Source organism: Lathamus discolor, chromosome 15 (assembly GCF_037157495.1).
Source record: "Lathamus discolor isolate bLatDis1 chromosome 15, bLatDis1.hap1, whole genome shotgun sequence".
Taxonomy (NCBI): domain Eukaryota; kingdom Metazoa; phylum Chordata; class Aves; order Psittaciformes; family Psittacidae; genus Lathamus; species Lathamus discolor.
Genome location: NC_088898.1, coordinates 7,232,862 through 7,521,219, shown reverse-complemented (window position 1 = coordinate 7,521,219; position 288,358 = coordinate 7,232,862). Strand labels below are relative to the sequence as shown.

General features: G+C 43.7%; 1 protein-coding gene and 1 long non-coding RNA gene across 4 annotated transcripts; both read right to left on the bottom strand.

The window, feature by feature from the left end:
• Positions 1–125,012: 125,012 nt before the first annotated feature.
• On the bottom strand, positions 125,013–145,559 carry LOC136022338 (uncharacterized). The gene is made up of 4 exons (XR_010616136.1): positions 145,328–145,559; positions 131,281–131,387; positions 127,743–127,884; positions 125,013–126,036 (listed from the first exon to the last, which is right to left on the bottom strand). It is a non-coding gene; the product is annotated as an uncharacterized LOC136022338 (long non-coding RNA).
• Positions 145,560–161,757: 16,198 nt separating this feature from the next.
• BRINP1 (BMP/retinoic acid inducible neural specific 1) lies at positions 161,758–268,650 on the bottom strand. Of its 3 annotated transcripts, XM_065695724.1 has the most exons (9): positions 268,543–268,650; positions 248,205–248,385; positions 221,212–221,479; positions 188,605–188,795; positions 183,282–183,451; positions 181,887–181,992; positions 175,641–175,877; positions 169,924–170,146; positions 161,758–163,413 (listed from the first exon to the last, which is right to left on the bottom strand). In XM_065695724.1, exons 3-9 carry the CDS (start codon positions 221,427–221,429, stop codon positions 162,273–162,275), a joined length of 2,286 nt encoding a protein of 761 aa, XP_065551796.1. In that variant the 5' UTR covers positions 221,430–221,479; positions 248,205–248,385; positions 268,543–268,650; the 3' UTR covers positions 161,758–162,272. The 3 variants fall into 3 exon arrangements, with proteins under 3 accessions (XP_065551796.1, XP_065551797.1, XP_065551798.1); XM_065695725.1 differs by lacking the exons at positions 221,212–221,479; positions 248,205–248,385; positions 268,543–268,650 and adding an exon at positions 201,138–201,355; XM_065695726.1 differs by lacking the exons at positions 221,212–221,479; positions 248,205–248,385; positions 268,543–268,650 and adding an exon at positions 196,716–196,743.
• Positions 268,651–288,358: the final 19,708 nt, after the last annotated feature.

Genomic DNA, 288,358 nt, shown 5'->3' with positions numbered 1-288,358 from the left:
ACAAATGCAGAGAAAAGCAGGAAGCAGGTTAATGAGAGACATCCCAAACAAAACATAAGAAGTGAAAGCAACAAACTTGCCGAGCTGCTACTGATGAGATACATAAGATTTGAATTGACATTATCTGATCCACTCGCTGCACATATTTAATCTGCTAGAGCCAGTCTTTTAAGTCTCCTCGACACAGGTTTGAGCCTCATCCTCCCAGCATCTGTTTTATCCATCCTTCAACTTGTCCATTCCTGATCACAGCGGGATTTCGCTGCATCCTGCTAGGACAGAGGCAGATGTATTGGGAAGGCATTTGCTGCACACTGCATCTGCCAGGAGGCTGAACAGTCAGAAGAATTCCTGACATGATAGACCAGGTGTCAAAAGCAAGAAATAAAAGTGATAGTGAGAATCCCTGATGAGGAACTCAGCATTTCAGAGCTGCTGGCCTGTGGTTGGCTTTGGAGGAGATATTTTTAACTTGTTGTGATTTTTTTCCCATCTCTATCTGATGTCCTACCTCAGGAGTTCTCCTGCAATTATTTCTTCCCCTGGTGCATGCTTGTTTGAACTTTTGAGACTAAATGGATGGCTTAAAGGACCAAACCACAGGGTCTGTCATTCCCACCAGGTCTTCTGAATCCGCAGGTTTGAGTCCCCTCTGGCCTGACTTAGGGGTTCAGTTGAGCTCACTGGGGTTACTGCTAGGCTGCTGCAAACATCCTTCTCTTCTGGAGCTGTTGACTTCCAAAAGGGTGGAGAAGGAAACAAAAATCCAAACAAATTCCTCTACCTCATGCACACGCACACACATGTGCATGAGTTAGAAGACCATGCAGGGTGCCTTGGTAATGAGGCAAAGCTGATAATGAAGAAATGCAGAGGGTGCTATTAAAGTTTTTAACAATACTTTTTCCTCTCCTTTTGGGAGGCTGCAAGACCCATCTTCCTCACTAAGCTATGCTGAAACAGGCAGGGTCACAATGAAGACAGGCTTGGTCTCTTTTTCAGTTTCTGTAGGAATCTGTTTGGAGAAAGGTTTATGACCCCACACAGAATAAAATCCCAAAGTCCCTAAAAATCTTCTTTGACTTCACAGGGAGAACCTTAGGATTTTGGTTTCCATGTTCACAAATTCCATTCCCTGTTTCCTGATTGTACCTACAGGCTTTTCCCTTATGTCTGCAGGGCTGGTGGCTGAAGGCATGGATTAAAATATACATTCAACAAGACAGCAAGTGCAAGACAAAGCACAAAGTCCAGACTCGTAGGTAGAGAAGTCTTCCCAGAAACCAACCAGGAGCTTTCCTTCTTGAGCTGCACACGTTTAATAGTATTTGTCTGTTAGTCAAACTTCATTCAAGAAGCATATACATCTTTGTCTCTGGCCTCAAATGTGGAAACAGCTTCAGCAACGCATACATTTACTGTGCTTAAAAGTTACTGATTTTTAAGGCCCTGACAAATTGAAGCCTAGCCAAAGAATTTTCCTAGAAAAGGAATTTTCCCTTTGAATCAGGACTGTATTTCTCTTCCTCTCCAACTATTACCCTTGGTCAATAAAGGCTGTTCAAGATGTCTAGTCTATGTTCATATACAGTCCAGTCTATTTTTACATAAAGGCAGTATACAGGAAACTTCCAAGATGACATTTTATCCCACCTATTTTGGTAAGTATTTAGTGTGGGATGACTGAATTTGGTAGGCTAGCCTGAAAACTTGACCTTTTGGCTGCTAAATTTAGTGGAAGTAAGTTCCATTTGCTTGGAGAAATCCCTTTGAAAACTCTTTGTGTATTAGAAAATCCAACTTCAGCTGTCAACCCAACAGAACAGATTTCAATGAGGTGTTGTAGCCTTATACAATCAGAAGATCCAGCTCTAACAATTCACTTGTTTAACAATTGCCTTATTGGACATAACCGCACATCCCTTGTCCACTTCTTGTGCTAATGAATCATAAAAATCCCATATGCAAAGCATAAATAAAAGCATAATTTTTCCTGTTATTTTCTCCACATTGCATCCATTCAGGGAGAAAAGGTTTCTCCAAGCAATATAATTTCACTTTGGTTAAAATAGATACGCAAGAAAATATGCCACTGAAAAGCTAGAGGGGCTTTTGAACATCTTCCTGCTGACAGGACAGATAGATGGCCACTGATGTGCTATTAATTAGCAGAAAGAATAAGCGGAGATTGAAAAATCCTTGGGACTGCAAATACCTTTTTCTTTGATGTCTTTAAGGCCTTAGTCTAGGCTTGGAGCCCCATGTAGCTTTCATCACAATAACAACAGTACCCTTGATGATGATGCCAAAGCCTAAATTGCATGTAGAAACAAATGCTTTCGATAAGTACAAGACGTACACGACACACTCAAAATTGTAATGCTAATATCACAATATAAAACCCAATAAATGCAAGAGAAAAGAATAAGCAAGTGAAGCAAGATCAGGTAAAAGAGGCAAATCTAACACCAAGAGTGAACACATACACCAGTCGTAAGAAGTCATTGCAAGTTTTCACATGTCCAATTGGAGTTTATTGAGGGCGCTGTAGAAGAGATGAAGGAAGCACAATGTGAAGGAAGGCAAACGCAGTGCTGGGTGATGAGAAATTACCCCAAACTCAGAACTGTAAAGAATCATTAAAAAGATGACAGAAAATGATGTCATCTGGGGGAAAGGATGTCTTTAACATGAAGGAAAAGCTTGCTATGCTGAATGCTGGGCTCTTGTACTCTCCCCTCCATGCACTTTGGTTACCTTGAACTGCAAGACACAGAGATGCAGTGATTAGCTGAGAACTCCAGTACGTAGATTTTTACATAATTCATATTTTGACTTCTCTAAATTTGCATAATAAATAGTTTAAACACTGCAGAAAATGTCTGAGAGAGGAAATTAGGATTCTGAATGAAAAAGTTAATTATACCTTGAAGGATATTTTTTTTTTCAGATACATACGGGTGAGAAAAGAAGCCTAGAAATGGATAATTTCAGAGATGGAAATGCAGAAAATTATGGGAGTGGTGGCAACAGGAGAGTTATCTCCTTAAATAGGATAATTGAACTAATTTAATTTCTTAAACTGTGGCATTGCATTATAGATAAACAATTTAATCAAAATAGCAGCCTGGACACTGATGCTGCACTACAGATGCTTCTTGGGTCTGTGTAGAACATTGCTTTTCATTCTCAGCATAGTTTTCTGCAATAGGAATACTGAATTATCATAATGGGTTGCTTCCTCCAAGTCATAAAGGGCAGGGACAGGAAATTATGGAGGAGTGGAAAGGAATATTGACATAATTAAATCAATCACTGCTGATTGGATCCAAGGCCTGATGAATTGGTGATTGGATCCTGTAGCTGGAAGACACTGGGGACCAGCTCTTCAAAGATATTTAAGTACCTAACTTTTGCTGATTAAAATAGGAGTTAGTCGCCTAAATTGGAGTTAGATGACTGATAGAAGAAACCAAAATATTCAAGGCCTAAATACCTATCCTGAAGGAATGTACATTTCATCTAATTCTCAACAATTTTACAGAGTAACTACACTAAACCATGGTTTTCTGAACATTCATGATGGTGTACCTACACCTTATGTGAGTGAGAAGGTAAAAGAGAAAACAAAGAAAAGATCAAGGATGTGAGCTAAAGAAGATATTGGATCAAGAGAGAGGGGTAAGAGTGCATGTCACACAAGTTTCATTCGTTTTTCTAGTCCATGTAGTGGAAATCCCATGTACACCCATTTCCTTCTAGCCTCTGACAATGATGAGGTAGGACAGCCAGTGACTAGGAGTTTCTCTGATGTCAGATAACCATCCTAATGCATGTCTGAGATGCCTTTCAACTCAGGCTGCCTCAGCTGTCACCCAGACACTGCTCTGGAGGAAGATAAACTTCTGCATTCTCCTGTTTCTCTTTCCCCTTTGCTACTATAAGTCACACTTAAGGCTTGCATTGATTCTCTAGCACCTTGTAGAGATGCGGGGCAGGGATGCATCAGAGCAAGCTGCATTCAATTACACAGTAATGAACTGACACCTGCCAGGTCTCTCACACAGCATCTGATCACCAATTGAAGGGATGATTTATGGCTTAAAGAGGATGCTTCTCCTGTCCTGTAGCTTGGTTGTTTGGGGAAGACATCGGTTTACCAGCAGCAATAAGAAATTGAGGTCTCTTGGCAAATTGAGATATTTGGATGCAAACTTCACTCTTTGGCACAAAACACAGGGGTAAGGAAGCTTCAAAATGTTTTGTTTGAGTATGTTTTACCTTCTAGGCAAAACAGACGTGGATCAACATGTGCTGACAGGGTGGGGAAAGTTCTTTCTGTGAGATAAGAGATAACCCAAAGCACTCTTGGATTTTGTGTGCAGAAAATCAAAGGACACTTTCTATGCTCCAAAACCTGCAGTGGGGGGCAGCTCCTGCCATCAATGCACTTTAAGTGTAAGGGTTGGTACATGGGTCCCTGACCTGACTCTAGCAGGCCCTTTCTGTTGAATTTATAATGCTCCTCTTTTTCTCTTTTATTATTACTCTTATTTCCCTCTGTGTATTAATTGAGGTGTAGTAGTAAAAGGTTTTAAGAGACCCCAGAGTGGTTAGCCATATGACAGTGTGCTGGTGTTTGCAATGATTATCTGGTACTTTTTTCCTTAATGTGGTTTGTGTGATTCTTAAGAAACCTCCATAAACTAATGGCTTCCTATAGGGAATAGTAACCTACAACACATACTAGTGCAAACAGAGATGAAGTAAAATATCACAGATAGGTGAAAACATGGGAAAGCTGAATTATTCACCTACCAGACTTGAAGGATTTAATTATACACGCTTTAATTTTTATGGCATATCAAATTAAAATCTGTTCCTGAAGGCCTGATAGGGAATAATGGTTGGTAGGAATCATATGAGAAGAGACTGACTTACAAACAGTCCTGAATGAACAGTCCAGCACTGTATCTTCTACAAATGACCATTTGATGTAGACCTAACCTGAAGCACTTGGTCAGAGTTGGAAGGTGGAAATAAACCTCTGTGAAAATGGTGAGCACAAACCTACTGGAGTCAGAGTTCGAAGTGAAGGCAGAAAAGCAGGAAAAATAGGCAATGGAGCAAATGCAGGAAACTGAGCAGTGAACTTCACACCAGGGAACTGATGCAGGATAGCTGACAGCAGCTAAAGGCGACAATGTTGAAGGCACAGTAATAAATTACAGCAACACAGGAAGAAAATCAAGAGACCAGCACAGACACACAAAGGTATCTTTAAAGACTTGACATGTTAAAATATCAACCAAGTGCAGATGCCTTGATACATGTCTGATAGGGATACAAAAGAAGAGTGCATGCAAGGAGAGGATTGGAGCAATTCAACATCCAAATTAAAGACTTTGGAAGGGATGTAGATAGAGAAACACAGACTTAAAAATGTGTAGGTGACGATGACAAAATAATGGGAATCTTGTGAACCACAGTAATCTTACACCACAGGAGACTAATGGGTTAAAGAGCATATAGATGACTTGTATGTGAGTCAGACTAACCACATGAAACTCTCAAGGAAATTGCTACGGTGTGTGGTTAGCAGTTGTCTTCAACTACTCACTGATACTGGGGACGGCCCAGAAGGCCAGAGAAGGACAAACACAGTTCCTGTATTTGAAGAGGTGAAAGGTGAATCCAGGGGATTACAGACTAGTTATTTTAACCCAGAAAAGTAATAAATTATTAAACAATCAATTTGTAAGAACCTGGAGGATAATAAAACTATAAAAGGTGCAGTCAACATGGGATTGCAAAGAACAAATCCTGTCATACTGATATCATTTTCTTCTTTAACAGAGCCACGTGCAGTAGTGGTTTAGGAGGATGCAGCAGTTGTGATGAGTTTTGCTTTTAATATGATCCCATGTTGCTTTCTTATGAGCAAACTGGGAAAATATGGTCTAGAGGACTTTCCCTAGGTGAGGATGGGTCCACAGCTGGATGAGAAGTCACAAATGAATAGTTCTCCTTTACCCTGGAAGGACATTAGAACTGGAGTCCCACACTTCAGTGTTTTCATTAGCCTTGTGGATGATGTACTAAGGTGCACATCTATAAAATTTGCAAATGACACTTTGCTGGAAGGGACTGCAAGCACTTTGGGAGACAGGATTAGAATTTAAAATGATTCTGATACCTTGGAGGAGCAGTAGGAAATCAACAAGATGAAATTCAATAGGACAATGGTGCAAATGACTCCTTAGGAAGGAGGAGAAATCATGGCTATGTCCATGAAACAGAGAATAACTGCCTTGATGGGAGTACAGTGGAAAAGGATCAAAAGGTTATAATGCTGTGCAAGGTGAATGTGAATTAACAGTGAGAAGAGGCAAATCTCGCTCTAGAAAGTAACACCAGGCAGATCATATATTCTGCTTAGCTGGGCACTGAGGAGGCTGTAGCTGGAGTATGAGGTCTTTGGGGCATCTTGTTTTATAATGTGGACAAATTGGAGAGATTCAAACAGAGGAGCAAGAAGGAGAAAAGTTTCAGCAAACAGAACCAATGAGTAAAGTTGAAGAGTTAAACCTCAGTAAGAAAAGACTGAAATGACATAATACAATATTCTAGTATGCTAAAGAACACTTTAGCTGGGGATTAGTTATTCTCTGAAAGTATAAAACAATGAGTACTGGGTTTAATTTCCAGCAGCAAGAAGATCTGTGTTAGATGAAGTAACTACTTCGTATAATCAACTAGCAAGGATAGACATGAGCTATCTGTTACTGGGTGCTTTAAAGAATAGGTTAACAAGCTTTCTCTTGATGGGCATCTAGATCAGGGATGTTACATGCCTTCAAGCTCAGGAGTGACTTCCATTTCAATTGGGATCACAGTCTCTATCTTTAGAAGTGATCAGAATGCCATTCTGGAGATAAATCTTTTCCAGAAGCTCCATCAAAATCAATATGACTTTATTATTTTGTAATACTGAAATAGACTTTAAAATAGTGCTTGGGAGAGTTGTGAGTACATACAAGGATGCTAACAACGGGTGCTAATCTACCCTTTTCAATCCAATGATGAAATAATAGCATCCTAAAGCAAATTTTGCTGTTCCTATTTCAATTCTGAAAAAGTTCAGCAGCCAAGAATCTGTCCACTGCATCAAAGTCTCGCACTAAAACCTGAAATCACCTTAGTGATGAAGAAACTGAGTTTGTTTCACTCTTCCTGGTAAAAGTCTGCAAAACGAGTAAAGAAATAACAGGGGTTTCTCAAGCTTTATACCCAGTCCTCGGTGTAGGCAGAGGTAGACTTGCAGCTGGTTATTGCCTAGCCTGCAAGAGCCACTTTCAGATAGTCTCATGGCAGCTGATAGAGTTTTGTGTCTGCCAATACATATGGCAGTAATAAAAGAACACTTATAATTTTATTGAGGTGCAAACAAGACTTAAAGATTGATGCTACATTGGGGGAAGAAGCATTCATGCTGCAAAGAACGCACAGCGCAGTGGCTCTGCACGTGGCTTTGCATCCAGCCAGGAGTTACAGCTCTAATAGGTTTCTCCATGCGTGGCTTGGCTGACGGGCATGCTGGATGTGAGCACACTGAGTTTACATCCAGTCTCTGAAATGTAATGAGCCCTGACTGCAGCTCAGCCACACAATATGTACTTGTGGTGAGGTGTGAACACTTTTGAGAGGTGATATGGATCATGGAAAGCTGCTGTCAAATGAATTATGGAAGCTACCTCCTTATGTTGGTCCTAGTGGAAAAACAGTACCCTTGGCTTCACGCTGGTCAGAACTAGGGAAAGGACCAGTCAGATTCCTTTGTATCAGCTCCTGGTTGACATCAGCATAGTGAAAACTGGCTACAAGCAATAAAAACAAAGAAAGAAGGGTCACTCTAGAGATGTTATCATCTTTCCATATCTTCAATGCGCGTTTCTTCCATTGTCAGTGGATTTTTAAGAATCTGCAGGTAGAAATACTTAAGTATTGTACTCCATACACCATTTAAATCCTACGAGGTTGCTGTGCATACCTCTCTTTTCAGGGATCTAATTTTTGGCTAGGTTTCAGACCCTTCTTTCTCAGCTTCTACCTCTCCTGTGGTATAATTCTGCATTTTGCCTGCTTTGTGACTAGGGCAGCCAGATGTTGAGCCCTATAGGTATTTCCTTTCAGGAATCCTTCGGTCCCAGATTAACCTCTGGCACTTATCCTGTATGCTTTCATCCAGGGTGGACAAAGCACATGTAAACTGAAGAAGAAAGTCATGGGAGACTCAGACATATTTTTCTTTGCTAAATTTGTATTGAAATGTCTGATGAATTACCCATCTCTGTGTAGGGGGAAGCCTTTTATGGCTTTCAAAACTGTCTCTGTTGGATGAGATGTTCTAACCTGACACATTTCTCCTTGACACATGCAGTTGCCTGCCTGACTTAACTCTCCTTTCTTCAAGCTACTCTTCATAGCAACACAACAAATAAACAGATAAAATACACCAAAATAGTAGATGTCATTAGGGCCGCTACTATCCAACTATTTTGAAGCTAACTCCACCGAGGTGATGTTATACTTCTTACCACTTCACTTTTCTTGCTCAGCTCTTCAGTGAGGTCTTTGCATCTTTTGGTTGACTCTGTGCCTTAGGATAGGTAGCAGTGCAAATCCACCCAGGGAAATCAAGAGGCAAGTATCATTCCTAGCAAAAGGAATCATTTTCCCAGTTTTACAGCAATAGCCTCTCAGCTAACAACCCTGTGGCTGTCAAAGTCCCTCCTTTCAGCAAGTACATTTGAGAAATCCCAGCATCTGACTTTGAAATGCACTTGGAAGCAAACGCTGAGCCAGCAGAGAATGGAGCACATCGGTGCTCAGGGCTTCCTCCGCTCTGTTCCAGGGAGGAATCAGGCAGCACCATTCAGTTCCTCAGCATCCTAATGATAAATATCATACGGTTGTTTACCTACTTCCAGATTGTACTGAGGGGAGCATCTAACAGCTGGATCAGCAATTACAGCTCCTTTCTTCAGGGGTGCAGCAGAAATCTTCAGTGTAAAGTCTAGCAAGAAATCAGCAAGGCTGTAAGTTAGGAAGAGGAGAAAGATGACTTCAGATGATACCAGCAAACCCTACTGAGATTGGTCTTCCTCTGGTGGGATTGATGCATTACCCTGCAATTTGCAGCAGAAAGACACATGAGAAACATAACGAGAGGCTGGGGTGTACCAGACTCTCATGGTGCTCTACCAGCAAGTTAGTGATCAATAACAGGAAACTCAGAGTTTCTTTTGAGGCTTGCCACCTCTCAGACTCTGTGTATTGATCCAATTGACTAGACCTTAGAACACTGTTTCTGTTTTAGAATGGAGACTTGTTTTAGAAAGCAAAACAAAAATATGAGGCTTCTGTCACAATTTGCCTGTACATCCACCCAGAAATGAGGCCAAACCTTGGAGTATTCATTCAACACTTTTTTCCCCCACCATTTTGCTTGTTTATAGCATGTGGAAGTGCATTTGCATTTAGTTTGATTGCTTTTTGCAATCATTCAATGCAACATGTTCAGGTGCTTTGCAGCCTGAGGAATCGTTCTTTACAGATCATACTATTTGACATGTGTGGTAAAGAGAAGTGGACAAACTGAATGACCTCTAGTCAACCCTTTGTATTTCCAGTAAGGTCAAGATCAGTGCTTTTCCAGACACAAGTTTGTCTAGTCTGAATCTCCAGCAATGTCGAGTCTGCATCTTCTCTAAGCACAGCAGAAAGAGCTCCAAGAGCTCAGGTACATCGAAAACCGAGGCTGAGCAAGGTAGTTTTCCTTCCAGCCACGAAGACCCTGGGAAAGCAAGCAGGAAAAGCTCAGAGAGAGCTATTAATGACCCCTTGGGGAAGCCTGCTGCTGGCAGTCACCTCAAACTCAGTATGGGCTGTGTAGATGAATTGCAGGTGCTTCCATCCTCTAAGTCTGTGAAGTTTCCTTTTGCTTTAATATTTATAAGAAGCCACTATAACATATCAAACGTGCACTCATCTTTACTCCATTACTCATGAGAGAGATAACTCAATATGTCAAATATGCCCTGATCAAGGGGCAATTTCTCTTCTCCCCATGCCAAATGCAGACCAGGTGTAAATGGATGCATCTCCATGAAAATTGTATCTCTTTATGCTGGCACTGAGCACAGCCCTCTTGCTCAGTCTACTGGAACATTTCCCAGATACCAATGTCAGCTCCTCAGTTCAATCCAAAGCACATCATATGGCCCTACAGAAAGAACAGACTCGAATTGTGCTTTCATGCCTTAGTACTTTGTTTAAGAGCATGAAATTGTCTCGGTGAGAGAGATGGAGTCTTTCAAGCTAGCAAAGGAGAGACATTTTTAAGCACCCTAACCCACAGCAATGTAATAGCTGCGGAGGCTGGCATTCATCTCCCTTCTCTTTAGAAGTCTAACATTGAGAGGTCAGAGATAATCACCCCAATCTCTCTCTGTAGTCTGGGGCTGTGGGTACCTCCAGAGACAATTCAGCTGACCCAGATTAGACCCTGTTCTTGAGAGCAAAATGAGACATCTTCTGGGGGAGCCTATTTCTCTCTGCTGTCTGTAGAGGAAGCCTGGCAAGACTAGATCAGACTTGGATGTTGAACACTTAGATGCTTAAATTAAGGAAATGAGGCTTACTCTGCCTAGCACACAAAATTTCAGCACTTTATTTGATGTAAATCCCTGTGCATTAACAGCTTACGAAACGTTACTTCAACCTGGTGTCACACTGATTGAGTCCAAGCTTTGAGAAACTAAAGGGCTGAAAAATAATATTTGTGTAGGTATTTTACGTCAACATTTTCAAAAATTGTGGAATTCTAAGGTAATCCCAGCTCCCGCAAGTTCCTCTGGAAATCCTATAAAATTCCATGTTCAAATGAGCTTTGGACAAAGCACCCAGAAAAAAGAATATCTTTCTAATATACTATTTCATAGGCCACAGAGAATAAGCAATGCAGCTTTACCAACTCTTCTTTTTCCCCTTTTGAATCTCAGCTCTCTCATTCACATACAGAATTCCTCTGGCTTCACCATTCTCTCTTATGCTTAGTTATGCCTCGTCTGAGCTTTCATTGACTTTTTTGGGGTTCTTTTTTTGGGGGGGTGGGGAGGAGGGGTTTGCTTGGGGTTCCCCACCATTATCCTTACTGTACTCCTGCATCTCCAAGTAAATCCAAGACAGCTTTATTATTTATAAGAATCTTAAGTATCTTTGATTCTCTATATACTTGTATAAATGCATTTCCTGACCTCCAAGTGTTCTTGCACAAAAGCAACCTAAAGGTACCAAAACCTGTAGTACAAGCATAGGAATCTCAACAAGTCACCATGGTGTTAAGGTGAGGTTACCACTATGAATATGCTCTGTTTTATGTGAGAGGGCTACTGTGTTTACTTATGACATTTCCCATGAAGAAAGGGTTGTACCGTTTTCTGTAAGGCTACGAAATGTATCTGCCATAAAGGTGAAAAGCAAGTAAACAACACAGAACAGAAGCTAAGGACCAGCAGTCATTTTACTTATGTACTTACTAACTTTACATGTTTACTTATGGGTTCCTTTAGACAAGCTCTAGTGTTGTCTGTGGACTGAGTAGCAGTTGGCATCAGTGTTATTTTAACCCAAAAGAAACAGTTCATCCTCCTTCCATGAAGTTCAGTGGCAACTTGCATGTTTGGGGGCAAGGGGAGACTTGCATACTTCAGCTATATTGCAGAGCTCATTTGGACCCAGCCTGGGTCTCTGCAGTTCTAATCTGGCATTGCCAGTAGACATTCCTTCCTTTTCTATGGAGGGAGCATCTCTAAAAAAGTAGAAGCAGAAAAAGTAGAGGAAAATGTAGAAGTAGAGATAAAATTGATCCATTGAAGTACACTTCGTTGTATGGGGTGAGTAAATGTAAAGTCATTGAGGAATAAAAACCTGTTGGGCACTGATGAAGCCCATCCTGTGCTCTGTAGTCAATTTCTAGCTAAAACTATTATGATTTCTTCTCAATACAGAAAAAGCTGGAATTACTGCATTTAAAACATAGAAAACAAAAAAAGGAAGAAGTTGGATGTACACAAGTGAGACTGTGTTTGTGCAGATACCATATCAAACGTATATGTGGGCTCTGTTAGTAGAATATGGCTTAAAACATCTATGGACGCCAAAGGCATTAGCCTACATAGGTCCGTGACCCTGCACACCCCAGCACATGCACACACATACTTCTCTCATTCTATAGGAATTCTGTTGTATTAAAGGTTTTCCAGCTCAAAAGCTACTAGCAGTCTCTCCTGACTATGCACAGACGAAAACATACACATGCACAAACTACATTCTGTTCAGTGATACAGCATTTTGCCGTTCTAAATCATCATCATCCTCTTCATTATCAGAATCAGTACTGTGATAAGCTCATTTCTGGAATGAGCAGGTGTGAGGGGGAAGAAAAAAAAACAACCCAAACCAGACCAAATGAGGTCATCCTGAGTAATGCAGGGATGTTATCAGACCTCTTGGATATGCATCCATCACACTAAAACTTACCCAGATGCTTATTCTCCATTCCTATGCCCTCCTTCCCCCAGTTGTACATAGGAACATACCTACACCTAAACTTAGATATCTTCCCTAGGAAACTCTTCCAAGACTTGAGCTGCCATCTATTTATTCCCACACATTCCCTTCCATAGATATAGTGTTAAAAGAAAAAAAAATCCCATCACCATGCTCACTGTTTCCGTGAAGTCAGAAATAAGTCCCAGGAAGCTGCCAGAGGTTTAGAAGCTAAGCCAGCCATGCACAGCTCCGGTGCTGCTGACATTTCCAGATGGCATTAATTTAATTCCACTTAGTTATGCTTTTAAATTTGATTTGAAAAATGTGTCATAAAATACCATTAAGTGCAGTGCAGCCATTTGGAAGCAGGCTGTGAAGTTCCCTGCACTGACAAAATCCCAGGGAAGGGAATGTAATTTTCATAGCTAAGTACTGGGGGGTATGTTGGGAGAGGTTCCTTTAGAGAGTGGGTTGAGTGAATCAAGAATCAGGAATAAACATTATGTCCACTAGATTTTCATGGTGTAGCAGATCCGGGGAACTCTGATTTAGTGCTTTAAAGCCAAGGGTTGATGGAGAAAGGGAAGATACATGCAAAGCCTACTGCATAGGTGCCCAGAAAGGAGAAAAGAGAGCAGATGTGCAGAAGAGAAATCTGGAGAATCATCAAGATATAATTGTGTAAAAGTGCAGAATATTATCAATGATGAGATATGGTTTTGACCCTGACCCATGGTTACACACTACAGAAAGATTAATACCTTTTAAAGACAGAGTGAGCTTTAACTGGTGCCTATGCTAGCTACAGACCACTTCCACTCTCATCACAGTATAACATCCTTTAAAGCAGGTATTAGATTCCATTCTCATTTTCGGTTCTCCAAAACACAACTTCTTCTCACACTTCCATAGCCAACCCATTTGTTCAGACCTGTGCTGGGCATCCTCAAAAGTACCTGCACACAGTGCTGGTTTGTCATCCATAGTAGCTGGCATATGCATCTACAAAATCATACCTGGTAACAAAAGAGCAGATGGTCTTATGGAAAGAGCTGTGCTGGAAACGTTTTCTCCTATCCAAAAACTCAGATACTTTTTTCTCCATCCCAAAACTGAATGTTATTCTGAAAAGGCAAAACTGTTAGTAGAAAATCTGTAAGGAAAAAAATGAGCAACTCAAAGTTTGATGTTAATCATTATTATAATTGTATTTTAGTAGTATTATGATATCGTCATAATTTCAAGGGAGGAACAACTGGGAAGTTGTGCTTTCCTCAAACACAACATGTCAAAATGTCTACAAATTTCCTTAAGTAAATTTTGCAAACAGATTCTCACAAAGCTTTTACAGTCCCTAAAGTCTCTTTTATGTCTAACAATGAGTCCCACACCCCTCTTAGCAATAAAACTTCTCAGTGAGAAGGGTGGTCTGAACAGCCTCTCCCACTGACTCCTCCAGATGGGTTCACCCCAAGGGATGGAGCTGATCACTGTGAGACGCTGGGTCAGGGGGCTGTATTTCTCTACTTAGCTCACTGGGTTTTCTCTACCTCCTGTAGGAATCCTTTGTGTGGGGGGGAATGAGCCTCTTACAACCTTATGCTGACCAGTACGAAAATGTGTGATGATGAATATGTCTGGATAGCTCTGCGATGGATTCTTGAGTCAGTCTTGCAAAGATGAAATGCGCTGCCTTCTCCCTTTTAATTGAAACCTAAACTATGGCTCCTGCAAAGTACCCATATGAAGGGCATGATGGTCTCATTTTCTGAAGAAGTGCCTTTTCATCTCCTTTCTTTTCCTCACTTCTCTTTTCCTCTCCTCTCCTCTCCATTATAATTTTCTCCTTGACCATTGCTTTCATTTCTATTCTCAAAACCTGGTAGGGCAGAGAATCGAATGGATGGCTGCGTATCTCACCCCTTACTAGAGAGACAGATGTGAATACTGAAAGACTCTCATCCTGGCAAGCACCCAAGTGCTCTGTGACAGCCTTTAAGCACCTGAAGCACCCTAGGAATACTGAGCAATCCACAGCTGTACAGCCCTGGCTACCGCCTGACACGGAGCAGTGGCATACATCTGGAATACAGAGCAATACACTCCTCATGCTGGAATACCGAATGACCCACAACCACCAACACGCTCTGAATACCAAGCAGCTCTGCACCTTTGCAATGCCAACAGCATCTGAAGGGAAACACTGAGACGTGACTCAAAACCAATCCTCCTGCAAGTTAAAAAAGGAAGGGTTTTAAAGGCTGCAGAAAGTCAGTCTGAAGCTGTGGAGTTGGATCCTGAGCTTGGATTTTTACAGAGGAAGTATAGAATATAAAGCAGCCAAACATTACCAAAGGATGTAGTGGTAGCTAAGCACCTAATCCATTTTTTTCGGGTGCTTTTTAGAAATCTAGTGTAAGATTGAGTGTATTCCCTGTTGAGCAGAGCAGTGCATTGCTATTCCTAACAGGTCCTGGTGTCAGCAACACAACGACAAAGGCTATCTCTGCTACTGGGAGAGACCAGGTCAGAAAAGCTGGAGACCTCACTTGTGAACTTTAAATGACCTACTCTTGAAGCCAAAAAACTCCTAATTTTTCCTTTGCTAGGGTACCTTAGACAGGAGATACACAAAAAAAAGGTTCTTTGGAAACTCATTTTTCCCCTCCAGGGTATTAACACAAGCTTTACAAAGGCTTATAATCCCTTTAGACAACAGCAGCAAGAGCAGCAGCAACTACAAAGCCCTAAGCTTGGAACTCAATCCCCTGGTGATGGGCTGAACCCTCTGCTGAGGTTGCAAAGGAAAAGAGAAAGGTGTGAAGTTATTTACATCAAACACATGGAACAAGAGGGGATTTTAATCAAACTTTCCTTTTTCATCTGTTCTTTCTTGTCTTGGAATCTGCTTTTTCTTTATCCTGATGACATTCAGCATTTGCTTTTTTTTGCCTTTTTTTTTTTTCCCTGTAAAAAAGGAGGATTTAAGAAAAAATATAATAATAATCACAATCCCCCCTGAAAATTCTGAGTATTAAAACTCCAGGGCAATGCATCTCTAAAATCTGTAAGACTGTAAGAAGATAAGAGACAAAAACCCATGCAACTGTTTCCTCTCTGTGTCTTTGGAAGTTGCAGACGCGTATATAATACCCCTAAGCCGGGGTAATCTGCTTGCCTCCTCCTGCCTTTCCTGATGCACGCGGATGTACTTAGCATTAATATTCCTCACACTACAGCAAATGAACACCCAGGAGGCAGCTGACTCAATCAGTGCTTGTTTTACTTACTGTGTATCGCTGAGAAAAGACCATAAACTAGAGCACGACAGATCTGTAATGCTCATTTCAATATGCTTCCCCTGTTTGTTCCAGCCCTGATGAACTTTCATATTCAGCCAAAATAAAAGGAGGGGGAAAAAAAAGAAGAATTAAGAAATATATTACAACAAACACATTAGCACCGTGTGGTAAATTACCACTGGAGATCCCGGTTCCTCCTAGTAGGAGCATTTGTGGATAAACACATTTGTTTACTTCATTTTTCCTGCTGCCTTCCCCAGCATATGATTATTCACTGAACGATGTCATGACTTTCAAGTCTGATGTCATGGCTGTTTCCACAGCAACCAAATGGAATCCAAGATAGATTTGAAACCAGGTAGGCTGGAGTAAACATAATCTGGAAGAAGCATTTGTCCATTCTCTCCCATAAAATTGATAGGCTCTCACCACTGCTGTTTGGAGACTGGAATTTGTTTTAATTATGATGGCACAATCACAAAATGCAAAGGAGCTAGCTGTTATTTTTGGAACAGATACAGCTGCAGGGTAATTGAGAGAAAAGACTGTACAGACCATAAAGATGAGCTTATTTTGTGCATGCAGGTTCGTATACCCAATTTGAAGGGGTATGAGATATTGCCCCCTTATTTCCCTGATTAATTCATTCTATTGCTGCTGGAGATCTCCTAGTACAGTCATCACATTTGAAAATGAGACCTGTAACGAGAAATGGATCTGTAACGACTAGAGTGGGAATATAGACATCTACCCTAAAAGTAGCCACCTACACTGTAAATACCGAAGTGACGAACCCTAATAACAAAGCCTGCCTTCCTATCAGTTCCTCATGTATCTACTCACCTTAAACCTCAGTTTAACCCACCCCCACATTGGTCACTGTATTGACTTGATCATGAAGGTTCTAGAGAATCTTTAATTGAATTTGCAACAGAAGAAATGGAACTGAAGAGACAGAAAGGGAGATGATGCTGGGGCAGTGGAAAAAGCTTCAGGAGACAAACTGCCTCTGAGGAATATGATGCCATGAATGTTGCTTTGATTTATAGAAACTAGAGATAGGCTGAGCATGGTGAAACAAGATGTAGACCAGAACATAACCCAAAGGTAGTGCAGAAGATTTCACGTTGATTTAGAGAGGTGTTTTGCACAATGGCTCAAATCATAGACACTGGATGATTTTAGTTAGGGGGATGTGTCCAGTGAATTTCTTAACAGATACATGGAAGCATTTTGGAGGGAAGGTGAAGGGCAGCTCTTAACAAATCAGAACTGGGTGAATGGGATGGCATGACTGCCCAGTGATGATTTATGTGTAAGTCTTGGTTAAAAGATTAGTCAAAACAACTGCAATGATGAGAGTTGTGATGACAGTGACGTTCATCTTCTCCTGTGATCCTGGCACTAAAGGAAGGGATACAGGTATTCATTACTCATATCTGACGGCAACTCAGGTGCCATCAAATGGGCTTTGCTGGACTCACAGGAGGAGAGTTAATTCAGCTGCAGTTGGAAGTTGTGCTTTTCATGGTCTAGCGGCTCTCTATTTATTGCATTCATTAGCTTCAAAGCCAAGATCAGCCTGTGGGATCCCTGCCTCCTGCCTGCTGACCTGGATGTGTCTTTGCCCATCCGCTCTGTGGCATTGTTTTCTAACAGCCTGTTATTAGAGTAAGCTTCTATTATAGCAGGGCCTGGGTGGCAGAAGCCCTCACAGCACCAAGCTACAATCCAAAGACTATAAATGTTCTTTCTGTCTGATAAACAAGCAGTGAGTTTTCCTCCTGGTTTTACCTGCTTTGTGTTTTAATTGATTCAGGCTCAAAAACACAGCAAATGGCTGGGCTGTCTCTGCAATATGTTATATGCCTGCTTCATAGGAATTTATGTCTGCGTGTGGGGCATGTCGTTGAAATGCTTTCTGCTTCAGACTTGGTGACATTTGGTTCACATTGGTCTCCTACCCGTAAGAAAAGCAATCACATCTTCCAGGGGCCTCGAAACAAGCTCTGTTGTGATAATCCTATTTTGTCTCCCTTCAGGTTTTGTTTGCTTTGCTCAGACTCCTTGCCAAGAGCGTGCAAATACTTACAATGCCACTAAGCAACCCAGGTTGTTACCTAAATCCCATCCTTCCTCCAAGAACATCCCTTATTTTAATTTCTAGGAATTAGAAGTGGTTCCCAAAGACGCGGAGGAACAAATACGATGGTGATACAAGTGCCATGAAGCAAACAATTTGCCCTCCATTGTGCACTTCTAACTGGGCGGAGGTCTGACTTAGCTCCACACTGAAGAGGTGTAAAAACCCCCCAGCTCCCTTGACCCTCCATGGGTAAATCATTGCACCCTTTTCAGTGCGCTGTTGCAAAGGCTGAGGAAAGAAGTCTGACTCCCCCAGCCAGATTGGGATGATTCATGGCACACAGAGCAGGCAGCCCTGCTAATTTGAAGGCTGGGAGTAAGCATGCACTTGGCCTGCTTAAAATAGAATGTTTTTCCTGTGTCAGCATCTCTTGCTCCTTCATCCCCCACAACATTTTCTGATTACATCCTTGAAGTGTCACCTGCACATCAGGTTTGTGAGAACGGCAGCTGAGTCGTGAGCTCGGAGGGAGACTGGGAGTATTGGGGAGGAAAAGAGGAGCTTCATCAGCAGTCTGAGAGGGGGAAAAAGAGACAGGAAAATGTTTGTCCCAACCTTCTCCTTCATCAGCGAGGCTTTTGCTTTATTACCTAATGGAGCACATCTGCTAGTGTTGTGAGAAGTGTTTGGGAGCCACTGGGTCAGAATGAAAAGCAAGGAGCATTGTCACTGCCTGTTCTGGAATGGAATGAGGTGGAAGAACTGCAGCGTAAGCCTCAGGTCCTGGTAGTATGCTATCAGCAATGCAGTGATTGCTGCTTGGACTAACACTAGAGGTGATGCTCACCTGGTACCATTGTCCTCATTGCTCATGCTCACAGAAGGCCTGGGAAATCTTTAAGGTATGAAGTTTGTATCCCTAAATGCAGGGGTTCCATCCCTCACACACCAGCTTGCCCATGGACCCAGAGGTCCATTCCAGTTTGCCAAAGGCCACCAGTCTCTGCCTCAGTGATGCTTCAGGATGCTGCTCTGCCCAGGCTGCCCTGTGTTTGGCCTGTTCCCTTGCTGGGGTGACAGGATGGGTCCCAGGCTCTGACACTTCACCCTGCCAGCTCCCAGGGGGACCCCTTCTGACTCCCCATCCACCAGGGAGCTCCCAGCTCTTTTTGCACCCTCTTTCAAGGTGAGGAGCGCATGTTAGATGAAGCAATTTAAATCTTGGAGCAGTCACTCTCTCCCTTGTTGTGTATATACGGCACTCACACTTTAGATTATTCTGACTTCCTGAAGTATTACTAAATAATGCTGAAAGAAATTTCCATGCCTTTGAATGCCAAAATGTGGCTGTTTTGGGCATCAGATACTATTTCTTTTTCCCTGAATGCACGTTGTTTACCCCCTGATCCCTAATGGCTGATACAAAAATACACTGGTATATTTTTCTTACATGCATCTAGCTAATGGATGAAGTAATTTAGCAAGGCTATTGTATTTCATTCAATAGCCTATATGTAGATTTGTTGTGAAGGATAAAATGTTCCCTCTTCAAGCACTAACAATAGGAGTGCAGTCTGCCACTGACCTTGTGCATTGCTGCTGTGCTGTACACAGGTAACAATGTGAGCCCAGGCTATAGGCAGTATGAACACAGAAATGTTTAGTTTCGATAGCGAGGACACATCCTTTTCTGTAGCGTGTTCACCTGTGTATAAGGCACAATTATTCACAGTTCTTTAGGGTCTGAAGGAATATATCTGATTTCTAACTGTCCTGACAAAAAATTCCCAGGCAGGGATCTATGTGTTTAAAGTATTTAAAACCTACAAGCTTCCACTACTCCTGGTGTGTGGGTATATGTATTTTCAACACTCTATTGTAAGGCACACGGTCTGCATTCTCTCCCCTGTGAAACAGTTGTGTTTCTAAAGAGTAACAATCAGCATTCAGGGAGGCTTTTAAATCCAATGTTTCCTAATTACGGGTGAAGTGAATTCTGTTGATAACCTGCAAAACATTTTCATAACTTATGAGGTGCAAAAAGATTAGCTGAACTTACGATAGCATTATTCTACCCTGTCAGTATATTAATAGAGAGAGCTAATGGAACTGTTCTCCAAAGCCAGTGGGATGGGATCCATCTCATTTCATTAACCACCTGAGAGTTAGATATCCTGCCTAGGCTGGTTGTTCAGGATCTTTCTAAAGCCTGTGCTCAGCATTATGCATCTCACAGAATGATGATTCTCATACCAGCGCCGATATCCAGATAGGTGGGATGCATAATCTCTCTTCTCCAAATGCCAATCACACTTTGGATGCACCTGTAGAGGATGGCAAGACTAAACCCCTAAAGTTTAGTTAGCCAAATGTAGCTCAGAAGATACATTCCAATTTATTAGCAAATTAATGAATGTGTCAGTGGATTAGGGCTAAATGAGGCATGTCCTTGGACTCAGTAGGACGTGAATGTTTCCTCTTAACAGATCTCAGTTCTTGTCCTTATGCATTCTCCTAAAAGCTAGATTACTCAGAAAGGAACTGCCTGACAAGTTCACTCCTGCTTTGGCTTCAAGGCAAACCAGAGGAGGTTCCATCCAATATAAACACCGTTGCAAAGTGCTGGGGGTAATACCATGGCGACATTATTGCAAATTTCCATGCAATCAGAACCCCATTTTCATTCTGATGTTCTCTTACACGCTCCTTCTACAAGACTCCTTTCAGGCCAGTGGAGGGCATCAGCTCAGATGAAAACATACAGGTATAGCAATAATTCTGTACTCTGTGGCTTTTCTTAGATAATGTCTAACCATAAGCCATTAATTGCAGCAGTGGAACCCTGCTGCTTTTCACATACTGGGGTTTGCAGAGATTAATAAAATGAGCCCTATAAAACTATTCAATGTGTAAGTTCAGACATCTGACTTGGGTGTCGGAGATAACTGTCAGGAATCCTTAAAACTCCTTGTGAAATCAGCAGAGAGAGGCTTGAAAAACATGGTAATTCATGCCAGGATCCTAATTTATCTGTCCCAAATCTGGAAGAGCTAATCCTTCTCTGCTGGCTACAGAAGGAGCCTGGGAACATGACCCACTAAACTTGGATGCCCAAGATGTCTCGCATGAGTCAGTGTGAATGAGATGATGCGTTAAGACTTCATTAGTATCTGACAGCCTTTTGATCATGGCAAATAATAGTTATAAGTAAAGACATGAGGGTGGGATAGGTGCCAGCCTGTCTGACTCTGGGTTTCTTCCAGAACATCTCAGCTCATGGCTGTCCTGCAGCCGCCTCTCCACAGACCTCCTCCTGTTACATGACAGACACAACCCCAGAAGTATTGGAACTATGCATCCCACTCCTGGAATTTAATGTATCTAACTCTTACTCAAAATAAACAGTTTCTTTTTTGTCATTGCCAAGAGAAAACTCTTTCTTCCACAAACTCCATCCTCCTCCTTTTGCCTCCACTTCTCTCCGAGCAGCAAAAGTCTGCCAAGCCTCATAGGAGAGATTTTCCTCCAAATCTGTTCATATCTGCAATCTCCACACCCAAAATATTCCTGTCTAGAAACAGTGTCTTCTTGGTCCCATGCTGGAAGCCTGCAAGCTTCTGCAAACCATGTCCAACTGAGGCATCCAACAGGCTTCTACCAGTTCAAAATGCAATTTTTGGTGGAATTCAAGGTAGTTATTTTCTGTCCTTAGCAGATGGGGCTTGCGACTTTCATTTCAGTCCCAAAAGATCTAAAAATCTTCCTAAATAACCCCTTCTGAAGAGGTTGCCCTCTCCTCAGGTAGGATGGTGTCCTACATCGTCCTGATGTGAGTTAATGCCACTCTCCTTTTGAACTGATGAGGATCAGGACTTTTCCTTGGCTTTTAGTAGGTGTCTAATGCAGTTCTTTTGTGTGGAGCAGGAAAGAGTCTGAGGATGGGGGTAGTAGGGGAAGCATCCAGGAAAACCTCAGTAAGTGTGTTCAGGGGGATGGTATTCCCACAAGGAGCTCTGTCTGACTGGTGGAAAATTTCTTCTTCATTGATAGTAGCTAATGCAAAGCACACCGCCTGCAGCTTTTTATTTTAATGTAGACATCTGAAAGTGACTGTATGATGGAGGGAGAAAGGGAAAGGTTATGTGTCTTCGCAGGCCCCAAATGGCAGTATAATGAATATAAAAGCTATCCTCTCCTCCTCTAATATATTCATTCCATCCTCTTTTCTAGTGACTGTAAACAACATTTGTCATCAGGAATGGGCTACTTTTCATTATAAAACTGATCTGGAAACTACATTTTTATTTCACGTACATCAGCGACAACAGGAGAAGAAACAGGCAAGGGGAAAATATATGTCCCTAGCAAGAGAGGGACCTGGGACAAGTGTTGCCTGTGCAATTCTGGGGATCATTCATAAGTCTGGCCTCCAAGACAGAAGATGGTCTAATGCCTCATTAAATCCTACTGAGCCAACGATGATGTATCATGCCCTTTCAATCTTCAACTAAGTAATGCAGGAAAAAAACTCCCTAATTTGCACGTTTAATGCATTCATTAAGCTATTAGTCTTTCAACAAGAGATTTAATAGCAAATTAACAGTTTTTATGAAAGAGAAAACAACAACAAAACTCCCCACTTAGTCGAATTACTTTTGTGTCAGAGCACAATACAGGGTGATGGGCAATTAGGGGGGTTCAGGGAGGAGGGTAGGAAGATGGGTTTAATTTGTGTTTGGTTTAAAATTAGCTGGTGCTTGGTGCTTGGAATGAAATGAAGTGGATCCCCTCAATGGGTAGGACCGGACTTGAGCAGAAAGCACAGAGGGTAACGAAAATGAAGATGGTGGGAGCTAAGACAGTGCTCCATATCTGAAAGATGTTTCATGTCTTTCTGTGCTGAAGTAAGACTTAGTGGTCAGACACTGGAAGTTGAGTTTGTGGTGACTTGGTATTAATGCAGGTCATGCTGGAATGCGTAGGAGGTTTGATAGCAGCGAACAGGACAAACTCCTTCAAAGCACAAGCAGCTGCTTTGGGCATTTGCTCATCAGCGCTTTAAAGACTCAGCAAAATTGCAATCTTTCTTTTAAACCTGGGCTTAAAGTTTTAAGCACTATGCTTAATAAAGATGGATTGTTTGTTTAGGTCCAGAGCTTGAGTTTCAGTCTGAATTCCATTTGGCAGATAGGTGCCAGTGCAGATGGCTGGCACAGGGGCTGGCTTATAATTTGAAGTTTGTATAAGTCTCTTCAAACCAAAAATGTCTTAATGAGAACACTGAATTCCAGGGAATTCATTTTGGAGAGAGAGAAGAATCACAAAATCAGGTTGTTGTCTGAATCACTGCAAATAAATACAATACTTGAAAAGGAAAGAAGCGGAGCTGTGTTTGTTTACTTGTTTATTCTTCAATGTGATTTCTAAGTGTTCTGTTCCTTTCCAAAGCCAGTTGACGGGATATTGAACACCAAATCCACAGGATTCTCAGGCTTTCCTTTTTTTTTCTTTCCACACCAACTTTAAGGAAAACCTTTTATTTTTCCCTTTCTCTATCAGAAAAATTCTTTAAGGGGTCCTCCACTGAGCTTTGATTTTCAGCTGGAGTGAGACAGAGAGAGGAAGAATAGTCTAAAATCAATTTCTTACAGGTCTGAGGAATCATAAATACAGTTTGGATCAATATCCTCTGTGTGAGTGTTTGTGTGTGTGTGTGCCTTCCCTCACATCTATTCAAACAACTGCTTTCCCATACAGAATATTTAAATCCTTAGGGATAATGAATTGGCTTTCTAAAGTAGCATATTAGCGTGGGGCAATAGAGCCTTTACATCTGCTTTTCCAAAACTTTCCTCCCCACAGAGGATTCTCTTCTCCCACTGGTACTGATTCCATGCAGCTCTAAGTGCATTGGCATTCAGGACAGGAAAACACCCCTTAGAAAAACTCTTTGTGCAATCTTTTTGAGCTTGAAGAGCCAGCCTAAAATTAAGCAGGTGCTTAAGCCTTGTCACAAGAAGGCAAGCTGTGACTGCCTCATTCTTGGCAGTGTTCAAGGCCAGGTTGGACACAGGGGCTTGGAGCAGCCTGCTCTAGTGGAAGGTGTCCCTTCCTGTGGCAGGGGTTGGAACTGGGTGAGCTTTAAGGTCCCTTTCAGCCCAAACCATTTTATGATTCTATAATGCAGACACATCTCAGTATTCTTCAATCTCCACAGGTGAGGCCAACTTAATTCCCTGCATCACCATGGCCTCCGAGAATAGTTTTCCTGTGTAGGAAAACTCAGTAGCACCCTTAGGACTTGGGGCTGAATGCGTTTGCATCCCAGTGCATTGTGTTCTGAATGCTGCTGTTCCAATATTTACCCAAGGTAATGGATAGTAGTAATAAGACTTTGCACTTCAGGAAGGTACTGGTAGAATTAACAAACTGCATGTGCACTTTGGCTGGGGGAGCTCCTGGCAACTGCTCACAGAAGATACCAGCTGTCATCCACTGATGTTTCAAAGTCACAGATTCTGGGCTGCTGTTTGGCAAGGAAGCAGAGGTGAGGAGCACGTCTCCACAAAGCAGGTTCCTGGATCCTGAAATGTAGCTGGGCTGTTATGGGTATGAATTAGTGCAGGGACACCTTTCACTAGAGCAGGCTGCTCCAAGCCCCTGTGTCCAACCTGGCCTTGAACACTGCCAGGGATGGGGCAGCCACAGCTTCTCTGGGCACCCTGTGCCAGCGCCTCAGCACCCTCACAGGGAAGAGCTTCTGCCTAAGAGCTCAGCTCAGTCTCCCCTCGGGCAGGTTCAAGCCATTCCCCTTGGCCTGTCCCTACAGGCCCTTGTCCCAAGCCCCTCTCCAGGTTCCCTGCAGCCCCTTTAGGCACTGGAGCTGCTCTCAGGTCTCCCCTTCAGGAGCCTTCTCTTGTCCAGGCTGCCCCAGCCCAGCTCTCTCAGCCTGGCTCCAGAGCAGAGCTGCTCCAGCCCCAGCTCAATATGCTACAACTTCTTGGATGTGCGGCTGAAACAGTGCAGAGACTTCAGACACACATCTCTATGCTAGAGGCTCCTAACTTCTTGGTCCCATGGCAGCAGAATTAATGGATACTCCCAGCATTATCCTGAGCACAGGCTCATGCAGGAAATGCTGTCAGCTCCTTCTATTCACATCCTGGAAGCCAAACGCTATTTTCCCATTAGAACCCTTTCCTCGTATTCCCCCATGGAACCATTTCAATGCAGTGAAGTGAGGAGGGACTTAGCTACCCGTGGCCAGTGTTAGGGCTGCAGGTCTGTAAGCGGTGGAGTCAATGACAGGAGCTGTAGTGCCTCATTGCTTCCTGCTTCACCCCAGCTCCACGGCTGCAGCTCTCTGTCGGGAAGACGCATCTGACTTTCAGCATGGCAAGTGTTTCTCTTCAAGCAGCTTGGTGTGTGGGCTGCTGCCTGCTCTCTAAAAGCTTCGGAGATATTTGTAGCTGCTCTGCTTGTTCTGGTTTTGCTGGAACAAAAATAATTACTCAAAGAACAAGAAAAAATGTATGTATGTAACGCAGACATATGTACATGTGGATTCAGGAAAGAGAAAAAGAGATTGAAGGGCACCACAGGACCGTACTTTCACTTAAAGGAATATCATAGAATCATAGAATAGTTAGGGTTGGAAAGGACCTTAAGATCATCCAGTTCCAACCTCCCTTCCATGAGCAGGGACACCTCACACTAAATCAAGAGGGAGACAGCTTTGTTCTTGCTGCACAGTGAAGGTCCTGAGTTAGGAAAGTACCATAAGAGATGCTCTGCAGCTTCTGGAAACTACACAAGGCTCACAGCTCTGCCCTGGAATGTCATTACACTCTCTTACGTATTCTGGCATGCAACGGTAAAGAAGAGTCTTGCCAGTTTGTAAAGGAGGATGTGGTTGGAGGGCTGATCAGACGCAGCCAATGCATATTGCTGATATAATATTGAATAATTCTTCTACCTGGCCTTCAAATCTCTGGGATTAATTTTACATATGCAGAGAAATGTGCAAGGAAAAGTTGTGACTTTTACTTACCTGGGTGTAATAACTGATAAGGCAGATGTGCACATCTCCCTGCTTGCCCTGGTGCTGTGACTGAAGCTATTTTAAACCATTCCAACCTCAAATCAAAGAAAAGTTTCAAATTGAATCTCTGAACGCTCTGAGCTGGGTTTAAGGGTGAAATTTGCCTAATGTAAATCCTCAAAAGCAAGCTCAGGTGGGACAGAAATGCAGTTTCAGCTTTTGAAATGGGTCATATCACAGGAGTTAAATTCTCCCCTGCTTGGCCAGACCTACCCATCACTTTGCCTCTGAGATCAGCAGCAAAAATGATTGCACGCACATGTCTACAGGATCTCTCTCCCTGTTATTCCTCCCACTTTGAAGCACAGTAAAGAGCTGGGGGTAGCACAGCCAGTCTGTTGTAATTGAATTTCCCTGCCTCGTGTGTTATATTTCATCAGGCTGGGCTCTTTTGGCTTGCAGTGATGACTTGGAGGCATTTGCATTGCACAGGGCTGCTGAAGAGAGTGGTTAAAAAATGGTGTGAAAATGCTGATAAATAGTTCTAAATGAAAGCAATTTTAGCAAGAGAGCCCGTAGGCTGCCTCAGTCTCCTTTTTGGGGACTATAACACTCCAACGTGAGAGCTTCCAGCAGCAACAGGCACGCAGACAGAGCTGCAACACAGAGCACCTAAGGCTGCAAGAGCCAAAGACTTGCCTTGCTATTGCCTGAGTCCAGCTGGATCAACTTATTGGCCAGATAAAAATCCCACAGCCCCCTTGCATACCCATTCATTGCTTTCTCTTCCTCTATAAGTAAGAAATAGGTGAAGGACATTTGAGTTAACAGCCCTGGAGGACACAGCTTTTGCTCTTTAGGCTCAATTTAGCAGTTGTACTAAAGGTAAGACCAATGGCAGCTTTTTAGAGGTGTATTTGAATGTCAGCTTCTGTGGTAGACTTCTTAAGGTCCAGATGGGCTCTAGGTATGTTCAGACCTTGGTCTACTTAACTATAAATTCTCATGCTGTTCTGAGGCCTGAGCAAAGAACTTGTAAGCATTGCAGCTAAAGCATCTCCATATCAGCTGGTCACCAGTGGATGGGAACAAAGCTTCTTTCCAGGTTTTTATGTATTTGATATTAATACACTTCATATCTATATATTAAGATTGAGAGCGGTTTTAAAGCTATTTTGGGATGTATTTAATACACGAATAAAGGGCTGGGAGTGTCCCAGGCTTTTGCTAATGGAAGTGAGAGATGGAAACATGAAGCTATAAGTACTTCTTTTTATTTTTGTCTACCTCCACATATATATGGAAATAGCTCACTCCAGCCCCTTGTACTTAAGGATCCATTTGTGCTGCTGCCTCAGCTCTTCTTGTGGAAGGCAGTGAGTTGAAAGAGTGATTTAACACAAATAAGAGGAGACAGACCAGTACTTAGCACGGCAGGCTCCTCAGAAAGTTTAGACAGGAAGAAGCTGTTTCTTTTCCCTCTGTCGTTTCCCCTTTGCAGCCTGCAGATGAGAATTTCATAGTAGAATAATTCAAGGAGAAGGAATCCCTAGGTAATTTAGCTCTAGTTATCTGACAGTCCTTAAAGTACCCAGTCTTCATGGAACAGCTATGTATATACTAACAGCTAGTGCATATAATAGAAAGGGGATTGTGCAGAACAAGTGACAATGCATATTCTAAATATCCAGTGCAAGTATTCAACGGGGGAAACCAGGAAATGCAGAAGTGAACGTGGCTGAACAGCGATGTTGCTGCTCCATTCAATACTAAAATATTAGACCCAAATGAGTGGGTTAGATGGGAGGCACTGAAGAGTGAACTAAGATGGCTTATCTGGGCAGTGAGCTCACTGACTAGTGAGACTTTAAAACATATTCAAAGCCTAAAATCAAATGAGAATTCAGGTTCATAAGGCCTGAATGAAAATCTAGTGTCAATCTTAGCTTTTTCCCAACTGATAACCACAGTTAAATCTAGTTTTTCAGATGTGTCTTTCAGCTTAAGACCAAGAGGCAAGAAATGTCTTTCTGTACTAAAGTGAAAGTCATCTTTGTGCAGAACACTAGGGAAAAAAGCCATTCTTTGCTTTACATGCTACAAATGGATTTTGGGTAAACTTATATAATTCATGACAAAAGTGTTTCTGCTTCCTTCCTTTTATAAGAGTGAATCTGACCTCAATATTCAAACACAGGTTTTTCAGACAAACTTGACCTGTGTTACAGTGTGCATCCTTTGGGTATACAGGAGAAATCACTCCAGCCCTACTCAATACCCTGGGCAGCACCTGGACTTCTAAGTAGAGTGAGCAACTTTTGTTTTCTCTCTGCCTGGAAGTTCTGAGGAATAAGATCATTCTCTATCTAGAAATAACTCTATTAATTTGTGTTAAAATGTAACTGGCTACATTAACACAAGGGAGATGGCTGGAGATTCTAGGATAAAAGTATCTATTGTGTAATTCTCTAGATTAAAACCATCAGACAATGAGGTGTATTCAGAAAGTCAAAAGGATAAATGTCCTATGACAATAAAAAAATCAAAGTTTTCCGGATACCCACTTGGGTTATAAGTAGACCTATAAAGAAAGGGGCTGATCAGCAGTGAGAACAACATCTCAGATGAGCTGTGGGGATAAAGTGAGAATTGCCAAATGTCAAGGTTTTAATTTCCTCACAAAGGAAGCTCTTTGCAGAGGAAATGAAAACAAACAGTAGAAATTCCTTACCCATAGAAATAAGGAGAATATAATGAGAGAAGAAACGCTGATACCATGAGGAAGAATGGGACCAAGTTTAAAAGTAATCTGCATTCATCCTCAAAACAAAATGAATACATTTCCTTCCATTTCAGCAAGGATACTGATAATGACCATGGCATAAAGGCAGGACATGAATGAGACTGAGTGTACAGACATTTAAATTACTACAGCCTAAGTAGAGGTACAATTCAAACTGTTTGATAGGATGATAACGAGAGGAACAAAATGCTTTTATTTCTGATAGCTGAAAGAGCTGTTTTATAGTATGTTGGTTCAGTAGCAGGTTGATACTATATGATAGAAGAATAGTAAGCACATGTATCTTTGAAATATTTAAGCAAGGCTCTTGTAAATCTATGAGTATGACCTCTGTAGTGTGCAAAACCAGCTTTACATGGCAGAAAAATTACAATAGTGTAAGATGGATCACAGCATTTTAGCTGGCAGAAAGACCATGGAAGAGTACTGTTGTGTCTTACTTTAAGAAGTTAAATAATTTCTATCTATTTGATGTGATTCAGAGCCAAATAAGCTAGGGACATTTGATACATGCAATATGAGAAATACTCAATAACACAGAAGTAGGTGAAATGAAGTTAAAACCAATCAGAAGTGTTACAGGAAGGGATAACTTCTCCAAGAAGGCAGTATTTCAGTGGGGGTGGTTAGCAGGACCAGTACTCTCTGATCCAACTTCATATATTCATTAATAAAGAAAATTAGCACAAAATACCAGTGATGAATGATGTTAGAAAAAGCTGGTAGAAACTGAAGGGATTTGCTTGTGCTGCAGTGCTGATGAGCATTGGGACAAGCAAACTGAGAAATCTGTGTAGGAAAAACAATGTTTGCGAGGCTGAGAAATACATGGGTATGTTAGACAAGCTTTGAAGAGTCTGCTGAGGTATCAGTGTGTGATGGAACTGTGGGAAAAGCAGATTCTAAGATGCCTCAGGCAACATGTCTCTAATAAAGGAAGAGAAATGAAAATATTTGTGTATAAGAGCCTGGTACACATTCATGTGTAGTGCTATGTACAGCTCGAGACATCTGTGTCTAATACAGACTAATTCAGATAAGAGCGGCTTCAGAAAAGAACTAATGGGATAATCAAGTGGATGGAGAGTCAAATATTGGAGTTTTTAAGACAAGTAAACAATTGCTGTTGCTAAACACAGTGTCGAGGGGTATGTGGAGAAGATGAACAAGATTCAAAATCCAGAGGAGGAGAGGATTTGTTGAGCTCAGGGGTAACACTGGCAGAAGAAGAAGAGGAAGTCAACTAGCCATGATTAAATTCAAGTTGAAGAATATAAGCAAGCTTCTCAAAGTCAGAAGAAAGAGCTCTTCTGCAAAGCCTTTCAAGGAGAGAAAACCTGAGATTCATCACACCTAGCTATAGACATTAAGTGAAGGTACTTACCCTAGGGATTTAGTCATACTAGATTCCCTTATAATTAAAGACCCTCCTCCAGAGTGTGATTCAGTTCTTAGGTGCATTGAATCAGATTGGAGATGTCTCTCCTTACACGCACCTGAGGTCTAAGGTAACTAGTATCTACCGCTGATTCCTGTCTGCTCCCTATAGTATGGTGGGTGAATCTACAAATGGAAAAGCCCAATAAATTATTAGCTGAAGAATGATTATTGTAAGAATGTTATAAGAAAAGGCTACCTGCAAGAGTAAATGCATAGATTTGAAGACAACTCTGGTTTAGATCAAGCTGATACTTCAAAGTTCCTACATACCAATATCATTTTAGCCACCCTTACAGGCAGCTTTTTCTGGCACTTAAAAGGCCCAAAACTACTTCAAAATGAGGGTTAGGCTGCCAGGGTCTTTCTGTTTTATCTTTTTAACTGTGAGCAGCCTCTGGATTCTGCACTGAATTATAGCATGGTCTCAAGTGTAACTGGAAGTCAGGGGAAGTTCAATTTTGGGAAGAAAGATGAGGTGTTGATAGTGCCTGTGGGCAGTAGAGTTTGTCTCTGTTGGAGAAGGGGCAGCATTGTTGTCTTCCAATGTCTTGAAATTGAGTCTAGATTTATTACAACAAATCTTCTTAATTTTGTGTGGCTGTTTATAGCACGCATGAAGCTGTACTAAGCTTTTGGCAATAAATGATCTCTATTTTACAGTGTATAGTGGCCTCTTCTATGAGATGTAATAGTGTGACTCTTAGCGTGTCTCCTAATGTAAAGCAGTTGTTACATTCTGATTGTACAGAAATTACTTTTCATTCTCACTCGCTTAAGAAGATCAAACCTCTGTGACTATGTTTTACAAAGTGCAACATTTAAATGACCCTTTCCAAGCCTCTCACTGATCTCTTTCTCCATTTTGTAAAGTGCCACTAATTTGAAAGCATTTTAAAGTATGCAAGAAAGAAAGAAGTGGAGGTTTGAAGGTGATGAGGCCTCCAGTGAGGGTGAGGAGGAGGAAAGGGAAACTCAGTAATGCTGCCCTTCCAGGGATTCTGCCATTAACTAATGCATTATTTTTCTAAGCTCATTAAATAACCCTTAGAACTGGGAAAAGGTCAAGAGAGGGGAAGGAGCTGAAGCTGCCTGTGGATTTTGGTCGTACAGTAATTTCCTAAGCAAGCAGATGGGGGGGTGGGGGGAGTGGATAAAGAGACAAGGAAAGAGGGAAGTAGAAAAGAAGTGTTGTTTTTTCCCGTTGATCCTTTTACTTACACAGATATGACCCCTTTGATTTTTCCCTACACCAGCCATCTATCCAAATCCCTTTGTAGCTTCTTACCCATAGTAGCTGCTCTCTGGTGAAGCCACCTGCTGTTGTTTACAGCAAACAAATTGTAGTTGGCTACAGATCAGCTCCAACATGGGGTTGATGTCTTGGCAGGGGTAGAGTCATGCCTTTGCCTAGCACTAAATGTCCCCCATGGGTTGAAGCAAGAATTAGAAGTCTTTTGTTCTGGTTGCTGTAGAAAGCCCAGACCCTCATTAGAAACACCACATGCACAAAGGGCTGAGGTATGAAGACCGTTTGTTACTTTTTAATGGGTTAGTATTTTAAGCCACATTGCAGGACACAAAGATTTGTCTTTTCAAGTCATAAACCTTCCAAAGAGACAGTGAGGAAGAAGCACAGAGGCACAAGGTCTTCAAACCCACTGATCCTATGGGTACCTGGGATGTAAGAAATATGTTTACCTGTTTCCAGGTCTCTCCCTTAGCTACTGCAGTCAAATTCCATCGAAAAAAGGAAATACTTTCTTTATATTGGTAGTTGTTTCTTAGCTTGTGTAAGGTAAAAAGCAAAGCAAAAAAGAAGATAAACAAGACAAGCTTTTATACAGAAATAATAATAAAATGAAGGGTAACGTTTTCTGACCAAATAAGAATAATGAAGTTCACCCTTTGCAGAGAAATAGATGATATCTTAGGTGTTCTTTACAATGTTAATATGAGACCAAGGTAAAATGTGAACCTCTTAGGTGGGGTAGTCAGGTGTAGGTCTGTGATAAATCAGTGAGCAAAGAACATTATTTGGACATACTACACAAAAAAACTCCCCAGAAAACCCCATATCCCTTTACTTTATTGTGCAGTCCAGTGCTGCTGTGTCTCAACAGGTAAAGCACTGCCCCAAACACAGAACATGCCACAGGATTCAATGCAACGTTGCCCCTTTTCTTCAAAAAGAAGTTACCCAGATCCTGCACAAATAATAATCCCAGTCGTTGGATTCTACATAACTAAGCAGTGTTGTGACATTTCAATGTTTCTGTTTTTTTTTTTCCAGAGCTGATGTATACAAAGCCCAAATGTCTGCCCTTTGCCTTTAGAAAGCTGGGAGAGCCTTTGTTTGTTTCTCTCAATGCAGAAATGGTGTGAAAAGCTTTCTTTGTTAGGGTCAGAAATGGAACAAGGTTGTTTTCCAAGTTCAAGGCTATTCCTATCTAAGACTGGCTTTCAGTAACTGGTGGTTCAGTGCATTAAGGTGAATTCACAATACTGCTGATGGGGTCTCAACAGTTTGAGAACTATCAGCTCTAGTATCTCAATGTCACAGCTCTCTATTTTGGCTTTCTTTAGGCTTGTTAATCTTGTTACTTTGCTGCCAAATACTACATCAGTGTACTAATTGGACTCTGAAAACACAAATCCCACCAGCAATTTCTTACAGCTCCCCTTTTGCATTTGGTAATTCAAGTGTAAAAGTTACTCTGATGCTATCTGTGTCTAGTCAAGGCTTGGACTTTGCTGCATCTTAGTTCTGAACTGGGGAAACATAAGCAGACAAGCCAGGTCTTTGGTGCCCTATGGCCAGGTCCTGGCCCAGAGGGCTGTAAGGCCAGGACCCTAAAGTGCTAGCCTGTTGAGCGACATGCAGAGCAAGGGGAAATGGAGGTAGCAGGGAAGATGTAGCACTTGACCCTAAGAGAGGATGTAGTCTGTCCATAGGAATCCCAGAAAGTACCTAACCTGGATTAATACACTACAAATTTGCACAGCAGCTCGCCAGCTCTGCAGATCATGTTCAGGATTGTAAGAACACAGCAGAGAAAGGATGCTCCTTTCTTACAGATTGAGATTAAGGTCACTGAGATTCAGGTGTCCATACTAGGCACAGTTGAAAATCCCTGGTTGCACTGTTTGCTTCTGAGTTCACAAAGAGCAGGAGAGTGATGTCTCAATATTAGGACACATATTCCCCCAACTACAAGTGTGTGAGGACTCACATAGCCAAGCAGCACATCTGTAAAACCAGGGAAGTATTTGGCATTCATTTCCCTTGGGATTAGCACTTTAGCAAAGTAGTGTGTTGAGCCAGAGTAACACATCTTTATTTACTGAGCAGATTTTGCATGTTCTGTTGTGAGTGAGTTAGTACAAGGCAGAGATGAGCTTTACTGGAATTGGAACAGTTTCTTTGTCAGCGCTATGGTTCTTCCATTTAATTCCACAAATCTGCTGAAATCAGAGTGGCTTCACCCATCAGATCAGCTGAGAGAGCAAGGACAGGAGGGAGGAATCTCTTACTTTCCAGCTCTTTGAGTTCTCAGGCATTGCATCAAAGTGGCATGGAGCCTCCTGGGAAAGGGATTTGCTATAACTCATGTCAGTCCCAGCCACATTATGTTTATGGATATGATAGACTGAACACTGAAATTACCATTTGCACAAATGATCGCACAATTCCTTCAGGCTTACTGTGTCCCTTTAATAGTCCAATCTTTCAATAATGAAGTGGAGATCAGTCAGGACTCTCTGGAAATCCCATCTTTTTTCTTTCATTTCTCTCTTTTTTTTCTATTCTCCTCCTTTTTTGGGGGCCTTTTTATTGCACACATTATTTTCATCCTTTCTCTGAGCCAGATCCATTTACCAAGCAGTTTAAAGGGAGATCAGAAATGAGATTCTCAATATTCTGTTAATACCCCAGAAGTAGCAACCTGGCAGACAATTCATTGCTGCTTGGGGCTATGAGTCATGCAGAACTCGGGAGCTAGGGAACTACACACAGGGAAGAGGGATGCTATTCATGAGGCCTCAGAAACAAATACAGGGAAAAATATCTTAGAGCACAGACTTCCTTTACTTACTGCACACCCTGCTCCATCTCCTTTTACTTTCTACTCAGTTCCATGATACTTTCTAAGGTCAATATTCAGGGACAAACTTGACAGATAGTGCTAAACCCAAGGTATCTATTAATTGTATTGGCCAACTGAAGACCTGAACTAAGTTCTAAGCAAAATCAAGGTGGGGGGGGGGGGGGGGGAGTTGACCCTCTTTATTCTCTTTTCATAAACACTTTTACTGCAGTTTTATTCACTTGCTTCTCAGGAACAAAGAAATCTGTGAGAAACACTTCATTGAAGGTTTTTAAAACTCAGCCAAAGGTTTAAGGGAGAGTTAATAGAAACAGCGGAATGTACAGAACGGGTTAGAATAAAACCTTAGATTGATCTCAGAATGAATAAGCAGAGACGAGTAAATCTGCTCTTTCATTACAGACACTGAAGTACTGGGTATACTTGACAGGGGGCATGGTCTGGAGAGGTGATGGGAATGGGAAACCTGCTGACAATAACTGAAGTTCCTGCCAATTTTATTTAGCTAATAGTCTGGGGAACTGGGAGCTATAAGAGATTGTGCCCTCGAAGGGAATAATGCTATGTATCACGTACCCTTGTTTGGACTGCAGCCCATGGTGCCTGAGCCAGACGATGAGGTGCTGTTGATCCATAAAGCTCCATAAAAGTGGCATCATGTGGCACATAAAGGACAACCAGGTGAGCAGGCCGAGTTGGCATGGGTTTGTGAAAGGCAGGTCCTGCTTTACTAACCTGATCTCCTTCTGTGACACTTAGTGGATGAAGAAAAACTGCTGATGTTGTCTGCTCTAGACTTTAGAGATACCTCTAGCACCACTTCTTACAGCATCCTCCTGGAGAAACTGTCCACTCCTGGCTTAATGAGTGTACTGTTGGCTGGGGAAAAAAGCTGGCTGGATGGCTGAGCCCAAAGAGGAGCAGTGAATGGAGTTTAATCCAGTTGGTGGCTGGTCACAAGTGATGTTCCCCAGGGCTCAGTTCTGGGGCCAGTTCTGTTTAATGTCTTTATCAGTGATCTGATAAAGATCGAGGAGATCAAGTGTAGTTTGCAGGTGATGCCAAGTTGGCTGGGAGTGTTACTCTGCTTGAGGGTAGGGAGGCTCTGCAGAGGGACCTGGACAGGCTGGGTCGATGGGCTGAGGCCAACTGTATGAGGTTCAATAAGGCTCAGTGGCAGCCCCTGCACTTTGGTAACAGCCACCCCATGCAATAGGGTTGTCAAGCACTGGAACAGGCAGCCCAGAGAAGTGGTGAAGTCAGAATCCCTGGAGGTATTCAAAGGATGTGTAGATGTGATGCTTAGGGACATCATTTAGTGCTGGGTTAATGGTTTGACTTGGTAATCTTCTAGATCTTTTCCAACCTAAAGAATTCTATGATTTGAAGTCACGGACTGGACTCTCAGGTGACATAAATTAGGGTTTTATGGAGCAGTATCAGTGTGTAGCATTGAGAAACCTGGGCCTTGTTTTCCCACCTTGTATTAATGCATTTATTATTTCTGCATCTCTCTCCATAGCATCTCATTCTCTCTCCACAGTTCTCCAGTTTTCTCTTTCATTTTCCCTCTGTTGCCTGCAGTGCTCCTGTGTCTCCTCCTATAATTTTTCTTTCTGTTTTCTTTGGCATATATTTTTCTTTTCTCTCCCTTTTCTGTCTGTGCCCTTCACATTAGTGTGCATCTAACAGTATTTTCAACTAAAACATTTATATAATCATAGAATCATGGAATAGTTAGGGTTGCAAAAGACCTTAAGATCATCCAGTTCCAATCCCCTTGCCATGGGCAAGGATGCCTCACACTAGACCATGTCATCCAAGGCTCTGTCCAACCTGGCCTTGAACACTACCAGAGACAGAGCATGCTGAGGGGAGATTATACCCTGGACATAAAACCCACTGAAGACAATGGTCAAAGCCAGTAGATTTGAGTACAAACATAGTCCCACTCAGCCCCTTGGCTGAGAGCACCATGTTTCTATAATAATGCTGTGTTCAGGAGAGATTTCTGCCTGGAAATCAGTTTGCCAAGCCCTTCTCTTCAAAGTGAGAGAAGCAGCTGCAGAAACTGCTAAGGCACTCTTGGAATTTCAGCAGTCTCTTGGTGGGAGATCCCAGCCTGAGTTGGAAGCCCCCATCTCCCCCATCTGCCTTTGCAGTGCTGAGAAGCTGCTGCTGTATTTGTGTTTAATTATTTCCCCTGTTGCATTTGTTCTGTTTTCTTGCTTACGGTAACACGGTTCTTCTTACTGCCTGTGCTCAGCTGCCTATTTGTCATCTCTGCTGTTTGATGTGTCGTGGTAATCTATGTGCACCCAGCCTGCTGTGCATCGATATTTACTAATGGAGCTTCTTGTATGCAGAGGCTGTTTGCAATAAAAGGATAATGAAAAAACCCCCCTCCTTGACCCTGGCCAGGCAGTTAGTAGAAATCACAGCTATCGACTGTGGTATATCCACCATGACTCCCTAGCATGGAGAGGAAAGAGCCTATGGAGGAAGGGAAGGGGAGGAGGGAAGTTGAAAGAGAGGGAATAGCAACCTGGGGAAGATATAAAGGAGGGGAGGAAAAATATGGGAGAAACAGTGAGCAAACTGGGACATATGCAAGAGAGAGAAGTCATTACAAGGAAATGAGATGGGAAAATGGAGAACAAAGTTTTGTGAGGGAAAAGGGTGGAAAGCCAGGAGAGGGAGATTGGAAAACAGTGCGTGAAAAGATGAATGTGGGAAGAGACAGGAGAAAAGGCAGAGACAAAGGAAGAAACACAAATGCCAGTTGGCTGTAGAGTAAATGGGTATTGCTCTGTCCAGAATCAATAGGGGATTAGTATTGAGGACAGAATGGCCACAACTGGGATGAGGATGCTTTACACCACCCATGCCTGCAATCTGTTACCTTCCAAAGAGAACTTCTGACTTACAGCAGTTAAGGTTTGTCTCCATAAACAAATCCCTGTCCCATAAAGAACACTCAGCGTCACCTCTACTTAGAACACAGCTCCCTGCTACATCAGGTCCTGAGGCTGTAGCTTCCCTACAGGCGGAAGCTCACATTAACCTCTGCTTCTTCACTGTCACACTGCCTCTCCAGGTTGTGAAGTGAGCACAGCTGAGCCATCTGAGGTTTTCCAATCAAGAGCTTGTGAAATCACCTCTGGAGACAAAAGCAAGTGTGTGTGAGAGAGTGGATGTCAGTGCAATTTGGATCTCCCTGCTTCTCCCATGAACCTTTGAAAACAATGGGAAGTTATTGTTTTTTTTTCCCCACTGCTGTCACCTCAGAGGCTCCTGCCCTTGTTCTTACTAAATCCACTTTATCGGGGGAAATCAGCTGATTTTGGTTTGTTTCAAAAAACTCAGTGCCTGGCAGACTTGTCCTGTCAAGAAGACCAGAAACACAGGATGTATCTTGCAGTACGATCCTTACTGATTTTCAGGGCTGTTGCAGTATCAAACAACAGTGGGATCAGCAGATGCCTTCATACTTGCAAACTGACCAAAAGAAGATAGTGAGAGATTTCTTTATATCCTGGACTAGTCCATGTTTGGTTGAGAGAATGAGCTTCTCTGAAAGCTGAATGCAGGTTGTAGATGTGAATGCCAAATGTGATGGCATCTGAGTGCTGTGTCCAGGGAGTTTTGACACGCTAGGCTCTGGAAAACAGGCTCATGTAACCTCACTAATTGCAACCAAAAGCCTATAACAAAGCTGTGGTGTGGTTTCTTGAGGCAGAGAGAAATAAAGCCACTGTATGGAGAACTGCAACCCAGAGCATGGTGAACGTGGGGAGCAAAGCAAACCAAGGAATCCATTCATGTTTCCCATGGGCAGGCAGGTGCTCAGCATCCCCAGGACACCAGGGCTTCATCAGACTTAACAGTGACTTGGGAAGACAAACACCATCACTCCCAGCATCCCCCGCCCCTTCTTCCCCAGCTCTATACGCTGAGCACGATTCCATATGGTCTGGGATACCCCTTGGGTCAGTCGGGATCAGCTGTCCCTGCTGAGTCCCCCCCAACTCCTTGTGCCCCCACAGCTGCCTGGAATGGTGCCAGGAGCAGAGCAGCGCTGTGTGAATGGCTGTGCAAGGGCCGCTCAGCAGGAGCCCAACAGCCGGGGGCTGGCAACAGCGCATTCCAGTAGGAACCGAAACATCCCGGGATTGGCAACGGTTTCCAGCAAGAACCAAACGTCTCCCGTTACTGGCTACTACGGGAAAATGAGCTCTATCCCAGCAGAAACCAGCGCGGCTTCCCAGAGGCTTTGCTGATTTAATTTAGCCCGGAGGCGGAGATGTGGATCTGTGCGCTCTTTGGAAGCCAACCGCACTTTCTAATCAGTGGCCTGGCTGTTAATTACCATGAAGTGAAGCCCCAGCCAATTCCAGGTCCTCCTGGCAGCAGTGGCCGCACAGATTGCTCATAGGATTCCTTCACAAAGACATCCCAAGTGAAAGGTGCTCTTCTGTTAGCATGTAGCTTAGCAGCACCGGATAGCATTTGGTGCCCTCTGAGGTCTGCGTTTTGGTGGCATTTGGTAGTCCTGCAGGATTTCGCACAAGCAGGAGGAACAGGGCTGAGCTGAAGAGGATTAGCATGAGGAATTTACAGGCTGGCATGTCACTGAAAGATATTCCTACCTGGGAATCCTGAGTTAGGACACACTGATCTGTGGCTTTCAGAGAGTCTCTAATACAAAAGCAAGGACCCAGTCCAGAGCAAGGGTATTGCAATGTCTGTTCCCTTCTACACATTTGGATAGCCGGGGAGGGGGGGGCTTTAAAAGCTCTTTTTCTCCCCCATCGTTTAACTTTTATTACCCTGAGCAGTTTGTGTTGGAAGCTAAAGGGTTTTTACAAGGTTTCACTGCAGCAAGTCAATTGCAGTGGAATGCTTGATGAAGGACAGTTAAAATTAATAGTTTTATCTTCCTGCTTCATTTTGGTAATGATAAAATGTTTTGTTTTGAGAAGAGAGAAACTCCTGATGTTCACTTTTTTTTTTTTTTCCAGATCCAATTTGCATGGATTTTATATTATATTAAGACATTAATTTTAAATAGCTTGTGTGGCATAGAGTGCTTCACGTTACGGTATTCTGATATCTCCATATATTGTTTTAGCACTCCTTTCTCATTCTTCTTTTCTCCTTCCTATCCTTAGCATCCTCAGTAAAAATCTCCTGTACCTCATAGGAAAAGTGAAGGTGTAGCTATAAACCCCAGTGTAGCAGGAAGGGGCCAGCAGGGCTGTGGTCATATCAGGGCTAGATTTTGTTCCAGTGCAATGAACTTTCTTCCCCATAATCCATATACATGTACACACATTATGTATATTTACATCAAAACATCCGCTCCTGTCTGCTCTGTTCTGTTGGTACTGTTTAGCTCTGTGGTCATGTCACCCATGAGAGAAAATGAGTGGAAAAGGAATATCTGAGTAACAAGAGGGAAAGAGAGCACATGAAGTCAAATAGGAAGCTGAAAGGGCAAAAGACAGTTGAGAGATGTGTGTACGTAGCAGAGGAGAGGGGATGCAAGCTCTGAAAGAGATGCTGCTAGTGAAGACAAAGGAATTACTGGGGTAGGTTTGTTTTTTCCCTTCTCACCCCCCTCTGGCAGACTCGATGACAATCTCACTTTGACTAAAGTCCTCTGTGTGGTACAGCTCAGTTTTTCCGTTCCATTTTCTCTCACCTCTTCTATTTCCATTCCATTACACACCACTTCTCTGTCCCCGCAAGACCCCTCTCCACTCTCCGGACAACTCCATCTTTCCCTATCCACCACCCATGCTCAGGAGGCACAGGCACCCTTGTAAGCTGTATTCTTTCTCTACTGGAGAGCTGATAGCTCCAGCAGCCTCTCCCTCACTGCTCTCACAATGTGGTGTCTCACAGGCATCTCTTTGCCAACAGAGAGATCAGATGGATCCAAGGAAATAAGGAATGGAGTAAGGAGGAGATGTGTAGGTCTATTAGAAGAGAAACTGCTTAGGAGAAACATTAGAGACGTTCAGGTATGTTGAAAGAAGTTTAAATACAAAGTTCCTGAAAAATCTATTAGATTAGCCTAGTAGTGAAACAATATAGGGCAGAGACAAAGGAAAGGGAAGGGAAGAGAAAAGGAAAGGGAAAGAAAAGGGAAAAGGAAAGAGGGAAAGGAAGTGCCTAGCAGAGGAATAGAACGTTCCCCCATTTCATACAAGACGTCCTTGCAGTCACTCAGCCCTTTGCAGTCTGATGTGCTGTTTCTGGGAGCAGCAGAAGCTTTGTGAGAGGAATGCTGTTCTCTTGATGAAATTTCACAGGGCCGTTGTATTTTGCAAGTTTGCCTTATTTTTGCAAGTCAAAAGGGGGGAAAAAGCCCTAATGCTTCAATCTATCTGTTATTTGGGACTATTAAATGTCACTGGAGAGAACACCTGGAAAAAATTCTCTGCCTGTGCAGCTAAAAAGAACTGCAACAAACTCTTTGTCCCCTAGATGGATTGGTTACTCTTTGTCTTCACGAATACATTAGATGGCTGTTTGAGAACAGTAACATTCAAACAGAAATAAGCACACACTTAAATATAAATATATATACACATACTGTGTATATTTGTTCAGACTGTAAATTCATTACTTGCACAGATGCATCTGGGAGCACAGTTCATAGTATTTCCTCTAGGAGAACCTACCCTTGCCCGTAACCTGGGAGCTGATGATGCTTTATAGAATTCATGTTACCCAGGTCCTCTCATTCCTCAACTCTAGACCCTTCAGTCCTGGTGAAAGGGCCCTTTGCTCATACAAGCCCCATCCCAAAGACCTTGTAAGTGTCTCCTATCCTTCACTGGCAGCAGTGCAGCCGCGCTTCATTTCCTGCAGCATTTCAGCTGCTTTCAGTATTTATCAAGAGCATCTGTTAAACAATCTGGAGGGGAGCAGTAATGGTGCCATTAGTGCGTGTGTGAGGAGGGAGGTTCTCAGCAGCAAGGAAGCCAGAAGAGATGAGTCTGTGCGTTGGGTGTTTGGGGATGTCGTGACCTTGACTTCTTGTTGATGAGGGATGCTGTGTGCCTTGGAGCAGAAATGGCAGTGGTAATGTTTCTCTGAATAGATGTGTTCTGGTCACCAGGGCTGGAGAGGGATGAAGAGGATGGATCATTAGAGAGACAGAAACAATCAACATCTCAGTGTTGAGCTCTTACAGTTACTGTCTCTGAGTGTAATGAAGAAACACAGGAAAAACCATGCAAGAATGTATATTTCCTTTCCCCCTAAAGGTCAGCTTTACTATGGGGCCTCTTTTTGTCCTCACTGACCCACTGTTGGTACTTTTGGGCTCCATAGAGGGTGGGTGATAGGAGCTAAAATCTACCATGTTGCTTGATAACATGCACAGAATGTAAATCCCTTTGCAAACAAGCCAGCTCAGCTGGACCTGCAGTGCCCCTGATATTCATCGCTGGATCCTAACCCTACTTTTACAGCCACAGCCTCCATGAGCTTCCCACATCCACAGTAGCTTCCTGCATAACCAGCATCAAAAATCCAATGCCCCCAGTTCTGTGTTCAGTTTGATGCGCTTTGCAAGGTATCGTGGCACAGTGGATGCTGTGTAAGAGTCCTCTATGACCAATCTCCATACAATAACACTTAGCAGACCAGATCTCCTTTCTTCTCCTAGAAAGGCAGCCCTTATGCGAACACATGGTACATACTGATTGAATGGTGTCCGGAACCCATCACCAGCAGCCCCACTCTTTTCTGAAATGGAATTTGGTTCTGACAATAGTCAAAACTTTGCCTGTGGCAGACATTTTTCCTTTCCTTTTTGCTTTACGCATCTGCACACTTACATAGTTCTAATTCATTTCCTCAATGGCCCTTCAGCTGTTCCAGTTTTGCTTGTCACTGTGCCTTTTTAATTTCACCCCCCTTTATAAATATATAAAACATTTAATGAAGAAATAATGATATTTTCTCATGTCACTGACTATTTTTCCTGTCATCTTTGATGTGCTTGTAATGTGGGCGGACATATTATTTATGACCAGGGAAATTAAATATTATTTCCTTTGGTTTTTTTTCCCTAATGCAATCTGTGTCATCTTCCAGTTCCCAATTTCTTTCCATTAAAGTTATTGTCTTTGCTGTTCCACTCGACCGTTTGCTGTTGGCTTCGTAACAGCGCTGCCAGAAGATGCAGGAAAAACATAATGGAGAAAAGAAATGGCATAATTTGCAGGAGATACTTTTCTCATCTCATTTAAATAAAGACAGTTTGTTCCTGAGTGTCAAAAACATGAAGAGCAACAAAAAAGATGGAAATGGGAAATTTCTTGCACTTAGGAATACTTCCAAAGGTTTGCAAATTCTGATGATCTTAGCAGCTACTGAAGATGTGTCCAAGCCAAACTTCCAACAGAAAATAACTTAAAGCCTCAAGTGATTGAAACTTGGGCCTGAACCATTAAAGTCTTGTATTGGGGAGCCCAGAACTGGACACAGTAAATCACAATCCCTAACATATTCTTTTATCATTCTGGAATTACAGAGATAAAATAGAGCTGGACAAGGTAATTGTGTGGTGTGTATGACACAGCCGTTCACATTTGATCTCCACTTCTGCGTTTTCTGGTTCTTCCATAACACTTGGCATGAGATGAGACTATGGGGCAGGGCTCTTTGTGCTTCCAGCACCTGCTCCAGCCAGAAGGGACTTAATCAGAGGCTTGAGTGGGGTTCTTCTCATTTAGGAGAGGTGATGATTCCTCTGTGGGCCACAGAGGAAGCCCAGACAGCTAGCTGGGTCTTGTCAATCAACTTTTAGTTGTGTAGACTAATGGGAAAGAATCCCATCTGTCGTATTCCTATTTTCAGCCACAAGTACAAGTCTCCTGTAAGAATCAGAGGTGAAGGTTAGCAATCTTGAATACTGGAGAAAGAAAGAGCACCCTGACTAGTTTTATGCCAGAATATTTTTTCCCTATAGCTCATGTCTTTTCAGCATGAAGTTATTCTTCATGCTGCCTGTGCATTCAGGAGTGTATTCTGCAGAGGGATTTTTCTCATGCTTTCTTTTCAGTGTCAGGGCTTTGTTTCATGGTTCCCAGCTCCCTCCTTGTGTGGAAGTCAAGCCCAAATAGCCTTATATCACCTTTCTTCTCTTGTCCCCTTTAAGGCTGCCTGCTAATCTCTTCTTTTGCAAAGATTTTTGTTTGACCTTTCTGAACAATGAGGATCTTGGGAGTCCCCAAGATGGGTCACCATTATCTCATCTTTTGGGCTGCTGACAATGATTAAGCAGGACAAAGGGTGTGCTCAGAGCTATGGAGTTTCAATCTGTCCTTGGGGAGTCCCTTGAAATAAAAGGAAGCAGAGGGGGAAAGCACCAGCAAAAAGAAAGGTTCGACCTTTGGAAAACATCCTTGGCTGGTGCTTTCTCACCTTTCTAAATATATATAACTAAGATTTGCAAAGATAGGTCTCTAAGGGCAGACACCTGCCTCTAGGCTCATTCCCTAGAGGACTGCTCCCACATCACGTTCCACCGAAAGGAACACTCAGGACTTCAGGGAATGAGGTCACAAACTGAAATGTAATCTTCAGCCGTTATTTTTGCTTATGATGTATCTCACCACCTATCCATCCATCTGTATGCTATGATCTTTACAAGTTTTTCTTCAGGTTTAGATTACCCCTGTGCAACAGCTCAGAGCAAGGGATGACGGATACTTCAACCACTCACGATCAATCTAACAACAGAGCTGTGGCTTTTCAAGGTGCAATTTCTTTACCAGCTCCTGTTTCCAGCAGTTGCTCATCTGCTGCTCGCCTTTCCCAAGGATAAAGAACAGCTCTGCAGGGCCAGATGAATTATCAGGAGGTGAATTACCAGGAGCTGAAAAGCTTTTCCATCTAGCCCAAGGATTCACTGTGCGGTGGTTTGTTTCTGTGGACTCAAAAGAGCAGTGCATATGCAAGAATCTCCTGTTTCTCATGTGCTCCTGTCATCTCACATAGGCCAAGCAACTGACCAAACAAATCAAGAACTGATTTATAAGTATCTTTCCTTGCTCCTACTCATCTTGTCCACTAAAGAGAGGAGGAAACTGAAAAGCAGACGAATCACATGACAAGAACAGGACCATAGATTATCTTAAACACATGGTAGAGGGATGTGCATAAAGAGAGCTGGTTGTGTGCATACTTACAATCCCACAGACGTACATGCTAGGATGGCCATGAAGAGAGAAAGGGAAAACGAGGCTTCTCACACAACTGTTTTCTGCATCTTTTGAGCATCTCTCCCTCATGGCTGCAAGGGAAGTGAAGGCAGGAGGGGAGTCATTAAAAAAAAGTTCAGAAAAGGGAAAAACCCAAGGTTTTTATTTCAGTGGGTGATTGTGAAGAATGGCCTTTGTGAACAATTCAGTCATTTATCATTATTTCCTTGGCATTGTATGAATTATAAATTCCAGACTATAATGGAGTAATATCTCATCTCCTTTCCCCCTCAGTGGGCACTGGATGAATGGCCAGGTGAGCTGCACTCTGGCCAGCAACAGGAAGAGTAACTGTTCACCTCAAACTGCTTTCCTGAATTGCTTTTTAGTAAGTGCATGTTGATCTTTTATCAATCTTTTCTGGATGTTAAAAATTACTGAGAAAGTAGCAAATAGCTTTTGTCTTATTGAGGAAAGCTTCAGAAATGTTTTCTTTCTAGTTATTTTTCTTTTCCTACTGAAAAAAAAAAATAGAAAAGGCGAGGGGCAGAGAAACGTGGAAAAGGAAAGCCAAGGAATATAGTTTTGCAATTTATCCAAGGGATAAATGTAGGCACAAACACTATTTTAGTAGTTCAACTGATGGGTGGTAGCATAGTAAACTGAGAGACTTTTTTGTACTTGCATGGACACACAAGGTCACCTATAAAAGAATGGGTTCACAGCCATGATGTAAATGGGATTTGCCCCCTTCAAAACTGGTGCTCCAGTTCAGAGTGCTCTGACTTTCGGCGTGTTTCTGTTGGACCTGCTGAAGGAGAAGTATTAACTCAAACTCACTAACAGTATTAGAAAAAGGAAAATATTCATAGAAGCATAGAATGGTCTGGGTTGGAAAGGACCTTAAGATCACCCAGTTCCAACCCCCTGCCATGGGCAGGGGTGCCTCGCACTAGACCATGTCACCCAAGGCTCTGTCCAACCTGGCCTGGAAGAATTCCAGAGGTTGGAAGAGGTTCAGGGAGCTGTGAAACTGGTTTAAGAGGTAGATAGTGTGGTGTTTACTTAGTGGACTATCAGGATCTATCAGAAAATAACAGTAGCCATAAACATCAATGGATCTGCTTCCATCTATTTTGATTTCCGATTCTATTACACCTTGGCTGTGTCACAGCCAAACTAAGAGGTCCTAAATAGAATAGTTGTTACCTCAATATTATTAATTTGGTGGGAACATGTTTCAATTTTCTTTGTTATGAGTTTATTTCCATACCTCTTTACCACTCACACACAGGTTTCTTTCCCTCTTCCATAGCAGCTTATCCCCTGCTCGTAATTGACCTGCTAGCCAGCCCTGAAGACTTTGAGGTTTTGGGAACAGAGGTCTCTGATGCAGTGTATGTAAAAAGGAGCATCCTGTCTTCAGAAGAAAATTCCACAGTGTACCATTAGGAATTGCTGTTGAATTATATTTTCCTCTGAGAAATACACTGAGCCTGACGCTCAGTTATGTCATCCTCTTTCTTGGAGCAAGAAAAAGGTGGATAGAGGAAGAAAGCAGTCTAGGAGCCTTAACCCAGCTTTGTGATCCTTTAAACCCCAGGGCTTTAAAGAAGCCTAACATCTGCATTTGAAGAGGTCATTCTACTCAACCTTTGTTCCATAAGTACCTTGCACTTACACAGAGCTCCTGAGCACGTCTACACCGATGCTGATAAAAGCCTAGCAACAACAGAGAGATTATTTTGTTTGAGTTTGAGGTTTTCCAATAAGTACATCTGACTCTAAATCCTGTCCTTTCAAAAGTCAGAGGGTTAAAACTTTTTCATCAAGGCCAGGTATTCCCCAAGCAATCTGCATTGAGGGTTCTCTGAAGCAAGAGAACATTGTTGACCCAGACATCGCTAACTTCTTTCCTTCTGCAAAGTTCTGACTCCTGATAAACCTTTGTCCTTTTGCTTTGATTAGCTTTCCTCTGGCTGTAAATCCTATTTTGTTTTGTGCTGGGGTCTGGCCGAGGAAGTATTTCTATTAACCTGGAGCAGCTGGCTCTTACTGTCTGGGGACTGCAGGCCTGAGAATCCTGTAACACTAATGTTTTTTCTCTTGAAGCCCTAGCTACAAAAGAAGGAGATCCATGTTCCTCCTGCAGTTGTTTAACTAGCCTCAGAGCTGTCAGAGTGATGTGGGCAGGTTGTCATTAGCTTCAAGATGGCAGTCATTAGACTTTCCATCTAAAATCTGCTCTCCTCACAATCTCCATGTCTGTCGCCTTTGCTGTGAGCTTTAATTTACCTACTCATAGAGTGGGAACATATTCCTGCTACTTTCATTACCCACTTGACTTTAATTAAAAAGTCTGTAACACCTTCTGGCTTGGAGAGCTTTGAGTTTGGTATCCTCATGTCAGGGGCCCTTGTGACTGAAGGGAATGGCAGTCAGCCATAGAGCGGAAATTTCATAGAATCATAGAATCTACTGTGCTGGAAAAGACCTTGAAGACCCATGTAGTGAGACTTGATGGGCTATGCTGCATCAGTGTGCAATGCTCTCATTCACACTCCTTTGGAGCAACCCTGGATCTTCGGTATGTTTTCAGCCTAAAGGAGAGAGCATCTACTTTTATTCCCTGATGCTTTCTGCTCAGTTACAGCATTTATTCTAAGCCTTCCCACCCCGAGGCTGTGGAGATTTGCTAAGTGCACTAGCCTCATTACCAGAGCACCACAGCAAAAATAATCTCTCTCCATCTCTGCCTTTTGCCCAAGGTCTGTGACATTCCTCCATATCTCACAGGTGTAAACTGAGTACCAAATATGCACAGTGAATGTTAAAACCCCTTGTCCCCAAAGGCAGACTCTGTAGTGACTAATCCCTGGGAGACTCTGGGATTTAAAAATGGGTATATTTTCTGCTTTCTCTTATCGCTACTCTCTCTGAGCCTTTTTGCAGTGTATTTACTGTCCCTTTACCCCTTTCCTTCTGCTAGCTCCCCACTCTGAGGCAGTGCCCTCAGCCAGCAGCACTTTATCTGCTTCCAATGTAGCGTGTCCTAGAAAGAATTATAGCATTGCCTTTCTCTTGACAGCTAGTCATCTCTCAGTAACATACAATAAGCTGTACTTGGGCCAAAGGAAATGGGTTTAGCCTGGCGGGTAATTAATTTTCTCAGGGTTCAGTTTCCCACACTGAAATTGGTCTCCATCTGATCAATTAGAAGAACATTTCACAAATGAAACTGATTATGAATCATGGGTTTCAGTTCACTTGTGGAAAACCTGATACATGACTGTTGGAGCAAAAAGTAGCGGGAAGCTTCAACCCATTTATTTCAGCTGCTGCTGAGAAGTGAGAACAACACACACACCCCCCACTCACTCCTTCAAGGAGAAAAAGATGCTGAGACTCCACCAGATCACAGAATAGTTCTGAATGGTCCTCGGATCTCCTGATCAGTTTTCTACCACAACGTTGAAGCTTATCCACTGGCATAACACTGTTCTGGGGCCACCGAGCGTGTAACTGTGGCAGATCCTGGTTCCTTTTGCCTCCAGACATGAAAATAAAACATGAAAAAAAGGTTTAGGATTAGAACCATCCCCAAAATGTCTTTAATTGAGATGCAACGGTCTTGAACAAGCAAAGGAATGATCCCGGACAGCTGAGGTCTCTGTGTCATGGTCATCTCCTTTCCAGTTGCAGGTAACAGAGACATGATGGCAGTTTTCAAATTTACCCTTTAAGAGAATGGCAACATTTCCATTTCAGCCATGAGCAAGCATACAGGATCCATCTCATCCAGTGGGAACAAGTACTTATTGCCCCACTTCAATAAGGAGAACAATCTCCATCCCTCTTGCTCTTCTTTCTACCCTCCCGACACTGAGCGGAACTGTTAATTTTGTTATTCCTGTGTCTTTAAAACGTGCCTAACACTTAATTTTAAAGGAAATAAACAACTTCAAGTGTTGAAATGAATTTTTACTAAGAACCCTTTTCCCCCCCTTCTGCTGAAAAAGCCATGACATTAAACTTTACAGTCGTCTCCAGCCTTGAATAGTTTCTCATTGGTGTCAGATTAACCAAGTTAAAATTCCCTCTCACAGACTCGGCATTTAGAGGTATTATACTAGAAGTGGCTTAAGAACTTTCACTTTAAAAAGAAAAAGGATAGAAAAAGGCAATTTTTGGCACCATGGAGGGTAAGCAAAGAAATGCAATTTCACAAAGCAGGACCTGCTAAAGGGGACATGGTGCAGGCAGATATGAAGACCAAGGCTGGGCCTTGCACTGAAACAAGACTTTGTATGAAAAATTCATCACCTAAGATCACAGGCAGTAATCTCATCTGGTTTTACCCATCAAACTGGGTCAATCCCAGTTAGTGCCTGGACAGGACACACTCTAGAAGAGCTACATTAATAAATAGAGGCACTGCAGAAAATGGTTCTCAGAGGGTGGGTGTGTAGGAGTTTATATAGTTCTTATATAGATATATATAGTTCTTATAGGCATATAAATATATATACATATATATGTTACTATTTTGTATATCTCATTTTTCCTTTGTCTCCCTAACATAGATCCCTCCTAGAAAGAGAATTGCATTTGCTTGGAAATGCCATGATTCATTGTTGAAATACATGACATATTTGCTAGCTCTTAGACCGACCTTTATTCATGCTGAAGAAGTGCAGTTGGAAGGGAGAAAAGGGAGTTTCCTGATGCTTAGCTGTTTCTGTAGGAGGAAACTCTACGATGTTGAGTCACACCTGAGACAGCTTTGTCACCAGCATGGTTTGTTCTTAATTAATAGAGTCTTATTGTGCCAGGGAAGTGGAAGTGTTGATTGTGATTCTGATGAAAAGTCTAATCCTGTTGTATGCCTTCAAACTGAGGAGCAAGACCTAGAACACAAAGACAGACAAACCTAAGTATTATACTGCTAGAAGCAAGTGCAGAGAAAGGAGGGCTGTTGCTCCTGCAGTAACCTCTGCTGCTGAAGAAACACATACAGATGCTGCTGAGGGATGCTTAATGATGGAATTTCCTAACTGAACGGTCATACCTAAAATAGTCTTCTGGCCCCAGGCTCTTAGATACGTCGGCTTCAAACTGCAATGAAAAACTGATGTCCTGACCTCTAGTGGTCACTAAACATAGACTGCCAGATTTTCCAAGCATATGATTGTTTTCAACACACTATCTCCTTCCTAAGCTTTTATTTGCTTTGCTGAATAATGTTATCTCCAGTCCTCCCTTCACAATTTCACCAGGGCAGAAACTTACTTAGTGTCCTTAATTCCTTTGTGGAAGGTACAATGTGACATAGCTGGAGACCTTCATTCCTGACAAATGCCAGGATGCACAGCAATACAGCCACAGACAATGAAATAGTATTATAGTGTGATCTGTTGTCCTGCATACCTGTTTCCAAGCATTCCTTGGAAGCAGTACTGCATTTTAGGGCGTGTGAAATGATCCTTGAATGTAATTTGACAATCAAAATTCAGCAGTAGCAACAAGACCTTTTAGAATGAGAAGACGCACTAGCTATAAGAATGTATTGTTATCATTGCCTTGAAATGTTTCAGGACATATTCAACAAAGAAACCACCCTTGAAGAGCTGACATAAGTAGTTGGGTGAAGGATCTTTTACATGCGTGTTGGCAGTCTAAATTATGCAAGATTCAAGTTTCCAATATATCTTATGGTTACTGTCTGTGTCTAGTGAGTTTTGCTGTAAAGAAATGATGGGTTTTGAGCCAACCATCTGGCATGACCACATGGGAAACCAGACTTTGATTCACACCTCTGCAGGCTAGAGTCAGATGCTGAGAACATTGAGGACCTGACTGCAGGGTTTAAAAACCATCGTTCTTTTCACTCCACATTTGCCCAGTGCTCTCAGGGAATAAATACAGTCAAGTACGATGACCATTGAAATTTAAGAGGCTAAAAACATTGAGGAACAATAACTTATATTGTTGGGGAAAGTGGATTTAAAGACAGGCAAAGACTTAACTTGTTAAAAAAACAAGCATTAACATATTTGACCTACTGCCTTTTGGGTTGGCTTCTGATTCTTTTGTGAAGAATTAATCCCCAGTGTTAGGTATGGTTTCCTTTTTCCATAAAGCTGTAGGATTAACTTCTTTGCATAAAGACATGAGTCAGGAGAAACCGAATGTTACCATGTGGGTAACTATGAGCATGATAAAGTGCAGACACAACCTAAGCTTCCTTCTTCCTCCTCTGATAATACCCACTCTTTCATGACCAATGGCATAATCTGTGATTCCCTATTCCCTGTGCCCTCAAATTCAGTAAGTGGATGGGATAACTCCCAAGATGTCTAGATGAGGCCACTGAATGACTTAGATAATGCCACTTGGGTTAAGAGGATGTTGACAACTGAAAATCCAGCCCAGCAGTTCATAGGCTTCAAATATGGAAATAGGATGCAGAGTGAAACTATCATACTGGTTCCAAGCAGTGAACACATTTCCTGCTGGTACCAAACAAACCAAAGCCAATGGTATTTCATTGCTGTAAGGCCAGCTAAGTGAAAGAATGATAGTGCTGGAGTTTTGTGGTCATAAAGGTCCATGTTGCTGCTGTGAGGTCATCACACAATGAGGTGCAAATGATGTAAATGAGGGAAGAAAAGACAATTTCGTACCGTAATGCATTATGCACAAACAGTAAACAGATACTTACCCTCTGAATGCTTTTGTCTGAGATGGGGAATGAAGCAAAAACAGTCTGCAAGGCAGGAGCCTGTCTCTCCTGTAACAATCTGCACTCAGCCATGTTCAAAATAGGCACTTGGCAACAATTTTCTCAGAGGGAAAACGGTGTGGAGTGCAGAAAATAAGGGTGTAGCTGTAACAGAGGAAGAAGAATTAAGCCAGTCTGCTGGGTTTGTTCACTTCTGCTCCTGAAGTCAATCCAGGCTGATTTTGCCACAAGCCAGTCATGCTTTGGTAGTTGCATTGAGAACTGAAAGCTATAAGAATGGCAGAGTTGAAAGGTGGTGACTCATCTGCAATTGCCAACAGCAGTCAGAAGAGGACTTTATCCACCATCTCCTTCCCTGCTAAAGCCTGGACACTAGCCTTATCCCTAGGGAAAAATGGCAGCTCCTCTCCAGGAGTCAAAGTCTGCTCTGTAGCCTGATGACTTAGAGGCCTGCTGCAACACTGTGCTTTGCTGAGAAGGTGAGGAATGCTCCAGATCTATTCTGTCCTTCTCCAAAGAAGAATTGAAAGGAAAATGCCCACAGGGATGAGGAATTTTCCTACAAATTCTGTTTCCATGTGATATTTTAAGACAACCCGGGTGTATTTGGTTTCCAGTATCAATGGAATCTTTCTGCTGGTTAGAAGCTGAAACAATATATGGACTTCTTTGTACTGATTAAAAACACTTGGGAAGCAGCTGAGGTAGAGACTCTTTTATGGTATGATTTTGTTAACTGCAGATTCAATGGCGAATGTGACAGTGAGTAGAGAAATGAAACATGAAAGAAGCCCCTTTTGGTTGCTAGGACATTATAGTGATTTGGCATCTCCATCACCACATGATGTGATGCAGGAACAAACAAGATGAGGTTGAGGTTCATTAGTGCCCCTCATGTGCCTGGTAAATCCCCACCAGCTCCTGCAGTCCCTCACGCAGGGGGGAGTGACTCCTGACCAGGTCATCTGGGTGATATTTTAAGCTAGAATGGAATACTTTTGAGAACAGTTATCTCCTTTCCAATCTGTGGTCAGAAAACATCCCTGTGGCAACCATTGCAATTGCCTATGTGGAACAGTAATGTTCAGAAAGTAATTTAATGTAATGGATTGTTTAGCTTTCTTTTAATTAAATGTAGCAGCTGGAAACAAGGAGAAGACAGCTTTGTATCGCCAACAAGTTCTCTAATTGCAGGCATCCTCCATAGACCCTGCTTAGTTTACTGCACTTTCAGACCAAGCTGAAAACCCATTATTATTGTTTAAACACCCCAAAAATGATGATTTTACACCTGCAATGTAATGCTGTGGTAGGTTGTTTTGCTTTGCTTTGCTTTTCTATTTCTCTCTCTCCTCAAAAGTCAAACCTCTGATGAGAAACTTGTGCCAAAGGAGCTCAATCAACTCCAGAAATCATCTCTCGGAGGAGTCCAGCAGGCATACTAGGGAGGATAGTGGTAAAGCTCCTTGGGAAACTGTCCTTTTCAAATGCCCAAATGAAGAGCTCCAACTGTTTATTCCCACCAAACGATTCCGGCTTTTTGAAGATGACTGAACACATTGATGGGCCTTTTAGCTGAGCCCTTTTCAAGTGAGAACAAAAGGCTGCTTGTAGATTGTATCAATACAATTGTGACTCAGATGGTCATTGCAGTTGTAATGTTGTCAGGCACATTTCTGGGAGTAATAGTGACTTCAAAGGAGAACTGTTAAATGGCATCGTTTGCTCAATCATTTTGCAATGGAAGGCTTTGGCAAATGTTTCAGCTGGAAGAGCTGGGGTTTTCAGTGTAAAAGGGTCAAAATTCTGCTGGGTCACAAGGCCAGGATCACCAGGATGTTAAAAGTGCTTATTTTCCCCTGTTGCATTTACAGTGAGTAGCCCAGAGTGACTAGCTCAGATGTAAGCATCCTCATGGGGGATGTCTAAAGGGGAGGTGACATAAATCCACCCTTTGCAAGCTGGCTTCCTCTACATTTGCCTAGCTTTCCTGATTTCCTTTTTGCCATTCACACTCTCTTCCTTCCTCTCCATTTCAGAAGGGTTTTGTGTGGACATATAGAGAGAATAGCTTTTGTGAGATACCCCTCAATAAGCTTGGTACAAAGGAGATCACTGGAGGAAAGATGCATCCTCCTGGCTTGCCCTTAAAACTGGCTTATTGCCATGCCCAGGGCCATAGGCAAGAAGCCCAGTATGTCAGATTAGACCCTAACATAAGTGTGCTTATGGCCATGGAGAACAGCTTGCACTCCTTTCCCTCTTTGGATCCCTGTGAATTTACTGCTGGCTGTGCACGAGGCTAAAGACAGGTTTGGAAGCAACATCTGTACTTAACGGGAAGCTGGGCCAAGACTCCAAGTTTGCCAAACAACCCTTTGCCTGGTGCATAAATCTATACCTACTGCAAAGAGAAAAAGGCAATGAGAAAAGACACTGCTGACTTGAAGATCTGTAAAAAAATCCTTTTTAAGATCTCTAGTGGGGTAACATGCAACTGCTAAATATACCCAGGGAGAAATACAGCCAGATCATTTCTTGCCTTCATCTCACTGTGATGCTTTATATTTCTTCTTCTTGCTAGGGGATGGGAACGCTGGCATTGGCAAGGGAAAACTGGGAGAAACAATGGGTTTAGTCTATTTGCTGCTAACTTCACCATGTGCCTCATCAAGGCTTTTTCCAGTTCTTGTCTTGATCCTCAGGGAAAAAGAATTGAGAGGGGGTGGGGGAAGATGTGGAAAAGGAAAAGCGAGGGCTTTCAGTGTGTGCAGAGGAGGCTATTTTGACAGAGCGGGTGATGGTGACTAAGGAAAGGGGGGAACAGGCAAGTAGTAAATGAGTTTGTGTTCCTGGCTGCTGAATAGCCCCAGGAGGTTCCCAGCAAGTCTGCCGCTTTTTTATTGGAGTTTTGTGCCGGAGTTATAAACCTTTTAAATGAGTCTCGATCATTAGGGAAGCTTGGCTGATCACTGATGAAAAAATATAACAATTAAAACAAAGGGCTGGAAGAGGGAAGCAGGGGGAGAGGGAGCTGGGGGTGAGCGGTTTTAATACTTAATAACAAATACTAATAATGGTGCGGAGTTGGGGACTAATTAAAAGTTTCTAAAAAGAGAGAAGAAGAGAGTGGAATTAATCTGGAGTGCTTTGGCTGGCAGCTTCTCTGAGTGCAGGCATAAACCACCCTGGTTAGGAGGATGGGACAGAGCGCTGGGAGGCGAGCAAACCTCTGGAGATATATGGATCTAAGCCGTGGTGAAGCACATCTCAGCTGACAGCAGAAAGACTGGTTCCTCTCCGTGGCTGTCTGTCTGATGCCTGCCCCATGCTCTGGGACCACAAATGTTCATTCTCCCACATGGAGCAGAGGAAGGAGTATGAAGGGTAAAGAGAGCAAAATTCTTCTCTGAAAATGGAAGTGTTGAGATCTGGATGCCAATAGCATAGATCTGAAAACCGTTCATGCAGTGACTCCTGCACTGATAGCTAGGGTAGGAGTCAAGGAATAAAGATCCATGAGACTGACAAATGTAAGCAGCTCATGAAGCTGCTGCCATATAGTTTTCCAGAGGCTGGAAGAGCATTCAGAGGAATAATTGCTATATAATCACCTTCTTCCTACACTGCTTTTAACTATTGGCTGATGTCAGCACAGGACAGTAGGTTAGATGGATTTCCATGGCTATTCTTGTTACAACCCATCCTTCTGTCAATGTTGTCTTCAAGTTTAGCTCTACCCGTAGAGATAAATGTTCCCAAAAGCAACAGTCACAGGTCTGCTGCGTCCTGAGGGCTGGGGTTGATAAGAGCTGAAGTTGCCAAAGCAGCAGCTCTCTCATTTCACTGACCAGTTCAGCAGCTGCATGAGGACTGGAGCAAGCATTGGATAAAGTCATGCGTGCGTAATTTCAACTAAATCACTGTCAGGCACCACCACTGCCATTTTCCATCTTGCATCCTTTTGGATACAGAACCTAGCTGTGGGTGAATGCCAGCTTCAGGCAAATGTTCCTTCCAGCACCTACCTCCTTCTACTTTCTCATCTGTGCAGGCAACTCTAAATTTTAATTATGGTTGCTTTTTGCTGTTCTTTATCTTAATTAAGTCTGACTCGCTGGCTATTTCAAGGGAGATTATGCCTGGGAAATGCCTTCCTGACTTGAGTTCTGAACTGTGGAAGGGCAGATATAAAAGCCATCATCACTGGATGTACCAGGCAGCTCCATCCTTCAGGCAGCAGAATACAATGCAATAGGGAGTAGATGTGTGGGTCTTGGGAAAAGCTCAGCTAAAATGGAACCATCCACCTAGAATGAGCACAGAGCAGGAAAGCCAAGGGGCTGGGTACCTGATAGGTAGAACAGACTTCCCAGGGAATTCTTCTGTATGACACTATCTGGGATCTGACTTTTTTCCCCCTTTCTTGCTCCGTTCTTGCCCCTTTCTTCTGTAAAGCAGCACCAGGTAAATTCAGACTTCTAATACAAACACCAGCAGTCCCCTGAGCTGAAAAGCCTGCAGTAGTCACAGACAGCTCTGCCACAGCTCCCTGCTTTGCCTTATTTTAGGCCCACACAAGAAGCTAAGGTGCTTCTCTGGGCCTGTATGTGGTTTGGCTTGAGAACTCTATCTTGGCTCCTGCTACAGGCCTGAAGCATCCAGCAGCAAGCTTTGCTATTCTGCACCAGGGCTCTGTCTGTCTGTAAATACTTCTATTTCAGCAGCTTCTCTCCAACGTGACAGATTTGCTATGAGAAACCTGGCAGAAAAGATTTTTTCTCCTCTCTCTTTCTCTGACAAATGTGTAAAATGTATTAGCTTTTCACATTCTAATTTATGATGTAATAAACCCCTCCATGTCCTGGTCCTTTTTCAGGGATTGGAAGTGAAATGTTCCACTTACCTGCAGTGATAAAACCCCACCAAACTGTTGGTGAGGAGAAGAGGTTGTAGAGAAGGATAAGGGTAAGGGGTGGAAATGGAAGGAGGAAAGTGGAAGAGGCAGATAGAAACAGTTTCTATCATTTGGTTTCTCATTTTGTGCTTCCCTGCAGGATTTACCCAGCTCCAGTGCTGGCAGAGCTTCTCCATGTGCCTGTGCAGTGTCCGTGTTTAGACCTTTGAGGGGAAACTAACACGAATTGCAAAGAAGAGAGTGTGTCTGGACATCCTCATTCAGGATGAGAGGCTGGGAAGGCAGGAGTAGGATGTGGAAAGAAAACAGGATTAAGTTTCACTTGTAGTAAAGGATTTATTTGACAAGATCACTTTAAAAAGGAAAATTAAAACTCAGCAGAGTGCAGAGGACCAGTGTCTGTCCTGTATCAGTGTTTGGGCACACACTTGGCAATGCTGCATGTTCTTTGAAGAACTGCAATGCAGAAACCAAAGTCCCAGCCAGACCCACTCACTCTGTAACTACAAGTCTGCTTTTCTTCCCAACCTTTTCCTTCTGTTCTGTTTGTAACTCTCTCTGAAGGGACCTTCTGACAAGGCAGAGACCTGGCCTTTATTCATCAAACTGCCAAGAACTTAAAAAAAACCATTTGTCCACTTAATGAAATGGGCACTGCTGGGTTTATGTGGTTGGTTTTCTTTGCTCTGAATAAATGATTGTCCCATATGCAATCTTTTTCCAAGTAAACAGTATTTTATTATTACTACTGGGGAAAGAGGGTTACTTTTTCAAAGATGATGTATATACGCCCATGATGTACAGGTAGCTTTACACCACAGAAGGCTGCTGTATTGTGGACATAAGGCTGAGAAATCATGTAAAGAAATGAGAGGGAATGAAGTCATCCCAGGAAAACAAATCAGCAAACCAAAAGGGAGACTAGGAATAACTGGGGCTGACACAGTGAAGAGCAAAAGTCTGCAAAGGTCTTCAGTTTGATCCGTTTCCAGATTTGTTCAAATTAAAGGATTAGAATAACCCAAATCCCAATCAACCATTTTGAGTCTTAAAGCTGAATCTTTTGCCTTTCTGAGTTCTTGAAATGTATTATTGATCTTTGCTTATGTGAGCTCCCCGTTCATTGAAATGCTTGTGAATGCTCAGCACCCAGTTGTGGGTTCAGAGCTGACTGCGTCTTTCCACCTACTGGAGTGAGGTGTTAAAGGCCAATGCCTGGAATTACAGGAGCAGTCTGTGTTAGCATCTCTATCGGCAATGCAATTCTTAAGCTTCTTGAAATCCCAGCTTGTGTTAGGAGCCTGTCCCAGGCAAAACCTAAGCGTGTTACCCAGGTGCAGAAACAGCGGGCAAGTGTCAGGACAGTCAAAGCTGCAGTCCTCAACTGCAAGGGTAACCATAACCCTGCTCACGCTTTTCCTCCAGAGGATATAGCATTTTCTCATGCTTCATTGGTACTTCAAAGAATGCCCTGTTCTCTTCTTTGCAACTGAGTTATCATCACCAGACCTTCTGCAGAGAGGGAACCATCTATGAGTCCCCTGGAATGGGTTTCCTATAGGATTAGCTCAGGTGAAGGACACAGAAAAGGTGTCTGTAATGCTGTGGGATGGATTTGCTCAGGCAAGTGATACAGGTTCATATGTGTATGGTCCTATTGATGGATTTGCTATAGGATCTACCTGAATATGAAACAGAGCCTGTATTTCTTACTACAAAAGCTACACTATTTGTACCCACAGCTTCAGGTATGACAATCTCATTGTAGGATTTTCTTGGGTAGGACAAGGGTGTATGTAAAACTTAAGGGTGATTAGTGCTGCAGGTTTTTTCCAGGAGAGAAAACTAAGACCAACCCCTGTAAGGATGTTATACATCACCCCAGCACATGTCAAACCAAGATGACTTGTTGCTTATGGAGTTTCTTGTGATCATCAAACCAGATGAATGTCTGGCTTGAGTAATTAAAATGCTAATGGGAATTCACCATTCATCAGGGGAAATAGCAATGAGTTTGGTTCTTGTATTTTTTTTCTTCAGCATTTTCTCTCTAGTGGTGGCAGATGTTGGGGTTGTGAATTCATTGTCTGCCAGAGACACAGCAAAAGCCTCTCTTCCAAAGTAGTTTTCTGTATTTTTGTCGATTGTCTGCTTAAATTAACCTTCTCTAATGAGATGAAGATACACAGGGTATGCCTGTAATTTACAGGCTGTGAAATGAGTACAGATATAATACATCCTGGTGGGTGACAGGGATTAGAAAGCTCTGAGTACCCAGGTTAGAGGAGGAGGTGGCATATATCTTTAAAGCATGGTTCCTGATGGTTTGGAGGATTATCCTGTCTGGCTGTATGCACTTAGAGGCTTTGCTCAGGACCATTAGAGACAATGGGCTGGAGCTTGTCCCCCCTTTCTGCTCTGAGAGGTAAAAAGTGAGCATGATGTGGATGTAACGTACTGTCACATCACCTAATTTATATCAGACTTTCAGTGTTGTGAGCAGAGAAGCATCACAGATTTGGCTGGTACATGTGCCTCTGTGTTTAAAACCCACACAGAGTAATGTACTACAGGACACCTCCATGCAGAGGATGAAGCTTACTTGCTACCAAGCCACCTTCCAAATAAAAGCAAAACATCTTTGGGATGAAGGATGAAGGGAGACATATTGGGTCCTCACATAACAGTCCCTCTGGTCTCACCCTCACTCAGAGTTAGTGGGAGAATGAATCTGCATTTCTCTGGCAAGAAGGGGTTTTGCAGGCAGGTTTCCCCTCCTGTCTGCAGAATTTGGCTGCGTGCACCCTTCTTGCTGTCCTCTGCTGGAGAGATGACTCTTGTACAAGTTTCACTGATGGCCATAAAGTTTTGCAGGCTTCTAAAAGTTGTTTGGTTAAAAAGGTTTGTCTGAAGTTTCTCGGCTGACTGATAAAAGAGCATGTGGCTGAAATATAAAAGTGCGCTTTTAATCATAGAATCATAGACTCATAGAGTGGCTTGAGTTGGAATGGACCTTAAAGCTCATCCAGTTCCAACCCCTTGCCACAGGCAGTGACACCTTCCACTAGAGCAGCTTGCTCCAAGCCCCTGTGTCCAACCTGGTCTTGAACACTGCCAGGGATGGGGCAGCAACAGCTTCTCTGGGCAGCCTGTACCAGTACCTTGCTACCCTCATAGAGAAGAACTTCTTCCTTATATCTAACCTGAACTTCCCGTTTCAGTTTAAACCCATTACCCCTTGTCCTATCACTACAGCCTCTGATGAAGAGTCCTCCTCCAGTACTCTTGTACGTGAAAGGGTTTAAGCTTCAGGTTTGGACATATCCTCCTCTTGAGCCCCCGCTCCCTCATGTCTCTGAGGCTTGGATCCAAATGTTTGGATCCAAACATCAGACTTCAATTACCTCCCTTGATAAGAAGGTGATGCTCACCTTCTCTCCCACTCAGGCACAGATCAATGTGCAAACAACCAATCAAAGCCTCCTCTTGAGAAGCCACCCTAAGACTTCCCCTAGCACAAAAGGACACAGTCCAGTGGGGAGCATGAAGTGCTCAGCTTCCTAACTCGGCTTGTAAACTGGGGAAGGGAGATAGGGTAATTGCATGGCTCTCAGCTTCGAATATTTTAGGGCTAATTTATGGTAATAGGTTTGAAACACTCTCAGCCCTCAAGACATTAGTACACACCTCCGCTTTCATAAAGGAAGGAGAAAAAAAACTTCCTTTGTTTTCACGCTGAGCAGATAATCTGGATATTGTGTGTCAGATTCAATTTGAAGGCTGCAAAAGAAAGACAAATAAAAACCTCCTTCCCTGCTACCCTCAACAATGTTCTCCCTGTGTTTGGGATATTGTGATAATGGATTCATGCCTGCACAACCCACTGGGGGTTGAGAGCCCCTGCGTTTGTGTATATGCCAACCACGCTGCAGTTATAATGATGTGAGTCTCAAAGAAAATGAGGTGTGCTAAAGTTCTTTCTAACAATATCCGTTGCTTTAATAGAAGATATTATCACTGTTTGTGAGTCTGGTCGCATGTTAGGCCTCAAATCAGATGTATTTACAGGCCTGTGCTTAAAAAAAGGTAGAAAAGCAGTGCTATTAGATTGGGTTGTGTATTTTTTAACATAGTTATTACAAGGAAAAAATCCATTTACTTGGGTTCAAGTTCAGATGGGTTTGGACCAGAAGGCCAAAGTTATATCCTGAAAATTGGCAAGATTCATATAATCCATATCTGCGTCTGTATATATTAGCTCAAAGGAAATAGAACGCATAAAAAGATGAACAAACGCACAAACAAAACTAAATGTGGAATGGGAGCAGATCTAGGGACAAACTTCTAATCCACTTCCTTATTCCTCCTAATTGTCATTTTTGTTGAATGCGTATCTAACATGTGCCAGTTATTTGCCTTTTTATAAGCACAGTCCTCACCCAAATGTAAGCAGGAGAGATGGAACACAGGGCAAAGGATGGCTCTGCATTACAATTGTGCTGGCAGCAAAGGCAGCTCAAGATGATCCTGCCCTTCTCCAGCCAGTTGTTCCTTTTTAACACATTTCAAGCTGTTCTTCGGGCAGGTATCTCAGTGCAACTCTGTGTAGGGCTCAAGTGGATCAGTTTTAAGAGATTGATTCTGAAGTGTGGTCCAGTGTCGGTGCAGCCCTCAGGCAGTTGCCTCCATGTAGCTGGAGCAGTAAATTGAGTTGCAGTGTGGGAAATCACAGCCAGGGTGGGAAACTCTGCTAAACTGGGTTTGCCCCTGAACAACGATGATGGTTTAGCGTGTGCTGAGCTGGTGCTGTGTTCATCTGCACTCAGCCAGGCCCTGAGAATGTTAGGGAGGTTCCCTGAGATGAGGGTTTTCAGGTGTTGCCATAATGGGGATGGGGTGAGAATAAAACCAGTGCTGGAAGGGTAAGAGATGGTAGCAGAATATTCAGGTAGTGATTTGAGAAGGGAAGAGGTGTCTTTAGGAGGAACAGCAAGGATGCTTTATATGGACAGGTAAGCACAGCGCTGGGTTTAGGGTGCATGTCCTTTCTGGATGTGGTCTGTTATTCCAGTCTGCTGTTGGGGACATCTTGGAGTCTCTTAGTGCTTCTTTTAGCACTTGAAAGTGCTGAAAGAAGACCACAGTGGAGCAACTGTGCCGGCTGCAGCTGACCGTGCCCCAGGAGTGGCCTTTTTGTCTGACCCTGTCATTCCTCAGCTGGTTTGCAGGCTGGCTACCATGATTAGAGAACTCTTTCAGAAGCAGGTTTCTTTTATCCTTGTAAGCTGAGAACTGGAGGGATTTTGTGAGAGAGAGAGCATCCAAAGCAAGTAAAATGAGCTGCTGCCGTCTGGGGAAGAAGTCCCTTCTTGCCTTCACATCATAGGGCTCATGTCTCTATTTCCTTCTGCTTTGCAATTTGCCAGCAATCCTCTTTCTTTATTGTTGCCAGCCCAGATGCAACTTGTCTGAGGCTGGGCTCCTGTTACCTCCTCTTCCTTTGGAAGGAACTGCCTCCTTCTCCTTACTCCTCTCACCTGATGAGGATGCTGCTTTCCTCCACTCAAGTGACACTATTCTCTTTTGAGAAATCTCTAGCAGAAGTTCTGCCTGCAGTTACTCCGGTAATGCTGAAGTGACCTCATATAACCCACATCCATGAAGCACCCAGACAGTGGCTCTCTGAGCCTCCCCTCTCTGCTTTGTGGGATTTTTCCATCTTGCTCAGCTCTGATCATTGCCAGTCATAAACAGGTTTGAGAGAGGCTGCCACCAAGGCAGTCCATTAATTCTGTTTGCCACTGTAACTTCTGGGACCTGGCCTATGAGGAATGGGTTTGCCAAGCTGTACATCATCCTTTCTGCTCTGCATTTCTAATACAAAGTAGGATATGGTCTAGAAGGGATACAGGTTCGCTTCTTCAGCGTCATGAATAAGATAAAGGAAATCCACTTTTCTCAGCTATGATTCAATATTCACACACACACTTATTCTTTTCAACCAATACAGAGTTACTGCAGTTGCTGATCTTCTTTTTTCTTAGGGGGAAAGAGTTAGCTTTCATTCAACGCCTTCATCCATGTCAGAAATCTTGAAGGAGGAGGCAGAGGACTGATACTATTGCTAAATAATCATATTCCAGTGTAAACTAGCTTGGTTCTGACAACGTCAGAGTAATTGGCATGAGATGTGAAACAAGTTGCATTGAGAATGGTTATCAGTGAAAATGTTCTAATAGGACGTGAACGTCAAAGAGGAAAAAGGAAATCAGAGGAAGGTGCAAAACAGAGTTACTTTACCCGTAACATCAGTGTTCATGTCTTGCAAAATTACTGCAAGAAACAGCGTGATACTGAGCTGCAGGAAACAGGTCGTCTGGTCCCAGGGAAAATACCTAGACGAAAACCTGACAGCCTGAAGTTTTTACAAACCTATGCTCTGATGAAGAGCAACAGAAACATTTCTGTGTGGTTTTCTTGTGTCCTGGTCCTGTTGATATCTTAACTTAGTTCGAACCGGTGGAAAAGTTGTACGAAAATACATTTCAATCCAGGGGGAAGAAAAAAAAGGGAAAAAAAAGGAACTTAAAGAAAACTTATAAAATATGACTGCAACTTCTCTTAAAAATAATAAGAAATAGAAGAAGTATTATTAAGAGTGACCCTTTCCTGAAAACAGTTCTGGTTCAAAGAAGTGGACTTTTCCAAAGAATAATAGGCCTATTGAAAAGCAGCCAAGCAGCTCTTCTGCTGTCACTAAGCCACGTTGCCACCTCTGTTTTCAAGGCAGTACACCTTTTCTGAAGAGCTCTGCTGCCTGTAAAGACAAGTACTCTGTCTGGGCTCAGCCCAACACCAACCTTGAGAGTCAATGCACGCATTGTGTGGATCCCCTTTCACAAAGATCTGCCTCTATTCTTGCCTGGTTCTTTCATTCTTCTAGAGCGATGTAAAGGTCACTCTTCATGAAAGTAGATATTTGCTCTTTGTGTTCAGGAGGGGAGAAAGAAGTATAACCCTTGCATATTACAGAAGGTTTAGGAGGCATTAATGGACTCTCTCTGTAAAGTTTCTTGGACATTAATTCCTCCTTCTCTGCTGTCAAAACATAATCAGAAACGTTCACACTTCCCTGCAGGTGTGGACAGTAACAAGAGGATATTTTCTGGCAATGGTCCTGTTGCTCTTACATCATCCCTGTACTTGAGGCTGGGGTTTCTATTGTAAAGCACATCTACTAAAGTACTTTCTGCTTGCACTGAAGAGATTATAGAAGGTACTTTCCTTGGTCTCACACTGAATTCCCTCTTGAACCCACTGAGTTCAGATTGTATTACATGCCTGCCGTAAATTGGATAACAGCTGATCAATAGACACTTGTCCTGAAGATGAATGACCCTGTATCAGATACAGGCCCTTTTTGGAGAAGTTAAAAAGCTGGATTTGGGGCATAAAATGAAGTAAGATAAACAAGGATGGCCATTTTGGGTTGGTAGTTTATAGTGTTGCCAGTTACAGCTGAGTCCTACTTTGTGGACAAAACATATGGCATCTCACACTGACCATAACTGGGCAGAGACAACATTTATGGGAGGAAGGGGCAAAGTGCTTGGAAGAAAACGATTATTTGCATGGATAAATGGAAAGCCACATGACTGGAGCCTGGGATTCGGGTTTAGCTTAGCTTGGTGAATACACACTGGGTGGGGAGGTCTCTACACAAGCTGAGCTGGGAGCTGCAGTACCAGTCATCTTTGATAGTGGGGGGATAAGTATTTGAAATCCAATGCCCAAGCACAGAGCTCTACCATTTAAACAACAGGACTTACCCTGTTAGCAGTTCCAGCAGGATCTTAATTTCTATGTGGGTCAGCCACTTCAGAGGCATATTTTCAAGTACTTGCTTGTCAATGCAGGAAATTCTGCATACAGTAGTCAAAGTTTCCACCCAGTCTGCTCAGTCTTGAGTTTAAATAATAACATTTCATCTTATTTAATGAACTGTCAGCCATCTCCTGAGGAAGACGCTTTAATGAGTGGAGAATCATGTCCAATGCTTATTTATCTAAGTCAGGAGCATAGATCTGATAATGATCTCTTTTCATCTATATGTCTGATTCGTGTATCTGTCAGGCCACTTCCTGATCCATACAAAGGTAATTTGCATAAGAAAAGAGGAACATGCTGAATGGTCACTGAGTTTCATTCTTCACAGCTGAGAGAACTTCAGCTTCTTACCAAAGTAGACTAAATGTCGACTCAGAGTGTGTTTAAAGGAAGAAGAAAGTGGAGGAGCTCAAAGGGAATTAAAGTGAGGAGAGACCAGGGCCGGTGCTCCAACTCAAATTAGTTGGGAAGCACTGGTGTGGGCTGCACAGTGCAATTGTTTCAGTCTAGAGTAACTATCATCAATTCTCTAAGTCACTATGACAGCTAACAAACAAGAAGTGAAAGTTCAGAGAGAAAGAGAATGTTTTAACCAGCATACCTGAAACGCAGTGGCTGAATCACATAAGGTAGAGAAAAAGCTACAGGTGAAAATGAGGGGGGGTGGAATGGAAAAGATCGAGGCTTCATCATAATTGATAATACAGGAACAAGGCTTCTGGCATGCACTTAGATCAAAGCAGAAACATTCAAGCTGCCTAACCTCAGATATTATTTAAAAGTCTAATTAAAACCATTAGTCTCCCCTAGAAGCATGCACAGGCAGTGGCAAGTGAATGCTTCTCTCTATTGCCTACAAGGGGAGTCAGGACAGACTAGCTTTTAACTAAGGGAGCAAAATTAAAGCATCCATTTGGATGGAAGAATATCACTACCACATCAGATAGTAACTAAGCCCAGATGAAGCATGGAAGTGATCTTCAGCAAACCTCAGTTATGGTCCAGAGAGCAGAAAGGGTTTCTCCATAAGCACTGCTCACATGCAGCTTCCACTGTGATAAAATGTAGGGAAAGAGGCACAAGAGGTCTTCCTGTGTGAAGCCTATCACCTGAAACCTCTATGAAGGTGTTAGAATAACTTTAAAAAATACAATTTTCCAACAGCTTCTGTCCCGTGTGACACTTCCTGTAACTGTTCTTCAAAAGGAAACGTTACGGGGAATAAAGACAAATTACTCACCAGACTGGAAGCTGATAGCTGCTTAACCAGTGTTCATCAAACCATAAGGAGAAGACTTTGCAGGGACCTTGAGAGGCCACCTAGTCTACCTCTATGCCCTAAGGCAGGACCTATTTCTTATGTCATTCCTAACGCAGTGACATCTTCCCTCTATCTTCTGCTTCGTGAGTTAACCAGTCCACTTCTCCCAGTCTTAACTGACTTCTATACTCCAATACTGCTACTAGAATCTCTTCCATCCATCCATCCGTCCATCCATCCACCCATCCATCCATGAATATCTGTTCTTGGATTTTTACCAGACTTAACTGGACGAAACAGCAGGTCTGAATTTAGCAATCTGCTCTGAATTCAGTGTTCCCTTTGCTCTGAGCAGGAGGATGGATTGAATAAGAACCTGAGGTCCCTTTCGACATGGGTGATTCTGTGACTGCAATTTTTGTAAGGCGATACCCAAAACTCACAGTATTGAAGCCAAAGCACTAGCATGAGTTGAATGGAGGAGTTGTGATATTTGTCATGGAAGTGATGTCTGTCTCTCTTTACTTGTTTTCCTCTGGAGGCATAAAGTTATTGCTTCAAAATCAAATTCTCCTTTCGAATGCCAAAATCCATTTACTAAGGAATTGCTTCTTTCCATAGTTTTCTTTTTCTTTTTTGTTAATGTCTCATAAGAACGTTCTGGAAAATTTTCTCTATTCTTTCCTTATCAGATGTTTGCATAGTTGAGAAAGATTCAATATGGGCAAACAGAGGATCGTAACCAGTAATAAGTACATTTGCTGTCTCAAAAGCGTTAATTTTCTGAAGTTGAGAGAAATGACAAGCAAAATTGATTAGAAGAGAAACTGCAGGCAGAGAAAACGCTTCTGGCAAATTGGGGATTCTGTAAGAGGAGTTTATTAGATAGCCAGAACCCAAAACACCACAATTTCATATGAAATAAGAAGACATCTTTGGCTGGAATCCAAGCCTTTGATCTGTTACATAGGAAGAGAGCAATGGGAAATCTATATCCATATGGAAGAGTTACATATGAAAATTCAAGGTGGGGAAATGGGGAACTTGCATCAAGACCCTTTGAAGAATTAGCTGGACTTTCTTTTGGTCTGGACTTTAACTCCTAATAAACCTCACAGTATGGTAGGTAATTGTGTGTGCTTTATCTATTAATATTACTTCTTAAAAGGGCTAGAAGGTTGTTGCTATGCAATAGGCAGCATGTTAACAGTCTTAGGTAAAATAATGGGACCATATACACTGATGTCAATCGATAAGGAATCAAAGGGTAGAAAGAAAACCAAGGCTCGTCAGCATGATTTTGTGGAAAAGGATCTTTTCAAACAGAATTACTTTTATTCTTTGATACTGCAGTTCTGGCTGATAAAAGTGTGGGAGAACATAATGGATTGACTGTTGCTTAAGTAATTCCCAGCCCCCTGGCACTTTATGGTGCTAATTTCATTATGGATTAAGAGCACTTACACATCTGAACCTGGAGAACTGCTGGTCTTAAAGGCATTGGCCAACCTGGAAGAAGAAACAAACAAAAAAGCCCCAACAAGAATATTTCTAAGGGTTTACACAGAGATCAGTACCAGAACTGCTCTTTTCCGATCTGTTTCATGTATGATTTCTTATGTATTATAAACCCACTGACTTGGGAAGGAAAGATGACTTGGAAGGTATTGGAGTTCTTTACAGGAAGCTGCATGGGGAGGAGGTATTAGGTGCTGAAAGGGTCTTCAATCCTGAACAGGCATAGGGAGAATCAATGGCTGTAAGCTGAAGGAAACAAAATTCAATTTAAAAACCAGGAGATTTCCTTTTAGTTACTTATTCATTGATTTGCTTATTTAAATAGTGAGGGTGATTAGAGCAAACTATTACGGGAAGATGTAGGATTGTGATCACGCTGCAGTGTTGTGGGGGAAGTTTGCAAAGGCCAAAAAGTTAATCACCACAGCCTCCTCTGCTAGTCAATGAAGGGAAACAGACTCCTCCAGCTCACATAAGCCACATTCCTGCTTTTAATCATCATGTGGAGATATCTTTTTTTCTATTGTATTATGTATAAGGGGAGCTGCACTCAGCCGAGTGTTAGCTTGGCACTGCTATCTACCCCCTTTCTCCTGAGCTTTGCAGGTAGCTGTAGCTCAGCGTCAGGAGAAGGTGATGCCCTCTCCTGGGGATTTCTGGCGTAGTGCAGAAAACCACAGGGAATGGGCTTGGCAATAGAGATACTCACAGAGGACCTGCTGGAAACGGCAGAGAGAAAGAGGCAACAGGATGAAGAGAGAGACCAACACTGCCACCAGGACAGGCTTGGGAGGGTCCTTTCTTCCTTTGGACCTGGGCCCAAGACAGCACCATTTTGGTAGAGATTAGATTAAAAAAAAAAGGAGAAACGGAAAAGAAGGAAGATTCTCTTCCATCTTGGCCCTGAAAGGTTTGCATCCAGCACAAGAAAGAGTTGGAACAATCGTGTCCATCCTGTGCCTGCTGCCTCTTTGGGGCAAATGCTAATGACTGGCTGATGGGAATGTGACTGCCTCCTTGTTCTCTGTCTGCTTTTGCTGCCTTCCCACCAAATGGCATTAATCATGTCAGCTTCCCTTTCTACAAGAGTGGCTGGTTTAATGGGAAGCTTCATCCAGCATCAATATCCTGAGGGGAGAAGGAAATGAAGAGAAGAAGAAAGCGTGTAGCAGGGAGGTAGCTAATGCTGAAAGCAGTCACTGTCTGTTACAGAGCGCGGATTTGATAGGGACAAGCCAGGAAGCAGAGACAGGATTTGCTTTGGAAGTCCAAAGGCAGTAGGGATGCCAGTTGAATCTGCAGCTCAGAACCTGAGAGAGGTCTCTGGGAAGCAGAGATGGTGGTGTGGCATGGCTGAGATCCAGTGGTACTTGCCAGGGTAGGTGGAGGGAAAGACAGAGCTGAGATGAAACATCTGAGACTGAAGGATGGGCTAGAAAGAGAATGAGAAAGAGGCACATAGAGCAAGAGTTGCTATGGAGTGCAGTGCTCCTGGAAAGGGATGAGGTCAGGGGTGTGTGGGAGAGGGAACCAGCCTGAGCAGGTCTGGAGGAACAGCTCTTCTCAGGGAGAGCTGCTGGTGGTCATTGTGACATTCCCTTCCTGTGCTTTCTAGAACTCCCCAAGCTTTCCCATCCTTTGTGGCACAGTCATTCCTGCCCCATCCACTGCTCTCTCTGAGGAGTACTGAGATTTCATGTAACTGGGGGATGCCCGTGATCTGGAATTACCTGCCAACAAGGAGAAAGAGGTGGGATGTGCTTGTGTGTTTCTGTGCCTATGGGTGTACATATTGCTCTGGGAGTGCAGGGGAGGGTGGTTTAGCTCGTGGTTCACCATCATCCTGGCCTGCTGCTTTTCATGCTTCCTTTCTCTTTCCTCCTCCTCTTTCTCCTTCCTGTCTGTTCTCCTGCCTGTTTCCATGCTCCTTTGACAGCTTGTTATTAGAAACATTGCTGCATATTAACCAAGTTAAACACTGCCTGTAAACCACTATGTGACTGACAGGTTTCTCACTGTACCTGAGCAAATGAGATCCACCCATTCACCCTGGCTTCCTTATGCTACCTTTTATTTGAGCTTTTCTACCTCTTTTATTTCCCACCCATTTTCCAGCTCAGATGAACAAACACATTTACTACCCAGTATATACAAAGAATGAACTCCCTGGGGTGTTTGCTCTGCAAAAGGAAGCCCATATTGATGGGTGGCACTATAAAGAAATCCAGCCCCAAAACCCTGGCAGTCTATCACACAATAAAAGGAAATGAGGGTGACAAAATATAGACAGCATTACGGTATTTTTCATACATGGAAAACCTTCCATGTATGTGTTGAGCTGAACCTGTGGAATTTATTGTCACAGGTTATTACTGAAATGAATAATTTAGGAGGAATCAAAGTGCTTGCAACCTCATTGAGAGCTATGTCCAGGCAAAACATGATACAGGTTGAAATTTATGATGACTAAATCTCTACAACATAATCTAATTATCAGACAGGGTTAGGCAAAAATGACCTCCCATGGGAAGAAATGCGCAATTATATGTGTTAGATCAGAGCTGATGAGCAGGTATGTTAAACCTTCTGAATCACCCACGAGTGAATTTTTTATCAGGATTGCAGTAGCAGATCAGACAAGGCTTTTGCTGCTCTTCTTGCCATTATCCTGTGATCTTTTGAGACCAAATATTTTATTCCCTTTCACATCAACATTTTGGCAAATATCTCAGAGGGCTCCGAAGTCTGATTTCACACTCACTTGTGAAAATAGAGCCTCAAATAGGCTCTCTGACTACCGGTTTCTAGGTAGATGTAGCAGGTATCAACCTGATATCTCCTTGTTTGCTTGAATCTTGGGTTCCAAGAAACTGATTCCTCCAGTATAAATGTCATGGGCGCCATTTGTTGTGCTTCGGTGTACACAAAGCTCCACTGCAGGTGGAACAAAATCCCTATTGACTTCAGATAATCTAGTTCCTTTTCGGTCTTTTCTTCTAAAGTTCTCACCCAAACTGTTTTGGAAGCAAGAAATCTCTCAAACCCTCTGAGACATGGTGATGTTCCATGCGTGGTTCAAGGATTGATGACACACTGGAAGTGCAAGTGGAAGATGTAGCTCCCTTATGCCATCCCAATGTAACCAGGTTGCTTGGCACTAGGACCACAGTCAGCTTATGCAACTGTGACACAAGTCTTGCATCTAGTGACCTAATTGGGCCAACCTGTGATTGGTGAATGGTATTTGTTCCCTATCTGTGTGTTTTGTTTGGTTTTGGAACATTACACTCACCTTTACTGCCATGGAGAGGTTGGTTGGTGTAAAGAAGTCTCCCTCATCTCTTTTTCTCCCTCATTCATTCCCACAAACACCAAGTCCTCTCTAATGCTGATGGTTTTGCTCAAAGAGTGGTTTTCAAGCTGCTTCCTGCCTCTGAGTCTTGACACAAGTCAAACAGGGCATGACAACACAGCAAGTCCTCCTGTCATGCAGCCTTATAGCAACCATGAGCATTGTGACCCCAAGTCTGCGACTCACTTGTCTAAGCTATCAATTACATACATAGCACATGCACCAGTCGTCCCTGTCCCCCTGGGGATTGGGGATGTTTCCCATCCTGCCTGCACATCAGTGCAATGCCTGCAATTGTTTTACTGTTCATATTACACCACTCTCATAGAAGCCACATCCAAAAGACACCAAAACTGCCCTGCCCATTAAGAAATCATCTTCCCAGGCATGTTTTCCATGCCAGTGGGCTCATTACTTTCCTCTTCTGTGTCTGTGTACGATTACAATCAAAGCAAAGATCGGCACTGGAATGACAATATGTCCACTAGAGCAGCAGGGAAACGTGCTCCGTAGGAGGTATTGCCCATGTTTGCAATCAGTAGCAGAAGTAGAGGGGCTGGGGCTGACCCTCTGCCTGCTCTTTGTGCTCAGAGCATCCTCACAAGCACTGCTGATTGCAGACTGTGGCTGTTCTCTCCAGCAGCAGAGGGCCCAGGTGTTGTTTTATTTTTAGGTGTATTCTGGAGTCAGCTGCAGGCTGTGAACTGGCGTCAGCAGAAGGATTGAAAAGCAATGAAGTGCTGCTCTTCACTTAGAGATAGCATTTTCCTCCATGTAAACTCCCTGTCAAGGATACTGGCCTGGAAATCCTGGCTAATAGGTGTGTACAGTGCTGCAGTGGTGATGTATGGGAGCAAGAGGGGAGCGTTCACCACCCATACAGCATTGCTCACCTCGTGCCCGTGTCAGAGAAATCCACATTGCTTTGATGGGTGACCACAGGAAAAGCGGGATCACCACAGCTGCTTTCCACACTTCTTCCCAGGTTATTTCTCCTTAAAGACTTCTTCTTCACCTCCATGGTCCTGCATGGATAGAGTGCATGGGGGTAGGATGCAAGAAAGGGATGAAGAAGCTGTGAGCAAGGGATACAGGTCCTTAGGTGAGGCTGACTCCTTTCCAGCAGCCCTGTCCCACTGTCATACTCACACTCTGACCCTGCAGGTGCTTGCTGAACAGATCTAAGAATAGACATGTCTGGGACATGCAGGGGAGAGACAAGAGGGATGCACTGCAGAAAAGAGGTGCAGAGCCAGCTCTAAGTCTTCCTCCTCAAATATACAAGACTTGACCATCTGCCCCTGAATTAGAGAGGTCAGCGAAGCAAAGCTAAACCTGTCAGGATTACTAAAAGTCATGCGCAGCTTTGGGAGTCACAGAGTGGATGTGACTCAGATTTAATTTCCCAACAGAGCCAGCTTTAGGTGTGAGCAAAGCAGGTACAGCCTGTGACAGCAGGCTGCTCACAGCAATAAGATGCCTATAGCCCTGTGGAGTCCATCCTGTGCCGAAGCCAGGGCAGGCTGGAGAGGGGGGTTTGGAGTCAGTGACTGCAACAGCTACATAGGGAAAAAGGCTGAGTCTTTACATGCAGTGCTCCTTACTCCCACCTTGCCCTGCTCACCTTCTGTGCAGCAAAAATCCTGTCTGGCCTCTTCTATTTCTGATCTCAGGTGTGCTTATTGAGTCCCAAAATACTTTTTGGCACTGGCTTTACTCCTAATATATTCTGCAAGAGCGATATCAGCGCCAGCAGGATTTTTAGACTAATTATCAGAGGTGCATGTAGAGGCACTTCATGTCTCCAGAATGGTGTTAATAATAGCTCTGAGTGATGAGAAACAACAACATGCTGTGGTTAACTCGAAAATAAACCAATAGGGGAAGAGCAAATCTCATATTGTGCATAGATACAGAAAATGCTGTGAGATAGTTCTGGGCAACAGCATTCTTAAAGCATTTTAGATTGGAGGTCAGAGGTATTCTCCCTATTATGGGTAGGGAAACTGAGGCACAAAGAGCTAAGAGCAGGCTGGCTCAGCCAGACCAGGCTACTGTTACCATTCTCTATTGACAGTCATAATTCGTGACGTGTTCTTTCTGCTGGCTGGGCAGTGAGTGGAAGGATCACCAGGATAACAAGCTGTTGAAAATACTTCAGCTGATGGTTTTGAAATACAGAGGAGCATGTTGAGTCATAAATGAGTGTGGGGGTTTCTGGAATGCACAGTCATTTGTTTTCTGAAAGCTGGGATAGATGCACTTGTCTGTGGTCCGTCATACAGAGCGTCTGAATGAGTGGTCCTTAACACCTCCTTTCAGTCATTTTTTAGTTGCTTGCCACAAAGAGAGCTTATCCCACATCTGCTATGTGAAAGATAGCCTTCCAGTTCAGATAGCGGAGGTGGCAGTGCTGCAGAAGTGTTAAACCTTCACAAGGGCTAATACCGGGCAAAGGAATACTGGGAGCAAGCCAAAGCATCAGTTTAGGGCTGGGGAGAGGGGATTGCCACATCTTTCTGCAGTACCATCTTAATGGATCCTGTCACGCTCACCTCTTCTGCGCAACCTTCATTCTTAACGGCATTCATTTAAAATTTAGAGCTGTGTTACTCCTGGTATGATTTTTAATGACCAAATGGATCAGCTTTCATGATAGTGACAATTTTTATGTTTCAACCCACTTCCAAGGTCGATTTACTTTCAATGTTTTCCAAACAAATCACTTTGGTTTTAAAAAACCTTGTTCAAGTGAAGTCATTTTGTGAAGAGTTCCCAAAATTTGGCATATCTTCAGGAATCAGATTTTCTTTGAAACAAAATTGCAGGAGCTCTCTTAGAAATAGCAAATCTGACTCTTATCCAAATCTAATTCTACCTGTGCATGGAAAAAAGAAGGAATGAGTGGAATGATTAGAACCCTCCCCCCCCCCCACTTTATTCATGAAGGTCAGTGCAAAATCTTTGCCAGGTCAATTTGAAGAGAAATAGAAAGAAACCTTGAAAGAAATGTTGTAAATATTTGAAGGCAAATAGCAACCACGACAACAGTAGCAGCGTGGTGTCTGTGAAAGTCTTGTCTATTGAATATGATCCAAAAAGAAAGGGGGTAATAAGGGAGTATGGGAACAAACTTAGAATTAAAAGTCGAAGGCTGCAAATATTGAAAGTTAGACAATGTTAGTAATTACCATTGGGATTGGAACTAGATGATCTTGAGGTCCTTTCCAACCCTAACTATTCTATGATTCTAAGGGCATGTGAACAAAACCCAATTTAAGGACCTGATACTGGCTATCAAAAAGCTAATACTGATGCCAGAAGCAGCAGAGCAAATGCAAATAGAACCTACAGGCCTTAGAGTGAAAAGACATGTGGTTAATATGTCCTATAAGCCCTGTAGTTAAATAAGAAAGGCAACAGTTTACTGAAGATATAAGTACAAGAAGAAAATCTATGTCAAACAAAGAACAAGGTGGTAATTATGTGAGCGGAGAAAATATCTAAGCACAGAGTCACAAATACCCAGAAAATTGGCATAGAAATTCCTGAGTGAAAACCAAACCCACTCGATAAAAAAGCTGCAAACTCACAGCAGTAATCACTTGGTGACAGTTTGTACGGAGGAGCTGGGCTCATTCCTGAGGAACGGCAGGATTAAAAGGGAGAAGGGGCTGAATTCCCCTCAGTCCCCCAAGACCTGACAGTTTGCTTCAACCTGATGAGAATAAAAGAGAGCTAATGGATTTGGGAATGCTACCATCAGAAACAATGCCACCAGAAGTGATTGCTGTCTGTACAAGTACTTTGATGGGGTGCAGGAAGCTCTCCTCATCCTCTGAACTAAGTCTGAGTGGTTCAGATGAGCAAGAAAGGCCCAAAGACTGGCAGAACCGGCGCTGCTGGAAAGCCCATGCTGAATACCTTTCCATCCAGCAAGACAGTGATTTTGCTAGGGTCTCTGCTCGGTTGTCCCAATGGACACTGTCCTTTTCCAGATTTCACTGCCTTGTTGCAGGACAGAGAGGGCAACAGCTGCCCTCAGCCTCTGCAAGAGTACTGAGTTACACTGAAACTGGTGTCTATCAAGCTGAGATCTGCAATGATTAAGAGGTGAACACATCACTTCTGTCTATGCTGGCTGAGGGAACATGCAGCAGCCTCCTTAGACCCTCCAGCCTGTGGATTCCAATGCTTCAGTTCGATAGCTTCCTCCAAAACACCTTGTATTATCCAAGTGACAGATCATAGAATGGTTTGGGTTGAAAGGGACCTCTAAAGATCATCTAGTTCCAACCCTCTGGCATGGGCAGGAGTAGATCCCAGTCTGAATGACACATAGTACTTCAGGGGGATTAACTGTTTATTAGTCTGCCAACAAGGATTCAATAAAGGGAATACTATTTGTCCCAGGTGGTGGATTTTGTTACTAGCAAAGAAAAAAAGGAGGCTTACTCAGGCACTAGTTTGCACTTTTCTGCCTTGAACTTAATTGTCCTAAAGCTTCTTAGTTGCTTTCAAGTTCAGCTCCCAGCTGGAGCCAATGTAGAAGGTGACAGGAGAGGATTGGTTAGAGGTTCATAAACACCTTTCAGGGTGATTGGGGAGTGATAGAGGTGTAGCAGTGGTGCAGTTTTGGGAGGAGTGAAGAGTCTGCTTGTTCCTGTTGGTTCAGTATGGTTTTACAAGGAGGACTGGGAACCTTAAGGACCTTTGAGATTGAAGACACACAGCAGGTGGGTACCCTATAAAACATGAAAGGGTTTAAGAGTATGGAAGTACTAGTTCAGGTCTTGCTGCCCAGGATGTCAGAGGAAGCTTTCAAATGGAACATGGTGATGTAAAGAGGTAGGATATGGCAACTTCTTTGTGCTCTCTTTTCCTATCCTGAGGCTCCCCACTAAGTGATGACTTTGTATAATTAAAATGAACAAAGTAAATGGCAGCAATCCATCTTCGCAATCACAGCATTTTCTCTTCCCTTTTGTTGAAGTGCTTTGTTCATCTCAAATTGGTTAAAAAAAAAAAAAGGAAGTCAAAAGTAAAAAGAAATAAATAATAAAAAATACAGAAATAGAAGTTGAATGGGAGCCTGCAGGGGCTGTATTTTTAGCAGCTCATCAGTTTGTGGAGAAGCTCAGAGGTTGCAGATTCTAATTGCCAACCTGGAACGTGGAAAGCAGGACAACTGAGAGCGTGTGTATGTGCTGTGGGGAGAGTGAGCATTTCAAAGCAAGGAAGGAAGAGAGAGTTGGCACGTTTACCACTTACAAAATGTGGTAGGACACCGTGTGGTGAGGCCATCTGGCTATTGTTTGTGGCACAAGGGCCTGGTGAAAGGCTCTTGTAGAATCTATCTGCAGGGGGGAATTTACCTCTTCCCTGGCTGGAGCTGTGAATGTTTGTGTCCACTCTGGAAAGGCTGGATCGGGATATTTGCAGATGGGGCATGTCAGATCCAACTGAGATACTGGCTGGGAGAAGGAAGTAAGTAGAAAATGACAGAACAGATCCAACAGGAAGGTAGAGCAGAGGGTGATCTCTGAGCACAGATCCCTGAGCCAGGTCTCTCAATAAGGAAAGCGGTGCATGCTCTCTACAGCCTTAAAACTTTAACAGGTTCAGTTCAGTCATGGGTCTATACCCAGGAAAGTCCATATGCAGAAGGTTGCTGTGAGAAGGGGTGGTTGACTTCCTCTGGTGTCCTTTCAGAACAGAACCAATGTAGGAAAGAGTCTTGGCCAGGACAGAGGAGGAGGTGCTTAGCCTTTCCTTGTACTATCCGAAACGGATGCGAATTCCATTCTTCGCTGTTCTATTGCACACTCCCAAATCTGATTTTCGTGCTTTGCAGCTCCAAGTCTTGAAATGCATGTCCTAGAATTGCTGACTGTGTACTGACAGCTCAGCTGATGGCTTGTGGGATGCTGGAGCCCATGGGTTGGAGTAAGGAAGAAGGCTGGCTTGCATTTTGCTTGGTATTCCGGCAGATTCTTGGCTTGCTTTCCTGATAGACTATTTTCATCTCCCCTGTCCTACTTCCTTCCACACAGGCCTCATTTCTCCCCAGGGACTATAACTAAACTCGCTCTTGTCTATAATCCTGACTGATTCATCAGCTCTTTGGAGCATCTCCAGGCATACAGAAAGGGATGATCACATCCATCTGATGCTATACACTAAAACAAGTACATAGAAGGAAGTTACATACAGGCCAGACCATGCTAAATGGGCCTTCCTGTGACTGCAGTTATTGTTGTCTGGACTTTGCCAGCAACCTTGTTACAGGCAGACAAATAACACGACAAAATACATCTTCCTCTGTGTAAAGGAGCCAATCCTGACACAAACAAAGCAAGAGATACGTGGCAGAGAGGGCATTGTGGGTAACTGCTAGTTTTCTGAGGTGATGGGTTATAGGTATGGAAGTAGGACAAATAAATCAAAAAACATGGGTGAAAACATATGCAAGCAGTGCTGTAAAGACAGGACTTGAGGGTGAAGTGGAGGGAAGTATGGCCATGGCTGATTGCAAATCATATCTGATTTGCAGAATGAGCACTGAGCGGAGCTGGTAAGGTCATCCTTCCATATGTATGAGCTTGCTAATATCCTTGCTGTCTGGTTACTCCCCAACTGGGTGCTTCAGATCTAACTTTCCCTGAACTTAGACTGCAGTACATAAAGGGGGACTTAAGATGCAGCTTGCACAGCTCAGCAGTGTGAGGGGAGCGTACTTGATCCATGTGAGGGCAATGGTGCAACCCCTCTGGTCCATACTGCGCCCCCTTTTTCCCCCAGTAAAGCTGGCTGTGTGAGCGCAACCTTGATGCTGGCCTTCGGGATGCTCCAGACTGACAGATTAATCATGCTGCTGCGGTTCGGCCGCTTTCGGCTGCCTGCAGGGCTGTCACTTTCTTCTTCTTCAAGGAAGAGCCAGTGGGCTGAGGAGGCTCCGGTTCCATCTGCCAGCAAAACCCGTAGCAGGGAAAGAGCAGCAGCTAAGGGGGAGGTGCTGGAAGGGGGGAGCAGTGGATTCCCTTGATAATTAGGATGGCTGCATCATCACTTATGCAAATAGGGAAAAGGAGGAGGCTTGCTGCTGCAGGCTGTGTGGAGGAGAGAACAGAATGACTGAGCTTCCTCCATGAAGGAGAATACTGCATGAGTATGTGTGGCCACAAGTGTACATTGGGTGATCACTTATCCTTCTCCCTAGAAAAGGCATAATCATGGGCCCTTCAGGACAAGAGATTCACGGTCAGTTTGGCTATCGTCCTGTGTTGCACGCTCATGCAAACCAATACAAGGGGGCTCAGGTGGATGCAGGCAAATTCTGTGACTGGTTATTCTTCAACCCCTCCAGTCCCTCCACAGTGTGGCCTTTCTGCCTCTAACACCAGCATTTTGAAGTACTCGTGTCCATCCCTCAACTTCCCCTTTGCTCAGAGGGGCTGTAACTTGGTGGTAAGGTGGGTAGTGCAGTGTTTAACAGTGCCTATTAGGTATAACTGAGCCCTTCTGGTATCTACCAGCCTGAGCTGTTCACAGGCTGCATGGCAGTTTTTCTCTCTCCCTCTTTACTGATGCCTGGAGAACGTAGCTCCATTAGAGGGAAGAGGGTTGAGCAACATTATCATCTTACAGCACCAACATCTTCTTATGTCTGACACCACCACAGATGTGTTTGTGTTCACTGTTTTCCACTTGTGCTCATTCAACTTGTCAAGACATCTGCCTTCCTGGTGCCAAGAAGGAAAGCAAGAGGAAGCTGCTCAGCAGCCAGCTGTGGTACCCTCTCCTTCCATTCTGCTGGGCCGTCATGCAAGACGGCAACAGGCTTTTGCAAGTTGAAACGTATAATTTGTTACTTCCTTGCCTAGGAGGTAGAACTGGACAGATGTTGAAGCCAGGGACACGGAAGTAGCCGGAAAGTGTGATCTTCTGTCCATCTCCCCACTGCTTAGCAGGTGGGACCCTGTACAGAAGGGTCCAACGAGACAGGCAAGATGGCTCAGATGCCGGGGGGGCATATGGAGAAACAATAAGGAGATCCTGACAATGCATCAGCTCAGTCTCATCCTTATTCAGCCCTCTCTTGCCTGCTAATGTCTCAGTTTGGATTGTCAGCAGCTTTTTGAAAGGCATGAACAAAGCCCTTCTATTTCCAAAACGGAGGTAGACAAATCACAAAAGAATAACAAATTCCTTGCTGCCTTGGGATTACTCCCTCTGTATGTGTGCAGGATGTGAAGTTAGGGCTGGGTTTAAGTATAAGATCCATGGCTTGTACACTTGATATTCACAGCGGAGACAGCTGGCTCCTCTGTGAAGCTCCAGAGCCCTTCCTAACTGAGCCCATGTGAACTGTATGGATGATGGGGAACTCTGGACTGAAGGTGCTGTCAAGGCAACCCAAAAAGTTCCTTTCCTAATGATGTACCTTAGCTGTACCACAATGGGATCACACACCTTCTTTCTGCTTTACTGGAGGTGGGAATTCTCCAAGCCCTTGTTTATTGTCAGTTGAGCAGCATAATCAGAAAACATTGTCTTATTTGCCGGCTTGACAGGTTTTAATACAGGGCAAAGCTAAACAAGTGAAAGAGGAATGCACAGCAGAATCAGTGCTGCCGATTAACTAACAGGGGATCTCGTCAGAATTCATACATCTCCAGCAATTCCTCAATCTCAGTGGGGTTCTGCCTGCTGAATAAGGAGTATCTCCTCATCCCAGATCAATTAAGCCATACCAAATCACTTTTTCTTTTCTCCTGTGCAGTTTATTCTCTCCCTCCAGAGCAAATGGGTAGAAACTTTTACCATCTCTTATCTCTTCTCCTTCTGCTGCTAACAAAGAAGGATCAACTCTTACTGTTTCCAAAAGTGGAATCTGATCTGACTGACATGAGGGCAGGAAAATCCTGGCTGTCACACCCATAGTCAAAAGACTTCGTATGCTGTCAGAGGAAGACTGGAACTGGTGCAGCTCGGGCTATTTTCCTTCTCTGAGGCTCTTGAGCATGTAATGATGTTTATGAAAACAGTGGTTTCTCTTGTCTAGGTTGCAGTGATTGTTATACATGGGCTATGTCAGCCACTGGCTGATTTAGGCTTACCATAGTCATGGGCAAATTGAAATGTGCAGCTGCACAAAGCAGCCAGTCAGTCTGAGGAGGAAGACAGTTCCTCTGGCAACACTCTTAAAGGTATCACAACTCGATGTTTCTCCTTTTGTCTTCAGTGTAGTATAACAATAGCACATTAAGGCTGGCTGGATTCTTTTCACACCAGAGACTTTTCCTATGAATGAGGAATTCCAGGAGGGCTATGCTTGTAGCAAATGAGTCTTTGCAAGCTGCTTTGTGCCCCATCCCGGCAAAGGTGGAGCTGGGGAAGTGACAAAAGAATCCCACCAGAGCACTCTGCTTCCTGCCACTTCTGGGGGAAGGGCAAGCTGATGGTTGCCTTGACTTCCATGACTTGGGAAGGCCCATTATCTCAAAACACCATAGAAAGGTGCATTTATGTAAACATTAAAAAGTGAAGTCTGTGGAGTCCATGGCAATCCATCTTTTAAATCTGGCTTTTATAGCATTATTATGTGAGACAGTCTCATAAAAAGCCCTCTGTAGGTGTTATTACATTGCATTGTGGCTTTGGAGAGTGAACTGAAGAAGCTGTGAGTTTGTGCAACAGCACATGTTAGCATGAGTTATAGTATGTCAGGGGCCCCGTGTTAACGATCAGAAAACCTATTCAGCTCCTTTAAGGTTAATCAACTCGGCATTTGTGTCAGGTGTAATGTCTAATTAAAATGATGGAAGGGGTGTGAATGCCTCCTGGCAGAGGAGGGAAATGGCACAAAGAGGTAGCGTCAGTGCCATATTGGTTTGGAAAATCAATAAGAGGAGCTCATTTTATCCCAGTGTATCTCTGCATTTGCCATTCAGTGGCTCACTTGAAAAAGTGCCAACTGGCTGCTTGGGAGCCTGGGAACTGCATCTTTCGAAAGCACTTAAAGACAATGCTGGTGGGGAAAGGAGAGGGCATTTTCATGAGCCATGGCTTGGGAGGTTGAGCTGGTGGCATCGTATCCTGCAAGGTACAGGCAGTCTGGGCCATAGGAGACTCCTTGGATAGAGACACTAATGGAAAAGGAAAGTATGGGGAAAGAAGGGAAAGGGCTTAGTGAAAGGGAAGGACTAGAAATCCAGAGGGTAACAAACCAAAGATGGCTGGGTGGGAAGAAACAGGTCTTCTGTAGCACAGACACATGGAGTAGCAAGCTAGTGGTGTAGGGGAGGGGGGATAACGTAACGCGGGTGTTTCTGCATTCCCACAACCTCCTGTTAGTAAGTGTTGGTGATGCTGTAAGTGAATGAATAACATATCTATGGTGAGAACTGAGAGGGGAGGAGGGGGAAGGATAATCTAGAAAACTGGAAAGCAGATTTTAATGTCAATGCTTTTGTTGAAGAAAAGTGACTTTCAGACAAACTGAAACATTGAGGAAAGGTCTGTGGGATTCCTTCCCTCTCTATATTTTCTGTTTGAAAACTCAGGAGTAGTAGAAAATTACATAGATGCTGCTTTTAGAATGGCTTCTCTTTAAAGAATAAGCCTATAGAACACTAAAAAAATAGCTAAAATTTCCTCAGGAGCTAATTGTTGGTGAGTTGTTCCCATTTTCAGGATGTGACAACTCTTCTCTTGCTAGTTGTGCAGCCAGCTGGACAGCCATCCATGCGAGGAGCTGCTCTAAATGTATTGAAGCTGTGGATAAATCCATAACTTCCCATCTATGCAGTTACACTTCCCTGCAAATACAAACATTTGCTCATTATCACCACACGCAGTTTCATCTCCACTGAATTTTTAATGAAAAGGAATGATAATTTATTCACTAGCATTTTTATAGGAAAAAATGATGTCTTGTCTTAATGATTTTACTCCTTCTGGATTAGTTTGAGAACCTACTGTTTTTCCCCAGCCTGTATCTTCAGTGCAGCACGCTGGATTTGAAATGCACCCTGCCTACACTTAAGTACCTTTAAACCACACGACTTGAGAAGCAGAGTCAGCCTCAGCAGAAACTAAGAATAACAGGGTCCTCTTGGTGGCATTTTAGGTCTTGCAAGGGCTGAACTGCCCTCTGGACAGTCTGCTCTCTCTGTTTTCAATGGACAATACTGTAATGCAAATGCAGGCTTGAGAAGGCATTTAAAAAGCAGCCTGTCAGCAGTTTTCATCTTGCTTTTGAAAGTCCCACACTAAAAATTCAACTTTCTTCCTCTTCTCTCCTACCCAAGTAAAAGGCCTATGACGTTGTTTGGATGAGTCATATTTACATGCTCTGAGATCTCGGATTGGAAAGGAAATGTCCTGGGATTACCCTCGTTTAAGACCTTTAAGTACCCTATGCAATGACAGAATCTCTAGCTGAAAGCTCTTTAAGCAGAAATTAATTTATGCCTGACAGTGATTAAAGGAGAAAGTGACGAGATAGAAATTAGCAAATCCATCTCTATTGCTGAGATCCCATTATGATTATAAGGAGAAGGGAAAATCAGCATTATGGGTGTCAGCTGCAATCTGGTGCATTCAATTAGCAGCCCATCCTACCTGGGAAATGTCCTTCTATGGATGGATATACCTGTCACACTGGCTTGGCCTGAGATGAATCAATTGTGTAGATGGTAGAATAGAGATGGAAGTCATTTGGCATGACACTAAACGCCCATTTTGAGTTTAATGCAAGAACCTGAGTCAGGGTCTATCAAATAATATCTGGTGGGAAAGCTGATCTTGCAGAGATCTTGCACAGAGATGCTGGAAGCAATGTGGTCACAGACATGTGCTATTGTGACCAGGCAGAAAGATGGCTAAGGGACCACCTTGTTATTGAGATATGGATCAGAACTTGCAGATATAACTTGCTTGTCCTTTGATAGTCATGATAACACATTCTTCATGATATTTCAAGAATGTAGTATAGAAGTTAGGATGCATATTAGCAAGTAGTAATTGAATTTGCCCACAAAGTAAAGTTGGACAAAACTTCAAATACTTGAAACTTTTAACCCAGTTTCTAGTGCAGAGATCTCTCATCAAAAAACACTGGAAAAGGTACTATTGACCTCAGTGATATGAAAATAGATATTTCACTGCTTACACGAAGCTGATCTTGGTTCTTTCTGCTAAGACTGGTGGTAGCTGGAACCATCTTGTTTGAAATGGTTTTAGTGATGCCCTCTGAATAATGGAAGAAGCAGTATTGCTGGCTGTGAGAAGAGTATTTAGAAAGACTTCTACCTTTCACCAAGTAGGCATGATTATTACATGCATCAATGTAAAAAGAAGAAATCTGACTTCTTAGCTACAAATACCTGGTTTATACCACTGGTGCTTGGAGATGCTCACGCACCACAATGTCACAACTGACCTCTGCTAGAAGAATCATCTCTTCATAATAAAGAGATTTTTAAGGCAAGACAGGAAGTCCTAGGGCTGCTAGAAGAAGGGCGAGTTAAAGGATGCTGTGATCTCCTCTTTATAAGTCTTCCTGAGAAACTTCTCACCTGAACCTCGAGGGCTAACTTGGGAACAATTCTGTCAAAACACTGGATTGCTTTGAACAAGTCATGATTCTTCTGTTTTTAATGGGGGAAGGAAATAAGTTCTTTTTAATTTCTTTCTGTTTGGTGGATATTGAACTTAATTTTGAGCAGTAAACAGATATCACAAAGCTTTAGGCAAAGACAGAATACGGTGCATAATGAAAGTAAATTTTTCATTTACTTGGAGGCTTGTTGTCTGATCCTTTGTTGAATCAGAAGGGGAGAAAAACAAGAGGTGGGGTAACGCGTAGCTATGCATCCATAGCACACCAACGCATTTCACAGCTCTTTCCCTTTTGAAATTGACTCAGATGGTAAAAGGCCTGAAAAGAGCAATGAAAAGCCATCTGGGAATGGCCACAGGACTTTTTGTGCACTATCTGCTTGGCATTAGTTTATGGTCACTATTGCTGCTCTGATTTGTACTTTGCTGCTGACTTGGATTACTGGTTGTGAACCCAAATCTCATTAGAAAAGAACTAGTTAATAAAGTAATAAAGGTCTCTGACCTCCTCAGCAGTTTCATACACCTATAAATATTCCTGCCAGCTCCTGAAGGAACAATAAAATCAATACTTGTTAATGTGTTGTAATATACTTCAATAGATATAATACACCAAACATTCGAAGGCCAATTCCTCATTCAGGCTCAGGTGCCAAAATGCCTTATTAAAACACTTTCTTCCATCCCCTCTTATGATCCAGAGTCTGGAAAGATGCCTCAACACATCTCCAGCAATGATTTATCCTCTTGCTCTATCCAAGGACACAAAATGACTCCCGCTTCCTTGTTTAACAAAATGAAATCAGACACAAATCCAACCTGGCAGGATAAAAAAATATATGTACATATAAAGAGAGAAGCTCTAGAGCAGGAATATGAAATTATATTGTAAATTAAATAACAGGAAGGGAGAATGATATGAACTGAAAAAAAGATTAGTTCCAAGGCTGAGTTTCAGTCACTGGCTTTCCTGGATTTTACTGGGCCTGTGCATAGGGCTGACCTGCCCTCAGACTGGTACAGGGGTCTCGTTAATTCATCTCTTCCTTCTTTTATAAAAAGAAACAGAAAAACAGGGTGAGAAGAAGAAATCTTCTTCATATTGAAGTTTGAGAGCAATTATACCACTTGCAGGAGGAATGTGAGGGGGTTTGCACAGAGACACCCTTAAAAGCTGGGTGGTGGGGAGGGGGATGCTGAAGCGCTGTGACTGTTCTAGGTGGGAGGACGGGATTTTAACCATCTAGGCAAAGCAATTAATATGGGATTGATAGGGAAGAGGCTGATGAAATTAATACTCTGTGTGTAAAGGTAATAAATGGAGGGAGCAAGGTGAGCCTTTTACTCCATTCACTGCTGTGTGGTGAGGAGGCAAAAGATACCAGGCAGACTGCTGTGTAGGAATAGAAGTATCATTTTTATAGATTCCTAGAAGCTATATCTTATTTCTTTTCAATCTACATTTGCATCAGTTTGACTTGCACTTCCCTACGGAACAAAGGTATTCCTATGAATGCTTGATTTGGGATCTTAAATAGAAATACCTGCTTTCCAAGGAAGCTAAATGCCTCAGCAGAGACCTGCAGAGATTTTTAGCACCTGTTGTATTCCAGAAATCAGGCTGGACTCTTTCCTACTGGAGTTTCCAGAATAGGGAAAAAAAAAAAAAAGAAACTATAGGAAACTAAAGGAAACTATAGGAAACTGTATCATCCAGTAGGTATTTTGGTGAACTTATTGGGATGTGTTCATCTCCTATGAAAAGGTGCAAGGGACAGGCCATCTTCTAGTGCAGGTCTTTCAGGCAGTGTATCTGAAGGTACAAATAGGCCAAGGTGCTAGTCTGAGTCACAGCAAAGATATTAGGGCTGTGGAAAGCTGGCGACTCTGTTCAGGTTTTCCTCTAGTGAGGAAGAGCATGTGCTTCAGTTTTTCAGTTGTTCCTGTGCTGGAGAGCATCCTGTGTTAGTTCCGGACAGCAGAAACACCTCATCATCTGCTCCATATGGGATGCACCTGAGGCTTCAGCCATGGGAGATGCAATCCAGGCGGATATCTCTGCTTGGAAACCCCTTCTGGTTCCCTTCCATCCCTCTGTTAGCAGGGCAGACGGGAATCCTTTCTGCAGCCTGGACTAGAAACAAAGTTTTGCCTCAGCTAGCCTGGAGTCTATACCCCTCATCCTATGTTTCAGTCCTCGATGAAAGCTGATGCTTGCCCAGAAACTCAGTCATCCAGTCCCCTGCGGTTACCTTTGTGCTTCCTGGCTAGAGACTCATCAGCAGTACAATAGGCTTAAAGGACTGCAGAACAGCCCAAGGGATGCCAACAGGAGAGACAGCATCTTGTTCCCCAGGGATGTGTCAGGCAAAGGGGTTGGCACCGTAGCTACATCCAGAAGAATAAAATGAAGGAAATAAATAAAGGAGGCACAGTGTGTCCTACAAACAAGAACATGTGTCTGCATTTATTAACATTTCCAACACAGATTTAATTCTCGGCAAAGCGCTCCTGCCTACATGAAGCCCAGGCGTGTTGCAGGAAACCTCTCGTTAAGTTCCATACAAGCCATCCTTTTAGTGCATCCTCCAGGGGAATCTTCAAACAGATTCTATAATTTCCTTGATAAGTGGCTCTTTTGCAAAACACTATTTACATGCCAGCTTCAGAAAGGCTGGCGACTTTGCTTCCCCCCCACCCCTTTCAACCACCTCCTCCCACCGCCTTGAGGGAAGGATCTGTCACCCACTCCAGGGAGGTAATAAGCCATCTGTAGGTTCTGTATAAGGAAAGAGGAAGCTGATGGGCTGGATTTCTCCAGGAAGAAATGCAGCTGTAGGAGAACAGCAACAGCGTCTTAACTGGGATGTCCCTGGATCCTTCCAGAAATAAGGAGACTTCAGTCTTGGAAACAAATCTGGGTATTAGAATTCAGTGAATGTTTTAACTTGGCATTGCCACAGGTTTTCTGGGTGGCCTCGGGCAAGCCACTTAATCTCTTTGGGGTCCTGTTTCCATTGGTGCATGCAGGATGAAGACAGAGACATCATTCCGTTTGTTTGTCCTGCCTATTCTGATTACACATCCCTGGGGGCAAGGATTGTCTCTTGTTGAAGAAAGCAGCCTGTACATGGGGATCCCAGCTTTGGTATAGCCTCTAGGCATACAGAACAACAAAAAAAACATCTGACAACCAGTCTAGACAGCAAAATAGTGTGCCAGGGAAACACAGTTTTGTTGCTGCTTCCCTTTTTCTCTATTGTTTTACTGGGGCTTTTTTGCATTTACTGGTCACTTACTCTAATTGCTGACCAGTATTAAGCAGGGACAGGACTCGGCTTGTTTCTACCTCTATCCACCTGCCTGGTAAAAGGATTTAAGAAATAAATCCTGACAGTTCTTCACATCCTTTTGCTTCCCAACACAATTTGCCTGTGCAAGACTGTTGGGGTGCACCTCAGGTCCCTCTGGATGTGTTGGATGAGATGTAACTGAGCCCTCCACTAAAAGAAGACCATAACGGTGAGCCCAGTAGAAACATGTAGACTTATATAAATCAGTTTTCATGAGGTACTGCTAAGCCTTTTGCCAGCATTTGGGGGTTGGAAGTAGATGATCTTAAGGTGTTTTCCAACCCTAACTCTTCTATGATTCTATGAACATTAAGTCTTTCTGTGCTCCTGCAATATCCTGTGGTCAGCATAGCACCAGTATTTACAGGTAGGTTAATTATGCAGTCTGAGGATGTCTTGAGATCCCATTGCTACCAGTTTGGTGACCTGTCTGCATCCTTGTATCTTCTCCTTCCGGGCTGTTACAGAGGACAAGCTCACTTCAGGAATTCACCATAGCCAACATCTTCTCACAAAGGCTTTTAGCTTAAGTTTCAAATTTGCATTTACAGCCATCTGAACTGAGTTCCATTTACCAGCTAATGCTCTGGAATGAAAGTGAATCGATGCACCAGAAGACATTTGTTTGTGGCTTGCTCTTTTTCCAGAAACATAAAAGGCCAGGTCTTAACTGGTATAAACCAGGCTCTGCGCATGGTTTTGATCAGGTGATCTGATTGAAGAACATCTTGGCTGTTGTGTATTAGTAAATCCTTTCCTTCAGATTATTACTGTGTTTAAACTATACAAGTGAGGACAATGCATCTTCCCCACAGCAAAGGAAAAGCTGCTGCTGGACTCCTGAGGATGGCATCGCATCCCTGGCAAAAAGTAGATTTATTTTTCAGTTGGTTCCTAAGGAAACCAAGTTTTCCCAGTCATGTTTTCTGTCTCTTCATCTGTCTGTCCTTTCCAAGCAAAATTAGGCTGTTGCAAGCACATCTTATGCAGTAGGAAAAGAAACAGTTATGAAACTTCAACCTGGTTTGTGAAGCTGGCAGTGAAAAGAGCCTGAAACTAGAGCTGCTTTTGACCTGCAAACAAGTTCAGCAGTTACCAGCGCAGTCTGGCTGTTAGTGCAGAAGGAAGCATGATACCTTAAAGCTACCAGTGCTTTAAGGTCAAGGGGAATTCGGGTATTTGAATCACTGGTGGGGAACACAGGTTATTGGGTGACAGGAAGAAAAGGAATTTTGGCTTTCCACTGCTGCTGGAAAAATGGATTTGATAGCTCACAAAGGCGCTTAAAATCCTAACGAAGGTTTGTGCTTTGATACGGTATCTTCTGCCTTTTTCCCCAAGTGCTCAGTACCCAAATGAGAGCTCAGGATGTGGGTTAGATGAGAAGGCATCGCAAGTGTGTGTTGTTTTGAGAAAGCTTCCAGCTGAAGGGTATCTGATGGTCTTTGTGATGCTTGCACATCACACCTAACTGGAGAGAAACCAGCTCAGAAAGAGAATTCAACCCTTTCCTGCCAAAACAAGAGCTTCCAGCCCAGTTACATTTTGTGCAATGTGATGGCAATGTTTAGCTTTAGTTCCAGTGCAAAGAAACACCAGGTGTTTGGCACCCTGAAAGAAGCTGTGAAATTGAATTTGTGTTCTCTGAACTTCTTTACTAAACAGGCTAGAGAGGAGGAAAGCAAGCAGGATCCTGGGCTAGCGCTGAGGAACTGACAGGAGAAGGATGGGGCTGTGCAACTGCATCTGCTGCTACATGTACCCCTGTTTCAGCCCTGCCCCAGGGGCTGCCCTGGGTAGGAAGGGGCCTACAAGGCTCATCCAACTCTGCTAAATCAGAGCCTGCTCTGCACACATTTTCCCCCCATCCTCGCAGGCAGTTTGAAAAACCTCTCTTTCTTCTATTAGTCTCAGTTTGTTGCATCCCTGACCAAAGTGGAAGGATAGGTTAGCCATGAATGATCTCAGGACAGCTGTGCTTTCTCCCTTTCAGGTCAACTGCATGTCCCTGGAGGGGGAAAAAGAAGTGTGGGGTGGGTCATCCTGGCAGGAGGCAGAGCCTGATCATTATCTGTTAATGGGAAGTCAATTAAAAGCCTGCCATTGCAGAACGCTTTCTGATTACTCTAATTAGCAAATAATTGTATTCTCTCATTCAGTGGTGCAACACAATGCAAGGCCCCTCAAATGATCTGGGTGCCTGAGTCTGGCAGGCACCTTGATGCCTCTAACTGTTGGTAGGTATCTACATGGTCCAACAGGGCTGGGAATGTTTGGGGAGCCCTTCGTGCCAAGGGGACTACATGGCAGTGAGTGGTGGCTATTCCTTCCTCCCATGGCCATGAGCTGGTGTAGGACCGCTGCAAGGCTGGATAAGTTGGTCTGTGGCTGTCATTACTGCATGTGAGTTGAACCCTGCCTTTGTTATGTGTGTTTTAGTTGGTATCTTGAGGGTCATTCTTCCACATGGCTAGTGATTGGAGTGAGAGACAGCTTAAGAGCTGCTATCCTTCCCTACCCTGTGTATCCAAGACAAAAATTATAACCTTCAAAACCTCTCTCCTGATGATAGTCATACATTAAGTGTTCTGAGTTTGCCCAGCCTCAGCAGTGCTGGCTCCTGCTAGGGACATAGCAATGTCATGCTCTGTTGCTGCTGGCGAAGTGGGCGAAGACCTCTTCCGAGGTTGCTAGAGAGACATAAACCGTCAGACCTACTTCAAATACATTGTGTGCTCTAACCAAAATCAGCAAGGAAGAAAACAGTTTCATCCGTGTCTTTTTATCCAGGAGTTCAATCAAATAATCGCAGCATCTTCCCAATACACCAAAGACTGGGTTTAGTTATTACTTTTTCCTGCAGGAAGCTAAATAATTCTCCTTTGCCTCCTAGGATATGGTCCTACCACGACATAACAGTGAGGAAAAGATTTTGCTTGCTCTCTCAGGAAAAGAAAGAGGTGTCCAGCTCGTGAGCCTGGCTGGCCTGGGAGTCCCATGGCACTCACTTTGTCAGGTCTTACTGAGGCTTGTGTTCAGGAGCAGCATGACAATAACAAGAGTCATGCCATAGGTTGCATGACTGTGGTGACGGGAGTACCTGTGGGAAAGGGGATGCAGCTCTCGGTTCCTGCTGCTTTGGTATTAAACACTTTCTTTAGAGAATTTATGCTCACCTTTGAGGTGGAATTCACCTCCTGGACTCCCTTTCCAATGCTCTGGGGCAAAGGAATGACTCCTCCCCAGGCTTTTTTCCAGGGGAAAGAAGGTACCTCAGTCCTTTTGATGCTTATGTGCTATAAACCATGAAGGGAGGGAGCTGTTTCCTTGCAGCCTAAAGCTCTAGAGAGAGCTGGGTTTTAAAATCCACCTCCACAACAGTTATCACTTCCCAGCTAACACGGCTCTCAGCACCACGTACAGTCCATTCTCAATCCCGTTCCTGGCAGCTAATTCCCCCCAGATATTGTACAGGAAACCTACACAGGTACCACTGTGTCCCAAACTCCACCACCTTGCTGAAGTCCCTTTGTTAGTGCTAAGCCATTAAACTGCAAACAAAGCATAGCTGAAATCTACCTGCAGTAATGGTAGTAATTGTAGTAATAATAGTCCTAATAATAACAGCAATGCCACCACCTTGGGCTCCTGTCGTGATATTTTTTTGTGGCTAATTTCAAAACCTGCAATAAGTATTAAGAAGCTCTTAAAATGCACTATGAGACTGGTAGGGATGATTCTCCTTGTGTGGGTGTGGAAGTGGCTGAAAGACCGGTTATTGGTCAGGAGTTAGGATGCAGAAGGTCTGGTTTCACATGGGCTTCCTCTTTCCCTTATCCTGTCTCCCACATATTGCTGGCACCATGTTTGCCAAGTCCTCTGTGCTGGAGTTTTACAATAGGAATTTCTATTCCAACAGAAAGTGGATTCCTGAGGAATATTCCTCTCTGTGGATACTGGGCTGATGCTATGGACATGCTCAAAGGAGCACTGCAAGAGGATACAGCTGAGCTGCTGCTTGGCACCAGGGCAAGCAGTGAGGAGGAAGCAGAGGCAACCCAGCTGTGGTATCGGGCTGCTACACTTCTTCACAGCCCATCTCTTCTCAGACAAACCTTGCCACACGATTCCCTTCCAGTGACCGCAACAGCCCTAACTTTGTATCTGTTAAACCTCAGGTAATTGCTTTTAGATGGGTGTAATTAAGAAGCCATTAGTGTAAAGTTTCATTTCAGTTTGTGCTTTGGTCTCCATTTGAGCAGAGAAATATGAAATTAAGGTATTGGCTCCTTTCAGAGAGATGAGTCATGAGCTAATAAGTTTCAAGGGCTGTTTCTCAGTTGTAATGATTCTGCTTTTTTCTTTCCAAATCGTCTTCTCCTCCTCCTCCCAAATTCTTGTTTCTGGCGAATTTCTTTTTTAAAAGAATAAAAGGGGGAGGGAGACTGACTCAGAGTGAGGAATTGCTGATAAAATGGAAGCTAGAGAGATGCCAGCATTTTTGGGTGTGCGTGGTTGTGACATGCGGCAGCGGCTGCGCAGGGTCAGACTGTGCTTCTGGCCAGGAAAGAGGGAAGCAATGAGTGGCCATGATGTCCAGGGAGAGAACAGGAGAGGTAGCAGGACTTCCAAAAGCAGAATAGAGAGGAAGGGGTGAGCTTGTCCAGGAAAACTCAAGGTGTCTGTTGTTGGAGTGTCCAACTAAGCTGCAGACTGCAGCAGTGCCCAGGGAGTGTGATGTCCCTGCAGCACTGCAAACCCAGGACCCCGACAGTGGTGTGAGCACCATGGGGCTGAGCCAGGGAGGGCTTTTCCCATCCCTGCCAGCCAGCAGCTGTGGTCCAGCCCATCCCCACAGTCTCAAGCCCTTACAAGCTGAACAAATGCCTCTCCTTCCCCACTCTCCATTTGCTATGTGCCCCATCCCTGCTCTCCACTGTGGAGCACCATGGACCTGGTGAGCAGCTCCAGCTGTACCACGATGCCCACCAGATGGACAGATGCGCCCTGGCATGTGTGGCAAGAAGCTGATGCAGCGGTAGCATTTCCATAGCTAAACCAGCAACAGTCAGAATTGTGTATACAGTTAATCTCAGCTTAATTAAACTGTTCAGTCTCCGAGCGAAGGGTGCTGCATGCAAGGAAGAGGTGTCCTTAGTTTGAGACAGCGAAATGCTACTGATCATCAATAATGCATCACAGTAATGTTCCTGTATGAATTGGAAATGCCAGGCAATCAAAGGCCATATGTATTTAGCTTAGATCCACACGGTGTCCATGTATTTTTAATACTGTGGCATCTTTGAAGTGTGTTTATGAAGCACAGATCTCTTCTCCGTAACTGTGGAGGAGGGGAATTGCCCCTGGCTGGCAGGCATGCTCTTCATCCCCTCTGTTGACTTCTGTGAGGATAACTACCCACCTCTCCTGGCACGAAGGAGTGGAGAGAGGTATAAACTTAATTCTAGGTTGGGTTGCTCTCTCTTTCTAGCTATAAAGTAGCTGGTTAGAAGTAGGTGTAAAATTAATAGTCTAGTGTGGAACAGTGTATGATTTCTTAAACTAATATATTCTCTGTATTAATCTGATCTACTATTGGTTTGATCATTTCCAGTACATCTGGAGGATGGGGTTTGCAGACTTGTTTTCTAGCGGGTAAGGGAATGGGAGGCTGGGGAACAGAATAGGGGTCTGGGACCATTCACTCCAGGTCAGCCTCCTGGGCTGGTAGCTGAAGTTACACACTGAAACTGAAACGGGGGAGAAAAGAGATATAAAGACCTCAGAGCATCCTTCCAGTATCTGAAGGGGGCCTATGAGGGTGTCAGAGAGGGACTTCTCATAAGGGACTGTAGTGATAGGACAAGGGATGATGGGTTCAAACTGAAACAGGGGAAGTCCAGGTTAGACATAAGAAGTTCTTTACTGTGTGTGTGGTGAGGTGCTGGAACAGGTTGTCCAAAGAAGTGATAAATGCTCCATCCCTGGCAGTATTTAAGGCCAGTTCGGATGGAGTTTTGGGTGACATGGTCTAGGGTGAGGTGTCTGCACGCATGGCAGGGGGTTGGAACTGGGTGATGTTAAGGTCTTTTCCAACCCAAACCATTCTGTGACTCAATGATTCTAAAAGGCAAAGTAAGTCACATGTTTGCTTAGCAGGGCTCTTAGAATGACAGGAACAGAGAAGGGAAGTGGTGGGCTGCTGAAGTCTAAATCAAGGCTGGGGCCTGTTTTTAAAACATGTATTCTTATTCAGCTGGGGATTTTTGCAGCACTGCCAGCTCCTTTCTTTAAACTGAAGAACCAGATGCTTTCTGTTTCTATGAGAGCTCGGAAGTTTGGGATGAAACTGAAATTCACACGATTCCTGCAGCTCTTTGTTTGTTTGTTTTGTGCTGCTAATGTGGCTTCAGCTTGTAAGCATTGCTGGGAAAACGCTAACCTTTGCAAAGCTAGGAGACAGACAGGGTTATAATGGGGTCCTTTAAAATCTCTCAGTGCTGTTGTAAAGCATTGGTGGGGACCTTGCTCTCTCACCTCAGTTAAGACGCTGGGGATACATCCCTGTTTTTCCCAGCTGCCTCGGACTATGGTCTCTTGTCCTGCTTTGTGTTGCTGATGAAAAGGCATGAATGCTACACACACACCCATGGAGGTGCTCCAGGCCCTAGCCAAAGATGGTGGGGAGAGGGCAAAGAAAGCGTGTTAATACAAAACCAATTCTCCTTCTATTTTGGGTTGTGAACCTGCTAAATTGCCTGTTGGGTTATGTAAGAGGAGTCATTGTGTTGGTGTTGAAAGGGCAGCTTTGTAGAGAGAGCTGAGGACACCAACTGAATCTTAAGCAGCCTGGCCCAGTGGGCCCCCATCCAAACCCATCCATCCCGCTGCCTTCCCGTGTGTGTCCCATGTAAGGCTTGGCACGTGAGCAAGGTCATTTCGTGTACAAACCCATGTCAGCCTGGCCAAGGCTGCTCTACTGCTGTACCTCCCTCTTCTTCTCTCTGTTCCTCCCATCCCTTCCCTTTGAATCACAAGCACCCGTGCTGCTGGCACTACAGGAAAATTAACAAACAGCCTATAAATTTTACATGAGTTCCTGAGCCCAGAGAGAAATTAATTTGATGTTGTCTTTTGATAAAGATGTAGCCCCCCTCTCTCTGACTTCAATTTGTTGGCTCCCCAACCCGCCCCCCCCCACCACCACCCTTCACAAACACGTTTTCTTGAAGGTTGCAATTTGGTTCTTGTGATAATAGAAGTGCATAAACAAATAAATAACCCACTTCAAATAACCCGTAGCTTGTAAATAGGAGCAGAGAGAAGAACACCACCCCGAGAAGAGCAAAACAAGAAGCAAGTCAAGTCAAATCACAGGCCGGTTGCCTCTGGTTTGGATTAGCTGGGCATATTCTGTGCACAGACTTCGGTTGCTCCCATGCCAGTCTCAGGGGCCTTGATTTTGTAAGCACAGCTTAGAGGGCATGAAGGATGGAGAAAATTGAGTCATCTCCAGAAAGGCTGTTGCAGCTGGATTCAGAGGGAGGAGTACAAGCTGCGAAAGGGGACAGCTTGAGGCCATCACCAAGTACTCATTTTGTGCACAGAAATGCTACCTGGAGCTTTATTTCTTTGCTAATGAGGCAGTAGGTGGTATTTAAATGTGTTGGCATTGAGCTGAATGGGAGGAAGGAATTGAGGGTGATGAGACACTGGCACAGGTTACCTAGAGAAGCTAGGTAACATCCCTCCCTGTTACAGTCTTCATCCCTGGCAGTGCTCAAGGCCAGGGTGGACAGGGTTTGGAGCAACTTGGTCTCATGGAAGGTGTCCCTGCCCATTGCAGGGGATTTAAACTAGATGAACTTTAGGGTCCCTTCCAACCCAAACCAGCCCATGATACTGAGATTCTGTGATTCATGAGGTCGCAGCAGCTTTGAAGCCTTGCCTAACTAAGCAATTCCATGATTCTATGTGAAGAGAAGGTAGAAAGTTGAGGTTCATACCAGCTGCAATGCCCCAGTGGAAGCTCACGTAACAGCTTGTTCCTGAGCCTTATCCAGTCTCTTTGGTAGTTTTGCCAATGGTGTGTTATCGAAGCCTTTTCAGTACTGTACAAATAATGGTTACTACCATATATTTTTCAAGGAGTTATCAGTGATTAGACCTAAATGGAGAACTTTTTTTTAGTAATACGTATTTGAAAAAGAAGCTAAAAATGAAAGTGTTAAAGGGCAAAATCCACTTTTAATAATTTAAAGTTCGAAAGTATATTTGAAAGGAAAATGAAAGGAAAAGAAACAATTTAAAGAGAAGTCCAAACCCATATTTAATCTGGAGCACTGCATTTGCTTAAGAAATGAAGTTCTCTTCTCAAAATTATTTAACCTCTTCACCTATTTTCCTTTAAGCTGATTGTTAAAATGAAAATGCTGATGTGAAACAAAAAAGCTCAATATAAAAGACTTCAAACGTGTCAAAACTTTGTTGAAAGATTTATTTTCAAAGATTTCCAAAATCCTTTCTGCTCCCTTTCTTTGGTCCAAAAGTCCTCACTAAATTTGATCCCAATTCACTATGAATTTCAGTGCTTTGAAAGGAAAAGTTTCTGTTACTGTTTCTGTCCTTTTTCAAACTGTGCCTAATGCATGTCAGCGCCTTCTATGGTAGAGAATCAGCTATGTGCTGCCTCTGCATCTGCTTACACCACCAGGTTTCCTTCTTTGCTTCTCATTGGTTTTACATATAATTTATTTAGCTATTTTGCCAAATAGAAGGTCTCACGTTTTCACTCCTTACATCCCTCATTTCTTTTTTCCATGGTACCTTTATAGACAATCCTCCCCTGGACTGTCTCTTTATAGCACCAGAACTAAGGTCATCAATCCAGCTTTGACGGATTCAACCATGGATGTCAGGGGTGGTGAAGGACTTCATTGTCTCCGAGGTTTTCTTCCGCTTTATGTCCTTGAGGTGGCAGAGGTTTCCATTCCAGAATCAGAATGGTTTGGGTTGGAAAAGACCTTAAGATCATCCAGTGCCAATTCCCTGCCATGGGCAGGGATGCCTCATGATAGACCATGTCACTCGAGACTGCCCAGCCTGGCTTTGAACACTGCCAGGGATGGGGTATTCACAAATGAAGTTTGGGCAACCTGTGCCAGCTCCTCACCACCCTCACAGTATAGGACGTCTTCCTTGTATGCAATCTGAACTTCGCTGACTGTCCAAATATTACACCACAACACTTATACACCTTTTCTTTCCTCTATAGTCAGCAATGTAACTGCTGCAAATTAGGTTTTATATATATTTTTAGGAACCAATTTTAAAGGCCACTTTGCAAGGCAAAAAAGAATAGTACAGAAATGTGTGGCATCTGACTCTCTCCTGGAGATTTTACTTTGATTTCCCTTGAATTGTTTTTATTTTTTGTCTGAATTTTTAATAGAAAGAGTTAGGCAGCTTGTCACTCTCTGTGTATGGAAAACATAATGCTCTTTGATGTTCTCAGTTACTGTGTCATGTTTATGTGCTCTGACAGTCTTTGAACTGCGGCTCACTGCAGACAATGGGAAGGGATCTTCACAGTGAGGGAAAGGAGTTTAAAAGAGCCCTATTTTCTAGTCCAGGAATGACAGTGTTTCACCAACACCCACACTGGTGTCCAGTGCTCTTCAAAACAAGAGAATATTTGCTTGACAAAGCTGCATGACCAAGCTCAAGGTGTGTGGTGCCTCTCCCTGTGCCAACCCTTCAAGGCATTTAGTAAGCGTTAAGAGCCATTCTGCAACTTCCAATTTGATGTAAAGAAAGACAAACCTTTGGAGCTGGGCAAAATTATTGTCAGTTATTTAAAAATATGACAAAATTCAATGACAATGAAGCTTTTTTTAACCCAAGCGCTGATCACTATGTCGGGATCTGCTAGTAAATTACATACACCCCTTCTGTAAGGGTTTTTGTAGTTATTCAAGGATGTAAAAGTGACAATAACAAAGAAATCAGATAGGAATACACCCAGACCTCTTCCAGCTGAACACTGAACACCTGAGATCCCTGATGCTGCTGCCCAGAACCATCCTCTTCACTCCTGATCAGCCCACTGACACTTAAAAGGAAGAATCCCAGTGCAGTGCCCTGTAGATCTCTTTGCATGGGTTAACGTGTTGTTTAATGAGCTTCAGGGCACAAAGCAAAGTGTATATAGTTCATGCAAGTCTTTCATTTAAAACTACAGCCAGACCTTTTATTTAATCACCTCAATGGGCTGCTTCCCTTCAGAGATCCCTTTCAGGTTTGTTTTAAAACTAGCTCAGATTCAGCGGCAAAACAAACGTATCAAAACGCGCATAAATTGTTGTTCCAACAACATCCAAAAGGCTCCTACCACCACAGTCATGGCCCTGCTGTGCTGGATGTCACAGACAGGGAGCAGCCAAAGGCACAAATTCCATGCACACCATGCTGCCTGCTGCTGTTGCAGAGCCATGCCTGCACGTGACACATGGAATTTGTCTTTTCCTTCCTCTTCTTGTGCATTTGGCACCCTGCAAGCACACAGGATCTTTGCTCCTCAGAGCATCTCTGGCCTTATTGATTTGAGAGAAATGTGAGGGTGAATTTTGTTCTAATCCCTGATGTGGGATTAGGCAGTGGTGCCTTCCTCTCCATCCCCATCCTCAACATCTCCCCAGGGGTATCCTGCTTCTGATGGCATGGGAAAAAGAGTCTCCCTGGTCCTGTTCAAAAGTCAATTTGGAAACCTAGCAGGGAGACTAAGGAGTCAATTCCATTTTCTCCTCCTCCCAAGCACAAAACCTGACGGCCCCCTTCAGAAAAGACTCCCTGTCACGCGAAAGGGCTCCTTTGTATGTGAGTTGCAGCACCTATTTTCCAAAGTGACCTTTATTTCATGTACCGAGGGTTAGCTTTGCTGAGGAAGAGAAAAGCTGAGATAACTCCTTCACCTGTAGAACATTATTACACTTTCTGGGGAAAAAAAAAGGAGAATGAGTTGTTCTGGTGCACGATAATGGAGGTGGAACCAATCAGGCAGAAGGTGGTGCTGAATTACACCTCTCTCTTTCTCCCCAGCTACCCATCTTTGCAATCTCACCCTCTTTTCTCTGTCTCCCCATCTCAAACGCAGGCTGTTTTTTCTCTCTCCCTTCTCTCATTACCTCCAAATTGTCCATTTTTCTTATGCACAATATATCAGCCTCTGGGGCTCATTAGCAAAGCCCCTGACCAACAGCTCCGTTCTTTGTGCTCTCTGTTGCGGTGGTGTCTGGAGATGTGCCCCACTGTGCTTGGTGCTGCACAAGCAAAGCACAAAGTACTGACTTCTGCAGTGAAAAGTTTCCACTCGAGAAATTGTCTGGTTTGCATTTGGCTGCAAATTGGTGTGTGGAACATCTCCCCCCAGGGAAAAGGTCGTTCTTTAGGTAATAGGTAAAAATGTGAATGCTTCATTGGCGTGATCTAATTCCAATGACATTTCAAAGGCAAAATATTGACTCGATTTGAAATCAAAATGGATTTTAAATTTTTTATTATTTCGGCTCTTTCCTGCTCCATTTCCCACTTGTTTTCACTTCTATATTAGAATCTTAATTTTATTCTGTTACATAGCCATATACCATCCAGTCCTGCAGTACTAAACTGCATTTCAATAACGCCAAAATGAAGCATTTCAGTAGGTGGTGGCATAACTTCTGCAAAGAGATCTTTCAAACCCATATTTTCTGATTTGGTCCTATCTGAGACATAAACAAATATTTAGTTGCTAGATTGCTCTGGAGACAAAATGCCTGTTTTCTCATCAACTTCAGTGATGAGCCTTAAGAAATCGTGAGGTTGATCAGATGGAACAAGGCACATCCAAACATATCTTATGAATTAGATGCGGATATTGCTGTGTGACAGTGATGTATGGAAGAGATTCCCTCTGTCCCTTGGTGTACCTTATCCTGCTTGTGCAAATGTGAATCTTGCTTTCCCCTGCTCCCAGCTGTATGGTTAATGCTTCATCTGACAGTGTTTCAGTGGAGGAAAGAGTTTTGATGCCACAATTACAACACACTTGACCTTTTTATGTACTCCATTCCTTGGTATCCACAATGGGAAGCCATCAGCTGAGGGATGCAGGAGGTGGCATGGGCTCCTGCACACACCTCGATGAAAGGAGGGAGGACATCCCAGATGGGATTAGGACTCTAAATGAAAACCAGAAGTAAAATTAATGGTCTGGGAAGAGCATCTTAGCAGTCATTTATCCTATTGCTCTGGAGCAGGGCTGCAGTGGGATGTGGGAAGCCTGGCTGGCTTTATGCTCTCATCATGGCAATGTGTGTTTGCAGAGCTGGCAATTTCACATTGACTGGATCCTATTGGCAGGGGAAAAGTTCTGCAGCTCATGCATCAGTGAGCTCTGTGCAGATAGAACGGCTCTGAAAGTTGCTACACAGAGTCTGTGCTGTGCCATAAATTACAGGGTAGTTATTTCTTAGTTATTTAGCAGTTACAGTGTAATTAGTTCCACTTAATGTCAACTTTTGTCAATACGTCTTCCATTAGCCAGTAAATTACAACTGGGTTTTGAAGCAATGGCAATACATGAGCTTCTCTTCACTTGGACTCAGGGAGAGGAGGAAGAGGAGATGAGATGTGCTGTGAGGAGGGCATGGGGCTTTTAGGTGAATTTCATGCCTGGCTCATCTCTTCTGCGTTCCTACAAGCTTTCACTTACTCACATACACACATGCACAAAACACACGTCTCCTCTCCAGGATCAATACTGCAGCCCAGACTGCAGAGAGGAATCAAACAGGTCCCTGGAGAAGTTTGCTTTGGCTGCTCAGAAACAGACAGACAAACAAACAAGCAAATAAAACCCCAGAGCTGCCTTTAAGATAGCATCTGCCTGAATTTTGCAGACGAGGCTAATGAAGAAATATGCTTTGAATTTTAGGGATCCCAGCTTTCATTCAAAGAGAGCATCATTCCCAGCCTGCAGCTGCTTTATACTTGGTCATCATATGAAGTCCTGACGCCTTATTTTGCCTTTTATGTTTATCTTTTTCTCCTTTTGAAGCTATAGATGTCATTAAGAGATTGACATTTCTGAGTTTTACTATCCTTTGAACAGGATTTTAGTCCCTAGTCCAAGAATGGTGAACATCAGAGAACTAGGCTTTAGGAGATGCACAGAGAAATTCTTTCCTGTGCTTTATTCTCTGAGTGATGAAGGTTAAGGCAAGCTGGCTTTAAGGGTCCTATCCTTCCCCCTAAAACACCTCACTTCAGGGCATCTTCAGTCTTTGGGAGACGTTTTAGTGTGGAAGATCCTTCTACTTATTTCACATTTGAAAACCATGTGAAAGCAAATTGCACCATCTGACTATTGACTGAGTACTAATGAGGGAATGATTAGGAAATGGCAAAATTACTTCGTAACAGAGCAGACCCAGCTCATTCTCTCTTTGTTTGTGCCTCTAGACTAGGTATAGGTAAATGCCTAGAAGTAGAAAAGGGTCAGCATTGGTCCAAAGTTTATATATATATATTTATTAAATATTTATTTATTTATTTATTTATTTATTTATTTTTATTTATATATTTCTACATATATATGCATAATATATAATCTTTCATAATTCCAGCCTCCACTATTCCCATCTAAACAATTTTCCTGCATGAGTACACTGTGTTGATTTCACAGAGGGCCTTGCCTATGTTAAAGCAGGTCCTTGAAGAAGAATTAAGTATTCAGTTCAGGAACAAAATATCAGGCAGAAAGAATATAATGGTAATGTTGGTATTAACACCTCCTCCAAGTATATAATGAAGTTCCCTCAGTTGTCTTGCACCCCTCTGTGTCCACCAGGAGGCCAGGGACAATGGAGATCCTCCTGCTATCAGAAAATTAAACAATAATACAACAACAGCAATAAATATTTGCACCATGGAACTCCAGATAAACATGGATTTCAGCATTCATGTGCATGGCTATTCAGCAGTGATTGCAACTTCCTTATATTATGAATAATAAGACCATACAATTCAATTCACCCATGCAATTGAAACACTGAGACAAACTAAAATCAGACCAACTGGAAAATCCTGTCAGATTTTATATGTATGTATGTATATATATATCTATGCATATAGATATATATATACACACACACACAAATCCCAATGTTGGAATGATGAACTGTAAGAAAAAATCATGATCTGAGGAATACCATAAGCAAAAATAGAAGATAAACTCCTCTGATAAAGAATGTAAACTACTCAGGCAGCTGAGTCCATTCCACTTCGCACAGGTTTACATCCATATGGAGTATTCCTACTATTTTGGGGCAATTTCTTCCTAAATACACTGAATGAAATACATGCAGAGATTTGTGTCTGTTTCTCTTGAATATTTCAAGCCCTGTTACATAATTCTGCCCCACCAAACTCCCTTGCCTTAGTAACCCAGGAAAATAATGATTTGCTGTGTAAATGCTTGGGTGCACCATATCCTAAAACTGTGTAGGATCAGCAGGATTGGAACCTGCAGTGTTTCGGCTTATTGGAGAGATGTCGGTTGGAAAGCAACACAGAGGTTAGATTAGTCTCAGTTCACATGGGGATAAAAGTGTCCTGAGCACATAGATCAAGCAAAAAGAGTGCTGTGTTTGGCTCTAGGATTATGGCTTGTTGCTCTAGTAGAAGTCAAAAGTTGGGGAAGGAGAGCTGAAAATGATCTTTTCAGCAGCAGCATTGGAGTTCCACACATTTGACACTGCTCAGGTCCCCCAAACCATCTCCTAAGGCTTGCTGCGCATGTCCACATCCCAATCAACCTTTGCCGTGAGGTCAAGGGTGCTGCCCAGTACTCTGCTAGGGTGAGAACTGCATCTTCTGGTGGCAACCTCACCAACCCCATGGTACTTTAGAGAAATGAAGTACCTTTCCCATTTCCACTCTCTCTTCCTGGGCAAACACGCTTGTTTCCTGTATGGGAGATTATTATGGGTTATCACCATTTCCTCTGCAGAGAAACCTGCTGCCTATGCTGCTTCCTTTCACTGATTCTTGGTTTACTGTGTTTCCCTGGGATGAAGCCTGCCTATCAGCACTGCCCAGCCTCCTGCCATCCCACTAAAGCAGATAGGGATCTCTGCCAGCTAAGTAGCAGGAGAGGAGGATTAAGGGAGAGAGGAAGTTAAGATAAGCACTTTGACAAGTGTTAACATAGAAATGAGAAACCGTAACAAACTCCACTGGGCCCAGGCTAATTTCTGCCTCTGGGCAGAGGCTGGAAGGTCCTCAATGACGTCAGAAGAGTTAGTAGCAGCATCAAGTGCTTGTCATCTCTTTTTGTCCCTCTCCTACACAAGCGCATGCCTACTGACACTGAACCTACATGCGAGCTTTGCTGTTCCAAATCTGGAAGGTGTTGGCAGAGGAAGAGGAGGATGTACTGAGTGATCTTCATGCTGTATCTCTAACTTCTGGGGCTCAGTGATGGAAACAAAAACAAGCTACCACCCACAAAAACCTTGTGACATAGGCTGTTGTGTCATAGTCCAGGCCTGTCTGTGGGGTTGGTGGGGTATGAAACACTTCACAGCCTCTCCATTCCCTGGAGCTGAAGTCTGGTCATAAGGGGTTAGAAGTCAGTCCAGTGGAAACAGGGTTGTCTTGGTTTGTTGGTAGGGAAATCACTGGCATGGTTCTTCCGGGGCTGCTTAGAAACCCATTTTGGTGCATTCTACATACATAGTCCCAGCAAATTCAGTGGTTGTTTTTTCGACAAACAAAGTTTTGCAGGCTGACCACGTAGGAAGTCTCTGGTAACTGCAAGTCTCAGGACTGTAATTTGGGACTTTGGGAAGTGTAGAAAAGACCAGCTGCTTTTGATCATATAGGAATAGAATAAGGGTGGGAGAAGGAAGGGATGAAGTAGGAGAGAGCAAGGTTCAGTGGAGAACAACACAAAAAAAGTGAGAATATGTGTTCTTAAAGTATCAACAATACTCATAGAAAGGGGAATTACCCACGGGAGCAGAGTGTGTGGAGCTGGGAGAAATATTATGGAAGAAAGATATTAAGGCAAAGCAACTGATATTTGAAATGTTATTGGAAGAGAAGTTTTAATCTGGTAGACCACAGATGGAATTAATGGCTTTTCGCTGAGTTGCATAGCCCTTCGGGTCAGCAGTGGGAACAAAGCGCAAGCTCTGCTGCTGAAAGTCAATGCCACATCCCTCACACAGAGCAAGCTGTCGGAGGAGAAATCAGAAAAGCAATTGAGAAATCAGGTCCTGCAAAGTCCTCAGAGAGGAGGGAGAGTTTTAGAAACAAAATAAATGTAACTCCCAGATCTGCTTTCCTTTTAGTTACTCAAGAGTTACGTTTGGATGGCTAGAATCAGGGATGGGTATGTAAGCAAAGAAAACCAGGTAACCTTGAGGCAGCTTTCATGTCCTTTAGAATATGAATGGCTGTGCTAGGCAGAGACCTGCATTTGTACAAAAGCACATGTGGGAGGCACTGGCTGGAGTGCCAGGAAGGGGAAAACTAATCTTACTCCAAAGCCTGCTTGGCAAGGCTGGTTGTGAACCACTGCTCACCTCATTGAACAAGCATACATGATTTAGTAGTCCCCCTGGAAAGCAGGAGGCCTCATTTTGAAAGCTACTGAAGAGCAATGGGTGGGAAAAGGGAATGAAAGAATGGATCCAGGGAAAGGGAAGAAGGTAGGATTATGCTCACATGAGAGAGCGGGAAGACCCTTATTCAGTTAAACAGCAATGTCTGGGGGACAAACAAAACTCCCCAGGCCATCTAGAAATCTTATCAGCTCTGTAGATCTTTTTTTTTGGCTGATCTGCTTTATTTTATCTTGCTTTCCCCTTCCATCTTATTTTCTCATTCTGTTCCTTTTATGTGATCAGAGACTGCAGGTCTCTTGTGTTTCCCAGAATCCCAGTTAAGATCTTGTTGGCATCTGGAAGGCAGAAAGTGGCAAGCATCAGAAGGCAATGAAACAGCAAGTTGAATCATTCTTCTTATTTAAGCCTTATTTAAGCCTTTCTGGGAAATGCTGACCATTTGCTTTCAACCAGGGAAATAAAACTTGGGTGAAAACCCTACGGAGAAAATTATCACACTTTTTGCTTCTCTGTTTTGGAGTCAGAGCTGGATGGAATCAGGAGACTCCATGAACTTCCTGGTGAACAGGGAAGCTGCAGCATGAGGTCCAATACTTTCAGAGAACAAAAGCTGTCCAGGGAAAGAGCTATTTTAGGAAAGCCCCAACAACAAGGTCTTCAACTGGTATTTGCAACCAGCCACACAACAGAAATTCATCTAAAACCTGCCTTCCTTATTTCTTGATTCTTGTTTATTGATGCCATTAGTGATATTGTTTGTAACCAATTAGCAGGAGAAATGGTTCACAGCAGCAGGTTGAATTCTTCATTACATCTGTTTCAGTATGAAACCACTCCAAGAATTCTTCTGAGACTGCATTTCTCCCAGTGTATCATGGAAACACAGCACACTTCTTAATCGGGAGGGACATCTCTATTTAGGTTGCAGACTTCAGAACGTTTTCTTCTCAAAATGCCATATTATTACCTGAATGAAACCAGAGATAAAACTCCAGCTGATATCATGGTTTCAGGAATTGGCAGATAATTCATTTCTAAGACTTGGGACTGAGTAATGCATTTCCTTTGTGTTTTAATCTTTTATCCAGTTTCTTATAAACTGAACTTCATCCCTTCCCCAGCACTTAAATTGAAACCATGCGTGTCTGGAAGAGGATGGTGTTAGGACTAAAATGCTGTGCTGGGGATGTCTTGGCTCTTATTCAGTCTCCTGCAGGGATCAGTTTTGTACAGGATGTTCACAGTCACTATCTCTGAGTCTAGAATTAGGAAGGCAAGATCCATAGAGTTTCAATGAAATGCCCATCAGGCTATTCAGAGCTGCAAGTCAGTGTCCTGTCCTCAGGAGCTGAAATATTGGAGGAGGACCACAGCACTGACTTCTCAAATAAGTTTCAGGTTTGTCATTTATGCCTCTGAACTGAAAGTCTAAAATGGGAAATAGGCATTGGGGAGTATCCTGTGACTCAACCATCAACATTCACAGTAGTCATCTAAGATATCTGCCTCTCTTAGAGTACATAAAAATACAGGCAACTCCAGTGGACGACTTGGAAGCCAAAGAAATAGTACCTTTATTGAAATTAAATTGCAATATGAGCACTAATTCCAAAGCATCTCTGTCTGGTCCTTGGTTTCTCATACGCCTAAACCAAAACTCCTTTTTGTCGTACCTTTTCAAATCAAGGTGTAAGTTCTTTCAAGGCAGGAATTTCATCTTTCATTTTGCTCATGCTCAGCATCATCCTACATCTGCATCACAGCTGGGCCACAAGGACAGTACCTCAGTATAAATTATTCTTATCACTTTACAGTAATATGAAGGAAAAGATGGAATGTAAGCTTAGATGTGGGACTTAGATTGTCCTGCCCAAACAAGCCATCTAGATTTAATGACATAGAGCATGGAAAAGTTACATGTACATCACCCCATCAGAAAGAGCTTCACTTTATTACTCTACTGTTTGTTCCTGTCACAGTAAGGAGATTGAATTAAGTGATGGAGAAAGGTGGATCTGTTTTGCAGTGCGAAGAATGTGTGAAGCCAAAAGCTACGTTATAATAGTAACTCGCATCCCTGAATCTTTACAGCAAAAAACCATTTACAAGTGTCTTTTTAGGAGCAGTAAAGATTTTTCTCTTTTTTCTATTTTTTCCCCCTTTTCCTTTACTACAGTGAAATCTTTAACAAATAATCATTTTACACTGTACAGTTCCTCAATAAAAGCAATAACACCAGGTTATGTCATAAATTAAATATGATGTGTAGTTGAAAGTAATCGTGCTTTCAGGCATCAGCTTCTTGTCACATTATGGGCTCTAGCAAACAGGTTTAATATTCGTAGAATGAACAGAATTATTGACAAGCAGAGGAGGAACTAGACAGCAAGTGAGCATCATATTAATTTTTCAGAGGCGGATATTGCTTTTCCTGCTGATACTGCAACAAACTTCTAGGGCTGTCTTTTGAGGTAAAGGGATTTGGTAGTGGTGGCTTGTTTGATCTTGATCTTTTCTTTCTGCCATTCTGTCAAGTTCATGCATTTTGGAAAGGAGAAAGAAAGAAGGAGAAAAATAGCGGTGGCTTAGAGAGTAAAGGTAGCTTTGCCTTTGGGTTTATTCTTGACAACTCAATTCAAGGTTAAAACAGATTAGTTCTGTCTTTCGCTATACCAATGGACATCTTTCATTCTTTCAAAAATGGTCCATAATTCCCATCGCACTTCTAAGATACACAAGGATTTAGGTATTTCCCGCTGCCTCTTGGCTTAGAGAACTGGATGGTTGAAATATTGGAGATCCTTTAAGATAGAGTTTCTCAGTATGGACAATTAAATCAAAGACATAGTTACAAAGTCAGCTTGGTTATCTGACATTTCTGATACTCAGAACTTCACGTAGGAATAGAAACTGAAAAGCTAAACTTTCCCGAGGTCCAAGTGGTCCAGTTTCCCAGAGATGAGTGTAGAAAGTGATGACAATTCACCTTTTTACCCAAACATTTCCAAAGTGCTACCAACACAGCTGAAGGAAAAACCAAAAAGTGTGAATAGCTGCTCTGAGGCAGAGTTTTGTCTGAGGCAGAGGTAAAAATAGCCACTGACATTTTCCTTGTCTCATATTTGAGCCTTAACCACTGTATGTCTCATGCTATTTGTCACCCAAGAAAGATGGTAAAAAAAAAAGGTGTTAAAAAAAATGACTCCTGTGTCTTTCTGTTGATGGGATGTGGAAAGGCAGAGGAGAAGGTTTCTGTGTTGTGGTGGTCAGTGACTACTCAGATCAGAGGTGTCTGAGAGAAGTTGTCATTGGAGATGCTCACAAAGAGCATCTGTCCTGAGATTTCTGCGTCTCTGGGAGAAATGCTGCCCAAAGCAACTCCCTGGACTGCCTTTTGCATGGTGGGTGGGATGGGCTTGAGCTTGTCTTCAGCATTTCTAAGGCAATGTGTAAGATCTCTAATCTAATGTACAATTAAATGCAAGAATCCTTGCAAGAGGCATTTTGGGAATACTCTCCCTCACCTACATCAGGGCGGTCAACTCTTTGCTTTTGAGCGTTTTTCACTGCCCCAGGAACATGGGGAGAAGGTGAAGGCAAAATACAGCTCTGGGCTGAAAGTGGTGCTTTCGTGGGCTCTGTTCATCCCTTTCTCTCTCCTCTCTCATCCCTATCCAGAGCTCTGAGGGTGTTCATTTGGCTGGCAAGGCAAGCAGTGCAGCAAAGGGCTGGACGTGTTTTTGAAGTTACAGGAGAAATGTCAGCATAGGATCATACTTTTGGTAATGATCTGATATATAACATGTGGAAAATGTTAGGATTTCAAGCAACAGCTGTGTGTCCTAATGGTGTATTAACCACCTAATACCTTGGAAAAGGTTGTTAGAGGCAAGTAACAGAATAAACACAGGAGAAGTGTGAAGTTGTTTTTACCTTAGGCAGAACCTTCCTGCAAAGGGCAAAGAGGGATCCCAGCGAGGAGTCTAGCATCCAGGATGAGGACTTGTGCCCACATACAGGCCACTTCTTTTGAGGCAGTGGGAAGGAAATTTCCTGTCCTTGTAGTGGGAGAAAACAGAGAGAAAGCTGATCAATGTCTTGAACCTGGGGGGCTATCACAGCAGTGCAAAGGCTAGTAGCTTCAAAAGAGCTCAGTCCTCAGAGTAGAGCTGAAAGAGTCAAAATAGTAGCAGCAGGAAGCATCTTTAAAATCCACTCTGAAGTATTAATAATGAGAATTGCAAATAAGGCCTTTGAATTGCTTTGGATGGGCATCTTGTTCCAAGAAGTGCCTGCCTGCCTGCCTCCCTGTATGGGTGCCAGTGGGACAAAGTCAAAAGGCTGGATTGTCATGGGTGAAAAGTGGAGAAGTTGTTGTCATTATTATTAGCATCACTATTAGTATTTATCAGTAGTATTATGCCAAGCTCCTTCAAAGCTGATGGTTCCACCTGCCTTTTAATCTTCTCTCAGTTTTCACCAATGCACTATCTAAGCATTTTACTGTCTTCCATGGGAGCTGAGGAAATCCTGCCATCCTCATCACCTGTGGTGCACAGAGGGAAAAAAATGCAAAGAAACCTGTGTATGGCTGTCAGGCTCTGAAGTGCATCTGAGAATCCCACCAGGTACTCAGCTGCCTATCAAAAACTGAGACCATTTAATTCCCCAGAAGTCAGTGGAAGATCAAGAACGTGCACATGGGTTCCTGATATCACTGGGATGAGATGCTTTTTCTCTGCCTGCTGTAAGGAAAGGAGCGACAATATTTCTCTTATAGGGATTAGAATAAGAAACGCATTTGTTAAAGCAAAACAAAACAAAACACAATCCTTTGTTCAGTCTTACACGAGCGATACTCCTGGGTTTCTTCCAGATGTAGATGTATTATTGTTACAATAAAGTAGTATTTATTTTTATCCTCCTACTTTGCCTTTTTCTATTTAACCAAGTTGCCATTTTTGAGTTGAAAGCACACACACACAAAATGCAAATCCCAAATTTCAAAGGCACCTTCCATTTGGAATTGGATCTATTTTTGTCCCTGTGACTATCTTGCACAGCTCTAATTGTCCTGCCCCGCTCTGAAACCCACAGTACACTCCTCTCGCCAGCCTATTTTTGGTTTATTGCCCATTGTGATCAGCCTTTTGTGCTCCTTTTGATAGGGGCCAAATTTTGACATGAGGTGCTGAATCATGCATAATGTGGCTCTTCTTTGTGTCTCAAAGAAATCTTCCTCCTCCTATTCCCCTGTACGTGGGCCAACATCTGGCACAGTCTCCCATTTCCCAGATAGACAGGGGAAAAAGCACCTGAAATACATCAAAGTGCTGAGCAGCTCAAAACAGTTCGTTTAATTATTATTACAAAGTGTCAGAGGGAGTTGCCAGCTTGTGGGGTGGTTTCTGTGTGTGTTTTGTCAGAAACCTGAGCACTGGAAAGAAGTGAAAGGAAAGGAAAGGAAAGGAAAGGAAAGGAAAGGAAAGGAAAGGAAAGGAAAGGAAAGGAAAGGAAAGGAAAGGAAAGGAAAGGAAAGGAAAGGAAAGGAAAGGAAAGGAAAGGAAAGGAAAGGAAAGGAAAGGAAAGGAAAGGAAAGGAAAGGAAAGGAAAGGAAAGGAAAAGAGGAAGGAAAAAAAAGAGTGAAAGGAAATTAAAGGAAAGGAAGAGAAAAGGAAAGGAAAGAAGGAAACAGGGAAAGAAAGGGAGAAAATAAAGAGTAAAAGAAAGATCTTATTTTGAAACTGAGGTCTATGGACCTGGGGGTGAAATATTTAATTTCTGTACACCCAAAATACCATCATACTCATGTGGGGATTCAATGAATTAACAAAATTAGTGGGAATTGATGACTTTTCTAAAGGCAATTATTTGTTATAAGCACTTTTAGGGACTGACGGAGAGGGAAAAGAGCACTTGATATAATGGGGTGTAAAATCCAAATAGTCCCATCTCTGCTGTAGGACTCAGTGTTTTCTGGAGAGCTTTCCCCATACTACAGTATGTGCTCTAGCACTACCAGCTGTCTGTGTTCTTACATAGCATGACCACAGCCAGGTTTCCCCATACTGAGGGTCCCTTGTCCAGGCAACTACCAAGGCCAGTCAGAAAAGTTTCACAGGTTTAAAGAGATCTTTTTAAGTCTCCTGCAGACAAGGTGATTTTGGGGACCACTATTTTTATTTCTCTTTCAGTTTATCTGATCAACGCTTCACATATGTGTACGCACCATTTGATATGTTGATGTATTTTAACTAGGTAATGCAAAGAAAAGACACAATATTGGGGTAGAATCTGCAGCAGTCTCCATCATAGAATCCTATGTGTGAGGTGTTCTCCTTTTCTCTGAATGGCTTTTCTCATCCTGAACTTGGGGATGTTGAATGCAAAGTGTCTGATATTGGTGCTGCTGCTTTGTGTGCCAGGTCCTCACACACGAATATCCCTGACCTTCATGCATAGGTGCATTGAGATGTAGGTGACCCAGGTAGGGGGCTCCGGCACTGCTCTTTACCCCAGAAGCCAGGCTGCCCAGTGAATTGATGCAGAACAAGCTCCAGTGGGTTTTTGTTTGCTGTTTGTGCTGACCAGCTGCTTCACAAACTGTTGGGTTATTTTAGTTCTGTTGCATAATCATTTGGCTCCTTTGATGCTGTCACCTGGAGATGGAAATTAAAAGCCTTGAAAATCAGGTGACAACAGTTCAGCATGTCCAGGAATGTGTGTGTGCGTGAGCACAGACCAAAGCAGGCTGCCCTAAACAAGTTGTTAAGCACTCTAGAAGTGGAGTGCTTGAGAGTGGAGAGTGTGTTTATGAGAGTAGTGGAGAAATGTTCTTCTACCTTTTGTAACTGGGGACCACATTCCCTCCGAGGTGGGAATTTAATCCTTCAGTGGCCAGGGCTCACAGAGCACTCGGTCTGTCTTCCATCATGAGTTCTCAAGGCCAGGTTGGACGTGGCTTGGAGCAACCTGCTCTAGTGGAAGGTGTCCCTGCCTGTGGCAAGGGATTGTAACTTGATGAGCCTTAAGGTCCCTTCTAGCACAAACTAGCCTGGGATTCTGTGATCTTCAAAGATTATTGGGCTAAAAACAAGTTATTTGACTGCAGTTCTTAGCCTTGTCATGCAGGTCTGTGGAAGGCAGAGTTGTTATTGTGGATGTAAGAACTGAGAATTCCAGGGAGAATCCTTAAAGCCATGTTAAGGGGCAAAATCATGAAGATGCCCTCAGCTACAGCCACAGCAGCCTCTTGTCTGGCACTTGACATCATCAGAGACCCCAGCACTTCACATTATTCGAGATCTCTTGGTAGCTTCCTCCTAGTAAGTGTTGTCTAATGATGATTTGCTAGCTGGTACCTGTGAAGGTAATTCCTGCCATCTTTCCCCATCTCCGCGTTTCCTTTACATGCAGGTGGAAAAAGAATGAACAGCCTGTGCAGAAGCTGCAAGTGCAGACCTTGAGCTCTACACATTTCATGTCAGTGCATCTCCAGTGCCTCTGGCAGAGCTGCTCTGGGTTTCCATCAGCGTGCATGAGGAGAAGCAGGGACTGTCACAGGAGATGTCAGGGGGTCAATACCCCTATTTCCATCTGGCTTTGAAGCTGTGTCTGTGACTGATCTGAACGTAGTTGACCGTGATTTACACTGGAGAAGGAGAAGGGAGAACTGAGCACAAGAAGCTGAATGCTCGAATGAAAAGAGGCCACTGGAGTAGGAGACAGAGTGCAAGGAGGAAAAGGCTTCTGTGATTTTGTCTTTGCAGGTCCCTCAGGCAACATAACTGTAAACAGTCTCTTCAAAAAATGTGAATACTATGTTCCTTTCTGACAGTTTTTTTTCCCCCGATTTCCTTCTGCCTTTACAAGTAGCTGAACAAGATAAATATTTAATGACTTATTTCAATATTTTAATGTAGGTTTCTTGGTTAAAACACCACAAATCTCTGCATGAAAAGGCAACAATAGAATTATATAGTAATGAGCATTGCAGCAAGTGGGAAGTTGACTGGAAAGGGGTGGGGGGGTGAGGATAAAAGAGGCAAGGCTGCAGAACATGGGGCCGTATCTTCATCAGGTGGAAATCATCACTGTCTTATTTCAAGTGTTCCTTTCCAGCCATTACTGGGTAGGAAAGACACAGACAATTGGCTGGTTTACTCTTCACCAGTCTTTCCTATAGAAGCAGAGCAGTTTCCCTCCGCCATGACCTGGCTAGGGTGTGTTCCTTTGATCAGAATCCCTATGGATGCTGCAGTGGGGCTGTAGCAGTTCAGACGAATTCCTTAGCAAAAGGGGCTCAGTGGGGCAAACAGTTCATGGCTCAGCTTCCAGTTCCCCAGGGATAGTTTCAGCACTCTGTGGACACAGAAGGAAGAGCCATAAGTGACCTGTGGTCCTTCTACTGCTGCAGCCTGTGGTAGTGATTCTCCACTCTCAATATATGATGGTGTGGTTGTAGACCTGTGCAGCTCCACCACCTCTTTTCCATCTCACATCCCACACCAGGACACTGCTCCTGCTGCTTCTTTCTTTGTACTAAAGTGGATTATTTTTGCTCAGTCAGATGTTAAGTCCTTTGTGTGGCATTTTCACAAAGGCCACGTGTTCACTCATCCTGGTCTATATCTGAGGCTGTCCTCTTGCACAGGAGAAGGTACCATGCAGTACCTCAGTGGCACCCATAGGAATAAAAGCTAAAAAATCACATCCTTACATTGCCACAAACCTCATGCCATCCTGTATGTACTCATAGACTCATAGAATAGTTAGGGTTAGAAAGGACCTTGAGATGTCACATGGTGATTGCAACAAATAAGACACATCCCTGGTGCTGGGAACCTCATTAAACAGCGGTCATCATGCAGTCGGGGGTGATGCACAAAGTGTCAACCGTGTTCTTCTGAGGCAGAGGTGGCTGCAGCCCAGGAAATGTGGCAGTGAGTAGTCTCTGTGCAGAGACAACCTGGGAGTGAGTTCTTGGACTGGTAGCTGCAGTGAATATTTTATACTGTGCTCTCCCTCCCTTCTCTGTGTGATCTCGGCAGCAGTCTCTAGCCAACATAATTCTTTGTGAGTTACTTTCGTTAGCAAAACCTTTCACCTTATGAAGATGTTCTACTTAATTAGTAAAAGTTCAATTTTTTTGTCACTGACAGAGCCCCATACATCACCATGTCTGGAGAGTCATTAGCTGTAAAATTAATCAGGGTGGATAACGGCTGAATAGAGTCAGAGCCCTTTGTGTTCCTGCCCACATCTCTGTCTCCAACGTGAGAACTTTTACAAGAAGGGGAATCCAAAAAGCATCTCCAAATATCCAGGAGACTAGTTTCTGGAGTCAGGGTATTCCTGAGCCCAAAGTAGCAGGGACAATGAGACAAAGGAGGGGACCGGAAGATAGAAGACTATCAACTTTGTCCTACTTTGGTCAGACCCAAGAATAACTCCAGTTTGAGGTTCTCTGAAAGGATGATGAGATTTTCCTTTTACTCACCTCTGGAAACACATCACAGACACTCACTTGTTCACTTTTTCATGGGCAAGTATGATGTCTGGTTGGGTTGTGAAAAAAGAGGTATCAGACCAAACAGAAGAGTTTGCCATGTACTGTAGCTTGAGGTCTGGGTGGCACAAGAGGATGTCCTAAGAAAATCCAGGCCTACAGGAGAAAATAAAACAAGTTCATACCCCAGCCTGTTTAGTGGTGCACCGAAGGAGCCATGACATGGTGCTCTGCTTCCTAGATCTACCTCAGTATTTCTGGGAGTCGCACTTTCCCTGCCCATGGCAGGGGGTTGGAACTAGATGGTCTTTAAGATACCTTCCAACCCAAACCAGTCTGTGGTTTTATGACAGTCTTTATTTATTTTCTAGTAGTAGTAGTAATAGCAGTAAAAGAGACCTTACAGTTTGATCGGTAGCAAAGATAAATGATTCTGGATAATGCAAGTGACTGCAGGCAAGCTGGGATCACTTACAGTTTTGCATAACTGATCACAGGACCCCATTGAAAACAAACTCCTCACAGTACACTTCATTTTGGTACAGGACAAGACCAGACAGTGGGGAGAACGAAATATTTTGCCTGTGTAAAAGTATGCCTTCCCACTCTGTAATTTTCCTCCTCAGAAAACGTCTGACAAGCAGCCATCCTGGGAATGACATCCCCGGGCTGCTGCATTACCTCCAGGACTTGCCAATTCTCTGCTGCCTCTGTTGATGCTCATAACGCTGTAGCATTCTGGAGTCTTCTTTGACTAACAAGTGGCTCAAGGCCACTAGCTCTGTCTTCACACTCCTGTTGAGAGTAGTTAAGTGAGTTTCTTAACAAATGGGAAGTGATTTCTCTGCCGCATCCCTTCTGGGTATGAGTCAAACCCAGCCAGAATCACAAACGCTGAGGCCTTGTCCCTAAGAATGAAGCATGTATATCCTGGCAAACAATTTTGTCCTTGGCGTCTGACTGATTTATAAACCCTATTTTCAGTGTGCTTGTGAAGGGATGAAGTAGGAGAAATAGGAGCCTCCTGCCTCAAAACTCAAGATGATGCCTTGCAATAGGACATCCCTTAGGTGTAGTGTCTCTCTGCAAAGCTGCAGAGGTTTCCTTGTTGCTTTCCTGTACAAAGCAAGGGGGGTAAAACAGATTATTAGGATTCACCCAAACCCACATGAATTATGAATTGTTTCCCCTCCCCCTTTATCATTCCTTTAGAAAATAAAAGGAAAAGGGAATTTCTCTTAGGCTCAATTGAAAAGTTTCATTTTCTGTTAAGCGTAAGAATTCTTTTCATCTTTGAGGATCCTTGAGCTCAAGACAGATACAATTTGAGTAACAGAAAACACCATTTCTTTTTGAAGACACTTTTCGTTTCTAAAATGCCAAAATGGGATATTATCTTTCTTATTTGCTCTTGTTTCTAGATTAGCAATTTGAGCGAGTCCAAACAAATCTGTGAAAAGCTTCCTGTGCCCTGGAATTACTTTTTCAGCAAACAAGAAATTGACCTCTAACATCATACACAGCTATAGTTAGCAAGATTTCTTTCAGGCTTTGCCTAAGATTTTATTAGCAACGACTGAAAAGTTCAGCTTCCAAATACGGACTTTCAAGCCATACTAGGATTTGGCAATGTGTTTGTATACAGAAGCCTAATGGGTGGGCTGTTGGCATATTATAGCATAAATTGACATATATATTAACAATATCACGTATACAGGAAGAAAGATACCCCAATCCCCCACCAAGATCCCATCTTTAAAGTACTTACCATTTGGACCACTAGCACTTTAAATATGGTACAGATAATCACCTCTGATTTAGACAGAAGAAGGAAATGGTATTGATTCAGGATTATGGCCAGGTAAACAGGCCATCAGGCTATTTGTTTTGTGCTTGATGTTTAGTAAATGAACTAATTTACAGATAGGATTAGTGTGAGCTGTAGAACAGGGGTCAGCAATAGAAAGCAGCACCCCAAACAAGAGGCTGGATTACAAAGAAATATAGGTACCCTAAGTGAAAGACAAGATGTAAATCAGTCCCAGTTCTAGTGCAGTGAGAAAAAGGAGTTCTCTCAAGAGCTTTTCTATCTGAGCTTCTGCTGCTTTGCACTGAATTCTCGTGAGCATAAACACACACCCTCATGCTGCCAGTTTGAGATGGGATAGATGGAGAGAAGGTGCAGGTACAGAGCTGTGATTTGCTTCCCCTCTGTGCCCATAAATTAGCCCCAGACATCCCCAGTGTGCATGTTTCACTCATCTACAACACCAACTCTAACAGTTTTCTCCCTAGGGTGCCCTGTTGCCATTTGGCATTTGGGGTAGTCACGATGTTTCTCGCCCGCCAACCAAAATCTAGCAATTTGTTTGATAACTACTTGGGGAGCTGAGGAGAAAGTTCTGAATGTCTGCATCTCAGTGGAAAAAAATGGGAGCTTGACACAAAATTATACACAAAACACAGCTAAATGATTTATGGATTCTCTGCCTTTCTCCCACCCTCTCACAGTCAGTACCACACTCAGGAAGGGGAAACCTACAAGTAGACCTTGACAGGCTAGGAGACAGTGGTCTCTGGGGGTTTAAAAATCAGCCTGAGCCTCAGCAGATACATTTCCACCTCCTTTATGTGACTTTATGTAAAACCTTCCTCTACTGATCTTGGCTTTTCTTTTCCCATCTCACCTGTTCCCTGCTGAGTAAACATTATAGAACAGGGACCATCTCTTCAGTCACAGGTCCACAGTGCTAAGCACAAAGCAGCCTTGATCTCAAGAGGTAGAAAGAAGCTAATATACTGCCAATAAGGAAAGCAAAGGCTCACCACCCCCTCTTCTTGTGTGAAGCTGAGAGAGGAGTAAGTTGGTGTCCTTAAGAGGCTTGAAAAACAAATCACTTCAGTGTTTGCTAAGAGCTGAGCTTCACACACTACAAAATACGCAGGTGAGCATGAGAACCTGCTCAGCTAATGAAGATCCAAGATAGGAAGCGAAAGAGGTGCTAGTGAAACTTCCTCAGGAAAGCTAGACTAACTCAACCAGTTATTCAACTCTATTAAGCAATGTCAGCAAAGGATGATTTCTTGAGGAAAAGTTCCCCTTTCCTCCATCTCACAGCCCATCATCATGCAGATATCTTAGAGAGGGGAATCAGGCTTTTCCAAGTGTTTTCCAGCTTCATGGCAACATCTGCCCCAGGCACAGAGTACCCAGACAATTTGATCCAATTTGTTATCAAGATGCATCAAACTCTTTAGTCTCCCAAGTTCCAGGGTGAAAAATCTTTAAGTGCAATACTAGAGCAAGAATGGCTCCGAGGCACCCAGGTTACGATGAATGTGCTTTAAAAGCATCTGTTAACTCCGTATCTTTTTTTCAGCCATAAAAATTACTTCACACACTGTCTACAATCCCCATTTATAGGGCTTCAGTACTTGGGTGGATGGAAAGAAGGAAGCCTGGAGCATATAGAAGGGAAGCTAGTGCACATTTTGCAGTAATCAGTTAATTTGATGTTCTTTTCGGGCTCTTCCCTACAGGGTGATGCCTAGGCAAGTCTGGTTTTCAAAGCATCACCCATCCCCTGCTTCCTCATAAAACATAGAACACGACTCCAATCTGTTATTCCATGATTCTACGGCTCCTTAGAGGATTTGCTTCTGGTGCACTGGCCACAGAAGGCTTCCCAAATGTACACTTGCCTGCTGGGCTGCCTCCCTTTAGCTTTCCAGCTGGCTCTGCTTGCTTTGTAGTGGCTGAGGACTCTCAGGGACCAGGGGAAACCCAGCAGCTCTGCACTTTAGTTGGGCACAAGCAGGCATGGAGGGGAGCTGAGATGTCCTGGTGAGGTGGAGCTGTAGCCCTTATGGGATGAATGTGGCACATTCAGCCTGCAGGGAGATGGGAGGAAGCAAAACAACCCAACTGGGTAGTAGGAGGTCCGTCACAGCTCATTGCGGACTAGATGGCTTTTGAAAGTCCCTTCTAACCCAAACTATTCCATGATTCTATGACCCCCAGCTCTCTCAGAAGGCCTGTTCTTCAGCAAGCAAGCATTTTACTGCCTATCACCCACCAAGGCTCAATGAGGAGTCACTCTTTCCTCTTCCAAATATTTTAGTGTCATCTCTTCCTTGTTCCCAACCCTACAAAAAAACACCCCAAAAGGCTTAAGGACTCTTTTCATCTTTCTTTACTATTGTCACTATTTTTCCCATTCCCCCTTGTCATGCAAAACCAAAACTAAACAAATAAACCCTATCTTAATTATACCCCATCATATGAACAGCACAAAGGAGCCATTAACATAATCAGCAAAAAGTACTAATTCCAACAATCTTTCCTAGGGCACTTTGTGGTGTGTGGTTGTGGAGCAGTGCTGGGGAGTGGAGCTGCTTCTCTAAGCTATCTCTCCTTCCACATCCCACTGTCCTCTGCACCCCTTGGCCACCCCATCATGACCCTCCAGGGCATCCCAGGGTGGCCTCAGCTTCCAAGGCCTCATCCTCTTCCTGCTTCTCCATGTGCTACCTCTGCACCCTCGCTCACTGCAGATGCAGGATGCTCGGGGTGGAACGGGCATCTCCTGCCAGTTGGCGGGTGGAGGGAGAGGGCTGGATGCAGAGGGGGTTGAACTGTTGCCATTGGAGATGGCAACAGATGCTTCCTGATGGAGGCTGCGCTGGCTAATTCAGGGCTTTGTGGTTTGAGACAGAATCCCAATTATTTCCAATTAGGAGATTGTAGTGACAGCTGCTCTGAACAGGGCCGTCTCTCACAGCTGAGAAACCTCCACTTTCAGCTGCATTCAGATACCTGCATTGCTAGCATGAGGCATTAAGCTTTTTGGGGTTTATAACCTCTTTTTCTTCCACCTCTTACTATACAAGTCTTCTTCTCTCCCACACACCACTTCTCTTGAGGAATTTGGCAAAACAATCATCCTTATCTCTCCCTTACCAAAATCCATTCCTTTTCTCCTTGCTGTATGCAGGATTTAATTGTCCTGTTGTGCTGTCCAGCTCCCCCTCTTCCCAGTTCTCCCATTATTCCTGCCTGCCGCGTAATGTATGGGCTCCATCAGGCAGTTTTGGCCTGACCCAGACAGCCAAAATCGGAGGAAAAACTGATTTTATTTTGCCTGGGGAGAATTCATCACAGAAAGTGCCTCATTTAGGGAAATTAAGGATGAAGGAAAAGGGAGAGCTAGAAATTTATTCTGGTTTACTGTTAAAAATATATCTATCTACTGCTGTTTGAAGGGCTGATATTTTCCCTTCACTTTTCCCTTTTTTGTCTCTTGTCCAACCGTATCACACAGTCCAGAGGCAAAATTCAGGAAAAAGGGGCACAGGGGCCTTTGCTGGCTTGAAAATGCTGTCTGCTGTTGAGAAGTGAACAAGACAAGTCGTTGAACAACAAGACACGTTTTGATCTGTTCTCATTTGCACTCATCAGAGGCAAATCTAATCCTCAAAATGCAAACTAAGACAAATCCTCTGAAGGAGAAAGGGGAGTTTGCAGGTGCTGGCTTTATTTATGATTCAGCTAAACCCTTGTTTGTTTGGATACTGAGTCTGTTGAATCAAAGCAGGGCTGAGCAAACCCTGAAGTGCGTAGTGCTGAGACTTGGAGAGTCTCTCCCAGAGGTTCAGAGCCTCCCTAAGCAAAGGAACAGGGATCTTTCCTGATCTCCCTCTTCTATCCCCTTGCCCAAGATGCAATGGAAAGTTCATGATTTCCCTGAGGGGTATTTCCAGAAGGGGCTCTCTCTTACAAGGGAAGGTACCATTTAGCCAGACCAAATCCACCTCAGGTTTGCAGTGTGAGCAGCAAGCAGCTGTAGAGCAGCTATAGGGCAGCTGTAGGGCAATTTGCAACCAGAATTGCTTTCTCTGCTACAGCAAACCCACAGCTGGATGGAGCCCAGGACCTCTCTTAAAGAACTGTTGTTCTCTAAGTGTGCTTGCACCCCAGGGGGCAGCATGGGGATGCTGGGGATGCTATGCTGGGAAGATGATACCAAAGAGAAGCCAGGTCCTACATTAATACAGGTGATGGAAGCAGCCATCCTGGGTTGGACATGGGCCTCTGCTGTACCAAGGAGAGGCAACTTCAAAACCAATGGTGGTGTCAAATCCACTGACATCAACAAGAATTATGACAGCAGGTTTTGGCCTATAGTGTTTTTCTTGATCCCCACACAGCCTTGGTCTTCATCATGATTTCCATTTTACATAGGATCCAAGAGGGAAGTTTTTAGTCCGAGAGATTTTTCACTGTGTTACAAAGCACTGAAACGTGGCATTTGGTTGACAGTGTTGTCTATTAATCCATGTGGAGCACTTAGATGCTACAGAAGATAAGTGCCTTGTAAATACAGATAAATAGATTAGATTAGACCTTGACAGTGGTTCATACAAAAGGCATTTCTATGTGCAAAAATAATAACATTGCAGAAAAATAGCTATTATTTGAAACCTTGGGATAGAGCTCACATAATTGATATTGTTGGATGAAGCTAATGGAGAAGAGCTGCTGTGACTGCCCTTTTGTCACTGACTAATTCTTCCAGCAACCAAAACCACATCATCCAACTCCCATTTAGGCCTCAAAGTGAGTGGCTACATTTTTCTAAGGAGCATAGCTCAGTGAGTACCAAATCCTTTCAAAACTCTTCTTGTGAGTGCTGTAATGGTGGGGACAAAGGAAGGAGAGTGCTTTCCTCTCTTTTACATCCTGACTGCTTGGAAATCTGGATCACAGCATGGCTCAGCGAGCAGCCCAGAAAACCAGCTGAGGATGCGAACTTAGACATGTCCCCAGTGGAGGTATCCTCCTCAGCAATGGGAGACAGTGGGAGGAGAAGGATGTGGGATTCCTGTTCTTATCAGTTTAACCAGGGCTGATAGAACAACTTAAATTTAACTAACTAACTGGTACCTATTCCAGCCCCTTCAGGTACAAGCTCCCAGCACGTGTGAGGTTTCTCCAACAATGTAGATTCGTGTCTTTCTAAGCTCTGGTCTATTGCAAATGGAGGCAGACCCTGGATCTTCATTTACCCACACAAAAAGAAAAGATAGAAAAGCAGAAAATAAACATCCAAGTGATCTAAGAAATCCTGAAATAAACAGCAGTTTTGTTCCTCAAACAAGTTACAATTAAGTAACAGCATTACTCCCTCAGCACCACTTGTTCCCATTGCATTAGGTACAAACCCCAAGCGTTTAAAAGCCAGGAGATAAATAATTAAGAACCTCATACATCTTTTATTGCCTTCACAAAACGTACAAAGGGTGAAACCCTGACCTGTCTGAGCACAGTGACAAAGTTCTTCTTGACTTTAGATGAATTTGGATTTTGTCAAATACAATGAAATGGGTCAGAAAACATCTTAACAACCTTAATTCTGACTTTTCTATGACCACTTCTAGAATTTAAACAGAAAACAAATCCTTTTCAAACAATGTGAAACACCTCCAAAATGAATGTTGATTTGAAGACAATATTATGGACTTTTTTCTTTCACATAGAAAACTGGGTACATGCAACAAATGCAGTATAAGCTGTCAGTAATGGGGCTTGGAAATAGTTCAAGTAACTAATCATATTTACCTCTTAGAAATATTCCTTCAAAGAAAATGTTTGTACACCAAATTCAATGAAATAGAAAATATCACCTAAAAGAGGGGAAACTAAAAAGAAAACAATCCACAGGTTAAGCAGGAGGTTGTTTTGCCTAAAGAAAAAGTGCACTTCTTTGTACTCAGCTTAAAAATACAGATTTAACATGTGGGCAGTATAGGGTTTCAGGAGTCCTTAATCATTCATTTCCTTGTTTTTAAGTGTGAGGGTTTTGCAAATGATGTGATAAGTAAGTACACTGTTGTCACTTAGCAACCTTAACTCGTTTCTGAAGTGAGTTGTTTGTTTCTATAATAAATGAGACACTCAGATACCATGGTGATGAGCACAGGAGACCTTGTGTGGTTAGGCAGAGTGCTCTCTTGATAAATATGATATTGCTCAGAGGTACAAGGCCCTCACAACCGAGGAGTAGCTCTTTGCTCTTGTCTGCAGCATAGAAACCTGGTCACTGGCTGTGTTTGTGCTGCCCTATGTACGAGGAGCACATGGAAGCTGTTCTGAGGATAAGACTCACTGCCTTTTCAGTCTGAAAACCTGGAGGTTTGGCTGGAGTTCACCTTAATATCCAAGACCTACTTGTCCCAGTATGTCCTTGATGGGTTTGTAGCCAGCTCCCAAATGCTTCATTGCTATCACCAGCCTTCAGTGTAAAACTTTATCTTTGCATCCAGCTCCACACCCCAAAACCACTGTCTTTTCATCTCCAGGCAGTCCTGCTAGAGCTGCACTGTGCCTTCTCTTATCCCCTAATTACTCGTTTGTTCACTTCTTCCGATGTGACACAGCTATAAAGCCAGCTTAACCAGGTGGCAGAAGATTGCTGGCCTCTGGGAAGCCTGCTGTGATAAAGAACCTTCAGTATGGTTCCTGCAGACGGGAGCTGATGCCAAACCTTGAGGGCTGCGTCTGGGGAAAAGAAGTGAAAAGACAAATAGTATTGCTGAGATAGAACTCCCTCAAGTCTAAGCTTCTGGTTTGTGGGAGTAGATTAAAGCACAAGGGTTAATAACAAATGTAAAAATAGATTCTAGACATCTCTGTTCCTTGTTGAAACTGCATTTTCTGTACAGGACTTCAGTAAATCACTGGACATAGTTGATCCTGCTTGAGCTATACCTGATTCTTCCAATGTCTCTCTTTCCTCTCTTGTTTTTCGTATTTCCTAACTTTACACACAACATATTTGTATTGCTGTTGCTGGTGCTTGAGTTCAAATTAATCTTTTAAGGAAGGATGAGCCACATGAACTTTCTTTTGGTTTTAGAAATCACATCCATATTCATAATCCACTACCCATGTTTGATAAATCAGAATTCATTGTGAAACATACTAACCCTTCGTGTTGCTCCAGTTTTTAATCTTGTAGGAGAAGCAATCATCTATGCAACGCATTTGAAGGGGTTGGACTGGGCTGTCTTGGGTGTCTCATTGAGTCAGCTTCCTTGTTTGTACAATTCAGCTTGTGCTGCCGAGTCTAAGCTATCATCTAAAAACATAATTAAGTCTTCAGCACTTCAGTAACAAGAGGAATCTTCACAGCATGAATCAAACACCACCTTCTCAGCGATGCTGGCCTGAGTCTGCAACTTGTCTGGAAGAGCAGCTCGAAGCTTTCCCCTCATTCCAGCAGTGCAAACACACTGAAACCTCAAGATCTTACTCTAGCAAGTCAGCAATGGTAAGTATTTTACCTGCAGTCAAAGAATAAACAGGGAGATGACTGTTTATAGAGATCAGTAGTGTCTATTATTAGGCAGTGACTTGTTTAACCTGGGTACAGTTTGTGGCTGATCATAGGATCCTAGAATGGTTTGGGTTGGAAGGGACCTTAAAACATCCAATTCCAGCACTCTGCCACACACCTTCCACTAGACCAGGTTTCTCCTAGTCCCATCCGATCTGGCTTTGAACACTGCCAGGGATGGGGCATAAGAGTAAAAAGTTGGTCTTTTTGCGCCTTCCTCATCTGCATACGAGTGCACGTTTGGTTGCTTTTTTACTATTTGCAGTATGGAATATTTGGCAGCACCTAAAGGAATGCAAGTTTAGCTATGTCACAATTTTTTTTTCCACATCAGGATTCCATGAATCCTGACCTTTCCCTTCACATGAGCCCAGATCCTACAGTCTATTCTGCTTCTCTTCCTGCCTGTTCCGAGGTTACCTCTTCTTCCCCACCACCATGTGGCAAGCGGACTGAGACTAGAGACAAGCAGCCTGCAATGGGGGAAGGACAGTGACAAAGTGAAGAACTCTGGACCACAGAGCACCTCCTGGGGATGGTGCAAAGATAGCCAGCTCCAGTCCCTACCCTGGAGAGTTGCTCTGCTTTTCCGAAAGCCCCAAGATTTGGGCATCCATGATTTCCCAAAGAAATATAGCTGTTATTTGCTGAAGCAGATTCTGAGCCTGCCACACTTAATAATTCAGTGGTGAACTTTAGAGCTGAGCGCAGGTTGAAAAACAACTTGCTTTAGTAAGTACAAAATCTCCATTTCTGCTGCCTTTGCTTCTCCCTCCTCCTCTCACCCGTGGCCCCGGCAGCCCCCTGCAATCCAAACACTCACCATTATTATGCGGTGGAGCGAAAAGGAAAGACGGGAGAGGGGGAACTTCATTTCCTCTCTGCGGGATGTTTATTGTTTCTTCTGCTCTCAGCGGTCCCAAGGTCTCTGTCGTTTTACGTGGTGTTTTATAATGGGAATTGGCTCTCACAGGCACCAGTGAGTTCATCTGCAGAGACGCACGGAGCTTGGAGATTTGGATTTATACCTCCCTGACGCCGCTGTAATTGGGACTCCCAGGAGAGGAAGCCCTGGCAAGTGACACAAATAAACCCTGCCAGACCCCTTTGGAGACCTGGAGCAGCAGTAATCCCAGGAGGATTCCCGTGATCAAATTACCCTTAAACAAATGCTTGGGCAGTAAGTAAGGCTGTAACTGCTGAAGGTCAACAAGGTGTTTGTAGAACATGTTTACCAGGTTTATTTCCCATCGCCTGCTCGCATTCGAAGATTGTGAGTTGCAACAGTGGCAAAATGGAACTGGAAGAACGCTGCAAACCTAATTAAAACTCATGGCTCCGAATGGCTAGGAATACATTTATTTAGGCCTTTGGTACCTCCGTAGCTATTCAGGCATAATTAAACCAGCACTGTTTCCCTGAATATAAATAAATAATAGAAAGCATACACGTTGTCTCTCCTGTGAACTGAAATTTGGCAATGTCTGTGACATTTGTTTGGGGACTTGATGACAACATCGTAAAGCTGTCTGCATCTCAGTGGGAAAGAGGAGGTTAAGGAAGACTGATAGACAGGCAGACAGATACGGGTATACAGATAGATCCAGACATATACAAATTATTTAGTTTGCTGCCTTTCTCCCACCCTTTTGCAGTCAGTACCTTTTTTATGCTGGGAGAACTGCACTGCATTGCTGCAATCAAATCTCGACAGCCAAAGCAACAGTGATCTTTAAATTCAGCCTGTGTCTCAGGTAATACTATTTGCTGTTCCCCTCGTGATGCCAACCTGTGTGGCTCTGGGTCAGCCCCTTAACTGCTTGCTCCTGGTTCTTTTATTTCTTTTTCTTTATCAGATTGCAAGCTTTCTAGGGAAATGACCTGTTGTATAACTGCATGTTATTTCCATGTAGGAGGAAAAATAATTAATACTGATGTAGGTGTCATTTAAACAGCTGGGAGGGAACGCATTTCAGGTGCTGCACTGCTTTAACTGCTGGTTAAAAGGGGAAAAGGCCCCATAAGTGACTCACAAAATGTGCTGGTGTGAAAATTCTGTACTGACTTTGTACAAAACACAAACACCTCCTTATTATAAAAATGGCAGGACAGAAATTACAGATGTAGTTAAAAAATCATGGGATGAAATGCTCAGGCTGGATTATAAAGGAAGTTCAAACCTGAGGACCGAAAGAGTTCATAAGAGTTCATATTCTGGATTTCCTACTGGAGGCTGCTGGGTTTGAAACAAACTTTGTTTGTTGGTTAGCACAGAGCCCAGTGGCTGATAGGTGCTGTATGGAGGCTTGATGAGACCCAGGAACTTCAGCAAGATTTTCTTAGCATGGTGTCAAGGGCTCCTTCAACCCTTACTCATTGTCTATCACTTAGTCATTAATTAAATGTTACATTACTGGATCTATCCCTGTTGACAGCTCACCTCTTGGGGTTTTGCTGCAATACAGACCGTGTCCAGGTTCTGGATCTCCCTGGTCATGTTCTGATCATATTCTTTTTAGTGAGCTTAGCTCTTCCATGCAGCCAGAGGAACTTGTGCCAAGAGGCTGGCAGTCCCAGGAGCAGAGCACAGCCAGCAAATGTCCCGTTCAGGACTCAATTGCTGAATATGAACTCCTATGAATACAGACTAAGAATATGAATTCCTGTTGTCCATATTCTAGTAAAGAGGAAGCCCAGAGATCTTTTCTTGATTTCTGGCCTTACAACCCAGAGGATGTGAGTGAAATCCAGCCCTGGTGCAGACCATGTGCATCAGCCCAAGGAGATGCCCAAAAGCACATTTTGACCAAAGCCCCAGTAGCTGCAGCCATACTACCATGCAATACACAGTCTGCCCAGTAGCTCACCAGGTGCTGCACTTCCCAACAGGCCTAAGTTTTCCCCACACCCCAGTTATTCAATGCACGAGATCGTTCTGTGCTGGTGATAAAAACTGCAACGAGAGAACGGGCCTTTTGTGTGTTTCACTCATCTCACAATCACCAGAAGATGATTTAATTGCACGAGAAAATGTTCTCTTTAATCTCTTAGAATTAGTCATCTCTTCCTCAGTCATCTCTCTATATTTTTGGTTAGAGAGACTGAAAATCTTAATATATCAGTGACATTTATAGCACATGTTAATATTATAAAACGTCAGCGCTCTATTTGCAGAAATGAATACTGATGTGATGGGAGTGTTTTATTATGTCAATGACTTTTATTATAAATATGATAAAACTGTGTCATCTTCCTTTTTTTTTTTTTTCCCCCAAATAAAAAATAAACCCACCTAATCATTTATCTCAAGGTTACTGCTCAGCTACCTGGTTAATTTATTCAATCGTGCTGTTAGGAAAAAATACACCCTGCAATGGATTTTCGCATTGTGTGGTCATTTGATGGATGTTATCATTTACCTGCATGTTTGTTTAGGATTAGACCGTGGCAATGAATACTGACACGGTGGTTTCCTATGGACACAAAGCCAGGAGGTGAAACCTAGCTTAAGTGAATAATTAATCATTACCAGGGAGTGAAAGATGGTTTGATATTACGGATCTCCATTGCTCTCTGCAGCATGGATATTGAAGCTGCCATGCCTCAATCCTACTAGCTCTGTCTGTAGATGATGCTTCCCTTGCCCTCAGGTTCATTGCCAGACCCGCGAGATGTAGAGGCTCTGGATGGTATCTTGAAAGCTCCCATTATGCTATGATACCATCCTACTAATTAATCTTTATTACTACAGCTAGTACTTGCAGTTGTGAGTAAGCTGAACGGATCACAGTAGGTAGCTGCACTTCCAACCCCAATAATAAGGTGGCAGCTTCACAAAAGAAATAATTGGCTCATTATAAGGATAATGATATTTTATGCAAAAATATTGGTAAATAATGAGCATTTGTATAAATTTCTGCTCTCTCTCTGTTGAGATTTCCTTACTCAGTTTTTAAAATTGCAGTGCCAGAAGAATCATCTTTACAAGAAAACAAACATTAACATATTTAAAAGACAGAATGGGAAACCTTGATTTGATTCATACAAAGTGCCATGATTCCAAAGACTGGGATTTTTCAGAATACCAAGAAACATCATGAACGTGCCTCCAAAGTTGAAGGCAGCCACCACAATGAATCAGCACATTCTTGGTCCTTGAGTTAACACACAGCAGGATGAGGGATCTATTCCCCTGGGGAGAAAACACAGGGAGGACAGAGATTACAGCATTAAGATCATGTTGTTGCTATGGATAGTTGTGTGCAAGACTTGAGGATTTTAGGGGGGTTATTTTAACTTTTAACTTTTTTCTTCTCTTCCCCTTCTCCTTCTGTCTCTGTGCTACCATCACTGCAAAGGGAAACCCAGGATTCCAGTCCTCGTAAGGAAGACATCTGTTTTGTCTATCACGTTGGAGGAGGTCAGGAATGATCTGTCGAAGATGACTGTCATACAGTAGGTAAGGGTGAAATTTAATAAGTGGGTGTATTTAATGGTAGGAATCTGTCTATAGAGAGACACACAGACTGCGATTTCAGGAGACCTCTGTAACACTGCTGAGACCCAGCAGAGTCATTGCGTGCATGAGAAGAGCTGTGAGAGGGGTCTGCAGGGAGCATAAAGGGGCTGTTGAGAATGAATGAAGAACCAAGGAGCCAGAGTGACAGGAGCCTCTTCAGATGCCACCGAACCAGAGCAGCACAGGGCAGGGAAACTCCCTCAGCCACTACTTGAATGAGAAATATCTCTAAGCTACTCCGCATGAGTGCGCAGTGGTTTGATGCTTTGAGGGAAGAGAAATAACTTTCTGCTGGTCTCCAATTCAGAGATCACCTGAAGGGGAAGACGTGAAGTGACCATCCCTGGAGGCACAGTTGATGGTGTTCAGTGGGTTGAACCTTGACTCTGCCAGGACCACCCCCCTTCTATGAAGCAGAAGTGTTGCTGAAGTGCTGCCTAGGTTATTAGGCTGTCTCAGCAGTGCGTTTATGATGGTTCCCCAAGGAGTCCAGTCTGAAGTAGCATAGACAGACAGGCACAGAAGTCTTCCCCCTCCCAGAAGTGAGCTACAACAGCACTTTAGCCGGAGACAGAGCAGCTCTTTAAAAGAAAATGCTGCAGCTTCTCTTTTAAATGTTCCACTGGGCTCTTGAGGTTTGCAGTCCTCCACAAGGCTCTGAATGCTAAAGGATGCAGTAATGAGCCCTACTAATTCACGGCACTGCCCAGCTGTACAAGCAGCTAGTGCAAAGGTTGTAAAGCAGGATGTGGAAATCAGCTCATTTCATAGTTTTCTTTACTCTCTTTCTCTGTTCTTAAGCCTTCAAAAGGGAGAGGAGATACATACCTTCATACATGCATAAAATAAGGCTTATTCAGATGATTTCCTAATTAGACCTACAGGAAAGCCTGATCTCCTATTTATACTGCTCTCAAACAAGCTGCTCCTGGTATCATATTATGAATGAACCACTCTCATTATAGACCTTCATTGGGGTCTTGTAATTGGAATTTAGCATATTGTAAAGCAAGGTCTATAGAAACACCCTTCTGTACAGCATTGTGTTACACTCAGGAGTTTAAAGACCCATAGGAGATAAGACTAGAGTAAGGTCTCTTGAGGCATAGGTAGATTTTTAAGTCCCCAGAGACCCCTGTCACTTGGGTTCTTTAGATGTGGTTGCAGATGTGCTACTGTTGTTGGACCCTGGCAAAAAAATGACATTAATGCAAAAGGGTGAGGGAAAGGAAGAAATAATATTTATATATCTATAATAATATTTATATATCTATATCTTATTAATAAGGCTATCTGTATCTATCTTCCTATCTATCAGTGCATTTCCTTGCAACCTTCCTCTACCAATCTGCCCTTCAGCAGAGCAATGGAGCACTCACCCTCCTCCGTGTCCAGCCGGTCCTGACGCACGGCGTTGGGTGAATGCCAGTTGTGTCGTGACCTGGGCTGGGTTTTGTTTGCATTTCTCCAGCAAGGGAGCTTTTATAACCTCCACTTCTAATCTCATGCTTCAGGAGCTTGCTGTTGGGAGAGAGATCGCGTGAGGAAAGAAACTCCCTTATGTATGTGCTGGGATTTCAAAACACAGCATGGATGGTGCACTAGAGAGCAAAGCTGACTGGAGGTCACCCAGGAGATGCCTTTAGTGAGTTCCAGAGAGAAAAGCATGGCGTGATGGTGCATATAATACCAGCAAACCAGTGGACCCTGAAGCAGAAGAGTGTCTTCAAGCTGGTGATAACCCTGGAATATAGAAAAGACTGAGACTGAATGACTAAAAGGGGGAAAGGTACAGCAAAGGGCAGCTCATGGAGGGAGGAGCATGGGCTAAAGGTGAAGGGGAGATGACAATAAGGAAGAAACAATTGTAATGACAGAAAAGACAATTAGGGGATTCAGTGAAGAATCAGAGGAAATGTCTGAAGGGCCTTAATACAAAGGTGAAATTGCCAAATCCATGATGTTGCTTATAAACAAGGGAAGGAATGAGGCATTTCAGGGTCTGAGAGAAGGACTGGAACTGAGGATTTTGAAGAAAGAAAAGCTGCGCAGAGATGCTAGAGAAAACCAGAAGCATAGCCCTGAGGGAAAGGATAAAGAATAAAGCAGAGAGATTGATTTATGGAGAGAGGAGGGCCTGGGAGAGGAGGACAGCCAAGGGGAAACACTGGCAAGAAGAATTCATTTGAGGGAGAGCTAATGCCATGAACAGGGACTGCCTGCCAGATCTTGGCACTCTTTTCATTTGAGTTTGTCACTTTGCCGTAATTTCACCTCCATCTACCCTTTCCGTACCCACCTTGCTGAGTTTCTTAAGGATGACTCATTAAAAGGAAAAAAAGGCAAAAGAAAAGCAATAGCCACCTATTTCTTATTTACGATGAAAGGGCAATCTGTATTTTCTATTTGGGCTAGAAAATGCCTTTCAGAGCTCAGCTGGCATTGGATCTGTTTGTTCTTTCTCAGGACTCTTGCTCTCCCTGCTCCTGTTTTTCACAGTGGCTCCTAAGTGGAAGGCAAAGCAATACCGGCCAGGCTGGAGGTGAACTTTCAAACCCTCAATATTGGAGCAGGTTCAGAAGGAAACAAACAGAGGCTGCTCAGGCATAATGTAGGAAATGGCTGGAGACAGATGGGCATTTGGAGCTGAAACAAGAACAAGAAGACCATGAACTCTGAGGCAGCAGGAGGATTTTCTGCTAGTTCCAAGAAGCCACCAGTGCTGTCTGGGGGATAAAGAGGGGTGCTAACAACATCCCCACGTGTGGGATGGAGCCCAGGTAACAGTGGCCTTTCCCTTCATGGAGATGTGACCTCGGCACTGTGGTGACAGTGGGTGGCAATTAATGATGACAGCTTTATAAGCATATCTGTAGCGCTGAGGCTTAGCTCCTGAACAGCTCCAAATGGGACTTTTAAATGCTATTAAACCAGCTGTGCAGTATTTTCTGTTCCATAAGAACAGCAGTAGCAGGCTCTGTGCCAGTTTTCATTGTGCAGATGGATGTACGTGTGGTCTTGCATGTGTATGCATAAAACCCTGGAAAGGTTGCAGTGTACTAAAAGCCTTCCCTGCTTTCCCAGGCTACTTTCTGATCTCAGGTCTGACCAGAGGAGGAAGGGAGCTGGAAACACAATGTCTTTTGAAAAGAGCAGCATATCTCCTGCTTGCCCATAGAGATGGAGATGCTGAGGCAGAAGAAGACAGATGTTTCACTGCTTCCCTACTCCTGGAAGAACATTTTTCCCCTGAGCTCACACTCAGCAGTCATGGATGATATTTTCCTCTGGAATAAAGAGTTTCTGATTACTCTGACTAGAGGCCAACAGATAAGCAGGGTCTTATGGCAAGTTGTAGTGGGAGAAACCAGGCATAAATGAGTGGGTATGAAGAAAGGTTTATCACAAAAGCAGCTACAAGAAGCACGAGGATGTCAAACTTTGACACTAGAGTACGTCACTTTGAAATGGAAAGTAAGAGTAAAATATCCTCAAGTTTCACCTGGACAAATTCAATTTGAGAAAGAATATGTCTGGAGAAATCCAAGGAATGTGATTTGCCTCCTGGGAGGTGTTTCACAAGCCAAGAATCTCTGCTATCACATCCACCTACCTCCATCCCACACTCAGTTCTGGGAGTCACCCATCACTTTGCCAAGCTAAACCATGCTCTCTTCCATCAGAAGACTCACTACCCCATCTTATCCTTGTCTTGCCTCTGTCTGCCTTGTAGCACGAGTCCCTGCAGAGCAGCCAGGCCGCCAGTATCTCTTTCACTTTGGGTTTGCACAGCCTTTTCCTTGGGATCCAGGGGACTTGTTTGTATTAACGTAATTGGCAAACACATTGTTCAAATATTAGCAGTGGCAGCAAAACCATTGTGCGGGGCTAGTCAAGGCAAGCGGTCCCTTCACTCGCAACAGTTAAAACCTGGGCTCTGCTGCCAGGCATGTTAGGTATTGGATATGATCCAGAAAAGCCATCCAGCTCTGAAGCTGGCACAGTCTTAGTATTAATTTGACTGGGGATAAAGCTACATATAAAGGCCTCTTTTGCAACCAAAAGCAAGTGATGAAACATTCGGCCTCATGTTCAGTTGCCTCTGGTGCAGAGAGTGAATGAAGTGATCCCAGTGCAGAAGCAGGATCAAAGGAGTTGTGCACAAGGAGCTTTCCTATGTCTGCACATCAGGTCCCTTGCATCTCTCCTCTGCACAAATTCCAGCCTCGTTGTCCCAGGAAGAGGTGAACCATGAGGGTTGCATAAGGCTGGAGAAAGGTTTGAATCAGCAGCATTAACAACCAGAGGAAAATGTCCTGATGGCTTTGCCACTGCCCTGTGATTATGTAAAATACGAGTAAGAAGGTTTTCCAGATACTTTGTTAAATAGGACTTCATGGGAAATGCTTATAGCAATAAGTCAAATTCCACAACCCCACTGAAATCAATGGCATTTTATGCCAGGTATGAACTGGGTCAATATTTTTATGATGATGCCTTCATTGATATACTGTTTGCCTAAAAAAAGGAATGAAAGCTGTCATAAAGCTCAGTTTTTATGTTCAAACGTATGGACATGTGAATAATGCAGTTCCTATATGGCAATAAAAAGGATGGGAGGAAGATATTTTACATTCTTTATTGATGAATTTAATGTAACAGACAATACCAAGTCAGTGCCATGATAAAGGGGCTAGGGCTGCCAAGTGCAAGACTCTGATTCGGGCCAGCCCGATGTGGTTAATGAAAGTGAGAATTTAGGTCATTAAGTTATTCATCTCCCTTCTGAGGCTGTGAAAAAGAAGTACCAAGAGGATCACATTGATCTCCAGATTGCTTTCATGTAAAACTGAGTGCCCGTAAGAGGAAGCTGAAGAGAGCGTCTATGATAGTGAGGTTTAATAGGAATGTACTTACATCTCACTGCACTGTATACGAAAACCCTGGCCATCTCCTCCTTCACCCCACTGTCCAATGGCACCAAATTTCTTTGGTCCTTCAGGCAATCCCCAGTTCTTGGAGACCTGTATTAAGGAAAAAGATTGGTTTTGTATAAGAAAACATGTAGTGCTTTTTTAATGTACGTACAGTTGGAACAAAAACAACCCACAACTCCCCCCCACCATGATCCCAGCATATCCTTAAGATTTAAAACAGAGAAGCCGCATCAACAAGAATTCAAAACATGATTGTAAAAACCTCATGCATTTTTGCAGCTATTCTCATGCTGTTTGAACACAAAAAGTTGGGCATTCTCTGGATACAGTCACCATATCTCCCGCTATAGCTCTGTTGGAGTTGAGATGAGCTACATAAGCAGACAATTTGGCCCTTCATTTTCTTCAGGATCAGCAATTTAAAACGTAATCACTGGAGGCAGTGGGTGTTTGAACACAGTTATCTCTGTTTATGCTGACCCTTTTCCTTACTGCTCCACCCTGCATGTGCTGTTTAAAGCCTTGGCAATAATACAGCCTGAAGATGGAGTGGCTCTCCACTGTGTCAACACTACCCACACCACACTTCTGCTCAGCTAGGCTGAGGCTGGACTACAACAGTAATAACCCCCTCCCAGCCTGTCCTCTCACTTCCACAAACACCTGCCATCTGAAAGAAATCCGTCCAAATCCATCTACCTCAGGTATATCCCTCTGCTCTGCTCTCATGAGACTCTGCTTGGAGTACTGTGTGCAGTTCTGGTGTCCTCAACATAAGAAGGACATGGAGCAGAGGAGGTCATGAGGATGATCAGGAGCTGGAGCATTTCCCATACAAAGACAGGCTGAGAAAATTGAGGCTGTTCAGACTGAAGCAGAAAATCTGTGTGGAAACCTCATAGCAGCCTTCCAGTATCTGAAGGGGGCTACAAGGACGCCAGAGAGTGACTTTTCATCACGGACTGTAGTGATAGGACAAAGGGTGATCAGTTCAAGCTGAAACAGGGGAAATTCAGGTTAGATCTAAGGAAGTTCTTCCCTGTGAGGGTGGTGAGGCACTGGAACAGGTTCCCCAAAGTGGTGAATGCTCCACCCCTCGCAGTGTTCAAGGCCAGGTTAGACAGGGCCTTGGGTGACATGGTCTAGTGTGAGGCATCCTTGCGCATGGCAGGGGGTTGGAACTGGATGATCTTGATGTCCTTTCCAATCCAACCCATTCCGTGCTTCTATGTCACAGCAATTCCATGTCCTCCCTTCTTCTATGGGTAAATTGAGGTATGGAAGGAGCACCTCTACATTAAAAAAGAAGTATCTATAATAATAGCGACTTCATCCCCAAACAATATATCCTGCTCATTGGAGTAATTTTCTTCTTACATCCAATCTTATGCTTTCACTGAACGTCTGTTTAAATAAGAAGAGAGTGAAACCTGTGGTTTCAGCAAAGTGTTTCTGTTAGAACTGGAAAACCCTGGAGCTTTGGGTACATTATTGTGTTAATTTCAAATCTGTGAAAATTAATGGGGGAAAATAAGGAAATTAAAATCATTAAAGGAGGGTTTTTCTTTTAATATATAGAAACTCAAAGAGCTTGATGAACTGAGTCCTTTTTTCTACACAACTGTTCTGTTAATGAAGCATTTTGTTGGTTATTTACCTTTACAAATACCCAAGCACAGCTTCACAGCAGGGTTTATCATATTCCCCAGGAAGCGGAAAGTTTGTGGGTTTAGGAAGATGCTTTTATTTAACGTTCATACCAGGATACAGATCTGATTCACACATAGAATTCTGTCCCACTACAATATCTCAATAGATCAACAGGATTGATGGCAGGAAAAGTTAAACATTAATGGAATTTTGTTGCAAATAAAAGACAGTTTGAAAATGTTCCAAATACTAAGTTAAAAACCTCCAGTTATGTCAATTTGCCTTATGATAATGATATTTTGGGGCACATTATTCTCTCCCATGGGCTTCAGAGTAGGGCTTATACCTGTCTACTGCAAAGGAAATGTTGAAGCAATTTCTGTGATGCTGATATTTTTCAGCTGATCTTTTTTTCCCCATTTTGATAGAAACCAAATACTTCTTTGCAAATATTTTGATGGAAAATCCCTGGCAAATTCCCACAATACAATTATCTCAATTGGATTCCTTAAACTGTCCAAATTCCATGAAAACTTGCATCCCGTATCTGTGTCCAAGGGGAATATGTGTACATTTTTAATGGGTTTATTGTGTTTGGATCATCCTTGGTTGTGTCCCTGTGCCCCCCCCCCAATTTCTGCTGTTCCCAGTGACGTTTGAGCACTATTATGAGTTCTCCCCATCTGAGCATCCTGCTGCTTCTTACACCCAGACAGTGACCTGGACTGGTGCAGGACATGGGACAAAAGGAAGGATTCCTTTGAGGAACATCATTTCAGATCAACATCAAACATTTGTGACCACCTAGCCCTAAAATGCCACTCGTCTCCCATTTCCCCATCCCTGGAAAACTACTGAGAGTAGTCATACTCATTGCTAACCCATGGCTACTCATCTTTCCAGCCTGGATATACTGATATACCTGTGACAACCACAGGAACAGGAGATTTTGAGATGCAGCTGCAGATTCTGGACCACTTGGGATGTTTCCAGGCTCCTTTTTCTATCTCTACAACCTTACTTCTTTGCTATGAAAAGCAACCACAAAACAACTGGTTCAGCCACATGAAACTGAACACATCTCACTCTCCTTTTCCCTCCCTGGGGTTGTATTTAATACCGAGTTTTAATGAACATTAGGGATATGTGCCCCTGTATGATCTAAAGTTAATATAATAACTAGATCCTGAAAGTACTAGTAGGATAATATATGGGCAGAAAAAGGGGCAGGGGAGAAAAAACAAGCAAGAGACAATAGGAAGAAAAGGTGATAAAAAAAAATGAAGAAGCAGAAAAGAGGGAAAGGAACAAAAAGGAAAACATGAAGTGATGCAAAAGCAAAAATAGGGAAACGATAAAAAGAAAAAGTGCAGCTGGAGGAGGCAAAACAGAGAAGGTGAATGGGTGGGCTGATGGAAGGTAAAACAAGGGGAAAGCTGAGTAAGGAGTGATGAAAGAACTCCAGAGTGATCAGTTTTGCAGGTGCAACCCAGCAGGTTGCCTCTGATCGGCTCTCTCAGGGACACAGCATGTTACCTGGACTAATTTCTAAAGGAAATGAAAAGGAAATGGACTTGTTATAATGAACACCATTAATTCACCCCTTCAGACTGCACCATTTGAGCAGAGAGTATCAAACTACTCAGTTGTCATTTGTCTGTTCCATTCTTCTCTGTTGCCTGTTGGAAATGACTGGTGAGCACATACACCCCTGAGTAGCTGCACAGCCACTAATTAGCATATATATTGTTTGTCCTGGTACAAATTTATAGCAAACAGCAATATTTTACACTCCAGTAAAGTTAATAAATGAGGCTTTAGGCTATAAAAATTTCATGTGCTTTTGTGCAAAGGTCAATTATAAATAGTTAAGCACAGATTTATCCAAAAATTCTGGGCTTCAGCACTGGAAGTATAAACTATAGTTTGGTCAGTCTGGTTTGCCAGCTGGACAAATTCCTCTCATACAGCCTCTGAGACCTCTCTCCAAAAGTGTTTTCAACTGTAGGGTGACTGATGTCCCATTTTAAGTTAGCATAGGAAGATGTTCTGAAGCATTGGAGGTACAATAGGAGGACACTGGGCCAGGCTTGGGAAGACTTTAATGATTGGGGTTGTCTTCTCTGGGAAGTTCTAGGGTTAGGAAATCAGATGCATTCACTCAACAGCTCCAATGATGTTACAAAGGACAAAAACACAGGAAGAGCTAAAACTAAAGAGTATGAAAGCCCTTAATTTCCAATATAGAAGGAAATCTGGGTTTAAGGATATCACTCCTCAAGACTGAGAGCTTATAAGGTAGGGGATCAATGATATATGGGTATATTTTCTTTCTAGTACAAGGTGAGAGGAAAAGCGTTGATCTTCCCTGCAAGAGCCTGGTCTGTGACAGTGTGACAAGGTAACTCAATTGGAGGACATTGGAGATTACAGGATAGAATAGACAGAACATTGAATGCAGGAGGCTGATACACTGTGAACAAGAGCATCTGAAGAGTTGACACTGCAGGAGGTAGGAGAGGAGAAGGCTGGAGCCCAGATCACGGAGGAAGCAGTGTTAAGCAAACTGTCATCCAGGATTTGTCATCAGTGTTAACCTGGTAACCAGGCAACAGAGAGATATGCAAGAAGCTCACTGCATCATCCAGAGTGAAAGGATGTGTTTGGAAGGGATGAGAAAGGGCTCAAGAGCTTTGTGATTCATGGGATCAGCAGCACATCATCAGGTTGACATATCAGGGGACACACACGCACATACAGACTCCATATGGTAGATCATGGGGGATGCAGGAAAGCATGGAAATGAAGGGAAGAGATCAGCACAGATGAGGGCTCTGCAGAAGACCCTAAGCTTTGATCACTGCTATCACCAGCTAGCTCTGTGCAGTTCCTGCAGTTATTACTTTGGTTTTGCTTTCCCTCTCCAGGGCTGGGCATCCAGTGTGTCTCTGTGAAGCTTTGTTCTCAGCTATGGGTCATTTCCAGGCACTCATATCATTCCTCCACCACCCAGAGACCATGTCAGACACCACCAGCTCCAACAAACAGAGGCAGAGCCACTGGACTACAGTGAACTTCCTCACAGCAGCAGATAGGGATGGAGGGATAAAGTTGACATAGACCATTGACATTGTGAGACTGGCTCAATTGCAGACTGGAGTGTGAGGGCCTCCAGGTTGCAGTGATTTTATACAAGGAATGGTTTGAAGTTCCTACACAAGAAAGAGAAGTTTGGCAGGAAAGAGAAAGCTGTGTGCAGAAGAGCTGACATGAGGAATACTTCGCAAATGGAGACACAGAAAGGGTTGGGGACAAAGAAAGGAGTACAGAGAAAAGGTAGGAGGATAGGGAAGATACACATAATACCGTTAAAAGGGTTATTAACACCCTGCGTGCATCCAGAAAGGAGACCAAATCTTGGCTTTCCTACTCATCCTGCTTTTTATCAGATCTCTGTGAGGAGCAGCAGTAGGAAGCACCCTGGACACCACAGACTTCTGTAATGGGCTTAGTGGTAAAGCTGACTGAAGCTAACCTGTTTCCATCATAATAGCCTATGAGTTCATTTCCCCACATTTCTACCCAACCCATTTTATCTGCTTGACATTCAGGGAGCTCTGCAGTAACAGGCAACCCAACAGACAGCAATAACAGGATTGGAAAGGAGAAGCAGTCACCCAAGGTCAGCAGAAGCCTTTGGCTGCGAGTGCTAGGGTGGCTCAGCAAAGGTCACACCAAATGGGCAGCCACTCTGTTTTGCAAGAGGTTGCTCAGTGTATGAAGGAGGCCAGGTCTGAGCTGAGCTAGTCAGGGGTTCAGAGATGCATCTGGCACCCAAAAGATAAGGTTTGCTGGTGTCTGCACCTGGTCAGAAGAAGACAAAGCTCAGCAAAGAAGACAATCCAGCTGTGACTGTCACATTGGCTTTGCTTCATTTACAGAACCTGCTAATTACACAAGGTTTGTGTTGGGAACAGCTGGTGAGGTCCTTCCTTCTGTCCTGCTTCCACATGAGCTGCTTTGGTTGTGTTCTTTTCAGGATTTCATTCCCAGGTTATTTTTTTATCATTTCTCTCAAAGATGACCCAAGTCAGACCCTGGAGGTTCTTGCTTTGGTGTGTCCAAGCACCAGAGTTCTCATTCTTTTCATCTCAAACCAAAAAGATTGACAAAAGAAGGGAAAAAATAAACCAGCATCTTTTCTACTTGGATTGTCTCAGGGCCCCTGCATTCTTCACATTACAGCGACTCGTAGACTCAGATGATGGAAGTGTTCAAGTCCCAGGATGGGGCTTGGAGCAACCTGCTCTAGTGGAAGGTGTCCCTGCCTGTGACAGGGGGTTAGAACTGCATGACCTTTAAGGTCCCTTCAACCCAAACCGTTCTAGGATCCTCTGTTTGTGACTGGAGAGCTCACTTCAAGAAAATACTTATACAGATGATACCAAATATAACTCCTGGGATTATGAAGCATTTAAGTAAAGTTTATGAAGACACTGAATACAACCTGGAGCTCATTGTAGAAGAGCAAAGGCTTGCATTTACCTACCTGTGAACAAAATCTAGTCTGAAGGTGCTGTGAGCAAGCAAAAGTGACAAGCCTTGTGACAGCACACCAGGGAAGTTACTAGAGGTCCTGCCAGCCTGGAGTTCAAGCAAAGTGAGCAGAAATCCAGGCAAAATGGGTACATGTGGTAATATCCTGCATTAAGAGGAGATTTGGATGAGGGTGACTACTGGTTGAGAAGAAAACAGCCACGGGAATGTCCTTTTGTGAGACAAAGTCACTTTCAGTGTCTCCTTGTTTCAACTGATGTGTCTTTAAACTTGCCACCAATGGTGTGGGTCCAGCCCCTCCCCTGATACTGCAGAAATCACCTGGTTTTGAAAGTACTGAATGCTGGACACTGCTGTAGCAAGGGCAGGATAAGAGTTGCATCAGCCCCTGCTATCCTGAAGGCAAGAGATGTTAAACGAGGGCACACTCACACTAGAGCACATCCAACTCTGCTGCTTGTTACTTCTGCCTTGGAAGAGTGGCTGCACAGGGGGCTGGAGGGAGCCTAAGGAGTGTGAGAAGGGGTGTCCTGTGATCCACATCATCTCCTGTAGCTGCAGCTGTGGTGATGCAAATGGCTGATAGATAGAGGTTAGCTGTCCACTCTCACCTGGATATATTAACCCTTCAGGAGTTCTAAATCTCATATAGATTCAGAAATTTGGAAGCTCAGGCTGGTCTCATTGAAGCTTTCTATGCTCTTACCTCTGCTAGGCAAAGGAAGATTCCAAACACCCCTAGGAGTTCACCTGTAATAAACAGCTGTGGGGCAAGGGCCCTGTTATTATATCTTCCCTAAGATCAGTACTGCTCCACTCAAACATCTCTGAGGCATAAGGGGCTGCTGGCGGTGACGGGGATCTTACTGCAATTCATTCCTCATCCAAATTAAAATCAGTGCATGTGGTTCACCTTGAGTGCTTTTGCTGGAGCAGAGTAAGGACGGTGGCTCTTGGCAGTGACAAAGGTGGGAGGTGGACACTGGAGACTCGCTACCTGAGAAGATAAATGGTCACTGAGCTGTTGCAAAATTAAAACTAGCACAAATTACGCCTCATTGTTTCCAGTGAAGTGAATAGTCAGGCTTGGACAGCAACAAGATTGCCTTCAGACCACAGTCTTATGTGGTGCAGCAAGTGTCATCTACATCTGGAGAAAGCTTAAGCAGGAAAAATGCCAGTCCTATGTCAATATGCACTAGGTACAGCCATCCGAGTGACACAGCAAGGCTGGGTCACAGAGATGCTGGTCAAACCGCTCTTCTCCTGGCAACAGCCATGCTCCAAGTCTAACCTCAGGCTCTGCTATCCCCTCTCCACTGTGCTGACTGAGAAGAAATATAACCGTCCAAATGTCTGTCACAGCCACAGGTCTCATTTAACATATGACAGAGGCAACATGAGGCAGTTTCCTCCCTGTAGCAGGACTTGGCATCTCCAGATAATATGAGGAGTTGTATGGGGAAAACAGGCTAATAAAGTCCTGATCAGAGTCATTTGAGTGACTTACAGAATCCATTTGACCAAACAGCTGAAGGGTTTTGGGTAGGTGTTCTTGAGCTTATTCCCAAATCTTCTATCATCAGTACCAGAGGAACAGAGCCTCAACATCTTTAGTGGGAGAGTCAGTAGTGGGTCTCCACTGCTATTCACAAATCTAAATTACAAATACTTCCCTTTGAAATCTCCTTTCAGTTGGGAGTAGAAGCATGGGCTCCAGGGTTTATGTTATGTTTTACTATTTCATTCCCATTCTTTCTTGTCTTCAAAAGGTGCTCCTTACAATGCAGGAGGAGGATCTATTTCTCAGTTTAAGAGGGGGAAAAAGTAAATGTGGAACAATACTTGACAAAATAAGTCTACAAGAAAAAAATCTTCAAGCAGTTTTGCCTTTTATTACCAGGCATTATGTACACCTCCTGCTCTGACATTATTTTATAATCTAAAATACTGCCACGCAGTAAAAAAAACATTAAATACAAATATAGTTACCTCTTTGTGTGGCTTAATGATGGACACTTTGGCTAGGGTTACATGCGAGGTATGAGCAGCTGGTGTCCCTATTGCCTTCGACAACTGCTCTTATCCCCTGCTCTGACTCTGCCCCTCATTTCTATACACTGCAGAGCCTATTTACTTGGCCAGCAGCTGGGAGCCTCCCAACTGAGGGAGAAATGCGAGCATACGAATCTATTTATTGTCATATATATACAACCTCTGACATCAATTTCATGTCTTGTTTTTATTGACCCATTTCATGCTACTGAAGCCAATTTTCAAAGCCTGTTAGGGGCAGATGTGCTCTCATGTCCTTGTTAAATGGCCATTCTTTTTGGAGCTCCAGAAGAGCACAACCAAGCAGCATCACCTTATAACCAGGGCTTGAACTCCTGGTGTCAGCTGCTGCACATCTCTTCCCTAGAGTGGGAAAGCTTTTGAGGCCAAACAGGGAAAAGCTGTGATAGGCAAGGAGGATGGGGAAGGACAGGGACAGATGCAAGTGAAAGGAATGGAATTAAAAGAATAACAGGGGAATGTGATTTGCCATGGCAAATGAAGATGGAGAAAGAGACAGACAGAAGAGCAGGAGGGTAAGATGGTGTTAACATAAAAAGGGTGGTGTGGAGGTGATGGAGGTGGACAGCAAAGCTTTATGGGAAGGAGAAAAGGGAGAAGGCAAAAGAAAAGGATTGCAAAATAAGTCTGAAGAAGACAACAAAAGAAGGAAAACTATAGCAAAGAGACTTTGTCCTTATTCTTCATTGAGCTGCTGGATCAGGTCTGTGGATAAGCAGTCTGGAACTGTGTTTTAGAGGCTTTCCTCACTCACTGATGCAAGTGTCAGCATTCTGGGCTGCCCCCATAAGTGGTGGCCTAGTAAGAGAACACTACAATAACTACTAATACTGTAGTTACTACAACAACTACAATGTACAATAACACTACAGTGACCACCAAAAAGGTGCATTTCATCCAAGGGTGGGCCCCTCTTTTCCGGGACATTGCACTGAGTGTGCACGAGAGTAATTTCGGGCTTTCTATACTGTCAATAGCACTCCTGGCCTCAGGGCAAATACCCTGTGTCTATCTTTGGGTCTTACTAGCCGCATCCATGGGATTCATCCTCAGAAGGCTCAGCCCTGCAAACTGCTAATTCTTGTTCACAATATATTCAGAGATAAACAGGTACTTCAGTACTGCACAGAACTAGAGCCAGTATGCCCAGTACCTCACAGGATCAATCCCTACCAAAGCAACAGCTTAGGTTTTCATGCTCAAGCCTGCAGCAGCTATTTTCATGCACACAGACACTGTGGATATCATAAATAGAAATGTAGATGATGAAGCAGAAGAAATGGAGGGAGTTTTACAAATGTTTAGCTAAATTCTGCCATTATTACCCTATTACTGAGGACAAACTCTCTTAGGAAGCTCCCAAGGAAAGTACCTCAACGCATTCTACTGTCCATCAGCAGAACTGGGACCATGGATACACCCATTCCTGGGCCCTGCAGGTTCGAAGCCAGCAAGGGCTGAGCAGAGACTACAACCATCTACTGCTTCCTCACTTGAAATCATTACCTGCCACCCCCAGCAACTGCTGAAATATGCTCTCCACACCTCCTCTGAGCTCCCCACTGTCAGGAGCCTCTCTGGATTTCCAATTTAACTCCTCCAGGGACAGAGTGCCTGCAAGGAAGGAACATCAGCTTCCTAAAATGAATCTCTTAATCACTGTCATTTTTTGTCCTAAAAAATCCAGCCAAAAACAAGGTATATTTTCTGCAAACAAATGGAAGTCCAGAAGTGAATTTTCCCTTCATCTGATCACATCCCCCTAGAGAAATCTTGCTTGTTGAGCTCATTATACTTTTTTTTATAGATAAAGCATATTTCCTTTGGTATTTTTCATATTCAGTAAGGTGACAATGCTAGTCTGAATGTTTTCTTTCTGTGCAGAGAGCAAAACAATGTGTACACCAAGGTTTGAAGCCTTCTTGACTGAACATAACCACAGCATTCTCAGGAGGATCCAAGCCCTTGGCGTATCTTGACAGACAAGGCTGTAACCTCCTACTGCTACCAGTTTGGGCTAAGGCAGAGGACTTGAGTTACCACTTAGGTGCAGAGTAACATAGACTGATATTTCCAGGTCACTATTGATGCAGCCGTACTCACAATGGCATTAATGTTGCCCCTAGCTCACAGTTGGTCAAAATCGTGATGCGCCCCATACGAAGCATCATAGATAGATGGACCTGAATGGATAGAGTCTAATTTATTCTCCATGTGAAACTGTCATAATGCATTCAAGGTCCAGGAGCCAGAAGTAACCCATCTTTCTACACACTGTGAAGTTTAATGATGTTCAGGTTTGGCCTGGTGATCCGATGCACCCCTTGTGAGTGAACTGCCAGTAGATTTATTGTGGCTCACCTGGGATTTTGAACAGACAACTGGTGTAGATATTGTCTCCTTGCTATTAATTGTCCTGGGGTAAGTCTCACCATGAAGAAAGGGCTCTGCTTATGTGAAAGTGATCTTTGAAGAGGAGACTGAAATGAAACAGCAGAAAGCTCAGTAGCTGCAGTGACATTACCTGCATGCCACACATAGGGAGGAAATGGTATGAATCGATAGCTGAACCCTACCTATCATCCATGCAATGGGCTTCCTACATCTGGGGGAATGTTATCCCAGATATATGGAATGAAAGAAATGCAAAGAAGCCCCACTATCCTCCGCTTCCTCCCCTAGCTGGATTCAAATCGTGTATTCAGAAAGCAAGTCGAAATGGATTCCATTTAATAAATTCTGTTTGAAAGCTGGGAAGAGGTTTGCCGCCAGCAGAGGAGGGAAGCTCTGGAGCAGCCTTCAGCAGGAGGAGTGGGTGGCAGCAGCAGCCTGACTGGTTTGATGATGAAGCTTGATCAGATTACGAGTGGGATTGTGTGGTGCGGTTGCCTGAGATAGCAGGGGACTGGACGCAATGACCTTTGGAGTTCTCTTTCCATCACGTGTTCTTCAACTGCAATGAAGTCACAGGATAGACTAGTCAGAGTTCAAATTTCTTCGTGGAAACTACTTTAGTTTATGCCAGCTGAGAATCTGCCCTAGTGTGGCCAAAGTCAAGGCCAGCCACCTTTAATCCTTGTAATGTGTCACAAGACCTCAGTCTTCTCTGCCCGGACCTGGCTTCCTGATAATACCTATGATGTCTTTATTCTGCAATGTCTTTTTCCATTGTAGAGATGTTAGCAACGGCCTCTCTGGTGGCCACATTCAAACATATGTATTTCCTTTTGTCTGGCAATAAAAGATCCCTTGAAAGAGCAAGGATGGTGGTGAGAGTGTCAGGTGGGGTCACAAGGCACAGACATTACACAAAAGGGAGCAAAATAACAATGAGAAAATACCTCAAAACACATTCCAGAAATAACAGCCTAATTAATCCAGCTTTTGTTTGCTCAGTGGCTGAACCTCCTTTTCCTATGTTTAGGAATGACTACTGGAGAATATTAGACAGAACTCAACTTTGTTTCTAAGGTTTAGCCCTAACAATCGGCTAGAGAAACGTGTATGAAATCAGGGGGACCAATCCACAGCATGTGAACTATGGGTTGTGTCAGAAGTAACCAACGCAACATGAAGATGGGGTACCGAGTACTAACAATGTACTGTCTATTTTTATATATATGTCTACCTCACAGAGGGACAGCGTGGCCCTAATCAAAGTGCCAGATGGACTACAAACACAGAACAAGCCAGACAACCTGCAGCAGCTTAACAATTCAAGTTATGACACTGAAAAACAACTGCAGGAAAAAAAATACTTGGCAAATATATCTGAAGAGTTGATGATCTCAGTTGTAGAACTCACAGAAAAGCAAAATGAGACTAATAATTGAGGACGGATTTCTAAAGCTAAATTAGCCTAATAAATCTGTGGCTAGAATTTAATCAGTGCAGTGCACAGGTACAATGGAACTGCCCCTGAGCATGGCAAGTGACTCAGTGTGCATGTACCAACCTGGACACATCAGAGTTGAGGAGTTAAGTGGGACCCAAAGGTTTGTTTCACTCCTGTATGAAACTCTCCCAATCCGTTGCTCATCAGGCAGCAGATGTCTCAGTGTCCATTCCTGTTAGGAACAGACTGGGTTTGTAGACCTTAAAGATTTGTGAGACTTCCAGCTTTGTAGGGCTTTCTTCTGTGGTCAGCCAAAATGGCATCTGTTGTGCGGTTGTTTCTCTAGAGGTCTTCAGAATTCTGCTGTGCAGGCACTGCTAGTTTAAACTGTCAGTGCTGGACTTAGCCCTGTGCCTTTCAGGATACCAAAAGAAGGATCTAGTTTTATAACCCCATAAAATTTGTCCAAGCTGCACAGGAAAGCAACCCCAGCGGTACATTTTTTGGATTAATTGATCCTATGATGGGCAGCAGCTCAAAGCTCTACAAAAGCTCTGGTTTTTCTTACTACCCCGTATCACCAAGAAACACCTCTGCTTTTGCCATGGCAATGGTAGAGAGCTGTACCTCCATCTAATCCTGTGAAGGGGCAGAATAGAAGAGGAAACATGCCAGGTCAGGATTTTGCAACTCGAACTATAGATATAGAAGAGGGAATGGTGCTCCCAGACGGATTTCCTGTTCTTGCCAGCACACACAGCAGTATGTTTTCTGTGCATTCCCACCGCTAGTGAGGAAAGACTTAAAGTTCTGTCTAAAACTCCACTTTTAAGAAAGCTCAGCAGCTGTCCAAGGACACAAGTTCACTTAATTGCTGTATCAGTACATTAGAAGATAGTTGCTATCTCACTTATCGGCCCTAGCAAAATATGTAGTACCCATTTGCCCTTGAAAGCAGCAAATGATTGCAAAATGATTAGAGTAGTCTGGCACTGGATGGACCATGTATGTCTTTTGTCCTGCTCCCTCAAAAGCCAGAATCCACCTTGCCTTCCTACTAGTCACGACAGAGCTCCTTCCTTGCAATTCATGCTTGCACTCATTTTTTTCCCCTCAAACAGTCTTTAAGACACAGCATTCAGTGACCTCTGGCAAAGGAATGGGAATAGCACGAGCACTAGGCAGCAGCTGTGGCAAATTGGTTTACTCTTCTGACACTGGGGGTTTTGAATAGGGAAAGGGGAGTTTATTCACCTGAACTTACTTATGCATCTGAAATATGCTTTGTAATCTCTCTAATGTCATTTAAAATACTTCGAGCTTGTCTATTTGGGCTTGTCTATTATTGTCTTGGAATGCAGAAAGTTTTGCCCAAATAGATGGAAGTGTCTGGTGAGAAATAAACTTGTTATCACGATATGTTGGGATTTAAATATATTATTTTTTTAACAGCTAAATATACATGTTCATTTCTGTATGGATGTGTTCATCTCTGCCGGGAAAAGGAACAGCAGACACAGTCAAAACCACACTTCCCAGCACGAAAATATCCAGCCTTTTCCCAGTGAAAATTGATCATGGAAAGAAAGTACTTCTCCCACTTTGCTCCTCCTAAACTGAACAGAAATAACCCAGGAGATGGGAATGCTTCTTGAAAGTACAAAGTGATGATAACGATGATTTTTGGGTTCACTATTGTGTGTTTTCTTAGCACCTCTCCTGCCCTCCAGCACGCACACCCCCGTGAGCACTGTCACCCGAACCAAACAAAAATCTGATGTTCAAACTCAATTAAAGCTCCACCAACATCAACTCCAGATTGAGGATGCCACATGGACTCGTCACTACACTGCTGACTCAACGATTAATTCTTAATGTTTACGGAAAATGATCCAAAATGCGCACTCACCTAATAATGGCAGACCACTTCCATTCCTCCCCCGGTCCAATCTGATCCGTGGTCACATACAGTCCGTAGCCCCTCCTTGGTTGAGGACCCCGCTCTTAGCCCTCTTGGTAGTGGTGGCTGAAAGATTTCATGGGCTTTTGTCAGGACTTTGTTGGGTCTTTAACAGGTCTTTAACAGATCTTCATGAGGTCTCTGTGAGGGCCATAAGCACATCCCTTTCGGGGAGTCCGCAGCAGATTGGCACAGAAACTACCACGATGATTTCTCATATGAAACTCAAAACGCTGACCCTTTTTGCAAAGCCTGTGAGACCTACTGATGCAAAGCGCTCTCTGTCAGGTGGGTTTTGTTACCATTGTTGCATTCCCCACTGATTTCAAAATCAAGGACAGGTTATAACACTGGAGAACTTTTCCATTAGGATCTACATAACCATTTCTTCAAGAACATTTGTATATTTGACTCCTCACGCTGCTCATCCCTCCTCAGTGCACTGTCAGAACAGCGTTTCCAGTGTTCCCATGTCACCCCTGTATCCTGACCTCAGCGGGGTGATCCCAGTGCGGCCTCAGAAAACTGCATGTTCCCTCCTCCGCTTTCTTTTTATGCCTGATGCTATCTTCTGTTATCTTAATTATATGCTTTAAGGATGCCTGCTGCACAGATCATTGATGGAGTTTGATGTTTGTTAATATCACGTTGTGTTATGAAAATCTGGTACATTAAGACCTTGGTGCCTTTCCAAATTATTCTGAAGATATAAAAAACTTAATAAGCAGCCCACTTTAACTAATACAGACTAATGGGTTGAGAAGGAAGAGCGTGAGTTTGGGTACACGTTGATTTGAGGGGTTGTGAGTAAATGATTAAAAAAACCCTTGATCGGAACTTGCTATTGAAGGTCAGGATTCAGTGTCAAAATTAGGGTTAGTACTGGTGGGGATAGTAGATATCGATTTGTGGTCAAATCATGTCAACCTTCATACTTGTATTTAATTTTTCCCTAACCAGCAATTTGTCTTTAAATGCAAACACTTAGCTAAATCAGATGCAGATGGTTGTTTTTATCAAATGAATGCTGCTTTATCACTTTAAAAGCTTTCGGGTTTAGTCAAGTGAAGGAAGTGGGCAGCAATCCCTTGTTTTTGAAAGAAGAAGAGCATATGCTTTTTAATTTGAAATGTAGCACTAATAGCATTATCCACAGGGGGATAGGCTGTGCTATTGTGGCTTGTGGATAATGCATTTATGCTCAAATATCCTTTATTCCCTCCTGAGTGAAAGAATTTAACAGCATATTGTATTACCATGCCATGGAGAATATAGTTTACTCTAAAAGTGAATTTTTTGACAGTATTAACTCTTCTTATAACTCTGTGTTGAAAAAAAACCCCTTCAACCTATCATGAACAATGAAAAAATACTGTCAAGGGGAGATCTGGAGATAATGCAGACAAGAGCCAGAGACAGCTTCAAAAATAGCTTTACTGACATATCCCTTCCTTCAGCTTCTCAGTCTCTGCTCTCTCCTCCCCAGAAGTTGGTGCTCATGCTACAATGGTGCCAAGCCGGGGGTGCAGCGACATGGAGAGAAGCAGGCTTGAGACAAGCAAACTCAGTTCATTTGTGACTTCTTCTAGCAAATTCCTTTTCCCCAGAGCTGTAAGACAAATGGTTTAATAACCCAGAATGCTGTGCTCTTTGCTTCAGCAAAGTTGACTCTCTGCATTCAGCCTTATTCACAGGTATCTTTAACAACCTCCTGGGAAAATGCTGAACAAACGGAGATCAGGGCTTGGAGGCCCAGGGCTGGCCTTGCATTGTTTGCTTTTTATTGTAAGGCTTATCTGGCTGTGTCATATGGTTAAAAACTGGAGCCTTGCCTCCAAGATAACAGTAGGAAGGCAACAAAAGCTTGTGCACATTTGTCTTCGGGTCAGTTTTATAAATGAATGTACTGATGCAGCCCTCAACGAAAATGCAAGGGAGAAACTACAGGAGAGAGCAAGAGCAACTCCTGACTTCTTAACCATCATGTAGTTTTCTGGAAATGAAAAATCTCAACACTGCTCTCACACTCTCTCAGCAGAGAACTGGCTGCACTCCAATAAGCGTGTGAAGTGCTGGGCTGGGTACTTCCACTCTGAAGCAGTAAGCATGGCCTTAGCTAGCCCGGCTGGAGGTGTATTTGAAAATGAAACCAGGTCTGGTACTCAGTTCCCACCTGCCCCAGGATCTTGGGGTGTCCTAATGGTGTCAGGGACAATAAGCCAAACCTGCTGGAGATATCAAAAGACAATCAGGTGATTAAGGATGAGAAGCTCAGTGGCAAGAATGTACCACAGCCTATGGGGAGCAATGGTCAAGTGGGGTAACAAAGGAAAGAGAAGGGGGTTTTGAAATCAAGCTGGACGAGTGCTCGCCCTCTACTTAGTGTCAGGAAACACAAAAGAATTCCTGCTTGTCCTGGTTTCAGCTGGGATAAAGTTAACCACAACACTGCTGGCTCCCAGGAGAACTCAGCCGAGAACACAGCTTGAACCTGAGCTGACCCACTGATGAGCAGCAGTTACTTCAGTGCTCTTCCTGCAGCCCCAATGGCTGCAGCTCCACTTGCAGGATTCACAGAACAACAGTGGTTTGGTATCCATCACAGTGCTTTACCGTGAAGCAAAGTGAGGATTAAATTTACCCGGCTGTAGCCATGTGAAACTTTAGATGTCTAAGCCAGTGATCTAGCCCTCCTCTACAGGCTGTGAGGAGAAAAGCAGGCATCTCCAGAGAATGAGTCACCTCCTCCTATGTGCCTAAAGTGGGTGGGATGACTCATCCTCCCAAGGTAACAGCCTCTCTTTCCATGGCTTAAATGACTAGTTCCAACTGAAAGCCTAACTTTACTGGCAGAAATTCACCATCTTCATCATTACCTGCATTTGTCTCAAGTTATTTTCATAAAGGCAGAGCAAGGTGAGTAGCCTTCAAAGGACTGTTTTGTGCTTTCATCTGGAATCTGCGCTTCCTTATCTTCCAAAAATGGTTTGCTCAAATTTCTTGGAGTCAGAGAGACTAAAGCCTGTTGGAAACAAAGTCACTTGACCCATCCCCAGTCCACAGGCAGAAAAGTGTGATTAAGTTTTGTTATACTTAATGTTTCCTCCTTTCAATAATATCTTCCAACAGTTAGTAAGAATACCTCAGTTGTCTTCAATGGGCTTTTATCCAAGCCTGCGGAGTGAGCAATGGAGAGAATTCAGCTCCAGAGGCAAAAAAACAGAGGGGAAAGGTAATGACACAAGAGAGCTTAAAGACGTAATTGTGAGAGGGTGGAGAGAGGGAAACAAAGAGAGATGCTTTAAAGATTGAGTAGTGGAGAAACACTGAGGCAATGCTCAGTGGAGAGGAGATCTGGGCAAGTGGAGAGGGACAAACTCATACCCTTGAAATAACGCATCTCTCCAGCACTGCAGCATCACTTCAATTTGAAAATGCCTAACTGCTCTTCAGTTTAATCATTGCTGCACTTTTGGGTATAAGATGAATAATTAAGCCTGGGAGTAGAATACAGCAAGTGTTAATAGGGCAGAAGGTACTGCAAAGTCCTTATAAAAAGCTGTGCTTGCAGTACGAAGTGGCTGCTCTTCTCTGCGTCCCCAATCACGAAGTGAGGAGCATGAAAGTACTAAACTAAATGAAGTGCATCTGCATCCATTGTGATGTACTTATATCCCCCTGAGTTTGATGCTATTGCTTGCTAAATAATACCCCGTCTCTAACAGAGGATGAACAATGTAATTCTAAGTTGTCCTTCCAAATCAAATCAGGACAGACATCCTGCACAGCCCGCCCTTCCATGCCTGCACCTGCAGATTCCCGCAAGCAGAGTCTTCTCCCTTATGAAAGTTAATGCTTAAAGAAAGTATCTCGTGCCTTAAAAAGTCCGCTCAGTCTGAAGTGGCAGTGATACGAAGCCCCTTCTCTTTGATGAGTTCAAGATTGCTTCCTGTTGCTGCCAGAAGATGAAAAATGAAGAAATAAATGGCCACTTCAAGCTGTGAGAGGCAACAATTACACAACATCTGAGAAGACATGGGGCCGGGCACATTGTCCAGGTACCTTGCAGTGTTGCTCATACATACAGCAAGAGAAGGCACAGAAAGAAAAAGCTTTAACAGGAATAAGATGCAGCCATTAACCCGTGTACAAAGTTATTTCAGTTTGCTGCTCCATCTGAAGCATCTCTTTCCCTGAGCACACTTCTCAGTCTGTGGGACCACCAGGACAACAAAGAAATAGCTCAGAGAAAGCAGGTCCTATCTGAATGACCCAAAATGTGTTCAGAGACAGGGGTCGAGGAGTGTTCAGACTGAGTGCGTCACACTAACCAGCAAATGCAAAGCTCCTCTTTTAGGTCTTTGTTTTCTGCATGAATCCAGTTAAACAGAGCTATATAAACTAATCAAATTAGGCTGGAAGAAAGGCAGATTGTTATTTTTAAATACTTGGGAGATGTTTGGGAATGGGAGGTCATAAAGAGGGAGGTCAATAAATAGAAAGGAGGAAATTATTTTTAACTATTGCAGATAAGGTATTTTTAGAGCAATCACCTGAAAGCTCCCTGAACTCCACAGAATGATAAGCACTGCTCACCACAGCAGCAGTAAAGGGAGCTGAGCTGCAGCCTGGCTCAGCCCCATCTTTCTTTGCTTCTTTCAAATGAGTTTTCAGTGTAATGGTTTTACTTAGATCCTTTTACTTAGATCCTTTCTATTCCACCTGCTGTCCTTACCGCTATCACTGAGGGTACCTCAGAGAGTCTGATCCTCCTAAGGAGATCTGAGGAGGTTTTCAGTTGTTGCTAAGTTGTTGCTATTTCCCCACCACCACCACCACCACCACCGCCGTCTTTGCTTTGGTTTTCATCCTTTTCTTTTTGACCGGTCTCCTCTCACCTCCACACTACATGGAAGACATGAGCCTCCAAAGGCAGGCATGTGTGAAAAGAAACCAAAGGCTGACTTCTAAAAGGGCTGGAGGACATTGGGATTGGGGGCGATACACATCTGTCTGAAACACCATCAAGGGATGCCACACATGGAACAGTGTGCAGGGATGCTGCCTGAGGAGTATTGCCCCCATCCATCAGAGCCCTGCGCAACAAATCTCCACGCTGGAGACAGCAGACACAGGCAGAGCTCCCTGAGGAGTCTGTGTATGTTTGTCTATGGTGGGGGAGAGGGGCATCACTGGGGTTTTAATTTCACTTTTGGCTCTTTTTGCACACTATCCCACACAGCTTCACCAGCTATCTATATCACACTGTCAGCAAGAGACAGGACAACACCTTTTTTAATAGTCTGGACAATGGTCCAGGCAAATTTAGGTGAAGGAAAGCACCTTAAGATCAGGATGAACTTAGAAAAGGCTTCACACAGACATCCCCTACTAATGCTGCAGACAAAAGCATGGGATTCACTGACCATACCATTTGATCTCTGCTCTTCTTAGAAAGAAACAAATCTTCAAGGTGATTCAGCATCAATCAGGCTGTGCCAGAAGCTCTGAATCTAAAACACATGCATTCAAAGGCAAGGGAAGATGTCTGACTGTCTCCCTCAGCCTGAACTGGTATTTTTCCCTCCTGAATGCCAAGCTTTTCAATGTGTCAGTATGCTGACCTGTTGCCATAATTTGGGGAAAACAACTGTTTTGGAGCCATCTTCCTATCTGTTATCTTACACTGATTGTCTTACTGCATCTTCCCCGCCTTTGCCTTCATGGTTTTCCAAAGTGAAGGCAATGAGAAGAGGTTTTTCTTTCTTTCAAGGATCAAAGCAAAACACAGAAGATGCCAAATGATAAATATTTGACTTTGAAACATGAAAAAGAACAGAAAGAGCTGCATCAAGGGAATAAATCTTTGGGGATATCCTGCAGTCTGCATGTACGTTTTGTATTGCTAAGATAGCTGTGGATGTGGCGTATAAAGATGCTCATTTTACAAGAAAACAGAATCAACCAGAAGACCTCTGGGAAATCACAAGAATATGTGTCCACTTTATGGTTTGTATAAAATTAAATGATTTTTTTCTTCTTAGAGATATTGATCCTTGTTCTTTTATTATTATTATTATTACTTCTTTTTTCCACCCCCACTCTTATTTGATTGTCCATATCCAGTCTTTCAGGTCCCTTGTTTGAATTGGTCCTATTTATGTGTAGAAGGCTGATAACTCTCATCTTGTCTCTCTTTTGCTCTCAATAATTACAGGTCTCCTAGGAAAGCTGGCCTTCAGCAGAAATTCTGTAAAGGGTTTGAAAGATTCTGTTAGAAAAGATTTGGATCCTGCACAATTATCAGTTCTGAAAGGTGCTTTGCTCACCCTCCTCCAGTGGATGTGCTATTGATCATCTCACAAAAGGAAGGCATGTACTTAGAGAGAGAAAAGTTGAGGCATGGTTGTCTTTTCAACATCAATGACAAAATTGCATCTAATGCTCACCTCATTCACCTGAACTCCACTGGTCTGCACTAATTAAGGTGGAGCAAGCAGGGCTGGTTAATAAAGAACACTGTAATTCAGCTTGTGCTGGCCAGTGATTGCAACAAGAGGAAAAACCCAATAACTGATTCAAAAGATGAGCTTTTATTAACAGAAATATCTAGGGCTTTTTTTTCCCTGATTGTGCAGCACACACTGTAAAACCCTGCCACTATCAATAGCTTAGATATAAGACTCAAAATACTTTCTCTCCCTTTTAAGCTGGATTCTAAGTGATAAAGTTGTGCTTTGAAACATTGCAGATGATCATCATCATTCTGCCTTCTATTTGGGAAAAAAACCCCACTGTTCTGCTTGACCATATGTGACACCATTTCATCCAAGGTCCTGTCCCCTGGCAATCACACACAATAGCTGATTCCTTTCAGAGTAATCACTTTGGTCCCTCTAGTTTAAACACTTGTGTTGTTTACATAATATTTTGCTGCTGCATCTATTTTAGATATCTAAGTTTGGTTGTCTCCATCCAGGACAGTTCTTCACCACCATCAGAACAGACGTTATTCTTTCACATCACCACCAGCCATCCTCAAGACACGTCCTGCAGTAAGCAGTATGTCCTCTGTGCAACACAGCACCAGTTGGAGGTGAAAAGGTATACAGACAAAATCACTTCCTGGGACAGTAGGGATACACATAAAGGGAAAAGCCAATCTGGGTGCTGTGTGATGCCTTCCCATCATGGCTGATTACCTTCACAGAGCATTAGTCATGGAAAGTGTGATGGACATCAACTTTTTCAGACTGGCCTGATCATGAAGCAAACCCCGGCATCCCAGCGCTGTCTGGATCAGCATATTGCAGCTGTGTAGATGGGAGACAGAGTAATTTGGGATCACTCCTTCCTCCAAGGCCACTCAGGAGCAGTAAGAAAGGTCTATGTGTCTACTTTTCACACCCCATTAGCCCAGATGTGATGAACTTCACTTCTCATAACCAGCTCTGCTGCTAGAGCTGACCAATTTTTTTTCCCCAGCTGAACAGTTTTCTCTTACAGAAATGCAAATTCAGCAAAATATAATTTTTTTTGTTGACATTTTTAATGGGAAATTATTGAAACACTTCATTTCCATTTTAGTATTTGGCCAGTTCTGTCTCATCTGGCATGAAGTAATCAAAACCCAACCGAGAAGCCCTTGTCTCCTTCAATCATTTACCAGAGTTTCCCTTCAAGAGGGCTGTCCTGAGATTTCTGAGCTGAGATATGATGGGATGTAGCCTTTCACCCTCAACTTTAAGAATGGCATTTTTCATTTAAGCTTAAAACTTTCCTCCTCAGAATGAAAACATTGCTCCAGAGAGCTGCATTTCTAAGGATGAACAGTGTCTTGCACCACCTGAATCATAGAAAGGATGGTTTGACACAAGGCTTTTAAAGAATTAACAGTTGCCACAACAGGAATCCCTCTTAAGCAGCCAAGGCGCTGCAGAGAGGAGTTGGTACAGGGAGCCCTGCGTGGTTTAGGCTTTATATAGTGACAGATTTCTTTGCATAATGTATTTTGGGTGAAGCTTCAGGTTTATTTTATACTTAACTGGTGTCAGGAAAGTATCTATTAAGTCTTCAGAGAAAAAAAAAAAGGAAGGAAGGTTTTTTAATCAGCTTATTACAGCCTTCCATGGATAATAAAGCAGATATATGGCAGGAAACCTGGAATCCTGCAGAAGTCTGTTGTAAAGTGACAGATTCAGGTCAGGGCTGTTCATGAACAGCCAGATTGATATGCGATGTATAATGATGGGAGAAATGCACTGTTTCACAGGAGAGCACAGAAAGGTGGAATATGCCAGGTTTGTTAGAACAATTGGGTTTCCTGGCGTTTAACAGTTTAATACCTTGCCTCTGGCCAACACCTGATGTTTCAGAGAAATTTGGGCTATTCTACAATTGGTGAATAAAGTAGTCACACAATAGACACGTGGGTTTGGCCCTTTAGTTCCCTTCATCAAAGCAACAAACCCTAAAATGCCCAGTTGACTCTTGCTTCTGTAGATATAGACTTTGAAGACCACTGGCACGAGCTGGGTATGTCCTTTGCTTTGGCCCTGGACTAACAATGTGACCATAGGCAACTCTTTCAACATCTATTTCTGCCCTATTTCTTGTTTTAAACCAATACTTTTGGGAGCACGAGTTTCTCACATCCATGTAATTTATTTCTTGTTCTAAATTTGCTTGATTTTCATTAACTGGATCCTGTAATAAACACACAAGTAATGCTGACCTGAAGGAAATGCTGCTCATCCTATAAAGAATATCAGAGAGGTGAAAAAACACTTTCTAAATGGGAATAGATGCAGAGCAGCAAAAGCAATGGCTCCTGTTCAGCATTTCCTGGGAAGAGAAGGCAGAAGAAAACCACTGCTCTGTGGCCTTGGTGCATGACTGTGGTCCCCCAGTGCTGCATCAGAGATACTAATTCTCATTAAAAAGCGATGTAGTGCACACATTTTGTGCGCTACACTGGCTGCTCCGGGGTGCAATGTAAGTGTTCATCTCGATTGAAGTGGCTCTGTGTATGCTGCATCACAGCTGCCTGGGCGTGCTGAATCCAACCCAGCCAATGAGATTTTAAAAAGCGATTCAGGCTGGTAAGTTGGGTTTTGACCTTGGGATTCCTGGGCCTTTCCAGCCCTGAGATATGGGATCCCCCCAGAGCTTGACACACATTTCCAGTTACTGAGAACTCTGAACTCGAGCCAGAAAATTATATGAGCATGATCTTAACTGCTATGGTTTTGAACAGTCCCTTTGACTTTCGTGCATCTGCCTGCATACATGCAAACACTCAGTGCTGCAATCCATCATGCTCTGCACCTTGCAGGACTGAGCCCTTCACTAATCCTTTTAAACCCAGGTCTATTGACTTTCAAAGCAACTCACAAGGGTTTCTTATCTACATTCCCTTAGCAAGCTCCTTCCTTAGGCTGAGTCTTTTTTGCATTAGTCTTCAACCAGAGTTGATTTTGAGCAATGAACACGATTTAATTTTCATATCAAGAGAGACTGAAAGTATGGAGAGAGTTACCGAGTATCTTCAAGTAAGTCAGGAGTGAACTCCCTTCATTATGTTGCTTATAAGACACAGCAAGATCAGAAGTAGTGCCTTAAATCCAACCCAGCCAATATCCACATTTTGCTTTCTCATCCTGGCATGATTCTTAAAAGAACTCTGAGTTTAAATGTCTTAAGGAAGTTTGGAATCCAGATCTCAGCAGTTAGATGCATGACATTTGTATAATATAATCCTGTCATCACACTGCAGAACAAGATTCAGTTCTAAACTATACCACAGCCCAACTCAGAGGGAGATGCTGCATGCTGTCAAGAAGCCTGACCCCAGCGGACTGTAGCGAGGCTTCTGTTTGCACCAAATCAGACAAAGCCAGTTCTCTGAGGCATGACCTAAGCATTTGGGATGTCACAAGTCTGAAACAAAATCCACATTGCAGTAGCATGTCATTTTGTGTCTTTCTAAAGGTCACTATTAATACACATGAGAGTGGGACACTCAGATGTCAGAATATGTTTGTTAGTGGAAATAAAAGCATACCTGGAATAACCATTCCTGCCCTGTTGTCTCTCCTTCTCTTCATACAATGGTCAGTTTAAATACAAACTCAAAACAAACTCTGGTCCCAGCTCTATGCACGTTCTGCCATAGCAAGGCAGTATTTGCCCTTTTTGGGCTTCCCTTTCTCACCTACAAATATCAGGCTACCCCTAAAATGATTATATCCATTTAAGTGACAAGCTTATATTATTTGTTATGTATACCCAGGACCAAACACAATGAAAATTGGATTGTAAATGAGACGTCACAATATAAATATATTGATTGATAATTAAATCAATAATTATAAATATTATAATAATAATATAATTAATCAGAACTATAATAAAATAAAGATTAATACACATCTATTAATAAATCAAGTTAGTAAGTTAAAATCATACCATTATCCAGGTGCTCTTCCCTCTGCTCCTGGCAGCATCTTTGAGAACTCCTGACCTTTAGCTCCCCTTGGTAAACCCTGTTCAAGGTGATCTGTGAGCACTTTGGAAAATCATCCCAGTTAAGTTTTTCTTTCCTATTTAAACAAATCTATGTTCTAGGCAACATGACTGACAGTATTATTATAAAACAGGGATAGTCTAAAAAGTAGTATCCATCCCATGTGTTTCAAGCAGAAAAGCTTGACTTTAAAACCTCTCTTTTTTTTAGGCCTCCCTTCAAATTTTAGTTGAAATAATTCAGTTGGACATTTTCTACTGGAAGCTGTTGTGCTGTAAAAAACTACAGCAACTCGCAGCAATTTGTCACTGGCAAAAGCATCCCTAATAAACAGAGTGAGTCTTGTGCTTTTCCCATTTCATTTTGCTGCTTTGTTCGGTTCATTTTGGTTGACTTTTTCTGTGGCATTAAAATATTATTTTAAGCTGCATTTACGTGATGTGTGTTATATATAATAGCTCATGGGCTGGTTTTGTTCATTATTGAGCCAAAACTGAAAGGAGGGGATGATGAGAGATGGGATGGGCTTGGGGAGTGAAAGGGGTCCTCCCTGAGCAGTAAGGTCAGTAATGCAATTTCTTTTGTGCCTTCCTATGTCTGTCCAGGGTCACTTAACCAGATTTCACTCCTCCACAGGTTTTCCAGCCATGGTTATTTCTTTCTAGCAATACCTTTTGTAGTTCTCCAGGGGAAGGACCCATGGCCTGGTTTTTTCTAGGTCTCTACACAAGGTCACACTTCCTTCTTGCAAGTATTGCAAGTATTGGAGGCCAGCAGGAGTTACCCATTGATTACACTGCTGTGCAGATAAACACTAAAGATGGGGATACAAAATGGTGTGTCTGGGACCACTTTGTAGATGTCTTTAGTAACACTAAGCTCATTTAAGATGTTTAGCTAGCTACGTCCCATCTCATGTGTCCTGCTAAACTTAATCCAGCTCAGACTGGAAAGACTATTCTATGATACTCCTATGGTGAGACCCTCACTTACCATAGTGGCCGGTGGTATATTTGTCAGTATTTATCTAAGAAGCTGCAGAGCTGATACCAGTGCTCACTGGTTTCTTGTGATCAGGATTCATATGGCCAGTCTTGTATGTGAGAAGGTTTGTTTTGCATATCCAAAGGGCACAGACTGGTACCATGTGGTGGTTTTTTTTTCTTGTGACACGAAAGGAAAGTTGTTTTTGGTTGAAGAATGTATTTATACAAAGCACCCATCTCTTGCCAGTTGAAAATTCAGGAGGAAGAACTGAAATTTCCAATCAGGTTTTCATATAGCTTTTTAGTCCTCACTGTTTTCCATATTTATTTAATTTACAGAAGGATAATAATCCTGGTGACATTAAGAGAAGCAGTTCTAGACTATGGCGAAAAGATTATTGGAAAAAGTTGCAAAGGAAATGTGAAAGGATGTTCATTGATATGTGGATTACAAAAAGCATCTTGAACAAGAAGATCTAGAATCTGACTGGACCCAGCAGATCCAATGTATCATTTCAAACATCCCGGGGTAGAAAGAACACGGAAATGTCTCCCTTATGACTTCCTTATGCCTTGTCTCATCTATCTCCCTTCTGCCTCTCCCCTAACACACACCCCACTGACCACCCACCTCTGTCCCTGCTTTCAGACAAGGAACTGCAGCACCTAATCCTTGTGCTATCTTTTTTCTTTCAACAAGCACCAGGGTATATTTACCAAGGAATGTGCTTTAGCTGGAGACAACATCACATGGTTTGGATTGCCACCCAGCATTTCTCCTTCAACACTGGGAGCTGAGCAGCCAGACTAGGGATCTTGCAACACCCTGGCACAGGAGATGCCATCTGCTGAATGTCCTCCTGAGTGATGTTTTAGTAAGTGGGCTAAAAAGCTAAAAAGAACATTCCGTACATGGCAGCTGAAGTCCATCATAGCTTGCTTACAAGATTCTTGTGCTGAAGGGAGGCTTGGGCAAGTAGCCAATAAGTGTCTCACACTTGCCCATGTTTCCCTTTGAAGACAGGTTTAGCATGGCCAGAGATAGCTCTGGGGAGCAGGATGGAACCAGGGAGCATTGGCATTCACCAATCCCAGGTGCAGCCTGCCCAAGAGGATGCTAAATCATTAACAGAGTTATTCTGGGCCTTTTGGTCCATCTTGATTTCTTTGAGGTTACTGGCATAAGTCCAATCAGCCCAAAAAGCAACAGATCTCTTGTGTTCCTTCATGCAAGAGCAAACAGGCATCCCAGGAAGGGAGAAATAAGAAGGAAAAGTGGCTCCATCCTTTACTTTCCTGCCTTCTGCCGTCATCACCCCCTCCTTGTTACTTGTCCATCCATTTCTTGTGCCTCCAAGAAGACACTTCCGCTCCAGGATATGGTTGCTCTTGGAGCTGTGGAGGGGTCTCTGGGTCTGACTGGGGGTCGCTGGGGCTGAGCCCTTTGCCTCTAAAGAGGGCAAAGCTGCTGAGGTCCAGATTCTTCCTAAGGTCATCATGTGATAGCTAATTAATTACCTCCCCATGTTTCCATGGCAACTTCATGCTGTGCTCTTAGCCCTGATCCAAATGGACATTCTGCACACTTCTGAAGCTGTGGCATCAGCATATTAATAAGACTCGCTGACGTCTTTTGCTTTCTGCCACATGGCTGCTAAGTCTAAATTTGAATGACTTAAAAAAAAGCACTTTTCTTAGTAAGCACCCAGTGCATTCTCTCATATGACTTGAAGAAACGGATCCCAGAAGTCTTCTGCTTTTGAAGGGAAGAAGCAGGTAGATTCTGCTTTACCTGCTGCTTTTTGCCATGCTTTGACTTTGGGACAGCTGGCATCTAGCTTTTCTTTTTTATTCTGGGTTACTTGGAAGCTCCCGCTTTCCTGCGGTCCTTAATTTATTTACAGCAAGTGGCAAGTACCTTCTTGTATGAGCTGAACTGGACAATCTTATAGATTAGTCCCTAACTCCTTGTACAGAAGGAGGAAGCTGAATTTCAGTCTTGTACCAGTCAGAGAACGGTTACTCATATTTCAAAGTACAAATGTCCCTTTTATCATTAAACTCTATAACAATACCTACTGATCATGCAGTTTAGTGTATCTAAGTTTATTGGCGAAAGGATTCTCTGAGCTCCACTTAATTCTCCTCTATTAATTATGCTCCATTCTAGTCACTGGCTGGCTGTAAACCATCTTTTTCTGACCAAATGGAGGACTTAGATATAATTTCCTTTTAAGCCCATTAACACCACTATAGCACTGGTGCGTCCTCTCCAGCGGGATCTCAGCTTTCTGTAATAAAGAAATATGCCAGATGCCTCCACATCTTCTATTGCCTGCACAGATAACCTAAAACAAACTTTGGGGTCTGAGTCTGGATCTGGCTTTCACGGACTGTCCCTTTACCTGGGGAAGGGCTTAATGTGCTGTTGGCACCCAATGTCTTGTTTATGTTTTATTGTATTGCCTCCTTTCTGAAGCCCAGTAATACTGGGGGCTGATCATCCCAAAGCATCAGTAACGATATATGAGAGCAATTGATTTGATCCCTAACATTCCCACAGATATGGGGCAAGATTTAGCTAATGTATTGCTAGTTACCCACGAGATCTGAGATTTAATTGCAACTTCTTTGGCTTCCAGTCACGGGAGCTGTATACTTATCTCATAGGAAAGCAATTGATCAAATTAATTTCACTTTGTGTTAGCACGGTCACTGTTCCCAGCCGTGAAGGAATCTCATTGAATTCAGAATGCATCTTAGGCTATAGGTTGCTCATAAGCGGTATTCAGTATTTTCAGAGCAATAACTATAGTTCTTTTCAGTGTCAGCTCTTCGGGTCATACATGTAAATTAAACAGTACATTTCTATTCCCTGCTTGGATAGATGTAGCTGTCAAGAACATTATTTCCACTCATAATTACAAATCTGACATTCATTTCCCATGAACAGTCTCTACTATTTGCTTAAAACTAAGTTCCATGCATACTATTGCTGGTGAATTTTCTCTCATCAGAAATCTGACACAGGAATGGCACAACTATAAAGGAACCTCTTTGAATGGTGGGGAAGCACAACCTCTACTGCACAAAGCAAAGACCAACCAAAGGAAAACCAATCAAAAAAACAAGCTGGGAAAAGTGCAACCTCTTTCATAGACTGACTCTTAGAAAGAGAAAGATCACAATGCAAGTTAGGGAAAACACAAAGTTGCTACTGATGGCAATCAGTAGATGTCCCTAGAAATATTTTTGTTATAACAGATGCATGCATTTCACCACCTTTTGGCAGACAGACAAGGACTAATGTGTGCTTATGTGGCTAGGATTCCTTTTTGCTTTCTTACAGCCTATCCAGATAGTTTCTTTCATGCCCCCATTGCTGGTTCAGCAGAAGATTTCGGTGAATGTGTATTTTCCTCAAGGTATCCAATACCTTCTCAGGAAACTTAAATGAACATCAACTGAAACCACACAAATTAAACTAAACCTGAAGCCAAACTTAATTGTCTAAATCCCTGCTGTCACACAAATAACACCACAATGCATTTAGCTCTTTCCATCTTTCTGATGCTATTCTCAGAACTGGAGCCAAAGACTTCAAAGAAAGAAGGTCGAAGTTTCTACAAGACTCTTTCGATCTTCATTGAATCAACATGTTAAGTCTTAAGCCAGATCTGAGTTTTGGACTATGGATCAGGACTATCCATCCTGCTCAGGCGTGGTTTTCCCTAGGATCATAGAATCATAGAATAGTTAGGGTTGGAAAGGACTTGAAGATCAAGTTCCAATCCCCCTGCCATGGGCAGGGACACCTCACACTAGCCCATGTCGCCCAAGGCTCTGGCCAACCTGGCCTTGAACACTGCCAGAGTAAGATTCAGAGAAACACCCTACTACTCACCTCCAACTGTGTTCAGGCTTCATTACCCAGCTCAGATGGTCCTACATTCAAACATTCCATTTGGTGTATTATTTGTTTTAAATCCAAACACACACAAGCACACACTCCACAACATTTTACCCACCTTTTAGTTATTTTAGTTGTTCTTTTTGATAACTCTCTTTAATTTGGCTTTATCCTTGAAAATTCATGGTCTGTTTGGTTATTGTGCTTTTCCCTCCCACCCCTCCTTTTTACTGCTTTTCCAGGTATCTTAATAAGATTTTCTCATCTGTTTTCTGGACTTACATTTTTAGACAAAGAAAGTGTAAGTGACACAAGGATTTCATTCACAGCCATGGAAACATAAGAAAGTAAAAGGGATTTTCCCTTCCCCAAACAAAAAATGGGCATGTACATCTTTTAATGCCTCTAAGTTTCCTTGGAAACTTGTGTTTTCTGGTGCTTTGGTGTTTGTGGTGAAAAGGTTTCCCAGTTTTACTGTAAAACCCAGAACCTGAGGCAAAAAACAAATGTTTGTTTGCCTTTAGGTTTATCAAAACAGCATAGGATTTTGGCTTTCTCTGGTTTAGGGACTCTGTTGAAATACCTTAAAGATGAGCACCTGAAGATTTACAGGTGCTGGTCCTCCAGGGGTTAAGCTCTGACATCACTGAAGGCAGCAGCATCTGATGCAAGACATGAACCGAAGTAACCAAAGGGACCAGATCCCATTCTTCAGCAAGTGCTGAGACACCGCCTCTGGTGAAAAGGCTTCCAAGGTGGAAATCCCAAAGTGAAGCCACCTGAGAGCTGCACCCACCCTCCACCTCTTACATGTCCTCTCACCAATGAGGCATTAGTATTCCTCTCATAGGACTGCCATCACCTTCTGTCCTTCAACAAAGCTCAGCACAGGCTGTGTGAATAACTCCACATAAAGCTGGCATAAATCTCAACAGAAGAAATATCTTTTATCTTAAACCATTTACTCCCACTATAGGAATAATGGTAGCTCTTTTACATTTACATATAACTCTTGTTTGATTCTTTGCTTTGATTGGTTTTGTCTCTTTGTCTTGGCACCTGCATAGCAGAAAACTTTACAGTTCGTTACAGAAGATTACCCCTCCCTCTGCTCCTCCCTTTATTTACTCTGCTGCCCCTAAGGAGTAGCAAGCAACACCCCCAAGGTCAAGAGAGAGTAAGGTGTTCCCCTTTTATGACGGATTATAGAAATAACAAACATGCCTCACAGTTTTATACAGCTGCTAGAACGGGTTTAGTTTTTCAACAAATGAAGAATTTCCTCTTTTCTTTTCTCTTTTGTATATTAATTACATTTTACAAATCTCGGGTTTCCCCATTACTTTCCCCCCACTTTTCTGCCTTTTTAGTTTTTCCTCTTTTTATTTCTTTTTTCTCTCTTTTATTGTACTTTTTTTTTTTTTTTTTACAGCAAAAGGATCAATCACCAACATGTCCATGGAAAAGTCCGGGTTAGCAGAGTTTGGCTGTCATCTGGTCCGACTGTTTGAGGATCTCAGTGTTGTACAGGTCTAGAGCATGGTTCACGCGGATGATCTCGCTGTTGGTGAGTTTCAGGCGGTGCTTGAGCATACAAGAGAACAGATCCAGCTGGGGCTTCCCTGGGGCCACAGGAGGTGCCAGTCTATTGATTCGGTCCCGAATATCCAGCAGCAAGAGCATGACAGAGGAGGAAGAATAGAACTGCCCGCCTTGCGTGTAGGACTGGTTGACCTGCTGCACAGCACTGCGCAGTAGGTCGGCGTTAAAACGCAGGCTGTAGCCATACACCTGCACATCTGAGATCTTGATGTAGAACTGGCGCTTGGTGGGGTCAGAAAGGTCCACAGGCCCTTGGCCAGTCTCATTACGCAGTAGAGAAGGCAGCCGAGTCCGGCTGCGTAGGTAGATGTGGACAGTCTCAAAAAAGGTTTTCCACCGGTTGCCCAGTAGCAGGGTCCAGTTGTAGCACTGGCTGTTTTGGAGGCGGATTTTCTCCCAGCGTGGGTAGCCATACTCCCCAAAGGGCATGTTCCAACCCTCGGAGTGACTCCCGCTGAATGGGTTGACATAGACAAAGAACATAGGGTCCAGGCTGCTGTTGCGCATCTGGCAGATTCGCATGGAGATCCCGATCACCATGTGGATGAAGTCCATCCGGTTCTTGTTGCTCTTCAAGGTGAGGGACATGCGTTTGCGCCACCTGGGGTCGAAGAAGGTGTCCAGGCGGATCTCGTTGCTGATGAAAGTGGTGTGCACATACAGGCGAGAGTCCATTTTCTGCAGCAGGTACTTCAGCTCTAGGTCTTGGAAGTCCAAGTCTGTCTCAAAGCTGATGAACTGCTCACTCCGCTCCGAGTCTACATTCTGAGGCTCGCAGCGACCCCGGTAAAGCTTATAGCCCTTGTTGCATGAGCCACAGAGAGAGATGTTGGCAAGGCTGCACATAGCACAGCTGTTGTTGCCTCCGATGATGCAAGGGATGGGACGCTGGCACAGGCTGGTGCCACCATGGCAAACGCAGCTCCGTTGGCTTTCCAGGAAGGTCCCCCAGAACCCATTCTCGTTGCAGTACAGCAGAGACTGGACCCGTGTAAGCCATTCCTGTATTGTCCTGCAAGTCGGAAGAAGAAAGCCATTAGCATGGTAGAGTTTCATAGAGTGTTATTGGCATCTTACTAGAACCACAGTGTTTTCAGGGATTCATCTGAAGCAGAGCTCTAGGAACATCGATGCCCTGCTGTGTCTCTATTTCTAGATTTAATCATTCATCTGCTGTTTAATTCCTTGGTGGAGTTCACAAACCCTATAAGAAATAGCTGGAAGTTAGAATTGATCAACTGAAGTCTCTCTCTTCATGCTGCTCTAGGAGCTGAGACTGGCACAGTCTCCTGCCAAGGATCTCATCAGTTCTACAGTGACAAAGTTCAGACATGGGAATAGAGCTGATAAAGCCATGCCAGAGGCTGAGGTGCTATCAGACATCACAGGTCAGCACAACTCCTAGGTTAGCAGGAGAACATTCCCCTCCATGGCACTGGCAATTCCTGCATTCTCCAACATAATGGGATGAGGCAAAGCCAATGGTAACCTCTGCTTACGGTGCAGAGCTCAGAAATAGCAGAAAAGAGGGTGGAAGTTAGGATGCATAGAGACAAAGCTGATAAAACAGCCTCTTTTAAAAGTCTGCTTTTAATTAACCACCTCTTCTCTGTAAAGCAGCTATACTTGCCCACCCTCAGGCCTCATCACTCCCCAGACTGCTCTATCAGCACTCTCCCTTCCCACCCTGCAGCCCTGGAGTGACTCCTGTTGAATGACACTGTAACCCAGGTTTGCCATTGTATAAGTCCCTTGCAATGTTGCCTTGTGGCCCCTTCTTTGCCCTTCCCACTGCCCCGGGGAAAACTCAGCACAGGGACTCCTTTCTCAGCAGCCTTCAGCTGAAGGCCTTGTTCAGCCACCCTCTCCCTCCCTTTCCTCCACCACCCCCCAGCTAATGAATACTTCATTGTCTCCTCTGGGCAAGAAGTTCTTGGTAGTGCTGCAGTGAGAGGACTGACTAATGACAAATTAGGATTCAGTCCCTGTAGAACGGGAGGAGTGATTACGGACAGAGGCTCTCAGAGCTGGATTAGAGAAATTCATGGCACCTGCATCGCCTGACCTCCGAATAATCATTAAGCTGTAGGCTGTATCAAAGAAGGCATTAAATGATACAGCAGCAAAGAACAGCAAGATGATTAGGGGGAGGGAGCGAGTGAAGGGATGAGAGTGGAAGCAGAGGAAAGCACTGGAAGGAAAGAAGTAGTCAAGCAGCAGAAGCAGAAAGGGTGGTGGTGGGGGAAACAGCTAGAAGGAAAAATGAGAGAGAAATGCCACAGGCAGGAGGAATAGGCATGGAGAAAGGAAGAAACTGAAACAGCAGCAACAACTGAAAGACAGGACAGGCAGGAATGAAAAGAAGCAGGAAGAAACTGAGTGAAACGAAAATAATTAGTGAGGAAAAAGGCAGTGAATTAGCAGGAAAATTGTGAAGCCTTGAATGTGGGAAGAGTCAACTTTCACCTTCCTCCTGTGATACAGGGCTGCCTGGGTCTTTTTCCCTATCCACAGCTAACAGGAGCTCTCCTGCTAAGGTTAAAAACCAGGTTGGCTAGGGAGCTTGGTAGCCAGGAAGTGACCCCTATAAATATCTGCTGCAGAGGGAGATGGCAACAGTCTTGGTCCCTAGAAGTGCACCTGGCTCCTCCTGGTCTCTAGGACAGCTCTGCTTCAGCAGGGAGAGACAGCACAGCACAGCACAGTGTGGCTGCAAAACACTTTGCTGACAGCAACAAGCACTCTCCAAACCATCCCCTGGGGGCTGGACTCTGCCTTCTGCTCATCAGTGAATTTTTGCTCCCTTTTCCAGCAATACAAATATTTTTTACCGTATGTGAAGCCTCACAGTTCCTGTTTGGAGAGTGCCAAATGCACTTGAGTTTAGCAAGGCACCCTGATTCCACCTTTCAATCTCCCTAAGGTGCTGTGAACCCACCTCAATTCCTCCATGCACCTCCTTGAAAGCTTCTTTCTTTACTTCTAAGCAATCTAAGCCTGGAGATAGAGAATCATAAGCAAGAGGAGAATGAACTAAAACCAAAGCAACCCTCCAATATACACAGGCTGCTTGAGGTCACTGGGTTCGGGGAACTGCTGAAGGGAAGCACAAGGTTGTTGGTAGTGGCAAGCATGGTTGGGCTTGATGACAATGATGAAAATCAGAGATTGCTTTGAAGGGAATATCTCCTGCAGCCCCAGACTTCATCCCTAGCTTCCACTCCCAGCATAAATTATACTAAGAGAAGGAGGCCAGGAGCACAAAGAAAATGAAGAGCTGAGCCAGAGAGCTGGTGGCAGAGAGGTGGTAAGTGTCCAGCTCCATCAGGTACTCTCTTAGCATCCCTAGCCCTGCCTGTAAGGTAAGGGCAATATTTCCCTCATATCCATAGCTCTCCCCGTGGCCACATGTGTTGCTTTCGGGGGGATTAGGTTTCCAGATGAGGTAGCAATGGCTGCTCATAGGCCTAAGGGTGGTTTCTGGGGCGGGTTTGATGAGGTATTGTCAGAGGTGTGTCTGTGTGCATGTGCTGCCACCACTTTTATACAGCTGCCAACAGCCTCATACAGCTGCATATGCAAATGACACCACAGGCTGAACAACTACCATGCGCAGATCCCAATTCCAGCTCTGCGCGAGTGAACTCAGCTCTCCTGATTTCCTCTTGCACAGGATTCCCGGCATATTTGCGCAGTGCTGGCTCGACGCTTTACACAGGTTTTACGTGTTGCTAACACCATTGAGTTCACGGGACGAGGACCTCAGGGGGCACAATAAAAATTGGAGTCAGCTGACCATATCCTGTCTGTCTGTGGGGAAAAATCCCAAACTCTATCGTTCCACCCCTCTCTTACACTAACAGGGGAATCTCAGCTGGTATTTTGCAATCGAAACCAGTTATTTTCCCCTTTCCCAGGTCCACTTTGTGGAGGAAGGATGGGAGGAGATCAGGAGAAAGAGGGCTGAGGGGCTTTCTGCTGGGTATATACGTCTTAGCACTCAGCAAAGACACAAGTAGGACAAAAAAAAAAGAGCCTACCAACCATCTGCTGATGGCAGCAATAAAGGATGTAATTAAATGAAAAAGCAGCATCCAGGGCAGAGCTGGGCATCGGCTACAAACATGACAATGGGAAGTGTGAGAAAATGAGAGAGAGGAAAAGTGGTATAAATTATCCCATTTTGTCTTGTAACTGGGGCAGGATAAGAATATACGGAGACACAGTCACAGCCCTTGAGCTGACAGGAGGTAAATTTCCTAAGACACCTCCCTGTGATGGCTCAGCCTCATGTGAATATAACCAAGGGATGTCAGGGCAGAAGGAAGCTGGAAAGAGCTACTTTAAAAGCTAAAAGTCAGCAGCAGAGAAGTCATTGGTTTTCATTTTAATTATTTTCTCTTTCATTAAAATGTCATCGGTTTATCTTTCTCCCTCTTCATATCATTGCAAATGTTATTTTGCCTAATATTTGCTACCTCTGCTAGTTCAAAGTGTAAAGTACCAGAGAATGTGAAAGTGAAAAAAGGGAAACTAAGTCTTCAAAGGTCACTGTCAAGCAATTTCACATTCAGCTTTAATATCTTGCATTCCAAAACTAAAATGAAAAAGTACTACATCCGGGGAAAGTGGTGACTGAGAGATATTTTGTGGTGTCTTCTTGTTGGTGCTCACTGGAGACATGCAAATATCACATAGAATGGTTTGGATTGGAAAGGACCTTAAAGCTCCTCCAGTCCCAATGCCCTGCCATGGGCAGGCACACCTTCCACTAGGTTGCTCCAAGCCCCATCCAACCTGGCCTTGAGCACTGCCAGGGATGGGGCAGCCACAGCTTCTCTGGGCACCCTGTGCCAGTGCCTCAGCACCCTCACAGGGAAGCCCCCTGTCAATGGTGGGAATGGGGGGCCAGGTAACCACAAAGAGCTGTTTCACCATTTAAAACCTGTGTGTTGTGCCAAAAAAAAACATGCTTTGCAGGCCAGTGTTGGGCTTTCGGATCAGAAGCAGAGGTCAGGTTATACTGAAAGGTGATGAACAATTCTATTTCCTCCTGACTTCAGGATGAATCAGTTCTGGAGAGGGGAAGAAGCTGATGGGTGTCCCTTGAGACAAAGCTACCGCTTTGTTGTAGATGGTGTCTGAGCTCATTAGAAAAACAAACCATAGCAAAACAAAACCAGAACTGAAACAAACAAAAACCCACACAAAAAAACAACCAGAAACTGGAGCCAGAAGGCCAGATTCTAGTTTTTTAGTTGCAAGAGTAAAAGGTAGGGATCTAACAAGTTCTTTGCAAACTCACCTTCCTCTTTCCAACCAGCACTAGCTGCTGTGGAGGTACTTCTGGGCTTTCAGTGTGGCACAGTGAAGTAAAAAAAAAGCTATTTTTACTCTCAGCAGCTGCAAGATGTATTCTTAACTAATGACAATCTGGCTGGAGCCCAGAACATGTAGCAACCCCCCTTTCTTTGGATGTTATTTATATTTTACATCCATAATACAGCCATAGGTACTCATTCAACATTGATGTTTTAACAGCTGAGGGGCGCTTCCTTTTTCAGACTAACAAACTTGCCTGCAAAGACGTGGTTTTTAAGCAGAAGCGGTAATATTTATGTGTATATATATTAAAAAACATATATTCGTATATATAGCCATTATAAATACGTCTTTTTATAGCCTTCCTCGCTATTGCAAAAGGTCATGGAGAATCAGCCTAATTGCCAAAATCCCTACTCTTTCTCTTGGGATCACCACCTCCTCCTTTCCCTGAGGACCATCAACAGTAATTGTATTTCTTTTTTCCATTGCTTTTGAATATCTAACACAAGGTTACTATAAAAGAGAGAGGCTTGCTCTAAATAGAACCTTTCCATCCTTTCAAAGCCATTGGCATGCTTGATAAGCATCTGTCGTTCTGTACAGTAACAATTAGGAAATTAGAGTATTTCCAGGCTTTAGTGAAAGGCACAGTGAAACGTATACCTCTTCTGCTACATATCTACTGAGCTGCTCCCCTGCCTTGCTACAAATGCAGCATGACAAATAAGAAAGGAAATGATAATATGCCTGCTGGTGTTGACTTAAACAAATCAAGCACATCAGTCAGTTAAAAACCCAGCTGCCATCAGCCACTTCATCCTCCTTCCCCCAGATTTTGCAGTATTAGATGGAGGCTGCCTTTCTGCGTGGCTGACTCTTTAAAATAGAAGAGAAATGCTAAAGATGTATTTAGCTGAATGCTTTGCAGCACCATGGTTGGCTGGATATTTGCTTACTGCTGCTTTGCTTTGTTGTTGTTGTGGTACAACTCAGAATCATGCCTGGATGTGCTTGTGATTCCTCCACCACTTGGCTTGGTTCTAGCAGCTCAGCCAGCTGGCAGGAATGGGCCTATTTTAGGAAGTTTTCCAAAGGCTTTTTTCCCCTAATTTCTTAAACTTAATAGATATTTCTCCTCATCCCTAGTAAGTCTATGGAGTCTTTGCCCAGAAACATGAGATTTCTTGGTAATTAAAGAGATGTTAAACCCTGGAAGAGTTTCCTAAGCTGTGCAGTGATGAAATGAAAGCTCAGTGTGTTTGGTGGCCGGGGAGCTGGATGATAACAGGGGACAGCAGTCAATAACTTAATTTTCTCTTGAATTTAGGTAATGAATGAGATGAAAAAAGAGTCGTTTCCCCCCACCCCACCCAATATTAGTTGGCCTAATCCTGTCAAGAGAAACATGAAAGAAAAGGCACTTGGACTCCTTTATTCCAAGATTTTCAGTGTTACTTCAGACAGTGTAGAAAGAAACATCAAGATATGTTTATTAAAATCTACTGATATAAGTCTCCAAAAAATGACTGAAAGCAAACTTAAACTGAGCTGTAGGTCAGGGCTGAAATGAGCCCCAGAAGGCCACTATTAGATATCAATACCTAATCAAGCAATCAATATCAATCAATAGTTGCTGTAGCTGTAATCTACTGAGATTGGTAGGCTTCTGATCAGTACAGATTTGTAGGTTCACTCTGCGCTTTGTAGAAGAGATGTGATTTATTCCAGATGAAACTAAAGTTTCTCTTTCACTCTGGCTGTACTCACTGAGGAGCACAACTCCAGAATGGGCTGAAACATCTTGTGCTCTGTCTGTCTATCTCAGCAGCAAATGGAGGCTTAAAGCTTGGCTGTAGTACATGAGGCAAAACCGCTTAAAAAGCAGCTTAGTCTGCTTGGCTGTCTGTTGTTAGCCTTGTAATATTCCTGCAGAACACCACAAAATAAGTGGGTGCTCTTTATCTGGGTAGCTAAGACCACACAGAAGGGATGTGAATATGTCTAGGTGTGTGATAAAGGTTACTTACATGTCCAGAGGTTTCAACACACTCCCAGTCTTTACCATTTCCCCTCACACCTCCATGTTAGCACATCCTATACCCAAATACTTAGGCTGTTGGGTTTAGGTCAAGGCACAGGCTTGGGTCCACCAATCACCCCTCACACGACACCCATCCCCAATGAAGGGTGAAGATACCTTTCTCTAGGCAGCTGGTGGTTAGGATTGTGCCGACACCGGACACTGAGGCCAAAGAGTTTGCGGGCAGTGCGCTGGATCTTCTGGCGCTGGGCTTCCAGGGAGCTCTGCAGCAGCTTGTAGCGGTTCTGCAGATCCCAGTCATTCCCCCAGTGCTGGTGGATGCTCCCAATGGTCAGGAAGTGGTTGCTAGGTAGCCTTTTCATGAAGGATTTAAACTCATCTGGAACACACAAAAACACAGAGAAATACATAGGTTTCTGAACTGTAACAAAGCTTCAAAGGTTTTCATTAACAGAATGACTTTAGACTGACAGAGGGGAGATTAAGAGACATTAGGCAGAAGCTCTTCCCTCTGCGGATGCTGAGGTGTTGCACAGGGTGCCCAGAGAAGCTGTGGCTGCCCCATCCCTGGCAGTGCTCAAGGCCAGGTTGGATGGGGCTTGGAGCAAGCTGCTCCAGTGGAAGGTGTTCCTGCCCATGGCAGGGGTTGGAACTGGATAAGCTTTAAGGTTCCTTCCAATCCAAGCCATTCTATGTTTAGCTCACTGGTCTGACATTCTTCCCCAGCAATCCCACTAATTCCATGGCTGCTGCTGCTCCTACATGAGAACCGAAACCCAGAGAGTATTAGAGTGAAACAGTTCATTTAATGCATGGGGAAGAAAAAAGGAGAATAAATTCCCTGGGGCATGGGATCATAGTTTAGGGGTTATGAGCAAAAAGCAGGGAGTTGTAATCATTGTCAGTTAAAGAGTTCTCATTTAAATTGTGTTTTAGCTGCTCCTAAAATGATGTTTGTTGCTGAAGTCAAATCATTTTGTGTTAAAATAAGAGGAAAAAAGGGCTTTATAGAAGTCCCCAGAGGAAGGGTTTGGATTGTGTTCCAATGTCCTGCTTCTCATCTTTCAAAAAGAGCATTTGATTCTTCTTTACTCATTTACTTCATTTGAAGTTAAATGAGTTGTTTTCTGTAACAATAAAAATAAAATCAAGCAATTTGCAGGGCTAAGGTCAAAACTAAATGTGTCAATTTTAGCCAAAGGGAAAAAACTAATTGATCCAAATATGTGTTGTTAAATGTTGGTTTGTGATCGCTTTAGTTTTATTTGCTTTTGTTTGATAATTAAAAAAACCCTGACACATTATGTTGGGTTTGTTTGAGGTTTTTTCTTTACAAAACAGTATACAGAGATGTTCGTTCTGCTCATGACCACCCCTTCGTAACTGAGAAGTAGTGTTTGCTTAGACTCATTATCATGTTGGAGCATCCTTATATAGAAAAACCAGACAGTTCCAACTTCCTCATCAGAAAGTAACCAAATTTTTGACACCAGAAAGCTGTGTTTGACACAAAGAAAACTGGAGAAATGTGATGAATGGACCAACAAATCCCCCATGAAATGCAATAAAGGTAAGTGCAGTTTTGAACCAGGAGAGAAAAATCCCATGCACCAGTACAGGCTTGGAAACAACCAGCTGAATAAGAGCTGCTAGAAAGGTCCTGGGGGTTATGGCTGGCACCATGCTAAAGGTGGGTTAACACTATGTTCTCACTGGAAGCAACACAAACTGTATACTGGGCTAAAACCAGTAGGCTGCAGAAGTTAATATTCCCCTCTTCTTGGTATTGCTAAGGCTGCATCTGCATTTCTGTGCCAGCTTTAGGGCCACCCAATTAGAGATGGGTGTTGAGAAACGGGGAGGCCACAGCAAAGGACTACTGTGGTGGTCAAGGGCCGCAAGTCCTACAAGGTCAGGCAGAAGAAGCTGCGCTTGTTAAATCTGGTAAAGAGGCCAAGGGGCAACCTAATTACAGCTTACAACTGCTTAAAAGGTACTTACACATATGAAGGAGAGAAACTCTTCTTACTAGAGACAGTTGATATAACAAGAAGCAATAGCTTGCAGATTGAGCACTTCAAATGATTTATTGAACAACTTCTTCGCTTGGAGGTAATGCAGCACTGGAATGTGCTGCTCAGAGATGTTGAAGAACACTTTAGGCTGTTACACAGAACCATGGCTGACCTGATCTAGCAGTGCTGGTGGTAGTCTTACTCCTATAAGGAGGTTGGACTACAGCCCTGCTATAAAGCATCCAACAAGATGTAAGTTATCTACACCATTTTTCTTCCTTTCCTAATAAAACTTCTTCATCCCATTTTCAGAAGAGAGGACAATAGCCAGAAAATGAAAGCTTGAAAAGGCTGATATCTTTTCAATAAAGAGGAACAATCCATAGAATTTTTGAAGAAAATCAGACTAGACAATTTACAGTCTATCATACAAAGCTTGTGGATATTTGTCTAACAGATTTCCTATTATTCAGTAACTTGTAGTTCATGCTTAACTGCCTAACAAAGAATATCTCTGTGTTAGTACCATCATTACATAGATGTTAAATGGATGTTCATCATATTCATCACATGGAGAAACTGAGCACCTAATAAAGCTAATCACCATCATTGCACTATCAAGATCCATGGGACATCTGCTTGTCTCCTTTCTTTCCCCAAGATAATGGAGAGATACTTTGTTTTTAATCATCTCCAGGTTTTCACTCTCTTTGCAATGCTGCTTTCAATGCCCTTCTCCTCCCGAAAAATGATTCTCTCCTCTTCAGTGGTCTTCTGAAACTATCATCATGTATAATTGCTTCTGTTGACCATGCTGATTACTCCCGGTACATTTCAGCAGTAAAAGTCTTGCAGTTGCTTCCCGCCCCTTATAAATCAATTTCCTCAAAAGCCTGTTTGTGCAAAAGACCAAGCTCTTTTTTCCTCTGATGATGAATGTGCTACATTTTTCATAGAGACGGGTAAGGGAGAAATTTCAGTGCAGTGTGCACATTTTGATACTGCAGTGCAACGCTGGGGGGAAAACAGATGAGCAAAGAAAGCTGGCAGAAGAAAAGCTGGATGGGGTTGGTTTTATAAAGAGGGGAGTGAAAAAAGGAAAATACTTTCCAAAATGAATAGTTTCTTCATGTCTCTAGAACTCTCTCTGGAGCTATGGCAAGACTATGGCTGCATGGTGCTAAGTCTTGTGTCTTTCTGGGAATAGTTCATTCTCAACCCTGAGACTTCCCAATTAATTAATCCATCTGTTTGCGTTTAGGTTTGTTCTAGTTATCTGCTCAGAAAGTGTCGATGATAGTCAGGACTACATCTCCCATAATCCCATGGCATCTCCTTGTGCTGAGTCACCCTGTCCCTGCAGGCAGTCCCATGGCAATGACTCAGCATCACAGATGGTACAGGGCAGAGGGTCCAGCCTCTGGAGAGCATCACAGGGAAACGGCCACATCAAATATCTCTTTCAAAAGTGAAACTTTAGTTTCTCCACTGCTTAACTTCTCAGTTAAAATAAGAATCACTTTTCCATCAGAAAGCAATAATACTGCAAAAAACCCCAAAACCAAACCCTGACTTTTAATCAAAAGGCTGTTTTAAAACCAAGAATCACAGCCCTGATGCAGAAATTTTTGGCCAGCCATACTAAAATGTCAAGAATAAGGCAGTGTTGTTTTTCTCCATTTACACATGATCAATGAAGCACAGGACTGAGAGCTCCTGAGCTGATTTAAAGCAGCATCAGTTCACTGCAGCCTCCTTGACTTTGAAGATACCATCCCAAATCACAGCACCTCTTATTTGCCCTGCACGATTCTTGCAAATTGACAGAGGAATCCAACACAGATCAGAAACAGAATACAGATCTTTCAGGCTATCTGCAGCTTCCTGCACAAATGGTATTTGTTTTCAGAGCATTCATGTGCCTTTCAGCCCACTTTATTGGAAAAGCCTTCAGATGTCATTAGAGATTTCTTGTCTGCTCTTCATAATGAAGAAAATCCTCTAGTTATTGGGAATATTTATTAAAACAAAAGCAGCAAAATACTAATACTAGAGTCTTTTGTGGTAGCCACTTTCATCTCCAAGGATAAGTTCACGCATGATGCAACAAAGTGATGAAGGAGATGCAGCAGCTTTAAACATAATCACTCCATCTAGCCCTGAAAAGCCTCCAGCCCTGGATGGAATATGGCTACAGCACAGCAGAGAATTGCCCTGCAATGTGTCACTTTAACATGGCAAATGGAAAACACCTTCCCCTGTTGAAATCTCAAGGGGAGAGAGACTGAATATAATTATCTTTGTTTAGATCCAAGTCTTTGCTTAGATCGAGTGCAACAAGTACAGAATGTAACAGTAAAACAATCACTGTGGGACTGTAATTCTTCTCTCGTCATAGGGCTCTCCCCTTCTAAGTGTCTGGGTTAGATCCCCTGGGAGTGTAAAGTGGTTCGATGAGTGGTGGCCATGTGTGGCTCTTGAGCATCTTGCATGGAGACCCTGTGCCAGGACTAGTAACACATAACTAGTGGCAGAGCTGCGCTGGCAGCTACTGCCAGGAATCCTAATTTGTGTAGTACTGAGCAGGCAGATGCTTCTGAAAGCGTTGTTTCTGGTTTGCTCTTGGGTACCTACTCCACCCACGAACCTCCCAGAAAACCCCTGACCTCTTCCACTAGTGACCCGCTTCTGGAACTGCCCCAGCCTTGTGGACCCCCGTAGTGTAGAGGTGGAACTTGTCAAGACAGTAGTCAGCCTCACGTCATTAACTACTACTCCAACTTTGCTCAGACGAACACCAAGTTGACAGCATGAGCTGGACATAAGAATCTGTACAACAGCAGGCACACCATCCAAGTTCACATATCCAAGCATGAAGCAGTCCTCAACAGCCCATTTAGGAAGCATCATAGGCCACTTCATTTCAACCATTAAAGGGATTGTGGTGACCTTCAACATGAAGAAAGAAATTGCTGCTGGGAGACTTCTGAAGAAGAAGTGAATGGAGCTAGACGGTCCCTTCCTCATAGCTTTTTTTCCTAACATGGAGACCTGGACAGTTATGACCATAATCATTAAAGAAAATGGGTTGGAAAGTAGCTGGCTAACACTAAGAAATGTGAGCTAGCACAGGGATCAGTTCTCGATTAAGTTCCGCTTAGTGCCCATGTGGCTTCAAGATAAGGAGACCACTTGCTAAGGAAAAGGCTATAATTGCATTGGTATGGTTGCTTCTCAAGCCCTTGAGGATGCATACTGCCCAACTGTTACAACACACCTACAATGGTGTTACCAGCATCGACATGGAACAAACTTCTCTGACGCCCCAAGGACACACTGGGAGAAAATGGAGGGAGAAGAAACGTTCACATCAGAGGACACTGGCACTGTAGGAGAGAGAAGTAATTTTCCTTTCTCCTCTCTATCTCAAATGAGGTGTCATCTGGCCTGTGCTCTCTCTCTCTGAATTGCCTTTCACCAAAGCAGAATAAATCATTCATGCAAATCTGAAAAGCAATTTCTGCATCATTCATATTGTGGAAGTTTCTCTGTAGAACTATTAAAGAGGGATTCTGAGGTGGCTTGGTATGAAAAATCAGATTTTTAATCAAACAAATTCTTCCACGGAGAATATCCGCTTACACATAGAATTGTGCGTGGTGTGTGGTTTTACCTGTATGTGTAATAGAGAAAAAAGGCAATCCCTCAAGACTAACATCACATTTTTGGGGTTTATATCCTCTACTCTTTTGTCCAAACTGGAGCATTATATTGAGAGAAGAAAAGATCCTGAGCTGTTATAATCTGACATGATTTGCTTGAAACAAATCAATCAGAAAATGAGTTTTGCTCGATTACCTGAATTCTCCAGATCTTTGTAGGCTTCTGTCCAGGTCTTGCCCATGTTTGCTAACGTGTACTCCATGATCTGGATGTCAGTGATTGGGCAGTTGCACTGCGGGAACTCCTCTGCGCACTGGCAGCCGCACTGGCTGTTCCGGCAGATGTACTCCCCTTCGCCATTGCACATGATGTAGCTCAAGGCAGACTGGACAAACTTCTCCTGTAAATACTGAGGGAAGATGATCTGGAGACCTGGCATAGAAACAAGAGGTGGGGATGTGGGAAGAAGAAAAAAAAGTCACTTCAGGTACCTGTTCTGCTTTCAAAACGTGTTTCATTAACAGCTTGTGAAAGTGGGGCTGAGGAATTAAAAGCTGCTGGGATATTTCTCTTGAAGCTGTCACAGGTAAGGAATTCAGTGTACAAATTGCATGTCTCCAGTGCAAGGAGTGACTTAGGTAAGAGTAGAGCCCATTTGCTCTGTGAGAGAAGGGTGACAAGTAACTCTTCTCTCCTCAGCGCCCAGTGTACCCTCTTCATCCCAGTCCTGGCTCCCAGTATAGTACAAAACAGCTGAATGCAAAGCCACCTTTATTCCCAGGTGTGAGGTTTTTATACTTTGCAACAAAATGCTAGTTCAGAAGTGATGAACAACATTATGCTGTTCTGACCTGTTTTGAGAGAGACAAAACAGGTTTTGTACCACAGAAACAAGGAAACTACTCACTGAAGGAGAAAGAAAACAGAAGAAAGGGAAATAATACAAGGAGGGATTTAGAAAAGGCCCTTGCAGAGTTAAGTGCCCAGCTCCCACAGTATAAGTACAGGAGCTGGGTACCTGAGTCTTTTCAGCTTATTCCCTGCTAGGAAGGCTACTTGCCAAATCCTATAAAAGTGCAAATGGATTTAGTGCCAGTGATTTCAGTGGTGTTCTGAAGATTTACATTAGTGGAGAGCTCTATCCCCGTATCTCTTTCTCCATCTGAGTGTTTGTGTATCCATCCATCTATGCAGGCACTAGTGTAGGTGGATGCTTGCTCAGGTACCAGAGGACATGATAACAGTTTGAGTGTTTGCCCTGTGTGCAGTGTGCTTGTTTTTCCAGCCTGTCCTTTTCCAGTCCCTGTCTCCAGGCTCCCTACAGATATCCCTGAGGATCCACAGCTGTTTTCTTCTACCTGGTGAGTCCTGTTTGTCAGACTCAGTCAGCGTCTCTGGTGCATGAGGCAGAGATGACAATAACTCTGAGAGAGCATTCACAGGAAGCCTGGACCAGTTGCCTTCCTCATAAAAGGCGCAGGGATTTTGGAAGAGCAGATATAGGAATTTATGGCTTGAGCAGCAGCACTGAACTCCAGTGTAATGAAGGCACGCGGGTCAATTACCCATCTGTTGGTGTTTCTATTGTGCTGAATTATTGTATCTGTTGCTGACAGCTCATTGGAGTGGAATGAAAATAAGACAATAATTCAGAGGATGAGAGTGTACAGGAAGGGCAAAAGGGGCTGTGACTACTTTCAGGAGTTCAGACCCATCTCTGTGATGGGTCATGGTCACCCCAAGCAAGAGGAAAGCAGTGGGCTCTGCCCTTGGGACTCCCATTACCCTTTTGTTTTGGTTCCACAGACACCTCAGCCTTGACAAGGAGCCTTTGGAAGACCGAGCTCAGGGGGGATCAGGAGGCTGTTGGAGGCACAGGGACCTCTGCTTCCTCTCCGCTCCTGCTATTTCCAGGGCGCATGGCAATAGCAGGAGGCACATGGCAGTACCATGCCTGGTGGCAGCAACTGCCCCATTTGCCTGACCTAATCTGCAGCAGAGCATGGCATGGTGGCAGCCACCAAGCAGAATGAACACAGAACAACCTTCTGCAGGAGAAGACATTTGTGACACTTACACAGAGGTTTCAAGCCCAGAGTTTGGAAGCATCATGTGTGCATAGATCCTGCTCCCTTTTCTGTGGTGGGTGAAAAGGAGGAAGCATGCCAAGGCCTGAACTCTAGTCCACAGCATCCCTGCAAACACCTCAAAACTTGTCAAATAAGATCAGCATTTTGAGGTCATTTGGGCTTTCCTGAGATGTTTCTCAGCAAAAAGCTCAGCTTTCCTCCTGTGGTCTTCAGGAAGTACTGAAGTTCAATCTCTTTTAGGGATTGATCTGAAGCAACCACAGCACAGAGATGGTCCCTTTTCACACCTTCACACTGATGATAGGGATGGTCCCACCTGCCAAGCTCCAGGAACTTTCCTTCAGCATGGAAAGAAAATGAAGTGCTGCTGGAGAATGGAGATCTACAAAAGGGGTTTGGAGAGCCTGAAGGCTGCTGTAGTCACTGAGCTTGCAAGCTCACATGAGAGGAGCCTGGACTCCTTGATGTGCATTGATCCTGTTTATCAACGGTCCACATCCCATGAATAAATCTTTCCACTCTCTGGTTCACAGAGGTACAACCTGCCCTGGCCTCAGCCTTTGAATATGAAACCCGAATGGTCACAGGTTCTTCCACTCACTCTATTTGCTCTTTGAATTTTAAACTGACAAGCTGTTTGGTCCCAATTACAAATGAAACTGGCTTTAGAGTTAATTGTTTCTTTCTTGGAGTGAATGGGGGTGAAAAAAGGCAACTAAAGTTTCAGGGGAAGCACTGCCCATTGCAGTGGTCAATGACTGCGTATGTCAGCACATGCAGAAACACAAATACCCAGTAACATCCAAAAGATGGCACAGGCTCATCCTGCGCTGCATACTGCCTCATGTGGATGCTCTCTTTTTGCCCATAAAACTCGTGGTTTCTAAAGAAGCATTTCCAGGATCTTCTCTTTAAGAAATAATCTCAGATTTAAAAGGCAATCATCCCTGCATACACTTAGCACCAATTCAAAAGAACACTTATATATAAATACTGAACTTTAATCAGGTAAGCAGCTCTGCTGGAACCCAGGCAGCTAATTGTAGCATTTAACAAGCAGCATATATTCAAATGTGTGCTTAGACCAGGAACTAGTGACACACAAATCCAGCTCCTCATCCAAACACAAGTGTGCATACTCCAAAGCAAAAGCCCTAACTTTAAAACTGCACATATGACTCAGAGATATTCCAGCCAGGAATTTCTTTGTGGAAGAAACCTCTGTTAAGGCTACTGATAAAGGAGCCTCGTGTCAGCAGCCAAGAAGGGGGGCAACCTTGCAGACTGACATACTGGGACCATTTTCATGGGATGAACACCTCAGCACAAGCCAGGGTGTATAAGGAATGGGCTCATCCCCCACAGCAGCCTCAGGAGCTGATAAGAGATGCAGAAGGTAGGTGTGCTGGTGACAAGTGTTAAGGTAACATTGATCAGAAGGAAGAATTCTGCCAGCATGTATAGCATGAAGTTCCCCTTTAAAAATTAAGAGCAGCACAGATTTGATGTAAGTTTGCCTTAGATAACTACAGGTGGAATATGAAGTGTCTCACAAGGGGACGTGTCCTTAATTCACCTAGAAAAACTATTAGAGAGTGATGTTTGCCTTTGGACTGTATATAAAAGGCTTCCTGCATTAAAAGAGGTAAATTTCCCCAGCTCTAAATTGGAGCTATTTGAAACAGAAGAGTTCTCTGTTGAAAATGCAGTTTCATTGAAGCATTTGGTGAGAGCATGTTGACTCCAAAAGCACTTTTGACAGCGAAAGGTCTAAATGTATTTCTTTTCTACTTCCTCGTTTTGTTTCACTGAAAAGCTGGACTGTGTTGTGTTGTCATTACTGCTCTGCTCATCTTGGCAAAGGCTTTAGTATTAATTGTAATGCAAATCTTAATATTCTATTACCACATTTGATGTAACTACCTAATAAGCACTATTTCCTGTTTAATGTCAGAATCTTTAGAATAGCACAGAAGGATTTTACCTTGTTGAAATAGTGCCATGTTGCAATACTGACATATACTGTCACAGTGTCCAAGAGGATACGCCTCTGGAATTTTAATTTTCACAAACTTTTCAAAGTGATGCATTTTTTTTTTTTCCACTCAAATGTTCAAATTTCTGCCTAGGACGGTTTTCCAGGGAACAAACTCCTGTTTCCCACCAGAACACTGCAGAGCTGTTAGCATCTTCCCCTCCTATACTCTGATTTACTCCTTTCCCAGGCCGCTCGTGCATCAGCCACACTGGAGGCAGGAACAGAAGGATACAAAGTGCAAAGAAGTGCAGTCACTTGGGAGATCCCGGCCCAACACAGGATCCCCTCCATCCCTTTCAGGGAAGCTGCATCACCACACAGCCCTCCTTATGTAAGGGATAGGGAACCTGCCTCCAGGTAAGAAAAATGGAAACCTAAGCCACTGTGGTAACATATGTTCTATGTGATAATATATGTACTATGATGTACCTGTATATATACTCCAAACACAGATGCAGATACCTGCTGGGTCCATGTGGATACTGGTTTATAAATTAGTGATGTTTTTCAGTCTGTGTAACCATAGGTGCAGAGCCAGACACCCTGCACTGTGCGAACATCCAGGTCCTCCCTCAAAATCTCCAGGCTGGCTGACCTTCCTGAGCCCTACGTGCAGCAGGAAGGTAGCTTAGCTCTGGGTCTGGCCATTGCATCTCCTAAAGGGCACATCTTTGAACTCACAACTCTCAGGGCTGGGCAGCAGCAAGTGCAGAAACAGAAATTCTCCCTGTCATGAAGAAGCTGCTCTTTTATTAAGCCAGCCTCAGAGCTGGAGTGACACAAAGGTAGAAACATGGATTTCTGTTAGCAGCTTATGCTCAGCTGCTAATCAGATCAGAGGAGACTCGGTCACGATCCATTACCTGCAGCCTTGTGACTAATTCCTAATGAGGCCTCTCAGAGCAGAGGAAGGATCCTGGGTAATTATCCCAAGAACCACACTTCAGATTAGGTGGAAAACTCAGGTGTAGCTTTAAAGGTCACTTTGTTCTATTAGGAGGAGTTCTTACCTTCCTCCCTGTATACCTTGGATGGGTCTGGTCTCTCTTCACTGGCTTATGCAACGTGTGGTTGACCCCTGAGGTCCCTGTCTACTCCCATCAGAAATCACAGCTTCATCCACCTTACGTACCTCATCTCCTAATTTTTCCCTCTTCCTCCACCTCCTTTCCCCCTCTCAGGCATTTTGCTTTTTCTCTTCTTTTGTAGAATCAAATAGCCGATAGGGATGTATTGATTCGCCTACTTATCATTTTGTCTGCCTATAAACCCAGCTGTCTGCTTATTTAACTGTTTACCTAGTTATCTGATGTGTCATGCTCGGGTTTTCATTACCACCAGCCATCATTGCAGTATATAAAAAGCCTCAAATCACTTATTGTTAATTAGGTAAGAACCAGAACTCAGTGATTTAGATAATCACAGGAATAGTGAAAACAACCTGCCTATTATTTTTAAAGGAGAATAATAACAACAACAACAATATACCCACAACATGACTCAGTAAATGAAACCCACTTTCTGTGCAACCAAGATTAAAACAGCACTTGCCAAATTATACTCTAAGCGGAAGATGTAATGTAGCCCATTCATCTGAAAAATTAAAATTGGTGCAAGTACAAGGATTCCAGAAATAAAACCAGATGGGCAAATGAGCAATTAAACCCCACATTTCCTTATTTTGTCAAAAAACTTAGGAATAACCTTAGTAAATTACACACCCAGTGAATTTCCTCCTTCTACTGAAGCTGACTTCTTGCTAACCAGCATGTATGTATGTATTAATTCAGTCATGACCTCTATCTGTTGACTTCTGGACCAGCTCCCCAACTGGGACTGAAGCCATGGCTTCTAGCATCCAAATAAAACCTCTATGACTTTTCCCAAAGATTACGGTCATTAGAGAGTCCCAAAAGCTGATCTGCAAACCTCTTATGCGAATCAGCAATTTGGGAGGGACAGAGAGAGACGTGGACAGAATGCCCCTTCAGTATTAAAGGAAAAGGTCACATTTATTTATATTGGTGTATATATTATATGCATAAGTCCATCAAAATTAAATGACAAAAGGCACTTCAACAGGTCCCCCCTGCAGTTCCTTGTGCCTGTAGCTCAGTTCCTGTCAAGCCTTGGCTCTGCTGTGCTGAGCATCATATGAAGCCACTAGTCTTGCTTCAGGGAACTTACAGTGAAGGCAGCAGTCACAGCAAACAGAGTTGAAAAAGCTATTTAAAAAGGTTTCTCCCCCCCCCCCCCCCAATTTCATCCCCCACTCCAAGCTCTATATCCATCTCCCTCATTCCTGTGCCCTACCTTGCAGGTGGAGTTTGCTCTCAGTGCTTTGCAGAAGGACAGAACTCACAGAGTCCAGATTGTCGTAGCTGTTACAGCCCAGGGGGCCAGTCCGAGTTTCTGTTACCTATGGAGGATGTAGAAAACAGAGAGTGTTCCCTTTGATTGCAGCACCACATCTTCCCCAGGCAGTTTCAGACCTTGTAATATACTGACTCCTTGTCAGCAACCGATGCAATCCAAAATGCATCTCCCCTAACAGGGAAAAAAAACGCCCCACATTGGACAGACACAGCTCATGTTTGGCTTACTCAAAAGTGAAAACAGAGCAAGTTGTGTCTGCTTTCTTTATGGTGCTGCATATTATTCTGGGCTTGGCAACGAGGGCCTGCAGATTGATGTTTCTCATAGAGGATCTCCATTGGAGAACATCAGAAGCCAGTAGAGGAATTATTCCCTGGCTTCTCTTACTGGAAAGCAAGACACAGAGATGGATTTCCAGCCTACTACAGTGCCTAGTGCTCCCAACAACATATTTGCACACCATCCTTGTGCTGAGGATTGATGGAGGCACAGATGACCTGCAGTGCTGTTGCTGTGGTGGTTGCTGTTGGTTTCCAGATACGGAGGAGAGCTGCCCTTCCTGAATTCACAAAGGGTGATTATCTGCTGTCACTGTTTCAATATCTCAATACAATCTCCCACCCAAAGGGGAACAGACTCAGCCATGAGACGCCACAGAGCTGAAACCTTTCAGAAATGGCTAACAATGATGACTCCATCCATATCTCCTTCCCTGGAGTGAACTCTGCAACAATAAAATCCCTCCCCAGTATAGGATGATTGCTTTCAGAGAAGGCAGCCTTTGTCTGCAGAGCCATTTTCCCTATTTTGTATGCTCTGAGCAGCTTCCCTTCGGTCCTGCTGCAACCCTCAAGCTGTGTCTTCAGTCCGTTTCATTCGGTAATGCCACACTGAGTTTTTCATCTTTTCTTGTAGTAAATTCACCTGAGAGATGTTCACCAGTCTTACACCCGCAAGATGAGAATACTCCTGGGTTGGATGTGGTTGTCCGTTTCACAGACCTGCCTTTCACTTCCAACCTCCATCTCTGATCTGGATTAGCTGTTCCCTCTCTCCCTTCTAGAGGTCACGACCACACATAGTGGAAGTTTCCTATCCTACACAACTATCACACTGAATACCCTCCCTCTTTCCAGTTATTACTCACCCTAGGGAAATAAATTCTTCAATAAGGTCAATAAGAGAACAATTTACCCAGGAACTCAGTGCAGGAACAAAACAACCTGTGATCAAAAAAGACATCACACTGGACTAGCCAAGTCCTGCCCAAATCCCTACAGTATTAGTATGGGCACACAATCTTCTTTCTTTTCCCAAGGCAAGAGACAATACCTTGATTGCTCCGGTAGAGATCTGGATCTCATGGAGTCTCCTCATGGTGCCATCACGGTCTACAAAGTAGGAGGAAGCAAGTTGGTGCAACGCTTCAACGCTCTGGGTAGCATTTCCTGACTTTCTGTCGAGGCGGCTTTTGTCCATGTACATGGTCAAGGCCTCCTCTCCTGCAGCAGAAAGAAAAGGAGGAGATTTCAGGCTGCCATGGAGGTTCATCTGAACAGGAACATACGATGTCACATGTGGCACCTGAAGAAAGAAAAGTCGAACACCTAAAGCACTTTTAAATGCATCCACTTTTCCTCACCAGTACCAGAACTCCACTGTAGTTAGTATACAAGACCCTCCTTCTCTATTCAGCCAGAGAGGTCAGGACCACCACACTTGTAGATCAGCTCCACTGAATCGAGTAGATCCTTTCCGCCCTAGCTATTCTATGATTCTATGTTTATTGGCCAGCGTAGCTTTACCACAACTGCTGGAAAGGATTCAGAGCACTCATCCCTCTTTAGGAATGCTTTTCTCTGTGGGAAGCACTGCTAGAATGATGCACACCCAATGGGAGAAGATGCTAATTCTATGCAGGTGTCTCTGACCTGATATCTAAAATGAATTACTAATGATTTAAGTTGCCACTAGGACACAGTTATGTAGGTTGGTACAGAGGATAAATGCTAGACGCACCTCTTCAGCTTCCAGTGAGCATGTAAAAGGATAAGGGCAGGGAAGTGAGTGAAAGGGAGCAATCAGAGGAAAGAACAAATAAGAAAGCTAATTTAAAACAGCCACTGTTTCTGCTTTTCTTCCTCTCCCAGAGTCTCATTCAGGGAATTTCAGTGGAGAGTGAAGAATATTCTATGAGGTAAGGGAAAAGAGGTGATTTTGAACCAGTAACCATAGAGTTGTTGTGTGAGTGAGGCAGCTAATACCAAAGAGCCCCAACCATCCTAAACATCAGCAGAAACCTGAATGTAACAAGAGAGATATGAAAAGGACATAAAGCTGAGAAACAATATTTACCTAAAAGTTCAATCTGTGCTGGATGAGCCAGATTAAAATCCAGCTCATCCTTGACATAAGGCTGGCACTACAGGAGGCGTAAAAGGGTAGAAACCTATAGTGCACCCTTAACATGTGAAGCTCTGATTTTAACAAAGACAATAGACACCCACGGTTGAAATGTGCCATTTCTACATAGCTCTCTTAATGAGAGGAATGACACTTGTTCTCATTTGATAGATGAACCACTGATGAATACATCGCCCCTGGCAATGGTAGCATGGTCAAAGAGGAAAATAATGTTCTACCACTTTCTTAGCCAAGAAATGTTTTGCTCTTCAGCATTCTTGCATATTGTGTTTTTTTAGAGAGCAAGCACTTTTCTTCAAAATTCTTATTAGCTGAAGTAGTTTGATTTGTCCAAATAATTTCTTTTATTGCATACATGCAAAAACTTCCCCCACCCCCATCCCCCTTTTGCTTTCCCTGGATATTTTCCAGCTTTCATCTGGAAGCCAAATGCCTGAAAACAAACCCAAAATATTCTGGCTGAAAATCAAAATATTTCTTATTGGATTTCATGGGTTTTTTTCAAGCTATTGATATGTTGAAGATTGAGCCTTTGGCTTTAAGATGAAAAATCAACTTTTTTTTGGTGGAAAGAAGATAGTTTTCATCAAAAGAATCGATCAGTTGAAATCTTTTAATTGGCTTCACAGGAGCTAAAGTGGCCAAGTTTGGCATGGAAAACTTTCTCTCTTTAATATTTTTTTTAGAATAACATCATATCCTTTGCCCGCGATCAAAGCTGTTGTAGTAACAGCGTCCTCATTGTTACCTCACACAAATACACTTTCCCTGGGAAATGAGCCACTTTGATTTCTTTATCACCGTTATCGTCATTGTACATTGAGCAGCATGAGGAGGCCTTGGCAGGGATCAAGGCTCTGTCACATCAGGTTCTAGCCACACACAGCAGAAAGATAGATCCTGTCCCAGAGCATTTAAACTCCACATATCTGAGGAGACAACAGCTGTATACAACAGACAGGCAGCAAAGCACAAGGCAATAAGATGACTGTGATTAGCACAAGAAACAGCGGTCACCACACACCAGATGCCCAGCCACTGTTGATGTGTTGTCAGGTTTCGGCTTTCAGGTGACTTCTACAGGAGGATTTGAAGGAAGGTCAGACTCTGTGAATTTGCATGAGAAAACTTGTTTGCCACCAAAATGAAGCCTGAATAGGAGTTAACTAAGAGGCTTGAGAAAAGATAGGCTGATTTTGTGTGAAAGAGCCCAAAGTTTTGTATCTTGCATGTAACAGAAGCATTTAACAGCGTGGAGATGCAGCAGACACAAATGATGCTTTGTCACCTCTTTGTAAGGCTGTGACAGGAGGGAAAAGACCTCGATAATTCCCCCCTTAGCTGCAATTCTCAGAGGACCCTGTTGGATCCAGGCAGCAACTCTTTAATCCCACCAGTAAATGGAAAATACCAGCTTTTTCTGGAAAATTGTCACACCTTTGTTAACAGTCAAGGCACAAAAATCAGAAGCTTTTCACTCCAGACTAGTTCATTTTAGCTAGAGGAATGCTGGGATTGGAGATGCCTTGGACAGAGCAACCAGGAGGCCTGCATTGAATTGTATTAGGCAACACCACTGCTTTCAGATCACCAGGAAATCCACCTGCTTTCTGTCCCTAGACAGCACAAAACAAGCAATGAGCAACTGAAACAGCTCCTGACCTCACAGAGGATAAACCTGTGCTCTAGGGCAGTGCAGATAAGTGATTTCCCCACAAAAAGCTGTCACTTTGTCCCCTCTCTGAGGTGTTTGGACCCTTCCAGTGGGAGTAAGAAAGAGAAAGCAGGAAAGAAAAGACCATGAGATTTGATGCTTTTCCTGAGGGACAAATAATGCCCCTAGGAGTTAAGGGCGCTGACCAGAAATACCATTGCTGGAAACCTATTCCATGCGCATGTGTGTAGATGTGGAAAAGCACAGCATCCCCATGGAGCATGTGCATGAGAAAGCAACACTTAGATCAAGAGAGGTTAACAGACTTTTGCTGCATTATTAAGTCTTAATTTCTCATTTATTAAGCAGATGCTATGTTCAAAGTTGCCTTTCCTTTAGGGCTTTCCCTGCAAATTGCCTCTCAGCTCTGTGCGCTTCCTCCCAGAGCATGGGTGCCCTCAAAATGACCCTTCACCAATTCCTTTGTCAGAACTAAACTGGAGCAGAGCTGGGTTTTATTGGACCCAAGGGGGATGTGGCTGTTCTGTAGGCTGAAAAGCATTAGAGCTGTTCCTCATGTGGCCAGGTGTGAAAATAGCTGCTGGATTGAGGTGGGCTGGCCTGATCCATCACCCAGCCTCCTGGGGACCATGCAACAGCTGGCATTTAAAAGCAGAACAATTTCCTGTGTGCTTGTCACTCCTTTGCAACCTAATAAGACATCAGGTAAATTACAAACCACTGTAATCCGAAGCAGAATCATTGTTACTCTTCTGAGGAGCCATAAAGTCTTGGGAGAACAAGGGTGCCGGGACATGCCTGGTTTTATATCCCGGTGGTGGTGTTTAGCCCACAGCCTGTGATTAGAATGTGTCCTCCTTGCATAATGCATACCCAGCTTCATCTACATTTTCTCTGGGACTGCCATTGCCAAGATAAACCCTTCTTTGCTCCCCTCCCATTGCTCACCATGCTCTGGGCTGATGGAGCGTTTAGCACTCCTCTCCACCACCAGTTCTCGTTACAAGCCTCTGCATATTTAAAAGTGTTGTGTTGTAAAACTCAGGAGAAGAAACAAACCCCTGTGAATAATTCACAACCTCAGCCAGGCAAAATTAAAAATATATTTCACCATCAAAGGTCTTCTTTCAGATTTCCATGGATGCGACTGGCAAGAAAAAGGAATGTCAATGGGAAAAATAGCAAACCCACAAAACCACTCTCAGTGCTTTACTGGAGTCTTTACTTGGCTGGCTCTTGTAAAATATGGTCCTGAAAAGTGATTTCCTCAATAAAAAGCAGTTTATCTTTATGCAGACTTCATTAAGGCCTGATGCAGGCAGCCGCTTGTACTCGTCAGTGCATAGGAACCTGCTTTCTCTCACTTTTCTTGCAGATGGAGGGATGTTTTGACTGCCTGGGTTGCAAAAGCAGCCCGAGGACCTTTGAAGGACATTTGCCACATGAGAAGCCATTTGACTTCAGTGGAATTGTGCCAATTTACCTACCACCTAATTTGTGCATGAATCATATGCACACATCTAATCTCATCTCCGTCTCACCCCAGTGTCTGCAGAATGCTTTGGGAACAGACAGATGGCCAGAAATCCCTCAAAGTTCACTGCAAACTTCGCAAAGTGGCAAGGTTGGAGGTCAGGTACATTAGAAGAAGCCACAGCAACGAAGTGTACTAAAATTAAGACCCTTTTGCACTGCAGAATCCCTCTTAACAGACAGCGGTTCTCAAAAGAAAAGCATTTAAATGCACACCCCAAAGGGGTAAAGAATGGTAAAAATAATACAAGAGATAAAGAAAAATCAGCAGCAAATATCAAGGAGCTGCTATTTTTCACCCTGTTTCCAATACTCAGTACTTGAAATGTTCATGCAGCACCAACAGCTGTGCATGCTTATGGGTTAATGGCCCTACAGTGCTCTATCTTATGTCATCACTGACATATTCCACTTGCACACACAAGCCTCTCTGCAGTCTTTGCACATACACTGAGTTTTACTCAACTATTGTTTTTGCAAGAGCCTACCCCACATTACTGTGCTCACTTATGTATTCAGCACAGGCCTTTCTGGCTGCACACATTCCCTGCCCAACTCCTTGAACTCCCTCTTCCTGGAGATGTTTAAAATTCCTCCAGTTCCAGCAAGAAAAGATGCTTTCCCCCCTGAATTTCGGTTCATTCTGGAAAGGAAAAGGAGGGGGATCACACATTCAGTTGTCAAGTGAAGGACAGAGGAGCAGGAATGACAGACAGGCTTCGCAGCTAAATGAAGCATGTTTATCTTGACACACACGGGTACACACACGCTGTTGTCAGAGGAGCACCAGTGCACACGTAGCGCAGATGCTGAATGCACACACATCACATTGTGAATTCATTTGCAAAGGCTATTTCTACTCCAGGGGTGTTCCCACCATCTGACGATGGGACAGGTTTCAGCTGGTGGAGCTGCATCCTGGCTCCATGCTACCAACCATCGTCCAAGGTGCTTTGTAGGTGCTGCCCAATGCTTTCACCTCCCCACCACCCATGTGAGGAAGCCGCCCAGGTTGCCACCTACCTCCCAGGGTGGCAGAGATGAGGATGTGGGTGCCGTACTTTTTGATGATGGTATCGATGAACTGTTGCGTGGTGGGTCTCCTGCCCAGGAGGCGGATGCTCCTCTGAAACTCAGGCATCAGGGGCAGTGGATTGTGGAGCAGGTCCCTCCGCTCGATGGCTGTGTTCCTCACCTTCCAACGGGCAAACTCCCTGTGTGACAGCATAGGAACACAACAGGGGTGAGGCTCTGAGTCTGGAAGGGCAGGGAGAGCCACGGAGGGCAGGAAAGGAGGGAGAAAGGGACAATCCTGTTGAATATCCCTTCATGGATACACACATGGATAGACAGAGAAAGGGTGAGGAGAAGGGGAGAGACATTACTGCACAATGACAATACACTTTAAGGATCACGATCTGGGCTGATGAGGAGGTAGCCTCAGAGTCTGCAGATATGTGGAAAAGGGCTGCATGTCGTTTCCAGCAAAGGAAGTAGGCTGGCCCTATCATCCACACACACTTTGAGGTCTCAAACCTCTCCATAAAGCAGAAAATCCTGGTTTTGGTCAGAAAAGCTTATCAGTTTGACTGCAGATCTAGCCTGATCTGATCATTGCTATATCCCTGTGTCCACAAGCCTTTGTGGCATGCTTTTGCAAAGCAAGGCTGAAGAAAACACTTTCTCTAAACATCTTAATCTTTCAGCACCAGGAGTACAGCAAAAGATCATTTGGAAATACAACCTGAAAGGATCAATTCCGATATAGGCAGAAGCCAGGATGAAAACTGAGGTTTTGAGTTTCTTCTTTTCCTTTTGTAAAGCAAATAAAGTGATTTTCAAATCCCTCCTTTTAAACTGAGAGTTACTGGGGGGCAAAAAGTGATGTTTGCAAAAGCAGCTCTTTATTGCAGGTATCCATTCTGAAACAACACAGAGGGAAATGTCTAGAGAAGACCTTGCACATCTGTGATCTAAAAGACAGGCCTCAAACATCACCAGCTGAGCACCTAAAAGGTGAGAAGCCTATTAATGTCTTTAGAAAACTATTGAGCAAGGCCTTCTTAAAAGACAAGGATATTATTTATAACTTCTCTCCTGCAATTCACCTGCTCTATCTTAAGCTCTCTTCCAAATAATCAAGTCACAAGCTTCTCTGTCACTTTTCATTCACTTATTCCTGTAGCTCAGGTTTAAGACAAAGCTTTAAGTAGTAGGTGTTGGGGTTTTAACCCCAGCTGGCAACTGAGCCCCACACAGCCACTTGCTCACTGCCCCTTCAGTGGGATGGGGGAAAGAATCAGAAGAGCAAAAGTGAGAAAACTCATGGATTGAGATAAAGACAAGTAGAAGCAAAGCAAACCAAGGAATCCATTCACACTTCCCATGGGCAGGCAGGTGCTCAACCATCCCCTGGACACCAGGGCTCTACCATATGTAACAGTGACTTGGGAAGACAAACACCATCACTCCCGACATCTCCCCTTCCTCCTTCTTCCCCAGCTCTATACTCAGAGCACGATTCCATATGGCCTGGGATACCCTTTTGGTCGTTTGGGATCAGCTGTCCCGGCTGTGTTCCCCCCAACCCCTTGTACCCCCCCAGCTGCTTGGTGGGGTGCGAGGAGCAGAGCAGCGCTGTGTGAATGGCTGTGCAAGCGCTGCTCAGCAGGAGCCCAACAGCCCGGGGCTGGCAACAGCGCATTCCAGTAGGAACCAAAACATCCCGGGATTGGCAACGGTTTCCAGCACAAACATCCCGGGTTGGCAATTTGTTTCCAGCACGAAACTAAAACATCTCCCCATACTGGTTACTACGGGAAAATGAGCTCTATCCCAGTGTTACAGAAGGAATTAGATTAACTAGTCTCTCTGAATAGTCCTGTTTAGCATTAGCGGCTTGACATTAGCAGCTGAAGTAGCTGAAGTCTCCAGCTGCAAGAGCTGATGGAGAGTTAACTATGAGGAAATTAATGCTGCTTACACAGAACCAGCTGGATTTAGCAGATACAAGTGGGATGAAGAAGGTAAGGACCAAGGAAACAACTCCAAGAGAACAAAGTACCTTCGGAAGAAGGCTAGCCCATAAGAAAACGAGCGACCACTGACCAATATTAAGTGGTTGGACTTGGGGATGGGCGCTGGTAGTACAGGTATGAGAGGCATGAGTTGGAGTAGGGATCCCTCTTCAGAGGCACCCAGCTCAAGCTGTAACCTAAGAATTAACAAAAAACTGGAAACCTTCACTTGGATTTAGCATTCTCAGTGGGATCCTGTGGCCCAACCCTGTTTTGGTGATGTGAGTTAATCCATGACACCCAGTCTGACCCATTTCAATAGCAATGACAATATTTGACAATATTTTGCATTTCCTATCAAATTGTGTCACCCAGCACCAGCAATCCCAATTTGCAGGTAGAGAACCTGATAAGCAGGCAGATTTAGAAGATGTTTTAAGTTACAAAGCCAGGATCCCAAAACAGATCTTTTTCTCCCCAGGTTGATCCTACTTTGTGTGCATCAGGTTGTTTTACTTAATGCAGTCATGCATGTATTTAGATTGCACCCATCACAACACCCCAGGCTGCCCAGCAGCAGCTGCATTCATTAAAATAGGAAAGTACCAGCTTGTTACTTAAATACCTCTTTACACCTGAGCTAAAGCCCCCTCCATAGCTTCCAGGCTTTTGTAAGCCAAGTAAAAATGCCAAAACAAAGCACCCTTCTTATCTCATCCAAAGAGCCATTAGTGTCAAACCTTGAAATCCCCAGAAACATTGGTCTTAGCTAGAAAAAACCATCAAAAGGGCCAAAAAAAAAGACCCAAAAATAACCTTTACACCAGGATCTTACTACAAGGAGTGGAGAAAACAGACCATTGGCTCCAAAGTTGTCTGCAGATAATCAGTACATTACTAATGTGTTCACTGTATGGAGTAGAACATAGGGGGTTTCATCTGCTATCCCAGAAGAGTGTCCAATCCCAGTACTTAGAATGTGTGGAAGGGATATGTTTGGGAGTCCCACACTTGATTTTTGAGATAGGTAAAACCTTAAAGGTAAATAGCTTCTGTCTGACACTACAGGGAGAGGTTGCTCTTATTCCCATTTTGTGTTGCAATGCCAGATCTAACTATACAAGGAAACCCCCTTCGCATAAGGAAGGAATGGTCCCTTCAGCTGTTACACTGCATGGGAAGAGGTATATCTGAATGCTGAAAGACAGGCGAGGTTTATAATAAATAGAGATTCCCATGTTCCTATCATAAAGATTATCACTAGCAAACATAGGAAAAATGCCATCTGTGCTTCTCTGCAAAGAGACAATTATTACTTCCTGTAAAACAGGAAAGCAGTGAACAATGAAGATGGGAGAAGGTAGGAACAGAGACTGAAAACATGGTAAATGGTGTATTCAAAGGGAAAGTGGGTTCATTTTTTACATGAGGTTCAACAACATCTGATTATACCACTGGCAGCAGGCAAAAGGAGGGGTTCAAAAGAAATCATTGCCATATCTTCAGCCTTGCCTGATGCCAGGAGACAATTCCAGTCCCTGTTCACGCAGAAGAGAAGCCTTTAGCAGAATCCACATCTAAAACAACTTTTGCTCCCCCTTACTTCCTATGTATGTCACCCCTCCCTGGGGCTTCCTGCTCCTAGGGCATATCATTGAGGTGAAAGCCCAGTTCTGTTATACTTTCCTAACATTTGGATGTGTGGCTTTCATAGCTGATGAGAAAAGCTGAGCAAATACGTTATGATGAATAATTTATGCAACTAACTCAGATGTTTATCTTCTGCTCATAGAATATCCATGAGCCAGTTGCCATTACCTATAATTTATGCATTATTTGAATTTATTAATGATATTTTCCAAGCTTTTTTCCAAGGTTTTGCATAACGTTTGGCTGTATCCTTTGTTTGGTTGGGATTGTTCAGGCAAACGATCTGGTATTATGAAGCTTCCTGATCAATGACCAAAAATACACTTTAAGCTTGGTTTCCCCAGTTCCAGAGGATTGTATATTGAAAGCAAGCCTTTAATATTAGCAATCTTCCACACAACCTATAGAACTCTGTGCTGGAAGATGCACCTGAGATCAAGATAGTGGTAGAGATTTAGAAAATAGACTTAACATTAATGGATATGTCTAGTGAAATTACTTAGCGTTACTGAGGTGGTAAAAAAGGTGAAATACGTTTGCAGTGAACTGTATAGCTCTGACCTTTGGAATGATCCAACCTGTAACTCCTGAAGTCTGTGGTAAAACACCTCCAAGAGCAGGTTTTCTATTAGTTTGCAATGCAGGACTGAGTTGCATTTCCTGCAGAAGCAGCTGCTATTGGCCCAGACTGAGTTCATGGCACTGGTAAGTGCACTCTTATCTATCTCCACTGATGCCTTCAATCTGTGAATCTTTGGGTGATTTACCTAGGCCTTGGATTCAGGGATGTTGTGTGCAAAAAGGGCATTGAAATCTTTCCTCCCAGAAACCACTCTCAGACCCCATTTCACTATCATTGCTTCCCAGTGCCATCAGGGACACCACAGTCTCACTGGTACTGCCTGGAAAGCACAGGTAAAGCCTCTACAGGTCTCAAGGCACTTATAGAGAGAAATAGTGCACTGATGCTCATTTTCCAGATGAAGAAGTTGCCAAACTTGACCAGGATTATGATGGCACTCCATGATACAGTCAAGATTAGTACAGTCTCCTGACCCTCAGGGGAAACCCCCAGCAAGGACCTGAATGTCTGCTAGTGGGGAAGCTTTTAAGGGCTTTGGAGAGATGATAAACCTCTTAGCAAGGAGGAGGAAGAATCTGTATCTCTGATGCGGAGATGGAATAAGGAGAAACTATGACCTAACGTCTGAATAGTGGGGGGAGAGGCACTTGTTTATGCTCTAATGTCTCGCCAGTGTAGACAGCCCGTGTTAATGTGGAGTGTGCCCAGGCAAATGCATGCCAGGTCAGCAGAGGAGAGTCTGCTCTCTAATGTCTGGTGAAAGCACTGAAGAGTCGACTCTTCTAATAGCTGGAAGGGGTAGGTGGTGCTAATGCAAAAAAGGGGGAAAGGAGAGGAAATAGAGGGATGAAGTACTGCCTCAGGGAATGCACATTTAAGCCCTTCCTCCCTGTAACAGTAAGGGGATGTTCTATTTGTATAAGGCTATAGCTGAGAAAACACTTTCCCCTTCATAGTTTGCATCAAGGCCATACACATCAGAGAGAGGGGGTCACCAGGGTTGTCTCAGTGGCACTATGACCCCTCCAGGGAAACAGGAAAAAGCAGGAGAAAATACTGAAGAGAGAGGAAAAGCCAAAAGCCTGGAATGGGTGCATCACCCAGACCCACTGCTGCATCAGCAGGGAGAGGAGAGTCCAAGGGCATGAGCTTCGCTACCCGGGGAGGGAAGCCTGAAAGAGAGAGGCTATCAGAGCAAATTAAATTCCCCATTTTCAAATGGCCAAGACAACTAAAGGATGTGAGTGAAGAAACAAGTTCAGTACAGACCTCAGGGGCTGGCACTGGAAACCAGAAAGAAATTAAATGCATTAAACAATGCTCGAGACAGAGTCTGTTTGAAAAGGGAAAAAGCAGAGCAGGATGGCACTGAACAAAGCCTGTAGCTGTCGTGATGACTGGAACACCCCAGCACCTCCTGCTGCTGGATGGATTGCCTGCAGGGCGGTTAGTGCATCCCACTCACAGTGCACACTCAGCAAACAGGAGCAGCTCCAGCGCTCCCTGGGAACTGGGCACGGAAAAAGCAGCAGCTCCTTTCTGTTCAGCAGTTATCTTTCTTACAGATCACAGCTGAAAAGCCATCAACAGCTCCCGTAGGTGATGAGCAGACAGAGCCTTCCCAAAGGCAACACCCTCTTCAGTGACAGTACAAGACACAAACATCACAATGTCCTCTACCTGGCATATTGCACACATTATTGACTCTGCTGTCACTAGGATCTCCAGCCAGAGACAGAGAACTCCAAGAGCCTTCTTGCTGTCTTGGCTTTTGGTGTATATATAGTAGCATGTGCCTAGGCATGTCTCCGCATCTTCTTTTCATCCAAGCATCTCACAATCATCAAAAGACTGATATTTTCAGACACCCCTATGTACACCGCAAAAAAATGTTATTAGCCGTTAGAATGAATGTGAACCAAAACAGATTTTAAGCCTTGCCCAGGTAAAAAACAAGTTTTGTATTCACACCAGAAACTTGTCCCAAAGTCCTCCAGAATCATTCCAGGTGCTGCTACAACAAAGCTGTTGGCTTGGAAATCTTTGTCTTTCCTTTTCTTAGCCCAATTGTCCTGATCATAGGCTGCACAAAGGAATAGTTATCTCCAGTTCTCAGGGTGATAGCTCTTCCAGGTTACTGTAAGCCTTTGACTCAGCAAACAACGCCATGGGGGCAGGATATGAGCATGACAACAGCACTACAATGCTTATCTTTTACTGCCAGAGCTGCCTTAATGTGTCTGTATAGGGGTGGGGGTGTGTGTGGTATCTGTGATTATGATAGGGTCAGTGGTGGTTTATTTCTAGTCTGTGCCCTCAAAATGCCAGACAGCCCCAGGCTGAGCAGTGTGATATTCCTTTAGCAGTTTCCTCTGCAGTTTGGCCTCCTCTCTAAGTAGGCCAGCATGAAGAAGCCAGTCTTCAAAGCTGAGCTTTTCAAAGGACCTACAAGAATTAGTTTCCTGTGAGGGTTTGGCACTCATCCCCCCTAATCTATTTAAGAAAACTCCAGTCCGTAGATTCAAACTAGTTCCAAATTAGAGGCTGAAGCTCTGCCATGAAAGAGAGAGGGGAAAAAAAACCCTCCCCAAAATCTAATTTCAGAGAAGTATGAAAAAGAAATCACTTATGCAAAATGCTGTCAGGCTTTCAGCTTAACAAGCAGGCAAGCAGACAGGCAAGCAGATGACAGCTGGCAGGTGAATAAGATAAATAAATTGACTATTGATCTATTGATAAATGCTGTGCTGGCTGCAGCAGTTTTACTTCTATAAGGACATTTGCTGTGATAAGGCTGAACCCAAGGAGAAGACTATCAGTGTTTGGATCACTCAATCATAGGGCTGATAAAACACTGCTTCTGAACTACTCACTCCATCACCTTCCTGCTTGCAAAGGACAATGGATGAATCTTTTGCTGTGGTTTCTTCCCCTTGGTCTACACGCTTTGGCCATGTGTTTGGTGTTGGCTGAGGTGTTTGAAACCTCATTACTTCCCCTTTTCTAGGCAATAATTTCATCCCATTGGATTTTCCTGCGACAAACTGAGTTTTCATCTCTAATATTTTCCTTCAAAACATGAACTATGGTTGAAAACTTTGAGGGTTTTGGGGTTTGTTTCCATAGGAGGTGAGGGGGGGACAAGTAATAGATCCAGAATGACCTGAAGTTTGCTAGAAGTGATAAGAAATGACTTCAAAGTTAGGAGGATTTCCTGTGCCCTTGAAAGCACCAGGTAAACAGATTGTTCCAGCACTGAATTAAAAACCAATCAGGCAGACGTGACTCTGAGCCTTGTGTTCTCGCTTAGGATAGGACTACACTTGGCTCTCTTGGGAGGCAACATGTAATTGTTGGGTGCTGAGAACATTGATTTGTTTAAAAAAGGATGAAGCTGGAATAAATGTATTACTAGAGAGTCAAAGCAGAGTGATTCAGCATAGGTAAGTACAAGTTAAGAGACAGGCCATTAAATCTGATCATTACAAAGGTTGCTTATTGTTAAATTAGACCATGGCCAGGCCATGGCTATGATTCCTAGCTCTGACTTCAAATCTAAACATAGCAACACTGTGATCAATCACAAGTAAACATCGTAGAGGAGGTTACTACCCCCTGAACCAAATAGTCACCTTCAAGTTACATGTTTATGCAGCCTCAGGTTACTCTGATGTTTAGAATTTACTGTGCTAAATCACCAGCTACCTTCATCTCTCATCTATTCATTTGTTACCACATTTCACACAAGCCAGCTGCTAAATTCCTTTTCTTCCCACCCTTCAGTTGCAATGTAAGCTACTTGTGGGACATTTATTCCATTCAACTTTCCCATAGTGTTCTTTGGGCAGATTTCATTGCAAAAGAAAAAGCACAAAAGCACCCACCTCAGGCTCTAGAGACGCCCTTTCCAACACCAGCCTACTTAAGCCTTGTCCACCCTTGGAGACTTGCTGTAAGTGGTTCCCATTACTGTTAACACCATTTCAGCTGGTTTGAGCGTTGGGCTGAAGGCACTTCTAATCCACTACAATTTACATCGTGGTGGATACCAGCTGCTGGAAGCTGGAGTGACATGTCTACAAGAGCTCCCAGCATTGTTAGCACTGCTGCAGCTTAACAAACATTATCAGCAAGAGCAAATGTTCTGTCCTGTTGCTGTTTTCATCCTAAAAGCTTACCTAAACCAGACATGGTTTATTAAGCTACTGAAGAAACTATTCTAATAGGCTGCAGGGTCCTGTGCTCCAAGCACTGCAATGGACAATAGAGACACCCATTCCTTCACTATGAATCAGTATAAAAATCACAAGAGATACAGCCAGACCAATTCCCCATTAAAATACCTGAGCTAGCCTAGAGAAACACATCTATGAACCACGCATTCTGAGTTCTATAGCTGTGATTACAACAGCACTGACATTTTCATAGCTTGATCTCCTGGATTGCAATTTCTATGAGTTTGACTCAGAATTCAGGATCATGCAGATCCTGGGAAGTCAAGGAGCTGTCAAGAAGCTGCTTTCAAAGAACACCACTTGAAGCAACAGATGGAAACATGTGATTGACTGAAGGAATTTTAGAGAGTCTTGAGGAAATCTGGGATAATCTGTATGATTTCAGGTTCTCCTCTCCACACTTCTTCCATTTCCCTTCTTGTGCACTGCTTTGCTCAACATACAGTCCTTGTCTAGAGAGCTCATGGCATACATCAGTCAATCGGTTTTAGCCAACAACAGATTGGAAGAGAAGGTAAGACACAAGAGGGTGAGGCAACTAAGAGAGACCTTTTCACATTGGTGGTTTTGGACTCTAGTAGGTTAGAGGATTAAACTACTGAAGTTTAAACTCCCTCCTCCTATGGGTAAGTAGTGCATGAAAGCATTTAAACCTGTTACTTCTAAAAGCAAGTTTGAAATGCAAGACCAGCAGAACAACTTTCATTTATAGTGCACCTAACATCACACAGGGGAGGACTGTCCCATGCTAAGTCATGGTGAGCACTCTTTATCCTGTGGACCCCTGCCCCAAAATTCATCATTATATTCACTGCCTACCAGTGTTCATATGAACACAACAGCACAAATCAAAGGCTTTAACAAGAACTTGATTTGGAACAAGTAATTTCATTAATTTGCACTTGCTTTACTTCCTGAAGATCTAGGTGTGTGCACTACAGGCTTTTTTCCCTTTTAGCTGTAGCAAGCTGATAACCTCAGCCTTTGACACTATAACCCCAAGCTTTGCTCTTGACTTATCATGATTCACAGCCAGCTCAGATGAAATAACTGTGAGAAATGTGGACTTGAACCTTAATTTCTCACATTACAGGCAAGGGTACCTGGCTACTGTTCAACTGGCAAATTAAGCACAGCATTTATCAATGCTGGGAGAGCAAGTATCAGGAATTTAGCCTTGATTACCCTTTTTTAACTCCAAAAGCACAATTTTTTTCCTCCAACACAGCATGGAGCCATGTTTCAAAACTTGAACTGTTCTTAGGAAATGGAGACATCACCCCCCCTCTGGTCACTTGTGCTACTCACTTGGCAAAGGCTCAAATTCACTGCTTTCAGGAGGAAACAAGAAAAGTGATGTTTAAATACAAAGCCCCTCCTGCCTCCTATCCCCAACTCTGCCCTCAAGGCTATCCTGGCAGAGCCACCTGCGCACAGCTACCACGCTTGTGGGCTCAGCAAGGACAGGCAGTGATGGGAAAATGGGAAAGCTGTCCCATCTCGCACATCCCCTTGCCCCTGAGTCATTCTCAGCTGATGGAGACATGAGTGATCATGTAAGGCTGGTGCTGGTGGGTGGCTTGGATGCCTAAAGACTTCACCAGTTGGCAAAGCCACCTGTTTACATCAGGGATCTGTTGCTGCAGGCCACATGAGGGACTCTGGTCCACATTAAGTGAAGTGAAGGCATCCATAACCTTTCCAGCTAGGGAACATCCTTCAGCTGGAAGGGCATGATGCAGGCTGCATGTAGAGAATATGTAGGGAAATCATGGCCTGCTGAGATGCAATGGAACAGACCAATCAGTGCTTGCTCCCCAAGCCATACCTAGATCCAACACATGGTCACAGCCTCAGAATAACTCAGGAGATGTGATGAGGACTAGCAACCTTCATCACCCATGCTGCTGCAAGTGATAGTACATTCACAAGTACATGGTGGAAGTCTAAATGCAAGTGAACAAAAAGTGTTTTGACATCATAAAACCACAATCCTTTCTCACACTGATACTTTCTACTTTATTCCTATAGCTGTGACATTTCCTTCAAGTTGGTTTAGGAGAAACCTGGTTTCCTCTCATGTTTCCTCACCCATTTCTGTGCCTTTACCCTAAGAGCTGTGGCTCAATAGCCCTTTGGTTTTCAAACTGTGCTGTTCAGTTCAGGCCATTCACCAAGGGTTGCTATTTTAACAGTGACATCCATCAAGCAGGGATATACACAGCTGGTATATGCAGAGACTGCCCCCTCTTGGGATAGGATTCAGATGGTGACTGGGCCTGAAATTGCTGTCGAAGGGCAGAAGGTAAGAGGTGAAGAGCTGAAATAATTAGGCTGCAGAGTATAACAGCAGCAAAATTCAAGCCATCCATAATCAGAGACATTTGTGCTTTGTTCAAGATTGAAAAAACCCCAAACTCTGTCCCCAAAAGCCTGTGACATTTCAGAATTACAGTAAAATGGAAGACATTTTCTCTAGGAAAAAGGTGACCCATTTCTTCAGACTACAGCCCTCTTTAGCAAAAAGAAACCCTGAACACAAGCAGTGAGAAAGCCTTGAACATTCCCTGGTTGCTCAAAAAACCCCCCTCATTTCAACAAGAATCAGGTCTGATGTATTTAATTTTCATTCCTAGTCATGCCATTTCCAACTCAGACATGTTTTGATGGAGGCAATAAAAAGACTACAGTAAAATCCAAACTCACAAGCTCCTGAAGAAAGGCAGTCTCTTTGCATGTTGCAAAATGGGCTGCAATAAAAAGATAACCATGTTTTTTGTGCAACAGTTCACAAAGGAAAAGCTTTCTTTTTGCCCTGTCCTATCCAGGGAACAAGGAGTAGTGACTGCAAACGCATTGTTTGCTGGGATCGGTTTGTGAAGCTGTGAAGCACGCACATGCTTAGCAATTTCCCAGTCATGAGCCACGTTTCCTTTAGCTGTTATTTGTGACTTTGATACATGGACCTCAAAGCACTTTTGAATGTGTCACTGTAGACAGAGAAGCTGTCGCTTTCTGAAGGTAGCAGGAGACGTACAACTTCTCCAAGGAAGAGATCCAGCATACAGGACAATCATGGACAAAATTAACCCAGAGGCCAAAGTATTAGAGGGAGGCCAAAGTATTGCATGAGCAAGCGCTAAAGGAGATGGTGGGGTCAAGGCTAAATTTGCTGCCCATTTAGCCTATGTTCAGGGTTCTCTCGGCCTGTCCTGCTTCCCCCATCACACTGAGTAAGGCTAATGATGATGGTGGTGATGGCAATGTACAAACACAACCCCACAATAGTCACAGAGCAGAAGTACACACCTATTAAAACCACCACACATAGGCTCCCAAACCCCAACCCTTTAGGAGGACACCAGAGCCAAGTGCAAGCAGTGGAAAAACATGGAATGAGTTAGAGCCTTGCCACAGTTGGTGTTGAACCTTATCTATAGCAAAAGTGAGAAGGATCCGCTGCACACCCCGGCATTTATCTTCTATGAGGTAGTAGGACCCCAAAGGCTGTGAAATCAATCTAATGAAATGCAAACCACTTCCTTTGGGAAGGTTGTGTTGATTGTTGACTGTTGTGTTCAAATCAGCAAACAACATGCCAGACAGTCTTGGAGAAAAGGTTGAAGAGCTCCAAGGCCTCCAGCAATGCTAATCTGTACCACTGCAGGTTGTGCCTGTCCGAATTCCTGCCATGTTATAAATAAGCATAGCCAGGAGACTCTTTCAGTGTAAAAAAGGCCAGATTGGATAGGGCTTGGAGCAACCTCCTCTAGTGGAAAGTGTCCCTGCCCATGGCAGGGGTTTGGAACTGCAAGTTTTGGAACCGAAGCTTAAAGGTCCCTTCCAACCCAAACCATTCTGTGATTCTATGAAAAAAAGGCCACCTTTCTTAGCTAAGCTTCAAACACATCTTAAATAGCTGAAAGGGGTTGTTATATCTATGCTGTGGACATCAAATCTGCTGCATAGTGGAGGGAGCTCAGTGAAAGGGTAGTACATGAAAACTGCCTCACAACATGCACAGAGCACAAATCACTCAATTCAGCTACAAAAGCAGTAAAATCCACTCACATGCTAAAGTCCAGATGTGAAATTCAGGTCTTGAAGAAGTTAAGAGTAAAACCCTCTTTAGTGCAAGCAGCATCCAACCCCATGAGCAAAAGCAGTGTCAAAGCCCAGCAGATCCCTAAGCTGTAAGCAGGGTTACACTCCTCCACCCAAACTTATGGTTACAGGCAGGAACAGAGCCCTGCTGCTAAACAAAGGGCAGAGTCCTTTTCCCCTGAATACAAAACTCTCTCCTATGTTGCAAGATAGGTCCAGCTGCAGGGATTTATAACCTCACCATTCAAAGTGTATTTAGGGGAGAATTAGCTCAGCTGTGTGGGGAGGGGTTTTTAAGTTTAGTAAAGAGTGAAATAGAGGGTAAAGGGGGTTATTCTTTAGAAAGGGTTTTTAGATCTCTGATTTTCATTTTGGCTTAGTAGGTATCTGCTTAACACTTTCATCGTGGTTCAGGAATCGTTTGCTGAGTCTGGGTGGGAGTGTCTGTGGGGCTGGTTTTTCCCTTCTTGCCTATGTTTTCTTTCATGGTAGGCTTTTTTATATGTGTTGAGTTAAAGTCATGGTCTCCCCAAGGAAAGATACTGGAAACGGTCTGGGGCCATCAGATGCTGCAGGAGAACTCCCCTCATATCTATTTTATGGAGTGAGGACTGGGCAAAGTAAAAGCATCCTCCCTTTACGCTAACTAAAGCCATACATATGGCTGAATGAAGGATTATGTTCTATTGCACATCTGAGCCTCTGTTCAGACATAATGAACTGGACCCCAGCATTTTGAAGCACATGCATATGTATATATTTATCTACTGAACAAAACAACAATATCTGCACTGCTGTTTATTTGCCTTCTGGGGTTTAAGATTTAAAGACTCATATTTTCTGGCTTTTCTTTGCAATCCTAAAAGACAGCCTACTCTTATTTGCTTTTTAATGGAAGTTGTGAGTTATACAATTATATGACTCAAGCCTGGAGTACTTAAAGGAGACAGGAAAAAAGCGAGTATGAATCCCCCAACTCTTACTGGAGAAAAATAAATAACTATAAATATCTGTGCAGTCTGGTAGAGAGCTGGTTCTGCTGTTTCCTGCTACTGAATAGGAACCTCACAACTTCCAGTGCCCAAGGAAGCATCAGGAAGAAGGGGAAGAAACCCATGCCTCCTCACCATGGGCTAGGTAGTTATCCCTGGGCTACATCCCTACCTTCTCTGAGCCAGCAGAATGCTTTTTAGCAGTCCCTTCTGTAGCAAGGCACTCACTTTTCTTCTTTCTCCTAATCTTTGGTGAAATTCCTTCCCTTTATGTTTCCCAGCCCTCATTTTCTTTTTCCTCTTCTCCAGCTGCTGCATCGAGCTGAGCAGCACAGATTTAGCATCCTACAGACCCTATTATTGTCGCAGGATGTAGAACCTGAAGTAAACTTCAACTTGTCCGGTGCAGGGGCTATTGCAAGCCTGATACTGGTGGGGAGAATCGTCTTAAAGCTGCCTCCAATGGGAGGAATCAACTATATGACCCTGTGCAAGAGCATCACCCAGAGGCCTTCACAATAAGTGCATGTTTATGTCGAATACTGGCTCTGCAGCAGACCCATTTGTCCCTGCTCCTCTCGCAAAGCCCAGCTCCTGGCTAATTTGCTGATGTCCAGGTATAAGAAGCAGTGGCTCCGTACTAAGGTCTCTTTTAGAGGCTTTGATATTGCTCCTGTTTTAACTTATTCTGAACAGCAGCTGCACTGGGTATTCCCTCTTCCCTGAGCCTCATTCCCTGCCTGCCTATCTCTCCTTGCCCCATGTTTGGAAGGGCAGGTGGTGGCTGTATTTAAAGCCTCAATCTTCCTGGGTGCTGAACCATCACAAACAGCACACTCATCAGCAGCGCAGAGTTTCACTGACTGATTGTCTTCTGATGCTCTTTGGCATTTTATCCTGGCTGCATAGAAAACGTATTATAAAATCATGTTTGTGTTCCACAGATTATATCCGTGGCTCAGTGCAGCAGGAATATGAAGCATGACAAGCAGAGGCAGAGCGGCAAAGCCCCTGCCAAGGTGACAGGGGCCAAACTGCAGTGCAGTCACAGTGTACGCAGAGAGAAGGGCCCCTTGATCAGCCATGGGTTAGCCTGGGGCTGGTTTAGCTGTTGCAATTCTCCTGACCAAATCTGTGCCACAAATAAATGTTCTAAACACAGATTAGGTTTGTGTTAGATGACTGCAAGAAGCCCTGCAGCTATTAAAAATCTGTTAGTCTTTCCAGCAGACAGCCCCAGGCTAGAGCCTGCCATTCAGTCACACCTGTAGCAAGTCCTGCAGCCTGTGGTAGAACTAAAGGATTATTACTTAGGTTTTTGGTTGTTACTTAGGTTCTGTTTTGAAGGCCTGTGGTCTGCAAAAAAGACCTCCCTATCCTATCCTAGAGGTTTGGGACTGTAATTCTTCAGACAGCAAAACATTGTGCCTGATAGAGTGGGAGATGGGAAGCTGTGACTCTGTAAAGTCCTAGTTCAATGTTCTTTGGGTTGGGATATCAGATGCTAAATCCTCTCTGTCCTTCCACCATCTTCCATGTGACCCAAAAGAGAGGTATCCTGCAAGATCAGCTAGGCATGGCAGCAAAGAGACACTCTGCCCACGCCACAAAAATAAAGGCAACTATCCTTATCTAACCATGCTTTTCCCATCTTCTTCTTAGCTATGTTTCCTGAATGCCTCCTAGCACTGCACAGAGCAGTATGAGTGGGATATGACCAGTGGGATACCTCCCACCTTCCTCCTCTTGGCCTCTCTCCTGGGGGGAGCTGCACATGTGGACTACTGTTTTGAGACTGTTTGATATGAACTTTCCCAAAACAGGAAAGGTGTCCACAGGAAAAGGTCAAGCAGGAGAACAAAGTACCACCTGTAGAGAAACAACTAGGCAGGGCTTGCTGGAGAGGGGGGAAAATGTTACCACCTCCCTCTCTCCAGAGCTGACTCTGGTCTCTAAAACACACATTTGGGAGGGGGCTCCTCTATTTCACCCGTCCCTGAGCACAGACAGATCTGCCAGATTCTCCTACCCACATCCACTGCTCATCTAAGGGCAAACAGTCCCCCCTCCTTCACAAGCTGATCACAAGATGCTGGTGGTGCAAGAGGCTTCACGTCAGTGGGGCTAGCCATCTGGAACAACCCCCATCTAGCTCTTCATCTCATCGACTGTTTGTTCCCTTTCAGTCTCAGCTGAAATTGGATCTTTTTTCTCTCCCTCTTTGCCTGTGACTCTTGTTTTCTCCCTCATACTGCCTCTGCTGCTATTTATGACTTATTCTCTGTAACTGTCCTATTTAATGCTGCAAAAGGGTTGGGAACACAGTTTCTGTGGACGGTGTTGTAGGTAGCAAAGAGGTCCCATCATTTACCCATCACAACAGAGCTGACTAAGCGCGCCCCAGCACTGTGAGAGATGGAAATATCACACCAACACCATGGATTCTTTGCTGTCCAGTACAGTCAGGAGCACAGTGAAATGGTCACAATGCCTTGGAGAAGCTGTCAGGGAGATTCTTATGGGGACTTCTGGCCAAAGCAAGCAGCCTTCAGGATCAGACTGGGAGCTTCTTTCCTCACAGCAAGCTTGGGACATCACCTTACCCCTAAAGAACTGACTGCCCTTTCCTGAGCGAGCAGCTTAGGATGGTACGCGTGTCATTATACAGCCTTCACCCAGGCTAGAGCACGCTCTCAATAGCCCATAGGTGTTACAGTCTCACCATTCCTGGAAACCCTGGGATCTGCAGGAATCAGATCAGCAGAACACGGATGAGTCTGTGAGGCTTCTTCCTACACTGGGATTTTCATCACATGAATGCCAAGCTGCAGCTGGTTCTGGGAAGTCCTCTACCCACACACTAAATAAATCCTGGTGTGGTGCACTGATTCTCTATGGAAACTGTACCCTGCATTTCTCTCTATAGGATTTGTCTCATTTCAGGCTCCATAATAAATTAACAAGAAGATGTTTTCTTTACACCAACCATAGGAAAAACTCTTTTCTGTACTCGATTAATCTTTAGTGATCTATATTAAATATTTATCTGAAGAAACAAGGCCTGTATTGCCGCAACATTTTCTATTATGAGACTTTACCATATTGAAAGATGTTTTCCTGCCTCTGCCTCCTTCATATACACCCAGCCAGAGATTCTGATGGAAGGGCACTATCTTTTTTTCTTTCCTTTCTCTCCCAGTGACCTTTTCCCTCCATAACAAGCTGCTGATATGTTAGAATTTACTGGGTTATAAATATTTTTTATCGAGTAGGAGGAAGCTGGGTGATTTGGCATCAGCTTCCCTAATAAAACCCAGGGGAGAGGCTGTGCTGTTTGACACCAATAAAGGCATGGAAGAAGCTGCAGCCTCCTGGGATGCTGGTCACGGATGACAAGGGCAGTCAGTGAGTGTCAGTCACGTAGTTTCGCTCTGCTGAGGCACTTTTGGAAGGAGGCCAGTTTGCTGGCATGGGAGAGGGAGCTGGGAGGGACCTGGTAAAGGACTCCTCTGTTCTTTCCCAGTGTGACCAAAACTGTGTGATCTATCATAGAGCAGTGAACCGGGATCTTTAAAGCCTCTTTTCCTGCAGCTGGGAGGTGGAGAGACACTAAATAGTTGAGATATCTCAGAAGGGATGAGGATCTTGGTGTTGGGTTCAGGCACTGGTCTTACAAGAACATGGAGAACTCAGATCATAGTTTGATCTTGAATTAGTAGTTGTATTTTCCTACCTCAGATAGACCTGGCATTGGCTAAAGAGAGTTTTAGCTATGGTTATTGAGGTAGTGTCAAAAGGAAACCCAGACACAGGACTCTGTGGTGTCAGATGCTGAATGACAGAAAACATGGTCCAAGAGCTCACAACCTAACATATCCCTGCATCCCAAGGGAGCAGTGCTTTAAACTGGTCAATAACTAACTCAGTCCACAAAAGCCGGAATAAATCATCTGATGACTAGATACACACACATTATAAATGTTTCGTTCTGATAATATATGACTGAGCTGTTATTTGACAAATAGCAAGTGATTAATAGATTTGATGAAGTGCATAATATTTTACTAATGATTAATGTATTCATTTGAAACAAACAAACAAAACCCAGCCTTTTCCTTAGTGATCATAAGGAGCTCTTAAGTACTGGCTGCGAAGAGCTTGGAGATCCCTGGATGAGCTGTGCCTGTTATTCCTCCTTTTATCATTGTGTATTTCTAGTGATTCCTTACCAGGGATAATACATTCATGGGTTATATTACTGATGGCCTCATTTAGGGCTGTGAGAAATCCTGTTCAAAAGCTTGGAACTAGATGATCTTTTAGGTCCCTTCCAACCCAAACCATTTTATGATTCTATGTTGTAATGCCCACTAAAATCTACAGGAATTTGGCATTTAGGCAGTGAAGTACCCACACAAAACGCATAAATATCTTTTTTAAGTGTGGGCCAAGCTTATCTGCTTGCTCTGACTGGAGACAGAAGCAGTGTGATTTGGGATAGTTTTGGTACAGCAAGTTACTGCATACAGCACTGCAGTCTATAAGGTTTAGTTGAGCATTGCCCTGGCTTCAGTTCTCCCTCTCCCTCCCTCTTAATCCCATTGAGAAATATAATTTCTGTGAGTCCCCAGAGAAGATAAAGAACCAAAGAGCAGGAGCTCTTCCTCAGAGCTTTTCTGCAAAGGCAGACTGATTGATTACAGATTGGACGCTGCTCCAAGTCCCTTTCTTCAATGAAAAATTGAGAGCTCTTAAAAATGGAATATTCTCTTCTAAAGAAGGAATTTTCAGTGGCACAAGCACAATAAGAGGTAGTAGTGGCTTGCTCAATACTTCTGTGTGCACTGGCTAATCCTTTACTATTCAGCCCCTTTGCACTGTCCCTGTGGCACCTGATGATAACTCATCTGTAATTGGTAAGGGCTTCAGTTTTGTGTATCCAGACAAAGCTTAAATCGCTCACATTTGGGCGAGCTCCATCTTCAGCAGTGGCTGGAGTTTTCTGGATGCTTATTCCATTTTGCAGCTATTTTCGGGGCTGCAGAATCTGTTTTTTTTTCCATGCTGGATGACTCTGGAACAGCTAGTAGTGTTTTCATTAGACAAATTCCTGTCAAAACAGCTCATTTCTTGAATCTCTCTTTTTCACCATAGTCACTAGTGACCAGAGAGGCTGAGACTTCAAAACTGTGTTGAATCCAATCCATCACCTGAAACATTGTATTACTAACAAAATCAAAGAGTTCGACAAAACCTTACTTTGGAGGAAACATTCTTCTACCTCACTGAGCTGATTTTATTACACCTAAAATGCAAAGACTTTGCCATCTTGTCATTTGCCTTCCTCCATCCTTGTAGAACTTTACCAGATCTGCTCCCCTCTTGGTGCACAATCCCCACTACCATGAGTGAAAATCCCACCCTTGTTCTACAAATGCTTGCAAGACTCTGACAGAGAGCTGAGATATTCCTATTCCAGCTATCAGACACCAGCAGTGCATATAAAGTCCTCACCTTCAGATGCTCATCCACAATTGTACAGGAGACAGTCACCAGTGGAGCTCATGTCTTCAAGCAAGGAGGTAAAGCACTGTCTTTAAAATATCTGAGTCCCCAGGAGTGAAAACAATGAACTTATTTATGACTCTTCTGAAGGAGAAAATTAAGTCCAAGCATAGCTGGCAAATATGCTGTAAGCTTATTATGTAGCAGCATTCAGCCTGTTCCACACTCTTAGTTCCTCCTTTGTTAGATGCTACAAGAGCCGGGGAGACTTTTTCTGTCCCCTATTATGGAGCTATTTCACAGAAAAGTCTGCTCAGATTTCCTCTCATCCACCATAGGCCATGCAAGAAGCTTCAGCCACCCTAATATCTGTGTGCGTCTCAAACCTCTTATCTGCACAGGGGCACCTATGAGACTCTGTGAACAGCTATGAGCATGGTGAGCTCTACTGCCTCCCTACCTCTTCAGTACGTATGATTCTTACATTGAACTGGACAGCCTCAATAAACATGTATGTGGAAGGTAATCCCCCTTCATTTTAAAACACCAGCATCCCTGAGTTTGTGTGTGTGTAAATACTCCAGGAATAAAGTGCCCCTGGGTGATGCATATACCTCACAGAAATATTGGAACAAGTTGTTCCAACATCCAAAGGCTTTTCTCCCCTTTCAGATCAATTAGTTCACCTGAGATTATCAAATTATTAGCACAACTTCAGTTCTGACATTGCTAACTTATTCACATGCCTGTTCAGTGTGCAGACTTGTGGTAAGATGGAAGGCTCTAGAATATATTTCTCTCTGGGTTTGCAATGCTATTGCTCTGTGGCTTGCTTTCCCTGCTTATGCATGCTGAGGAGATTTACTATTATGAATTGCCCCACAAAACTACCTTCAAACTCAAATTTAATAACCTAAGTATTATGAAGATCAATATTATGGCTATTCGCATTCATCTGATTAGCACTAATATAATTTGGGGAAATATTTATGCTGCAGTAGTGACTAGAGACCTGGATTAAGAGGAGATCCTCAGCATCTATACAGAAGAAAAAGACACTCTTCTCTCCAGCTGTGTACTGAAGTGCAATACTCAATCTCAGAGTCTCCACGGGTTTGGATATTTTATGTAAGTTATCTAATAAGATAACAAACCAGCCTTACAATCCCTACAGCCATATTGCTAACTGTTTGAAAATCATGAGTCAGGCTCCAAAAAAGAATTAAGAGATTGGTTTTAAAATTCATGAGACTTTTAAAATCTGATAAACTTCAGGGTTTGGGTTTTTTTCCCCCCTTCCTCTTCCTTTTTTGCCTTCTGCTTTCTGAGTATGTAGGAGTCGCATTATCAAGTTTTCCTCTGCAATTATAAAGGCCGTAAACTTACTTTAAAAATTGAGTTGAGACTCTTTACATAATCACAGGCCTCTAAAAGTGTGGGCTTTGAAGAGACATTAAATAGTCTCGAGATACAGTTCACCCTGTGACTCGACAACACTCACCTGCTGAATTGGTATAGCCCAGATATCAAATACTCCCAAGAAACAGTCTGGAGTCTTTATGGGAATGAGGAGGGAATCTGAGACTTTGAGTCCGTGCATGAATAGGGGGCAAAGGGAGGAAAACGGAGAGGAGGCAGACAAAATTTGAGGAGAATATATTAGTCTGGTGGAGACAATTTAGTTTTAACCAGAGATGAAGCTAACAACCTTCTTTTCTTATTCCTCTTTCTCCTGCTTGCTCGTATCCATGCAACACACAGTTCTGCTCGTGCACCAAGCTCTCTTCTTAGCCTTACCTGGGCTGTGTGCCTGTGCTCCCCAGAGAAAGCCCCAGACATTTGGAGAGGGGTAAAAAGTAATGTTCTTTCTAGGTTTTGGCTCAAGAGCTGGAAGCTAACACTGAAATATTTAAAGCTGAATACTCACTAGGAAGGTTTTCCTTTGCTGGGAGGGAAAGAACCAGTTTGAAGGGAAGGAAAAGCAAAATGAGGTTGGGCAGGGATGCACAGACAATGAAAACAACTTTGTCTTCTCAACACAATGCTGCTTCTTCAATCCTCAGGTAGCTGTTGGGGGGCAATGTGCCTCACTGGTCATTGTCTGCACCTTCACCCTAGCTCAATCCCCTGAGTGAACTGTGATGGTCCCTTACTGAAATCAGTCTCTAAATCTGTGCTCCAGTAGACCTGTTAGTCACTGCCAGTCCATGGAACCTTAGTCTGAATCTTGCAAAAGGGCACTTCTATGGCAGAAACTACATCAGCAGCCACATCAGCAAGGGGGAGAGGTGGGGGTTCAGCATCCAGATGCTTGCAAGATCTAACACTAAGTCAGTCAGAGTCCAGAGATAGATCCCAGCTATACTTTATAGGGAGAACAGCTCTTTCACAGGCTATTCATGGTACTCATTCATGGGAATGAGAGGTTGCTGCAGTGTCAGGCATATTTGAGCCTCCAGACCCTGGTATGCTAGCTGAGAGCATAGTTATCCAATGAATCATGCCAAAGACTTATCTGTGAGAGATGGAGAGTACCCAGAGGCTTCTCCTTGACCGGTGTCTAGTTGTTCCAATTGCTCCTTCCCCCTGCTGAAACTGATGGCACATGAAAGCCCGGTATGGGGTTTCAGGCCAGCAAGTGTTGAAGGGCAGCATGCCAAATTGGCATACCAGTCCCTTCAGTTTGGACTAAGGAGGAAAAACACCTCCTGCCGTAATTCCAGAGTGAAAATTTCATGTCACTGCTTAAAAAGTGCTGCACACCATTGTTACAATTCGGCCTGCAGGAGCACAGAGTCAGGAGCTGGCTCTTGCTACCTCTAGATGATGCCTGTCCAAAAATTAGAGGCTGTGTTAGTGTAAAAATTAGATGAGAGCCATCTACAGCCAGAGTGTAATGGTGTAATTGGTGTAACTGGTGTAATTCTACCACAGCACAGCTTTAATGGAAACTCTCCGTTCTCCAAGCAAGCTCTTTCATTGCAAGCAGAAGCACAGGCAGGCCTGACCTGATTGGGAATTTGATGTAATGGCTTCTCTCTCCCGGCTGCTTACCCCTCTGCTGGGAGCCGTCTGCACATTAAAGCAGATGTTGGTTGCACTCGGGTCATGTTTCCAAGCTTTCTTTTGCAGCCATCAGGGCTAGAGACTCTTTCCTCCCTCCCTGCACTCATTTCTTAATTAAAGCTTAAATTCTGATGCCGTCACATGACTGTAGGAGCAGAGCCCCAGGCAGGCATTCAGTGCTCTGTGCTGTCAGCGGGACTTTGATTTAGAAGCATAGCAGATATGTTAGAGAATCCCATCCCTCTGCTACACCCCAGCCTGGCCCTGCTCACAGCCGCCGGTGTCACACCTCAAGGCTTGCTTCGCCTTTCAGGGCAGGCGCTGGAGCAGGTTGGAGGCTTTCCCATGCCACAGAGTATGGGGATGGGGGGAATCTCTGTCCTATTGAAACAGAGTGGTTTGAGAGCCAGGCAGCTGAGAGGAGTCTGGCAGGGAAGGAGGAGGAGGAGGCAGCACCTGCCTGCAGCCCAGATGAATGGAAACACTGCAGTGACCTGCAGCTCTCATCCGTTTCCATCTCCTCCCTTCCCTCCCAGCATTTCTCATCAGATGGGATGTATTTAACCAGCAAACATGACTCCTTGGTGAAGGGAACCTCACTGCAGCTTCCTTGTAAATACTTTGCGGTCACTGTGTGGAAGGCTGCGGATGTGAAATGGGGTCTGATCACCCGAGACACAGAGCTGCCAGGCTTGGTCACCAGTGACAGCATCCCTAGTGCTCAGACCTGGCAGCCCAAATAGTGCCTGCATCCTGTTCTCCAGAAGCACAGAAGGTACCAAGTGCCCAGGGCTCTCTACAGGGGATGCTGAGAATGCACCAAGCTGCCCACGTGCTGCGTCAGCTCCTTCACCAGGCACACGTGCGCTGCAGCACACGGAGGAACTGCTGGCTCCACACAGGCATATTTGATTTCACACCACCTGGAGAGGAGATTCTGGCACAAAGAGCTGACCCAAACCCTTCTCCCTGCCTGCTGCAAACAAAGCTGATTCCTGGGTTTCTTTTCAGAGGTGTCCTTGGGTTCTGTAAATGCAGTTAGTAGTTTAACACAGGAAACCAGCCCGGATGGCTCCTACTGCCCCAGTGGGATGCATCTTGTTCCATTTACAGAGGCTGGTGGGTGGCAATCAGCAAAAAAGAAAGGGGAAAAAACTACTTTCTGGAACCCAAGGGAAACATTAGATGGATCCAGAAATAGAAAACCCCCTGTAATAGGGGGGGTCATGCCATCTCCCAGTGCTACTGGTGCCAGAACAAAATTATCCCATGCATCTAATAGGATGACTTTTTTGTGTGTGTGCAACAGCTTCTCTGCTGAAATAAGCATCTGCCTGATTTGAAAGCAGAATTAATAATGTGCTGAAAAAAACAGTGAAGGCTTCTCCTCGGCTTGTTAGCCTTTAAAATATGCTCCCAAGCCACTGGACCACAGTCTGCTGGTCTGAAGAAATCAGAGCTGAACGTGCAGAGTCATTGCTGCTGCAGCATGCTGGGCAGCAGCCTGGGGAGGTATGTGAGCAGAGCCCTGCCTGTGCTACGCAGAGGGGAAAAGATTCCCCACCAAGCAAGTCCCAGAGGGGACTGTGTGGACAGCTTCGTTGCATCCCAGCAGGATGCAGATCTCTTTGGAAAGGTTCAGTGACTAAAAATATTTGCCTGTGCCTCTTCTGGGAGCATGGTTAAAATATTTCATAGAATCATGGAATGGTTTGGGTTGGAAGGAACCTTAAAGCTCATCCAGCTTCAGGCCCTGCCATGGGCAGGGACCCCTTCCACTGGAGCAGCTTGCTCCAAGCCCCTGTGTCCAACCTGGCCTTGAGCACTGCCAGGGATGGGGCAGCCACAGCTCCTCTGGGCACCCTGTGCCAGCGCCTCAGCACCCTCTCAGGGAAGAATTTCTTCCTGACGTCTAATCTAGATCTACCCTCTTCCAATTTAAAGCCATTTCATCCTGGATTCAGTAAGGGGATTTTTGTGCTGGAGCATGCAACTCTGCAGAACTGCACTAACCCCCAGCCAACCCAGCTAAGAGTCAGCAGGCAGGGCAACCAGTCAGTGAGATGCCTTTCTAGGCATACAGCTCATGTGCATGCTTTTCTCAGGAGGAACCACCCAGTCCTGACCACAAGCACCCTGTCAGAATGTGAACTTCTCAACGGCATTGCTTCTGCACCGTTCCCTACAGCTTCTGCACTATTCTTTGCTTGCACTGCCAGGTTGAGATGAGGGCCTGCCCTTCCCCAAAGCTTGGCCAGATGTCCTGTTCTCGTATCTTCACAGCTCTGAGCATATCAAAGGCTGGTGCCATTTATCCTTTCATTTGCCCTCTGTTCTCAAGGATATCAAAGAGGAGGAGAGGTGTATGCTTCTGTAAGTCCTGCAGCTGCCAGTGCTGTTTGCAAGCCCTCGCCATCTGAATCCAAATGCAGTCAAAGCAGCTGCTCCTCCAGCCCCAATGAAGCCAAGCTCCTTGTCTGCTCAGCCCAACAGCCCCAGGACAAAGCACTGTATAGCTCAGCCATTCCCTGTCATCCCCTACTCATGCCATTATTCTGCTTATGCAAATACATTATAAGCTTCCCCTATGCAGGGAGATGCATTAAGCAGGGAATGTAATAGCACTGGTCCCTGAAGTGCAAGAATAATGAAGGTGGTGGCTAAAGCAGAGGCAATGTGATGGAACTGGCTGGTTTACCCCCACCACTGAAGGGCCCGTGTTTGCCAAACCGCTGTGTTAGAGCTGGTGAGACAGGAATGTAAATTGTGGCTCTCTTGTGAAGTTGCATAAACTTGTAGTAATGTCATTTTTGAGATTAACGTTTCCATTGAGGAGAACACTGGAAGCCTTCATTGTTTACATGTGCTATGGAAATAGATTTAAATTTGGGGTTTACACACATTTATTTACAAGGCGTTTACTGATTACAAACCAATGTACATCACCCGTTTACATGCATAATGTAAACTATGGAGATTTCCTATTTCTTGCCATGCAATGCTGTACGGCTTTCCATTGCTCATTCCACACAGAGGCAAGAGCCTCCTTTCATCTCAGCTCCCTCTGTCCTTCAATTCCTGTTTTGCCTCTCCTAAAAAAGCCTTGCTCTGACTGTGAAACATAAAAGCTGATGTCCCCTTTAACAGATAGCATAAAAAGCTAATAGGAAAACCTTGTCAGCAGAACTCCAGCGTGACTAAAAAAGCCAAAGCAAAGATTAAACAGCCTAACAGTGCCTATCAATTTGTACCAGTGCAAAGCATCACCTTAATGCTGTTTGAGAAGAACCTTCACGGTGCTTTTTTGGATGCTTCAGGCATCCAAATAACTGGAACAGGACTGAAAACTTGCCAGGGTACGTGTGTGAGAGAGGAGCTATGACTGCACATGTGTTGTACCGTTTGTCTCAGCCAGTGGCACCCAGATCTCAGCATCCAGCTTCAGTTTGAACAAGCACATCAAAGCTCAATGCTACCACTCACCACGGCTCTGCCTTTCTTGCCCAGCTGTGTTGGGGAAAGTGTTACTTCTTTTTTATCCTAAGATGCTAAAAGCCAAACCCAAGGGAAGTCAAAGAGTTTCAGAGTGATCAATAAGGACATCCAGCCTATTTTATTTTCTCCTTCCCTATTTCAAGGACATAAAGAGTACTTGCAAATTTCAACATAAACTGATAGAGCAAGTTGAAGAGCAAAGAGCTAAACAAAATACACTCAAAATCAAAACGTCTCCCGTCTGACATATTTTAACTGGCATTGCTTGACTCTGTGTTTTGAGATGAGATTTTATGTCTTAAAAATCGCAGTAAAATAAAAGGTTTTTCACTGGATTAATAAAATGAAAACGAGGAGCAAAGCTTAAACTTCTCACTGAGGCTAAAATGAAATGTTTTGATTTTTCCATTTTACAAACATCCATGTCAAATCAACCCATTTTTAATGTTATTTTTTGTTCCGTACAACCAGTGAACCACAAAATCAATTATTTGTACAGCTCTAGTGACCAGTAGATTAAATCTAATGCAATAGAGAGACAGCAGAAAGAGTCAATGAGGAGTGGAATGATGTGCTGAAAAAATAGTGGAAGCAGCTCTACTAGATCTTGTCCCTGCCAAAACTCAGCATGTATTTCACAACCACTTTAATACTACTTTAATCGACATTGCTGCTGAAAACAGCAGTCTCACCAGTCCCCTTTGTCCCCTTCCTGCTACCATCCACACAGTCATAGAATCATAGAATGGTTTGGGTTGGAAAGGACCTTGAGCTCATCCGGTTCCAGCTCCCTGCCATGGGCAGGGACACCTCACACTAAACCACGTCATCCAACCTAGCCTGAACACTTCCAAGAATGGAGTACTTGCCACTTCTTTTGGAAACTTGTTTCAGTGCTTCACCACCCTCACAGTAAAGAACTTTTTCCTTATATCTATCCTGAACTTCCCCTTTTCAGTTTGAACCCAGTACCCCTTGTCATATTGCTACAGTCCCTGATGAAGAGCCCCTCTCCAGCATCCTTGTAGCCCCATTCAGATACTGGAAGCTGCTCAGAGGTCTCTACACAGCTTCTCTTCTCCAGGCTGAACAGCCCTAACATATTTTTCTGCCAGATCAGTTCCTCAGCTGTGAAAATCAGAGGTTTACATGCAACCCGCCTGGAAGTTCTGATCAGGAAAGGCAGAACATCTGTAATAGAAGCTGCTAAAACCAGCCATAGAAACCTCGCATTCACTCACCACATTGTCCAAGTCCTGTGCTTAGATGTAGGAGCCAGATTTGGCTTTTGCTTACAAACAGCAACAGCTCATCATTCCCCCAGCCAGTGAGGGCAAGCAGCCTTCTAACACCTGGAGCTGTGTAAGCCCCTGGGCAATGCTGGATATGCTATCCCAGATTCTCCAGTCAATAAATGGGTGAATTTTCCTTTATGTCACAGAGAATCTGGCTCATTGTTTTTAACTTGTGGTGCCATAAAACTTAGAAAGTTTTGTGAGACCAGATTTTCCTCTTTTTTTAATGTAATTTATTTGTCCTCTCAGGGAAAACTGAAGCAGCAGAACAGCACATGTATTTCTAAGTCATTTGTAGCCCATCTTACGTGCACAGCAAAGATCCTCGCTTTATGATCATTCTCTTCCTCTTTGCTAGGGGAATGACACTTTTAGAGACCACGATTTGTGGGTTTTCTAGGACCAAATAAAACCCTCTAGTGTGGCTGAATGCATTCAGCAGTACCAATCCCTTTATGAGCACACAGTTTAGTGTCCACTTTGCATTGGAGAAACAGAGAGATCACAAAAGTGTTGGTTAGGTGAGACCCTAAGGGTCTTTAATCCAGCTTCTACTTGAAGCAGAACTATCACCAGCTCTTGAGTGGACAGAACTGTGGCTTTGTCCATCCAAGCCTTGAAAACCACCATGGATAGAAGGACCCTTCACCTCTCCACTGACCTGCCTTAGACCTGCACCACCCTCCTGATGAAACAACCCTTTAAGGGGAGGAAATCAGCTTTTTTTCCCCAGGCATCATTCCAACCTATTTACAGCTATCTTGTGCATCCAGTTACTCACATACTCACAACCTTTCCTGTCTCAGGAACTGTATTTCCATTTTATGTATTCAGGGACCTTACTGTAATGAGTGTACGTAAGCAATCAGGTCTCTCCTGTCACTCTGCAAGCGGAGGGATGGGACAGGCCTGACTGGTTTGTTGTCACATCCTCTACTGAGTTTGGAATCTGTTAATTCATTTTATCCAGACTTGGCAGAATGTATTTGCAGGTTTCATGGACTTAGGCAGCCTCTAAATGATCCTGCTGCAGGAGAAGTGCAAGGTGAGCAGATCTCCTCTTTATACTCCAGGGTCTCCCTGCTAACCTACACAGAGAGCCAGATTTCCTGGTTCATACTTGCATTGCAGAAAATGGAATTAAACTCCCACACATAGGAAATCCACCTTTTTTCTTGCTCATTCCCCTTCCAGCCCTGTGCAAACATCCATTTTATATTGCTGTCGCCCCTTATGTCCAAACGTCTTGCAACATTTAATTAAGTCTGCCCAGCAATGCAGAGCAGACAAGCGCTGTCATCTCTCATTCTCAGGGGGTGAGGAGGGAACCAAGGCATAGAGAAGTGAGTTTACCCACAGCCACACCTCAGCCTGGGGCAATAATATACATTATAGATATACATAATCTATACAGATATAATATAGACCCTTAGAGCATAACCATAAGCCTGTCTGCTCAGCTCGATGAGACCACTTCCCTCTTTGCCTCCTGTGTCTCACCTCTGACATTGAACAACAAAGCCTCATTCTTTTCTAGGAAAGATTTGTGTTTCTAGAACTTACTTAAACTGAGCAGCATCATTAGCAAAATGCCTCTGTGTCAGTGCTTCTGACTGTCTAGCTGCAGAGTGTATTCAAGTACTCAGTTTATTGTTGCTTTTGCTTTGCCTTATAGCTAAATAATCAGTTTCTGGGAAAAGAAGAAACGACAACGTGTCAATATACTTCAAAGAAGGGGACTGAAGCTGTTAACTACTGTCTTGTGGTAACAGGAATGTTTTCTGGGCTGAGCAATGCCCCAGTCCCAAAACCAAGCTGAGTTTCATCTGTTTTCCAGCCTTCATACAGTACCTACTACCCAAGGCTCCCATGACTAGGAACAGCCAGGATAGTGATAATGAATATTCAGACACCCCACAAACCACTCTCAGCATCTGCCATCCTATCTGCATTAGCATTAGAGTGCACAGATAATGATCAAAGCAGCATTTTCCTGCCAGAGGCCCCCCTAAACCAGCCTTATTAGTATGAATTGATGCTGATTAATGTGCTTCCTTAATGCAATTGTATCTGCCCCTACTGTTCATGATTTAATATATAAAACATCTCCCCCTCTGTTTGCCTGTTAATACCACATGCAAGGTGCAGACCTTGACTGAGGATACCAGGAAAATCAGTGGTCCAAGTTTTGTGAGAAAGGAACCTAAAATATACTAAAATGAAATAGAAGGAGGGAATAAGCCTTTGGATAGATCTGGATTCAGGCATCCTATGAAAAGATATTGGCAGCTCTGCTGTGCCACAGCAGTTCTGCTTACGCAGCATATAAAATTGCCTGGCTAACCAAAATAGGCTCTTTGCTTGCTGTTGGCAGACTTCTGGACTTTAGTTCTGAGGGTTTCATGTTTAGTTTGGTGCCATTTCCTTTCTAACATCACCTGTAAAAATGAGCAAATACTGTGGTTTGCCTTCTGCTCTGTGTAGCACTGACAGTGGCTTTATCTCTATGGGTTTTCAGTGTAAATGAACACGGCCTTAATGTGGTGTGTCCATGCTCCTGCACAGCAAGACACTGGGGAAATCACCACTAAACAGATGACAGTGTTTCAATTAGGAATGGGTGAGGTCCTCTTGCCTGATTTCACTTCCACTCCAAATCCTTGGCTGCTCTGGCTGGTTTGAGGTCTGCTGCTTAGCAAAGCAGTGGTCAGGTTAAACCTCATTCAACTAAATCACAAGTGCCTCAAGGAACTGCCTGACCAAAGGACAAAGAGCAAACCAGCCACCCCCAAAAAAGTATGGGAGAAAAGGAACATTGAAAGAGAAGAGTACACAGAAAATTCCCATGTGTCGTATCTGCTGCTTTTCTAAGGAAAGGAGCAATATCCTTAATGTAGAATATGTGCCTCCCTTGGGCTAGTCTAGTGCAAAGAGCAATTGAGAGACATCATTTGGTAGGAAAGAAGCTTCTGTGTTGGAATTAAAGAGTTGACAAAATCCCCACAGCTTTACAGCTTCTCCAAGTCAATTTAAGGATCCCACAAAATGAGATTTTACCCCTGTGGGTTTCAGCAAAATTATGTGTTCTGGAGGGGGTGTGTATGCTCTGAGTCCAGCTCTCCGCTGCTGGAATTGGCTGTGGCTCCACTAATTCACCATAACCAGACTGGTTTTAACGCTCCCTCAAAAAATGCATGGGACCAAGTTCGAAGTGACCAGTTCTGCCAACAGGGTAGGCTATTGGAAACAAACAACCCTCCATCATCTGGGCAGCCACCTACTTTCTGGCTCCATCTGCTGAAGCACATGAGGCTCTCCCCTCCTCCTCAGCTGACTGTAGTGGGAGCAGAAGATGGACCCAGAGAGTGTTTCCAAAGCGCTCAGCTCCCAGCAGCTCAAACCATGACACACGTGGCCAGATTTCTCCAAGCCCTCAGCTCCCTCCCTCAGCTCAGTGCACGGTATTTGGCCAAGAGATGCCCCAGGTGCCCTTGCAGTCTTTTACCTGTTTCTCTAAACTCTCTTCCTAACTACTTCCATTGGACTTTGTCTCATCTCCAGTTTCTTTTGTGAATAACTTCTCCAGCACTGTGACCGTCTGCAAGACCCTTCTCAGACACCTCCCGTGCATGTAGAATGCTGCTGCCCATTTTCTTCTATGTTGGAAGAAGGAGGACATTGTCTCCTCCCCATGCTACAAGTGTCTTTCACAAGTGCATTGGCAATATCCAGCAGAAATGGAGAAAGGCAGATCCCTTTCTGCTTCCTGTATATTCAGGTCACACTTAACTAAGATAAGCCTTCAAATTCTTACCGGCCTCCTACAAACCAAAGGGGAATTTGCTCCTCACCACACAGCAGATACAACTAGAAACCACAGGCTTCAAGTACAAACAACATTTTAGCTCCTTTATAAATGTGGGGACAGCAAAGCCTTGGTGCAGGCTGCCTGCTCTGGGTGTGAATTCTCCGTCATGGGAAACCTTTCAGGTAGCCCACAAACCTCTGTCAGATGTGACACAGGTATGTCTGAGCCTGCCTTGGGGAAGAGGCATGGATTAAATGACCTCTCAAGGTCCTTCCAGACCCATTTTTCCATGATTCTTGGAGACAGAATCCCAGGCTTGACGGATCTCTGGCCTGACCTACAGTGACAGTTCATAGATGTGTCTGAACACATACATTGCATGAATTTCTCTGCCACTACAGCCGCTGTGGACCGGTGCGGTGGCATTTAGGGCTGAATAGCTCTTTAGCAAAGGGCAGAGCCTCTACCAGGGGCATTGTCTGGGGCAGAGATTTGCAGCCTCAATCACAGTGTTTGTTGTCAGGCAGGGTAGGAGGAGAGATGGGGATATCCACACATAGGAAGAAAGTCTTTCTGAAAAAGGCATGTTTTCTCTGTTCCTCTGTGCAAGCAAAGACAGTGAGACGCCCTTAGTGGATGCATGGCAGCATGATATCTAGGTCTGGGGCTGTCTTCCCCCCGAGCTGTTTAGAATGAAGAGGACAAGCCAGAACAGTATTTCAACCCATGTTCACCTGCCTTTGCTCTGCGGGCTGGTGCGAGGGGAGGGGATGCTGCACTCCCTGGAGGCCATGGGACAGGCACAACTCATTTTTCTTCCCCACACGTAGATGATGTCTTGCACATCACTCTTATTCTACAAGTGCTTTTGGCTCTCTGCTGGCGGGGAACACAACCTAAACACATGTGGTTTCCCTGCTCCTCTCAGTCATCACCTATGTGTGCCTGCATGCACATTGCCAGTAGGCTATTCACTAGTGCTTTCCTACCTACTAGTTTGCAACAGTTGTGTTTGCAAGTGTCTTTCTGAAACACACCAGGACTATATAATTATGTAAATGTGCACATGTCTATGAGGGTTTTGCAGTCTCTTTAGGTTTTAACACAAATCTCATGACATTTGCTGGCTTATTCCCCTTCGCTCCAAAGCACTTGCTGTGTTAATAGGAGGCTCATGTGAGCACCCCGGCTTTTCATGTTAAAATGAGAAATGAAAAGCATGTTTCTGGATATCACAGTGGGCAAGAAGAGCTGGAAACAGGCAACAGCAAAAGCTTCAAAACCTAGAAGGCAAAGGAAAATCCAGATTCTGCCTACTCTCTGGAGTTATTTGGTTATAAGTCTCTTAAACCAAGATCACAGTTCTGGGGCAAGTCCAGCTCCTACATGGAGATAATCTGCAAAGGTCTGTGGTAGGCAGTACATAGCTAAAGCTCCCCATTCTCAGCAGTGTAAGAACTGCCATACCAATGTGTGTCTTGATATATGTCTGTTCTCACCCATGTAAACCTTCAGCTATTGGCAGTTCACATGTATGACTACAGAGGCCTGGGGTCTGCCCATTGGTACACTGGTCTGACAAACATGCTTGTGAACCTGGCCATGAACTTATCTGTTGTCGCAAATGAAGTACACCCACACCCTTGGTCCCTTTTTATCACGGTGCTACCTTCATCTCCCTATCAGAACGTTACAGCTGAGTCTTTGAAGCAGTTTTCATTGCCAGCTGAGGACCATGAAGAACAAAAGAAGCACTTCCAGATGAAACAGGGACAATGGTGTGTCTCAAATTGACTACAAGTCTTGAGCCCATAGGAACTGACAGTTCCCAAAACCTAACAAGTTATCCAAGCTCCAGGTGCTGTAGGAAACCAACGTACCTGTATATTTTATATCTGGTTGTAAATCCTTGACGATGTCTTTCCACAAAGGATAAGTAGCTCCGTGAGTGGTGGAAAGGCCCCCTGTCTGAAATAAGCCAATCAAACTCCTTGGAGACATGTTGGTTGGTAGCAGCTGGGTCCTGGTGGGAGGGCTGTACTAGTATATGGTCCCATATAAACAGGAGGTAGAGGAACTCAACAAGCCTCCAGTTCATGCTTTTCTGTCTGCCTTTTTCCTCTCATTCTTGCTCCATTCTGTGGAGTCCTGTTGAAAAAGAGAAGGAAGAGGAGGAAGGAAAGAGAGAGAAAGAGAAACGGAGGGGAGGAGAGGGAGAAGGGAGAGAAAGAGAGAGTTTAAAATGGGAATTGTTTTGATCCTTTGACAACTCTCAGGGTGAATAGACATGAAAAATCAAGTTTTAAAAGACTTCCCTCTGCCTGTGTTACAGCTTAGAGTATTTGGCAGTGTTTTATTCATGTACCTAAGTGGTGTCTTTAACCTCCTGAGTATATATCACCTTTGAAATAACCAGGTCCTGACCTGAGACATCCTCACCCCAGCTTTTCCATCACTTCCCTCATGAAGTTCTCCGCAGTGTTGCAGAGGCAAGTGAAGCTGGGCGCAGAAGGTAGCTGCACCCTAGGCTACAATTACCCCTTTCCTGTCCCTTTAATGCCATGCCAGAGAAACGTGTCTTCTGCTTTCATGTCTCTCTGATGATCTGTAATCCATACTCTGTGCAACCTGAGCAATCTATGAAGGCCCAGCTCTTACTTCAAAGTGTTGCCAAAAAGAGAAATAAAACAAAATAATTACCCAGGCTCCAGTGAGGAGCACATGCGGACACACAGACACACACACGACTATGAAATCCTGCCAAACTTTGAAGGAGAAAAATCACCTCAACCTGCTTTCCTGCCTGTGTGTTTGGGAGGTGTGTGTCTGGTAGAGGTAGAACAGGGTCTGTTGTTATTTCAATCACGGCAGGACCTCCAGGCTCTTTGCAAGATCAAGGCTCTGCAGGGCGACACAGTGAACATGCGTATTCAGTGCAGATTTACTAGGGAGCTTAAGGGGATGCTTCACAGCACCTGGTGCAGGACATGTTGTCATTCATATGATGGGAGAGTGGCTGTTCCACCTCATCCCCACATCAAATCGTGGCTGAGCCCAGCCCTGCTATGAGGCAGCTCCTCTCCCCGACGTGTTTAACAGCTAAATAGACAAGACATATGATGAGTGGGAAGGGAAACAGAGGGGTGAAATGCCTTGCCAAAGGTTACACAGCAAGCCATGGATACAGCTGGAAGAGAGCCCTCATCTCCTGACTCCTATTCGAAATGTTTCAGCCATTAGATCATCCACCTCCACAGTCATGCTGCTGGCACAATGCCCCTCTCTGAACAAAGCTGTGTGCTCTATTGCTGGAAGGTGAGCAGCTTGCTTAGCTGACACCCCACACCTGATATGGATACCCTCACTTTCTACTTCCTAACTGTGGCTGCAGCAGCATCCCAGCTTGCTGGGTTGTGTTCCTTGTTGCTGATGCTGCTCGGAAAAAGTCCTCTCCATACACAGGACATGTTCTTCCTCCTGCCCACCTCCTGTCCATCTGGCTGCCTCGCTGAGTCTGGTGAAGGATGTGCCGATATGGTGGGCATACCTGGGCAGGCAGAGAGATCTTGAGGCTGCATCCCCCACTCTTGGAGCAAAAACCTGCCTAAAAGTTGTCCTCAGGACAGGTTATACCCACCTATTTCTGCAGAATAGAGTGCAGATGGGCTGCAGCTACTCTTTGAAGCAGGAAAAATTAGGGTATGCAAAGCTCTGCTACAAAGAAATTTAGTGTCAGGTTTATTTGTACATCCCCAGAAACCATTCTGGTTTTGAGTCTGAGTCCACCATAAACACTCAAACTAAAAGCCTGCGAATCCCAAAGATGACAGGTTTTGCTAAGAGTGTAGGAGAGGCCAAACCAAGGTGTACTAGAGGTGCCATGTGCACTTGGCAGCACTGCATGTGAATGTGAGACCTTGGCTGATGTAAGCAGCACAGTGTAGACCAGAGAGCATCACCATCTGCTGGCATGGCTGCCTCCTGCCTCCCAGGAGCACAGCAGAGCTGCAGCCCATGGCTCTGAGCATCCATGTCTCCTGTGCCGGGAGTGTGACAGGGAGCACAAGTGCCGAGTGCGCGTGTGGGAGTCTGCACGTGTGCACAGCATGTGTTTGTGCTGCAGTGTGCTCTGCAGCACTTATCAAAGCCGAGTTGAGTAAGTCTGGTTAAAAACGACACTCAGCTGTTGCATCACATGAAGGAATGAAAAACATCAAGTATGGGAAAGTCAATTAAAGTTCGCTTTTTCTGTTGGGCACATTCGAATTTCTTTCCAAATGCCAATAGAATATTACTGTTATTAAAACTAATGGTACCTGTAGCTCCTGACTGAAGAGGTTGCTCTTGTTCTGAAGGCATGTGTTTAATAGTGGCCTTCAGCACTAACTCTTACTGCACCCATTAGTGTGGCAGCTCTCTGTACTTCAGCCCATCTCCTCTCAGAAAGGACCTGTTCTACTTTACCTTACAAACCCAGGGTTTCGGGATAAAGGCATATGCTCTATTCTCACACTGAAAGTAATAAAGTATATTCCAAGTGAATTACGTTACATCTCTTCTTCCACTCACACTGGTCATGATCCCAAGGTGATTACTGGGAAATGCTCCCAGCTGTATCCCACCCTCAGGATTTCCAAATTCCAGTTCAGGAACACATTCCTCCTGCTTCTCCATCCAGGCTACTTCTCTGCTTTGCTGCTCTTTGCAGATCTACAGCACTATCCCATCACAGTAAGCAGCTGCAAACTCAGCATATTTGCCATTAGATGGGTACGCACATTTGTTCTGATAACTATCAGTTGTTCAGTACACATTGTCCAGACTTGCTTGGTTGTCTGTTCATTAAACTCATCCAAAACTACCTCCTTCATCAGCCAGCCTGGACCAGTTTTCCTTTAAACATTTCACTTTCTATTGAATTTCTATTGCAAAGAGAGGAGCTTTCACATACCTAAGTGGAGTGATAACTCCCCTCCAGTTCCCAGGCAGTGCAAGTGTGAACTGAACTATAAGAAGAACCAAATAAAACGTGTTTCAGAGAAGTCCCAATGTGTCCTCCCACATGCGAGCATCACACACTGAGGAAATATCAACTTATAAAAGAGAGGAGATACTCACTAAATCCCCCCACGCACCTCTTCATTCCCCCTTCCTCTCCTTTTAGGTTGAAGTTAGTGTCAGGATGATATGAGTTGTGATAGCTCTTAACCACAGGTTAAGACATGGGGAGAACATGCCTTCAGGTCGCTAGCAGAAAAGGACGCATCTCCAGTCTGGAAGCTGGATCAGCACTGCGAGCAGGGAATGGTGCCTGAGGCAATGAAAGATGGTAGAGCACAATTGGGTCTAGACAACTATCACACCATCAACTTTAATTTTTTAGTAGTATCTTTTTCCCCCCTGTAGCTGCTGTAGAGATGTTGTTTCACATTAAAGATTAATACACACCATGGGGCTGGTCCCCATGGAAGCTATAAAGCTTTCGAAAGTAGGATTATTTTGTGTCTAAGGCAATATTATATGAGGTGCATTCAATCTAACTCCTAACAAGACTGAATCTGAAATTAATTTGTTAGGTGTCTTTATGGGGCTCCACTGATGTGCAATGTGTTCTGGGGATTTTGCAAAGGGGATTGGGGAAAAAGGGGCAAGGAAGTGATGTCTCCAAGTATGTACAGCTTGGGTAGGAAAGCCAAGACTAAGTAAAAGCCAAATGTGGCACAGAAGCCATCTCTGCATTAAAAAGGGGGGCTTGGGAGAGCCAGACACTGGGTTTTGATCCAGGAATCCAGGTTTCTGCTCAGCTCTGCACCTCCTATGATCTTGGGCAATGCCCATATATGCTTTTTTTGCCTTGCTTTCTAGCATGGAAACACAATAGTATTTGACTACTTGGACCATGAACTTGTAGGAGAGGCCATCACCTGGTTATAGCACCTAACAAAAGGCAGTCCTGCTGCCCCCTCAACTCACTAGATGTTCCTGCCCTATAAGCAATGAATGAAAACCCTCTTGAGGTGACAGCAAGCTTTGTAATACAGCAGTTAACAAAAATACAAGCTACAAAGGCCGTTTCCACTCAGTAGTGTTACAGAGCAATGCAGTCATCTGGGTCCTTCTGGTTATGTCAGCAAACATGATCATGCAATTAGCACATCTGTTAATAAACATGATCAGTGGGTGAGCTAAGACATAGGCTGCAGTTCACAGTAAATAAGAACTGGGAGAAGAAAATGTTAGATGTACTGATTCTGACTCATGTTGCAGTCGTTTTCCAGCATCGTCCATCAAGAAGGCACATCCATCAGTGCAAATAGGGGTTTCTGTTACAACCCCTTTTATTTTGTTGGGTGGTTTAAGATGGCTTTATTCTAATACAAATCCAGCCTGGAACATTAAATGTTCCTTGTCTTGTGAGTCTTCAGGATTCTTGGAGGAAAAATAGGCAAGTACTTTCTGTAAAGTGCAAGTTGTATTTGAATGTACACTTAATTTCACTGTGATTGATATCTCTGTGTTAATTATATTCTATTTTAGGCAATACCTTTTCTGTCACAAGGCAGTGCCTTTTATCCAAGGAGTTCAAATTGAATTAGAGACATTAATTAAAGCTCTCAGCACTCTAGTAAGGCAGGCAAGTGCTGTTACTCCCATTGTTTCTTGAAACAAGAAGAAAGGAATAGAGCTGGGTGTCTACTTAGCCACTTAAAAGGTAATTTTTATACAGTGAGACAGCTCAGAATGATATATTTTGCACAGAATGGTACTGCAAGGTCTGTTTCATACAAGGGAGGTTGTGTAGCCCCAAATCACTGCTACAAAAAGGAAAGGCAGAACGCAAAAGCTCTGACTCTCCATCACTTGCCGTGAATACTCCACTACTCCCCTGCCTCCTGGGATTTTCTACCTTTCTTCTAACCTCTGTACCTTTCATTCATCCTTTCTGTTAGATTCAAGTTGATTTTGCACGTATCCCTTCTGTTTTCTCCTCCTCGTGTTGTAAACTATTTCTATCAGAAGTGCAGACTCAGGAAAGAGAAATTACTGAACACATTATTTGCAGTAAAGAAGTCCCCTATCTCTTTAAGCTTCATGCACCAATAATTCTTTCTTGTGTCCCACATTTGTTTCTTGGCAGGTTGAGAGAGGTTTCTGCCTGCTGCCATTTACCAGAGGGAAGAGGCTAACAATCGCTATTTGTATCTGAAACACTTCTGTTCTGCAGCAACTTCACACACTGCTTTAGGATGCTGATAAATTAGTAAAAGACTGAAGTGTCAAGGGAGAGATGAAACAGCTTATGTTAGTTTAGAGCTCGACCCTGTAAAGTGACAATCATCTGACCTCATTTCAGCAAACAGCTTAAGTGCATCCTTAATTTTAAGTCTGGGAGATACTCTTCTAGATTTTATTCAACTATCCATTCGTTAAGATAACTGTATGTTCACATTCTTGCTGACAGGTAACTACTGCCCTAAACCTTTAGGATTTAACTTGTGTTAGGTCACTGAGTGCAACTGGAGCAATAATACTTATGTCCTGCACCTAATTCAGAGATGGCCTATGAAAGTGCTGGGAGACAGATACTGCCCATGAAGCAGTTTAACTGTCCTTTGGAAACACTGGTCAGTGATCCAGTCGAGCTGAGGACATCTTTTCTGTGTCAGGGCCAGTGAAAAACAGGGAACAGGGATGGAAAAGGATCAGGAAGCCAATCTGTCAAGGTTTTGTTAAGTCATAAGAACTTCTGTGGGTAAACCTGAGCTCTGGGAAAAAAAGAATTTGTCTGCTTCTGATCTAGATGTCTCTATAGCTCAAACTACAGGTGCTGATAACTGACTAGAGTCAGAGATGGAGCTGCAAGTCAGCAGTGGTTCTGGCTTTCAGGATGTCTCTGGCAAGCAACATTGTAATGATTGTAAAGCAATTCTTTAACGGGAGCGGGATTTCTCCATTTGAGGCAGTGATGGGTGACTCCCTCCCCAAACCTGGGTTATTCTGCAATGACCAGTGCCTACATTTCCACTTACTCTTTAACCAGTTCAGTTTAAAATATGCATGAGTGCTCAAACCTGAGGGATATTCATCTGCTGAAACATTTCTGGGTGAAGAAAAGCAAGGAGAAAGGATACAAAACACCAAAAATACCAACACAACCCCTGGATTCACTTAAATTTTGCCAAATTGTTCATGCTGAAAAAAAGTGACTGGGAGATGTCAGTGTTTTAGCTGTGAGAGCACCAAGGGGAAACATTTCCAAATCTCCATTCAAAACTATCAGACTTTTTTTCCCCTTTCTCCTTCTGATTTGTCTTTCCAGCTTCTTAAGTGAGAACAGTGATGAAAATAGTTCCTTTGACCCCAACTGACTTAGAGGAGAAAAGGTTTTTTTTTCCTTTCAGTTTGTCAACACTGTGCTCACAACTTGTCAGAATATTCAGTGAACCAAAACCACCCTACAAATCCTTTGTTATTAATGCAGTTCAATCAGCAGCCTAGAGGGAGCAGGTTTTGCACAGAAACTTGACTTACTTCCTGCCTCTAGCGAGGTGAAAATCACACTGGTAACAACTAAATACCTGTTTTCAGCTCATTTGTCCCCACACTTCAGCTAATTATAAACTACTGGTGTTTCGTTGAGGATGAGAGGCTCTTTGAAACCAAAGAACTGCAGCAGGCACGTAACCTCCATCAAGTACAACATCAGGTAGTCCTCATCGTAAATCTAGTAGCCAAGGTGCCAAAGCCACCACTCTGAAATCCAGGATCCACAGGCACTAGGTTTATGGATCTACTTAGAAAGAGGATCCATCTAACAGTGCTCAGTAGAACTGGGAACTAAATTAAAAGGAACTTCTGCATGTACACACTGATTTGCGTGGTGAAGTACCACATTCTGAAGACAGCCCTGCTGAACGTGAGACTGGAACAGGTATCATGCTAGGTGCTGCACAAACAGACACCAGAAAGGTGGTCCATGCCCCAAAAAGCTTACAGTCTAATCAGAAGACCAAGGACACCAGATGGCCAGGGACAGATGGGGGAGCACAAGGGAACAGTGAGATAATGCTGCTCAGCGGGCTCGGAGCAGTGGTGTCAGCACACCAGCAGCCCTACTGTTGGCAAGATTGTGATAGCTATTGTCAGAAATGAGAGTTCTAAATAGGGAGGCTGGATAATGAGCTAGCTTTGGAGATGTTTGTGAGGAACTCCTCTCATTTGTGAAGTGGCAGAGATAGAATGAATATAGATGGTAATAATAATGATAAATTGCACTTTTCTGAGCTGCTTATTAAAAAAAAATACGGTGGGTGGTGAGCAGTGATTTCTATTAAACACTGCCCTGAACTTGAAATTATTCCTACTATTATTAAATTATTGTCCAAGCTAGGCCACTTCTCCATAATTTCATTTTAAATTACACCAAAAAATGCAGCTCTGTCCTCTGTCTTCCTCAGTATTTATACACCTCATATCAAAGTCCTGTAATCTCATAAGTGTTAATAGGTTTTTATCCTTGCAGTAGCTCTAGGAGATTGGGAAATGCTGTTTTTTCCCATTCTGCAGAATGGGAATTGAGACACAGGCTTGATTAATGGCTTGTCCCAGATCATTTTCCAACTGCTTAAGGAATTCAACCTGAATCTCTTAAGTCTCAGCTCAATGCGACATCTCCTTGCAGTACCCTTCCTACGCACCTTCACGCTACTATTCCTGATTTAGCTAGGACTTGCCATGGAGCTGCTTAGGATTTTTTTGGATTGCTCGTTTTATGTTAGAAAAATGCCAATTCATCAGAGGCAGAACACTTGGTAGAAATTTGTTGATTTAAAGGGGGGAAAAAGAAGCATTTTGATAAAGTCAGCTTTTCTTTGGAACAGAATGTGTTGAGTGTTCCGTTTGGAAAGGATCGGTTCAAGATTGTGTTTTGTTTTTCATTACATGTTGAGTACTATACATTCAAAATCAAAATGAAGTGTTTTCTTAAACAGCATGTTTTGACTGAGCCAAAATTTATTTTGTAATTTATGCTTTCTGCAATGTCCAAATTCATTTAGTGCTCTGCTTGCATTTTGAAAAAAAGAAATACCTGTGAACTATACCCAATAAACCGAACAAAAATCAGACTATTCTCTACTGTTGACTTGAGAGAGTAATCTGAAAACTTAGTAAGTACAAAGAGGCCTGTGCCAGAGTCCAGAAACCCTGTATTTTGGCTTTCATGCCTGTTCCATTCCCTGTCCCAGACCTGCCTTTCTAATAGCTTTCATTGCAACAATTAGGACCTGTAAGCAGCAAGCTTGAAGGAAAAAAAAGTAATCAATGCCACGACTGCCCTGAAGAGCAATAACGTAACATTTGATCCTAAAGGTCAACTGTTATCCCACACCTAACATTCTTTGCAACAATTTTGTTGTTCTGAAATTCATTCTTGGGCAGGGACTTCACCACCACTGCCACACAGAGTAATCTCACTCCATAGGCAAGCTAATGCTGTTGATTTTGGTATGCTAGGAAGCTGAGGTTACCTAACAATCCTTACATATGATTCATCTTCCTGGTTTTCTTATCCCTCAGAAAGGAGCTTAGCTCTTAACCTGGGGCTTTTGTGCTCCTCAGCTCCTATTGAAGGAGCAGTACGGGTTAAAATCCACAGGCTATGGCTTCTGCTGGTACAGCTCCTGCTGCTTGGATAATGACAGCCCTGCCTGCCAGGATGAAAAGCATCATTTAACTGAGAGCTTCCTATGGGCACCAGGTTCTGCCACCATTCACGCTGGATGAAGCCAAGGGAACCAGAAGCAGCTGAAGAGGGGAAAGTAAAAAAGACCCCAGGTTGTTGATGACGGCAAATTCTGTCCCTGGGCACATCCACCTCTCTTACCACATTGAGAGAATGAAGAATTTGCTATGGCCATAAGAATCTCTCTGAGCATTTAGACACACAGGCTCCTGCAGCTTTAGACCCTTGCGCAACGGCCCTGCCAGGATACTCAAGAGACAAGGTGAGTCCTCATAAGGTCTCAGACTTCTGCAGGCTGAAGATAACTGGTTACTGCCATGGGCTTCATACACCTGCAACTACCTGATAGATGCTGTCCAGTGACTTAGAGATGTGTTACAGGGATCTCTTAAGTATTTAGGACAGATTCCTTTAGTGTATAGGACACTGGTCTGATGCTGAAAACACCTGGGCTCAGGTCTCTCTATCACCCTGCCTTCCAATATAGTGGAAGTTACACACACATTAATGCACAGGCACTTTAATTCAGGCTAGACATGTGAGCCAGAATGTGTAATAACACCATTTTATCTGCAGCTTCTGAAACAGAAGCCAGGAATCTTGAGCATGGGTCTCCTGCTCTAAGCACACATTTAGACAAGCTCTGCAGCCACAGGTTCTGTTGGAAGGTCTATTGAAGTCAATGAGCCTTGGGTTGGATCTCATTGCAAAAATATAATCAAATAGCATATTAACACTTAATTTGGAATAGTATATTGAATTAGAAGCTCAAATTAACCTGAAAATGCATTTATATAATGAGAAGATTTAAATTCTGTGTATCATGAAGGTGGGAGAACTCCAAGCCAAAGGAGTTTTCACCAGCCTTGAATCCCAGAGCCAATCTGCCCAAAACACTACATTTCAGCCTATTCCCTAGGTCCTAAGCCTGGGATTTCCACTGAGACAGAGGGATGTGTGGAAAATAAAGCCATCTTGTACTTATCAGTATTAATCTGTCAAACAGAGAGGACTGGTAATAGCTAGACCCCAACCAATGCCAAGAACTGAAAAATACCACGGGATACTAAGGATCTGCACTGGCATTGCACCATCACAAATAACGTCTTCCATCAGCACACCAATCCTGCAGCACAGATTTGTTAGAACACTGAAGGAACTCAGTCGTTGCTAGGTTTAAAGTCTGAAACCACGCAGGTCTGAGCACCTCAAACATGAAAGCAGTGTGGTATCCAAGTTTAAGATCATCTCTAGCTGTGAGTTTTCTTTATTTCCTTCTTTGAGTCTGTTCTGCTCTGTGCTAAATCCATCTTCCAACCACCTGGAGCGTTTGAGTCTTGGCTGTGATGTTTGTCTGTTTAGATAGACTGCAAGTAGAGCTGGTCACACAATTGTGACAGCACAGTTCTTAGCAGGAAAACGCCTCTCTCTTGCAATCGAAACGTTGCATGGGAACGTGTCAATTCTGACAAACTTTTTGATGTCTAAGGTGTCAAAACAAATCATTTTGATTCTCTCCATTTCAGTCATACTGGAACGTTTCATTTTGAGGAGAGAAACACATTTTTATATTGTTTCAATTAATTTATTTTGACATTTTTACATATTCTGTATTGTATTGATATATTTCAAACATACTGCATCTTGTATAAAATATTTGCTGTTTATTTATGTGTTGTCATTAAACAATGCTCAACATTTCCTACAGTGTTCTAGTTCTTCAGCACCACAGAAACAGAAGATAACGAAGGTCTCAAGTTAGTATTGCTTTTGAATTTTCAGGCCATAAAAGCTTTGTGGGAGCATGGTTCTCATCCAAACTGGAGCTTAAAAGCATAACCACAAATCAGAAGGCAACATTTTTCCCAAGGAAATAGCATGTCCATTTTCCAAGCAGCTCTGTCAGCTCAACGACTGCATAGCACAGCTTCCCTCCCCTCCCCAGCTCAGAAAACCAACTTCTCTGCTGGTTAAAAGAAGTCTACCTGATTTTCCTTTTCTTCTTTTAAACCAGATTTTTGCTCCTCTGCATAGGAGAGGGGAATTGTTACCCATGAGTTCACACCATTGAGTCTGTGGTAAAAGTGGGTTGAAACACAGGGCAAGGCAAGTGGCAAAGGGGAGGAAGGAGAGAACAGTGTGTGGAGCCTGTAACGAGGCAACTCTATTGATTCTTCATTTCATGGATGAAAATGTCCCCAACGGCTCCTGTGCATTCTCTGCAGTTCAATAAGAGATGGAGGGCAGCAGGTCTCGATGCTGAGGTCTGCATGCTGCGTGCTGCTGGTGCCTTTTTGCAGGGCTTAACGTGAGAGGACAGACTCTGTTCTAAATGTACATACAGAGAACATACACAAAAGCAAGGCCCTGATCTAAGGCTGTGCATGGAGCAAGAGGCAGTGCATGGCTATGCATGACCACATTTCCCTTCTCCTCCCTTTCATCAGGCTAAAATCAAGTTTAAATAAGAAGCAAAGGCTGCTCCTTTCCATGGCAAGTCTGCCACCTCCCCTCAGAGAGAGGAGTTAGTGGCAACCACCATTCAGTCTATGCAGGGGTGAGCACAGTGGTTTATGCAATGGGAATAGAAAGGAGAAGCATCCCCAGCCTTCGGAGGTTTATTTGAAGTAGCAGGGAGCTTTCCTGTCTGCTTTTCCTCTTAAAGGGATATGCCTCGAACAGCAGACACTGCAGTTTGGAATCTGAATTCCCCCACGCAGCTGCTTCAACGTACACTTCTGCATGCAGATGTGCCTGGTTATCTACTCTTGCTCCAGCTGGGCTGTCACTACAGATTACAGCTTTTTGCTAACAGTGAGTAGTGCTGGAGCCCGAGACTTCCATTAAAGCCCATTTTTCCACCTCCCCACCCCACAAATGGCTCTGTCTCAGCCTATGTTTCTGTACACATGGCCTCATCTCTGGGGTGGGAAAGGAGCAAAGTGCCTCAATTTGTTTCTGTGTTAGGCAACAATGGAACAAGTTGAAGGCAGGCGATATTTGAGGATAATGTTTTGAAAACTGTGGATTATTTACTTGAAAGTTGAACTTATCCCTTGTCATCAGCACATTCTAATACTGTAACCCCATCACTCTGACAGCTGAGCACTGAATTACCCCTTTGGAAGAATCCTTGAAGGAAACGCTTCATCACCCCAAGCCACAATAGAGACTCTGTCTAGAAAGAAGGAATGCTCCTGCAGGGAGAGATTGCCCATCCATGCCAGACGCTGCAAATCATTAGCCCTTCATCACTAGAGGATTTGAAGGCTGCTGACAGATCAAGAAGAATTGGCATGGGCACTTGACCTTTCTCCATTGCCAGGAGGAAATCACTGACCAGGAAGAACAGCACATGTTCTCCTGGGCTCTACAAAGGGGAAGAAGAGGGTCTGGAAGAATTCAGAGCTCTTCGTAAAACAAACACTGCTGCTTCAGCACAACCTGTCATCAGTCATGGGCATGCTGATAGAGTGACTTCCAGTTTGGCATGTGCCAGGTGCCTTCACAACTCCTCCTGCTCCAAAGAGGACATTCAGAATGAATGCACAGAAGGCTTTCTTGTGGATGATGAAAGATTCACACCTTTGCAGGCTGGGAACAGAGCAGAACACACTAAACTGTGGTTTGCAGTTTCACTGACATGGTGTCCTGCCAAAGGAAACGAGCCCCTTCCACAAGCATGCACACTGCTGACTTCGGCTAGATTGCTAGCTTTTCCCTGCTGCTTGATAGATCCTACATGCCTCTGCAGCCTCCCCGAGTGACTCTGTCTGAAAGCAATCCAGAGCAGGTGTCACATTTGTTTCTTCAACAGCCTGGCTCCCATAAAGATCTTGTGCAATCAGCTGGCCAAAGCCAAAGCTGAAAAAACACCTCCATCGCTGGTCATGAGTAATTAATTCTGCTTTGACATTCCCCAGGGCACCTCGCAGCTAGTAAGAGCTGCTGGAGAAAGAGACACTGCTGTGGAAAAGGAATAAACAGACTTGCCTCAACCGCAGCCATGGAATTGGATAATAAATAGCTAGCTAGATGAATAATATTCTGTGAGTGGGAAATCAAATGCAGAACAGGAATACAGCTAGCTGGCTTATCCCTGGGAAATCAAAGGTGTTTGGAAGGAGTTTCTAAAGAAAGAGGGGTATTTAGAGTCTACTGTGCTCAGGAGCACATAGCCTGAAGTTATCCATCACGTCTAATGTGACTGTTACAATGACAGACAGCTATTCTTGGACATTTTATTCTTAGTATAACATTCTTGGACCAAAGCAGCTCAAGGAAATTTCCTCCTAATTTACATCTCCATTCTCTCCCTCCTCCTGCCTGGATTGCAGACTACACGTCTTTGTTCCCATGGCATCAACACAGTTTCCCCCACTAGCTGTTTTGTGCTTGGTCTGTGTTCCTCAGGGAACTATAGGTATCAGCCTGAAGCATGGATCCTTCAGCTTCTTCTATCTGCCCCTTAAATGCCTCTCCCCACTAAATCCATAGCTTCTGTCCAGATTTGTCTATTAACGACACAACAGAATTTCCAGTGACAAAAATATTATTCTGCAAGACTTGAAGTCAGCAGGAGTTGCAGCAACATCCCAGATTCAGGTACCAACCCTGTGATGTGCATTGTACCAAGCAGATGGTGGTGTAATCCCTGCCAGCATGCGATGCCCACTGCGCAGAGAGCACCCGTAACCCCTGTCTGATTCAATACGCATATGCACATGTGAGTAAACTGGGGCCTCTAGTCCCTCTGCACAAACTCATCCAGATAAATCAAGAACAAGAGAACCATGTCTGAGGTCCTGTCACAGCAAAGAGGAGGAATCTGCTGGTTCCTCTTCACATACACATCACCCAGTCTTATAAGTCTTTGCTCTCCTTTTGGTGCCTGTATCCCTGAGGATACAAGTCCTACCTTTCAGGAATGCTTATATATTCAGTTTGGACTTCCTGCTCCCATTGCATTGGGGTTTCTAAGCATGCAGCTGATTCCTCTGTGTTCCTGCATACCTTCAGCTGGAGTCTGAAATCAATTCAGATGACTGTCTTCCATCCCTCCTTGCTATTCTTCTTCACCCACCATGCTCCTTTATCCATCACAACAGGTGCAGCCAAGACACCTTATTAACATTTGCCACTTCATTAGTAACCTTCTACGGGAGCAGCAGAGGAGGAGAAAAGAGGAAAGCATGTAAAACTGGAATGTAAAGAACACTGAATTAAAAGAAGAGTAACACAGAATCGGAGGTGCGAATAAGAAAGTGAAGGAGCAGAAGTATGAATAAAATCTTATGTGTGAGAAAGATTCATAATTAATCCACAGCCTAGTGAGAGCAGGGGAATGGAAGTCAAGACTATAGTCTTCTCTATATGCTTCTGCTACTGGTTTACGCAGACTTCAGACAAACCATTTTACTTTCTCCTTTTTTCCCCCCACTGCTCCCTACCCTTTGAGTATATGTTATTTGAGATACAAATTGTCTGTAACAGTGTGTAGCATAAAGGAAACTGCAATCATAGGCACTAAAGATGCAAGACGTTTTAAACATAGTTAAATTAGGCACAGCAAAGCGCTTGGGGATTGACTGCCAGTGTTTATTAATTCAAGTTGAATTTGTTAGATAGTTACTGTCAAAAAATGGATTGGGGAAAATTCAAAAGAATCAAAGTACATGACTGAGTTATTCCTTAACTTAAATGCTTCAGATTGAAATGTTTACAAAGTGCCTCTAGAAGGAAATAAAGTGAAAAACAGTTATGAGAAAAAAGTTATGCATTTCTGTATCATTTAAAGTTTAGAAGTGATTTTCTATTCTCCTTTCCTTTTAGTCCCACATATAAAAAAGTCTTTTCATTCTTCCCCCCATGTCAATTATGCTTGGAAAGCTAAAACTCATTTTTCCCCCCTTCATTTTTTTTGCTTCAAACTGACAAAAAAACCCAAAACCAAAAGTGATTATTCACCTATCCGTACCAGGAATTACAATAACTGCCTGTCAGATCTTCATAGCAACATGAGGGATCACAGCAAGGCTGAAAGTCTGAGTTTAAGCTGATGACTTTCATAGTCCTCTGCTCTCTTCTAGTCTGAACCTGCATTCAAAGGAGAACTTGCAGTGAAACAACTAGATTTACAGAAAAATAAACGAACAAACCCTTGTATCAAAAATGAGAGAAAAGTTCCCAAGAAATAATCTTGAGATTGGTTTTACTTTTTCCATTAGAAATAGTCGTATTTTGCCAATTTATTCTACAGTCACACCATCTGTTTTAACCATCTATTTCTCTGAATTCTCTCTTTTCACTTCTCTGGCTTTCCTTTTATTTCATTTCATTCTCTAACATGTAACCAAACAGGCCTGAGGTTCCTACAGCAAATCGGAACATATGATGTCCAAGTCCATCTGACATTGAGCAAAATTAAAAGCGAAACTCCCTGCAATCAGCCATCCCTGATTCAAATGACCAAAATGCTCTTTGGATGAGACACAGACAGGCAAGGATGGGAACAGCATGTACCAGGGCTCCTGCTCCTCAGACAGCATCTGGCATCTGCTCCTGATCTCTCAAGCACAGGACCCTGCTCCCAGCCACAGACCAGCAATCTTTGTCCCAGAGGTATTCAGGGAAGCATCACCCGCTTTGCTTCCTTCATCCACTGGATTGAATGAAAATGAGCCACCTATCTAGAAGCCAGCCATCTAAGAATCTCTGGGTGTTTCTACATCGTCAAAGAAATTGGCTCCTGCATTCCTTAGTCATAAGCATTGCATTTGTATTAGTTTGCTTTTGGGGTTTCTTCAGGAGGAAACAAGCTTCCATTAAGAAGAAACTCAGTTCTGGGTGTATTTTGCTTTCTTAACATCAGTTGTGGGCAATATGAGCAAGCACAAACCCTCCAGTGGTTTATTGTCATCTTCCACAGTCCTTCGGCACTGTCCCAGAAGATACTGCACCATCAAACCCACACACACATGGGGCATGGAAAATGCTTCCTGAGCATCTTGCTACAAAAATAGTGTATTACTGAGCTGGAAATCAGCCCTCACATCCTTTCAAGAGCCTAGAAATTTAAAATTACACATAAAAATAAAATCCAGAGTGTCTCTCAGCTCTCCTGTTGATTTCCCCAGTTCCAAATCTTATTTATGGAGGTCTGCAGAAGAGCAGTAATGCTGTGCAAGGGCAGCAGAGTGTGTATTTGTCCTCAGGCCTTCTGTCCACCTCTATTATGGCACCCGAGGGAGGGTCATGCCCCTAGCATCACAATGTCCCTGTTATCTGAGACACGATAGGTTTGGGGACTGTAATTCACTGGTCTCAAGGCTCTACAGAAGAGCTCCCTTGGATGAACAGCAGAGAAAGGGAGGGGAAAAAAATATGCCATGGACAAGATTTCTGGCTTCAAACTTGAAACCAAAGTAACGAGAAGCACTGCAGGAGAATCTACTGGTAACAAAGACTTATCAGCCTCTTTTGGTCTTCTTCTTAACGTAAGCAGCTTTATCATTAATTGCTATTTACTGCAAATGCTGAAGTTGGTAAAAAGACTAATATGCTGCACTGAAACAGCAGTTTTGATTCAGGCTTACTAAAGCGCAATGCATACGTGTGTGCGCACACGTACGCTTGCACACTTCGTTGTGTGTTACGCAAGTCAAAGCCCTATATCTGTGTGCAACGGAATGAAACAAGATACAATTACCATATTCTTCCCTTACATATTCCAGTAAAAGGCCAACTTCATTAGTGATCTTAGGCAATGAGAAGAGAAATTAATTCAGCCCAGATTGCTAAACATTGAACCATTTTGCTGGGGTAAAGGAGAGATGGATGCAATCCAGTGCTGCTTTTGCCCAGCGCCGGAAATGTAAAGACTCAGCACTGCTGGACACCAGTCTTTGGGGGGTTGTACTTCCTGAGGGCACGGGTTGCCATATCCTTAAGAAAAGAAAAATCCACATTTTTCCGCATACCAGACTTGAAGCTGAGTTCTCTGGGTGGTTCACATCCACGGTGTGAGCTGGAGGGCTCAGACCGCAGCACTGACTGTAAGAAATTCAGGTCCTGTGCATTTCAGCTTTTCAGAAAGGTATCAGCCTGAGTGACCTGTCCAAGGTCATATAACATGTCAGTGAGCACTGGGATTAACTATCTTGCTACAGTGCTGCTTTATTCACACAGTGCTGTTGCATCCCAAAACAGCCACTGCTCTCGGTCCACTGCTACCTTCCACTCCTTATCACAGCCTCCTTAGAGACACATATGTCCTGTGCTCCGTAAACCATAATATACCTACAGTCTTTTATTCGCTCTCTGTCACCGCGCAGTTTTATTACAGAACCCTGAATTATCCAGCTTAGTCTACAATCTACTTATTCCTGCCATCCATTCTCCCTCTCGACCCTCGCCTCACCTTTCAGCCTTGTCAGTGTTTTAAGTCTTCCAGGTACTTGAAATGCAGTGACCATTCTGATCCTCAGGGGGAAACCCAGCAGGTTTTCACTGAGGCCAGTCTGCTGGGTTCATTTCTCTCTTTTAAATGCAGATGGTTGGAAATCAGGAACTAGCACTGGTCTCTGCAGTCACATTTAAACTAATCCTTCAAGAATACTAACTCACAACTGCCATTTTAAAGCTCTGATCCCATTCTTGCCATCTATAAAATTTTATTCCCCTCCCTTCTCTGCTCCTTACATCAGAAATCAATCGTTCAGTAATGCAGGTAAACTGCAGTCCTACCTCACAGCTATTTTCTTTTTCATGCATCTTTCTCATGCATTTTGCAGAATGAAAGCTCCCTTGTCCATCCTTCCCCTTTCCAGCCAAGCCTGGAAGCACAGCAATCATCACACCTACACAACACCTCGTCGGCAGATTTGCACCTGCTGGTCACATCTCACTCTTGTTTGCAATCCAAGCAGCAAAGGAATCGTTCGTCCTGATGTAGCAATTCATCTTGGCATTCACACTTGCCTTGCCAGTAAACTTGGTATTCCTACCTGCCAGCTCCCCGCTCCTTCACCGACCACCAGCCACACATTTCTCAGAGCTTTATTCCATCTACTGTTGAGGCTTTCCTCACAGCCAACAGCTTCTCATCCTTCCCACCTTTCTGAAGGAAGCCCAGTTTTATCACCTGTCTCAGCCTCAGTGCAGATGACACCATGGAAGAGCAGTCTCCTCTCTGCTCACCTGGAAATGCTTACGGCCACTGGCCAAGTGGCTCTCAGCAAGCACCACCTGTAGAAGCTGAACACTCCGGTCTGTACACAACAGCCTGTTCTCTCTTCACCCAAATGTGTCTTCAGCAACAGGAAAAAATGGCTGATAAGAAAGAAAGCGTATGGAGGAAGGGATGTTCCTCCTTCTTCCCACCAGTAAGGCCCCAGTGATGGTGGAAGACCATGGACAGGATGTAGGACTGTGCCCAGCACAAGAAGGTGGACCTCCACCTGGGCGAGCACCGAGGGACCCTCTGGTGCATGGGGACAAACGTGGGGAGGGGAGATTGGACACTAATGGGCTCCATAACTGAGCTCTCTCCACTGTTATTTCTACCAGGCCAACTTGGTTAAATATCTAGATTTAATGCACACAGGATTTCTCTCTGTCTCGTCCTTCCCCCATAAACGTGAGCAAATTCTTTAGGGTGACATTTTACAAACACCTTGGAGGCTGGTTTTACAAGCATTCAGCATACCCTACTGTGATATTTAACGTCCTGTTTTCTAAACATGTTCCATCACCTTACCATCGAAGTCTTTCCAATTCTGCTGAGGCCAAGCCAGACCTCCTGTTCCTGAAAACTGAAATGCTTCCACTGACTCTAATAGAATTTGAATTGATTCCTGAGCCTTGTGCTGCACTTCGTCTGGTACCGAGCAGGAGGGACAGCATTCCTTGTTTCTTTTCCTCTGTCTGGACTGTACAGTATAAAGCACTAGGAGACTCCAGGCTCATCTGAGCTCTGAATCGTCCTGCAGATCACAATGCTGATAGAGGAAACTCAAACGAGTGGCTCAGGGTCATTGCTGCTGCTTATAAGCACCCATTTTATGTCCTACTTCAATATCTACTGTAATCAGTGAAATTACTTTTGTGGGAGTTGACACAGAAGAAGAGATTGTTGGATTGATATTCTGTCTGGCATTGATGAAAACCTTTTTATAATACCTTAATCCAGCACCCACAGAAAGCAATTTGCTAATCTCTTGCTGATTTAGCTTCTAACAGGATCGACCATATCCAGTCACATTACCTGGCCAGCCATATTATCTTCTTTCTATGCAGAGAAAGAATGTACTTCCTGACCCCAGAAGATGGTCAGCTTTTGCTTTGAAGCGTGAGATCTGATTACCATTGTCCCAGATTGCAGAGCTGTGAGTGCTATTAATTGCTACCAAGTTACGTAGCCTTTTACACTTCAAATCCAACCAGACTTTCATCTTGGCGACATCCTGCAGCAGAGAATTGTGTAGCTTCACTATGCATTGAAGAAAAGGACTATTTCCTTTTAATTTGCTTTAAAAGTTGTGCCCTTTAATTTTGATGTGTCCCCTTGTTCTTGTATCATCAAAGCATTAAGATATATCTGATCACTTTTTATTCTAACCTTCATAGACTTTTTTACTAGAATTCAGAAGTCCCTCCTTACTCCCAGCTTTCCCAGACTAAATAAACTATTATTTCCAGACTTTCCTTATTTAACTTGTTAGTATTTATAAGGCAATTCAAAATATATTAATATGGTTCAATTATAACATCACTTCTGTTTTCCAGCCTTCCTTTTAACGTCTCAAGTGTCCATCTAATTTGCCATCAATCTCCATTGATTCTCCCTCTGATGATATGTTAGTCTTTATAATATACCAGGGAATATTTCTTCTGCCTTCCTGACCAGCATTTTTAGAACAAAGCAGCTGAACTCTGGCAGATAATAAACATGATTCACTCTGCACTCAGCATATATATGAATTTGCTGTTGCTTAGACTTTGATCCTGGAAACAGGTTTCATTATATGCATGGGACTGTAATTAAAAATTCATCTGTGTGATGCAGACTGCAGGATCAGGACCTTTGCAGTCATGATAGCACTGAGCCAGCGACACCTGAGCACAAGTTTGAAAGCAAGCCTGTATGTGATATACTTTCAGCAATATACATGTACTGGGTTGCATACTCTGCAGAAGTGAGGCCTACACACCAAGGGGAGTGATCTAATGGCTACCCAGTCACAAATGGGGGAGAGATGGAGGGTGAGAAATGTTCTCAGCTTATCCTGCCCATAGAAAGTTGGAGGCACCCAAGGAAATCATGTGGTACCAGATCTTAATATCCCAAGCAAAATATTTTTGCAGACAATTCATAACTAACTCCATTGCTGCAGAGTAGCATGAAAACTAAAAACGTGAAAAGGCTCAATAAAGACATTGTTTTACCTACAAGATCTCAGATTCCTAGTGGCATTATACATGACAATCCCAATACAGCTACTGACTTTGCACGTCCCCAAACAGCTTAAAGGTTATCCCAGGAGTGATTGCATTCATCCATGCTCTTTTAATCCCTTCAGTGTCCTGCTGTCTTGGTTAGACCCCTTCCCAGTTTTTCCCAGTCTTAACAAGGCCTGATCCAGCTCCATCACAAAAACATATCACTTCTTCCTCCATGTCACTACCAGATATGCCAAGCAACAGTGATCCAGTTCCGATCGCTGTCTTTAAACATTAACTCTTCTCCCCCAAGAAGCAAATAAAACGATTGATACATATATATTTCTAAATGCACAAAAAGGATTCTACCAAAATATTTACGAGAACTCAGATTACCCCTATCAGGCTATTTTAAGCTAGAATCACACAAATGGTGGGAGAATCCGAACTGGCGCCTTTTCCCTGGCTGATTAGATTTATCTAGTCACTGGCCTAAAATATGGTAAAGCAGCCCACCATCATTTTCTAATACTTTACAGTTCGCTTTTAGGAGTGTGGAAATGGCAGATAAACACATTATCAGCATTCTCAGGCATAAAACAGCAAAGCCTGGAGTTGTTTTGCAGAAGCTACTCTGAATTTGGACAACATGACATAAGCAATTCTAGAAATAGCTGCTGGTCTTAAGGCTACATTACATGTATCCTCGCTGCTGCTTTTTTATCTCTGTTCACCGCTTCAGCACAAACATTATGCTGCCCTCTGTTCATTCTTGACTTGGACTTTTGCAGCATTTCTGAAGCATTCTTCAGTCTCACCTTGTACATCCTCAGCTTTCCCGGCTGCCTTGAAACACACCCTTGATTTTGACTGCAAATCTCAGCCAGCATAGAGCAGTGTGAGAAGTGTCTGCAATAAAGCTAGTGTCCTCATTCTCTAGGCAAAGAGGTGGTGGGAGCCAGGAGAGACCCATAGCCACATATGTACCCCAGCATATGTCCAAAGGCTTTGCTTACTCGCTCACCATCTGTACCTGCTTGCAGAGCAGTCACATGCCGAAAGCAGGCAGGCTGCTCCAGCACTGGTACCTGCCTCACTGCTGTCTGCTCCACTGATCCCACAAGTCCACCTGCTCATTCTGGTTCTCTCTGCCTGCCCAGAATCATCAGCCTTTTCCCTTGGGTCGCAGCTCATTCCCTTCCATCCTTCCTCTGTTAGTTTTAATTTCTTTGTAATTTTCTATCTATTGCTCTGAACTATTGAACAAGTTCCTCATATTTATTTCTCTGGTCCTGCAGTTACACCTGGAATGTGCTGCCCACATGAGGCAAAGGTTTTAAAGCTCACCCTCCCCATCTTCCATGCAGCTTTGTTGAGGCAGCATTCACAACTGCAGAGGATAAATTACAATGAAGGTCCCCAATGTTAGCAATGTATCTGACAACCTCGTACGTGGCCCCAGGAGGCTAAAGAGATGGCTAAATGGGATCAGTTGTGCCGACTCAGGAATTCTGGCCAAAACTACATCCAAATTCATGATGGACACAGCAGAGTCTAGAGCAGAGGCCAGGTTCTAAATCATGCTCTAAATCAAACCCTAAGAAAGAGATCCTCACTCACCATGAAGCCGGTTAACTCACTGGCTTCGACAGGCTGTGATGATTTACAGCAAGTGCTTCCAAGCTTTTCATGGGTAGTCACTGTACAACATATTTCAGCTGTAATATGCATAGATATTAAAGTCCAAGCTGTAAGACAACCTCTCATAAGGCTCCAGGCTTTATCTTCTATAACCACCAGGTGAAAGAGCACACGTTCTATTAGGATAGCAGTGAGACAGGTTCCAAGCATGAAGACACTGGAAGAACTAGAGCTACTCTACTGGAAATCAGGCAGTACGGGAGGATGGATAGGAGTGTGAGAGCTCCTTCTGCTTCTATATTCTGTTCTGATTTCCAGCAAAAAGCCCTGGAGCAAATAGTTTTTTCTAGAGCTTCTCTTACGTGTGAGAACCTCTCATAGCTTGGTTTGCAAGCTGTTGTGTCATTGCTTGCTACATGTCAGCCCAGAGCTGGCTTTATCATCATTTGTGAACCTCTGGGGTGAAAGATGTCACTGATAGCAATATTCCCCTGCACAGTGCCCACTGCTAACACACAGAGAGAATTTGTCCTAGGGCTTGAGAGCCATACTGGTGTTCCTGGCACCTGAATTTCTACATCTGTCCAGCATTTCTATCACCAAAATAAACAGTGAAACAACAGTGTGAGTCTGGCAAAGGCTATTCACTCTTTCCTCCTCTGCAGGCCACCATTTGAAGCTGTTGTAGATTATTTACTCCAATCAGTTGCTGCTGCTCTGACTTACTGTTATTTCTATTGCCAGTGTAAGAGGTGATCTATCAGCAGTGCAACTAGTTGTTTTCCTGAAGCAGGAGCAGGGAATCATGCATATGAGTCCAAGGCACTAGAGAACACTATGTCTACATTTAGAGGCATGCCACAGCCAGAGCTGCAGAGGCATCAGTGCCGCCATGGGTACCACTCTCACTGTGGTACTCACTCAGCACTGTGGTACTCACTCAGCACTGTGGTCCAGAGGGGCCTGTCAGCAGGCACAGCAACAGCGTTGTGCATAGCTAAGCTCTGTCAGCTGCATCTTGTAGGCAACAATAAAATGGATGTAGAGCACATGACTTCAGAAGAACAAATAGCAAAAATAAATAAGCATCTTTCTCTCCTGTGATGCGTTGCAGGTCCTGCCTCAAGGCTGCAAAGAAACAGCTTACTGAGCAGGGGGGTGCAAAGGCTTAGATACATTGCATTAAACTCCCCAACCCAACCACATGAGGAATCCTGGGTCTGACTTTTAGCTCCTTTTCAAAATTACATGTTTATACCCAGTTTATGACATCTTCACTTAGGATCTGGTCCAGCATCTCTGAAGTTATCTTCAACTCAGTCTAAATTAGCTGATCCTCTGATTTCTGCGGTTTCTCGTATTCTTCCCTCCCACTAGTCCTAGCACTTCTTCCCTGAAACAGCACAGCTCAGCCTGTCAAGTCAGCAATAGCTATCCTATACCTACTCCCAAACCCCAGTGAATGTCACCTCATTTGTCTATTCCATCTCTGCCCATGTTTGACTCTCTCCAGACTCAAGAACCTAGCAGATATACCCAATTTCCTATTCCCCAGGCCTCTCTGCTTGATAGCATTTCCTTTCTGTGCACCAATTACAAGCTATAAGCCTGCTGCAGCCCTGTCCAGCCCAGCTCCAATCCCCAAGGGTCAGCTGGACGCAGCAGTGAGGTGGCGCATCAAGGAAGGAAAAACCTCCCCAGCATCCAAGAACACCCTGGGCTACCACACACACCTTATCCTGGCCCAGCTGAGCACCATGCAGTAACTCAGGATCCTGCTCTGGGTGGCAGCCATCTTCCGGGCAAGAGGAAGACTCACAGGATAGGACCACAATCCATGGGTCTGTTTAGCAGCCAGATCTCTGTGCATGGATATTCTCCTTTTCTGGGAAGCTGCTCTGGAAGCAAACAGACCAAGGTCCTTGTGGCTGTTAAAAATCTCATGATACTTTTGCAAGAGGGATGGTGTAAATCAAGCCACAGGGCACAAGCTACTTAACTCTGGGTAATTTATATTCTGCCTCACTAAGTTCATCTCTGCACTTTCAATGCATGAAGTGATTTTTCACTTCCCCTGTAGTATTGGCTGGCACGGAAAAGCTGCTGGGCTCTGTCCCAGAAGTAGCTGCATTTCATCACCGGGTAAAAGATTCCTGCGTGCACTAGGCCAGATCCTCAGCACTCCCGCACGCCCCAGCGGGTCGGGAAGGATCTGGCCCGGACCATTCAGCTGCACCTGGGCCCCTGGGAGAAGAGAGCCCCGTTGTTATGTACCGCTCCCCCCGTACTATTATTATCTTCAGCGCTTGGCTCCAGCTCCGCGAGGCCGGGGGGAGTCGGTCCCGCTCCGCGCCGCTGAGCGCCCGGCGCTGCATGGAGCCACAGTGCCCCCTACTGGGCCAGGGAGGTGCCGTCCGCCTCCCTCCGCGGGAGCGCAGCGCTGCGCGGTGGAGGAGGAAACGGGGGTGGTGGGGTCGAAATCCCTCCCTTACTCCCTATCCGCGAACGCGGTGCTTTGGGCTCTCCTGGCGCTCTGCATCCTCGCTTCCCATCTTCAGCCGTTTCCCCCCTCCAGTGAAATTTTCCTGCCTTCCCTGCGTCAGCTGGATCGAGGGTGTCGGCTGAGAGCCTTGGATAAACTCTGGAAACCCACATCCACGCCTGGAGGCAGGCACGGCTGCGCGGGTCTGGGCTGGAGCCAGTTTCTGCAGTGCCTTCCCGAGCAGCGCTCTCCAGGCAGGCAGCGGGGCTTCTGCCGGAGCGAGGGCAGGAAGATTTGGCTTTGAACCGTTTCTGTTCTGCAGACAGCAGTGAGGATTGTCCCCTGGCAGACACATCCCTACTTAAGGTTCAGCATCAGCCTTACACATACTCTTAATATAGTAAACAGCAGAGGTGAGGAGGGAACACAGAGTACCCTCCACCACCTCTTTTGGGACACCCTCTTCCTACAGCAAGCCCATTCCCCACACATTCTTCCTCTGAAGTTTTAACACAGACTTCAGCCTCATTCTAACCCTTGCACTTGCACAACCTCCTCACTAGGCCCCATAGAAAGAGAAGAAGAAGAGGAAGGTCAGAGCGGGCCGTTAATTAAATACATCTAACACCAGTGACAACAGCCCCCTACACATATGATGCTATTTCTGACCAAAGGGACTTGCAAAGGCTCGGGGGTGTAGGCACTCAGAGGATGGGAGGGTTTTGCTCTGAAGCAGGGTAAGACTGAAGCAGCGCCTGGCACTGTATGTGTTTTAGCTATAGACGCATACGTGGTTTTGCTCACACACAGAGAGAAGCAGTGTGGCTCCAGCAGAGCCCTTCCCATACTCACAGACTCCAGCTCTTGATCAGAGAGGGTGTGATGGATTTGGGATTGCCACCGCTGCCCCCAGTCCCTGCCTGCTGCTTGCCTGCCTTTCCAGTAGTGAAATCATCACCGAGTCCTGGGAACGTGCAAAGAGCCATAAAACAGACGGAGACACACAAAATGTAGCAGCTTTTTCTGCTGAGTTGCAAAGAGCTTGAGAGTCAAACAAACCCCGAATCAATCCCTGGAACTGACTATGAGGGAGAGGGTGATGCTGGGGAACAAACCACCTACTGAGAGACCTGCAAAGGAGACAGTGTGTGTATGCTCATACGAGCATCTGAATGTTTGATTCACATCATAAGAATATCAATGTGGTTATTTGTGCATGCTACAGTGTGTTCCCGTGTAGGTCAAATATGTGTCTGAGTGTGGGGAACTGCAGAGCTTGAACAGGTCCTTGAATCCGTGCAAGAACGAGACCAAGATGCTGCGCTGAAGCGTGGGGACTTGTGCGACTTCAGCAGCATGTGTTCTGTGTGCTTAGCGTGTACATGCCTGCCAGGGACAGCGCGACTGCTTGTCTGTGTGGTGTGTGGGAGGGAGAGAGCCCGGGTTTGTCTGTCTGTCACTCACACGCAGATCTGATCAATCTTTTTCCTTTATAAGGAATTGAAAAAAATACATAACCCTTTCACATTTCTTACACCAAAGCTTCGTCTCCCCTTTGCTCACTACCTCCTGCTCTCACCATTCCCCAGACACTTCTCTACAACTCTTAAGACAGCAGCTTTACTGCCATTAACGAATTAATCTGCACCCAGATGAGCAGCCAGGGTAAAACATGAAGGACCCTCCTGTCCTACCTAGTGCAGATGTCAATCACAAGGCTAAATCCATACATTAAGACTACCAGCGCTTGCTTCTCTCCATGAAGAGAGGACTGCATTTGGGAAGTGACAACCCCTCCCCTTCCCTACTCGCAAGTAAATGCACGGGGGGACTCTTCAAAGCCACACACTCACACCGGCAGCCTCCTCTCTCCGGATCATAACAGCCGGGCTACGCTGGACCCCGGGGATGATGCAATGGCGCGGAGGTGCCCTCCGGGCTCCCCATTCCCCCACAGACTGGAAAAAGCAAAGTTACGCTCCGCACCAGCCTCATAAGCAGCTGAGCTGGAGAGCACCAACCCCCTGCGCTGTGAGATGCAGCCCCAGGCATCGCTCCCCCCCCGGCATCTCTTCCTCCCCCCGAAAGTAGAGGCGAGCAGCCCAATGTGGGATCCAAGGCGCCAGACTTCCCTTTTCCTGCGCGATTTGCTTCTGTCACTCGCGAAACCCGAGCAGCGGATTAAGCAGCGATGACACCATCTCCTTGGGGAGGGTCCCTGTGTCCCCCCCACCCGCTCCGGGCTGTATCGATACTCCGAAATACAGATGGATCCTGGCTGCCTCCCACCCCCACTCGCGGCCAGCCCCCGGGGGCTGCGCCTTTCCCGGTAGGAACCAGTGCTCCCAGTGCTCCCAGTGTTCCCGGTACCGGCGAATCTCGGCCCCGCGCTCCCACACACACTCGCTAACCGGGCTGCAGGACTTGTGCATCCCTCCGCCCGGTAACTCCCCGCTGCCGGGGGCTTGGAGGAACCGAGGGGCCGTTACACAACGCGGCCGAACAGGACCAAGGAGCCCGGCGGGAGCGGAGCCGATGCTGGGCTGCAGCCGCAGCGCTCGCCTTACCTGATGCTAATGTCCCTCTCTGGCGGAGATCGGCTCGCCCGTGGGTTTTATTCGGCTCGGTAGGAACTTGTGGGAGAGCTTCTGTGTCCAGCTCGCATACTGGGTGCTGGGCTGATAATGCAGGCGTGAAAATCCTGGGGCTCTAGCAGTCCTTTTCATGCTCAGACAGAAAATCCCCTTCCTTGATCCAGATCGCGGGCATTAAGGGCAGAGGCAAAAAAAATAAAAAGAAAACCTTTTCTTCCCCCTTTTTCCCTTTTTTTTTTCTTCCCCCTTCCCTTATTCCCGCGCCCCCCCCTCTCTTCTGCTGCTCAGTTCGTAGCCATCGGGGGAAGGAGCAGAGGCAGCAGGGAGAATGGAGAGGGGGTTAGAAATAAAAATGAAAAGGGCTCCAGGAGGGAAGCGAGAGGCTGGGCTTGCTGCCGGGGGAGGAGCTTGGAGCGGTCTGGAGAGGATGAATGGGGAAGAGGGAAGCAGGGAGGAGCCGCAGCCTGGCCATCTTATTCTAAGAAGTGTTTTGTACATAATTAGGGGAGGGGCGGGATGTGGGGAGCAAAAAGGAGGGACTTAAGCTCCGGCCAGACGGTGCCTGAGCCGTGGAAAGGGAGGATGACACCGGGAAGGGCCGTTGGACGGGGATCTAAACTTGCCTGCCCCTCGGATTTGGGGAAGGGGCTGGTTGGATTCCAGGCAGCTCCTTCCATTTAATATCTTTTTTCTCCCCCTCCGCGTTCGATTTTCCCCTCATGGATCCCGATCCGCCGAGCAGGGAGCTGCGGGGAAGCGAGGTGTCCCCATCTCCTCCTCGCCTGGGGAGTCTCACCTCCCTCAGCGGTGGGGAGAAGGAGCTGCCGTCTCTTCCCCCGCCGCCCCGAGCAGCGCAGTGCGGTTGTGGTTCAGCACCGCGGACAGCGGCGGCCCGGCGGGGCGGTGACGGGCGCAGCGGGCCGGGAGCGGAGCGGGGAGGAGACGGGCGATCCCGGGAAGCAGCGGACAGGCGGCTGTGCCCCGGAGCCTCCAGTCCCGACTGCTCGGCTGGGTCTGCACGGCAGGGGTGGGGAAAGCCCCCCAGGGAAGGTTTGGGATAGGGAATGGAGATGGGGATGCCTCAAGGACACGGCCCACCCAGGCGAACATCAGCAGCTCAGTAAAGGCCACCCAGCGTAGGCAGAGCACTTCACAGCTCCGGCCACTGTGTGAGGCTTCAAGCCAAGGACCCCTCAGACAAGTCAGGCACTGGCTGTGCTGACAGAAGGAAAAAAAAAATCCACCACCTTGTTCAGGGGTGGCAAGGAAGGCAACAGGAAGCACCCTTCCTTCATCTCCATTCCCTGGCCTGCAAGGACACTATGTCCTTCCCTCTGCGACTACAGAGCATTGTCTTATACTAAATCTTCAGCAAATCTTACCAAAGAAGAATTAGAAGCTGTTTGGTTGAACTCCAAGCTATACCAACAGGGCTGGAGCTTAGCTTATTGCAGTTACAGTGTACCCAAAGCTCTGGAGTTTTATTTTCCAAGTGACTAGTCAGCCACAAAGCACCCTTCCTGGTAAAGCCACCCCTGATTCTGTCACATTGGCTTAAATGGAAGGCTGAAGTGATTCTCACAGATTCTCCTGGTACAAGGCCACAGAGGAATGGCTTACACCATGGCAGAGAAGACTGAAGGAGCAGATCTTATGCAGAACACAAACAAGCACTTTTCACTTGTTTAAACATATAAATGGTGTTTGGGGTTATCGCTAGTGTGTTGCTTCATTGGTGCTTGTGGCATTCACCAGAAATGGAAAAAGAATCTTTCCATCCTATATGAGGGTGGCTGAAATCAAAGCAAAGGCTCCATGAACAAGCTCTGGACTTAGACATGATTTATCGATTCAACGAATGCAACTGTACTGGGCACCTTTCCTCACTACATCTGGGAAGGCTGTTGTGTGATTGGGTCCAGCAGGACTTAACCCCACACAGCCTGATATTTCATATTCCCTATGAAGAGGAAATGAGAGAAAACAGGTGATATGAAGCTCTTCGGGCACCCAAATGTTTCATGGCCCTAGAGAAAAACTCAAATATTCTCCACAAAGTAACACCTTCTTCTTGGTCAGTCAACAAACTTTAGGACCAGTGTCTTGCCTGGAAATAATAGCTGCTATCAATATAAAAATACAAGAAGAAAACACAAAATATAAAAATACAAGAAGAAAACAAAAAAAAACAAGAAGACAAAGAGTAGTTCTGCTCATAATTTTCCTGTCCCAGAATGTTTTCTCTCTATTCCCCCAGTTCATACATACACTATTGCTTCCTCTCCCAAAAGCTTTTACCGGCTCTGTATCAAAAGAGGATTATTTGGTGCATTGAGTATTCAACATGTTCTTTTACAGTATTGTTGTGTTCAATGAGCTTTGCTCATCTGAATGGACACTCACTGCATAGTCCACTGGTTTAATTTGCTGCTTTGGAAACCTAAGCAGGTTACAGCATATTTAACTGTGTGTCTGTTCTTATGTGTCAAAGATAAGGTTTCTGGATGTCATTTTAAAAAACAAAATTATTTCACTTCAGTAATTTTCTCTTCTCAGTGGTCTCTCTTTAGTCTTGGGTATTGCAACTCTCCTTCTCCCTGCAATGAACAAAACCTGGATCTTCACCCCAAATCAGCAAAGCTCCATTGAACAAGAATTTCTATTTCTTCTTCCAGTAAGGACTTTTAGGCTATTAACAGTTTTAGCATGTCAAATCCTCACTATCTTTTTCTCCTCTTTCAACAGTTGCCTTAAAAGCAATGTTTCGATTTTTCCAAGCTATAATATTCTTCGCATGAAATAAATAGAAGCTAGTCAATCACAGGAAGATACGAAGAACAGAAAATCACAATGCACGTGGTATAAAAAGAGTCTACCAATTGCAAGCATGAGGCCCCCCAAAATTATGGTTGTGACAAGGATAGAAAAACAGTAATTTGGGCTGTCTATGAGAAGTTCTGGAAGACATCACATGAAACAGATCTAGAAAGCAGAAAACAGTGTTCATGTTTTTTCATATAACAGCTGCCACAAAGATGAGCAAAATGGGTTTTCACCATGTACTCCGAATGTGTTGTGGGTGTGGATTAACTGCAGTATTCAACTAGACACTGCAGACTCACAAGACACTGCAGAACCACTCACTCCCTATGGGGGAAGAGGAAAGGGTGAGGAAAATAAAGAAAACTTGGGGGCCAGGGGAAAAATTGTTAATAACTGAAGGAGCACTAGAAGATGAGAAAGAAAACAAAACAAATGATGCAAAGTCAATCGCTCATCATCTTCCATAGTTGGATCAATACCAAGCTGGTTCCCAAGCAAAACATGGCTAACCGAACTAAAATCTCCCCTTTTTCCTTTTTATTTCAGAGCATGTTGTTATATGGCATGGAATATCTCTTTGGTTAGCTCAGGTCATCCACCTGGTCACATCCCCTCCCAACCACCTGCATATCCCCCTGTCTATGTACTGGAAGAGCAGGGTGAGAAGCAGACAAGAACTCAATGCTGGGCCAACGCTGTTCAGCAACAGTAAAACATCAGCATGTTAACAGCATTGTTTTGGTCACACATCTAGAACACAAAACCATGTGAGCTGCTATAACGAACATTGACTCCATCCCAGACGGGGCAGCACAAAGTGCCATTATTTAGTGCAAAAGGAGTGCCAACTGTGTACGGTAAATGCTTCACTTCTGTTTGCGATACTGCTGCAAAAACTCACTTTAGAGTCCCATGAGCTGGTAAGGATAATCTGACCCTACTCTGAGTTCTTCTTACACTACCAGCAAACTTTTTCTTTCCACATATCCAGTTGTGTTGCCCTCCTTGAGGAGGCAGAATGTATTCTTGTCAAGGTTTTGCAGACTTCACTGTTTATTACAGGCTAAAAATGGATTAAACTTGCTTTGTGAACATTGTATTGATATTCTGGTGCTCTCCCAGTCTCTTGTGAAATGTATTTCCTTTTTCTCCTCTGCAAACAATATCACAGTAAGTAGTGATCTTATTTAGGTTGTGCTTTGTGTTGGTTGCAGAGATATCCAGCTCCTAAACACTAACTATTCATTTACTGCTGGAATCCCTTAAAACATGGGTGAGTGTCTTACTGTTCACAGGGCAGGATGGGTGATAAAAAGGTCTGTGTGGCCAGAAAAATGCCAGGTTATTTTGACAGATGATGGGAAGAAGTCTGGGAGTGGGCTTAAGCATCAGGGCTAAGAGGCAAGGAGCTAGCAGAAACTGTTTCCACCATCCGCAATGCAGGAGTCAAGGATTGAGTAGGGGCTGGAGGGAAGGCTAGAACCCCCTGCCAAGCTAAGCAGAAATGTTGGCAGGTCCCAGCAGAGTGGGAAGAAACAGTTGGGAATGGTTTTGGCTTTTATATCTGACAGGAGTTTCTGATAGCTGGTTCCTCTGCATTAAACTGAATCATCCTCAGTGCAGCTCTGGAAGCCTGAAAGGCTTTGAACTCACTAAACTTTCCAAGGAAGTGCTTCTCCATCTTTGCATTGCTCCTTAGTTGACATATCCCAAGTTTATCTTTTGATATAAATTCCTTTCCAGTGTCAAGCCAATAAAAAAAGAAATGCCACAGCTTCAAAATTGAACTTGAGCTGTACCAAGCACTCACGATACTTGTTCTGAGCACTGTGAGTTTCTGGGGGTTGCAGAATGGGATTTTCAGTCTCCTGAGATTTAGCTTTCCAATTAGCTTTTTAAGTATTTTTCCTACTCGTCCTGGGTAGGAAGCAGATGTCTTGTGAGAAAGTAGTAATAGCAGTTTGTGTCTCATTGAAGATTTAAATAAAACAGTCACTATGAAGTCAGCTGTAGGAAAAAGTACTAGGAAGAAAAAACAGTGAGAACTACTAGTTTAGCAGCTTAGAAGGTTGCTTCCAACTGTCATTGATGTGAAGGGTCCTGACCAAGGCCAACTAATGCAAAATTATGTGATCCATTGAATTAATGGGGAATTAGAACTGTCCAGGCACTGGGCTTCAGATATTTGCCTAAATATCCTCTCCAGTTAACAGAAAAGGGTAACTTTAACTGTACAAGTGTCGTCTTCCTGTTACATCAAACACTACCTTTGATATGGGATGAATTTCCTTCTGAAATTCAATCTATGCTGACTCTCAAGGGAACAAAATCAGCAACTTAGACTGAATTCCTTACTTTGAGAGGGATGAAGCTAAAGGAGTTGAATATTTTCCTCTAGAGCTTGCTGAGGTGCACAAAAATCAACCAAATGAATCTGTATCTGCTGATTTTCCCATCTTCGGCACAAATCCAACCCCTTTATTAGCAGTCTTTCATATTCACTATTGTTACTATTGTCTGGTACCAAGTACGAGTCATCAGTATTCATCACCTGCAGCTCAGTTTCCTTCTGAACTTGGACTAAGGCTTTCAAAGGGGAACTACTTGTAACTCCCAACCCATCATGAGCTGTACACTGCACAGGAGGCTTCAAGCCTCTTTCTACTTCTATCTGCAATCACCCAGCACTTCAGACCACTCAAAAAGGTGTTGGTAGTTGAAACCAATGCAGTCAAATGAGGGGACTAGAATGTTCAACTGAGTTTTCCCCGTATTTCTCACTCCAACATATCTATGTTCTTACATCTGCTTCATACCTCTCAGAGCCCCAAAACTGTTCATTGCAAAGGAGATGGCAAAGCAAGGGGCATTGATACCTCCTGATGTTTGCAAAGCAGGCATGAGAAAGATCTTATAGTCTTTTAACAGGGGTTGCTGGAGGAGGTGGACAGCCACTGGCATCCATAGTCTAAACTAATTCTGAAGCATGTCCATGAGAGTTAGAGGGTCAGTACTTCTTTTCTGATTTACCCAAGAGAAGCCTGTGCACATCTAACAGGACTGTGCTAAGGCTGCACGATCAGATGTTGATACAGAACAACCATACCACCCCCAGCATCAAATCAATTCCTAACATGTATGCACATCTGACTGCATGACTGTTAAACTGATGTTGATGTATTGTAATTGTAAGAGAAAATCTTTTCAGCTTCTGGAAGGGATGCTTCTGTCTTTTCCTCTTTGCATTATAAGTAACGCTCAAGCCACTTGGCTATCTGCCACACAACAAAGAGGGTAAATTCCATTTTTTAGATCCCAAGGATCCAAATCACCAGGGAAGGGAGTCTGGCATGTTACAACAGATTCATACAGCCACACTGCACTTTTTCATCAACAGTAGTAGTCTAGGTCAGAATGGACTATCATCATTATCTTTGGACAAAACAGTATCTGGTAAGTATTGAGTATAAGAAGAAGAGTAAGCAATTCCCCCTCCCTCCTCCTTTCCCCCTGGGTATCTTTTATTATTTATTTGGGAGAAAATTTGAATTTGAAGCACTAAGGAATGACATGTTTTAGAGCATGCTGCTACTCTGAGATAACTGCACTTTGCCTCAGGTATGCAGTGAGTCACAAGGTTGATAGCTGGTGCATACCAGCACCCTGAGAAGTGGGGTTATTGTTACCATGCAGTAACCACATGCCTTGAGCAATGTTATTTCTCACATACAATACTGACTTTTCATCTTGTTAAGAAAAAGTTGATGCAATCGATTTTCAGAAGCTACACTTGAAAGGCACACACTGAAATGCTTTACAAAACCTCTCTGCCTAAACAGCCTCTCGTGCTATTCTGGTTAGTAGTCAGAGCAGGAAAGTTCAATTGGTTTCTAGAAACACAGTTGAGTAAGCTAAGAACAAGCCATTGCATACCTTGAGCAGGTGCCTAACACCAAGCTCTTAGCATGTAGGGTGAAACACAGCTGCTAGACAGTGTAAATGTAGCTTTTATGCCACAGTTTTCAAGCAGCATGTTAAAGAGTGTGTATAAAAACTCCATTTTGTTTATTTTATTTGGATGCTTCCCAAAGCAAAGACTGCTACTTATTCTGTGTATGCACATCTCTCCCTAAGCAGTCCTGAACTCAGCTGCTACCTTTCCCTGCTAATGATAATATTGCTAACAATGAACTTCGCCTACGTGCTTCTGCACCTCCTGCTGTCCAGACATGCTCTGAAACCAGCATGTTCCAGGTTTCCATACCAAACACTTCATTCCCTGAGCTTCTGCAGGAGTAGGTTGAACACTAGGGAGAAATTCAGTCTAGGGGATCCTGCAGGTTCTGATTTCGCATCTTTTCCCTTTTGGTATCTGTTTGTCCATGGCAGCTCTGCCAGCCCAGAAATCTCCCCTAGAGCACTGCCATCCTCAATGTCCCAATGCTGTTACAGTAAACTCATACCCTAGGCTTCAGAGCTGACACTGTTTTATGGTTGCCAGAGATGAATTCTGCACACAGACACTGAAGGCAACTGAAAGAGCTGTGGCTGTCAAGAGCTTCTTTATGTAGTGTTTAATTCTTGTTTTCAAGCTTAGCTTCTCTTTGGCTTGTGACACCTTCTCCAGAAATAAACACTTCTGCTAATTCTAGCTAGTTTCCCTCCAAGGCAGCCAGCATTTAACTCTTCCCATGTCACCTGAGGAAAAAAATCACCCAGTTCACCTCTGGAGGGAGAGATCTATTGCATAAAGTGTGCAGGACCAACTCTGACACCTGGGTTTACTTATGGCTCTCCTGCTGGATGGCCACATAATCTCAAGGGGATCACTTTGCTTCTGCTTCCATCTCTGCAATACAAGTGATAACACACCAGTCTAGCGCTCTCATCTTGTCAGGATTACTGTTGTTTGTATAACTTTCACCTAGAAGCCAGAACTGAGCTAACTGCAGTTACCCACCCAGCTTCTTGTCTACACAGCAGCATGAAGGAATGATGGTAGAGACATATTAAGCTATTTGGGGGAAATGTTAGTACTGAGAGCAACACTGTTTGCACCTACATCTCCACTCCCGCAGTTATCCACACTAAGCCACCACAGGAATGCTAACACACTCTACCAAAGCCTCATTTGGCTTTGTAGATCATCATGAAGGAAGCTGTAAAGCTTACATCGCAGACTTCAGTATCACAACAGGCAAAATCAAAAGGAACCAGTAGTCACCCTGTTTAAGAGGGATGTAGAAAGAGTATGTTTTACACAAAGCCAGAGGCTGAATTGAGACAAACCCAGGTATTCCAAGCCTCACTTAAACATTTCTTCATCTGCAAATCATCCATCCTTACAAATGCCCTGAGAAAACCCACTATATAAGGGCAAAGTAATTATTTGTATTCTCTTTCTTTGCTTGCTGCTTCACCAATAACCAATCAATCCTGTCATTACAGCCCTGAGAAGAGGTTCAGTTGGTTAATCTGCACCTTGAGTACAACACAAAGGAAAACAAAAAACCCTGAGTCATGTAGCTCTTCCGCGGCCACCACCAGTCCCTTTGTTTGGTAAAAGGGGCACATCCATGGCTGTTTCTCACAAAGGAGAGGGTACACCGGCCAGGGTTTTCAATAGGCATTTGAAGCCCAGGATATATTTTTCACCAGGGAAAATTTGTAGGTAGGTCAGATTTAGAGGATGAACTGACTGAGGTATCCTTTAAATAGCTGGCTTATTGTATACTTAGTGTATTCCTTTAACAGGCTTATGCTACCGTTAAGTCTTCTATGGAAGAAGGGAGCCATTGTGCCAGTGTAACACCAACTTAATTAGCTTTGCTGAGGATTTATTTAACAGGTTTATTCTAACAAGTTTATTCTTTAAACGGCTGATAACTGATTTGTTATAACTCTTTTTAAGGAGTCTGTCTTCCTCTGTCGGGTTCAATTCTTTTTGCTGCTGCTCGGCAAGGTTTTGCATCTACACAGAAGGCTGACTGTACAGTGTTTAGGCTTTGATAAGCTTCATTCTTACAGCAGATATAAATTTCAGTGTACCAAAGTAGGTGGATGTAGCTATATTCATAGGAACATGTGGAAGAAGGAACTTTTTCTGTTACATTTCAGTACAGTGCCTTTCATCCCAGAGAGGCCCAAGCAGCCTTACAAACTACCACGTTCAAATCCTACTTGCCAAAAAGGGAAAAGACTCCCATTGATTTAAAGTGGGTTTCTAATCAGACCCATAGACAAAACTCTCAATCAGTGCACTCAATGAAATGGTAGGTGGGGAATTATGTACATAATGACCTCAGGTATGGTGTGATCCTGCTTGTATGCCCACAGCACCCTGAAGTTCCCTTGGGTGACAGGGTGAGAAGCTCCCTGGACTTTAAGACTAGCAGAATGTTAGAACATTGGGTTGTTCTGACTCTGATGCTGAAGGTGAGATAGATTCAAATCCTCTGACTGGGCAAAGTATTCTGTTACAACCTCATTTGCTGTAGGGTACTGTATGTCAGAATGTGCATAGATGCACGCTTAGCTGCTTTCTATAGCTCCAAATGCCTCTGAAGGTCCTTAAACATAAGTTTAGCTTCACTTTAATGAGACACTTTCTATATTCCTTCTGCAGGTAGGGAAACTCAAGCAAGAACTATCAGAGCATTAATCAGAATTGCCCCATGGATGATTTTAGCTTTCCCAAGCCCAGGTCTGTAAACTCAGAGTTTGTGTTCTCCACAAAGAAAGAAACAATCTTATTACAGACTAGAAGAGAAAAAGACATCTATGTTTAGGCCAAAGTATATTGTTATTGTTCTTATATATGGTCATATATTCTTATATATCATATATTATAATACTTCACGCTCAAATTATAATTAATACATTTGAGCATTACTTATTACATAGGACTACATTATTACATATAACTATGCTTATTACACACAACTATCCCCACATACCACTTGACTCAGCTCTTGGCTGACAAACTCTTCTTTCGATGAGCTTATTCAGTCACATTCAACCAGGATGTGCCTCAGCTACAGAGAGCACCATGAAACTGATTTCTGGTGGCAGAAACTTGTGTCATCGTTAGAATGTTATTTTGCACAGCAAAGAGAAAAGAAGGTTTAGGGATAAGCCAACACTTTTACCTCTTAGAAGCTGTGAATGTGCTGTAAGAATGAAGTAACAGCTCTGTGGAAAGGAAGAAGGGAGTGTAGGTATATGTCTGTGTGCACACAGGGAGATAGAAAGCCTTGGTCTTCTAGGTTTATTTCATAACACATTTAGGATAAGGTGGAAATATTCTTTTTATAGATGAAAACCTGACAGACTGATGGGACTTACCCGTGAAGTAAAATAGAAAAGATATACCCCGACAACATATTGAACTGTTGCTTCCAAAATAGCAAGCCTGTTTCCTAACCACTGAATCAACCTCCTATCAGAAGCTTTCAGTCCATAGTGCCTCAAACCCCAGGATTTCATATCATCAGAAATAAGTGAAGAATTAGCTAACATAGTTTTGTGTAAAAAGGAAGTCAAGAAGCCCTGGAAATAACTGGTTGTTCATATTTTCACCACCCGAACTTTGCCATTGTCTCTTTTGAAGGTCTGCTAGCAAAGGTTTTACAATTTAAAGGAAAAAGGGGAATTCAAAATCATTCTCCACCTAAATTTTACTGAAGCTCTAAGCACAGAAGGAACTATTTCCACCACATGATGTTATATCTGTTTCCTGCTATTAAAGATAAGCTATTCCATCCCTTGGAGTTCAAATGGAGAAACATCTCTAATAGCAGAGGGGCTTAGGGCAATCCATCAAAAACATGGTTTCCCAAACATGTCATATTCACAGGAGACAAAATGTTCCTCTCAGCATTTCTCACAAACGTACAAACTGACCAGTATCTGCAGAATAGAGGTGGATGTTCAATCCCCAATGCAATGGATTTTGATTCAAAACCATCAGTCTTCCAACACCAAACTTTGCAAGGAAAAGGTTTTTGTTTCAACAGAAGTTCTCAGCCATGGGATTTTATTTACAGTAAAAATGAAGAAAGAGACTTTCAGTCTGGTACCAAGGGATATGCAGATGAGTCCAGGAGGTCAGTCTGGTACTCTGTCTTGGTCTTAGTCCTTGCATGATCTCCTTCAGGTCTCTGTCAGATCAATCCCTGAAGCAGAATTTATAGGAAAGGGCACTGGATCAGCCTTATGGTTTTCTTATTCCTCCCATCTCTTGTGCTCAACCAGTGATACCAAAAGTAGGTGTAAGTGAAGGGAAAAAATAATCCTTAGTCCCTGTGCTCTTTGACACAAAGAGGAATGCAGATATTGGGACTGCGGTATGATTTCTGTCCATCTCTTCTCTAAATCCCAGGTAGGGCCTGGAATTGAGGAATGACCATGTTTTGCTCCTGGAACACATCTATATCTATAGTCATAGCCTCTTCCTTTGCAGGCAGTGTATTACAGAAGTAAATTGAGACAGGACAAGGAGAGGGGCTCTCAGGACAACAGTTCCATCCCATCATCACCAGCTCACTCTGTGACAATAAAAAGTCAGTTCAGTTTTAGCCAAAGCCTGACCTTAAAACAGGTACAAATTGCACAGAGACTGTTTACTGAGGATTCATTTAACATTTCTGATTCAAAGGAGAGCCTCATTCCCGCAGCTCTCCAGTTTGAACTGTAATGTGTAAGTAAATCTCTACTGTAAAAAAATAAGCTAAGCCTCTTCCACTGCCATGGCTCTCCAAATATCACCATTTATTCCCATCCCTCCACCTGCAGCGGTGTGACCGCAGGACAGTGCCTTTGAGAAGTGATGAATTCTGAGATGACCTCCATAGGCTTAGACCTTATTTCTCCATGGCAGCAAGGCCAGGATCTACCAATGAGCTCCTGTTCCCTTTGCAGGGATAATTAAAAGAGATATACCTTCGCTCTCCACCAGTTTAACACAGTTGTTTAATACGGTAATTCTGTGAGAATGTGCATGTTGTCAATGACTTACTGTTATTACATGCATTTAGGGCAGCCTGAAGGTTCAAAAACACAGATAAAAATACCTTCATCCAAAGGACCCCTTTGCCCACAAAGTTTATGAAAATCAAATAATTCTCTTGCAGTTTGGTTTTCCATTTTATTAAATGGTAAAGCATTTTAAAAGGAGAGTGGGAATACATCTGCTTGCTAGAATCACCTCAGCCAGATCAGGAGAGGGCACGGGATAACCTCTCACATTTCTCTGCTGCCTTCTGAGAAGAACTATGGTCTTGGAATTAAAGTAGTGGGACTTAACTGATTAAGGTATTTTCTTCCAGCTGAGGGTAGAGTACCAGGGAGGCTTAGAAACCAGGCTGTGAAGGTGGACATAAGTATCAGTTCCAATCATCACAGCTCCACCTCTTGGGCAATCCCCAGCAAGTCTCCGAGCAGTTACCTTCACTTTTGCAAAGCAGAGGACTGGGAAAAACTCTTTTCTCACATTTCTCCACTGCTTTATTTCAGAGAAGGGCTTTTATTACAGTCCAAGCTTTCATTATGAGCTCCATAATACATGGAACTTCAGCTCACTGAAGGTTCATAATGCCCAGGCTTTGTCTATTTGCTTCATTTCGATTACATGAGAATTGATTCCTTCATTTGGCAAAAAAAAAAGAAAGAAGGCCTTTCATACCTCCTTACACCAGCAGAAGAATACTAATCTTACATAGAAATGAAAAGGCACATTCCACTGCTCCAAATCCCAGCGTTGTTGATTTAAATTCTTGTATTCTTAAGTCATTATTCTTACTTTGGAGAACACTCTTCATTTTAGAATATTCTGGATTCCAAAAATTCCTAGCTATTCAGACATGAATCTCAGAGCGGGTGTTTCTCTACTTTTGTATCTGAATATCCCTTAGTACAACAGAGCCTTGGTCTCCATAAGAATTCCAAATTGCTCTCCTACTGCAGTTAATGGTAATGTTTTTCTGATTTTTCATTGGAATCATTTCATCAGTTGGTACATGAAATCAGGAGAATGTTCCTAATGTTTCTTAATAGGTGCTCTTAAGGTTAGTCAGAGAAGGCAAAAACATCACTATCACCCCACCCAGCACGCTGGATCTTGTCTTCTTACCAGCTTTGGAAGGCTGAAGTATGCAGGAATGCTTACAGAAGTATAGATAAAACATTGTTCTGCCATTATTCTTTCAATTAATGGTTGGTTAAATGCTGGATCCCAATTCGTGCATAATTTCTGACCACTGCACTTCCAGTGACACAGCCAAGGAGTTGAAAGGGAAATACTGTGTACTAAGATGAGAAAATAGTACAGATAGCTAGAAAATGGTATATCCTGTGAGAAAAAGAATGGTGATATAGCAGTTGTGTTCAGCCTTCAGAAGGAAAAACTCCAGGAGGAAATCCATGCATTAACATCAGTTCTATATTGTTCAGTACTGCTAAGTTCAAGCATTTAAAGAATTGCAGCATTTTTCTCTACAATCTGTGCAAGGTACTTTCTGTGAAATACAACACTAACTTAGACAGGAAAGGATCTTTTATTTGCCTTCTATTTCCAGATCCTTCAGAATGCTCACAAGAGATACTTTGTAGGGTTTTTCTGCTATGATAACTGAAAACTTGATTCTTACAGTGAGTAGGTAAAAGATGAACTATCCAAATTATAATATGACACCTGAATCTGGGTCTCTCAGAAAGTAATTGATATGAGATTTATAACAACCTGGTTAAAATGATATCAGTGCACATTACTGAAGTCTTTTTTGAGCTTATTTTGCCAAGATGCCTTTTGATAAATCTTGTAAGTAATACAAGAACTCAGATTTTCCCTCACAAACGTTCCTTCCTCCTTTCTGACTCTGTTCTCAGGCTCCAGCAAGCACTGCTGAACATTACCATTATTTGGAATAACTTCTCATATTATTTGGAATACATTTGTGCTCCTTGAATTAAATACCACAAAAGGACAGGATGACCTGTCAGCAAAGTAAGGCATCTGATAGTAAAGGCTATAGAAGGGATAGAGGCAAGAAGCTGCACAGAGCTTGAAGACACCTCTCCCACAGAGCCAGATGCAGAAGAACAATCCAGCCCAACTGGCTTTTCCACCCACTGTATTTCCTAAGCCTTTATTAGATTCTGCAATCACAGATCTATTGATAATTTCATAAAACTGACTGAACGGTTGTCAACACTGCAATCAGCCCAGTATGATATGCATGCATTGACCTTCAATCCTCTGCCCAGGAGCGTGTCAAAGATAAAATGCCTCTTCGCAATGCCTCTCCCTCCCACACTCCCCAGGCTATTGCTCTTTATGGACTGAGTAAGCTTTCATTTAATTGGTTACTACAAACAGAGAAATAAATAAAACCAATGCAGAGCCTGCATTCGGTGATTCCCAGATGGCTGGAAAGAGGAGTCTTTGCTCTACAGGTGGCCCTTAGGAAAAGTTTAAGTCTTCTACAAGGGAAAACACACACTGGCTTTTACCTCTGCAGCTGAGGATAGTATTTCTCCCGTACCTTAGTAATGGGAGTGAAATAAGAATCATTGGAAAGGGATTTTCCATGCATTTTCCACCCATACTCCAAGCTGGCTGTCCTTTCTTCTCCAGTTCCCCAGTGTACATGATGAGGACACAGACAAAAAACTATTTCCCTTCTCTGTACTTCCTCTTTTCCCATCCCATCCCTCTGGACGTATGTCCAGCCTTGAATGAGTACCAGTATTAGCCAAGACATAGGAAAGGAGGTAGAGAAGCAAATTAGTAACAGTCACTCAGAAAGACTGCCCTGAAGCCCTCCAAAAGCATGAATGTATTTATCTGCTTCTATTTGCTCACTGTCTAAACCCAAATAAATGCAGTGATTCCTATTTACTCATGTTTCTACGTGTGCATCCCCCACTTTTTTTCCCCTGCAAGGAATTTGTTATTCTTGGAGCTTGGTGAAGAACTTACAAGCCGTATATAAACTCTTTTGCTACTGCCAGAGTATTCCATGAACAGATTTTCATTTTCTGAAACATTTTTGTTGTGCAAATCCATCACAATGCAGACTCCTCTAACAGATGCTCAGAGATGTTCACAAACTAATAATTAGCGCTCAGCAACTGGTCACTTCACTTACAAGATCCTGTTGAACCTCTTTCCATATTAGATGATGGTTCCCGAACACTCACAACTAGAGGCTCAGAGACAGTTTATGCAAGTCCTCATGCAACTTTACTTTCAACCCAACATGACTGTTCAGCTTCACATAGCCTAGAAGCGAACACAAACTGCTGGCTACTTAGAAATTCCAGCTGAGATTCCCAGGAACCTTGTGTTGAACAACTGTTCCACAATTGCCGCTCTACATCGCTCTCTAATCATGACAAAATAAACCTTTTTGACTTTGGCACAAACATGGCATGAAGCGTGAAATCAAGCCATGTTGTACATCATTTGGAATGGCCAGTCACATGCAGAGTCTCAATAATTAGCAAAATAATTAATACCCTGCTAAATAATTACACATAATTAGGTATGGACAAAAATGAGAGCCTGAGCATGTGTGCTCCTTGAGTTTGGGTTGTAGTGGACAAGCTCAGAATATAAACTAAGTTTTAAGCCCATCACTGCATGATCTGGCTGCTGTGGCTTTGGGGTAACTGTTGCAATGATGTAATGTGGGTTCTGATATTATTCAGAGAAAATAACATTTCTCTCTTCTACCGTTCCCCATTGATTAATATTTGGGGCAATCTCCTCTAACTTCTTTTTATAGCATCTCTGTTCTCAACGACTTCTGAAGAAGAGGTAGGATTTACTGTTCTTGAAATCCACCTCCAGAAACCAGTGATGGGCAACCAGGACCAATGGTGGGCAGAGGACATGCCTCATTGCTTTCATCATAAGGTTCCCACACAGCCCTCTAGAATCACATATTCAGGCCTGCATTTCCCTGGCTGAGTTATCTTTCTCTGGATGCGTCATCATTCAAGCTACTTTGAGTGACACTTTTCACCCACACTTCAGGTTTGTGTGGGAGAGGACAGAGGAAGAGTTGTTGGTACTAGATGACCTGGGACTTTCTACAGCAGGAAAGAACATACTCCCTGAAGAAAATGTTTGTTCAACTTCCACAAGGAAATGCTCATTCACCAGAATCACAAGATGATTGTTCATCTCCATGACCAAGCCCAGCAGTACTAGCTATGCAGTGAAAAGCCATAAGAACCCAGAAGCCTTCATAGAGTCAGAGTATGGCCACCTGGTAGAAGGACATTTGGTACACACCTCAAAAGTTGCAGTGGACAAAGATTCGCATGATACCTTCAAGCCTTTCAATGAACCATTCATCACTGAGGCACGACAGGGACAGGCTTAAGGGACACAATAAGCAAATCCCATCTCTCAAGAGGGTGTTCTGTTTCAAGCGCACATGCAGGTCTCCATCTGCGGTTGTGCTGAGCCAGGCCTCCCCTGTGTGGGTGTGGGGAGGGAAACCTTGGCTGCAGTTTTTCCCCCTGAGGCTGATGTGATATATTAGGTGCAGGTGACACTTGGGTCAAGTGAGCACCTGTTCTCCTGAGGCCTCAGGGGAGGCTTACTAACATGGGAAGAATTTATCTTAACAGCTAGAAACCGGGGGAGATTATCAGAGAACATTCTCTCCCTGGGAGTTGTAAAGTGCTGGAATTCACTTCTCCCCCTTTAGGATGCTGTGAAGAAGAGAGAAAGGGTCTCTCTACAAGGACAGGAGGAAGGGCTTTATACTACAGAGCTGATCTCTATGTCAGCTTTCAATCTGGCTTGCAACAGTCAATAGATACCCTTGGTCTGCTACTAATAACAACCAAACCTCTCCACCACAAAGGCTGGAGTACAGGGCTGAGCCCATTTTAGTTTGTCCAGAATGTCTTAACAGAAATCACGAGGTGATAACTTTCATACAAAGACCTTTTGGAAAGCAGGGTCTAAAACCAATGTCATGCACATACATACTGAACACCTCATCTCAGTACATGTGTCTGCTGCAAGGTTAAAATAAGAATTATCTTTAGCAGATAATGGAAAAGGTGAAGCCCCTTTGCTTATGTCATCTAAACCTACTAAGTCAGGATCCCTACACCATTACCTATCCAGTCAGTCATGAAAGATACTCCCCATTATATGGAGAGGTCTAGGAAAGGTGACCTACAGGTCATCAGTCTGGGTTCTAAGCAAAGCTGCAACCTGTGTTTATGATCAGCTTATGGGGTTTTAGCAGTTCATGTAAAGTGAATTGCCTGTCTTAACCCAGTTTCCAGTGACTGGCCATGTAGTGCACACATGGGGGTTAGCATCCTTACAGTGTCAAGTCTAGGCTTAAGTAGTCCTGAAGCTGGAAGAAGAGTGTTGGGCCTAAGTCCCAGAAGGGAGGCTAAAACAGTGCATTTGGTCACCTGCAGAGAATTTCTGACCTCTTTGTAGGAGGAACAAGGGAAAAAATTAACTTTTCCGCTGTTGGTCTTTAAAATGTTGATTTTAGCTCTAGTTTGAAGACTGCATTCCTTTGATTGTTTTCTTAAATGTTGTTGTCTTAGACTAGTTTTAATTGTAAAAGAAAGAAATACAGGACTTTCTGACCCTAAATGGAAGGAATTTTGTTGTTCTGGTTTAGCTTTTCTTTTTAACTTTTCAATTTGCTAAGAAAAGCTCTCATTCACCAGCCCTGCTGGAATCACTGCTCTTCTCTCACTCCTAGTGCTGGTACTACTGGCACCAATTCAGCAGATGAACAGAGGATTTCAGTCTTCTAGAGCTGCCAATCCTGCACCTTTCAAAAATGCCAACTGCACTTTCCATGATAGCAGCGAATCACTGTGCTGCAAAAGCCCAGAGATAGAGCCAGAAGCAGAATCCAGGGCGAGAAGCCTGAGCAGCTCCATGGAAATCAATCACGTACATCCTGTTTTCCACAGGGGTCAGCTGAACACATCCTAGCCTCTTCTGATCCCCAGATGGAAGCACAAACCACAAAACCAGCTCTTTCTCCTCTACAAGAGGAATTCAGGATTTGGCCGAAAGACTTTGCTGACAGGAGACTGGCTTATCCAGCTATTAAAGCTTACAGGAGCACACCCCTCCTCTGTGTGCTCAAAGATAGGGAGAGAGAAGGAGTAATGTTTCTCACAGCGGCACCTCTGCCAGATGAACCTCTGCCTTTCCTGCCTAATATGTCCAGTTCAAAGGAGCAGCACCCTTATATCACCGGCAGCTGCCATTTCTTCAGCACAGTGCCACTCTCTGGAAAATGGCTGGCTTCCACTGTGGAAAACAAGCCACTTCCAGTGGCAGAATCCTCCAGGAACAGTTACCAAATAGAGGAAACACAACTTTCTAGCCTGGGGATTCCATCACCAGTACCAGTGCTCCTGCCTTGTATAGTCCTGACATGCCAAAAATCATCCCAAAATCCCTACATCCCCCCCAGATACTCTCCCCTCAAGGCCCCACACTCCTGTGTACACACACACACAACCATTCCATTGATTCTGAGGAGGGATAGCTGTGGTAATTAAAAGGTAGCAAAGCTCCTCATCTGCATGAATAGGGGACAAGTCAATACAGTTCAATCTGCTGCTGAATTGACTGCAATCAATTTCTCTTTCTGCCCATCCAAGGCTGTAGCTGTAAAGTACTCACAATCTGATCAATGGTGACCTTGAGAACGATAAAGAGAGACAAAGCCATACTGCAAACAGAAGGAGGGATGAAGAAGAGCTTTCAGAGAAGAAAGGGAAGGCAGAGCACAGCTCTCTTCTAGAGCAAGGCAGTGATGTAGTTTGGACAGCTGGCGTCAGCCAGCAGGAGCATGCCATGTGTGGGCATGTGTCCTATCAGCCCTCTAGGAAAAGCAGCAATCATTCATCCCACCAATTCACTACATCATGAGGAAGAGAGAGATTAACCAAGGAATAGGATAGTTCTTGCCCAACAGCTCTAATCACTATCACTTCTGAAGTATTGCCATTGCCCCATCTACCATCTCCATGCTGCAGGGAGCTCATGGTGAGGAAACTCAGAAGCAGGCAGTGCCAGCCACCCAAAGCAGCCCAGCATCTCTACTTTGCTTTAGGCTGAGTCTACCCACTTCATCTCTCCTGCAAAGTTGTCCAAAGAAACAAAACAAGACTGTGCCTTAGCACATCCCCTTCTCTCACACACTCCTGCCCAGCTCCAACCCAAGCCAATCATCAGCAATGAATTAATAATTAATCAGTCACTACCTGATTTCATTTTCTGCTTGCAACATGAAAAAAGAGAAATGAGATCTTAAAATACTACTCTGCAATGGGTTGTGTCTGTCTCTGGCAAATGCAATTTAACTGCCTTAATGAAATGCTAATTGGAAGAAAATGTATATAAAACCATCCTGAATGCTACTCTAATTAAATTTCCTTTTTCCAGATCTACAAAGCAAAATGCTCAGTGCAGAAAGAACAGTAAACAGACTCAAAGCCTATCCTTTCCAAGACAGGGTAAAATTACAAAGGCCTGAACATGGGTTTGTTGGGAATAACACCATTGTTGTTCCTAATTGAGTGTGTGTGTGTGCGTGTGGCCTAGCTAAATAAAAAATGATGTTTTATAAAGAGCTGCCTGCTCTTTAACTGATGGACTGGAGGCACTGATCCGACAATTAAAGCATCATCTCAGTAATAGCCATAAATAAACAGCCAGCATTAGAACAGACTTGCAATAAAGATGATATTAAAAGCAGAACAAAATGAGAGGCAGCACTGAATGGGAAAGGGTGAAGTGTAAGTCACATTGATCTGCTCTGTCTTTCTTGCTGAGAAGAAAACAATGAGATATCCTTATCGTGGGCCCCCAATACTCAGCCAAGCTGTTACACAGCAAGAGAAGGACAGGTCCCTAGCAAGGGGTAGTAGGATTGTAAGTGGCTTTTAGTCAGGAAGAGTGAAAAAAGGGAGTAAAGTTGACACAACCAGCATTGATTAGGAATTTTCCATGGGGACTTGCACAGGGACACATTGATTTGTCAAAACCCCCGCTTCTTGCAGGCCAGGGTCAGTTCTGACCCATCTGCTCCAGGGTCAGTTCTGACCCATCTGCTACAATTCATAAGAGTTTTGAATCCTCAGAAGTGTGCCATGTTCCCAATTTCAAGTTGCAATTGCTTTTCATATAGACACTATAGATCACTGCACTAAGAGGGTTTAAGGAAAAAACAAACCCAAACCACTCTATTACAAACACAAAATGCCAACTGACCTCGACACAGATACTGGCCGGTCACTACAAAATGCTGACCTGGGAACATCTCTGAAGTTAAAAGTGTTTGCCTTCTTTTGGAGAAGGAAAAGAAAGTGCTGACCATTTGAAAAGCCCCCTGAGCTGAGAGAGCAGTGTCCTCTCCAGAATAGACATGCTTCAGCACAAGCTCATCCTTGACATTGCCACCGGCAAAGCATCACTTACCTCTCTTATACAGCATCGGACTCTTCATACAAGATACCAGTAGCTTGAGTCCAGTAGTCCACACAGGCAATAGACTTCACATGCTCTATAAGTATTACTATCTTTAAACTCAGCCTGTCAGCATAGCACCTTCCCAGAGCCTTTAAATGCCTTTGCAAACAGCCTTTCCAACTGAGTATAATTAGCTTAATTAAAACCCCACCTCAGCCTTCTGACTAGAAAGGTTCATGTAATTGCTGTGTTTGTCTTAATGGACTCATTAGAAGCAGGCTCAGAAAGTCCTTCAGCTCCTCTGCCACTAAGCTGAGACCCGAATACTCACTAAGGGGGAAGTCTCACAGATGTATCTGCCCCTCTGGAGGGGCGGGCATTTGAACTGAGGTCATGAGGGGAGAGATGGGTGACAGAGATCTCCATGTTCTCCTTAAACACCACTGATTTCTGTTTACTGCTTTCCTTGATGGGACAGAGAACCTCACAAACCTCCAAGACTGGGCTTGGGTGTGTTCTGGTGCCATGCCAAGGCAACGGAATGTCTTGGCTATTGTTTATGTCTGGCTGAGAAACAGATAGCAAGATAACAATGGCCATAAGATAGCAAAAAATACCCTTGCTACATGATCTAGAGAAGCCAGGGATGTTTCTACACCTCTGGTCTAAACACAGCAATTCAGTTTTGTCTCTGCTTTCCAGGGAGCTCCATATGGTTCATAGAAAGCAAAGAACAATCATTTATATATACCATGCTTACCTTCTGTTCACTTCGCAGGGCTATGTCCATGCAAAGCTAACCGCTCTCTTCCTCTGTCACCAGCCTCATGAAGTCCACAAATAGGTTTGATCATTTGTATTTGCTCTGTGTTGGCTAATGTGACTCCGGAGCAGCAGATCATTCTAAAAAGGCCATGTCTGCTCCCTGCTCCCTAATCCTTGTTCCACTGTCAGAGACAATTTAATTGCCAAGCAGAAAGAGCATCTCAAGTTTTAGGCTGATGGCTGCTAGGAGCTAAAACGAGGTAGCAGCATAGGCTTGAGTGGGTCTGGGAGATAAGATCCAGACTGCTTCTTTCTCCTTACAGACTCCAGCTTCTTTTTCCTTGCTGCCATGAAAATTGCCTTATTGAATTTTTAAACAAACTGCGCTGGTTGGAATAGCTGAAGAGCCTTTGCAGAGACCCTGTCAGGGTTTCTCTTTTCTTAAATTAAAAATCTGGGCCTCAGGCGAAATGGAAATGTCTTCAGATTTGCAATCAGTGCTCATGTAACAGATCTGAAATGCAGTTTATAAACTGGTGATTTGATGGGATTTGTTCCTAGGGGCCGTAATGAATGGATTTGTGGGATCTCGGCGCTCAGGATGGTGTGACACAAATTGCTACCAATGACCATTACAAGGCAAGAGGGGTGAATGGGAAAGAACAAGAAAAGAACAAGCCAGTTCTAATGGCTGAGTTGCGCATGGGAGTCACATTGTCCTTTCCACCTCCTCCTTATGTTTGTGTTCAACCCACCAGTTTATGCCAAAACGAATTGTTTCCAAGTAGAAAACTTCTATGAGCCCCAAGACCAGCCATCCCTATGTGCCATTCACCTGAGGGAGAGAGGAAATTCATAACTAAGTACCTGCTCCTAAGGTGGAATGGGAACTGTCACAAAAATCCTGCTGAGGAGAAAAAAGCTTGAACTTTGTCCTGAGGCAGCTCTCCCCTCTCACTGAACTCAATTATTAGCTAAGGCCAAAAGGAAATCCTTCCAGAGGAAGGCCTGGGGAAGGAGGGAAGGTAGTGAGAAAAAAACCTTGTGTGCTCTTTCCCTTTGTCACAGATACAACTCCAGTGGCCTTAGGTAAGGATTAAATAGGTGACAAAATCACTACTGTGCTTGGGTTAAATAGGTAAGGAACACTAGAGGAAGGAGCCACCAAATCAAGACTGTGCCCTGCATGCTGAACAGAAGAGGGGAGGAGGTGACTGGAGGGATGCAGGGAGGCCAGAGCAATATACAGGAGAAACAGATGATTGAGGTGATTTGCTGAGGCCTCAGCCAGAGCATGCAAAGAAAAATGGTGCAGAGATTCATCAGTCATTGCTAATGCAAGGCTAATGCAAGCTGGGAAAGCCATACATCATTGTGCAGAGCTGGGTCAGAATCAGACACTTCAGGGATATTAGCTCTGAGATGGAGCCCCTTGACTGCAGCTCTTCCTCCTCTGCACCTCCACACCAGCCTCACTTATTTCCTTATCCTGGTGGGATCATCCCACCTGCAACAAGCATGGAGGAAACATTCACCATTCTCATGGGCCACATAGGTCCCAAGCCCTGAAGCACTTGGGAATTGCACCATGCTACAATGCGTTACCCTCACAGTCCTGTAAGTCACACAGATACATCTTAAACACATTTTTCTCAATGTGACTAACCCAAAGGTACCACTGATGTCTCCCAGCCCACACTAGTTCAGTACCAATCTTCTTTCCTCATCCCACCTTTGCTTCCACGTTCCTTTGCTTTTGCTTTACTAAACTTTACCCTGACTCACGAGGTTTTTCCCATCTTATTTGCTCCCTTCCCTGTCCTGGTGAAGAGGGGAGTTGATAGAGCAGTGTGGTGGGCACCTGGTGTCTAGCCGCTATCAACCCACCCCAAAGAGCAAGAGAAGTGAACTGAGTAGGTAAAAGTGCCTGTTGGAGCTCATAGAATCTGCACACATATCTCAAAAGGTTTGCAGCCTCAAGGCATAGTCATTTCTTCACAGCTGAGTTTGCCTCAGGCTGATGCTGCATCACCGAGATGAAGCAGGAGGAACAGGCTCATAGGCAGATTGTGCAGTGCTGGTGAGGTCAAAAGTATAGGAGCTGCTGGGGCATCAGAGCTAAGCTGTAGGGCAAGGGCGAGGAATGTGCTGTTGGGTTGGGAAGCTGCACAGTGCTCTGGGAAAGGGGCAGGTCCATGCAGAGCCAGGCTGCAGGGTTTGGAGCAGGCCTGGGAAACCTTGTTTTTCACTCTGCCTCGCCCCCAATATGGTAAATGTTTCTTATCCATCATTATTATGTCAGTGCACATCGAGATGGCCTAAGGGCTCTGCAGAGGTCAGTGGGCTGAGCCATAAAAAGGCACCCAAACATGAGCTGACTTCTTTCACACAGAAAAGGAGTGGGTGAGATCTTTAGATCTCTGGAGTCAGGCACAGATGGGAGCCTTGGTAGCTTGAAACTCCAGTTTTCAGTATCCATCATTCTTCTAAATGCTTCTCAGGATGTGATTCAGGACTGGCTCAGCCCAAAGTGAAGATTAACTGAAAACTCTTTAAATGGAGATAGGGCCAGTTTCAGCATCTTCTTCACTCAAAGACTGGGGAGGAGGGATGTTGGAAACTGTCCAGAGGTTATCTCCTGTGCAATGTGGAAAATGACAGCTCACAATGTCTTTCTCACTCTGTAGTTTGGCAAATTATGGGATTGGAGGGCTTTTTATTTGCTTTGCTAATGTATGACAAAAGGTAAGATCTTTATCCCTTACTGTGCTGAGTTTTGCTGGGATAGAGTTAATCTTTCCATAGTAGCCAGTATGGGGCGACGTTTTGGTGCTGGAAACAGTGTTTTGTTTTTTGCTGGAAACCGTTGCCAATCCCGGGATGTTTCGGTTCCTACTGGAATGCGCTGTTGCCAGCCCCCGGCTGTTGGGCTCCTGCTGCGCAGCGCTTGCACAGCCATTCACACAGCGCTGCTCCGCTCCTCGCACCCCACCAGGCAGCCGGGGGGGGGCACAAGGGGTTGGGGGGAACACAGCCGGGACAGCTGATCCCGACTGACACAAGGGGTATCCCAGACCATACGGAATCGTGCTCAGAGTATAGAGCTGGAGAGGAAGGAAGGAAGAGGGAATGCTTTACAGGCCGTTTGCCTCTGTGTCGCAAAGCCTCTTTTGCTCTGGCTAAAGCACTATGCAGTGGTCTGCTGTTGGAGCAAGCACTTAGCTCCATCCCACATTGCCAAGTGTAATTTCAGGGCTATACGTGTCCCCAGGAACTATTTTGTGTCTTGGCTGAATCCAGAAACTGGTTGTGTCTGTGGCGACCCAGCGGCGAAATCCCCTGTGACTCATTTAAAGGTACCATAAACCAAAGAATTCTTTACCTCATGAAAAAATTACCTGGAAGCATCAACATCATTCACAACTGCACAAGATCCCATGATCCTGTGGCTGCAGAACTGTTCTAAAGTTCAACCCCATGGCACACACCTTTCCAACATCCATGAGAGTGAGGGTACCCAGCGCCAGCCTGGATAGGAGTTTATCTGGAGGAAGGAAGAGAACAGAGGTAAATACATGTGTGTGAGAGAAAGTGCAAATGAAAGGGAGAGAGACTACTGGAGGGCTTCATCATTCCCTGTCTAGAAGACACTTCTGCATTGACTCTATTTAAAGTCAGCCTCAGGCTCATGGGCTTGGAGAGCTTTTAGCAGATGAAAGAACTCACTCATCAGACAGAGGGGGTTTGATTATTTTTTGCTCTCCCAGGTCTGTTTTAAACCCGTTTCAGCAGTCGTTGAGAACTGTCAGGTGCCTTTGACAGATCAGTACTTTACCATGGACTTTGCATGGCCTTTTAGCCCATCTGAATGCAAATCGGGGTTACACTTAAAACACAAGCCCCCAGTTTGTCTTCAAAACGCTGCTGGAAAGTCATGAAAGCGAATGTAGGTGTTCCAGGGACTGTGCCTTCTCTTTGGGCTCAGTTCTGGCAAAGCTGCTGGGGTTTACGGGGCAGGAATGTGTGTGTGTGTGAGTGTGTCTGTGTGTGTGTGTCTGCTACAGGCGTTGTTTCTAAGCTGTGAGTATAAATCTTCCTCTCTGACTGAGTGAGATTTATAGCCCAGCCATGGGGCTCCCGGCACCTCCCACCAGAGCATCTCTCTTTCAGACTGGGGCAAGCTCAGAGATAGGGTATGGGAAGATGCTCAGGCTCTTCCGCCCTGCTTCCCTCCTCTTCCTTTTCCAGATGGCATTAGGGTTTAGTGGCAAAGCAGAGGCTTGTGCCAACAGCTCACACTGCGGCAATAATGAAAACCATTTAATGAAAGTTGAGTCAACAAGAACAAGCTTCCCTTTCAACAAATAAACACTTTTATTCCCCTGCCTTGTTTCTCCCACTAGGAGCTTTCTGCAGATCAACATTGCAACGATGAGCATCTTTGGTTTACCTCCAGATTAGGTACAATCAGTATCATGGTGACACAAGCTGTTGTGTCACTGGCTGCTCCTGTCCCTCAACCTGGACAAGCGAGCCTGCCTCTGAGCACATGCTCCCAATCAGAGGGTTATCCATCCATCCTGGTCTAAGAGCACAGTCTGAACCTGCTTAACTGGTTTTCTTTATTTTCTAGTAGACCTTTTTTCCATTCCTTTTAAACGTGCTGAAAGAAAAAGTCTATTTTGTCTGAAAATAATTTATTTCCCCTGAAAAATACCCCTTCCCCCCAATAATCCTCCAGCTCTGATTTAAAGCCACTTTGTCAAGGTGGTGTGAGGGGGTTTGTTTTTAACGGCAATGACGTTGTTTCATGCAGACTCATGCACGAAAATTTATCTATATTCTTTTTTAAACAAGTCAGGGTGGAAAAGGCTCTGTCATCAGTTATCTATTCATGGAGTTATCTATTTATATCAGTTGTACTGAACCCACTCTCATCCCATCATGAACTATTTCTTACCCTCAGAGGCCCAGACCTGGGAACCTGCAGGTTCTGCCGTACAGGATATTTCCTGGCATTACTCAAGGCATGACCATTAAGGTGGAAATGATTTTACACTGAACTGAGTTCATTCCAAAGAAAATCCCTTCACACATATCAGATTTTGTTAATAAAATGAAATGAAATGGGTAAACCTTTACTGCAAGATTATTTGGAATGATTTTGAAGCACTTCTCTGCAAATCGTTACTGGTGTGTTCCCCTCCTTCATTTAATGTCTGGATTCTCCCTTTCCCTGCAGTCTGCCTCTCGTCTGGCTCACTGAGGCAGCCAGATGGTGTAATTTGCAGGTACCTCCACAGCACTTACTTGTCTGACATGCCTGAACGGATTGAAACATGCACAGAAACATTTGAAACCTCATTGAAGGGGTCTGGATAAAGTCCTGGAATGTGTTAGATCTGGGAGACAGACCAGGTACATTCACTGCTGAAGACTGCAGAGCACAAAAATCCAGGGGAAAGAGTTCATGCCTGCATGTGTGCACATGGAGATGAGATTGTGTGGATGCAACTACCATGGATCTTTACAGGACTACTTTACAGTAAATAAGTATAGTATGGTTGCTCATGTAGTGTGTCTCGCTGCATTAGTATGTGCGATTGTGTACTAGTAAGTATACATGACTCCCCCCATTGCTGTTTGTCTCCATGCTGTGTGTGTGTGTTGATGTATATACACTTCCTATAGAGATGTCCAGTTGATGCAGCAGGTATAGCAGGATGTGCCTGGCATTCATAGCCCAGACTTGGTTTTGAAGCCAGTGTGCCTGCAGAGAGCATGTAAGATGCCCATGTGTGCAGGGGAGGTTTCTGATTGCACGTACATCCTTGCTTACTGCACACAGTGTGTAGGTAACAGTAGGGAGCTGAGATGTATGACGGATGACCAAAATACCTGATGCTGGCTACTGCCGTCAGTTTTAAGACAGGCACCTGCAAGAAAATACATGTTTCAGGCCTTGTAGAGGGTGCACAGAGGTTCCCATGGGAGGAAGGGCACTTACATACCTTTGAGTCAACAGTATTCAAAAACTGTGATTCAACAGTGTCACTATTTCCCTTACATATTCATGCTCTCTGGGGCATCTCTCCATCATAGAAGTGTGTGGAGAGAGGTGTATGTAGAAAATACACCTCCGTCAATGAAGGTTTGATAATATTTTATCTCTTCTTGGGCTTCTCCTGCTTCTTTCTTTAGGAGTATGTTGTCAGCTATCTCACAGCTCTAGTAAAGGCATCAGTGTGCATGATGCCGGGTCAGAATCAAGGAGCCTGGGACTAGTGAGTGATGATGCTTCAGAGCTATAGCAGAAACTGAGAGTGGAACTTGCTGGAGACTCTTACGAAGTGTAAGTTATAGAGAACTGGGCTAAAATGCCTCCCAACAAACAAGGACAGTTGGCACTCACTATCTGCATCAGTGCTTTCCAGGCAAAGATGTCTGCTGTCACTGAATAAAATCTCCCCTGGAAATACATCTATGAACAACAATAACTTTGCAGTCAGGGAGAGGAGAAAACAAACACTTGGCATGCAGAGAATTGAATCAAACACCTATTTAAATATGATAAGAATATCATCAGGAAAAAACAATGCAATTTACTGTTGGACTAAAACCAAAGAACAAGACAAAAAGGCTTTTCCTGCTTCAGCTGGGGATAGAAGGAGCTGAGCAAAGGGACAAGACTCTTGTGCAGAAAGAGAAGTGTCAGGCCCTTGCACGGTACCCTGTTGTTGTGCTGGTACGTGATGGCACCCTGTCAGCACTTTGCAAGAAGGAGCTCCATCTTTCTTTCTTACATGGCCTGACAGCTTTTCAGAAGAGATTTATACAGGGACAGATAGGAATATCTGTCATAGCAAAGCGCCATGATCAAGAGAAATGAGGCATTGTGAGTCTCTCAGCTGGGACCTCATGTTTCTAAGGGCAGAAGAGATCTTGTTTCAGGACAGGGCACAACCATGGGTGTTGCTCAACACCTCAAAGTATGGGGTCACTGGGTTACATCAGTATGAGGCATGTACTCTAGGCTTTATCTAGCTGTATACAGATACCTGGAGCTTCCAGGTCTGCATCCTTGCAGGCTGGCGGGCCTCCCTCTACAATCAATGCAGAGAAACTGTCACCTGTAGGGCTCAATTCATCCCTTTCTAAGACAGGCATCTGAAACAAGTCAGATGAATTGTGCTATGGAATTGCTTGTTTCTCTTCCCCAACTCTAAGGGGAGTCCAGACAGCTAGCTCAGCTGAAGACAGTTGTGCTAGAGCTGCTGAAAGTAGGAAGATGTGAATCCCAGCCCTCATGTGCAGATGGGCCACTCCACAGTGCCTGGAACAGCCCTGAGAGCCCGTTGCTGGCTCCATACTCACAGCATCCCTCAGCTAAGGCACACAAGCAGCAGAGCACACATCTCATGGGTAGCAGGTGGTGGAAAGGTCTGCAAAGGGTTGGGATACAGCCATGTTATGAAGAGTTTTAAACATGCTCAGAGAAACCAAATTTGACATTTTTCCTTCACTGGTTTAAAGGAAAAAAGAGAACATATCACCATTAGCATTAAGCAGCAAGTTTGCTTGGCTCTGCACCTGAGCCACTCTGCTGTGACAAAGCCATGGGAGCATTTTACAAGGACAGAGGTTGCTGGCTGGTGAACAGCAGCGTATTAACATGGAAATGACAGCAATCCATATCGAAGCACAGTGCCCATGTAAATCTTTCTTAGGCTATTAGCAGTATGTGGAACACGTCCTCAGATGTGGAACACTCCTTTGCAGGCACTGGGTGACTGGTTCGCAGCCTCATCGTGCTGTACTGATGGTGGCACTGGAGCATATCTACTAGGCTGAATAACTGGGAGGAAAAGAAGGGAATAAAGAAAGCAGATTGTGATTCAGACCCCTGCTTTCCTAGTGAAGCTCCTCCAGACCCCAGCTGCGGTGTAAATTGAGATTCCACATGAATGCTGTTGCTTGCTTTCACTGCTCGTTGGGTGCAATTTACTTGTCTTATCCGATTTACACTCTGCACTCAGGTTTGGAGCATAAATATACAAGTTCATATAACTACGAGAGCATCTTTCTTCTGTCCCACATCTCTCACACCCGCTCAGATCCATCAAATTCAAAGGAAGTGATTTTAATTTCAGTGATCTTCCTTTTCTCACCCAAAGCCACACTGATTTCTGCACTAAGGTCTCCTTGCTCTACCAGCAGAGTTTTCCATTGGATTTCATTTTATCCTCTGATTTGAAGGGTTTAAGTGTGAATTAAGTGATACCGAGGCTTTGAACACAGCCCCTCTTCTTAGAGGTGAATTTCAGTCTAACTGAAAAGCGTGTGCATTAGGAATGCATTCCCCAAGCATGAATAAATGTTCTCAGGGGGCTCCTTAACAACATACAATCTTCGAAGCAACAGGTTGCTTTACTAAGATTAACAACCTGGAGGAGAAGGATTAATATAATTGCTACTCCTAACCAGAGCAGAGGAAAATAACCACAATGAAGTTAAAAAATCCCCTTTGAAACCTGGCAGGTAATTTTTAATCCTTATTTTTTTGCATATCTTGCAGGAAGTTCCCTGATATCAAGCAGGATGTGGAGGCACTCACCTACTCCTCCCTATTCTTCAGAAGGGTTTTTAAGCTCAGGTCAAAACACAGGGCATTTTTAGGAAGCAGCATCTTACCTGACTTTCCTTCAGCTCTGTTTCACATTTCATGCCATAAGAATAAAAGGAAAGGAAAAGCCCACCTAGCCCAGCGTCGTATGTTCAGTAGTGCCAAAAATTGGCACTAGGAAAGACTATATAAACAAGGCAAATAAGGGGCACCATTTCTCTCCTGCTCTTTCTCAGCCTCCAGTGATCAGCAGCACAGGGATTGCCCCAGTTAGAGGTGTTATCTTTGGGTTTAATGTCCTTGATGGATGTTTTTCTCCCATGAAGTATCTAATAGCTTCACAAAATGCATAGTTAAGCTGTAAAACTCTGTTTTTCTGTGAATGCCAGAAATTTACACGGGTTCAAAAAGTAAAGTGAAACCACATTACATTTTCACCTTCTGGATGTGCTATTTACAAACACACCTTGACAAGCAAATCTCTTCTCAGGAGACATCCTGACTTTGATACATGCTTTTTTCCCCCTTTTCCTTCTTTAAATCCATTTCTGGAATAAACATGTTGCACAGCAAATTGTGCAATAAAAGTGTTTTCCTGGAGTCAACAGCCTCCAAGGTATCCAATAGAGTGCAGCACTCCTCCAATTCATCCACAACAGGGATGTTGTGAGGGCTGGTACCTGATCAGATCAGATGTACTACAAGGTATTTGTTCTGCTGCCCAGAAGTGGAACATCAGGAGCTGCTGGACTGTGACCAGCTGAATAATTTTCAACAAATACATGGAAATAAACATAATCATCTTGATCACATTAATCACAGTCTCATAGGAAACCTTCACTTGGATTTCGGTGTGTTTGGAGCCAGTTTATTCATTACCCCTGATTCCCTGGTGGCCCTGGGCAGTCAGAGCAGAATTCACCCTTGTGTAAGAGCCAGTGCAAAGCCAAGGCATCACTGCAATGCCACTTGCAAAGCTCTGAAGTCTGTGCTCTTTGTGTTTGTCCTCTATGAGGTGATGTAGTAGAGAGGTCTTGTAGGATATGAGGATCCAGACATGGCTAAGGCCAAACAGCAGAGCACCAAATCTGCTTCTTAAGCATTTTCCACCTTACATGTACTTTTTTTTCCCTGCCAGGCTGTCAAGCCCCTCTGCATGTTACATAGGTGCTAAGGAATAACCCCTTCACTTACGTAGGGAGGTTTTCAGCTCCCACCAAGCCCTTTCCACTGCAGGAAATTTGTTTTAACAGCTGCTTTTGCCTGTGTAGAAACAGCAATGGGAAGTCAAGCCTGCTGCCTTCAAGGGGAAGAGTAAGCCCCCACTTATGCAGCAAGCACCATGGGCTCTTTAAAGCCTTCCCCGTGCCAGGTTTAGTCTCTCTCTTTCCTTGCTCACTTTTGTGTATGTTTTCCAAGTGTCTGAACTTCTACTCTGAATCTGCTTTGAAGCTGAGCCTGTTACAAGTCTCTCCAGGTCAGATCCACGTCTGTCTCCGTTGGTGTTCTGATCTGTGCGGTTGATGGTGGGCACTCTGCAGCAAACACACTGGCAGTCTTTCCCCTCCAGCCCCAGCACATATTTCGGATAACTTCAGATCCACATAAACAAACCTTCTGTACAAGTAGCTGAAACCTTTTCAGCCTCAGCTTTGCTGGGAAGAGACAGAGATGCCCCCTCAGGCAGAGTGAAAAGGGCCCGACTGACACTGTGATGACAGGCCAGTAAAATTCCCTGGGCCCTAAATATTTTATCATCATAAAATAAACATAGATCTTCTCGTCATGAAATATACATGAAAAAATGTTTAAACATGTTAATTATTAAACCAATATTGATTCATATTGGATGAAGCATTAACGGGTGGAGTCTGGAGGAGGAAAATTGGCAAATGTATTTAACGTCGAAAGAGCGCTTGCCACATATCAATATTCATCAGGTATAACCACTAATAATCATAAAAGTGACAGGCCAGATTTATGGCTCCTGTGCATGAAGGCAAGCCTGTGCAAAGGGACAAACTGAAATATTAAGATGGGAAGCACAGAAATTCATTAGCTTTTTTTTCTCTCCCCAGCTCGTCATTGTGATTTTATGGATAAACTGGGGATTTGTGTGGGAGTCTGAGCAAACAGTGGGAAGACTCTTCCGAGTTTATTTCAGAACAGGTTGTCAGAAAGATATAATCAGGCTGTCATCTCATCCTGGTGCCATCAGAGTGCACAAGGAGTTAACGGTTGCTGAGGTGTCCTGTCCTTGGGCATTTATACAGGGAATTTTAAATGGATTTTAGGAAGGTGGGAGAGTGGGAAATGCATCATGTGCCACCTTTAGCATTTGCAGGGTTGAAGGTGAAGCTTGAGTTGAAGAGTTTCATGGTGCAAGTCAGTTAATTTTGATTTGGAGTTGTAAATATTCTCCCCAAAGGAAAATACCTTGCTTACTATGTCTGCAGGAATTCCTTTGCAGTGTTTTTTCCACTGAGAGCTCTAGCTTTGATAATACATCAGGATCACAACACGGATAGAAAGGTATCAGGGACTGAAATTTCCATTAATATGGGAGATCTGTCAAAGGTCTTTCATTCTGTCCGTCCAAACCACTCAAGGAGAAGGAATCCTGACATGAACACAGTCTGTCTCAGGACATTCATGATATTATCTGGGTCTGGTTTTAATTTACCACCCCACCTAGACTTTTTCGCCCTGATTTACCTCAGTATGAACAAGCATACTAAGATCTGGTTCTTCAGTCTACAATACTGTGAGACTATGTGAACACAACAGTATTTCTGCAACATGGAGTCTGAAAGAACTGCAGAATTTTAGCGAGAGTTCGTTGTATTTAAAACATTTCCTTGAGAAGAGCTTCTCCTTTCTTGGTCTTTAAACAAAAAGCAGGGTGAAGTTCAGTGATCGTGTTCAAGGACTCCAGTTTAAATTTGTTCAGTCTACAAATCAAAAAGGGAATTTGTTTTCTTAACAGCCACCTCTGCACACACAGGGTGGTACCAGAGAGTTAAGAGGTGCTCTCTGTCTGGCATGCCAAATTAATGTAATACTTCTTATTGCTGTGTCGCTTTGTAGGACTAATGCAAGTTAGAAGGCAGCAAACACATAGAAACCTGTTCTGAAGTGATGGGGGGTCATATGAGTACTAATGGACAGAGGAAAGTTAAATAAATCATTCCCCTCCTTGCTGCAGGTTGGTCTCAATGTCAGGGCTGGTATCTGACTGAGCTGCTGGCATAATTTACTGCAGATATATGAGTGCATAAGCTCAGAAGACAATGTTAGTGAAAAAAGAGCTGATTAACAGGGCATAGACATTCAATTGACCAAATACAGGCCTGGAAATAGGGATCTTTAAGGTTTTTTGGTCCTTTACCCACCAACTCTTATTGCATTCAGAATAGAGTTGGAATTCCTTTTTTCTAGCTACCGAATATATGCCAGTATAACAGCAAATGTCAACCTTTTTCTATGGGACAACATGTACAAAGGCCAAAGCCTTTAACATCTGGCATCTGTAGTATTCTGTTGAACAACAGCTTTATTGTCAATGTTTATCCACAGGAGAAATGCTTCTGAGTCTATGCATAGAGATGATACACTAAATTGCCCATTTAATTTCCACTTACTGTGAGATTCAGCATACATTAAATAATATTTGATCATTAAAAGCATGTTTATGGACTCATTGCTATCAGTGATATGTGGCTAATACATAGTAAAGTGCATTTTGTCATGATCGGTTGATTTCAGAGTAATTTGTCATTGACAGTTGTTAATCTGGGGGTTCTCTTTCCACTGTCTCCTAAAAGATGTGTCTGGGGAGAGTCCTGCTATGGTTGTGTCCTTGTGTAATGTCCTTTCATAAAACAAGGAATGGAGCAGTTCACTCATGGAGAGACCCCTACTGTGGGATGGATGCTTTATGGCACCGATTTCCTGAGTGTCACTGCATTCAGTGGAAGCATCTGGGAATTAAGGGGGAAGTCTAGTGTGAAGACCAGTCATGTCCAGTGCCCAGCTGGAAAACATGACATATCTCAAAGCAGAGCCAGAATTAACCTTTAAAAGGTGCATTGTTGGCCTGATTTCCGAACAAATTCATGCTCTGTGTTTGAATGGGGAAATGTATCAGAATTCCTTTACTTACCTACTTTACTACAGAGTCCTATCCAATAAATCGGTACTGATTGACCAGCTTTAATTAAATGTGATACAGAGATTAACAGCCTCGAAAATATTAAGTTCTTGCAAGTTTCATGAAAAAACTGACTTGGGTGGAGTTCCTAATTAACGATACACCTAGGAATTCAACCACAGGATACGTGGAAAATGAGCTTCATTTCCACCAGTCACAGAAGTAGCTGGCATCTTGATGGGATGTTCTCCCAGTGGAAAACATCCATTTGTCAAAATCAAAAGGTGCTACAGGAACAAACACTGATTTCAGTAAAACTCCAATTGGAGAGTGCTGTTTAGTCAGCATATTTTGATTTTTCCAATTTTAAAAAACTATCCTTCCTTTTAATGTGTTACCCTTCTCATATATTAAAAAATACCAAAGAGAAAACAAACAACAACAAAAAATGCATATATTGGGGGTGGGAACAGATGGAGATTTGTAATAAATCGTTTTCTTCAGAATTTTCCCGTCATAGGTCATAGTAAAATGTTGATTTTTCAGTACACCTTAATAAAAGAAAGGTTGAAAAACTGGAATGTGCACTGAAAGAGAAGTTCCAAGTTTTGTCCAGAGCATTAAAGATTCCTTCAGAGTGAAAGGAGCAGGTATATCCAGAAAAACCTTCTCTCCGCAACCATACTATCCACACCAACGTGCAAGTAAGTCTTCATGAATTATTGACCTACCCTACCCTCATGATACCACCAGTAATGCTCATCTAACAGGAGTCAGAACATCTGTCATTCAGGCAGAAAGCAGAGCCAGGTACTATTGCTCTTCTTGCCTTTGTCTTTGGCTACCTAATGCTCACATCCCAGTGCCAAGCTGTTAGTCTCTTGGTAAGCAACAGCAGCATTCTCTAGCGGATGTGGCTGCTGGCACGGGAACGCAGACCTCTCCTGCTTTACAATGGTCATCCTCAAATCCCTTCTATAAGTCACTGTAATAACCTTATCATTTCCTTTCTCTTAGATCAGGACCTTCTCTCATCCAAGGAAACAAATCTAGCTATCATTGTGACCTGCATACAGGAAAAGACTCACCTAGTGCTGCTCTTGGTGTATGGGAAACATTCAGAGAGGGTGTTCAATACCAAGGAAGCCCAAGCCATCCACATTACTCTATTGTTAATGGAATCTACAGTAAAACTGGTCAATGCTGTATAAATAATCAAGAACTAGTTGTTCAGATTGGGTTTATTCAGCAGATTTGGATCCCTATGCTTCAGCTTCCTCTGGCAGCCCAGTTTGGTGGTGGCAACTCCTTTTTTGTATGATCTCCCTGCTGAGACCGTGGGTTTTAGCCACAGACTAAAACTAGGCAGCAGTTAGTCTGCTGACAGCTTGATCTCAGCTGGAATCACTAGGTATTGCAAAAATGAGCCCTAACAGGCACCATTCAGCATGGCATGCTCACTTGTAAGCTGGGTTGTAATGACATGGCACACACTTTGCAGATGCATCTGTCTCCTGGGCCTAACAGCAGCCACATTGTGTGGGATGCAATTAGGAGGTCATGGAAATGCTGTCACTGATGGCTTTCTGGCTGCCTTTGGAAAATGTTCTCAACACATAGCTAATAAGTAGGTTTCTTTGATACCACTTTGATAGTTACGGACAGCAGGAAGAAAACAAGCAGAAGACCCAGCTCAGTGCTATTATTCCTTTTAACTTTGCTTAGCAAATGATTCTGAAGTGCTCAACACAATAACTCTCCCTTTTAAGCATAGGTTTTCCACTCCTCTTCCTTTGCTAGGGTCTAATTTTAAGGGAGCACTTCGGGATTTTAATAACAGAATTATACACTTTGCCCACAGGTCTTTAATCTCTCGATGTTTATCCCATCAGTTCTGTCTCTGGCGAGCCTTTATCCTAGGATGTTTGTCTATTAAATTAACAGTATTTCAGAAGAAGAGAAGCCATTTGCAAGCAGTAAATCACAAAGCGCTAGCATTCACTTAGTTCTCTCACTGTTACATCACTCAGTATATTATACACTGTTCTATATACTCAGTGTATCACAGAGTTCTTCATCTTCCCTGCCACCCCCGCCCTCCGCCTCCATGCTGTCTGCGAAATGCACAAACCTTTCAGAGGCAGGCGAATCAAAAGAGAAAGAGACAGATGAGATTTGCGCAAGCAGAGAACTGGGAAGGCTTGGAGTGTTTGGATGGCACTGCTGGATTTTGGCTGGGTTGCCTACAGAGAAGAGGCTAGAGCAGAGCCCTACACAACTGAGTATTTCACTGTGTGCCAAAAGCAGTGACTAACAATGCCCAGCAAAACCTCAATGTCGGAGTGAATGCAGCAAAACATCGTGCTTCCCACCTACTGTTGAAATGAAACCATCCTGGGATGGAGGCAGCCCACGCTGAACAATGTATGGCGAAGTACCATGGTGCTGCATGATCAGAAAGAGATGCATATGTTGCATGGTGAAGGAAAAGAATTAGTTGGAAGAAGGCCAAAAAAAGTGGTAATAATAATTCTGTTTACGCACAAAATACAAATGAATATGTCTTGAATGGCTTTAGATGTCTTAATTCTTGGTCTTAATTGAAGGGGTCTTTCCTTAAGAAAATAACCTGCAGCAGATGTTTGGGAATATTTTCAGAGCTCATTGCACTCTAACAGAATCACCAGCACTGAGAAACATTCATTTTTGCTCCTTGGATTCTGCCCATCCAGCAAATGGAGTGGGTTCAGTTTCATTTAAACATTGAGAACTGCCAGGTCCCTAGCAGAAAGCAGGCATGGTGCATCTGCAAGCAGATGGGAAACATCTCCATGTAAGCATTTATGAGATGCCTAACATAGTTTTCCTCTCACAAAAAGGAGCAAACAGATGAAAATCTAAATGTTAAGGGCAGTATGAAACAACAATTTGGGGAAAAAAATCTGAACAGGTTGCACAAAGCAATCTGTTGCAATGACTTCTATTTTGTGTCCCTGTTGACTTCTTGCTTCCTACCCTCCTTGCCATTACCTTTTATGTTGTATCCATGCAGAAATCCCATTCGCTAAATCAAAACTCTCTTTGAACCAAATCAATTTAGAAACAGCAAATTGCAGTCACAGACTCCACAACATAATGCTCTGGAAATACGGCCTTACTGCCTTCCATGAAATATCTTGGTTCCTCTAATGGAGCATGCCTGTTTCTCTGCACCTAGGTGCCATACCTCAACTGGTCACTCTCCTGGTTTCTCAGACTTTTAAAGCCCAAAGGCACTTGGTCCCCCTTCTCCCCTGGGTTCCTCTCTTTATCTACACATTAAGTGAGGTGACTGAGGTCATGCTAATCCCTTTCAGCTGTCTGAAGACTGGGCTGTTGCATGCTATGCACAGTGGATAACAGAGATTGAGGTTTTGCACTAGCTGAAGTTGGGAATGGGTTATAATAAGAGGTAAGAAGAGACAGATCCTCTCTCCTAGCTGGGGAGGGAATATAGAATGCAGATTATATTCATGTTTTTGCTTCAAGCTGGAGCAAAATGGATACCTTTCAGCATTGCCCAGAGCTACTACAGGTGAGAGATCCCCACATTCAGGCACCTTCTCTGGAGATTCAGCCTTGTTCTCCATACACTGGGTCTATTCCCTACCCACCAGCTTTCCAAATTGGCCTCTGTCACTCGGTTTGTTTGGTTTTTAGTTTGTTTATTTGTCTCTCTTTCTCTCCTGCTTTTTGAAATTTCTCGTTGGATCTCATAAATCTTCCTTATGGAAATATTTTTGCACTTGGCCTATTTCCAAGAAACATTTAGACTTCGATAAAGCAGCTTCTGCTTTTTTCTTTCCATGGGGAGAAGTTTGTCACGATTTTTCTGAATGGCTTTCCTCCATGAATCTTGGCAGCTGAGAAGTCCCCTCCAGTAGGATATAATTGGAAGGAGCTGCTCTGCCTGATAGCCTGGCTTTCAGAGAGTGGCCTCCAGTTTAGTAGCTGCAAATAACTGTGAGCAATTTTGCCTATGCTTAATTGCAACAAGGTTGTTTCCTCCAATTTTTAAGCCTTTCATTTCCAGGCAAAAGCAGAGCTGAATGCTCATGTGCTCTCTACCAAAAACCCTCTATAATAAGTGTTAAGAAAATATTCTCTGCCACCACTAACATTTTTTTGCTCACAGACTGGAGATCCAGATGATGCAGGGATCATTGGGTGGTATGATCAGCAGAAGAAAGACTATCTCTTGGTTAAGGCTGACTGTTGAAGCTCTGGCTCTGCAAAGAGCAAATGTGTAACTCATTTCTTATTCACTCTTGCTCTTGGTAAATTTAGCAATCTTTCAAGCTGGGTTAATTTTAGTATTAGAAAATATAAGACTACAAAGGAACACAACCGGAATTTTGAGTCAGTCCCACTTGTCTGAGGGAGGATCAGCCCTGATGATGCTGTACCCAAAGGATGTTCTCCAGTCTGTCCTTTGAGCCCTCCAGCCATCATGATTCCACCATTTCCTGGGTTATTTTTTAACTAGCACTTTTCTCTCACTAGTGTCAGAAAGCTAATCTAGACATCCTCTATCATGTAAGACTATCTTTGAGCCACTCCAAAATTAAACTGCCTCGTGTTTAGAAGAGCACAGATGAACCTCAGATACTAAATCTTACGCAGTACCAGCTGTCAGCCCACAGAAACCTTTGCAGGAATAGGAATAGCCTCAGTGCTATTCCGAAATTCTTAGAAAAAGCTTTTCCCAGGAAACTGAGCTAGTGTTTTTCCATGCTCTACCATCTGCGCTTGCTGGAGACCAGCTTGGTTACTGGCATCCCACGTATACATCAATAGGAGACAAAACCATTAAGAAACCAGCAGAGATCACTTTAAAATGCAAACAAAGCAGAATAGCGAGACACTTCAGGCCACGTCCTGAACTGCTGTATATCAGTGAAACTCTATGTATTTCAAGCAAACTATGCCAATTTGCTCCAGCTGAGGATTCAGTTCTTCATCATTAACTCCTCCAGCATTACACAGCCAGGTTTCAGAGGCTTTGAATGACTTCCTGCTTTGAGTTTACAGCTGTTCCAGCAAGGCCTTTGGTTTATCCCCTTAATTTGTCATTAGCCTGGGTAAACAAGAAGAACAAACCAAAAATGGCTGGAAAAAAAAAAGAAACCCAAAGAGATGCTCTCACTTTTTGAGTGTTTCAGCCAGGTAAGAAGCATTGCTAAAGAGGAGACCTACTGGGACATGTTTCCTAGTTAAGATAAAGACGTTGCTTGAGATTCAAAGCTTAAAGAATCTTGGTTCAGATTAATGAAACAAAAATAAAATAAGCCTCCAACACTTACCCAAGAGTCTTTTTTCTCATTAAAAGAATATTTCACTCTTCGTTTCAATGTTTTCCACTCATTCTGAGTCCACCTGGAGTGCAGATGTCCTGAAATACCAGTGTTGAAGAGGAATGATAAGCGAAGAGAAAATGACAACAATATTAAGAAGAAAACCTGCTCTCCTGATATTGCCCATTCATTTCGGCAGATTAATAGGGACTATACAGTTTGAAAAGCTTCAGGTACTCACATGGAAGAAGGGTTGAGTCTTCACCTGACCACAGCCTTTGCACCAGTTCAATTGCAGCTTGCAATCATCACGTTGTAGCTGAGCCTGAAGTACATCCTGCCTTTATTCTGGAGTATCTGTGCACCCAAAGGTAGCATCCACATGGACAAACTATTGTGAGAGTGAAAGAACTGTTTTATTCCATTTTTTCAAAGCAAAAATTGAAAGGATGGTTCTTCCCTCCCCCACAAAATAACCTGCCCAAACCTGTCCAATAAATAGCTCAGCTTGTTTCCAGTTTCACTCACCTCATATATCTCAATTTTTTGCCCTTCAGACTGATTTTCCACATTAAGGAGATGGATGGAGACTCACAGAGATGGTTGAGTGGTTGACAGGGTTTTCAGAAGTACGTATGCAAGTTAGAGCAACAAGGAAATAAATGAGCCCAAAGTTTTGCATTTATGTAAGCTCTCTTGTGAATCACCATCGGCATTATTTGTTTCACCACATGAAGCTTTTCTGTAAAGCTGACTTGACCATGATCAGGGTCACACTGTGAGAATACAGCAGTTAAGAACTAAACCCTGAAACACTCAAATCAGAACAAATACATCTTCAGTTGTGCTTTACTGATCTTGTTCCTGATAACGGCACAGATACAAGACAAGGTGTTCACTGGGTGGAAACCATCTGGATCAATCTTTTGGCTAGCAGCAGCAGACTCAGAAATA

Coding starts and splice junctions, on each gene's coding strand:
- BRINP1 (XM_065695724.1), bottom strand. CDS start 221,429: ATGAACTGGAGGCTTGTTGAGTTCCTCTACCTCCTGTTTATATGGGAC. Junction 181,993..183,281: donor TCTCTACCGGAGCAATCAAG/GTATTGTCTCTT, acceptor CATCCTCCATAG/GTAACAGAAACTCGGACTGG. Junction 163,414..169,923: donor CACCAGCTGCCTAGAGAAAG/GTATCTTCACCC, acceptor TCCGACTTGCAG/GACAATACAGGAATGGCTTA.